Source organism: Phyllobates terribilis, unplaced genomic scaffold, assembly GCF_046119375.1.
Source record: "Phyllobates terribilis strain yellow unplaced genomic scaffold, ASM4611937v1 Scaffold_7__3_contigs__length_470593459, whole genome shotgun sequence".
NCBI lineage: Eukaryota > Metazoa > Chordata > Amphibia > Anura > Dendrobatidae > Phyllobates > Phyllobates terribilis.
In genome coordinates, this window is record NW_027362767.1 from 211,482,791 (window position 1) to 211,771,148 (window position 288,358).

Genomic DNA, 288,358 nt, shown 5'->3' on the forward strand with positions numbered 1-288,358 from the left:
CCAACCACAAACAAATGAGAGGGGATTATTATCCTCTTCATCTCCTGACTGTTGCTCGCCCATCACCTCTTCATCCTCCATTTTTTCCTCGGCCCCTGCACCTTCACTAACAGTTTTTCTGGTATTACCAGCCCCCCTCGATCACTGTAATCCACCCTCCCTTGGCAACCACCTGTGTGACGACATTCTGGAACTTTGAAACATTGTTATCCCTTCCTCATCCTCCTCTGCTTCCTCCTTTTCCTCTGGGACCACAAACTCCTCCTGCAGGCTACTCAAAGTCTTCTCCAGCATGTAGATGACCTTAATAGTGATGCTGATAACATCATCGTCAGCACTATCTTAGTAGCCATTTCAAAACTGTGCAGAAGGGTGCAGAGGTCCTTAATCTGTGCCCACTCCGTAAACGTGATATGCACCACTTCTGTAGTGCGTCGGCCCAGGCTATACTACATGACATACTGCATCAGGGCTTGTCGCTGCTGACACAGTCACTGCAACATGTGCAGAGTGGAATTCCACCGTGTCTGCACGGTTAACTTGCATGGACCTCAGTATCAATGCAAATCGATGACCTGAAGGGTGCGAACGGCAGAAGTGAGCACACAGCTTTCATGCTTTCTGCAGCAGCACATCCAGGCCAGGATAGTGGCGGAGAAATTGCTGTACCACCAGGTTGAGGACATGAGCCATGAAAGGCACGTGTGTGAGCTTGCCCTGGATAGGGCCGCCACCAGGTTCGCAATGTTATCACACATGACCTTCCCTGGCTCCAGGCTCAACGGAGACAGCCATTGCTCAAACTCGGCCTGGATAGCTGTACTTAACTGTTCAGCTGTATGACTGCGATCTCCAAGGTATATTAGTTTTAACACTGCTTGATTGCGGTGAGCCCTGGCTGTGCAGTACAGAGGTGGTGGGGATTTGCTTTGCAATGTTGGAACGCGTGTCTTATTAAGACAGAGGTTGAGGGCACAGGTGGAGGCCCTAGAGGAGGTAGAGGAGGCCGAAGCAGTGAGAAAGGTTTAAATACATAGGTTTGTCTTGTAAGCCTTTGGGATTCCAAGACTTGTGGAGCAGCCCCTTCCCCCCCCCCCCCTCCCCTAGCCACCAGAGTCACCAAGAGCCCAGTCAGCAAGATGTAATGCCCCTGGCCATGCTTAATCGTCCAGGTGTCTGTGGTGAAATGCACACTGACAGACATAGATTTGGTCAAGAAATGGGTGATGTTGTCTGCGACTTGCTGGTGTAGCGCAGGCACAGCTTTCTTAGAGAAGTAATGGTGACTGGGCAACTGGTACTGGGGTACTGCGATAGCCATCAGCTTTAGAAAACTGTCTTTATCTACCAGGCGGAAAGGCAGTATTTCCGTGGCGAACAGATTTAAGATGTTGGAGATCAACCTCTTAACTTTGTTATGTGTAGGAGGAAGCAATCTTTTACGTGACCACAACTGTGGGACGAAGGGCTGGCTGCAGTGCTGAGAGAAGGCAGAGTAGGGTGAACATGACAAACTGCTGGACCGTGAGTGAGGTGCAGGTGGAGACATTACGATGGATTGAGAAAGTTGTGGTGTGCTCGTTGAAGCAAAAATAACAGGAATGTCCACTTCCATTACAGCTGTCGAGCTCTCACTCAGCCTGACTGGAGCGGGTAAATAAATGGAGGTTCTGCGGTCGGAGATCTGCGTGACAACACTTGGCACGGTGACAGAGGAGGAGGAAGAAGCAGATGATTGGTGAGGCCCTCTGGTCGGAATTTTATCACAGTGATATTGCCAGAGTAACGCATGTTGATCGCGCATGTGACGGTTCATGCATGTAGTAGTCAAATTATTGCACTTTTTCCCTATACTGAGTCTTTTTTTGCAAAGTTGGCAGATAACGTGAGTTGGCTGCAGACCCATGACTGCTGCTGGCCACAGCCAAAGTTGTGGCTAAGGATGTAGTGCTCGTCATGGTTGCATCACTTCATGTTTTTTGCTGTAGGGTGCAACGTAACTTCCTCATCTTCCTCCTCCTCCACCACCTCAGATGAGGTACTCAGCTGCATGCCTCTGGGTTCACAACAAGTGGGATCTACAGTTTCATTATCATCCTCTCTGTTCTCCCATTCCCCTCCCTGAGAGTCACCCTTCTCCTCTTCTTGCCCTGACAGCACAGTAGACTCCGCGTGAGCCCCGGGTATCTGAGTCTCATCAGGATCACCTCCCCCCTCGGGGGTTAATGTCTGGTGGCAAGGGTCAGAATGCTGCTCTGACCCTACTTTGTGCTGCCCCAGATCCAACCTAAAAAAATAAAATTTTGGGCATCTTTGCAGATGCTTTCCTCCTCTTGAGTCTGTGAATCTTTGGAGCAGACTTCTGATGCCCATGGCATAGAATGTATGAACAGCTCTGCAGAATCACCCATGTGTGGTTCTCTACAGTCAGTTGGGAGGTTGGAGAGTTGTGACGCGAGGGAAAACAAGGGTAATTGGGGTGCCAACTCTGTAAGCTGTACTATGTGTGATGTTGAGGTGGAGGAAGAGTAGGAGAGGCCATTTGAAGCAGTTATTGCCATCCACTGGAGTACATGTTCTTTCTGGCTCTCATGTACAAAGCATACCGCTGGGCGGCTGCCAAAGAAAGGTAGTAGTGTAGCCCGTCCAGTAACAGAAGTTGTCAGTTGTCTTTGGATAGGACATGACGCTGTTGGTTCACTAGTGCTTTCACTAACATAACCACCTACCCCACGTATACCTTGAACACCAAGCCTATTCCCCCTTCCACCACGACCTCGCTTTTTCCCACTCATGTTGCTCAGATAGTGTGGTTGGAGCATGCTATTAGCAACAAAAAATTAGATTTTTTTTTTTACTGTGGATGAGGCCTGTATTAAATAGAATATATGCTCCAAACAATTTCAAACTGAGACCTGGTCTGCTGTATCACTTTACTAACAGAAGAAATTAGATTTTTTTTACTGTGAACAGGCTCTGCACAGCATACAGCTCAATTTCACCACCAGAAAATTACAAGCTGAGATGTGGCGTGCTGTCTCATGTTAGTAACAGAAAAATATTGTTTTTTTTACTCTGAGAGAGTTCTGCATACAGCTGAATTTCACTGCGACATAATGACAAGCTGATATTTGGCCGGCTGTATCACGTTAGTAGCAGAAAAAATTAGATTTTTAAAGGCATACTTGTGCATGGAGCACAATAGAAGCAGTGCATAACAGGGTTCTATGTGGAAATGTGCCCTGCTGTCTTTGTCTGAACCTCACTAATAGCACAAAAAAAAATCTGCTGGAAGGTCGATTTCACAGCCACACAGGGCCCTATCTATCTAAACTACAACCCCTGGCAAAAATTATGGAATCACCAGGCTCGGAGGATGTCCATTCAGTTGTTTAATGTTGTTGAAAAAAAGCAGATCACAGACATGGCACAAAACTAAAGTAATTTCAAATGGCAACTTTAGGGCTTTAAGAAACACTAAAAGAAATCAAGAAAAAAAATGTAGTACTCAGTAAGGGTAATTTTTCCAGACCAAGCAGAGGGAAAAAATTATGGAATCACTCAATTCTGAGGAAAAAATTATGGAATTGTGGCACCCCAGGGGTCTGGTTTCCCACAGTAATGTAATGTTATGTCTGAGAGCAGGTGGGAGGTCCTTTGGTCAGGGATCCTGTGCATGCCACACCTCCTGCCCAGTCTTGGGAGGGGAAGACCTTCCCCTATATAAACCCGGGGCTGAAGCAGGGTTAGTCAGTCAAGGAGAGTAGAGACAAGAAACAGTCACAGGAAGAAACAGCAGAAGCTCAGTGGGAGCAATACTACTACAAGTCAGGGGCTGGCAGCTGCAGAGCTCGCCCTGACTGAGAAGCTTTCTTACCGGACCCGGCGTCCGAGGCTGTGGGGACTAACTCTTACCCAGCAGCAGAAGCCGACCGGCAGGGGATTTCAGGTCCTCAGGCCCAGAAACCCGAAGGCACGGTCACACGCGTGGGACCAGCGCCGCCATCGTGGAGCGGAAGCCATTAGAAGGCCCCGAGTCACCGGCCATACGGGTGAGCACCACACGGTACACTCAGGGACGTGGGCTACTTATATCCGCTTCTAGCAAGGTAGCCAGAAGAGTACAGTCAGTTTGGGAGGCCTACAACTCCGCCTGGCCAGGAAACATCCCATCTGCTCAAGGACTGACCAGGCCCCGTTCGCTAGCAAGTACTCCGGGAGGGTCTATCGTTGTTACCAGTAAAGACCCTGAATTACACCGCACCGTCTCTGAGTGGTTCCTGCTACCCTCATCTTCCACGTCGGCTGCCCTGAGGCCATACCCCTCCCGTTGGGGGTTATACTATCACGCTGCACCATCCTTCCACCGGCCTCAGCGGTCTGCCCTGCAGCGGCAGCTCTATAGCTGCATTCAATGGGTGGCGTAGTCGTCCATCATCTACCGCTGATACAGCGCCACTTAGTCTGACTCCCTGGGCACGGACCGGATCACCGCCACGAGACTACAACCCTCAAGAGATCCGGCTCCGGGTAAGCTCCCGCGTGCGCAACGCAGCGCGACACAGGCCCAGGGGCGCGTCAAACTTTGGCGTAGTCGGCAGGATTTCGTGCACGCAACCACCGGGTACTGCGTGCCTGAAAAAGAGACTTTTAAAACTTACCATCCGTGAAGTTTTCCCGCCATCGGTGAAGATTCCCGCCATCCGGCGCCATTTTCAGCCTTCTTCCCGCCATCTGTGAAGATTCCCGCCATCCGGCGCCATTTTCAGCCTTCTTCCCGCCATCTGTGAAGATTCCCGCCATCCGGCGCCATCTTCAGCCTTCTTCCCGCCATCCGTGGAGTTTTCCCGCCGTTGGACGCCATCTTGAGGACGCCGCGCGGGAAGAAGAGGGGCGTGGACTCCGAAAGCGCGCGAGAACTGAAGCCCCGCCTCACGTCCGGACGTTGCGTAAGGTCCTGGAAGGAGCCCAGCAGACGCCGACGTCACCGGAGCGCGACGGAAGGTCCTCAACCCTGACGATCTACTGCGGAGCCGCGGCCTACGGAACAGGATCATCGCAAGGTAGGCCACGGTCCACTAGGGGGGAGGAAGATGTCGGATGCGGAGGAGAGCTTCATTGCCTCAACCCCCGCCAGCGCCACCGCTGCTGCAGTTATGCCCTTCACCATGCCCTATATCCCGGGAGCAGCTTGGCTACCCAAGTACTCAGGGGAGTCACATACCCTGCATGACTTTAGAGAAAAGCTGGATAGCCTCTTCCAGGTGTACCCCCTCACAGAAGAGCAAAAAGTGAGCATCCTGGTGGCCCAACTAACCGGGGCAGCCAAAAGGGAAGTAAAATCCTGGCCACCTGGGAGGAAGACTGTCGCAGGGATACTAACCCGGCTGAAGGATACCTTTGATACCCGCACCTCAGCCGAGATTAAGCTTAGATTCTACGGGTGCAAGCAGCGAGCGCATGAGAGTATAAGGGACTATGCACTAAACCTACAAGAGGCCCTGAGGGCCATTAAGCAGACCGACCCTGATGGAGTGGGAAACGAGGACAGGCTGTTGACCGAACAATTTATAGAGGGACTATATTGTAATGCCCACCGAACCCAGTTGCGGGCGATGGCCTTACAGGATCCCCATCTGGGCTTTGCACAGTTCAAGGACAGAGCCATCCGGGTGCTCCGAGAACCGGCACCGGGTGGCGTTGTGACCCACAGGCGCCCAGCTAGCACTTACCACCAGGAGGCGGCGCCCTTGTCGGCAGGGCCTGTGGGAGCTGATGCGCAGGCTTTGGACAATGACCCGGCTCCAGACCTACACCATCAGGTCCAAGAGCTAGCTAATAGCGTTGCTGCGCTAACCCGAACTGTGCAGTCTTTACAGGTTTCCACCCCAGGGAAGATCCAGCTGGCATCCGGACCGGAGGACATCCCGTGGCGTCGACCAAGGAGGACCCCACCGGCCAGAGGAAGACCCAGTGACCGATACAGCGAAGACGGACGACCCATCTGCCGCCGCTGCAATCAACCCGGACATATGGCAAGGTACTGTTCTTTAAACGGGCACAACCTGGGGTAGAGGGCCAACCCCCAGGAAAAAGATCACCAGGCCCATCGAACTGGCACGACAGATATGTGGGAGTACGTCCAGTCTTGCCTGTGGTACTGGATGGCATTCCCATGAGTGCCCTACTGGACACCGGGTCACAGGTCACCACCATCCCGTACGTGCTCTTTAAGCAGTACTGGAATGACTCGGATATTACCCGCTACCCTGACGACGACTTGAGTATCATCGCCAGCAATGGCCAGCCCGTGCCACAGATCGGATTTAAAGAGGTGACCATCAAAATCGGTAGAGTCGAACTGGCAGCACAGGGACTGATCATTGTAGATATTGACAAACATGAGAGTCACCCAAAAATAACTCTAGGAACTAATGTAATTGAAAATTGTCTTGCAGAGGTGATTTTCCTTTTACAGCAGGTTGCCAAGAACGCCAGCTCCGGCGAGCAGCGGGTGCTCCAGAAAGAGATCCGGGCACTGATGCGACGGCAACAGGTGGAACTCTCCGGCGGTGAGATTGGTAGCGTAAGAATGTGTGACCCTTTTCCTATTGCCATGCCCCCAAAAAGTGAAATGATGATTTGGTGCCGGGCAGCTATTGGTCTGAGAGGTAGAGATTACCAGGCAATGGTAGAACCAGTTTACTCAGACAGTAGGCCCACCATCTTGACAGCACGGGGGGTGGTTAATGTACGCCATGGGAGGGTGCCCGTTCGCATAATCAATATCGGGAAGAGGGAAGTGTACCTGCCCCGGTATGCCACGCTAGCCAAATTATATACCATTAACCAAAATGCTATACAATCTGTGGAACCCTTGCCTCCATCTCACCCGGAGGAAGGTAACGGCTCTAAGAAAACAAAGGAGGACTGGTGTCAGCAACTACATTTGGGTACTGACTCCACTCCCTCACATCAGAAACAGGGAGTCTATCGGGTGGTTCAAGAGTACGAGAGAGTGTTTAGTAAACACCCGTTAGACTTCGGGCGAGTCAAGGGGGTAGAACACCACATCCCCACGGGAGACCATCCTCCCATAAAAGAGAGGTATCGACCCGTACCCCCTGCACACTACCAACACGCCAAGGGGATGCTTAGAGACATGAAGGAGGCTGGGGTGATCAGGGATAGCTGTAGCCCCTGGGCAGCTCCACTAGTCTTAGTCAGAAAAAAAGACAACACCATGAGGATGTGTGTAGATTACCGGAAAATCAACCGTATCACACACAAGGATGCGTACCCCTTACCAAGGATAGAGGAGTCATTGGCTGCTTTAAGATCTGCTAACTTCTTCTCTACCTTGGATCTCACTAGCGGGTACTGGCAGGTTCCTGTAGCAGAGGCGGACCGGGAGAAGACCGCATTCACCACCCCGATGGGACTTAGCGAGTTCACCTGCATGCCGTTCGGACTCTGCAACGCACCAGGAACCTTCCAACGACTAATGGAGTGTTGTCTGGGCCACAGAAACTTCGAGACGGTCCTGTTGTACCTGGACGATGTCATCGTATATTCCAAGACGTATGAGGACCACCTGAAACACCTGGCGGAAGTGTTCGAAGCTCTGACGAGTTACGGCCTAAAGGTGAAACCCTCCAAGTGTCACCTCCTGAAACCAAAGGTGCAGTACCTGGGACACGTGGTGAGCGCTGACGGAGTGGCTCCCGACCCTGATAAGATCACCGCAATTAAGGAATGGCCAAGCCCCTCCAGCGTAAAAGAAGTGCGGCAGTTCCTCGGGTTGGTAGGCTACTACCGAAGGTTTATTCCCGGTTTCACCAAAAAGGCAGCACCTATGCAGGACCTCCTGATAGGCCAGTCCCGGAAGGCCAAGAACCAGAAGCCGCCCTTCAAATGGGAGGAGCTGGAAGAAGAGTCCTTCCGCCAGCTGAAGATGGCCCTCACGGGGGACGAAATCCTGGCGTACCCGGATTATAGCCAGCCCTTTATCCTCTACACCGACGCCAGTAACATCGGGCTAGGAGCCGTACTGTCCCAGATCCAGCAGGGGAAGGAACGAGTAATCGCCTACGCCAGCCGAAAGCTGCGACCCACCGAAAGGAATCCCGAGAATTACAGCTCATTTAAGCTAGAGTTCCTGGCCGTAGTATGGGCAGTCACCGAGCGCTTTAAGCATTACCTCGCTTCTTCCCGGTTCACCGTGTACACGGATAACAACCCGTTGACACACCTGGACACGGCAAGACTCGGTGCCCTGGAGCAGAGGTGGATGGCCCATCTGTCCAACTACGAGTTCACAATCAAATACCGGGCCGGACGCTCCAATACCAACGCGGACGCCCTGTCCAGGATGCCCAACCTGCCGGACGAAGGAGAAGATCCGGAGGGACTGGAAGAAGTTGAACTCCCTGCGTTCCACCGTCATGGGACTATCCAGTACTCCCACCGGGTAAGGAGTAAGCAGGCTGCTACGTTGAACCCCTTACCTCACTACAACTGGGCGGAAACGCAAGACAGCGACCCTGCCGTCTGACTGGTGAAGGAGATGCTGACTCGCCCGGAGGCTTGCCTTGAACCAGACGCTCCGGAGGAAGCCAAACAACTATGGGCAGAGAGGAGTCGACTGTTCCTTTACAAGGGGAAGTTGTGCCGCAGAATGGTTAACTCCCGGACGCATGAACTACTCTGGCAAGTAGTGGTGCCACGAAGAGACGCAGCCATGGTGATGGAGGCATACCACGACGGAGCTGGACACTTCGGGTGGAAGAAGCTGGAGTTCCTGCTGCGCGAGCGATTCCACTGGGTAGGCATGAGGGGAACCATTGAGAAGTGGTGCAGAGACTGTGGCCCGTGCAACCTAAGAAGGAAGGATCGTGCCAGCCAGAAGACTCCCCTGCAGTCCATCGTCACCCGGCAGCCGTTGGAACTGGTAGCCTTGGATCATGTAAAACTGACCCCAAGCAGAAGTGGCTACGTCTACGCACTAACCATCGTGGATCACTACTCCCGGTTCTTGGTTGTCGTCCCCGTCAAGGACTTAACAGCTCGAACAGCAGCGAGAGCCTTCCAGCAGCATTTCTGCCGTCCACACGGGTACCCGGACCAAGTGTTGACAGACCAGGGACCTGCCTTTGAAGCGGAGGTCTTCCAAGAATTCTGCACTCTGTATGGCTGCCGGAAGATAAGGACGACACCCTATCATCCGCAAACTAATGGACTTTGTGAGAAAATGAACCAGGTGGTAATGGATCTTCTGAAAACGTTGCCCCTGGAAGAACGCAGTCTGTGGCCTGAGAAGCTGCCCGATCTGGTGGACCTATACAACCACATCCCGGTAGGTTCCACCAACTGTACCCCGGCTTACCTAATGAGGGCAAGACCTGGTAAGTTACCTGTTGACCTGGAAATGGGAGTCCTGACACCCGAGGACACTTCACCAGAAGCAGACTGGGACACAGAGAGGCAGCAGCAGTACCGGAGAGTACAGGAGAGCGTGGAGCGAAGTCTCTGTCAGGCTAGGGAAAGACAAGAGAAAACTTACAACCAGTATGCTCCCGCTGTTCCCCTGGTACCCGGAGAGCAGGTCTTGAAGAGGAAGAGACGGCTCCACAAGTTGGACGACCAGTGGGAGAAGGACCCGTACACCGTACTGCCCTCAAGCCACGAGAACCCGAAGGTTTGTACCATCAGTAAAGACAGAGGGGAAACTACAGCCATTGTATCCCGGGACCACCTGAAGAAGTGTCCCGAACAACTGAGGAACCCTGAAGAGGAACAAGAAGACCATCGACCCGTAGAGGAAAGGGAAGATATGGTTAGTACTGTGCTCGGGGACTTCCCTCGGTCTTGGACTCAAGTCAATGGTGCAGTTGTGGTACCCGTACTCACCTTCCTCCAACCAGCATCCCAAGCACCTACGGAGCAACAGGTAGAGCTGGAAGAACAGCCGGTCCAGGAGGCAGAAGACCCCACACCCGCAGACCAGGAGGATCAACCCTCTGCTTGCAGTGAGCCTGCCATATCCCTAGTGAGCCAAAGAGCCGGTAGACAGCTGCCCAGTTTACCCTTGACAGCTCCTACACCCTGTAGTTCAGGGCTAGACAGTCAGCTCCGTAGGTCCACTAGAGGCCAGTTACCCGCACGTTGGAGGATTTGAAGTGTATAAATTGTTTTATTTATGTTTACCTGTGTATTGTTGCTTGTGTATAATTTTGTGTTTCTAGTTATTTGTAGGAGTCCTTGGTGGATTTACCGGGAATCCTTTGTACATAGTTGGAGCGTAACCCAGGACGGACTAAAGACTGTTAAGGACTCGGGGCAGGACAAACCCCTACCTGGTTACGTCTCCCTGTTTTGGTGAAATGGACACCTTGCTTTTCTTCAAAGACTACACCCGGTTACGGACATGCCGTGACCACCTTTATGTGTTTCTTCTTATTGTACTATTATTGTTGTTATATCTTGTTATGTTTTTCTAAAATATGTTTAGTCCCGGAGTACTAAATTTCACTAGGGGGGAATGTGGCACCCCAGGGGTCTGGTTTCCCACAGTAATGTAATGTTATGTCTGAGAGCAGGTGGGAGGTCCTTTGGTCAGGGATCCTGTGCATGCCACACCTCCTGCCCAGTCTTGGGAGGGGAAGACCTTCCCCTATATAAACCCGGGGCTGAAGCAGGGTTAGTCAGTCAAGGAGAGTAGAGACAAGAAACAGTCACAGGAAGAAACAGCAGAAGCTCAGTGGGAGCAATACTACTACAAGTCAGGGGCTGGCAGCTGCAGAGCTCGCCCTGACTGAGAAGCTTTCTTACCGGACCCGGCGTCCGAGGCTGTGGGGACTAACTCTTACCCAGCAGCAGAAGCCGACCGGCAGGGGATTTCAGGTCCTCAGGCCCAGAAACCCGAAGGCACGGTCACACGCGTGGGACCAGCGCCGCCATCGTGGAGCGGAAGCCATTAGAAGGCCCCGAGTCACCGGCCATACGGGTGAGCACCACACGGTACACTCAGGGACGTGGGCTACTTATATCCGCTTCTAGCAAGGTAGCCAGAAGAGTACAGTCAGTTTGGGAGGCCTACAACTCCGCCTGGCCAGGGAAGATCCCATCTGCTCAAGGACTGACCAGGCCCCGTTCGCTAGCAAGTACTCCGGGAGGGTCTATCGTTGTTACCAGTAAAGACCCTGAATTACACCGCACCGTCTCTGAGTGGTTCCTGCTACCCTCATCTTCCACGTCGGCTGCCCTGAGGCCATACCCCTCCCGTTGGGGGTTATACTATCACGCTGCACCATCCTTCCACCGGCCTCAGCGGTCTGCCCTGCAGCGGCAGCTCCATAGCTGCATTCAACGGGTGGCGTAGTCGTCCATCATCTACCGCTGATACAGCGCCACTTAGTCTGACTCCCTGGGCACGGACCGGATCACCGCCACGAGACTACAACCCTCAAGAGATCCGGCTCCGGGTAAGCTCCCGCGTGCGCAACGCAGCGCGACACAGGCCCAGGGGCGCGTCAGAATCATAAAAAACAAATGTCACGAAATCAACACCCACTTTTGGGTCAGACCTTGCAGCTCTCTGGCGCCCCCTTATCCTGCTGGTCAAACACGGTATTGACCGAGGATAAGCACGGGTGCAGCTGCTCTAATTTATGTCGACTATTGCGGCACGTGATGTGACAGGACGTATATATACCTCCAGTTCCTTCCAGGAACGTATATATACCTCCGACCAGCCACCCTCAAACCACAATATCACATAAATACTGGTATACTGCCACCACCGATCGCTTAACAGGTGGTTCGGGTACCCGTTAGGTAACATGAATTTGCGGGTGAGGAATGTGTTTGCTCGACATAGGACAAGAAGAACGAAAACTGGTAAATAATAATGATTTACTCCTAAAGGAGGCAGTATTTACAAAATATATACAAGATATTATAAGAGAGATAATTTACATATATGCATAAACAGTTATTAAAATAAAAGGGATAAGTAATAGCAAAACCTGCTTCACAAGGAGATGGTCTCAGATTCTGTGGGGGGGACGGCTCCCCGGAAATTAGAGGTGATTCTTCTACGCAGCGTGGTGTGCGTGCGTCTGACATCCCTGAGAAGAATGACTTGAAAATGGCTGATTTGCTTTTTAGTAACAGGGCCAAATTATTAGGAACCACCCATATTGTCTACCTCACATGGGGGCTCGGTTTTGTGAAACCACCCAGCTGCATAGAACATAGAAACCTTCAGATTTCATATCTTGGTGTGGGGGGGTCCCACATCCAAGATGGAGACATCATGTTGGCCGTCACCAATATTCATGAAGATTGATATTAAATATGAAACCTCTTTGACGCTCAGATGCTCAGAATCCATTATCTCAGTTCCCGGTCATTCCTCAGTTATGCAAGCTATACTATTGTAATGGGAAAAAGGTGAGCATTCCAAAAATGTGGTCCCGGTGTTTCTGTCAGACCTGTGCGTTATTCAAATTGACATTAAACGTTTGTACCATTAAACAATGGGGTTTTTTGGAGGGACTTTCCGGTTTGTACCAGTGCTTGCCCTGGACTGAGGTTTTATGGCGGGTCATAAAGATTCCTGGTTTGGGGGAAAGCAAAAGTGAGTTCTATGTACTCTCTACAAACGGATAGGGGGTGGGGGTGTTTCTTTTTCTTTGAGACATATCTCGTTTTTAAAAACTCGGGCAGAAATACATTTTGCCTGACAACAAGCACACCAAAGAACACTCCAATACATCACTAGTATTTTGTTGCACCACCTCTGGCTTTAATAACAGCTTGAGGCATGGACTTAATGAGTGACATACAGTACTCTTCATCAATCTGGCTCCAACTTTCTCTGATTGCTGTTGCAAGATCAGCTTTGCAGGTTGGAGCCTTGTCATGGACCATTTTCTTCAACTTCTACCAAAGATTTTCAATTGGATTGAGATCCGGACTATTTGCACGCCATGACATTGACCTTATGTGTCTTCTTTCAAGGAATGTTTTCACAGTTTTTGCTCTATGGCAGGATGCATTATCATCTTGAAAAATGATGTCATCATCCCCAAAAATCCTTTCAATTGATGGGATAAGAAAACTGTCCAAAATATCAATGTAAACTTGGGCATTTATTGAAGATGTAATGACAGCCATCTCCCAGTGCCTTTACCTGACATGCAGGCCCATATCATTAATGACAGTGGAAATTTGCATGTTCTCTTCATGCAGTCATCTTTATAAATCTCATTGGAAAAGGCACCAAACATCACTGAATATGACTTTCATCCAGTCATCCACAGTCCACGATTGCTTTTCCTTAGCCCATTGTAACCTTGTTTTTTCTGTTTAGGTGTTAATGATGGCTTTTGTTTAGCTTTCCTGTATGTAAATCCCATTTCCTTTAGGCAGTTTCTTACAGTTCGGTCACAGACATTGACTCCAGGTTCCTCCCATTCGTTCCTCATTTGTTTGTTGCGCATTTCCTGTTTTGGAGACATATTGCTTTAAATTTCCGGTCTTGACGCTTTGATGTCTTCCTTGGTCTACCAGTATGTTTACCTTTAACAATCTTCCCATGTTGTTTGTATTTGGCCCAGATTTTAGGCACAGCTGACTGTGAACAACCAACATCTTTTGCAACATTGCGTGATGATTTACCTTCTTTTAAGAGTTTGATAATCCTCTCCTTTGTTTCAATTGACATCTCTCGTGTTGGAGCCATGATTCATGTCAGTCTACTGGGTGCAACAGCTCTCCAAGGTGTGATCACTCCTTTTTAGATGCAGACTAATGAGCAGATATAATTTGATGCAGGTGTTAGTTTTGGAAATGAAAATTTACATGGTGATTCCATCATTTTTTTCCTCAGAATTGAGTGATTCCATAATTTCTTTCCCTCTGCTTGGTCTGAAACAAAATTACCCTTACTGAGTACCACATTTTTAATCTTGATTTCTTTTAGTGTTTCTTAAAGCCATAAAATTGCCATTTGAAATGACTTTAGTTTTGTGCCATGTCTGTGATCTGCTTTTATTCAACAACATTAAACAGCTGAATGAACATCCTCCGAGCCCTGTGATTCCATAATTTTTGCCAGGGGTTGTATGTGACTTAGAAGCAACCGCCTAGCTAACTATCTAAAATCGCTCAGCATGCAGGAGCAGACCAGGAGCAGCCTCTCTGACCTGTTATACTCACAAAATGGTGCTAAAACAACATGATGTCTGCTCTTTATATAGAGAGAGACATGTGATTTCAGTAGCCAATGGCACAAGCCCTTGTGTCTAGACATTATGGATAGTTCCTGCACCCTGATTGGCAAGCTACAATTTGCACACATTAAGTTAGGAAAAAAACTTAGATTACAAGCATGCCGCTCCTCTGACCTCTCCCCACCCTCTCCCCTCATCAAACACGTCCCCCAGCTCATCATACAGCACCACTATCCTAGCCAAAGTTCTGAAAATGCGTAGTGGAAACGCAATGATTTGGCAGACTTTTACAGAATTTTGCCTATTTTAAAAATGCTCAGGTGCCCGATCACGAATCCGAATGTGCAACGTACGTGCCGAATTTGAATTTGGTAAACATTTTTCGAACATGTTCTCTCATCTCTAGTTGACAGTCAGTGTCTCTTGCAGCTCAATGTCAACTTTAAAGAATTAAGCATAAAGCATAAGGTGGGTTTATGCTATAAATAGGGGTGTCAAAGTATCTTCCATCAAGCCTAAGTGCATGTGATTCTTTTTCAAAATGATGTACAATCCAGGTGTTCAGCATCGGTTGTGGTGAACTGGGATTTGAGGGAGTTGAGTTCACACGCGAAGAGACAGCTGGAAGCATGTTGTTTTGGACAAACAAAAGGCTAACTGACAGCAAAATGGGGGCAGAGGAGAAAAAGTAAGGAACGCAGTAGATGAAGATGTTGATGAGGATGGTGATGACAAGTAGTGTCTGTCCGCTGTCAATGACAATGACTGGGCACTGAATTATCAATGCAGACTGGCTACAAGAAACACAATCACAAGTAGAAGGACAATTTGAGCCTTGGTCGTCTTGTTGGTAAATTTGCTTTGTAAGCACCTTTATACCACTTCATGTGCTAACAAAGAGACGTACACTTCAACACTTGTTGAAGTACAGGTATCTCTTACAGAAGAGGCCTTTTCTCCTAACTAGACCTCCATAAAGTTATTTATATATGTGCACATATATTGAGATGTAAGATGGTACTGGTACGTCCTGAGACTGAAGTGGACAGATCCTTGCTGCTCTGAGTCACGAATAATCAGAAACACTGATATGAATCTCTTAGAGAATGCTGATCTCTAAAACGCAAAGGCTTTTCTAAGTCCTTAAAAATAAGGTCTCACGTGGCCTAGTACAAGATGATGTGTCCATGGTTGTCTTCACCGAGTCGGCTCATGTCAAGCCGAACAATGCGTCACCAAAAACAGATCCAGGGTTGCACTGCTCTATTCAGAGCAACAGTCACCAATTGCCAAACCCCTATGCTGCAACTCCGGCCTCTCCACTACACTTTACTGGCCAGATCATATATTACATCACAACTCTCCAACGATACAGTAAACTGTGATTAACCCTTACATGACCACCACCAGAGCTTTTAGGCAATGTTGAGCCTTCTACATCAACATCGGTTGTTGAATAAATTACTCCTGAGCTTACCACTGAAGAAGCAGATTTCCCTTAGAATATCTTCCAATTGGACATTCGATATGCGGTGTTCAACCAGCTCCACTACCCTCCCCCCTCTAATCTCCTCTAATCATTTCCTCAAAACTCCAATCTGGTTTCCTATCATCAGTATTCAGCATTATTCATGACTTTTCTCACAGTTGTCTCGGTGTGGGAAATGTACTAGGCTTCTTGATTACATACCCCCACCAATACATGTGTCTTCTGTTTTTGCCTCTGTCTACGGGTGATGAGGGTGACTACACAGTGGCCCTGTATTTCTTCTGTGATTTATGGTGCCACCCAGATTGGTAGTTTGTGGTTAATTTCTAGCTAATTAGAATTTCTCCTGGCTGAGAACCCTGAGCAGGCCTGCACTCTATTTAATCTCCTGAGTCTCAGTCTTCCACTGCCAGTTAAAGGGGTTTTCCACTACTTTGACATTGATGCCCTGTCCGTAGGATAGGACATCAATGTATGATCAGCCAAGGTCCCGCATTCAATAGAATAGGAGGTGGATGTGCAGTACCCCGCAGCAGCCACTACAGCTTGAGGGCCAAGCACCACAGGTAGGGACTTCCAGCCAGCGGCAGCCACCGCCCGCACCGATAACAGCTGAACAGCGGGGGTGTCAGGTGCGGGACCCCGGCCAATTTTACATTGATGCCCTATTCTATGGATAGGGCATCAATGTCAAAGTAGTGGACAACTTCTTTAAAGCCTATACTACCTCTGATTCATTCATATTGCTCGACTCCTGTCATGCCCTCTTTGATTCATCTTATGACTTCAACTTGCCTACTGAGGATTGTTCTGACTTCTGATTCTGTCCCTGACTTTGACCTCTTAGTAACAACCCCACATGATGACTCTTCTTGCCACCGGTAAGCAACCTGCCTTGTTACTCTAAGTAGGAGCCCCTGTGTAAATCCAAATCCTTGTATAGGGGTTAAAGGGTGAAGGATAGAGCAACCCTTGGGATCTGGTATTCGGAGTGCCCAGCAATAAGCCTCTCCTTAGGGGCCCTATTAAGAGCTCCCAGGCTTCCATGAACAGTGTCCACGTTACATTGTTCAACGTATGGAATAACTGAATTTCATGTAAAATATCTTCATTAGTGGAGTGGAATAGGAGACTAAGGGGCTGAATGGATAGAAGAGTCATTAATTGATGCAAAAGATTAAGGCCCGATTCATTAAGAATGGTGTTGTGTATGACAGTCTTAATGAAGGCACTGCTGGAGCAAGATGTACCATAATTCATGAAGTGGTGCATATACCTTAATGAATTAGGCTCATCTTACAACAGCCATTTGCCTTTGACAGAAATGTTACTCCAGTGTGGGACTGAAGTACATTTCCGGTGTAACTTATTGATTGAATTTTTGATTAGTTCTATTTTTCTTTTTTAGATATCGAATATATATATATATATATATATATATATATATATATATATATATATATATATATTTATACAGCCCCCTTCCCCACAAGGGATTTAACAAAAAATGCTAGGTGGGTCATGTCCCCAAAAGCCAACACCTAAAACAGGGCATCATATTAGTGTGGCATATATGTGTGTATATATGTTAAAATTCAACTATTAAAACAAGTATGAATATGAAAAAAATATTATTTTTGCAATACACACACTTTGTGAGGTAGGCAGTTGCATTTTTTTGGCTTTTGTAAAAAAAAAAAACCCTTAGCAAAAGAAATGCAAAAATGAAACTAAAAAATATGTTGCTTATGTCAGTCTCTAAAGCAAAGAATCACACTTTCTCAGACTGGTCTTGATTGTAGTATTTTTCTTCAGTAGAAAAGCACGACTGAGGGTGAGCTGACATGAAATGCTATAGTGGTTTGCAGTGCTTCAAGAATGAAAAAAAGCTGGTGTATGTAACATCTTGTTACATCTGTCAGAAGCCAGAGGCTCAAAAAGGCTATCTCGGACAGACTTGGCACAAGCCACCCCTTCTGGTAGACTGCTGGGCAGTGGTAGCCATTATTGCTTGCGATGTGTGACAGCTCCAGTCCTATTTGTCCCTGGGAGTTTTGGTGCTGATTTTTAAAGGAGCTATGGGGTTAGTTTTAGTCTAGGTTCTATAACTTCTTCTTCCTGAGAGCCCTGGGCAGGGAAGTCAGCTATTTAAACCCCTGAAGCTCTAACTCCTACTGTCAGTCAATAACCTTGCTGTCATGGTTTTTACTGTTGTGCTGTGCTTCTGCTTGTTTGTTCTGATTATTCTCATTCTCTAACCTCAGCTAGTTTATTGGTGTTTCTCCTTCCTTACGATTTTGTACCTTTCTTTCCTCCTCTTTTTGACCCGGCTTTCTGACTATTCTTCTTGCCAGCTTGTAACACCAAACAGCAGCTGACACCGTGCTCCAGTCTAAAGAGGCTTGTGTAAGTCTAGATCCCTGTACAGGGGTCTAAAGGATGAAGGTCAGGCCAACCCCTGGGATCTGGAAAAAGAAGTAGCTATCACCAAGCCTGTTTGTAGTAGCCATTTTGGAGCTGCCAGGTGACCATCAACAGTGACCTTGTGGCAGTGTAATTGCATTTACAGACAGCTGGAAAATGTGCTATATGTGAGTATGTAGCGCCCCGAGGGTTCGGTTGCTACAGGGGTATTGCACCTCAACCAGAGGTGTGATATTCCACTCCCAGGTAAGGGTGGAGTATGGACCAGGGCTCAGTTAGCTGCATACACTCACACACCCCATTTCCGGGGGACAGCTCGACGGTGCTCCCATTTATATATATGCAGGCACAACTGACCATGTCCCTGGCTGGAGTGGGGAGGGGGGAGAGAACCCAGTGATGTAGGAGCAGAAAGGGGACGGTTTCTGGAGCATAGGAAAGAGCTCATTGGGTGCTGGTCACCTGAGCTCAGACACAGAGAAGCAGATAAAAGGTGGGAGCCATCTTAGTTCAGGGAGAAGTAGTCAGTTCAGTCCAGTGGAGAAGTGACAGGGAGCAGAGGCTCTGTAGGAGCTCTGCTCAGAAGGCAGGCCTGGGGTGAAGGCCGGAGCCAGAGAGGAGAAGAGAAGAAGGAGAAGGAAGGAAAGAGGAGAGACAAAGGAGTAGAAAGGCTCCAGAAACAAGGAGGCAGAAGGGACCCTAAGAGAGAGCAGAACGGACAGTAACCGTTGCAAACCCGCGTTATATCGGGTGAAGGGTCAGGTCGTGGAAGGATACCGGATTCCTAAGTTGGTGGAGGTAAATCATCCCTCAGCCAAAGACCGGAGGTCGTGATCATCTAATAGTGCGACCCCCGCCAAACCTGCTAGGAAGGCACCATATAGGATAGTGGGAAACGGGGGCCCACGTTTGCCCGCAAAGATCCGCGGCAGCTGGACAGAAGTTTGGTCACTGGTGGGGCACGAGAGGCCAGAGAAAGGACAGAAGGGGGTCCTGTGCCATACTCCTGAATTGCCTGGGGGTTGACCGAGCCCCTCACCTGGTGGACGCAGCACGGCTTGGGCAGTGACATGGATAACAACTGTGAGTCATCGGACTCTGTGTTATTTATGCTGTGCCTGCACCATCACCCCCAGCATCCACCTACATTGCCCTGAGGCTACACTCTTCCCGTGAGGAGTTATCCTAACCCTGTGCTGCACACCAACACCAGCCTCAGCGGTCTGCCTTGCAGCGGCGGTCATCCCTGACCGCAATCCACGGGTGGCGTAGTCGGACATTCCAAAACACTGATAAATAGACTGCCGCCATTTGGTCTGACCACCCTGAGCCACGGGATCGGGTTGCCACTACTACCCCCATCAGCATCGTACACTAGAAGGCCCGGCTACGGGTACCCCACGGCCCAGGGGGCGAGTCAAGTATATCATGGATCAATCATTTCACAATCACACAGACTATGCAACTCCAGCACCTCTCCTATCTCTATCTCTTGAATTCATGTATTATTTACAGACCACTACTCCAATTTTCTAGTATTGCACTAGCACACCACACTCTGTCCACAGTTGTACTACTTTGCAACTTCTAAAAAAATGGAAACAAAGCAAAATAAGTAAAAAGTTAATTGCCCATTTTTTTTATTCAGAACTTTTTGAGGAACAATCATAAATATATTTAAGTAAAACAAATGTAAAACATACAATATAAACAAATTAAATACTAAAGAAAAAAAAAGATACTTGCCAATCCCATATAAATCCATGTCTTAGAAGAAGTGATCTTAAATAGGCCATGTCATATATCAAAGTAACAGTTGCACAATGGCTTTGAAAATAGAATTTTGTTTTAAGATTAATATTTTATGTCATGAATGTGAAAACTAGTATTTAATTTTTTTTATATATATACGGTACAGACCAAAAGTTTGGACACACCTTCTCATTTAAAGATTTTTCTGTATTTTCATGACTTTGAAAATTGTACATTCACACTGAAGGCATCAAAACTATGAATTAACACATGTGGAATTATATACTTAACAAAAAAGTGTGAAACAACTGAAAATATGTCTTATATTCTAGGTTCTTCAAAGTAGCCACCTTTTGCTTTGATGACTGCTTTGCACACTCTTGGCATTCTCTTGATGAGCTTCAAGAGGTAGTCACCGGAAATGGTCTTCCAACAATCTTGAAGGAGTTCCCAGAGATGCTTAGCACTTGTTGGCCCTTTTGCCTTCACTCTGCGGTCCAGCTCACCCTAAACCATCTTGATTGGGTTCAGGTCTGGTGACTGTGCAGGCCAGGTCATCTGGCGTAGCACCCCATCACTCTCCTTCTTGGTCAAATAGCCCTTACACAGCCTGGAGGTGTGTTTGGGCTCATTGTCCTGTTGAAAAATAAATGATGGTCCAACTAAACGCAAACTGGATGGAATAGCATGCCGCTGCAAGATGCTGTGTTAGCCATGCTGGTTCAGTATGCCTTCAATTTTGAATAAATCCCCAACAGTGTCACCAGCAAAGCACCCCCACACCATCACACCTCCTCCTCCATGCTTCACAGTGGGAACCAGGCATGTAGAGCCCATCCGTTCACCTTTTCTGCGGCGCACAAAGACACGGTGGTTGCAACCAAAGATCTCAAATTTGGACTCATCAGACCAAAGCACAGATTTCCACTGGTCTAATGTCCATTCCTTGTGTTCTTTAGCCCAAACAAGTCTCTTCTGCTTGTTTATCTGTCCTTAGCAGTGGTTTCCTAGCAGCTATTTTACCATGAAGGCCTGCTGCACAAAGTCTCCTCTTAACAGTTGTTGAAGAGATGTGTCTGCTGCTAGAACTCTGTGTGGCATTGACCTGGTCTCTATTCTGAGCTGCTGTTAACCTGCGATTTCTGAGGCTGGTGACTCGGATAAACTTATCCTCAGAAGCAGAAGTGACTCTTGGTCTTCCTTTCCTGGGACGGTCCTCATGTGAGCCAGTTTCTTTGTATCGCTTGATGGTTTTTGCAACTGCACTTGGGGACACTTTCAAAGTTTTCCCAATTTTTCGGACTGACTGACCTTCATTTCTTAAAGTAATGATAGCCACTCGTTTTTCTTTACTTAGCTGCTTTTTTCTTGCCATAATACAAATTCTAACCGTCTATTCAGTAGGACTATCAGCTGTGTATCCACCAGACTTCTGCACAACACAACTAATGGTCCCAACCCCATTTATAAGGCAAGAAATCCCACTTATTAAACCTGACAGAGCACACCTGTGAAGTGAAAACCATTTCCGGTGACTACCTCTTGAAGCTCATCAAGAGAATGCCAAGAGTGTGCAAAGCAGTCATCAAAGCAAAAGGTGGCTACTTTGAAGAACCTAGCATATAAGACATATTTTCAGTTGTTTCACACTTTTTTGGTAAGTATATAATTCCACATGTGTTAATTCATAGTTTTGATGCCTTCAGTGTGAATGTACAATTTTCATAGTCATGAAAATACAGAAAAATCTTTAAATGAGAAGGTGTGTCCAAACTTTTGGTTTGTACTGTATATATATATATATATATATATATATATATATATATATATATATATATATACACACACATTAAAGCAAGACTGCTTTAAAATTATTGGGAAGGATAATCTGTTGTTTTTAAATCCACCGGAGCTATCTCATGAGAGCAATGTGAAGAAGGAACAAGCAGGGTGCCGATTTTGGCTATATGAGCCATGGAGCTCCTTCATGTAATCCTTTCATTCTTAACATTCTATTTATCAGCTTTCCCAGAAACATTCCAGCCTGTGGCAGGCACAAGAAATAAACTAAAGCAAAGAATGAAGCGTGCAATAATTCATGTCATCCAGGTTGTATCTTCTACTTGGAGAGTGAATCTCCCCTCACACTGCAGGGAACCCAAGCAATGTGTCTTTAATCAAGCACCATCTGAAGGAGAAGTTATTTCCGATAATATATCAGGTACTAGTTTATATGCTTGCTTACCGTAAGAATCCAGTATATAAAATAAATCCAAAGTTAATTGATAATATAAAATCATAAAATAAAAGCAACTGAAACGAGTTGCATTACATACATTATGTAAGGAAGTTACATGCATGCTTTTCTTTGGCAATGACAAAAACTACTTTTACAGCATGCTGTATTCATCAACATTTTTTAGGAATCCCATTCAAGATAAGGAACAGATATTTCAACAGTTTCCTCAGAGCTTATATACAGGGTCATATTGTGCTGAATATGCTCGAAAAAAAATCCTTATAGACACTCTTTCAAAGACATCTTAATTGAAATTTCCCAGTGAGTAAAAGAGGGGCATCAGTTAAATTAGATTGACATTTTAATACTCATATGAGTAGGACCAGGATTAAAGGGGCTTTTATATGCCAAGAACTGTGGCAATTATAAACATCGCTGGTCTGAACTTTATCATTAATGAGAGATAAATTACATAAGAAATCCCAACAACTAATATGAATATACGAGGTGTAAAACCCTCATTATATTACAGTAGATGCAGCATTAAAAATAGTCAAATAAAAATAATACATGATATCAATATCCAAATATGTAAAATATATTATATATTATATTCATGTTATTATTGGATATACTAAAAATAACATAATTATTATTATTATGCTTTGTTTATATAGCGCTTTACATATCTTATAATCACTGTCCCCAATGGGGCTCACAATATACCCTTGAAATAGTTCCAGAAAATGAAGTATTTCTCCCTGAAAATTATTGCAATTACATATGTTTTGTTATATACATGTTTATTCCCTTTCTGTGTATTGGAACAACACAAAAAAAACAGAGAAAAAAAGGCAAATTGGACATCATTTCACACAAAACCCCAAAAATGGGCCGGACAAAATTGTTGGCACCCTCAACTTAATATTTGGTTGCACGCCCTTTAGAATAAATATCTGCAATCAATCGCTTCCTATAACTATCAGCTTCTTACTCCTCTCAGCTGGAATCTTGGACGCTTCTTACAAACTGCTCCAGGTCTCTCATATGTGAAGGCGTCTTCTCCCAACAGCAATTTGAAGATCTCTCCACAGGTGATCAATGGGATTTAGATCCGGACTCATTGCTGCCCCTTCAGAACTCTCCAGCGCTTTGTTTCCATCCATTTTTGGGGCTTCTAGTAGTATATGTGAGGTCATTGTCCAGCTGGAAGACCCATGACCTAGGATGCAAACCCAGCTTTCTGACACTGGGCACTACATTGCCACCCAAAATCCTTTGGTAATCTTCAGATTTCATGGTGCCTTGCACACAGCCCTGTTTCCTCATCAATTATACCCAACCATTTTAATTTATTTTAGTTCCCTGAAGAATATCCACCTGGCACCCTCTTTAGCAGTGTGGTGCATGCAAAACAAATTGATAATTGTTAAAGGGGCTCCTTGTGATTAGCATTAATGGACTCCCAAGAATTTGATAAAACTGCAACTTCCAAAACAATCTGAAGGTCTTCAACTGTCAGCACATTTTTGGAGTTGTAGCTTTACCAAAATCCCAGCAGATGGAGGAGCACAGGAACCTCTAATCATGGGTTGAGGGAAGTGAGGACCAAGATAGGAACAGCAATAAGAAACATGAATTTCCTAAATTTAATCATTAGATGTGCTTTAGTAAACTACTCAAAAACTAGTGGCTCAAGTATTAGGCTATGTTTATGTAGCGCCCCGAGGGTTCGGCCGCTACAGGGGTATTGCACCTCTGCCAGAGGTGTGGTATTCCACTCCCAGGTAAGGATGGAGTATGGACCAGGGCTCAGTTAGCTGCATACAGCACACACACCCCATTTCCGAGGGACAGCTCAACGGTGCTCCCACTAGACAGAAGTGCAGGCACGACCGACTATGTCCCTGGCTGGGGAGGGGAGGGGGGTGGAATACCCAGTGCTGTAGGGGCAGATAGGGGTTGGTTCCTGAGCGTAGGAAGGAGCCCATTGGTTGCTGGTCACCTGGGCTCATGGTCAGAGGGAGGTATAAAAGGTGGGCACCATCTTAGATCTGGGTTCAGTCTGTTCAGTCAGTGAGAGGAGAAGACCGGGAGTGGAGGCTCTGTAGGAGCTCCACTCAGGAGCGGGCCTAGAGAGAGGCCGAGGAAGAGAGAGTGGAAGAGAGAGAGAGGAGGTGAAAGGGAGCTGTGATTACGTCTCATCCCAGCTCCACGAGAAAGGAACAGGAAGGAACAGAAAAGGAGAAGAAGAGACAGAGAAACAGAAGGGCTCAGGAACAAGAAGGTGGAAGGGACCCTAAGAACCCACGAGAATACAGGGTGAAGGGTCAGGCAGATTAAGGGCGCCGGATCCCAAGTTGGTGGAGGAGAAACTACCCTCAGCCAAAGACCGGACGTCGTGATCATTTATTGGTGCGACACCTCATCAAACCTGCTAGGAAGGCACCATATAGGACAGCGGAGAACGGGGCCCACGTTTACCCGCACAAGTCCGCGGCAGCTGGACAAAAGTGGGTCACTGGTGAGGCAGGCCAGAGAAAGGAAAGAAGAGGGTCCTGTGCCATATTCCTGAGCTGCCTGGGAGTTGACCGAGCCCCTCACCTGGTGGTCGCAGCACGGCTCGGGCGGTCACTACCTGTACAGAAGTGACCCGGAGTACCTGAACTGTGAGTAAAAGACATTGGACTGCAGTACGTTGTCTGTGTGCTCTTTCGCTCCTCCAGCACTAACGGTACTGGGACTCCCACCACCATCACTCCCACCATCCACTACACTGCCCTAGGGCCGCACTCTTCCCGTGGGGAGTCACACCATCTCATCTGCATACATGATCGGCCCCAGCGGTCTGCCCTGCAGCGGCGGTTCCTAATAACCGCAATCCACGGGTGGCGTAGTCGGACATTATCTAAAACATCTAAAAGACTGCCACTGGTCTGACCACCCTGAGCCACGGAACCGGGTTGCCACTACTACCCCCATCGTTCCCCTATTGCCCGGATCCAGGTGCCTCACTGCCCTGGGGGCGAGTCATTTACACAATCAGTATTTGGTCAGTATTTTACATCAGTAAAATCCCCAAGAAATCCCCGCCTATCTTCTTAGTAATCCCCAAAATCCCCGTCTATGTGTTTATTTACCATATTCCCCCCTCCCCTGCACGTCACAGGGCCCTGTGACGTCCACTGGTCTCCCTCACTTCCCAGGCATGCGCAAGGCGCCACTCACATTGTTTCCCCACGGCCCCATCTATTTGTGCACTGTGCCGCAGGGTTCTATTGCCCAAGCACCGGGGAGTCACTAACTTCCCGGCGCCTGCGCATTAGAACCCTAGGTCATCAATATCAGATTGCGGGGGGTGCGACACCCAGCACCTCCACTGATCAGCTCTTCTCGGTGACGGTGGTGACCGGATGTCCTCAGTTGCAGAGTGGAACTGCATAGCTCTATTAACTGCATAGTGGCCGCAGGATGGATCAGTAGAATGCCACTATGGCAACTATGCAACTGATAGAGTTGTGTAGTTCCACTCCACAACCAACCACTTTCAGCTGGTGGTGGCACCGAAAGCAGCTGATCAGCAATGATGTTGGGTGTTCACCCCCCAGAAGTGCGTTTCCATAGACAAGTCCCTGATACATTTTTATTTTAATTTTTTTAAAAAGCTAAAATTCCACTAATGATTACCCAGTACGAGTTTAATGTAGGCAACTAAAATGTACACCGTAACACACCACCATGCTTAGGTTATATAAATGGAAGAAGTCTAAGATTGAATTCCCAGAGTGTCCTGGGAGTTAGGGCTCATTCAGATGTCCATTTTTTGTGCTTTTTATGTGTCTATCACAGATAACGCTTGTGCCTATAATAATAAAAGGATTCATTCACATATCTGTGATTTTTGGTGGACCAAAAGATCTGCGTATAATCGTGGATACATGTGTGATTTGATCCAAGTGTTGGAGCAAAATTGGCAATGCAAGTCTGTGGGTTAACGAAAAAATTTTACAATAATCCAAATGCGGTCCAATTTCATGAACTGTTAGATAGGAAAACAGTGAACAAACTTTTTTCATGTACGAGAAAAACTGATGACACTCGGACCAGCCAAATTTTGATGAAAATTATTTGTGAAACGGAGTCCGTTGTTTACTCGTACGTGAAAAAAATTGAATGAGGCCTTAAAAGGAAATAGTATAAAACTTGGTGCACCCACTCTAGGACCAGGGTTACTACCGCTGCAATGCTATATTAGCACTCCACTTTTTAAGTGCCTTGTAGTGATGAGCGAGCACTAAAATGCTCGAGTGCTCGGTCCGAGAAACAAGCCCAATGTACAGTGCCTACAAGTAGTATTCAACCCCCTGCAGATTTAGCTGGTTTGATAAGATGCAAATAAGTTAGAGCCTTCAAACTGCAAACGAGAGTAGGTTTTATGAACAGAAGCATAAATCTTACAAACCAAAAAGTTATGTTGCTCAGTTGAATTTTAAAAAATTTTAAACATAAAAGTGTGGATCAATTATTATTCAACCCCTATGTTTAATATTTTGTGGAATAACCCTTGTTTGCAATTACAGCTAATAATCGTCTTTTATAAGACCTGATCAGGCCGGCACAGGTCTGTGGAGTTATCTTGGCCCACTCCTCAATGCAGATCTTCTCCAAGTTATCTAGGTTCTTTGGGTGTCTCATGTGGACTTTATTCTTGAGCTCCTTCCACAAGTTTTCAATTGGGTTAAGGTCAGGAGACTGACTAGGCCACTCCAACACCTTGACTTTTTCCCTCTTGAACCAGGCCTTGGTTTTCTTGGCTGTGTGCTTTGGGTCGTTGTCTTGTTGGAAGATGAAATTACGACCCATCTTAAGATCCTTGATGGAGGAGCGGAGGTTCTTGGCCAAAATCTTCAGGTAGGCCGTGCTATCCATCTTCCCATGGATGCGGACCAGATGGCCAGGCCCCTTGGCAGAGAAACAGCCCCACAGCATGATGCTGCCACCACCATGCTTGACTGTAGGGATGGTATTCTTGGGGTCGTATGCAGTGCCATCCAGTCTCCAAACGTCACGTGTGTGGTTGGCACCAAAGATCTCGATCTTGGTCTCATCAGACCATAGAACCTTGAACCAGTCTGTCTCAGAGTCCTCCAAGTGATCATGAGCAAACTGTAGACGAGCCTTGACATGACGCTTTGAAAGTAAAGGTACCTTACGGGCTCGTCTGGAACGGAGACCATTGCGGTGGAGTACGTTACTTATGGTATTGACTGAAACCAATGTCCCCACTGCCATGAGATCTTCCCGGAGCTCCTTCCTTGTTGTCCTTGGGTTAGCCTTGACTCTTCGGACAAGCCTGGCCTCGGCACGGGAGGACACTTTCAAAGGCTGTCCTGGCCGTGGAAGGCTAACAGTAGTTCCATAAGCCTTCCACTTACGGATGATGCTCCCAACAGTGGAGACAGGTAGGCCCAACTCCTTGGAAAGGGTTTTGTACCCCTTGCCAGCCTTGTGACCCTCCACGATCTTGTCTCTGATGGCCTTGGAATGCTCCTTTGTCTTTCCCATGTTGACCATGTCTGAGTGCTGTTCACAAGTTTGGGGAGGGTCTTAAATAGTCAGAAAAGGCTGGCAAAAGAGATCTTTAATCCACACATGTGAAGCTCATTATTCTTGGTGCCTGAACTACTTCTTAATACTTTAGGGGGACCAAACAGAATTCTTGTGGTTTGAGGGGTTGAATAATAAATGACACTCTGAATTAACTTTTAACGTTTTAAAAAAACAAAAAAACAAAACAAAACAAAAAAATTTGCTGCAGTGCATTTCCCACTTCCAGGCTGATCTACAGTACAAATGTCACAATGCCAAGTTAATTCCGCATGTGTCAACCAGCTAAATCTGCAGGGGGTTGAATACTACTTGTAGGCACTGTAAGTCTATGGGAAACTCGAGCATTTTTCAGGCGGCTCCCCCCCGGCGGTCTGCAGAGGGCCTAAAAATTGCCCAAATAGATTGGAACAGTGCTCAAATGACATGGGAACAGCATGGGGAAGACCCCTGGAAGCATTTCTGACTCCCAGGTCACTGCTGTCAACAGCGTTGTCAGAGGTATTACGCCACTTTTACGGACTCACAATAAAACATACAAAAATGAAACCAAAATGGATTTTCTTGGGAAATATGTTAAGGAACATCCTATTCAGGGTAATGACTTGTATATAAGGCAAAATAAATAACCAAAAACAAAAATCCTCCTCCACACCTTGGGCTATGTTCATAAGTAGCGTTTTTGATGTGTTTTTTCACTTTTGTATTGCTTTCAACCAAGACAAATGCATTCACCGGTAAATGTCATTTTAACATTTTACTACCTTATCTGGCCATGTGGTGTGTGACACATCATGTGACACATCATCAGACACATCCTGTTTAATTTATAATGAAAGGACTCTGAAAATCACTAATCTATTTTTATAGGGCCATCAGGCATCCCTTACTATTCTTAAAGGGCCAGCAGTCGGCCCTCGCTATGTTTAGAGACCCATCAGCCGGCTATGCTTTGTTGTTCCGATTATTAACGAGTGGGTCTCCTATACTTTTATTGCGTATGCAGTGAAGCAATGGCTGCCAAAAATTTGGAGGCACTCCAATGCCCCTTGCAAGAGACGTAGAGGTCAGAGTGCCTTCTAAAAACAATGTTCCCATTATTAGGAAGTGGGTCTCCCATAGTGTTTGCCTATGCAGTGAATCAAAGGCTGCCAAAAATTTGGAGGAACTCCAATGCCCCTTGCAATAGACGCACCCCAATACCACTTTGAAAATTTGGACGCACCCCAATTCCCCTTTGAGGAGACTTAGAGGATGGCCTCCTGAAAACAATTTTCCCATTATTAGGAAGTGGGTCTCCCATTGTGTTTGCCTATGCAGTGATTGCAAGGGTTGCCAAAAACTTGGAGGCACTCCAATGCCCCTTTGAAGAGACGTGGAGGTCAGAGAGCCTACTAAAAACAATGTTACCATTACTAGGAAGTGGGTGGTGGAGGATGAGGATGCGGAGAAGGAGGAGGACAAGAGCAAATAGACAAAATTAGGAAGCGTATACCCAAGTCTGGGTGTGAAGATAGAGGTGCATGGGAATAGAGTTAGACCTCCCCCAAAAAAGACAATGTATTTGAGTTCATGTTATGCTGCTATCATTCAGTGGTGTTGAGAAGTCTGGCCCAATCCAGCCCTTGTTCATTTTTATAAGAGTCAGCCTGTCAGCATTTTCAGTTGACAGGTGAATGCACCTATCGGTTATAATTCCACCGGCGGCACTAAAAATCAGCTCTGATAAAACTCTAGCGGCAGGGCAGGCCAGGACCTCCAAGGCATAGAGAGCCACTTCATGCCATGTGTCCAGCTTGGATACCCAATAATTATAAGACACAGAGGAATCACGGAGGATGTTGGTACGGTCGGCAAGATACTCCCTCACCATCTTCCGAAACTTTGAACTCCCCTGTGAGAGTGCCCCCAACCTCAGGGCCTGTGCGATAGGAGGGTCTGAGAAAACTGTGCCAGAACTTTGTCAGTGTTCCCCTGCCTCTGCTGGTTTGCATTTGTGGCTCTCTCACCTGAACTCCTTGGTTGTCCAACGAACTGTGACCTCTGCCACCAGCGTTTTCAGATGGGAATTTTTTGACTTATTCCGCAACAAGGGCCTTCTCATACTGCCCCATTTTATTAGGCCTGTCCTGCAAAAGAATAAGAAACATAAAGTTCTCCCTGTAGTGTGGATCTAGAAGCGTCACCAAACAGTAATGACTGTCACCCAAAATTTGGACAACACGAGGGTCATGGGAAAGGCAGCGTAACATAAACTCAGTCATGTGTGCCAGACTGCAAAGAGGCAAGACTTCCGTGTCCTCACCAAGAGGATGACTGACCATGATCTCCTCCTCCTCTTCCTCCTCCTCCCTATCCTCCTCCCTATCTGAACAGATTGTATGGCCATTGTGCAGGTAGTACCACCTATAGCGCATGAAACTAGCTCCTCCTCCACTTCCTCATTGTCACCCAATCCATGTTGGGATGAGATGAGGCTTGGCTGTGTGTAATCACCCTGTATGGTTCCTTGCTCCATCTCATCGTGCTGCGCTTGCAATGCATCCTCTTTAATTGAGAGAAGAGAGGGTTTCAGAAGACAGAGAAGTGGGATGGTGATGCTAATTATGGCATCAATGTCGCTCACCATCTTGGTGGAGTCCTCAAAGTTTTGGAGGATAGTACATATGTCTGACATCCATGTCCACTACTGAGGTTTTATGTGTGGAGTCTGAATTGAAAACCAATGGCCTTGTTGATGCCGGTAGTCAACAACTGCCCTCTTCTGCTCACAAATCCTTCCCAACATCTGCAATGTAGAGTTCCAACACGTGGGGACATCACACACCAGTCAGTGAGCCGGAAGCTGCAAACGCTGCTGAAGCACGGCAAGAGCAGCGGAAGCTGTAGCTGACTTTATAAAATGGGCTCACAGGCGGCGTACTTTGACAAGCAGATCCGACAGATCTGGGTAGGTTTATCGAAACCGCTGAACCACGAGGAAAGGCACATAGGTCAGGCATGGTACGTGTGTGAGCTCGCCTCGCCTCTGAGCCGTCACCAGGTTCTGGCCATTGTCATAGATGACCATGCCTGGCTGTAGGTTCAGCTGCATTAGCCACAGATCTGCCTGCTCTTTGAGAGCTGTCCACAACTCTTCATCGTTGTGTGGTTTGTGACCTAAGCATATCAGCCTCAGCACAGCCTGTTGCCGCTTGGCCGAGACAGTGCTGCAGTGCTTCCAGCTTGTGACTGATGTGTTCATTTCAGAGATGGATGCTGAAGAGGAGGAGGAGGTGCAGGAGCTGTAGAATGTGGGGGCAACCCTGATTGATCCAGGGCCCGTAATCCTCGGCATTGGGAGGACGTGTTCCATCCCAAGGTCCGACTGGGTCCTGGCTGGCATTATATTAACCCAGTTTGCAGTCAGCGAGATGTACCGTCCCTGCCCATAAGCACTTGACCACATGTCCATTGTTAGGTGGACTTTCCCAGTAACTGCGTTGTTGAGGGCACTGCTAGAACCCTCCTGTTTGTTTTTTTTCCATCTTGTGTTTTGCGGTCATGTGACCACCTGCCTTTATATTCCCGCTCTGCCCTCCTGGCTGTGCTGGACTTCAGTGTTGTTGACTGTTTTTCTACCAGGTGCTTCGGTGCCTATCTCTGTCAGTTCGCTTTGGTCCTTCTGGGACCTCTAGTACCTTTTTGTCTGTTTGCCTTTGTGTGTTCTGCAGCAACTTCTCTGTTTAGGAGGTGTCCCATTTTTTGTTCCAGTCCTTAGTTGTTTTAGGGACCCCTCCCCTTATGCTATAGGTCTTCATTCAGACTAGCCGAGGACTAAGGTGGGTCTGTTCGCTAGGAACAGGCAGCCCGCTACATCTTAGGGATTCAGCTTAGTCTTACTGTAGGGACAGCTTTCCCCTATCTTTCCTTAGTATTTGTTGCAGATCATAAAAGTAAGTCCAGCCCAAAAAACTGAAAGGAAAGAAATTCGGGGAATCAGTATGGTTTCCATCGAGGATTTGGCTCAACGCTTGCAGGGATTGTCTCTGAAGGTGGCCGAGCTCCAGCAACACGTGAGTAGCTGTTCTGGAGCGCATTTTGTGGAACCCAAGGTAAGACTGCCTGATGTTTCTATGGTAAACAGCAAGATTTTTTTTCCTTTAAAAATGCTTGTTTGTTAAATTTTCATTTGAGACCAAGGTCCTCTGGGAATGAATCACAGTGCATTGGTTTTATTATGTCACTTTTGCGCAAAGAACCACAGGGGTGGGCCTTTTCTCTCCAAACTAATGATCCATGCTTAAGGTCTGTAGAAGAATTTTTTCAGATATGGATTTATTATATGACGATCCTGATCGAACCTCATCTGCTGAGGCAGAACTCAGGCGTTTGAATCAGGGGTCTGGTGATGTTGAAAACTATTGCACACACTTCAGAAGATGGGCTTCTGAAGTTAAACGGAATGATCCTGCTCTGAAATGTCTATTTCTTGCTAATCTGAGTGAAAGGGTTAAAAATTTGCTAATTGCATTCCCCGCACCTGAGACTCTGTTCGTGTGGACAGGAGACTGAGATTTAGACAGAATGAGGTAAAGACTAGTGTTGAGCCACCCCCGTAGTGTTCGAGTTCGGTTCGGTTCGTCGAACACCCATGTGTTCACCGAACTGTTCGTCGAACTGTTCGTCGAACACCTTCGAACCCCGTTAAAACCAATGGCAGGCAAACAAAAACACATAGAAACACATAGAAAACACCGTCAATGGTGTCCAAAAGCTGACAAACTGCTCAGAAGACATAACTAACACATGGAAAAGTGACAAGTACATATAGTCATGCGAAAAGAAAAGAGGTGGAGGAGTAAAAGGAGGGGGAGACACAGATATAGGCATGTCATGCCCTTCCAAAATCCAGAAAGTAAGAAGCCGACACGGCCAGTCCGTTCCTGCCCGTGCCACCTCCGTGTCGCCGGGTTTGTGCCAGAGGCGCGATGGACCCTGACGGCCAGCCCCCCTCTCCCAATACTGGTGCCTGTCCGCTGGTGGGTCGAGCGAGCCCCCCTGTGGTGGAGGCAGCTCTAAGCTTTTTAATTTAAATTGTCTCTCTAATTTGAATGAATACACTTTAAATCCTTTTACAAGGATCTATTGGAGGGCAAGTCTCATGCCAGCAGCCGCGTAATTCCAGCTCCAGTAGCGTCCACTAAAGCTGCTGCAGTTAAAAAGCTTTTATAAGGATCGAGCTCGCCTGTCCACCACAAGGCATCCTGCCGCCAGTCCCAGCCCCTATGCCTTGGGGTGCCTCCTGATGCTCTTCATTGAGTATCCCGTGGTCCCGAAGCATTTCCTTTGAAAAAATTAAGTGTTCAAACTACAGGTGGTGTAGCTTGCTTAACAGCCGGGATAATCCGCTGACTAGCAGACACGGCTTCTAGGCACAAAGTATTTCCTGGGCTAGATGCAGTTAAAAATTTGTAATTAGATACTCTCGTTGGATGCTGAGAAAGCATTCCATAGAGTCTCCTGGCACGCCATATATTATTCTCTTAAAAAGCTTGGGGTAGGGGTCTAGGGGACTCTTTTATAGCCAAAATCACGGCCCTGTATCGCAATACGTCACCTAGGCTGAAGATAAATGGAACTGTAGCACCCTGAGGGCTCGGTTGCTACAGAGGTATTGCACCTCATCCAGAGGTGTGATATCTCACTCTCAGGTAAGGATGGAGTGTGGATCAGGACCCGACACCTGCATGCATTACACCACATTGTCGTGGGGCAGGGCGACCAATATGCCCCTGAGATGGGCACGACAGTCCCTGTCCCTGGCTGGAGTGGGGGGAGGGAACACTGAGGAAGGGGAACCCTGTAGTGCAGGAGCAGGGAGGAAGCAGTTCCTGGGTGCATTGAGAAGGGAGCATAAAAGGTGGGCACCATCTTAGTTCAGTGCAGAGAAGTCTGAGCAGAAGTGACAGGGAGCAGGGGCTCTGCATGAGCTCTGCTCCGGAGGCGGGCCTAGTAACAGAGGCCCAGGCCTGGAAGAGGGAGAAGGAAGGAAGAGGAGCGGAGAAGGCTCCAGGAACGAGGAACGAAGGGATCCCAGGGGTGCGGACGGGCGAGTCGCCACCGCACGCCCGAATCCACCTACGTGGAGAGGTCAGGCCAAAGGGGGAGACCGGTCCCCGAAACTAGTGGAGGCGGGAAACGACCCTCAGCTAGAAACCAGAGGCTGTGACATTTTATGTGGCGCAGCCCCTCGCTACACCCTCTAGGAAGGCACCACATAGGGTCAGGGAAACTGGCGCCAAGTTTACCAAGAGGAGGCCCGAGGTAGCCGGACAGAAGGGTTGGTAAGAAAGGCCAGACAAAGGACACACAAAGGGGGTCCTGTGAAGCGCTCCAAAGTTATCTGGGAGTTGTCTGAGCCCCTCACCTGGTGAGCACAGTACGACGTGGGCAGCCGTTACCTGCAGAAGTGGTCTGGATAATAAGAACTGTGAGTAAAGGCCCTGGACTGCATCACTGACTCCGTGTCGTTACTGCTGCTGCCCTGCACCATCACCCCCATCCTCCGCATACACTGCCCTGAGGCTATACTCCTCCCGTGGGGAGTTATTCTATGCTCTGCTGCACCCACAACACCAGCCTCAGCGGTCTGCCCTGGAGCGGCGGTTCACTCTGACCGCAATCCACGGGTGGCGTAGTCGGACATTTAAACATCAAAACCACATAAATAGTTCCGCCACTGGTTTGACCGCCATGAGCCACGGAACCGGGTCGCCGCCACGGAGACTACAACAACCAGCATCCACCAAAAAGGGTCCGGCTCCGGGTGTCCCAAGGCCCAGGGGGCGCGTCAGAACATTTTCATCACCTTTCGTAATCACCAATGGGACAAGGCAGGGATGTCCTCTGTCCCCTCTCTTATACATCCTAGTGACGGAGCACCTGCTCTCATCAATTCGCCATAACCCCAATATTAGGTGGATTGAGGTGGGAGGCACCGAGTACAAGTGCTCTCTATTTGCTGATGATGTCCTAGTATATATCACTCAATCACATATATCCATCCCTGCTGTTATGGCTGAAATAGATCACTTTGTTACATGGTCAAATTTTAAAATCAATGCAGCGAAGTCTGAGGCCCTCGATGTCTCCCTCCCCAAATCCATACAGGTTTCCATCCAGTCCAACTTTCCCTTTGCCTGGCCCTCACAGGGTATCAAATACTTAGGAATTCCTATTCATAGAGACCTCTCCCATCTATGTTATCTTAATTTTGGGCCCTTTATTGAACAACTCCATACAGACCACGGTTGGCAAGTTAGAACTGTAAGATTCACTACGTGAACCACTAGTGTTTTGTGGAAAAGCACATGTACACTGTGTTCCAAATTATTATGCAAAAAGTGTTTAGGAGTGATAAGGGAAGAATTTGTTTGTTTGTCAGTTAAACTCATTGATGGTGATGTGTGTCAGGGCTCTTTATATCACTGTAAGCAATTGCAGACACCTGTGCTAATTAGTTTGGCAGGTGTGTCCAATGAAAGGCAAGACTACTTAAGAAGGCTGTCCCACATCATTAAGCAGCCTACATTTTCTGCCAAAATGGGAAAGAAAAAGGATGTGTCAGCTGCTGAGAAGCAACAAATTGTGGAATGTTTAGGTCAAGGCATGACTACAATCAACATTGTGCGATGATCAGGATAAAGTGTCTGGGCAATCAAGAAGTATGTAGCTGATTCACAGTACACACGTGTGCGTGCTGATAAGGGCAAATTGAGGACTCTTTCCTACAGGCAATTACGTCAGGTTAAAAGAGCAGCGGCAAAAAAGCCTTGTCATAGCAGCAGACAAGTTTTTGAAGCAGCTGGTGCCTCCAACGTCCCCCGAACAACAAGATGCAGGGTCCTTCAGAGGTTTGCAGCTGTGGGTACGCCATCCGTCGACCTCCTCTATCCACTTCACACAAGCAGAAACGGCTCCAGTGGGCCAAACATTACATGAAGACTGATTTCAAAACTGTTTTGTTCACGGATGAGTGCCGTGCAACGCTCCATGGTCCAGATGGATGGAGTGGAGGATGGCTGGTTGATGGACACCCCACGCAAACACGGCTACAGCGCCAACAAGGAGGAGGTGGAGTAATGTTTTGGGCTGGAATCATGGGGAGAGAGATTGTCGGCCCCTTTAGGATCCCTGAAGGGGTAAATATGAACTCCATAATGTATGTGGAGTTTCTCAAACAGCACTTCCTGCCATGGTTCAAGAAGAAGAACCGTGTATGCCACAGCAAGATCATTTTTATGCATGATAATCCACCGTCTCATGCTGCACATAACACATCTGCATCTCTGACTGATATGGGCATAAAAGGGGACAAACTTATTGTGTGACCCCCATGCTCCTCTGACCTCTACCCCATTCAGAACCTCTGGAGCATCATCAAAAGGAGTGTCTATGATGGCGGGAGGCAGTTCACATCTAAGCAACAGCTCTGGGAGGGTTTTCTGTCCTCATGCAAAACAATTGAAGCAGAACCCATCCAAAACCTGACAAATTCAATGGACGAGAGAGTTCAGAAGCTCCTTTCGAACAAGGAGTCCTATGTGCAAATGTAACATCACCTAGAATAAAGTTTTGAGTTGAAAACTGTTTGATTTCAGTTTCTAATAACCTGCTAATGCTTATAATTTCAAAAATGACCATTTTTTTGGTCTTTATTAAAATGAAAAGGTTGATCGAAGAGTGTGGGGGATCTAAGAGTGTGGCAACCCAGTAGTCAGGATTACTTCAAATTCTGACAATCTGAGGGTCATGTTGCAGGTAGTGCAGCAAGAAGGCACTTATGTGTCTTGCGCATCTCGGAGCCCCAAAATTATTTTCCGGGCTAGATGCAGCAAAAAATTATTATTAATTTTAAATCTGGTGGAGCTTAGTATAGATGGCCTAATAGAATCAGTACTGCACACTGCTACAAAGCCCAAATTATTTTCAAGCCAAGATACAGATAAACATGATTAGTAATTTTAAATCTGGTGGAGCTTAGTATAGATGGCCTATTAGAATCAGTGCTGCACACTGCTACAAAGCCCAAATTATTTTCCAGCCAAGATACAGATAAACCAGATTAGTAATGTGAAAGCTTAAAACGGTTGGTGAGGTGATTTTAACCAATCATTAAGCTTTTACTCTCCCCAGGATGACACAGGGGTAGAAAAGTCGTTTCGGATCCATGATTTGTTCATCTTTATGAACATGAGTCTGTCTACATTATCAGTGGAGAGCCTCGTGCGCTTATCTGTCAGCACACCACCAGCAGCGCTGAACACACGTTCAGACAGAACGCTGGCTGCCGGGCATGACAAGATCTCCAAGGCGTAAGTGGCTAGCTCCGGCCATTTATCCAGATTGGAAGCTCAAAAAGAGCAAGGGTCCAGTGACACAGTCATGGCTTCAATGTTTACTTGGAGATACTCCTGTACCATCGCCTCTAGGAGTTGACTATGTGTCAGACTTCTTGTCTCCTGTAGCCTTGCAAAGGATGGGCTAAAAAAGTGGTGAAATGATTCCGCAAAATTGATGTTACCAGCAGATACTGTGTTTCTGTTACGGTTTGAGTGCTGAACACTCGACGGTCCCACGGTTGGCAAGTTGGAACTGTGAGATTCACTACGTGCACCACTGGTGTTTTGTGGAAAAGCACATATAAGATTCTGCAACAGTCTCTGCTGATACTCCTCCATGCGTGCATCCCTTTCTATGGCAGGAATAATTTCTGCAAATTTACTTTTGTACCGGGGATCTAAAAGTGTGGCAACCCAGTAGTCAGGATTATTTCTAATTCTCACAATTCGAGGGTCATGTTGCAGGTAGTGCAGCAAGAAGGCACTCATGTGTCTTGCGCATCCAGGAGCACCAAGTCCCTGTTGTGTTGGTGGCGAGGTAACAATCATGCTTCCTTCCTCTGTCCTCTCCCCCCAACCTCGCACAACAGAAATGTGATCAAGGTGTCCCTCATCTGATGAGTCTTCCATCAGTTCGTCCTCCACTTCTTCCTGGGCTCCTGCACCTTCCTCACTAGTTTGGCTGCTACCATGCGCCCTGGTAAAACCATCTCCCCCACCCTCACATGCCTGCCGCCTTGGTGCTGCCGACCGTCTGGACCTTGCAGATGTTAGCCCTTCCGCCTCCTCTACTTCCTCCACCTCTTCTTGTGCCACCACCTGACTCCGAATTCTGTTTAACATGTGCTCCAGCATGTAAATCACCGGAATAGTCATGCTGATAATGGCATCGTCAGCACTAAACATCTTCGTCGCCATTTCAAAACTGTGCAGAAGGGTGCATAGGTCCCTGATCTGAGACCACTCCTCCAGCGTGATTTGCCCCACCTCTGGATCTCGTTGGCCCAGGCTATATGTCAGAACGTATTGCACCAGGGCTTGTCGGTGCTGCCACAGTCGCTGCAACATGTGCAGAGTTGAATTCCACCGGGTAGGCACATCGCATTTTAGCCGGTGAAGTGGCAGGCCCAACGACTTCTGTAGAGATGTAAGTCGCTGAGCTGCGGGATGCGAACGGCGGAAGTGAGCACACAGCGACCGTGCCCTCTGCAGAAGGCCATCTAGTCCTGGATAGTGGGCTAAAAATTGTTGGACAACCAGGTTCAACACGTGAGCCATACAAGGCACGTGTGTGACATTGCCCCGGTGAAGGTCCGCACCCAGGTTTGCAGCATTGTCGCACACGGCCTTCCCTGGTTTCAGGTCCAGTGGAGACAACCATTCATGAAATTGGTTCTCCAGAGCTGACCACAACTCCTCAGCTGTGTGACTCACATTTCCCAGACATTTCAAAGTAAAAACCGCCTGATGACGTTGAGCCCTACTGCCAGCATAGTAAGGAGGTGTGCAGGATCACTTCTGCGCAGTTAGAAAGCTTGTGGCATGACCAGACAGGCTTTGGGTGCAGATGGAGGACCGAGAGGAGGTTGAGGAGGCAGAAGCAGTGGAGGAACTTTGAGATAAAGAGGATTGACGCACAACTCGTGGGGACGGAATGACTTGGACAGCAGCCCCTTGTCCTGCTGTCACCATAGTTACCCAGTGCCCAGTCAGCGACATGTAACGCCCCTGTCCATGCCTACTCGTCCAAGTGTCTGTGGTGAAATGCACCCTCTCACACACAGAGTTTCTCAAAGAAGCGGTGATGTTGTGTGCGACATGCTGGTGGAGCGCAGGCACACCTTTCTTTGAGAAGTAGTGCCGACTGGGCATCTGGTACTGGGGCACTGCGACGGACATAAGGTCTCGAAAATCCTCTGTGTCCACCAGGCGGAAAGGCAGCATTTCTGTAGCCAAGAGCTTGCAGATGGTGAAATTCAACCTCTTAGCTTTCTCATGGCTAGGAGGAAATGGTCTTTTACTTGTCCACATCTGAGGGACCGAGGGCTGGCTATTGTGCTTAGACGGGGTTGATAAGGGTGTCCCCGGCAAACTGCCGGTCTGTGAGGAAGATGCAGGCGGACATGTTAGTTTGCCTTGATCCAAAGGTGGTGCTATCGATGTCGGACAGCGCTCAACACCAGCTGGTGTTACCACCTCCAAATAAAATGATGACCTGCCAATCACGCTGGCTGTTGCGGGTAAAGAGGTGGCAGGTCTGCGTCCCAAAACAGGTATGACTGCTGTCCCCCCAGTCACAGAGGATGAAGAGGCCGCGGATGCACAAGATATGGCAGACGGTGGTTGGCCCGGCCGGCTAGGCCGCATTGTAGCACAGTGAGCTTCCCACTGCAACTTATGCTTCATGTCCATGTGCCGGTTCATGCATGAAGTACTCAAACTATGTATTTTTTGGCCTCTACTTAGCTTTTGCTGACAAATGTTACAGATAACATGAGTTGGGTCATCTTTATCGATCTGAAAAAATGCCCAGGCTATGCAAGGCTTAGCACCCATGCGACCTGAAGAGCCACCACGACTTGTGGTGAGAGGCAGAGTTGTGTTTGAGGATGCAGTTGTTGACGTGCTTCCAGTACTACGTCTCTGTCCAGGAAGGCGCAACCTGACCTCGTCGTCACTTGCATTCTCCTCCACCTCCTCTGCTGACCTCATCTTTTGGCTGACTGTGGGTTGACAGTAAGTGGGATCTCCAACCTCATCATCATCACCCTGTGCGTCATCACACCCGTCATCCTCAGAGCCAACCTGTTCCTGCCCTGACAAAAAACTAAAGTTGTCTCTCCAATCAGGTATTTGAGTCTCATCATCGTCTTCCTCATTGTCTCCACCAACAGGAGTTACAGTTTGGGAATGAGGGTCTACATTATGGTCAGAACCTTCAGCGTCTGGTCCTGGATCCGACTCATAAAGATTCTGGGCATCAGTGCAGATCATTTCCTCGTCTGGATTCACAGAAGCGCTGGAGCCGACCTCTGATTCCCAGGCTATAGTATGAGTAAACAGCTCTGTAGACTCAACCATCTGTTCTACCTCATACTCAGACGGGCAGCTGGAGATTTGGGAGTTGTGAGGAAGCAAGTGCGATTGGGGTGACACCTCTGAGGACTGGAGTATTTGTGATGTTGAAGTTTATGTGGAGGAGAGCCCACTTAAAGGAGCACTTGATATCCGTTGAAGCACCTGCTGTTTTTGTGCCTAATTTGGAATTTGTAGCGATTGGCGTGGCCGTAAGAAAGGGATCTTATCACATTGTCCGCTAAAAGAAGTAGACATTTTAGTTTGGCTGGAAGATGGTCTTTCTTCTGCAGATGTTACTGTTGCTTTAACACTAGTGTTGAGCCACCCCCGTAGTGTTCGAGTTCGGTTCGGTTCGTTGAACACCCGTGTGTTCGCCGAACTTTTCGTCGAACTGTTCGTCGAACACCTTCGAACACCGTTAAAACCAATGGCAGGCAAACAAAAACACATAGAAACACATAGAAAACACCTTCAAAGGTGTCCAAGAGCTGACAAACTGCTCAGAAGACACAACTAACACATGGAAAAGTGACAAGTACATATAGTCATGCGAAAAGAAAAGAGGTGGAGGAGTAAAAGGAGGGGGAGACACAGATATAGGCATGTCATGCCCTTCTAAAATCCAAAAAGTGAGAAGCCGACACGTTCAGTCCGCTCCTGCCCGTGCCACCTCCGTGTCGCCGGGTTTGTGCCAGAGCCGCGGTGAACCCTGACTGCCAGCGCCCCTCTCCCAATACTGGTGCCTGTCCGCTGGTGGGTCGAGCGAGCCCCCCTGTGGTGGAGGCAGCTCTAAGCTTTTTAATTTAAATTGTCTCTCTAATTTGAATGAATACACTTTAAATCCATTTACAAGGATCTATTGGAGGGCAAGTCTCATGCCAGCAGCCGCGTAATTCCAGCTCCAGTAGCGTCCACTAAAGCTGCTGCAGTTAAAAAGCTTTTATTAGGATCGAGCTCGGCTGTCCACCGCAAGGCATCCTACTGCCAGTCCCAGCCCCTATGCCTTGGGGTGCCTCCTGATGCTCTTCACTGAGTATCCCGTGGTCCCGAAGCATTTGCTTTGAAAAAATTAAGTGTCCAAACTACAGGCGGTGTAGCTTGCTTAACAGCCGGGATAATCCGCTAACTAGCAGACACTGCTACTAGGCACAAAGTATTTCCTGGGCTAGATGCAGTTAAAAATTTGTAATTAGATACTCTCGTTGGATGCTGAGAAAGCATTCCATAGAGTCTCCTGGCACGCCATATATGATTCTCTTAAAAAGCTTGGGGTTGGGGTCTAGGGGACCCTTTTATAGCCCAAATCACGGCCCTGTATCACAATACGTCACCCAGGCTGAAGATAAATGGAACTGTAGCACCCTGAGGGCTCGGTTGCTACAGAGGTATTGCACCTCACCCAGAGGTGTGATATCTCACTCTCAGGTAAGGATGGAGTGTGGATCAGGACCCGACACCTGCATGCATTACACCACATTGCCGTGGGGCAGGGCGACCAATATGCCTCTGAGATGGGCACGACAGTCCCTGTCCCTGGCTGGAGTGGGGGGAGGGAACACTGAGGAAGGGGAACCCTGTAGTGCAGGAGCAGGGAGGAAGCAGTTCCTGGGTGCATTGAGAAGGGAGTATAAAAGGTGGGCACCATCTTAGTTCAGTGCAGAGAAGTCTGAGCAGAAGTGGCAGGGAGCAGGGGCTCTGCATGAGCTCTGCTCCGGAGGCGGGCCTAGTAACAGAGGCCCAGGCCTGGAAGAGGGAGAAGGAAGGAAGAGGAGCGGAGAAGGCTCCAGGAACGAGGAATGAAGGGATCCCAGGGGTGCGGACGGGCGAGTCGCCACCGCACGCCCGAATCCACCTGCGTGGAGAGGTCAGGCCAAAGGGGGAGACCAGTCCCCGAAACTAGTGGAAGCAGGAAACGACCCTCAGCTAGAAACCAGAGGCTGTGACATTTTATGTGGCGCAGCCCCTCGCTACACCCTCTAGGAAGGCACCACATAGGGTCAGGGAAACTGGTGCCAAGTTTACCAAGAGGAGGCCCGAGGCAGCCGGACAGAAGGGTTGGTAAGAAAGGCCAGACAAAGGACACACAAAGGGGGTCCTGTGAAGCGCTCCAAAGTTATCTGGGAGTTGTCTGAGCCCCTCACCTGGTGAGCACAGTACGACGTGGGCAGCCGTTACCTGCAGACGTGGTCTGGATAATAAGAACTGTGAGTAAAGGCCCTGGACTGCATCACTGACTCCGTGTCGTTACTGCTGCTGCCCTGCACCATCACCCCCATCCTCCGCATACACTGCCCTGAGGCTATACTCCTCCCGTGGGGAGTTATGCTACGCTCTGCCGCACCCACAACACCAGCCTCAGCGGTCTGCCCTGCAGCGGCGGTTCACTCTGACCGCAATCCACGGGTGGCGTAGTCGGACATTTAAACATCAACACCACATAAATAGTTCCGCCACTGGTTTGACCACCCTGAGCCACGGAACCGGGTCGCAGGCACGAAGACTACAACCACCAGCATCCACCAAAAAGGGTCCGGCTCCGGGTGTCCCAAGGCCCAGGGGTGCATCAGAACATTTTCAGCACCTTTCACAATCACCAATGGGACAAGGCAGGGATGTCCTCTGTCCCCTCTCTTATACATCCTAGTGACGGAGCACCTGCTCTCATCAATTCGCCATAACCCCAATATTAGGTGGATTGAGGTGGGAGGCACCGAGTACAAGTGCTCTCTATTTGCTGATGATGTCCTAGTATATATCACTCAATCACATATATCCATCCATGCTGTTATGGCTGAAATAGATCACTTTGTTACATGGTCAAATTTTAAAATCAATGCAGCGAAGTCTGAGGCCCTCGATGTCTCCCTCCCCAAATCCATATAGGATTCCATCCAGTCCAACTTTCCCTTTGCCTGACCCTCACAAGGTATCAAATACTTAGGAATTCCTATTCATAGAGACCTCTCCCATCGATGTTATCTTAATTTTGGGCCCTTTATTGAACAACTCCATACAGACCACTGTTGGCAAGTTAGAACTGTAAGATTCACTACGTGAACCACTGGTGTTTTGTGGAAAAGCACATGTACACTGTGTTCCAAATTATTATGCAAAAAGTGTTTAGGAGTGATAAGGGAAGAATTTGTTTGTTTGTCAGTTAAACTCATTGATGGTGATGTGTGTCAGGGCTCTTTATATCACTGTAAGCAATTGCAGACACCTGTGCTAATTAGTTTGGCAGGTGTGTCCAATGAAAGGCAAGACTACTTAAGAAGGCTGTCTCACATTATTAAGCAGCCTACATTTTCTGCCAAAATGGGAAAGAAAAAGGATGTGTCGGCTGCTGAGAAGCAACAAATTGTGGAGTGTTTAGTTCAAGACATGACTACAATCAACATTGTGCGATGATCAGGATTAAGTGTCTTGGCAATCAAGAAGTATGTAGCTGATTCACAGTACACACGTGTGCGTGCTGATAAGGGCAAATTGAGGACTCTTTCCTACAGGCAATTACGTCAGGTTAAAAGAGCAGCGGCAAAAAAGAATTGTCATAGCAGCAGACAAGTTTTTGAAGCTGCTGGTGCCTCCAACGTCCCCCGAACAACAAGATGCAGGGTCCTTCAGAGGTTTGCAGCTGTGCATACGCCATCCTGTCGACCTCCTCTATCCACGTCACACAAGCAGAAACGGCTCCAGTGGGCCAAACATTAAATGAAGACTGATTTCAAAGCTGTTTTGTTCACGGATGAGTGCCGTGCAGCGCTCGATGGTCCAGATGGATGGAGTGGAGGATGGCTGGTTGATGGACACCCCACGCAAACAGGGCTACAGCGCCAACAAGGAGGAGGTGGAGTAATGTTTTGGGCTGGAATCATGGGGAGAGAGATTGTCGGCCCCTTTAGGATCCCTGAAGGCGCTAAAGATGAACTCCATAATGTATGTGGATTTTCTCAAACAGCACTTCCTGCCATGGTTCAAGAAGAAGAACCGTGTATTTCACAGCAAGATCATTTTTTTGCATGATAATGCACCATCTCATGCTGCACATAAAAGATCTGCATCTCTGGCTGATATGGGCATAAAAGGGGACAAACATATGTTGTGACCCCCATGCTCCCCTGACCTCTACCCCATTCAGAACCTCTGGAGCATCATCAAAAGGAGTGTCTATGATGGCGGGAGGCAGTTCACATCTAAGCAACAGCTCTGGGAGGGTATTCTGTCCTCATGCAAAACAATTGAAGCAGAAACCATCCAAAACCTGACAAATTCAATGGACGAGAGAGTTCAGAAGCTCCTTTCGAACAAGGGGTCCTATGTGAAAATGTAACATCACCTAGAATAAAGTTTTGAGTTGAAAACTGTTTGATTTCAGTTTCTAATAACCTGATAATGCTTATAATTTCAAAAATGACCATTTTTTTGGTCTTTATTAAAATGAAAAGGTTGATCGAAAAGTTTGGGGGATCTAAGAGTGTGGCAACCCAGTAGTCATGATTACTTCGAATTCTGACAATATGAGGGTCATGTTGCAGGTAGTGCAGCAAGAAGGCACTTATGTGTCTTGCGGATCTCGGAGCCCCAAAATTATTTTCCGGGCTAGATGCAGCTAAAAATTATTATTAATTTTAAATCTGGTGGAGCTTAGTATAGATGGCCTAATAGGATAAGTGCTGCACACTGCTACAAAGCCCAAATTATTTTCCAGTCAAGATACAGATAAACATGATTAGTAATTTTAAATCTGGTGGAGCTTATTATAGATGGCCTAATAGAATCAGTGCTGCACACTGCTACAAAGCCCAAATTATTTTCCAGCCAAGATACAGATAAACATGATTAGTAATTTGAAAGCTTAAAATGGTTGGTAGGGTGATTTTAACCAATCATCAAGCTTTTACTCTCCCCAGGATGACACAGGGGTAGAAAAGTCGTTTCGGATCCATGATTTGTTCATTTTTATGAACGTGAGTCTGTCTACATTATCAGTGGAGAGCCGCGTGCGCTTATCTAACAGCACACCACCAGCAGCGCTGAACACACGTTCAGACAGAACGCTGGCTGTGGGGCATGACAAGATCTCCAAGGCGTAAGTGGCTAGCTCCAGCCATTTATCCAGATTGGAAGCCCAAAAAGAGCAAGGGTCCAGTGACACAGTCATGGCTTCAATGTTTACTTGGAGATACTCCTGTACCATCGTCTCTAGGCGTTGACTATGTGTCAGACTTCTTGTCTCCTGTGGCCTTGCAAAGGATGGGCTAAAAAAGTGGTGAAATGATTCCGCAAAATTGATGTTACCAGCAGATTCTGTGGTTCTGTTACGGTTTGAGTGCTGAACACTTGACGGTCCCACGGTTGGCAAGTTGGAACTGTGAGATTCACTACGTGCACCACTGGTGTTTTGTGGAAAAGCACATGTAAGATTCTGCAACAGTCTCTGCTGATACTCCTGCATGCGTGCATCCCTTTCTATGGCAGGAATAATTTCTGCAAATTTACTTTTGTACCGGGGATCTAACAGTGTGGCAACCCAGTAGTCAGGATTATTTCTAATTCTCACAATTCGAGGGTCATATTGCAGGTAGTGCAGCAAGAAGGCACTCATGTGTGTTGCGCATCCAGGAGCACCAAGTCCCTGTTGTGTTGGTGGCGAGGTAACAATCATGCTTCCTTCCTCTGTCCTCTCCCCCCAACAGAAATGTGATCAAGGTCTCCCTCATCTGATGAGTCTTCCATCAGTTCGTCCTCCACTTCTTCCTGGGCCCCTGCACCTTCCTCACTAGTTTGGCTGCTACCATGCGCCCTTGTAAAACCAACTCCCCCACCCTCACATGCCTGCAGTCTTGGTGCTGCCGACCGTCTGGACCTTGCAGATGTTAGCCCTTCCGCATACAACTCCTCCTCCTCTACTTCCTCCACCTCCTCTTGTGCCACCACCTGACTCCGAATTCTGTTTAACATGTGCTCCAGCATGTAAATCACCGGAATAGTCATGCTGATAATGGCATCGTCAGCACTAAACATCTTCGTCGCCATTTCAAAACTGTGCAGAAGGGTGCATAGGTCCCTGATCTGAGACCACTCCTCCAGTGTGATTTGCCCCACCTCTGGATCTCGTTGGCCCTGGCTATACGTCAGAACGTATTGCACCAGGGCTTGTCGGTGCTGCCACAGTCGCTGCAACATCTGCAGAGTTGAATTCCACCGGGTAGGCACATCGCATTTTAGCCGGTGAAGTGGCAGGCCCAACGACTTCTGTAGAGATGTAAGTCGCTGAGCTGCGGGATGCGAACGGCGGAAGTGAGCACACAGCGACCGTGCCCTCTGCAGAAGGCCATCTAGTCTGGGATAGTGGGCTAAAAATTGCTGGACAACCAGGTTCAACACGTGAGCCATACAAGGCACGTGTGTGACATTGCCCCGGCGAAGGGCCGCACCCAGGTTTGCAGCATTGTCGCACACGGCCTTCCCTGGTTTCAGGTCCAGTGGAGACAACCATTCATGAAATTGGTTCTCCAGAGCTGACCACAACTCCTCAGCTGTGTGACTCACATTTCCCAGACATTTCAAAGTAAAAACCGCCTGATGACGTTGAGCCCTACTGCCAGCATAGTAAGGAGGTGTGCAGGATCCCTTCTGCGCAGTTAGAAAGCTTGTGGCATGACCAGACAGGCTTTGGGTGCAGGTGGAAGACCGAGAGGAGGTTGAGGAGGCAGAAGCAGTGGAGGAACTTTGACATAAAGAGGATTGACGCACAACTCGTGGGGACGGCAAGACTTGGACAGCAGCCCCTTGTCCTGCTGTCACCATAGTTACCCAGTGCCCAGTCAGCGACATGTAACGCCCCTGTCCATGCCTACTCGTCCAAGTGTCTGTGGTGAAACGCACCCTGTTACACACAGAGTTTCTCAAAGAAGCGGTGATGGCAGACGGTGGTTGGCCCGGCCGGCTAGGCCGCATTGTAGCACAGTGAGCTTCCCACTGCAACTTATGCTTCATGTCCATGTGCCGGTTCATGCATGAAGTACTCAAACTATGTATTTTTTGGCCTCTACTTAGCTTTTGCTGACAAATGTTACAGATAACACGAGTTAGGTCATCTTTATCGATCTGAAAAAATGCCCAGGCTATGCAAGGCTTAGCACCCATGCGACCTGAAGAGCCACCACGACTTGTGGTGAGAGGCAGAGTTGTGTTTGAGGATGCAGTTGTTGACGTGCTTCCAGTACTACGTCTCTGTCCAGGAAGTCGCAACCTGACCTCGTCGTCACTAGCATCTTCCTCCACCTCCTCTGCTGACCTCATCTCTTGGCTGACTGTGGGTTGACAGTACGTGGGATCTCCAACCTCATCATCATCACCCTGTGCGTTATCACACCCGTCGTCCTCAGAGCCAACCTGTTCCTGCCCTGACAAAAAACTAAAGTTGTCACTCCAATCAGGTATTTGAGTCTCATCATCATCTTCCTCATTGTCTCCACCAACAGGAGTTACAGTTTGGGAATGAGGGTCTACATTATGGTCAGAACCTTCTGCGTCTGGTCCTGGATCCGACTCATAAAGATTCTGGGCATCAGTGCAGATCATTTCCTCGTCTGGATTCACTGAAGCGCTGGAGTCGACCTCTGATTCCCAGGCTATAGTATGAGTAAACAGCTCTGCAGACTCAACCATCTGTTCTACCTCATACTCAGACGGGCAGCTGGAGATTTGGGAGCTGTGAGGAAGTAAATGCGATTGGGGTGACACCTTTGAGGACTGGAGTATTTGTGATGTTGAAGTTGATGTGGAGGAGAGCCCACTTAAAGGAGCACTTGATATCCGTTGAAGCACCTGCTGTTTTTGTGCCTCATCTGGAATTTGTAGCGATTGGCGTGGCCGTAAGAAAGGGATCTTATCACATTGTCCGCTAAAAGAAGTAGACATTTTAGTTTGGCTGGAAGATGGTCTTTCTTCTGCAGATGTTACTGTTGCTTTAACACGTACCCCACGGACACAACCTTTTTTCCCCTTCCCAACACGCCTATTCCCCTTTCCACCAGCAGCAGGCCTTTTTCCACTCATTTTGGTGGTTAACTAATTCACAACTCTGGAGTTGTTTGCACAAAAAAACAATGGATGGGAACCGAGCAGAGCTAAGTGGCCAAACTGTGGTATAAGGCCAAAACTATTGGCTGGGTTAGATGCAGAAAAAAATTATATTCAATTTGCAACCTGATGGAGGTCAGTATAGATGGACTAATAGAACAAGTCCCACACACAGCTAGAAGCCCAAATATTTTTTCAGAGGTAGATGCAGCAAAAAATTGTATTCAGTTTGCAACCTGATGGAGGTCAGTATAGATGGACTAATAGAACAAGTCCTACACACAGCTATCAGCCCAAATATTTTTTCAGAGGTGGATGCAGAAAAAAAATATATTCAGTTTGCAACCTGATGGAGGTCAGTATAGATGGACTAATAGAGAAAGTCCCACACACTGCTAGAAGACCAAATATTTTTTCAGAGCTAGATGCAGACAAAAAATTATTTTGAATTTGCAACCTGATGGAGGTCAGTATAGATGGACTAATAGAGAAAGTCCCACACACTGGTAGAAGGCCAAATATTTTTTCAGAGCTAGATGCAGACAAAAAATTATTTTTAATTTGCAGCCTGATAGAGGTCAGTATAGATGGACTAATAGAGAAAGTACCACACACTGCTAGAAGGCCAAATATTTTTTCAGAGCTAGATGCAGATAAACATTATTTTTAATTTGCAACCTGATGGAGGTCAGTATAGATGGACTAATAGAGAAAGTCCCACACACTGTTAAAAGGCCAAATATTTTTTCAGAGCTAGATGTAGAAAAAAATTATATTCAGTTTGCAACCTGATGGAGGTCAGTATAGATGGACTAATAGAACAAGTCCCACACACAGCTAGAAGCCCAAATATTTTTTCAGAGGTAGATGCAGATAAAAATTATTTTTAATTTGCAACCTGATGGAGGTCAGTATAGATGGACTAATAGAGAAAGTCCCACACACTGCTAGAAGGCCAAATATTTTTTCAGAGCTAGATGCAGACAAAAAATTATTTTGAATTTGCAGCGTGATGGAGGTCAGTATAGATGGACTAATAGAGAAAGTCCCACACACTGCTAGAAGCCCAATATTTTTTCAGAGGTAGATGCAGAAAAAAAATATATTCAGTTTGCAACTTGATGGAGGTCAGTATAGATGGACTAATAGAGAAAGTCCCACACACTGCTAGAAGGCCAAATATTTTTTCAGAGCTAGATGCAGATAAAAATTATTTTTAATTTGCAACCTGATGGAGGTCAGTATAGATGGACTAATAGAACAAGTCCCACACACAGCTAGAAGCCCAATATTTTTTCAGAGGTAGATGCAGAAAAAAAATATATTCAGTTTGCAACCTGATGGAGGTCAGTATAGATGGACTAATAGAGAAAGTCCCACACATTGCAAGAAGGCCAAATATTTTTTCAGAGCTAGATGCAGACGAAAAATTATTTTTAATTTGCAACCTGATGGAGGTTAGTATAGATGGACTAATAGAGAAAGTCCCACACACTGCTAGAAGGCCAAATATTTTTTCAGAGCTAGATGCAGACAAAAAATTATTTTTAATTTGCAACCTGATGGAGGTCAGTATAGATGGGCTAATAGAGAATGTCCCACACACTGCTAGAAGGCCAAATAATTTTTCAGAGCTAGATGCAGATAAAAATTATTTTTAATTTGCAACCTGATGGAGGTCAGTATAGATGGACTAATAGAGAAAGTCTCACACACTGTTAAAAGGCCAAATATTTTTTCAGAGCTAGATGTAGAAAAAAATTATATTCAGTTTGCAACCTGATGGAGGTCAGTATAGATGGACTAATAGAACAAGTCCCACACACAGCTAGAAGCCCAAATATTTTTTCAGAGGTAGATGCAGATAAAAATTATTTTTAATTTGCAACCTGATGGAGGTCAGTATAGATGGACTAATAGAGAAAGTCCCACACACTGCTAGAAGCCCAATATTTTTTCAGAGGTAGATGCAGAAAAAAAATATATTCAGTTTGCAACTTGATGGAGGTCAGTATAGATGGACTAATAGAGAAAGTCCCACACACTGCTAGAAGGCCAAATATTTTTTCAGAGCTAGATGCAGATAAAAATTATTTTTAATTTGCAACCTGATGGAGGTCAGTATAGATGGACTAATAGAACAAGTCCCACACACAGCTAGAAGCCCAATATTTTTTCAGAGGTAGATGCAGAAAAAAAATATATTCAGTTTGCAACCTGATGGAGGTCAGTATAGATGGACTAATAGAGAAAGTCCCACACATTGCAAGAAGGCCAAATATTTTTTCAGAGCTAGATGCAGACGAAAAATTATTTTTAATTTGCAACCTGATGGAGGTTAGTATAGATGGACTAATAGAGAAAGTCCCACACACTGCTAAAAGGCCAAATATTTTTTCAGAGCTAGATGCAGACAAAAAATTATTTTTAATTTGCAACCTGATGGAGGTCAGTATAGATGGACTAATAGAGAATGTCCCACACACTGCTAGAAGGCCAAATAATTTTTCAGAGCTAGATGCAGATAAAAATTATTTTTAATTTGCAACCTGATGGAGGTCAGTATAGATGGACTAATAGAGAAAGTCCCACACACTGTTAAAAGGCCAAATATTTTTTCAGAGCTAGATGTAGAAAAAAATTATATTCAGTTTGCAACCTGATGGAGATCAGTATAGATGGACTACTAGAACAAGTCCCACACACAGCTAGAAGCCCAAATATTTTTTCAGAGGTAGATGCAGATAAAAATTATTTTTAATTTGCAACCTGATGGAGGTCAGTATAGATGGACTAATAGAGAAAGTCCCACACACTGCTAGAAGGCCAAATATTTTTTCAGAGCTAGATGCAGACAAAAAATTATTTTGAATTTGCAGCGTGATGGAGGTCAGTATAGATGGACTAATAGAGAAAGTCCCACACACTGCTAGAAGCCCAATATTTTTTCAGAGGTAGATGCAGAAAAAAAATATATTCAGTTTGCAACTTGATGGAGGTCAGTATAGATGGACTAATAGAGAAAGTCCCACACACTGCTAGAAGGCCAAATATTTTTTCAGAGCTAGATGCAGATAAAAATTATTTTTAATTTGCAACCTGATGGAGGTCAGTATAGATGGACTAATAGAGAAAGTCCCACAAACTGCTAGAAGGCCAAATATTTTTTCAGAGCTAGATGCAGAAAAAAATTATATTCAGTTTGCAACCTGATGGAGGTCAGTATAGATGGACTAATATAACAAGTCCAACACACAGCTAGAAGCCCAATATTTTTTCAGAGGTAGATGCAGGAAAAAAATATATTCAGTTTGCAACCTGATGGAGGTCAGTATAGATGGACTAATAGAGAAAGTCCCACACATTGCTAGAAGGCCAAATATTTTTTCAGAGCTAGATGCAGACAAAAAATTATTTTAATTTGCAACCTGATGGAGGTCAGTATAGATGGACTAATAGAGAAAGTCCCACACACTGCTAGACGGCCAAATATTTTTTCAGAGCTAGATGCAGATATAAATTATTTTTAATTTGCAACCTGATGGAGGTCAGTATAGATGGACTAATAGAGAGAGTCCCACACACTGCTAAAAGGCCAAATATTTTTTCAGAGCTAGATGCAGAAAATAATTATATTCAGTTTGCAACCTGATGGAGGTCAGTATAGATGGACTAATAGAACAAGTCCCACACACAGCTAGAAGGCCAAATATTTTTTCAGAGGTAGATGCAGATAAAAATTATTTTTAATTTGCAGCCTGATGGAGGTCAGTATAGATGGACTAATAGAGAAAGTCCCACACACTGCTAGAAGGCCAAATATTTTTTCAGAGCTAGATGCAGACAAAAAATTATTTTGAATTTGCAACCTGATGGAGTTCAGTATAGATGGACTAATAGAGAAAGACCCACACACTGCTAGAAGCCCAAATATTTTTTCAGAGCTAGATGCAGACAAAAAATTATTTTTAATTTGCAACCTGATGGATGTCAGTATAGATGGACTAATAGAGAAAGTCCCACACACTGCTAGAAGGCCAAATATTTTTTTCAGAGCTAGATGCAGATAAAATTATTTTTAATTTGCAAACTGATGGAGGTCAGTATAGATGGACTCATAGAGAAAGTCCCTCACACTGCTAGAAGGCCAAATATTTTTTCAGAGCTAGATGCAGAAAAAAATTATATTCAGTTTGCAACCTGATGGAGGTCAGTATAGATGGACTAATAGAGAAAGTCCCACACACTGCTAGAAGGCCAAATATTTTTTCAGAGCTAGATGCAGATATAAATTATTTTAAATTTGCAACCTGATGGAGGTCAGTATAGATGGACTAATAGAGAAAGTCCCACACACTGCTAGAAGGCCAAATATTTTTTCAGAGCTAGATGCAGAAAAAAATTATATTCAGTTTGCAACCTGATGGAGGTCAGTATAGATGGACTAATAGAACAAGTCCCACACACAGCTAGAAGGCCAAATATTTTTTCAGAGGTAGATGCAGGTAAAAATTATTTTTAATTTGCAGCCTAATGGAGGTCAGTATAGATGGACTAAAAGAGAAAGTCCCACACACTGCTGGAAGGCCAAATATTTTTTCAGAGCTAGATGCAGACAAAAAATTATTTTGAATTTGCAACCTGATGGAGGTCAGTATAGATGGACTAATAGAGAAAGTCCCACACACTGCTAGAAGGCCAAATATTTTTTCAGAGCCAGATGCAGACAAAAAATTATTTTTAATTTGCAACCTGATGGAGGTCAGTATAGATGGACTAATAGAGAAAGTCCCACACACTGCTAGAAGGCCAAATATTTTTCAGAGCTAAATGCAGATAAAAATTATTTTTAATTTGCAACCTGATGGAGGTCAGTATAGATGGACTAATAGAGAAAGTCCCACACACTGCTAGAAGGCCAAATATTTTTTCAGAGGTAGATGCAGAAAAAAATTGTATTCAGTTTGCAACCTGATGGAGGTCAGTATAGATGGACTTATAGAACAAGTCCTACACACAGCTAGAAGCCCAAATATTTTTTCAGAGGTAGATGCAGAAAAAAAATATATTCAGTTTGCAACCTGATGGAGGTCAGTATAGATGGACTAATAGAGAAAGTCCCACACACTGCTAGAAGGCCAAATATTTTTTCAGAGCTAGATGCAGACAAAAAATTATTTTGAATTTGCAACCTGATGGAGGTCAGTATAGATGGACTAATAGAGAAAGTCCCACACACTGCTAGAAGGCCAAATATTTTTTCAGAGCTAGATGCAGACAAAAAATTATTTTTAATTTGCAACCTGATGGAGGTCAGTATAGATGGACTAATAGAGAAAGTCCCACACACTGCTAGAAGGCCAAATATTTTTTCAGAGCTAGATGCAGACAAAAAATTATTTTGAATTTGCAGCGTGATGGAGGTCAGTATAGATGGACGAATAGAGAAAGCCCCACACACTGCTAGATGCCCAATATTTTTTCAGAGGTAGATGCAGAAAAAAAATATATTCAGTTTGCAACTTGATGGAGGTCAGTATAGATGGACTAATAGAGAAAGTCCCACACACTGCTAGAAGGCCAAATATTTTTTCAGAGCTAGATGCAGAAAAAAATTATATTCAGTTTGCAACCTGATGGAGGTCAGTATAGATGGACAAATAGAACAAGTCCCACACACAGCTAGAAGCCCAATATTTTTTCAGAGGTAGATGCAGAAAAAAAATATATTCAGTTTGCAACCTGATGGAGGTCATTATAGATGGACTAATAGAGAAAGTCCCACACATTGCTAGAAGGCCAAATATTTTTTCAGAGCTAGATGCAGACAAAAAATTATTTTTAATTTGCAACCTGATGGAGGTCAGTATAGATGGACTAATAGAGAAAGTCCCACACACTGCTAGAAGGCCAAATATTTTTTCAGAGCTAGATGCAGATATAAATTATTTTTAATTTGCAACCTGATGGAGGTCAGTATAGATGGACTAATAGAGAAAGTCCCACACACTGCTAGAAGGCCAAATATTTTTTCAGAGCTAGATGCAGAAAAAAATTATATTCAGTTTGCAACCTGATGGAGGTCAGTATAGATGGACTAATAGAACAAGTCCCACACACAGCTAGAAGGCCAAATATTTTTTCAGAGGTAGATGCAGATAAAAATTATTTTTAATTTGCAGCCTGATGGAGGTCAGTATAGATGGACTAATAGAGAAAGTCCCACACACTGCTAGAAGGCCAAATATTTTTTCAGAGCTAGATGCAGACAAAAAATGATTTTGAATTTGCAACCTGATGGAGGTCAGTATAGATGGACTAATAGAGAAAGTCCCACACACTGCTAGAAGCCCAAATATTTTTTCAGAGCTAGATGCAGACAAAAAATTATTTTTAATTTGCAACCTGATGGAGGTCAGTATAGATGGACTAATAGAGAAAGTCCCACACACTGCTAGAAGGCCAAATATTTTTTTCAGAGCTAGATGCAGATAAAAATTATTTTTAATTTGCAACCTGATGGAGGTCAGTATAGATGGACTAATAGAGAAAGTCCCTCCCACTGCTAGAAGGCCAAATATTTTTTTCAGAGCTAGATGCAGAAAAAAATTATATTCAGTTTGCAACCTGATGGAGGTCAGTATAGATGGACTAATCGAGAAAGTCCCACACACTGCTAGAAGGCCAAATATTTTTTCAGAGCTAGATGCAGATATAAATAATTTTTAATTTGCAACCTGATGGAGGTCAGTATAGATGGACTAATAGAGAAAGTCCCACACACTGCTAGAAGGCCAAATATTTTTTCAGAGCTAAATGCAGATAAAAATTATTTTTAATTTGCAACCTGATGGAGGTCAGTATAGATGGACTAATAGAGAAAGTCCCACACACTGCTAGAAGGCCAAATATTTTTTCAGAGCTAGATGCAGACAAAAAATTATTTTGAATTTGCAGCGTGATGGAGGTCAGTATAGATGGACTAATAGAACAAGTCCCACACACTGCTAGAAGGCCAAATATTTTTTCAGCGCTAGATGCAGACAAAAAATTATTTTGAATTTGCAACCTGATGGAGGTCAGTATAGATGGACTAATAGAGAAAGTCCCACACACTGCTAGAAGGCCAAATATTTTTTCAGAGCTAGATGCAGACAAAAAATTATTTTTAATTTGCAACCTGATGGAGGTCAGTATAGATGGACTAATAGAGAAAGTCCCACACACTGCTAGAAGGCCAAATATTTTTTCAGAGCTAAATGCAGATAAAAATTATTTTTAATTTGCAAACTGATGGAGGTCAGTATAGATGGACTAATAGAGAAAGTCCCACACACTGCTAGAAGGCCAAATATTTTTTCAGAGCTAGATGCAGACAAAAAATTATTTTGAATTTGCAGCGTGATGGAGGTCAGTATAGATGGACTAATAGAGAAAGTCCCAGACACTGCTAGAAGGCCAAATATTTTTTCAGAGCTAGATGCAGATATAAATAATTTTTAATTTGCAACCTGATGGAGGTCAGTATAGATGGACTAATAGAGAAAGTCCCACACACTGCTAGAAGGCCAAATATTTTTTCAGAGCTAAATGCAGATAAAAATTATTTTTAATTTGCAACCTGATGGAGGTCAGTATAGATGGACTAATAGAGAAAGTCCCACACACTGCTAGAAGGCCAAATATTTTTTCAGAGCTAGATGCAGACAAAAAATTATTTTGAATTTGCAGCGTGATGGAGGTCAGTATAGATGGACTAATAGAACAAGTCCCACACACTGCTAGAAGGCCAAATATTTTTTCAGAGCTAGATGCAGACAAAAAATTATTTTGAATTTGCAACCTGATGGAGGTCAGTATAGATGGACTAATAGAGAAAGTCCCACACACTGCTAGAAGGCCAAATATTTTTTCAGAGCTAGATGCAGACAAAAAAATATTTTTAATTTGCAACCTGATGGAGGTCAGTATAGATGGACTAATAGAGAAAGTCCCACACACTGCTAGAAGGCCAAATATTTTTTCAGAGCTAAATGCAGATAAAAATTATTTTTAATTTGCAACCTGATGGAGGTCAGTATAGATGGACTAATAGAGAAAGTCCCACACACTGCTAGAAGGCCAAATATTTTTTCAGAGCTAGATGCAGACAAAAAATTATTTTGAATTTGCAGCGTGATGGAGGTCAGTATAGATGGACTAATAGAACAAGTCCCACACACTGCTAGAAGGCCAAATATTTTTTCAGAGCTAGATGCAGAAAAAAATTATATTCAGTTTGCAACCTGATGGAGGTCAGTATAGATGGACTAATAGAACAAGTCCCACACACTGCTAGAAGCCCAAATATTTTTTCAGAGCTAGATGCAGAAAAAAATTATATTCAATTTGCAACCTGATGGAGGTCAGTATAGATGGACTAATAGAATGATGCTATGCCCAAAAGATTTTACTTCACTAGGTGCAGTAAAAAAATTGGTATTCTATACACAGGTGGTATATCTTGCAACACAGATAGGCTACTCCACTGACTAACACACTCTGCAATAGGCCAAAAAGGATTAGCTTTGCTAGATTCAGCCAAATGCTGTGAAAAAAACTTTCACAGCACTGGCACAGACCTGCCTGGCAAAAACTGATAGGAAGTGATGTAACCTAGTCCTGAAAAGGACTGCAATTACAATTAGTCTTTACTCCCACAATCTATCTATTTAAGAGCACAGACCTGCCTGATAAAAGTCATAGGAAATGCTGTAACCTAGTCCTTAAAAGGACTGCAATCACAACTATTCCCTACTCCCAAGCTATCTGTAGATTTGTGCGAAAATTGGCTTGAAATTAACAAGGTATAGCGCACACAGCAACAGCGGTGCCGTCTAACACGCAGCTGCAGCAGTGAGAAAATGGTGGCGACGGGGAAAATGGCTTGGTCTTATAGGGCAAGGACATGTGACATACACTGCCAATGACACATGCCCTTGCTTGTGTGAAAAAAAGGACTTCGCTCCGTGTGTGCGCTGCTGATAGGCTGACAGATTGCACCTCCCCACTGTAAATGCGGGAAAGAGAAAAAAAAATGGAGATCTTCATTATTCCTGCAGAGATCCATCCCCTGCCCCTCCCCCCACCCGCTGTACACTCAAACTGCGTATTAACATTAATTTTCATCATTACTGAGAAAAAATCCAGTTATGATTTTGGTGCATGAACAGATATCGAACATAACCTCGAACAGCCAAATTTTTCTCAAATCGTTCGTGTTCGCCGAACGGCTCGAACACCGCCCAATACAGCTCGAATTTGAGATTGGCGAACAGTTCGAGTCGAACAACGCTCATCTCTATTTAACACCTACCCCACGGACACAACCTTTTTTCCCCTTCCAAACACGCCTATTCCCCTTTCCACCAGCAGCAGGCCTTTTTCCACTCATTTTGGTGGTTAACTAATTCACAACTCTGGAGTTGTTTGCACAAAAAAACAATGGATGGGAACCGAGCAGAGCTGAGTGGCCAAACTGTGGTATTAGGCCAAAACTATTGTCTGGGTTAGATGCAGAAAAAAATTATATTCAATTTGCAACCTGATGGAGGTCAGTATAGATGAACTAATAGACCAAGTCAAACACACTGCTAGAAGCCCAAATATTTTTTCAGAGCTAGATGCAGAAAAAAATTATTTTTAGTTTGCAACCTGATGGAGGTCAGTATAGATGGACTAATAGACCAAGTCCCACACACTGCTAGAAGCCCAAATATTTTTTTCAGAGCTAGATGCAGACAAAAATTATATTCAATTTGCAACCTGATGGAGGTCAGTATAGATGGACTTATAGAACAAGTCCCACACACTGCTAGAAGCCCAAATATTTTTTCAGAGCTAGATGCAGAAAAAAATTATTTTTAATTTGCAACCTGATGGAGGTCAGTATAGATGGACTAATAGACCAAGTCCCACACACTGCTAGAAGCCCAAATATTTTTTCAGAGCTAGATGCAGAAAAAAATTATATTCAATTTGCAACCTGATGGAGGTCAGTATAGATGGACTAATAGACCAAGTCCCACACACTACTAGAAGCCCAAATATTTTTTCAGAGCTAGATGCAGACAAAAATTATATTCAATTTGCAACCTGATGGAGGTCAGTATAGATGGACTAATAGAACAAGTCCCACACACTGCTAGAAGCCCAAATATTTTTTCAGAGCTAGTTGCAGAAAAAAATTATATTCAATTTGCAACCTGATGGAGGTCAGTATAGATGGACTAATAGAACAAGTCCCACACACTGCTAGAAGCCCAAATATTTTTTCAGAGCTAGTTACAGAAAAAAATTATATTCAATTTGCAACCTGATGGAGGTCAGTATAGATGGACTAATAGAATGATGCTATGCCCAAAAGGTTTTACTTTACTAGGTGCAGTAAAAAAATTGGTATTCTATACACAGGTGGTGTAGCTTGCAACACAGATAGGCTACTCCACTGACTAACACACTCTGCAATAGGCCAAAAAGGATTAGCTTTGCTAGATTTAGCCACATGCTGTGAAAAAAACTTGCACAGCACTGGCACAGACCTGCCTGGCAAAAACTGATGGGAACTGATGTAACTTAGTCCTGAAAAGGACTGCAATTACAATTAGTCTTTACTCCCAACCTATCTATTTAAGAGCACAGACCTGCCTGATAAAAGTCGTAGGAAATGCTGTAACCTAGTCCTTAAAAGGACTGCAATCACAACTATTCCCTACTCCCAAGCTATCTGTAGATTTGTGCGAAAATTGGCTTGAAATTAACAAGGTATAGCGCACACAGCAACAGCGGTGCCGTCTAACACGCAGCTGCAGCAGTGAGAAAATGGTGGCGACGGGGAAAATGGCTGGGTCTTATAGGGCAAGGACATGTGACATACACTGCCAATGACACATGCACTTGCTTGTGTGAAAAAAAGCACTTCGCTCCGTGTGTGCACTGCTGATAGGCTGACAGACTGCACCTCCCCACTGTAAATGCGGTAAAGAGAGAAAAAAATGGAGATCTTCATTATTCCTGCAGAGATCCATCCCCTGCCCCTCCCCCCACCCCGCTGTACACTCAAACTGCGTATTAACATTAATTTTCATCAATACTGAGAAAAAATCCAGTTATGATTTTGGTGCACGAACAGTTATCAAACATAACCTCGAACAGCCGAATTTTTTCAAATCGTTCGTGTTCGCCGAACGGCTCGAACACCGCCCAAAACAGCTCGAATTTGAGATTGGCGAACAGTTCGAGTCGAACAACGCTCATCTCTAGTAAAGACTCCTGTTATGCCAGGTCCTAGTCCCCAGAAAATCTGCTCTGACCACGGAGAACCGATAGAGGTCGGGGGAAGTCGCTCTCCTCTCAGCAAAGAGACCGGAGGATCGCTGAGGGATTGTGTCTTTATTGTGGTAAAGCTGACCATTTGATTAAGAATTGTGAGCTTCATTTAAGTAGAGAAAAAAAAGAGGTCAGTTACACCCGTTTAGCTTGTTTACACTCTGCAGGAGTATTTCTTTCAGGGAGTACTACTTTGCAAGAAAATTTGATTGAATTTTAGGTATTTGTAGATTGTGGTTCAACACTTAATCTGATTGATAAAGGATTTTTGGAGAAACTTAAATTGAGATCCAAACCTTTGTTATCACCTATTTCTGTGATTGCAATTGATAACACTCCCTTGAAATGTATTACTCACAAGGTTGCTGCATTTCCCCTCACTATTAATGGAGTTCACCAAGAAATTTTGGACTTGGTTGTATTGGATAATTTACCCTCTCCGGTCGTTCTAGGATTGCCTTGGTTAAAACTGCACAATCCTTTACTGGACTGGTCTATTAATGTGATTAAGTCTTGGGGTCCGAAGTGCTATGATAAATGTTGTAATGGTCGCATTGCAGCTGTGGAAAAAGGGGAATTACTGGTACGTCTTCAAGATTTTTGGAGGATTTTTTCGGGGGAGGAGTCGCAAGTTTTACCTCCTCATAGTGATTTTGAATGCGCCATTGCGTTTGTTCCGGGAGCTACTCTTCCCAAGAGTCGCTTGTTTAATCTGACTATCCCTGAAAGAAAGGCCTTGGAGGAATACTTACAGACTAGCCTGGCTGCTGGTCACATTAGACCTTCTAAGTCGCCTGTGGCAGTTGGATTTTTCTTTGTTAAAAAAAAGGACGGGGGTTTTGCTGTGCAGGAATGGCCTAGGCCTATTGGTTTGAAATCTATACAGAGATTTTTGAGTTTTGCCAATTATTACAGGAAATTCATTAAGAATTTTTCTGTAATTGTTAAGCCTCTAACCGATCTCACCAGAAAAGGTGCGAATACGGTCCAGTGGACTACTGAGGTCATTGAAGCGTTTAACACTAGGACTACTGGACTCGTGACCCCGCCTAGAACTACTGAAAGGAGTCATTTTGACTCCTTGCTTGTTTTCGTTTATTTTTAGAGTTTCATTTGTGGTTATTTATTAATAATTATATTTTTTGTAATGTATTATTATTGTGAGATCCAACAGTAATGCTTTTGATTGTTTTTTTTCTGCTTTTCTTATTTTTCTACAGAAAATAACAATAATTATAATAGACGTTTTTCAAACATTTTTTTTATTCAAGTGCACACATATAAACAACAACTGAAGAACAAAAATCAGAGAAAATGTAGGTGGAGGAGCATAAAAATGAAAATATGGCGCAGAATTCACCTTCTAAACATTTGGTGTTTCGCATTTTAGGCATTGCCTTTGATTTATGGCAGTACATTGCCCACACAAAGACTTACCACAAGTCTTACAATTTCCGACAGATCTATTTTTCTTGCACTTTTCTTTGATCTGGCAAAATTTTGTTTGAACCATCACTTCTGAGCATGTAGAAACTTGGGACGTGGAACCCTTTTCCCTATCTGTGACATAAGGACCACTCAACTCTCTCACAAGCGTTTGCAAAAATGCCTTGCGTGACATTTTTTGGTGGGTAATCTCCTTGAATATTATCCATGCATTTATACCCGCAAAGTCTAAGGCATTTTCAAATGCATGAACAGGCCATCTCCTTGTGCATGTTCGTGTGGTATATTTTCGTGCCAACTGATCCACTACATCTACTCCATATTTTGTTTCATTGTAAAACTTTACCGTTTCTGGAGTTTTTTTAGCGGAATCAAACGCAACAACAACATCTGGATGGACGGAACTCAAAATGACAACATTTTTGTTGGGCTTTCCTTGATATACTGTAAGTGTAAAATTGTCTTCATTTCTAAACACTTTAGTGTTGTACAATTCCTCTTTCATGGATTTTATTTCTTTAGGCACTTCTCGCCTTATCTTGTTCAGTGTTCCCACGATGGTTGTTCCTTTGCTTTTTAGCTGTTTAGCTAATTTTACTGAAGTAAAATAATTATCGGTTGTAACATTGCGACCTTTTTTCAAAAACGGGTCCAATAACTTCATTACCACATGGTCAGCTAAACAGTCCTCAGCACGGCGTGTGTCATCTTTGCCTAGATAAGGGAAGCCATTTGCCAGATATTTGCTCCTCTTATCAACAGCTAGCCAATATTTGTGGCCATATTTATCTGGTTTGGAAGGCATGTACTGCGTGAATGGACACCTAGTTTTGCTTGGGAAAAGTTGCTCATCCACCATTATGTATGGGCCAGGTTTGTAACACGCAATACAATTTTCAATAAACCTGTCCCACACAGTAGAAAATAGAGCAAACTTGTCCATTTGCAGTCTCTCCGATCGAGTAGATTTCTCATCAAATCTGAGAAACCTCAAAATTTCAACAAAGCGGTCCCTAGACATTGTCGCTTTGCAAGCTGTATTCCCCAGTCATTACACCAAATACTGCTAATCGAGTGACAGTTCGTGCCAGATATTCCACGAGCATAGAATTTCGCAATGAATGCATCTAGCTCCTCATCAGATAGAGTAAACTGTAAATTATTGTTCCTGCATGCTTCTGCAAGTGTGCAGTTCTTTATATGTGTCAATATATATGAATCAAAAAATAAACGCCATGCGCTCAAAGGACTATCGATAATGATATTTCTTCTGGCGTATCCTGTAGGGCCAGGTGCTTCTCGAAGAAAATTTTGGCTGTCACGCTTACCAGGCAAGTGTTCTCCAATTTCAACAGGTTTCCATTGAATACCATCCGCTGAAACTAGTATTCCTTCAGATTCGCCTTCTCTGGTGTTTGTTGTTGCATTACCTTCGCCGCCATCGTTATCTGTTGTTCTTTCATTTCTGGGACGTTTTGCTGATTTTTTCTGTCCACGACCAGGAGGATGGTCATGAGGCAACATAACTGCATGAGCCCGATCCCCAGTTGATGTGCTTGGAATATCTGTAAAAAAGTTGATGAATATTTAGAATTTTTGTTTTGTAAGGGTCCGTGCACACTGGCTGGATTAGCGGCGGAATATCCGACCGGATATTCTCACCACAATCCGGCCCGTACCTGCCCGCTCAGGTACAGAGCGGAGTTTCATACCTGAAGCTCCGCTCCGAACCCCGGGCTGGAGCCGCTGTCTGGGACGGAGCCGTGCTCGCACGTAAGCAAGCGCTGCTCTGTCCCTGACAGCGGCTCCAGCCCGGGGTTCGGAGCGGAGCTTCAGGCATGAGCGGGCAGGTACAGCCTGTATTGCGGCAAGAATATCCAGATGGCTATTCAGCCAGAATTCTGCTAGTGTGCACAGGCCCTAACTCAGTGTGTGGAAGAACAAATAAATACACATAACTACTTACCTTCTGGATTTGTTCCTTCTGAGTCTTCAGATTCACTTGATATGTTCTGAGGAATGAAATCTTCATCACTGTCAGAATCAAATACATGTTCCTGCAATTCGGATTCCGATTCATCCTCCGGTATGGATTGCAAAGTAGCCAGAATATCCTGAGGCTTTATCAAACGTCTTCTCTCCATATTCCTCACAAATTCCATAATTCTATATAGTTCCCTGCTGAAAAATAGAAATGAAATGAAAACTAAAAGAAATAATAACTGTTCTGCCACCTTCAAAAGTAGGTGGGCTGAATCAGTTGACAGACAGCTAAACTATTTCATAACAATTCATACCTGTATGAGTCTTCAGAGCTCGTATGTCTGCGTCTGTTCTCTTTGTCTCTTCAGCTGAACTGAAAGTAAAGTTACTATCCAGAATACTGTCTCCTGCTAGGACCTTAGAAAAACACCACCCTTCATTAGCATAAGATAAGAGCCTAGAGTAAACAAGCTATTTTGTTCAGCATTACACAGTAATACAAGCAGGTAAAACACAAGGAAAATGTGAAAAGTTGACATGTAAATTGAACTACATCTATATGAACATCAGGGTAAATAAGACAGAGTGAAAAAATTATGCACAAAACTTTATAGCAACATTTAGTGACAAAAGGACCTCAAAATATAGTAGGGAGTCAAAATGACTCCCTTCAGTAGTTCTTGGTAAATTTTGAAAAAAACGCGCAAATTTTTCACCAAAATTATTTATTCTCACAAAATCTTTTTTCACATCATATTTGAGGAAAAGTCACCGAGTTTCAAGCCGGAATTCTGAAAAATATAGTCACAGAAGAGAAATAAAAAACGAAAGGAGTCAAAATTACTCCATCAGTAGTTCTAGTGTTAAGTATCTCAAAAAGAGGTTCAGTTTGGTCCCTATCCTTATGCAGCCTGATGAGACCTAGACTTTTTTGGTCGAGGTTGATGCTTCATCGGTGGGGGTCAGAGCAGTTTTGTCTCAGGAGAATAGGGATGGAGTACATCCTTGTGCCTTCTTTTCAAAAAAATTTTCGGAAACCAATCTGAATTATGATGTTGGAAATCGGGAGTTGCTGGCTATTAAACTCGCGTTTGAACATTGGCGTCATTTTTTGGAAGGCGCTAGAGTTCCAATTCAGGTGTTCACAGATCATAAGAATTTGATCTATGTGGATGCTGCCAAGCGCTTGAATGCCCGTCAAGCTAGGTGGGCACTTTTTTCACTCGGTTTCATTTTTCTGTTACCTACATCCTTGGTACTAAGAATGTTAAAGCCGATGCTTTATCTTTCACCTTCTCTCCTGCGGTCTTTGCCGAGGTTTAGGAAAGCATTTTACAGAAAGGAGTTGTGGTGGCGGCATTGGACTCCATTTTGGAGAATGGGATTCTGAAAGCTCAAGATGATGCTCCATCTAACACTCCCCATGGGAGGTTGTTTGTGCGCAGAACCATTAGGAGAGATTTGTTTGTGGAGTGTCACGAGTCTCGGTTTGCAGGTCATCCAGGAATTTCGGAGACTAAGAGACTTATCAGTCGCAGTTTTTGGTGGCTTGGATAGCAGAAAGAAGTCATCAAGTGGGTGTGTCAATGTACTGTGTGTGCTAGGTCAAAGGCTTCACATACTCCTGCTGCAGGGTTGCTTTGCCCTCTGGAGGTTCCCAGTGCACCTTGGACGCATCTCACAATGGATTTTATTACTGATCTTCCTGTGTCCGAGGGTTTTACTGTCATCTGGATGGTCGTGGACCGTTTTAGTAAGATGTGTCATTTGGTTCCATTGATTAAGTTGCCCTGCGTCAAGACACTCGCTAAAGCGTTTGTTAAGGAGATTGTCAAGTTTCATAGCGTTCCCACGGATATTGTTTCTAATAGAGGACCTCAGTTTGTGGCTCGCCTTTGGCGTCCTCTTTGTGACAGGTTGGGAGTCCATTTGTCATTTTCGTCTGGGTATCATCCTGAGTCTAATGGACAGACTGAAAGAAAGAACCAGGATGTTGAACAGTTTTTGCGTTGTTTTGTGGCGGACAATCAAGAGGTGTGGTCTGAGTTTCTGCCTCTTGCAGAATTTGCTCTTAACAATCATACATCCTCCTCTGCTGGGTGTTCTCCTTTTTTTTGTTTTACTGGGAGACATCCGTCTTTTGTTTCGTTCTTCAAATTGGGTTCGGCGGTGCCGGAGGAGGAGTATTTTTCCGGTGATTTGGAGAGAGTTTGGACTAATGTATGCTGCAACCTTCAAGAGGTTAACAAGAAGTCCAAGAAGTATTTTGACAGGAAATGTAAGGAGGTTTTGTTTACTGTGGGTGACATGGTTTGGTTGTCCTCAAAGAACCTGCGGTTGAAGATTCCCTCTAAAAAACTGAGTCCTAAGTTTGTGAGTCCATTTAAAGTGCTTCAGGTGGTTAACCCATCTGCGGTTAGGTTGGATGTCCCTACTTCCTGGAAAATTAATCCTGTGTTTCATGTTTCCTTGTTGAAAAAGGCTGATTTATCAGATAGGGATTCCACTGTCACAATTCCTCCTGTGGTGGAAGATGTCGAATATGAAATTTCTCGTATCCTGAATTCAATGGCATAGAGGGAGATTACAGTATCTTGTCTCCTGGAAGGGTTTCGGTCCCGAAGATAACTTCTGGGTAAGGGCGGATGATGTTTCTGCTCCTAGGCTTGTTAGAGCTTTCCACAGGAGTTTTCCGGATAGGCCTGGGCCTGGAGGATCCAGAGGATACTCATAAAAGAGGGGGTACTGTTAGAACCCTCCTGTTTTTTTTTATCCATCTTGTGTTTTGTGGTCACGTGACCACCTGCCTTTATATTCCTGCTCCGCCCTCCTAACTGTGCTGGACTTCAGTGTTGTTGACTGTTTTTCTAGCTCGGTGCTTCGGTGCCTATCTCTGTCAGTTTGCTTGGTCCTTCTGGGACCTCTACATCGTAGGGATTCAGCTTAGTCTTACTGTAGGGACAGCTTTCCCCTATCTTTCCTTAGTATTTGTTGCAGATCATAACAGGCACGGCTAATGTTGTGGGACACTTGCTCGTGTAATGCGGGAACGGCACACCGGGAGAAATAGTGGCGGCTGGGGACCGAGTACCGAGTTTGCGAAATGTCTGAATTTAGTAGTGTGGCCTGTGGGATGTTAGCTGCATATTTGCGCTTGCATTCAAAGGACTGGGGTAGGGACAACTGAACGCTGCGCTGGGACAAGGACGTGGACATGCTTGCTGATGGTACTAGTTGAGAGTGATCAAAGACAGGTGCAGAGCGGGAGGCATCTTGGCATGCACCATGGACAGGGTTATTGGCGTGCATGAACAACAGCGGAACAAGCAGTGGTGTCACCTGCAGACACTGTTGCTGGTGTTATGATATGCTACAAGCACTAAGGGAAGACAGGAGATCTGTCCCTATAATCGTTCAGACTAGCTGAGGACTTTAGCGGGTCTGATCGCAGGATCAGGTTCCCCGTTACATCGTAGGGATCTAGCTTAGTTCTAAGACCTATAGATGTGAGGGAGGGATCCCTACAAGAAATAGGGACTGGGAGAAAGATGGACACCTCCTAGAAGAAAAATTGTAGCAGTAAAAAGACAAACATACAACATAGAACATAAAGGTCAAAAGACCAAGCTAAACTGACTGAGAAAGGTTACAAAGCACCTGGCTAGCTTAAGAGTAGAAATTACAATGAAGTCCAGCATGGCCAAAAGGGCGGAGCAGGATTAAATAGGTCATGTGACCAGCAAAATAGAAAAAACCTAACAGGAGAGTTCTAACAGTACCCCCTCTTCTAAGAGGATCCTCCGGATCCCCTCGGCCCAGGCTTATCCGGAAACCTCTTGTTAAACGCTCTGACAAGTCTGGAAGCAGAAACATCATCCGCCCTCACCCATGAGCTATCCTCGGGACCGAAACCCTTCCAAGCGACGAGATACTGCAAACTCCCCCTATACTGTCTACAATTAAGGATGCAGGAAATTTCATATTCCCCGTCCTCCACCACCGGAGGAACAGTGGCAGTGGCGTCTCTATCTGATACAGCAGCTTTTTTCAATAGAGAAACATGAAACACCGGCTTAATCTTCCAGGAGGTAGGAACCTCCAACCTAACAGCAGATTGGTTAACTACCTGAAGCACGTTAAAGGGCCCTACTTGGAACCCAATTTTTTAGAAGGAATCCTCAACCGCAGATTCTTAGAGGACAACCAAACCATGTCACCAACCGTAAACAAAACTTCTTGACGTTTCCTGTCAAAGTACCTCTTAGATTTTTTGTTAGCCTCCTGAAGATTACCACACACATCCGTCCAAACTCTCTCCAAATCACCGGAAAAACTGTCCTCCTCAGGCACAGCCGATACCAATTTGGAGAATGACCCAAAAGACAGATGTCTCCCAGAACAACAAAAAAAAGGCGAACACCCAGGAGAAGAGGATGTATGGTTGTTAAGAGCAAATTCAGCAAGCGGCAGAAACTCAGACCACCCCTCTTAATTGTCTGCCACAAAACAACGCAAGAACTGCTCAACATCCTGATTCTTCCTTTCTGTCTGGCCATTAGACTCAGGATGATATCCAGATGAAAACAACAATGAACTCCCAACCTGTCACAAAAGGCACGCCAAAAACAAGCCACGAACTGAGGTCCCCTATCAGAAACAATGTCAGTAGGAACACCATGGAGTCTGACAATTTCCTTGACAAAGGCCTTAGCGAGTGTCTTAGCGCAGGGCAGTCAGATGAAGGGAACCAAGTGACACATCTTGCTAAAACGGTCCACAACCACCCAGATGACCGTGAAACCCTCAGAGGAAGGAAGGTCAGTAATAAAGTCCATAGCCAGATGTGTCCAAGGTGCACTAGGAACCTCCAGAGGGCAAAGCAACCATGAAGCAGGAGTATGAGAAGACTTAGATCTAGCACACACAGTACATTGACGCACCCACTTAATGACTTCCTTCTGCCATCCAGGCCCCCAAAAACTGCGACCCACAAGTCTCTTGGTCTCAGAAATTCCTGGATGACCTGCCAACCGAGACTCATGACACTCAACAAACAAATCTCTCCTAAAGGTCCTAGGCACAAACAACCTCCCATGGGGAGTGTTAGATGGGGCATTCTCCTGTGCTTTAAGAATCTCATCTTCCAAAACGGAGTCCAATGCAGCAATCACAATATCTTCTTGTAAAATGCTCTCCTCCTCCTCAGCACCGACCATGGGAGAAAAGCTGCGAGACAACGCATCAGCTTTAACATTCTTGGTACCCAGGATGTAAGTAACAGAAAATTTAAACCGCAAAAAAAAAAGTGCCCACCTAGCCTGACGGGCATTCAAGCGCTTGGCAGCATCAAGATAGATCAGATTTTTATGATCAGTGAAAACCTGAATGGGAAATTCAGCACCTTCCAAGAGATGACGCCAGTGTTCAAATGCGAGTTTAATAGCCAGCAATTCCCGATTACCAAAATCGTAATTAAGTTCAGTCTCAGAAAATTTTTTTGAAAAAAAGGCACAGGGATGTACTCCATCCTTGTTTTCCTGAGACAACACTGCACCGACCCCCACAGAAGAAGCATCTGTGACACCCCAGGGGTCTGGTTGCCACAGTAATAGAGATATTATGTCTGAGAGCAAGTGGGAGGTTTCTCTGGTCAGGAGCCCTAAGCATGCAACACGGCCCACCCAGACCTGGGAGGGGAGGAATCTGCCCTTATAAACTGGGTCTGGGGCGGGATTAAGTCAGACAGAGCCTGCAGAACAAGCAGAGCAGTCAGAGCCTAGAGTGAAGCTGCAGACACAGGAAAAGATACATCAGGAGCTCTGTAGGAGCAGAGGCAGAAGGCCAGGGGCTGTGAGCAGAGATATAGCTCGCCCTGGCTGAAGTTACTAAAACCGGACACAGGAGTCCGAGGCTGTGGGGACTGATATATACCCAGCAGTAGAAACCAACCGGCAGGGGATTCCAGGTCCTCTGGCCATAGAAGCCCGGAGGCTCAGTCACAAAGAAGGGACCAGCGCCGCCATCCAGGAGCGGAGGCTAACAGAAGGCCCCAAGTCACCAGCCATACGGGTGAGCACCACACGGTATACTCAGGGACGTGGGCTACTTGTAACCGCTGACAGCAAGGTAGCCAGGAAGAGTGCAGATAAATGGGGAGGCCTACAACTCCACCTGGCCAGGGGAACTCCTGCTTGCTCCCAGACTGACCAGGCCCCTTATACCAGCCAGTACTCCCGGGAGGGTCTGCCTTGTACCATCAGTAAAGACCCTGAACTGCACCTCACGTCTCTGTGATTCCTTGCCGCACCAGCACCATTAGCACTGGGACCCTCACACCATCACTCCCATCATCTCTCACATTAGCTGCCCTGAGGCAATACTTCTCCCGTGGGGAGTTATCCCATACTCGGCTGCGCAAACAACATCAGCCTCAGTGGTCGGCAACGCAGCGGCGGTCCCCACTGACCGCAATCCACGGGTGGCGTAGTCGGACATTTGCTATACATTAAGACTGCCACTGGTTTGACCACCCTGGGCACGGACCGGGTCACCGCCACACGGAGATTACAACCCCCAGCATTCTACAACAGGCCCGGTTCCGGGTTCCCCTGCACAACACAGGCCCAGGGGGCGCGTCACATCAACCTCAACCAAAAATGGCTTAGTCACATCAGGCTGCATAAGGATGGGGGCAGAGCTGAACCTCTCCTTTAGAAACACAAACGCTTCAATGGCCTCAGTAGTCCACTGAACCGTATTAGCACCTTTCCTGGTGAGATCGGTCAGTGGTTTAACAATAATAGAAAATTTTTTAATGAATTTTCTGTAATAATTGGCGAAACCCAAAAACCTCTGTATCGATTTCAAACCAATAGGCCTAGGCCATTCCTGCACAGCTTGAACTTTCACCGGGTCCATCTCAAAACCCTCGCTGGAGATAATGTAGCCCAAAAAACTAATTCTCTGTACAGCGAACTCACATTTCTCTAGCTTAGCAAAAAGCGAATTGTCAATCAATAACTGTAATACCTCACGTACGCTCCGCCAATGAGACTCCAGATCAGGCGAATAAATCAAAATGTCATCCAAATACACAACCACATTTTTGCCGATCAAAGGTCTAAGAATGTCATTAATAAGATTCTGAAAAAATGCTGGTGCATTGGTAAGACCAAAAGGCATAACCAGATTCTCAAAATGACCCACAGGAGTGTTAAAAGCAGTTGTAGCGTCGGCGTCCCTGCCTCCTGCTAGGCAGGGACGCCGTTCCCCTCACCTCTCCGCTACGTGCCCGGCGGCTTCCTCCCGCTCTGCTGGCAGCGCGCACTGCTTCTCGGCCTCTCTTACAGGGGCCGCGCGCGCCGTCCTAAGGAGTCCCCCGCTAATGGCCGGAGGACCTCACCATATATAAGGCACCTCCTCCAAAATGGAGGTGCCCGAGCAATGTTGTTGCAAAGCGTTTCAACTCTGCTTCAGCCCTCAGGTCCCGTTACCAGTTACCTGCCAGTTACCTGCCAGTCACCTGACAGTCACCTGCCAGATTCCTGCCTGTTACTTATCTATCTGCGGTCCGACAGTCTGCCTACCAGCCCTGCCAGTCTGTCTATGGATCAGTCTGCCCGCTCACCTGGGAGCGCTCACCTACTACCTGTCTGCTAGCCTACCTGGAGGCTCCGCCGTCACGTGCTGTGACCACCTGCCTGTCCAGAGACTCTTGCCAGCTCACCTGTGAGCGCTCACCTGCTACCTGCCTGTTAGCCTACCTGGAGGCTCCGCCGTCACGTGCTGTGACCACCTGCCCGTCCAGAGACTCTTGCCCGCTCACCTGGGAGCGCTCACCTGCTACCTGCCTGCTAGCCTACCTGGAGGCTCTGTCGTCACGTGCCGTGACCACCTGCCTGTCCAGAGACTCTAGCCCGCTCACCTGGGAGCGCTCCTCTGCTACCTGCCTGCTAGCCTACCTGGAGCCGTCACTTGCTGTGACCACCGGCCTGTCCAGAGACTCTTGCCCGCTCACCTGGGAGCGTCCATCTGCTACCTGCCTGCTAGCCTACCTGGAGGTTCTGCCGTCACTTGCCGTGACCACCCGCCTGTCAAGAGACTGTCCCCGTCACTTGCCGTGACCTCCTGCCCTTCTACCCAGAGACTGTCCCCGTCACTTGCCGTGACCTCCTGCCCTTCTATCCAGAGACTGTCCCCATCACCTGCCGTGTCCTCCTGCCCTTCTACCCAGAGACTGTCCCTGTCACTAGCCGTGACTACCTGCCCGCCTTCCCTGGGAGCCACCCGCTTCCTTACAAGGACTGCCCCCTTGTATAGTTGCTCAGAGGTTCCACCTCCCAGACCCGTTACAGCAGTCTTCCATTCATCACCCTCCTTCATGCGCAACAAATTGTATGCCCCCCGGAGATCAATTTTAGAGAACCACTTGGCCCCCACTAACTGGTTAAACAAATCAGGAATCAATGGCAGTGGGTAGGGATTACGTACAGTAATTTTATTAATCTCGCGAAAGTCCAGACAAGGACGTAAACCGCCGTGCTTTTTTTTAACAAAAAAAAAATCCAACAGCCACAGGTGACTTAGAGGGTCTGATATGACCGGCTGCCAAGCTCGTCTGTATGTATTCCTCCAAAGCCTTTCTCTCAGGAATAGTAAGATTAAATAAACGACTTTAAGGAAGAGTCGCTCCAGGGACAAATTCAATGGTACAATCATAGTCTCTATGGGGAGGCAAAATTTGCGACTCCTCCTCAGAAAAAACTTTCCAAAAATCCTGAATAGGTACAGGTAATTCCCCTTTATCCACAGCAGCAATGCGCCCGTTACAACACTTGTCATAACACTTCGGGCTCCAGGACTTAATTTCATTAGTAGACCAATCCAGTACAGGATTGTGCAATTTTAACCAGGGTAACCCAAAAATTACTGGAGAAGGCAAATTATTTAATACTACCAAATCCAAATTTTCTTGGTGAATACCATTAATAGTGAGGGGAAATTCATAAACCTTGTGAGTAACACATTTCAAGGGAGAGCCATCGACAGAAACCACGGCAATAGGGGATGACAAAGGTTTGGGTTTTAATTTAAGTTTTTCCAAGAATCCCTCATCAATCACATTCAGAGTAGAACCACAATCCACAAATACCCGAAATTCAATTAATTCTTCCTGAGCTGCAGTAGTAGCAGAAAGAAATACCCCCTTAGTGTTTAAACAGGCTATACGGGCGTAACTGACCTTTTTTTTTTTCTTTGTTCATACGAAGCACACAGTTCTTAATGAAATGGTCAGATTTTCCGCAATAAAAGCACAAACCTTCAGAAAACCTGCGGTCTTTTTCCTGAGAGCGGGGTGACATCGCCCCAATCTCCTTCGGCTCTCCAATGTCAGTACAGACCCTCTCAAGACTAGGAGCTGACATGGCAAAGGATTTACTCTCATTAACCCTTGCACACAGTCTCCTGTCCACCCATATAGCTAATTGCATTGCCTCCTGCAAGTTTCCAGGTGTAGGATAAGCAATAAGCAGATCCTTAACCCTTTCACCTAGCCCAGCTAGAAACAAACTTTTCAGAGCTGAATCGTTCCACCCCACCTGAGCAGACCACCGACGGAAGTGAGTACAATAATTTTCCACATTACCTGATCCCTGTCTCAAAAGTCTCAATTCCGTCTCAGCTGATGAGACACGATCAGGATCATCATACAACAACCCCAAAGCAGAAAAAAAATTATCCACTGATCTAAAGCACGCATCCCTGAGGTTCTTTGCGCAAAAGTGACATTATGAACCCTGTGCGCTGTGATTCATCACAAGAGGATCTGGGTCTCAAACGAAAATACAATAAACAAGCATTTTTAAAGGAAAAAAAATCTTGTTGTTCACCAAAAAATAAATAAGGCAATCGTACCTATGGTTCCACAAAATGCGCTCCAGAACAACTACTCACATGTTGTTGGAGCTCGGCCACCTCCAGAGAGAGTCCCTGCAGGCGTTGAGCCAAATCCTGAACCGACACCATGATGGAAACTGGAGGTCTTTCCTTAGAAATATTTTTGGGCTGGACTTACTGTTATGATAGGCTACAAGCACTAAGGAAAGACAGGAGATCTGTCCCTACAATAGAACTAAGCTAGATCCCTACGATGTAACGGGGAACCTGATCCTGCGATCAGACCCGCTAAAGTCCTCAGCTAGTCTGAACAAAGACCTATAGATGTGAGGGAGGGATCCCTACAAGAACTAGGGACTGGGAGAAAGATGGACACCTCCTAGCAGAAATTGTAGCAGTAAAAAGACAAACACACAACATAGAACATAAAGGTCAAAAGACCTAGCTAAACTGACTGAGAAAGGTTACAAAGCACCTGGCTAGCTTAAGAGTAGAAATTACAATGAAGTCCAGCATGGCCAGAAGGGCAGAGCAGGATTAAATAGGCAAAAAGGTCATGTGTCCAGCAAAATAGAAAAAAACTAACAGGAGAGTTCTAACTGCTGGATCCTGGGGATCGGCCCACTTAGTCGGGTGCTTTCCTGATCATGCTAGTGGTGGTCAGGCTGCTAGTTTTGCTACCCCTGCTGATGCTGGCCTGGCAGGTGGTAAAAATGGCCTTTTTGGGGTTAAGCACAGAGTCTTTAAAAAACAACCAGACTCGGGAAGACCTAACAGTTGTACTGGCAATTTCCGTCGTGTTGATGTGACGGGGAATGGTTGCCCGCCTTCTGTCTGTGGCCACCACACTGCTTGTTCTTGCCTGTTGTGGTGCTACACCCCCCCTGTGTGCTGCTGTCCTCGCTCTGCATGTCACCTAGCCAGGTTGGGTCAGTGACTTCATCATCCACCACCTCATCTTGCACTTCCACACCCTAGTCCTCCTCCTGACTTTGTCAATTGTGTCTCTTCATCATCCACCTCTTGTGACAGTTTCCCACCGTTGCCTTTGTGTGACCGTGGCTGCTCAAATATTTGGGCATCGCTACACGCAATGTCCTCTTGCCCTGCTTCAAGTGGACTGGGCGAGAGGACCGAATCCATAAATGGAAAAGTGAACAGCTCTTCAGAGTGTACAAGTGTTGGATCAGTTGTCTCCGGGCACTCGGCATGGTGGGAGGAAGGAGGACCAAGGTGAGGAATATGCGGTCCAGACTCACGGCTACTGAGACTTGGCTGTGTGGAAGACAGGGTGTTGGTGGTGGCTAAGTGACTGGAAGCATTATCTGCTATTCAACCAATAACCTTTTCACACTGCTCTGTGTTCAATAGTGGTGTTCTGCTGTCCCCTATTAATTGGGACAGGAAGGTCGAGTGACAAGATGTGGGTGTTTGTTGTGGCACAATTTCAGCTTGCCCACGGCCTCGTCCTCATCTTCTGCATACACCATCACCATCATGTCCACTTCCCCGTCCCTTACCATGTGCCTTGCCCATTTTAAATGAAGGACAATATTTTCCACGTTCACTACAAATGGCTGGCTTTGAACCGCAGTGATATGTGATACGTGTGACAGAAAACCAGAGGTTTAAATAGCTGGCCTGTAGGTTACTATTTTTCACAGTGACCTGGTGTCAATAACTTCACTGACACACTGCAAAAAAATTTACATGGAAGCCAGAAATGGTTGAATTTGGAGGGAACTTATATGTGATACGTGTGACGGAAAACCACAATTTTAAATAGCTGGCCTGTAGGTAACTATTTTTCACAGCGACCTAGTGTCAATAACTTCGCTGACACTGCAACAAAATTTAAATGGAGGCCACAAATGGCAGAATTTTGAGCGGAATTATATGTGATACGTGTGACGGAAAACCACAGTTTTAAATAGCTGGCCTGTAGGTTACTATTTTCACAGCGACTTGGTGTCAATAACTTCGCTAACACACTGCAACAAAATTTAAATTGAGGCCAGAAATGTCAGAATTTTGAGCGCACTTATAAATGATCAGTGTGACGGATAAACCACAGTTTTAAATAGATTGATTTTTAGCGCTGTAATATGGAAAAGATCTGGCTGTATTCTGCAGTGCCAGCAAATGGAGCAGAAAAACGGTGTTCTCTGGATTGCTTTTTAAGCAAATAATCAGGATTAAGATCCAAAAAAAATTATTCCTGGCCCCTGATACTTTTGGCTATTTCTACAAATATCTGTAAAAGCACCAGCAGACAGAACTGGTAAGGACTGTCTTGCTATATGCACTGCAGTCTCCACATACAATGCCTGCCTGCCTATATACACTGCCTCCACTAATATCTCTGCAGCTGGATTAGTCCTCATAAGGACTGCTAGTTGAGATGGATATGTGTGTAATATATTGTGGTACACCTACACTAACTAAGAAACAAGCAAATCTCTCCCTAGCTCAGCAGAATCTCTCCCTACACTGCCTAATTCCGGAGTAGACTGTGAGGAGCATGGCGGCGCCAGGTCTGATATAGACCTGATGATGCTGTGCGGCCAGCCAATCACTGTAATGCCCACAACCAACATGGCTACAGCATTACAGTGTGTGACAGACAATCCCTGCATGTTCACTGGCTGTCTAAACAGCGGCAAACATACAGGGAGGGGGCCCGAGCTCCCACCGAGCAACCCCGGAAATAGTGGGCGACCTCTGAGCATCTCGAGCAGTGAGATGCTCGGGCGAGTACCAAGCAGTAGCGAGCATGCTCGCTCATCATTAGTGTCTTTATTTCAGAAGTACTGCAGCATTTGGCACTATTCACAAAACTAGATACAGTAGGTCTCCGCAGATCGTTGCTTGTGCAAACACTCAGAAAAGATAAAACCATGGACCAATGCAGCAAAAATATGTTGCTTATCAAGTTTAACCCCTTCACGACCTTGGACATATAGGTATGTACAAGGTCGTGTCCCTGCCTTTGATGCGGGCTCCGAGGCTGAGCCCACATCTTTTCTTGCACATGACAGCTATTCTGATCAGCTGTTGACGTGCCCCCTAGGCCGTGTGTGTGGGGGAATACCCGGGGCCGGATCTCTGTATGATACTGGGGGTTGTAGTCTCCGTGGCGGTGACCCGGTCCCGTGGCTCAGGGTGGTCAAACCAGTGGCAGTCTATTTATGTGGTTTTTATGATATTAAATGTCCGACTACGCCACCTGTGGATTGCGGTCACTGGGAACCGCCGCTGCGGGCAGACCGCTGAGGCTGATGTTGTGTGCGCAGCAGCGGGTAGTATAACTCCCCACGGGAGGAGTATAGCCTCAGGGCAGTGAGTGCAGATGGTGGGGGTGATGGTGCGAGGGAGCAGCAGTAATGACTCAGAGTCCAGTGATGCAGTCCAGGGTCTTTACTCACACTTTTACACTCCAAGCCACTTCTGCAGATTATGGCTGCCCACGTCGTGCTGTGCTCACCAGGTGAGGGGCTCGGCCAACTCCCAGGTACCTTTGGAATACTTTTCATGACCCCCTTCGTGTGTCCTTTCACTGGCCTGTCGTACCTCACAAGTGACCACGTTTCTGTCCAGCTGCCTTGGGCCTTGGCGGGCAAACGTATGTTCCGTTTCCCTGGGTCCTATGTGGTGCCTTCCTAACGGGTGTAGTGAGGGGCCGTAACACGTGCAATGCCACGGCCTCTGGTTGCTAGCTGAGGGTAGTTGCTCTCCTCCACTAGATGAGGGATCCAGTTCCCTTTTCTTGGCCTGACCCCCCTACTCTGGTAGCTGCGGGCGTGCGGTGGCGACTGGCCGGTCCGCACCCCTAGGTTCCCTTCAGTCTTCTCTTATAGCTTCCTCCATTCTTCTCCCTTCCTTCCTTCTCCTCCATGCCCAGACCTTAAGACTTGGCCTGCCTGCGGAGCAGAGCCCATGCAGAGCCTCTGCTCCCCGCCTCCTTCTCTCTCTGCTCTCTCTTCTCTTCTACTCCTTTCTACTACACTGACTCTAAGATGGTGCCCACCTTATATACTGCTACTTTACAGTGCACCCAGGATCTACTCTCTCCACCCACACACTACCGGGTTCCCCCTTTCTAGGTGTTCCCTCCCCCCACTCCAGCCAGGGACAGGGGCAGTTGTGCTCACTCTTGGGAGCATTGTCGCCCTGTCCCCTGGAAATGTGGTGTAGTGCATGTGGGTGTTAGGGTCCTGAGCCACACTCCATCCTTACCTGGAAGTGAGATATCACACCTCTGGGTGAGATGCAATACCTCTGTAGCGACCGAACCCTCTGGGCGCTACATTCCCCCCTGGTAAATCACAGCACGTTCGCGGGCTGGAACAGAGCAAAAGACATGCAAAACATTTTTAAATGCAACCATATAAAAACAATTCAACATTTTTCTCTTTCCCTTTATGGGAGATAACTTTTCCTATTATTTTCAGCATTATTAAACTTTACTTTTTAATATATATAAAATTTTCTTTCAAATATATAACTCTTGGCATAAATATGTATATAAAACATTTCTTCCAGTAGAAAACACAAACTATTTTCAGCAGCATTCTTGCGACGAAGTCTCTTTAGCAGGTCACAGTCTTTGCTGTGACCAGGTATCCATGTCACCGAACAAGGTGCAATTTTACTAAGTGCAACAAACGCCTTCAGGTAACTTTTGAGGTAGGTGTATATAAAACCAATAGAGGGCACTTTAGAAAGTGCAACTATTTACAGAATTTGACTGCTCCCAGTCCTCAGCCGGATAGAAAAGGGGTTGGCTGCTCCCAGTCCTCAGCCAGATAATTCACAGACCCTTTTCGGGTAACCTCTAGTAAACAAATGGACAACATCCCCTAACCAGGTAAACTTTTTGTAATCCGCAAACGGCGTGTCACGAAACTTCTTCACCCTGGCTGGTAACTATATACAAGTCCTGCTGTGGTTCTTTAATAGCGGTCTCCCTGCGCCTCATCCTCCTCAGGCTCATCCAGGTCCTCCGCGTAGCAGGGTTCAGGGTAGCGGTGCTCCTCCACCCTCCGGACGTTAAGAGCGTACCACCCCCTCTCACCGCTGTGCCTGGTGCAGATGACGTGATCACCAGGGTACAGTTCTGGGGCGTGAGTGCCCGGGATAAGCGGTTCTGGCTGGGGGACCAGGGACGGTGCAGCGCCAGTTGCGTTCGGGACAGGGACATCACTCCTACCTGCTCCCGCAACCGCTTCAGCTCGGCCCATCACCTCCCGATCCACGAGCAGCTCCGCTGGTGCTTGGGCACCGCCGATCACTTGCAGCGCCGCCCCCGGTGTACACGGCATGGAGAGTGGCGTTACCGTGGCAGCGGCCACGCCTGCGGCTGAAGTTCCCTCCATATTGGGCATCTTCCTCCCCCTTGGTGAACCGTGGCCTACTTTCTTTTCTTTCTTCTCCGTAGGCTGCAGCTCCGCAGGCGATGGTCCGCGTTGAGGACCTGGCGTCGCGCACTGCTGACGTCAGCGCTCACTGGGCTCCTTCCAGGACCTTGCGCAGCTTCAGTGCGTGGGGCGGGGCTTCAGATTTCGCACGCTTTTGGCGTCCACGCCCCTCTTGTTCCAGCGCGGCATCCCAAAAATGGCGCCCAAAGGCGGGAAAATGGCTGCGGATGGCGGAAAACTTCACCACGGTAAGTATCACAGTCTTTCTTGAGGTACGCAGTACCCGGTGGTTGCGGGCATGAAATCCTGCCGACTACGCCAAAGTTGACGCGCCCCCTGGGACATGTGTGTGGGGGAATACCCAGGGCCGGATCGCTGTATGATACTGGGGGTTGTAGTCTCTCTGGCGGCGACCCAGTCCCATGGCTCAGGGTGGTCAAACCCGTGGCAGTCTATTTATGTGTTTTTTATGATATTAAATGTCCGACTACGCCACCCGTGGATTGCGGTCACTGAGAACCGCCGCTGCGGGCAGACCGCTGAGGCTGATGTTGTGTGCGCAGCAGCAGGTAGTATAACTCCCCACGGGAGGAGTATAGCCTCAGGGCAGTGAGTGCAGATGGTGGGGGTGATGGTGCGCGGGAGCAGCAGTAATGACTCAGAGTCCAGTGATGCAGTCTAGGGTCTTTATTCACAGTTTTACACTCCAAGCCACTTCTGCAGATTATGGCTGCCAACGTCGTGCTGTGCTCACCAGGTGAGGGACTCAGCCAACTCCCAGGTACCTTTGGAATGCTTTTCAGGACCCCCTTCGTGTGTTCTTTCTCTGGCCTGTCGTACCCCACAAGTGACCACGTTTCTGTCCAGCTGCCTCTGGCCTTGGCGGGCAAACGTATGTTCCGTTTCCCTGGGTCCTATGTGGTGCCTTCCTAACGGGTGTAGTGAGGGGCCGTAACACGTGCAATGCCACGGCCTCCGGTTACTAGCTGAGGGTAGTTGCTCTCCTCCACTAGATGAGGGATCCGGTTCCCTTTTCTTGGCCTGACCCCCCTACTCTGGTAGCGGCGGGCGTGCGGTGGCGACTGCCCGGTCCGCACCCCTGGGGTCCCTTAAGTCTTCTCTTAGAGCTTCCTCCATTCTTCTACCTTCCTTCCTTCTCCTCCATGCCCAGGCCTTAAGACTTGGCCTGCCTGCGGAGCAGAGCCCATGCAGAGCATCTGCTCCCCGCCTCCTTCTCTCTCTGCTCTCTCTTCTCTTCTACTCCTTTCTACTACACTGACTCTAAGATGATGCCCACCTTATATACTCCAACTTTACAGTGCACCCGGGATCTACTCTCCCCACCCACATACTACCGGGTTCCCCCTTTGTAGGTGTTCCCTCCCCCCACTCCAGCCAGGGACAGGGGCAGTTGTGCTCACTCTTGGGAGCATTGTCGCCCTGTCCCCCGGAAATGTGGTGTAGTGCATGTGGGTGTTAGGGTCCTGAGCCACACTCCATCCTTACCTGGAAGTGAGATATCACACCTCTGGGTGAGATGCAATACCTCTGTAGCGACCGAACCCTCTGGGCGCTACACTATCATGTGTCTCTAACAGTCTCTTAACTGGCTGTTAACCAGTTAAATCAAATTGTCAATCACTGAAAGCGACAGCACGCGCCAGCCAAAAGAGCATCACAAGTCCCGCCCATCAATGCCCCTATCACGCCGATAAGTTGTCATGACAGCCGGGGGTCTGAAAAAGACCCCCCATGCCTGTCATTGTAAATCTCGTAAGAATGCCGGCTCGTGGCCGGCATTCATAGGAGACCGTAGTTTATGCTACAGTATATATAGCAGTGCAGCAGCCCTGCAATGTGTAGCACAGGCAATCAGATGATCACAGCTTCAAGTCTCCTAAGGGGACCAAAGCAAATAAAAAGTAAAAAAAAAAAGTTTTAAAAAATATTAAAACACAAGAGTTCAAATCACCCCCCTTTTACCTCATTGAAAATAAAACAATAATGAAAGAAAAGTACACATATTTGGTAGTACTGCATTCAGAAATGTATAATGTGTCAAAATATAATTCATTTGTTTTGGCATGAGCCCAGTTAAGTACCATGGCCACATATAACATATTTCCACCCTTACAAAATCAGGATAATAAACAATGAGTTTTGTTTCCCTGTTAACCCCTTAAGGACCCTGGGATTTTCCATTTTTCCAGTTTCTTTATTTTGCTCCCCTTGTCCCCAGAGCCATAGCGTTTTTATTTTTTTGGTAAATATGGCCGTGTGATGGCTTATTTTTTGCGGGACGAGTTGTACTTTTGAACGACATTACTGGTTTTACCTTATCATGTACGGGAAAACGGGAAAAAAATTCCAAGTGCGGTGAAATTGCAAAAAAGATGCAATACCACAGATGTTTTTCTTTAATTTTTTTACCACGTTCACTGGATACTAAACTGACCTGCCATTCTTATTCTTCAGGTCATTACAAGTTTGTAGATACCAAACATGTACAGGTTCTTTTTTATTTAAGTGGTGAAAAAAATTTCCAAAGTTTGCTAAAAAAAAAAAAACGCCATTTCCCAAGACCTGTAGCGTCTCCATTTTTCGGGATCTGGGGCCGGGTAACAGCTTATTTTTTGTGTGCTGAGCTGATATTTTTATTGATATCATTTTGGGGTAGATCCGATGTTTTGATCGCCGTGATTGCATTTTATTGCAATGTTGCGGCGACCAAAAAACTTAATTCTGGCGTTTTCTCGTTACGCTGTTTACCAATCGGATTATTTATTTTCTTATATTGATAGATCGGGCGATTCTGAACACGGCGATACCAAATATGTGTACAGTGCTGGCCAAAAGTATTGGCACCCCTGCAATTCTGTCAGATAATACTCAGTTTCTTCCTGAAAATGATTGCAATCACAAATTCTTTGGTATTATTATCTTCATTTAATTTGCTTGCAAGGAAAAAACACAAAAGAGAATGAAGCAAAAATCAAATCATTGATCATTTCACACAAAACTCCAAAAAAGGGCCGGACAAAAGTATTGGCACCCTCAGCCTAATACTTGGTTGCACAACCTTTAGCCAAAATAACTGCGAACAACCGCTTCCGGTAACCATCAACGAGTTTCTTACAATGCTCTGCTGGAATTGTAGACCATTCTTCTTTGACAAACTGCTCCAGGTCCCTGATATTTGAAGGGTGCCTTCTCCAAACTGCCATTTTGAGATCTCTCCACAGGTGTTCTATGGGATTCAGGTCTGGACTCAATGCTGGCCACCTTAGAAGTCTCCAGTGCTTTCTCTAAAACCATTTTATAGTGCTTTTGGAAGTGTGTTTTGGGTCATTGTCCTGCTGGAAGACCCATGACCTTTGAGGGAGACCCAGCTTTCTCACACTGGGCCCTACATTATGCTTCCAAATTTGTTGGTAGTCTTCAGACTTCATAATGCCATGCACACGGTCAAGCAGTCCAGTGCCAGAGGCAGCAAAGCAACCCCAACACATCAGGGAACCTCCGCCATGTTTGACTGTAGGGACCGTGTTCTTTTCTTTGAATGCCTCTTTTTTTTCCTGTACACTCTATTTTGATGCTTTTTCCCAAAAAGCTCTACTTTTGTCTCATCTGACCAGAGAACATTCTTCCAAAACGTTTTAGGCTTTCTCAGGTAAGTTTTGGCAAACTCTAGCCTGCCTTTTTTATGTCTCGGGGTAAGAAGTGGGGTCTTCCTGAGTATCCTACCATACAGTCCCTTTTCATTCAGACGCCGACGAATAGTACGGGTTGACACTGTTGTACCCTCGGACTGCAGGGCAGCTTGAACTTGTTTGGATGTTAGTCGAGGTTCTTTATCCTCCATCCGCACCATCTTGCGTTGAAATCTCTCGTCAATTTTTCTTTTCCGTCCACATCAAGGGAGGTTAGCCACAGTGCCATGGGCTTGAAACTTCTTGATGACACTGCGCACGGAAGACACAGGAACATTCAGGTCTTTGGAGATGGACTTGTAGCCTTGAGATTGCTCATGCTTCCTCACAATTTGGTTTCTCAAGTCCTCAGACAGTTCTTTGGTCTTCTTTCTTTTCTCCATGATCCATGTGGTACACACAAGGACACAGGACAGAGGTTGAGTCAACTTTAATCCATGTTAACTGGCTGCAAGTGTGATTTAGTTATTGCCAACACCTGTTAGGTGCCACAGGTAAGTTATAGGTGCTGTTAATTACACGAATTAGAGAAGCATCGCATGATTTTTCAAAGGGTGCCAATACTTTTGTCCACCCCCTTTTTTAGGTTTGGTGTGGAATTATATCCAATTTGGCTTTAGGACAATTCTTTTTGTGTTTTTTTCATTGAAGACAAAATAGATGAAGAGAATAATACCAAAGAATTTGTGATTGCAATCATTTTCAGGAAGAAACTGAGTATTATCTGACAGAATTGCAGGGGTGCCAATACTTTTGGCCAGCACTGTATGTGTTTTTTTTTTATATTATTTTATTTTGAATGGGGCGAAAGGCGGGTGATTTAAACTTTTATAGTTTTTACATTTTTTTATATTTTTAAAAACATTTTTTTTTTACTTTTTGATTGCTTCTATAGTCTCCATAGGAGACTAGAAGCAGCACTTGTCTGATCACCTCTGCTACATAGAGGTGATGAGCAGATCACCCCTATGTAGCAGAAATGCTCCTGTGCTATGAGCGTCGAGCACTAGGTGGCGCTCATAGCGATCTGCACATGACAACCACTGGGGTCTGCTGCAGACCCAGGGTTGTCATGCCCACCCATCAGTGACCCGCAATCGCATGACGGGGTCCCCGATGGGCGGGGTAAGTGACGCGCTTACAGCGATGTTAAATGCCGCAGTCAGAGATTAAGGGTATGTGCCCACGATGCAGAAATGAAGCAGAAAATTTCTGCAGCGTTTCTGCATGTTCTTGGCAGTCAAAAACGCTTGCGGATTTTGCATGCGTTTTTGACGCGTTTTTGCAGCGTTTTTACATGCGGATTTGACTTGCGTTTTTCAAATATATTAGGACCTCAAATCCGCTTGCAGAAACGCACAAATAATGGACATGCTGCGGATTTTTCCACAGGTAAAATCCGTAGCGGAAAATTCCACAACATGGGCACAGAACATGCAGATTTTTATTGTAGATCATGGGGCACGTATTACCAAGCATTTTTAAAGCATTTCTGCTGCGGAAATTCCGCATCAAAAACGCTTGAAAAATGCATAGTGGGCACACAGCCTAACAGCGGAATATAACATATTAACAGCCGCAGGAGGATCATGATTCCACCCGCGGCTGTTGCGGGCACATGTCAGCTGTAATAATCAGCTGACATGTGCCCGGTTCAGTGCGGGCTCAGCGCCGGAGCCCGCGCTGAACAGGGGGTGACAGCCTGGTGCGTACTATTATGCCCGAGGTAAAGGGGTTAATATTGTCTGTTTCAAAATTGATTTTATTTGAAAATTTGGATATAAAAATAAAATATTCAGATTTCACCTCCACTTTAATTCCTGTTAAAAACCTATAAACAATTTAATTGTCATTTTGCAGAGTGTCATCCGTTTTTCTCGTACGTGGAGAAATAAAAAAATCTTTCTTTGCCTTCTGCATTCTGACTGTCCATGAAAATCGGTCTGATTTGTTCACAGACTTAATAACTTGCATTGCCGATTTTGATTCGACCCTCAGATCAAAGATGGACATGTCTTCGCAAAAATTCACAGGCAAGTGAGTAGCCATGAAACTACCACAGGTACATATGCTATTCATGAAAACCAAGGATAGCTCTCTTGTGCGTGAAAATCAAATTATATGAATGGACCCTAAGCTTTGCAATTCATACATAAATATAGGTCATTTGAAAATTTGTTAAAAACTTGAAAATCTGCTGATTAACTTATAAGCCTTCTTGACATCCTAAAAATTAAAATGATGCTTAAAAAACTACAGTGGTGGCCAAAAGTATTGGCACCCCTGCAATTCTGTCAGATAATACTCAGTTTCTTCCTGAAAATGATTGCAATCAAAAATTCTTTGGTATTATTATCTTCATTTAATTTGTCTTCAATGAAAAAACACAAAAAGAATTGTCCTACAGCCAAATTGGATGCAATTCCACACCAAACCTAAAAAAGGGGGTGGACAAAAGTATTAGCACTGTTTGAAAAATCATGTGATGCTTCTCTAATTCGTGTAATTAACAGCACCTGTAACTTACCTGTGGCACCTAACAGGTGTTGGCAATAACTAAATCACACTTGCAGCCAGTTAACATGGATTAAAGTTGACTCAACCTCTGTCCTGTGTCCTTGTGTGTACCACATTGAGCATGGAGAAAAGAAAGAAGACCAAAGAACTGTCTGAGGACTTGAGAAACCAAATTGTGAGGAAGCATGAGCAATCTCAAGGCTACAAGTCCATCTCCAAAGACCTGAATGTTCCTGTGTCTTCCGTGCGCAGTGTCATCAAGAAGTTTAAAGTCCATGGCACTGTGGCTAACCTCCCTAGATGTGGACGGAAAAGAAAAATTGACGAGAGATTTCAACGCAAGATTGTGCGGATGGTGGATAAAGAACCTCGACTAACATCCAAACAAGTTCAAGCTGCCCTGCAGTCCGAGGGTGCAATAGTGTCAACCCGTACTATCCGTCGGCGTCTGAATGAAAAGGGACTGTATGGTAGGATACCCAGGAAGGCTCCACTTCTTACCCCGAGACATAAAAAAGCCATGCTGGAGTTTGCCAAAACTTACCTGAGAAAGCCTAAAATGTTTTGGAAGAATGTTCTCTGGTCAGATGAGACAAAAGTAGAGCTTTTTGGAAAAAAGCATCAACATAGAGTGTACAGTAAAAAAAAAAGAGGCATTCAAAGAAAAGAACACCGTCCCTACAGTCAAACATGGCGGAGGTTCCCTGATGTTTTGGGGTTGCTTTGCTGCCTCTGGCACTGGACTGCTTGACCGTGTGCATGGCATTATGAAGTCTGAAGACTACCAACAAATTTTGCAGCATAATGTAGGGCCCAGTGTGAGAAAGCTGGGTCTCCGTCAGAGGTCATGGGTCTTCCAGCAGGACAATGACCCAAAACACACTTCCAAAAGCACTATAAAATGGTTTGAGAGAAAGCACTGGAGACTTCTAAGGTGGCCAGCAATGAGTCCAGACCTGAATCCCATAGAACACCTGTGGAGAGATCTCAAAATGGCAGTTTGGAGAAGGCACCCTTCAAATATCAGGGACCTGGAGCAGTTTGCCAAAGAAGAATGGTCTACAATTCCAGCAGAGCATTGTAAGAAACTCATTGATGGTTACCGGAAGCGGTTGTTCGCAGTTATTTTAGCTAAAGGTTGTGCAACCAAGTATTAGGCTGAGGGTGCCAATACTTTTGTTTGGCCCATTTTTGGAGTTTTGTGTGAAATGATCAATGATTTGATTTTTGCTTCATTCTCTTTTGTGTTTTTTCCTTGCAAGCAAATTAAATGAAGAGACTAATACCAAAGAATTTGTGATTGCAATCATTTTCAGGAAGAAACCGAGTATTATCTGACAGAATTGCAGGGGTGCCAATACTTTTTGCCACCACTGTACATCAAAATAAAGTCGCCATATGATGGTAAATTTTAAATATTTCTTTTATTATTTATTGTGTGGAAGTTTGTTTGCCTCCTGTCGATTTAACTTGATGAGGAAGTCTGGGCTGCAGCTGATCTCGGACTTCTTCATGTTCAATCCATTCTAAGGTGGGAACAGGGACACCAGTGCTAATTGGACAGATGTCACTTGTCACAACAATGCACAGCAGACATGGGGAGAGCGAGTGATGGCGCCGCTGGAATGGCCCCAGCATGGGAGGTGAGTATAGGCTTTTTTACTTTATTGGGGCCAAGCATGGGGTCAGAGAAGGGATTGTAGCAGTGGACAACCTCTTTAGAGAACAGAGAAATTAAAAGTTTGGGAATTTCTAGTTTTTCTAAGTTTTCTGCGGAATACATTGGCACTATATGAGCAACTGAAAATATGTATAGGGCCTCCTGAATTTAAACTCTCAAAGGTTCTATTTTAGTAGGAGACAAGCTAACAGGCCAACATATATTGAAGGTTTGTGAGCACTTTTGGACACCATTGTATAGATACACAGTTTTGTTCAGCTTCTGTGTTCCTCAAGGGTGATAAATCACTAAAAAGATGATAAATGCCTAAAAGAAACAGAAAAAACCCTTATGCTTCCCAACAAATCACCAGTTTTCAAAAATATTAAAATATAACTATTTTTTTATTAATTCTAAAACTGAGAATAGTGTTAAAATCTCTGTCCTCGAAAAAATATCCAATTCATTAAGGGGGATATCTGGGACTTTGTAAAAAAGAAAAAGTGGCTAAGCACTAACAGGTAGGTAGTTGCTATTTTCCTGCCTGCTGTGCCAGACGCTGTTGTTCGATGGCACAGAGCGGTCACAGCTGCCTCTGCTGGCGTCTTGTCAACAGAGCTGCTGCTTCTTTTCTGCCCTGCTCTGTCAATGGGGCGTGACTGCTGCCATCATGCTGATTGACAGATGGCTACCCCAGTTAAGCAGTGGAGAGTCGACTGTCGATCAGAATAATATCAGCAGTCACGTCCTGTCAACAGAGCAGAGTGGAAAAGATGCCACCGCTCTCTTGACTTGACATCAGCAGAGGCAGATGAATTGTCGGCAGGAGCGGTCTGTGACAACTCTGTGCTGGCGAAGAACGGCTCTGGGCACAACATTCGGGTATGTAGCATCTTAGGCACATTTTTATTTTTTTACTAAGTCCAGGATATCCCCTTTAAGTATTACATCCAAATACACAAAAAAAGCCCAAAACAAGATGCAACTTGCTTATCCAAAAACAAAAAGCGCACAAAGTTGTAAAGATTTAAAGAGGGTCTGTCACTACATCAAATATGGCCAGTTTTTGTTTTTTTCCCCTGAAAATGCCGATTTTATTTTGTTTTAAACTTGTCGCACAAATTTAGCCATAATGTTGATGACTTTAACTAAGGGGGCATGGTCGTTTTCCTTGCCAAGAGAGCAGGTTTTGGCTGCAGAAAGAAACACAGCAAGAACACTGAATTTGAACATAGCCTAATTGTCCCATCAAATACTAAAATTACAAGAGTAGACCACTTGTAGTCAAGTTACCAACAATCTCCAGACAATACAAGTCATATTTATTCCACTCGATAGGGAGAACATAGTGACTACTCATTAGTATATCTTTCAAATCACAGGATCTTTTCCATGTGATTGAAGGAAAAGTGGGCGACCACTTAGTAAGATTGTTGTCCATGAACAGTGAAGACCAAGGTTTTTGTCAAAAAATGTCTTTTTGGTCTCAGTATTGTAAATCCTCAAGATCTTGCTGGAATCAAGATCAAGTTTGTTGCTGGCATAATAAGAGCAATATATCAAGGGGGCAAATCTTTTGTTCCTTCACTACTACTTTAGATTCTGAAGAAGGATGAGAAGACAGGAAACAGGAACTGATGGAGACAATTCAGGAAATCAACTATCAAGCCGATAACTCCGACAGTAAAAAGGAACTGGTGGGGCTGCTAGCGACTCAAAACTGTTTAGCCATGAAATATTTTATTTTCCTTCACACTACCCCATCCATAGCTAATACCATTTATTTGTTTACCCTACATTTTGAAGACAAGTCTAAAGTTTACAAAAATGTTCAACTACGCTTTTCCAAATCTGGAAAAAAATGGATTGAACAGAAATGCTAGGTCAGGTGCATGTGATGACCGACATCCAAATATAACAACAGATATAACAACATTATGTCTGTAGTATCATTGTGGCGTGTACGTGTTTCCAATTGGCAAAGTTAAACAGGTAATCCATAATAGACCTGTACAGCCAGATGTCTCAATTTAGTGTAATTAATTACTTTTTTAAAATTTTTTTGGTAAGCAAATGAATCCCCCTGGCTAATAAGGATGATGTAACAAGTATGTATACAGTTTCCAAATGTGACAAGTAGAGTTGAGCCACCCCCGTAGTGTTTGGGTTCGGCTCGGTTCGTCGAACACCAGTGTGTTCGCCGAACTGTTCGTCGAACTGTTCGTCGAACACCGTTAAAACCAATGGCAGGCAAACAAAAACACATAGAAATGTAATAGTGGGGAAGGACATAGCCTTCCCTTGGCACTGAAGTAGTTAAAGGGAGTGTTCCCGTAGTTAAACCTCTCAGAACTGTTGGTAGGCCAAGCTAAGAGGTTAGCATCAGTGGTCCAGTCAGTAGGGAAGAGGGGGAACTTAGTGCCCTGACCAAGCCTAGAGTGTTATAGAGCTTGGTTCTGGCATAATGCCTTGTGGGCTGCAGTACCTGTAATCAGCCACAAGATGCCACTGTCCTGGGTGCACCTGTTAGGTTGAGTCTGCTAGCAGTGTTACAGACAGTGATGGGGTTAATGCTGTGTAATGACAGTCCACAGAGGGTGGGCACATTAGGAAAATCTCTGCTTAGTTTCCAGAAGCAGGAAGTGATGATTTAGTAAGAGATAGGACAGTGAACTGTACGGGCAGCCTGACCATATGGTGGCTGCTAGGGTACACAGGAGCTCCATACCCTCAGACAGTGGGATCACCAGTGTAAAAGTCTCCCTACGCAAGTGTCCTGTTAGCCGGCTGGAGAAACTCATCAGAGGTATTGAGGACCCAGGGCACTTCTAGTCTGCAGGAAGCAGAGGAAGATAAGTAGGACTCCAGGCTAAGGCGTGGGGGAGATATTGGATCCGGAACACTGTTGGTATTGCAGAAGAGTCTCTTGGGCTAGAGATTAGAGTCACAGAGATGCTTCACTTAAAGACGGAACCAGGGCTGAAGATGTTGCCAGGGCCTGTGAGAGAGATAATAACCTGACGGGCCTTATGTTAGAACCTTGCTCTTAGTTTTTTTTTCCTTTGCTGGTCACATGACCTTGTTGGCCTATTTAATCCTGCTCCGCCCTTCTGGCTTTGCTGGACTTCATTGTATAACTACTTTCTAGCTAGCCTGTGCTCTGTATCTTACTCTGTTAGTTTGCTTGGTCTACGGACCTCTTTGTTCTATATGTTTTGTTTGTTCGTCTGTCTGCTACTATTTCTGTTAGGAGGTGTCCCATATTCCTCCCAGTCCTTAGTACTTGTAGGGATTCCTCCCCCACATCTATAGGTCTCCCTACAGACTAGCTTAGGACTTTAGCAGGTCTGATCGCAGGATCAGGTTCCCTGTTACATCGTAGGGATTCAGCTGAGTTCTATCGTAGGGACAGATCTCCTCTCTTTCCTTAGCTCTGGTAGCAGAACATAGCAGTAAGTCCAGCCTGCAAATTCGCTAAGGAAAAGATTTTTTCTGTTCCATCATGGTGTCGGTTCAGGATTTGGCTCATCGCCTGCAGGGACTCTCTCTGGAGGTGGCCGAGCTCCGTCAGCACGTGAGTAACTGTCCTGGAGCACATTTCTTGGAGCCTAAGGTATGTTTGCCGGATTTATTTTTTGGTGAACATCGAGAATTTTTTTCATTTAAAAATGCTTGCTTATTGTATTTTCGTTTGAGACCCAAGTCCTCTGGGGATGAATCCCAGCGCGTAGGGTTCATAATGTCACTTTTGCGCAAAGAGCCTCAGGAGTGGGCCTTTTCTTTGCAACCTAGTGATTCATGCTTCAGATCAGTGGATAGTTTTTTTTCTGCTTTGGGACTATTATATGATGATCCTGACCGTGTCGCATCAGCTGAGACTGAGTTGAGACGTTTAAAACAGGGATCAGGTAATGTGGAAAAATATTGTACTCATTTCCGTCGTTGGTCTACTCAAACAGGGTGGAACGATTCTGCTCTGAAAAGTCTATTTCTTGCTGGGCTCAGTGAAAGGGTTAAAGACCTGCTAATTGCTTATCCTACACCTGAAGATTTGCAACAGGCTATGCAATTAGCTATACGGGTGGATAGAAGACTGCGTGCAAGGGTTAATGAGAGCAAATCCTCTGCTATGTCAGTTTCTGGTTATGAGAATGTGTGTACTAACAGTGGTGAACCGATGGAGATTGGATCGGTGGCACCTCGCTCTCAAGAAAAAGACCGTCGATTTTCTGAAGGCTTGTGTTTCTATTGCGGAAAATCTGGTCATTTGATTAAAGGCTGTGAGCTTCGTATGAAGAAAGAAAAAAAAAATGGTCAGTAACGCCCGTATTGCCTGTTTAAATTCCAAGGGTATATTTTTAGCTGCTTCCACGATTGCTCAGAAAAAATTAATGGAATTTCAGGTGTTTGTTGATTGCGGGTCTACTCTGAATGTAATTGATGGGGGATTCGTGGAAAGACTCAATTTAAAACCTGAACCTTTATCATCCCCCATTGCTGTGGTTTCTGTGGATGGTTCCCCTTTGAAAAATATTACTCTCAAGGTCTGTGAATTTCCTCTCACTATTAATGGTGTTCACCATGAGAAATTGGATTTGGTAGTGTTGAATAACTTGCCTTCTCCAGTAATATTGGGATTGCCCTGGTTAAAATTTCACAATCCTGTACTGGATTGGTCTACCAGTGAAATTAAATCCTGGAGCCATAAATGTTATGACAAGTGTTGTAACGGGCGTATTGCAGCTTTGGATAGGGGAGAATTGTCTTTTCCTATTCAGGATTTTTGGAGAGTTTTTTCTGAGAAGGAATCGCAGGTTTTGCCTCCCCATAGAGACTATGATTGTTCTGTTGAATTTGTCCCTGGAGCGACTCTTCCTAAAAGTCGTTTATTTAACCTTACTATTCCTGAGAGGAAGGCTTTGGAGGAATACATACTGACAAGTTTGGCCGCCGGTCACATTAGGCCCTCTAAGTCTCCTGTGGCGGTTGGATTTTTTTTTGTAAAAAAAAAGGACGGCGATTTACGTCCTTGTCTGGATTTTCATGAGATTAACAAAATTACTGTACGCAATCCTTACCCACTGCCATTGATTCCTGATCTGTTTAACCAGTTAATGGGGGCCAAGTGGTTCTCTAAAATTGACCTTAAGGGGGCATACAATCTGTTGCGCATGAAGGAGGGTGACGAATGGAAGACTGCTTTTAACACTCCTGTGGGTCATTTTGAGAATCTGGTTATGCCTTTTGGTCTTACTAATGCTGCTGCATTTTTTCAGAATCTGATTAGTGACATCCTTAGACCTTTGATCGGCAAAAATGTGGTTGTGTATTTGGATGACATTTTGATTTATTCGCCGGATCTGGAGTCTCATTGGCGGAGCGTGCGTGAGGTATTACAGTTATTAATGGACAATTCGCTTTTTGCTAAGCTGGAGAAATGTGAGTTCGCTGTACAGAGAATTAGTTTTTTGGGCTACATTATCTCCAGCGAAGGTTTTGAGATGGATCCGGTTAAGGTTCAGGCTGTGCAGGAATGGCCTAGGCCTATTGGTTTGAAATCGATACAGAGGTTTTTGGGTTTCGCCAATTACTACAGAAAATTCATAAAAAAATTTTCTAGTATTGTCAAACCTCTGACTGATCTCACCAGGAAAGGTGCTGATGCGGTTCAGTGGTCTTCTGAGGCCATTGAAGCTTTTGTGTATCTCAAGGAGAGGTTCACCTCTGCTCCCATCCTTATGCAGCCTGATGTTACTAGGCCGTTTTTGGTTGAGTTTGATGCTTCCTCTGTGGGGGTTGGCGCAGTATTGTCTCAGGATAATGGGGATGGATTACATCCCTGTGCCTTTTTTTCAAAACATTTTTCGGAGACTGAACTGAATTACGATATTGGTAATCGGGAATTATTGGCTATTAAACTCGCATTTGAACACTGGCGCCACTTCTTGGAAGGTGCGGAATTCCCGTTCAGGTTCTTACGGATCACAAAAAGCTGATATATCTTGATGCTGCCAAGCGCCTGAATGCCCGTCAGGCTAGGTGGGTACTGTTTTTCTCGCGGTTTAATTTCTCCGTTACTTACATCCCTGGTACTAAGAATGTTAAGGCGGATGCCTTGTCTCGCAGTTTTCCTCCCATAGTCGGTGCTGAGAAAGAGGAGAACATTTTACAAGAAGGTGTTGTGATAGCTGCTTTGGACTCTGTTTTGGAAAATGAGATTCTTAAAGCACAGGAGAATGCCCCTACTAACACTCCTCATGGGAGGTTGTTTGTGCCTGGGACCTTTAGGAGAGATTTGTTTGTTGAGTGTCACGAATCTCGGTTGGCAGGTCATCCCCGAATCTCTGAGACCAAGAGACTGGTGGGTCGCAGTTTTTGGTGGCCTGGATGGCAGAAGGAAGTCATTAAGTGGGTGCGTCAATGTACTATATGTGCTAGATCTAAGTCCTCACATACTCCTGCTGCTGGGTTGCTTTGTCCTTTGGAGGTTCCCAGTGCTCCTTGGACACATTTGGCTTTGGACTTTATAACTGACCTTCCCCCCTCTGAGGGTTTTACTGTCATCTGGGTGGTCGTGGACCGTTTTAGCAAGATGTGTCACTTGGTTCCTTTCGTCAAACTGCCCTGCGCTAAAACTCTCGCTAAGGCCTTTGTCAAGGAAATTGTCAGACTTCATGGCGTTCCTACTGACATTGTTTCTGATAGGGGTCCTCAGTTCATGGCTCGTTTTTGGCGTGCCTTTTGTGATAGGTTGGGAGTTCATTTGTCGTTCTCGTCCGGATATCATCCTGAATCTAATGGCCAGACAGAAAGGAAAAACCAGGATGTTGAGCAGTTCTTGTGTTGTTTTGTGGCAGACAATCAAGAGGGGTGGTCTGAGTTTCTGCCACTTGCTGAATTTGCTCTGAACAATCATACATCTTCTTCTGCTGGTTGTTCGCCTTTTTTTTGTTGTTCTGGGAGACATCCGTCGTTTGGGTCGTTCTCCAAGTTGGGATCTGCCGTGCCTGAGGAGGAGAATTTTTCCGGTGATTTGGAGAGAGTTTGGACGGATGTGCGTGGTAATCTTCAGGAGGCCAACAGAAAATCTAAAGACTACTTTGATAGGAAACGACAGGAGGTTTTGTTCGCTGTTGGTGACATGGTTTGGTTGTCCTCTAGGAATCTGCGGTTGAGGATTCCTTCAAAGAAATTGGGTCCCAAGTTTGTAGGGCCCTTTAAGGTGCTTCAGGTTGTCAACCAATCTGCTGTTAGGTTGGAGGTTCCTACCTCCTGGAGAATTAATCCGGTATTTCATGTCTCTCTGTTGAAAAAAGCTGTTGTATCGGATTGTGACGCCTCTGCCTCTGTTCCTCCGGTGGTGGAGGACGGGGAATATGAAATTTCTCGCATCCTTAACTCTAGACGGTATAGAGGTAGTTTGCAGTATCTTGTGGCCTGGAAAGGTTTCGGTCCCGAGGATAACTCTTGGGTGAGGTCGGATGATGTTTCCGCGTCCAGACTTATCAGAGCATTTCACAGGAGATTTCCTGATAAGCCTGGTCCTAGGGGATCCGGAGGATCCTCTTAGAAGGGGGGGTACTGTTAGAACCTTGCTCTTAGGTTTTTTTTCCTTTGCTGGTCACATGACCTTGTTGGCCTATTTAATCCTGCTCCGCCCTTCTGGCTTTGCTGGACTTCATTGTATAACTACTTTCTAGCTAGCCTGTGCTCTGTATCTTACTCTGTTAGTTTGCTTGGTCTGCGGACCTCTTTGTTCTATATGTTTTGTTTGTTCGTCTGTCTGCTACTATTTCTGTTAGGAGGTGTCCCATATTCCTCCCAGTCCTTAGTACTTGTAGGGATTCCTCCCCCACATCTATAGGTCTCCGTACAGACTAGCTTAGGACTTTAGCAGGTCTGATCGCAGGATCAGGTTCCCTGTTACATCGTAGGGATTCAGCTGAGTTCTATCGTAGGGACAGATCTCCTCTCTTTCCTTAGCTCTGGTAGCAGAACATAACACCTTATCCATTATATCTGCCTGTAAATACTGTACATATTCCTCTTCCCCAAGTAAAGTCCAAGTTATGGTTAAGAATCTCGTGTCCTCTAAATTTATTGCTGCCCTGGTCCCAGAAGAGAATTGCCTGGAGACAGCCGTGATCGGATGGTTTGAAGTAAGTGGAGAGCACCACATACACAGCCACACATCAGAGGGAGGACATGAATTGTCTGCAGGGTGCCAGAGAGAGAGGGGGCTACAGCTCGCCCACGACTACCTCGCTGGGGCACCTTACAGAAACACATAGAAAACACCTTCAAAAGTGTCCAAAAGCTGACAAACTGCTCAGAAGACCCAACTAACACATGGAAAAGTGACAAGTACATATAGTCATGCGAAAAGAAAAGAGGTGGAAGAGTAAAAGGAGGGGGAGACACAGATATAGGCATGTCATGCCCTTCTAAGATCAAGAAAGGCTGGAGTAAAAATCTAAAATCAGCCTACCAGCACCCAGACGTCGTGAGATCCTGCTCACTATTTGAGGCGTTTAGCTGCTTCCTCGAATGGGTTGTAATGGACGTTTCCAAGGGGGCACATATTATCCATTACCTCGACAACTTCTTATGCCTGGGCCGAAAAGATTCGCCACAGTGTGAATACACGCGGTAGTCCACCTGTGAGAAGGAGAGAGCTGGAGGGAGAGCGGACACCACAGAGGTGAGGGGTTAGATGGAGAACAGAAGAAGGAAAGAGGGCGAGGGAGGTAAGGGAGTACAGTGGAAGGCCGACCTGAGCTCCCTCTCGTTCCTGCTGGGTGGGGAACAGCCCTGCGAAGAAAAGCCGCTTGCGCATCCCTTTGAGGTTACGGGTGCGAGCGGGTAGAGGGACTATGCTGGAATGCAAAGCCGACACGGCCAATCCGTTCCTGCCCGTGCGACCTCCGTGTCGCCGGGTTTGTGCCAGAGCCACGGTGGACCCTGATGGCCAGCCACCCTCTCCCAATACTGCTGCCTGTCCGCAGGTGGGTCGAGACCCCCATGGTGGGGGGGGGTAACATCTGCAGAAGAAAGACCCTCTTCCAGCCAAACTAAGATGTCTACTTCTTTTCGTGGACAATGTGATACGATCCCTTTCTTACGGACACGCCCACCGCTACAAATTCCAGATGAGGCACAAAAACAACAGGTGCTCCAACGGATATCAAGTGCTCCTTCAAGTGGGCTCTCCTCCACCTCAACTTCAACATCACAAATACTCCAGTCCTCAGAGGTGTCAACCCAATCGCACTTGCTTCCTCACAGCTCCAAAGTCTCCAGCTGCCCATCTGAGTATGGGGTAACACAGATGGTTGAGTCTGCAGAGCTGTTTACTCATACTATAGCCTGGGAAATGGAGGTCTGCTCCAGAGCTTCTGTTAATCCAGACGAGGAAATGATCTGCACTGATGCCCAAAATCTTTATGAGTCGGATCCAGGACCAGATGAAGAAGGTTCTGAGTATAATGTAGACCCTCGTTCAAAACTGTAACTCCTGTTGGTGGAGACAATGATGAAGACGATGATGAGACTCAAATACCTGCATGTGCAAGACACATGAGTGCATTCTTGCTGCACAACCTGCAACATGACCCTCAGATTGTCAGAATTCGAAGTAATCCCGACTACTGGGTTGCCACACTCTTAGATCCCCGGTACAAAAGTTAATTTGCCGAAATAATTCCTGCCATAGAAAGGGATTCACGCATGCAGGAGTATCAGCAGAGGCTGTTGCAGAATCTTACATGTGCTTTTCCACAAAACACCAGTGGTGCACGTAGTGAATCTCACAGTTCTAACTTGTAGTGTTGAGCCAACCCCGTAGTGTTCGAGTTCGGTTCGGTTCGTCGAACACCCGTATGTTCGCCGAACTGTTCGTTGAACTGTTCGTCGAACACCTTTGAACACCGTTAAAACCAATGGCAGGCAAACAAAAACACATAGAAACACATAGAAACACATAGAAAACACCTTCAAAGGTGTCCAAAAGCTGACAAACTGCTCGGAAGACACAACTAGCACATGGAAAAGTGACAAGTACATATAGTCATGCGAAAAGAAAAGAGGTGGAGGAGTAAAAGGAGGGGGAGACACAGATATAGGCATGTCATGCACTTCTAAAACCAAAAAAGTGCGAAGACGACACGGCCAGTCCGTTCCTGCCTGTGCGACCTCCGTGTCTCCGGGTTTGTGCCAGAGCCGCGGTGGACCCTGACGGCCAGCCCCCCTCTCCCAATACTGGTGCCTGTCTGCTGGTGGGTCGAGCGAGCGAGTAATTCCAGCTCCAGTAGCGTCCACTAAAGCTGGTGCAGTTAAAAAGCTTTTATAAGGATCGAGCTCGGCGGTCCACCGCAAGGCGTCCTACCTCCAGTCCCAGCCCCTATGCCTTGGGGTGCCTCCCCGATGCTCTTCACTGAGTGTCCAGGGGCCCGAACCATTTCCTTTGAAAAAATTAAGTGTCCAAACTACAGGTGGTGTAGCTTGCTTAACAGCTGGGATAATCCGCTGACTAGCAGACACTGCTACTAGGCACAAAGTATTTCCTGGGCTAGATGCAGTTAAAAATTTGTAATTAGATACTCTCGTTGGATGCTGAGAAAGCATTCCATAGAGTTTCCTGGCACGCCATATATTATTCTCTTAAAAAGCTTGGGGTAGAGGTCTAGGGGACCCTTTTATAGCCAAAATCACGGCCCTGTATCGCAATACATCACCTAGGCTCAAGATAAATGGAACATTTTCATCACCTTTCATAATCACCAAAGAGACAAGGCAGGGATCTCCTCTGTCCCCTCTCTTATACATCCTAGTGACGGAGCACCTGCTCTCATCAATTCGCCATAACCCCAATATTAGGTGGATTGAGGTGGGAGGCAAAGAGTACAAGTGCTCTGCATTTACTTATGATGTCCTAGTATATATCACTCAATCAGATATATCCATCCCTGCTGTTATGGCTGAAATAGATCACTTTGTTACATGGTCAAATTTTAAAATCAATGCAGCGAAGTCTGAGGCCCTCAATGTCTCCCTCCCCAAATCCATACAGGATTCCATCCAGTCCAACTTTCCCTTTGCCTGGCCCTCACAGGGTATCAAATACTTAGGAATTTGTATTCATAGAGACCTCTCCCGTCTATGTTATCTTAATTTTGGTCCCTTTATTGAAAAACTCCACATAGACAACGGTTGGCAAGTTAGAACTGTAAGATTCACTACGTGAACCACTGGTGTTTTGTGGAAAAGCACATGTACACTGTGTTCCAAATTATTATGCAAAAAGAGTTTAGGAGTGATAAGGTAAGAATTTGTTTGTTTGTCAGTTAAACTCATTGATGGTGATGTGTGTCAGGGCTCTTTATATCACTGTAAGCAATTGCAGACACCTGTGCTAATTAGTTTCCCAGGTGTGTCCAATGAAAGGCAAGACTCCTTAAGAAGGCTGTCCCACATTATTAAGCAGCCTACATTTTCTGCCAAAATGGGAAAGAAAAAGGATGTGTCGGCTGCTGAGAAGCAACAAATTGTGGAGTGTTTAAGTCAAGGCATGACTACAATCAACATTGCCAAGACACTTCATCCTGATCATCGCACAATCAAGAAGTATGTAGCTGATTCACAGTACACCCGTGTGCGTGCTGATAAGCGAAAACCGAGGACTCTTTCCTACAGGCAATTACGTCAGGTTAAAAGAGCAGCGGCAAAAAAGCCTTGTCATAGCAGCAGACAAGTTTTTGAAGCTGCTGGTGCCTCCAACGTCCCCCGAACAACAAGATGCAGAGTCCTTCAGAGGCTTGCAGCTGTGCGTAAGCCATCCTGTCGACCTCCTCTATCCACTGCACACAAGCAGAAAAGGCTCCAGTGGGCCAAACAATATATGAAGACTGACTTCAAAACAGTTTTGTTCACGGATGAGTGCCGTGCAACGCTCAATGGTCCAGATGGATGGAGTGGAGGATGGCTGGTTGATGGACACCCCATGCAAACACTGCTACGGCGCCAACAAGGAGGAGGTGGAGTAATGTTTTGGGCTGGAATCATGGGGAGAGAGATTTTCGGCCCCTTTAGCATCCCTGAAGGGGTAAAGATGAACTCCATAATATATGTGGAGTTTCTCAAACAACACTTCCTGCCATGGTTCAGGAAGAAGAACCGTGTATTCCGCAGCAAGATCATTTTCATGCATGATAATGCACCATCTCATGCTGCACATAACACATCTGCATCTCTGGCTGATATGGGCATAAAAGGGGACAAACTTATGGTGTGACCCCCATGCTCCCCTGACCACAACCCCATTCAGAACCTCTGGAGCATCATCAAAAGGAGTTTCTATGATGACGGGAGGCAGTTCACATCTAAGCAACAGCTCTGGGAGGGTATTCTGTCCTCATGCAAAACAATTGAAGCAGAAACCATCCAAAACCTGACAAATTCAATGGACGAGAGAGTTCAGAAGCTCCTTTCGAACAAGGGGTCCTATGTGCAAATGTAACATCACCTAGAATAAAGTTTTGAGTTGAAAACTGTTTGATTTCAATTTCTAATAACCTGCTAATGCTTATAATTTAAAAAATGACCATTTTTTTGGTCTTTATTAAAATGAAAAGGTTGATCGAAAAGTTTGGGGGATCTAAGAGTGTGGCAACCCAGTAGTCAGGATTATTTCAAATTCTGACAATCTGATGGTCATGTTGCAGGTAGTGCAGCAAGAAGGCACTCATGTGTCTGGCGCATCTAGGAGCCCAAAAATTATTTTCCGGGCTAGGTGCAGCTAAAAATTATTATTAATTTGAAAGCTGGTGGAGCTTAGTATAGATGGCCTAATAGAATCAGTACTGCAAACTGCAACAAAGCCCAAATTATTTTCCAGCCAAGATACAGATAAACATGATTAGTAATTTTAAATCTGGTGGAGTTTAGTATAGATGGCCTAATAGAATCAGTACTGCACACTGCAACAAGGCCCAAATTATTTTCCAGCCAAGATACAGATAAACATGATTAGTAATTTGAAAGCTTAAAACAGTTGGTGAGTAGTGTTGAGCATTCCGATACTGAAATATCGGGTATCGGCCGATATTCGCGGTATCGGAATTCCGATACTTAATTCCGATACTTTTGCAATATCGTATACCGGAATCGGAAGTTCCCATAATGCAATGAGACATTTTCATTTTATTCAGCCAATGAGGATCCTAAGAAGTGTGGGCACATCCTATTAGGCATGTAGGCATCTTAACTAATGGCATGGCTGTGATTGGCTGCTGAAATGATGTCATGATGCACTATAAAAGCCACCGCCGCCATTTTGAGCTCACTCTGCTGTGAATTCAGTTAGGGATAGGACGCTGTTGTTCTGAGGGACAGTTTTAGCTACCTATTTGCTCTATACTGCTTTACCCAAGCTACTTTCTAAATCACTGTGCCTTGCTGTGCTAGTGCACAGTTCCTTGTGCTGTTCACCGCTGTCTGCAAGGTCTGTGTGTGTGAGTGCAGCTCACCCTGTAGTGTGTGCTTCAGCCAAGTCTGGTTGTAGTGCACTCAGTGTGTGTCACTGCCTCATACATTGTCCTTTTTTGCCAATTCATAATTTTTCCTGATATCTCCTATTAGTGTGGTGGTTCCATCTGTATTCAGCTAAATTGGTTCCAAACACACTATATAGGAGTAGATAGAGACATTTTTTTCCGTCTTGCAGCACTAGTGCACAGTGCTCTGCATCTGTACTGTTCACCGCTGTCTGCAAGGTCTGGTGTGTGAGTGCAGCTCACCCTGTAGTGTGTGCTTCAACCCCGTCTGGTTGTAGTGCACTCAGTGTGTGTCACTGCCTCATACATTGTCCTTTTTTGCCAATTCATAATTTTTCCTGATATCTCCTATTAGTGTGGTGGTTCCATCCGTATTCAGCTAAATTGATTCCAAACACACTATATAGGAGTAGATAGAGGAGCCTTTCTGCAGCCTTGGGCCCTGCAGCCCCAGCCAGATTAGTATTAGCCTATTTTTTGCAGCCTCATCTATTGCATTGTAGGTTACCTTCCTACATTGTAATAGCTACAAAAAGTTTGTGATACTATCGTTATTACATCTTTAGGCACATCCAGTGTCTTTTTGTGACAAAAAAAAACCTAAATAAAGTTCACCAAACACTCCACTTTACAGTTGTGTAGGCCACATTAGCTCATATTAAAGTCTAGTCCACACTTTATAAAATTAGTGTTTCTTATACCTGTTAACAGCTGTTCAGGAATAAGCACACTAAGCCCTTAGTACTTTTCTGCCTATCTTTATCAGTCTACCAAGATGAAGAAGGCAGGGAGTAAGGCATGTGGTCGTGGGCGTGGGCGTGGGCGTGGAGTTTCTGCAGGGAGAGGACGTGAGGATTCTGTGCCTGCACGGAGAGGACGTGGGGATTCTGTGCCTGCTGCGGGCACCAGTGACTCAGCATCCCCCAGTTTTACCAGGGAACAGTCCTTTATGCGCAGCTTTGTAGGAGCTAGCCGTACCCCACTGCTGCGCGAGGACCAAATTGAAGCCGTTGTCGGATGGATGGCAGCTAACGCATCGACTTCAATTAGTTCCAGATCCTCTCAGGTCCTGAGCACTGAAGAGCACCCATCTGTCTCTTCACCACCTGCCAAATTGCCCAGGCAGTCAGAGAGCCCTGGACAGGAGCCATCTCTACTTCTGTTCTCTGAATCTCTTGGCTTGGAAAGAGGGGGCCAGCCAAGCAGAATTCGAGAATTTGAAGAAGAGGTAGTATGCAGTGATGCGCAACCGTTTTGTCTCTCTGAATCTAAAGAGGCGGGTAGGCCAGTGCCTATGGTCAGCAGCACACCTCAGTACGCATCTGATGATGAGACTCAGGTGCCACTTTCTGGTGCGTACTGTGCTGTCGAGACTACCCAGGAGAAGCAGTTGTTTGAAGAGGGTGGTGTAGATGATGAGGTCCTTGACCCATCATGGCGTGAGGGACAGGAAGGTGGTGGGAGCAGCTCTGAGGAAGAGATTCCCCGAACGGCCCAAAAAGGAGGGAGAGGGAGGGGGCAGACTTGGTTGCCTGTAGCCTCCACTTTGGCACCCATTAGGAGCATGGCTCTTCCAAAATCCAAAGCGGGCGCTCCCAAGACTTGCAGTGCCTGGTCCTTTTTTGACACAGTTGCAGATGACATTTGCTTTGTCAAATGCAAGCTGTGTAATCAGAAGGTGAAAAGAGGGAAAAGTGTCAGCAACCTCAATACCACAAATATGTGGAAACATGTGCGGACCAAGCACGTGGTGGAGTTACACAAACACACTGAAGACCTAGGCCAACCTACAGCGCCACCTACCACCTCTTCAGCTCGTGTTGTAGCCTCTTCCTCCAGCTCACACACAGCTGGTTCGGCTTCCTCACAGGATCGCCATGGAAGAATCTCTGGCACTGTTGTACAGAGACACAGTGTAATTCCACCCACAGCACCACTTTCCCAGTCATCCTCACACTCCCAGGCCAGTCTACAGCCATCGTTAGCACAGGCATGGGAGAAAAGGCGCCCATACTCGGCAAACCACCCCCGAGCACAGGCTCTGAATGCTGGCATTGCTAAACTACTGGCCCTTGAAATGCTATCATTCAGGCTGGTGGAGACTGACACATTCCGTAACTTTATGGCATTGGCAGTCCCACAATACAACGTGCCCAGCCGCTTTTATTTCAGCAGGCAAGCCGTCCCTGCCCTGCAACATCATGTGGAGGGAAAAATTAAACATGCGCTACAAAACGCCATCAGTAGCAAGGTCCACCTGACCACTGATGCGTGGACCAGTAAGCATGGACAGGGACGATACCTTTCCCTCACTGCCCATTGGGTAAATGTTGTGGAGACGGGTACAGATCTTGAGAGTGGCGCTGTACGTGTTCTGCCAACTCCAAGGATTGCAGGAATCCAGTCTGTACACATTGACTCCTCCTCATACTCCAGTTCCTCTGAATCAGCGCTGCAGGAGCCGTCACGGTCTACCTCCACATCGATCCGTGAACGGTTACCTGTTATGATGACCGATATGAGCACAGCCGTGGCCAAACGTCAACAGGCCGTATTAAAATTAATTTCTTTGGGGAATCGAAGCCACACAGCGCAGGAGCTCTGGAATGCCATCAAGCAGCAGAGTGACGTGTGGTTTGTGCCAGCGAATCTCCAGCCAGGCATGGTAGTGTGTGACAATGGCCGAAATCTGGTGGCAGCTCTGGGCCTAGGCAACCTCACTCACATCCCATGTCTGGCACATGTGCTCAACTTGGTCGTGCAGAGTTTTTTGAGGGACTATCCGGATCTTGATGCACTGCTTCACAAGGTCCGCATAGAGTGCGCTCACTTGCGGCGTTCCAGCAATGCAAGATCACGCATTGCAGCTCTGCAGCGCCGATTATGTCTTCCGGAACATCGCATCATATGTGACCTACCCACCAGGTGGAATTCAACGTTACATATGTTGGAGAGGTTGTGTGAGCAGCAGGCAGCAGTAATGGAGTACCAGCTGCAGCAGGCGCAAACAAGTCGCAGTGCGCGCCGTTCACACTTCACCACCACTGAGTGGGCCTCTATGAAGGACATTTGCCACGTTTTGCGTGCCTTCGATTATTCCACGCGGATGGCGAGTGCAGATGATGCACTAGTCAGCATGACTATCCCCCTTATCTGCCTGCTTGAAAAAACACTGCAAGCACTAAGGGACGAGGTTTTGGAAGAGGTGGAGGATGAGGAGTCACAAATGCCATCTGCTTCTCTACAGTCTGCGCAACGTGGTTCCTCACAAAGGCCTAGGCAGGGGACACTTTGGAGGAGGATGAGGAGGAGTCAATGGATGAGGAAGACATCTGTCCAGAGGAGGGAGGTACACAATGCTCTAGTAGTCAGTATCTAGAGCGAGGGTGGGGTGATGCAGAGCAGGCAGAGATCACGCCTCAAGCAGGGGACAGCGTTTTTTGGCCAGTTGGCAGTCTGCAGCACATGGTTGATTTCATGCTGCAGTGCCTGAGAAACGACCGCCGCATCGCCCACAATCTCAACACGGATGATTATTGGGTGTCCACCCTCCTAGATCCTCGCTACCGGGACAACTTACAAAGCCTCATAACACTGTTGAACCGGGAGCGTAAAATGCGGGAGTACCAAGACGCACTGGTGCATTCCATCATGTTCTCCATTCCAACCGAGAGCAGTGCTGCTAGTGCTTTACAAAGCAGCTCAGTGCGTCGAGGCAGTGGAGGAAGCTCTGCACAAAGAGGGAGCAGAAGCAGCGCCTCAGCACAAGGCAAGACCAGTATGGCCGAAATGTGGCAAAGTTTTGTGTCCCCGCCGCCACAAATGTCTACACCATCACAGACGGCTCCAGTCAGCAGGAGGCAACATTTCCGTCAGATGGTGACAGACTACATGTCTTGCCCTCTTAGTGTACTCCCAGACGGCTCTTCTCCCTTCAAGTTTTGGGTCTGTAAGCTGGATACATGGCCAGAGCTTAGTCAGTATGCACTGGAGGTGCTAGCTTGCCCTGCTGCTAGTGTATTATCGGAACGCGTCTTTAGTGCCGCAGGTGGTGTACTAACAGACCGTCGCATGCGACTATCCTCCGATAACGTTGACCGGCTTACTTTTCTCAAAATGAACAAGGCCTGGATCTCTCATGAATTTGCCAGTCCTCTTCCAGAATAAATAATTGGTTGGCAACAGTATCCAGGTCTCCTGTTCTGTTCATGTTTCTACCACCTGAACTGTAATCCCTGAGCTCCAACACCGCCAGTTGGCGCTCGGAAGTGCCGTCTGCACAGTCAACACTTGCTGCCGTGTTATTGGGGTTCAGTAACGTCAGCTGTTCCCCTGCTGTGCGGACGGCAATTTCTCCTGCTCTGTCCACATCCACTGTACTACTGATTTAAAACCTCCTCCAAATACACCTCTGGCTCCTCTGTTTTCAGTATTATCCCTGAGCTCCAACACCGCCAGTTGGCGCTCGGAAGTGCCGTCTGCACAGTCAACACTTGCTACCATGTTATTGGGGTTCAGTAACGTCAGCTGTTCCCCTGCTGTGCGGATGGCAATTTCTCCTGCTCTGTCCACATTCTCACTACTACAGATTTTAAAGTTGCTCCAATTACACCTCTGGCTCCTCTGTTTTCAGTATTATCCCTGAGCTCCAACACCGCCAGTTGGGGCTCGGAAGTGCCGTCTGCACAGTCAACACTTGCTGCCGTGTTATTGGGGTTCAGTAACGTCAGCTGTTCCCCTGCTGTGCGGATGGCAATTTCTCCTGCTCTGTCCACATCCACTGTACTACTGATTTAAAACCTCCTCCAAATACACCTCTGGCTCCTCTGTTTTCAGTATTATCCCTGAGCTCCAACACCGCCAGTTGGCGCTCGGAAGTGCCGTCTGCACAGTCAACACTTGCTACCATGTTATTGGGGTTCAGTAATGTCAGCTGTTCCCCTGCTGTGCGGACGGCAATTTCTCCTGCTCTGTCCACATTCTCACTACTACAGATTTTAAAGTTGCTCCAATTACACCTCTGGCTCCTCTGTTTTCAGTATTATCCCTGAGCTCCAACACCGCCAGTTGGCGCACGGAAGTGCCATCTGCACAGTCAACACTTGCTGCCGTGTTATTGGGGTTCAGTAACGTCAGCTGTTCCCCTGCTGTGCAGACGGCAATTTCTCCTGCTTTGTCCACATCCACTGTACTACACATTTTAAAGTTGCTCCAATTATACCTCTGGCTCCTCTGTTTTCATTCTTATCCCTGGGCTCCAACACCGCCAGTTGGCGCTCGGAAGTGCCGTCTGCACAGTCAACACTTGCTGCGGTGTTATTGGGGTTCGGTAACGTCAGCTGTTCCCCTGCTGTGTTCACGGCAATTTCTCCTGCTCTGTCCATATTCACTGTGCTACTTATTTAAAACTTGCTCCAATTACACCTCTGGCTCCTCCGTTTTTAGTATTTACCCTGGGCTCCAATACCGCTAGTTGCTGCTCAGAAGTGCCGTCTGCACAGTCAACGCTTGCTCCAGTGTTATTGGGGTTCAGTAACGTCAGCTGATCCCCAGCTGTGTGTCCAGCAAATTCTCCTGCTTTGTCCACATCCACTGTACTACGGATTTAAAACCTCCTCCAAATACACCTCTGGCTCCTCTGTTTTTAGTATTTACCCTGGGCTCCAGCACCGCCAGCTGGTTCTCGGCAGTTCCATTGGCTCTTGTACCTTCTGCTACCCATCCGGGTTCCAGTACCGTCAGCTGGTCCTCGGTAGTTCCATTTGCTCTTGTATCTTCTGCTACCCATCCGGGTTCCAGTACCGTCAGCTGGTTCTCGGCAGTGTCTTTGGCACGGGTACTCCCTCCTGCCCAGCCTGGTTCCAGCACGCCAGCTGTTTCCGGGTAGTGTCAACGTCACTTTGCCTCCAATGCGTTGTCCTGTCGTGTTGCGGTCGGGTTAGCCGACTCTATGGTGCCTGCAGTTTAGGTGACTCCTATGTGGGCTGCGGGATCTGGCAATGAAGGCTGGTTCCATAGTGCCAATAGGACAAGCACCTCCTGTAGGACTGTGGGTTTTGGTAACTGCGGCCGGCTCGCGGCCTTGAACTTTTTTTTACATGGGTACCTTCTGCTACCCATCCGGGTTCCAGTACCGTCAGCTGGTTCTCGGCAGTGCCTTTGGATTAGGTGCCTCCTTCTCGGTATCCAAGTTCCACCAATGTCTGCTGGTCCTTGGTAGTGCTTTCTGGCACAGGTACCTCCTGCTTAGTAACCGAGTTCCAGTAACATCAGCTGGTCCTCGGTAGTTCCATTGGCTCTTGTACCTTCTGCTACCCATCCGGGTTCCAGTACCGTCAGCTGGTCCTCGGTAGTTCCTCAGCTTTCTTGTACCTTCTGCTACATTTCCAAGTTCAAGCTTTTTGAAATGGTTCTTGGTAATCACTCTGGATCTCCCTGACGAGGACCCTGAAGACGAGGACCCTGAAGACCAACCCTAAGAAGACGAGGACCCCGAAGACAATGACCCTGAAGACGAGGACCCTGAAGACCACCCCGAAGAAGACGAGGACCCTGAAGACCACCCCGAAGAAGACGAGGACCCTGAAGACCACCCCGAAGAAGACGAGGACCCCGAAGACGAGGACCCAGAAGACCAACCCAAAGAAGACGAGGACCCCGAAGATGAGGACCCCCGAAGACGACGACCCTGAAGACCACCCCGAAGAAGACCAAGAAGATGACCCTGAAGAAGTTGACCAAGAAGACAAAGAAGAGAAGACAAGCACCAAGATACAGAAGAACAAGAGACAGAAAACCAAGAAGCAGAAATACAAGAAGCTGCAGAACAAAAAGCGGAAGAACATTAAGCATAAGACTAAAAATCAGAGCAAAAGATAATATCTAAATTATAAGCAGAAGATGACTAAGCAGTGTATGGGGGTGAGTCCGTTCCTCCTCGTGGTGCCCCTGGAAAAGACCTGCTGCTGCAGGCCAAACTGAACGCGGACAAATCCTGTTGTAAATCTTTTGTGACGGGCAGAACGAAAGGTGTAATGTCCAACCTTTTATAGATAACAACTACAGGAATGCCTGTCACAAATAAGAATATGATGAAGAAGAAGAATATGAAGAAGATGAAGAAGTAGAATATGAAGAATGTAAAAAAAAGAATAATATGAAGAAGGTGAAGAAGAAGAAGGTGAAGAAGAAGTGGATGAAAAAGATGCTGTGGATGATGAAGGAGAAAGTGTGGGAGAAGTAAAAAAGAAGGTGAAGAGCATGGAAGTAGTGAAACATAAATATCTGACAAAATATAAAAATACTTAACATAGTTAATATTTCCGTAACTCAGAACATAATAAAAAAATAGTAATTCCTGCTATTCCATTTGACTGGGCTAAACCTCTATGCCTTTATTGTCTCCCCCACCTCCCCCAATACATTCTACATTATTCTTAGTTGTTTTCCTTCATGTAGAAATAACCTACAAGGAAAGAAAGGGTTTATTTTAATTCCGATATTTATGTCCCATTGACTTGCATTGGTTTCCGGTATCGGAATCGGCGATATCCGATACTTTTTCGGTATCGGTCCGATCCAATCCGATCCGATATTTCCCGATATCGGAAGGTATCGCTCAACACTATTGGTGAGGTGATTTTAACCAATCATCAAGCTTTTACTCTCCCCAGGAAGACACAGTTGTAGAAAACTCGTTTTGGATCCATGATTTGTTCATCTTTATGAACGTGAGTCTGTCTACATTATCAGTGGAGAGACGAGTGCGCTTATCTGTCAGCACACGACCAGCAGAGCTGAACACACGTTCAGACAGAACGCTGGCTGCGGGGCATGACAAGATCTCCAAGGCGTAAGTGGCGAGCTCCGGCCATTTATCCAGATTGGAAGCCCAAAAAGAGCAAGGGCCATAAGAAAGGGATCTTATCATATTGTCCGCTAAAAGAAGTAGACATCTTAGTTTGGCTGGAAGATGGTCTTTCTTCTGCAGATGTTACTGTTGCTTTAACACCTACCCCACAGACACAACCTTTTTTTCCCTTCCCAACATGCCTATTCCCCTTTCCACCAGCAGCAGGCCTTTTTCTACTCATTTTGGTGGTTAACTAATTCACAACTCTGGAGTTGTTTGCGCAAAAAACAATGGATGGGAACCGAGCAGAGCTGAGTGGCCAAACTGGTATCAGCCGAAAAAAGTATTGGCTGGGTTAGAGGCAGATAAAAATTAGATTGAATTTGCAACCTGGTGGAGGAGAGTATAGATGGACTAATAGAACAAGTTCCACACACTGCTACAAGCCGAAATATTTTTTCAGAGCTAGATGCAGTAAAAAATTAGATTGAATTTGCAACCTGGTGGAGGTTAGTATAGATGGAGTAATAGAACAAGTCCCACACACTGCTACAAGCCGAAATATTTTTCAGAGCTAGATGCAGAAAAAAATTAGATTGAATTTGCAACCTGGTGGAGGTTAGTATAGATGGACTAATAGAACAAGTCCCACACACTGCTACAAGCCAAAATATTTTTTCAGAGCTAGATGCAGAAATTTTTTTTATTGAATTTGCAACCTGGTGAAGGTTAGTATAGATGGACTAATAGAACAAGTCCCACACACTGCTACAAGCCAAAATATTTTTTCAGAGCTAGATGCAGAAAAAAGTTATATTGAATTTGCAACCAGGTGGAGGTTAGTATAGATGGACTAATAGAACAGGTCCCACACACTTCTACAAGCCGAAATATTTTTTCAGAGCTAAATGCAGAAAAAAATTAGATTGAATTTGCAACCTGGTGGAGGTTAGTATAGATGGACTAATAGAACAAGTCCCACACACTGATACAAGCCAAAATATTTTTTCAGAGCTAGATGCAGAAAAAAATTAGATTGAATTTGCAACCTGGTGGAGGTTAGTATAGATGGACTAATAGATCAAGTCCCACACACTGCTACAAGCCGAAATATTTTTTCAGAGCTAGATGCAGAAAAAAATTATATTGAATTTGCAACCTGGTGGAGGTTAGTATAGATGGACTAATAGAACAATTCCCACACACTGCTACAAGCCAAAATATTTTTTCAGAGCTAGATGCAAAAAAAAATTATATTGAATTTGCAACCAGGTGGAGGTTAGTATAGATGGACTAATAGAACAAGTCCCACACACTGCTACAAGCTGAAATATTTTTTCAGAGCTAGATGCAGAAAAAAATTAGATTGAATTTGCAACCTGGTGGAGTTTAGTATAGATAGACTAATAGAACAAGTCCCACACACTGCTACAAGCCGAAATATTTTTTCAGAGCTAGATGCAGAAAAAAATTATATTGAATTTGCAACCTGGTGGAGTTTAGTATAGATGGACTAATAGAACAAGTCCCACACACTGCTACAAGCCAAAATATTTTTTCAGAGCTAGATGCAGAAAAAAATTAAATAGAATTTGCAACCTGGTGGAGGTTAGTATAGATGGACTAATAGGACAAGTCCCACACACTGCTACAAGCCGAAATATTTTTTCAGAGCTAGATGCAGAAAAAAATTAGATTGAATTTGCAACCTGGTGGAGGTGAGTATAGATGGACTAATAGAATAAGTTCCACACACTGCTACAAACCGAAATATTTTTTCAGAGCTAGATGCAGCAAAAAAATAGATTGAATTTGCAACCTGGTGGAGGTTAGTATAGATGGACTAATAGAATGATGCTATGCCCAAAAGGTTTTACTTCACTAGGTGCAGTAAAAAAATTTGTTTTCTATACACAGGTGGTGTAGCTTGCAACACAGATAGGCTTCTCCACTGACTAACACACACTGCAAGAGGACAAAAAGGATTTGCTTAGCTAGATTTAGCCAAATGCTGTGAAAAAAACTTGCACAGCACTGGCACAGACCTGCCTGGCAAAAAGTGATAGGAACTGATGTAACCTAGCCCTGAAAAGGACTGCAATTACAATTAGTCTTTACTCCCAACCTATCTATTTAAGAGCACAGACCTGCCTGATAAAAGTGATAGGAACTGATGTAACCTAGCCCTGAAAAGGACTGCAATTACAATTAGTCTTTACTCCCAACCTATCTATTTAAGAGCACAGACCTGCCTGATAAAAGTGATAGGAACTGATGTAACCTAGCCCTGAAGAGGACTGCAATTACAATTAGTCTTTAGTCCCAACCTATCTATTTAAGAGCACAGACCTGCCTGATAAAAGTCATAGGAAATGATGTAACCTAGTCCTTAAAAGGACTGCAATCACAACTATTCCCTACTCCCAAGCTATCTGTAGATTTGTGTGAAAATTGGCTTGAAATTAACAAAGTATAGCGCACACAGCAACAGCAGTGCCGTCTAACACGCAGCTGCAGCAGTGAGTAAATGGTGGCGACGGGGAAAATGTCTGGGTCTTATAGGGTAAGGACATGTGACATACACTGCCAATGACACATGCCCTTGCTTGTGTGAAAAAAGCAGTTCGCTCCGTGTGTGCGCTGCTGATAGGCTGACAGATTGCACCTCCCCACTGTAAATGCGGGAAAGAGAAAAAAAAATGGAGATCTTCATTATTTCTGCAGAGATCCATCCCCTGCCCCTCCCCCCGCCCCGCTGTACACTCAAACTGCGTATTAACATTAATTTTCAGCATTACTGAGAAAAAATCCAGTTATGATTTTGGTGCACGAACAGTTATCAAACATAACCTCGAACAGCCGAATTTTTTTCAAATCGTTCGTTTTCGCCGAACGGCTCGAACACCGCCCAAAACAGCTCGAATTTGAGATTGGCGAACAGTTCGAGTCGAACACCGCTCATCTCTACTAACTTGCCAACCGTGGGACTGTCGAGTCTTCATCACTCAAATCGTAACAGTAACACAGTATCTGCTGGTAACAGCAATTTTGTGGAATCGTTTCACCACTTTTTTAGACCATCCTTTGCAAGGCCACAGGAGACAAGAAGTCTGACACATAGTCAATGCCTAGAGAGGATGGTACAGGAGTATCTCCAAGTGAACATCGAAGCCATGACTGTGTCACTGGACCCTTGCTCATTTTGGGCTTCCAATCTGGAAAAATGGCCGGAGCTCGTCACTCACGCCTTGGAGATCTTGTCATGCCTTGCAGCCAGCGTTCTCTCTGAACGTGTGTTCAGCGCTGCTGGTGGTGTGCTGACAGATAAGTGCACGCGGCTGTCCACTGAGAATGTAGACAGACTCACGTTCATAAAGATGATCAAATCATGGATCCGCAAGGACTTTTCTACCCCTGTGTCATCCTGGGGAGACTAAAAGCTTGAGGATTTGGTAAAATCACCTCACCATCCGTTTTAAGCAACTGTGGGGCAATTGATGCCACTTAAGTGGTGTCTGTGCCACAATTTTTGAAAAAAAGGGAGACTCTTTTTGGAGTCCCCTTGCTGTGTTTTACGTGACGTTGGCATCGTCAATTCCAGGTGGGTTGGGTCGCTCCCCACCCACTTTTAACCATAAGAAACTACATACACTATGGCTTGGGGCAACACAGATGGTTGAGTCTGAAGAGCTGTTTACTCAGAGGTCTGCTCCAAAGCTTCAGTGTCTGCTAGTCAACGTAGTAGCCCAGCTCTGAAGCAAGCTACACCGCCTGTGTATCTAATAAGAATTTTTAACTGCATCTAGCCTAGGCAATACTTTGGGCGTAGGAGCCCAGCTGTGAAGCAAGCTGCACCGCCTGTGTATCTAATAAGAATTTTTAACTGCATTTAGCCCAGGCAATACTTTGGGCGTAGTAGCCCAGCTGCAAACAAGCTGCACCGCCTGTGTATCTAATAAGAATTTTTAAATGCATCTAGCCTAGGCAGACTGTGGGGACCCTCAACCAAACCCAGACCCTCAGTGCTCCTACCGCCCCCCTTTCCTTGACAATACAATAATGTAACTCTTACAACTGGATGGGTGAGGATCGGTCACAGCTTTATTACCTCTTTATACTCATTCCATTAGAAAGGCATTTTATTTCTAAAATAACTCAGCTTGTTGCAGCATTCCCTGTGTCTCCACACCGGCAAGTTGGCCAACAAGTGTAACTCTCCAACATGTCCTTTCTATTTCCAGGCCATGGAGGATCCTGCGTACTCGTATGCAGGACTCTGACCCCCATCCATCACTCTTAACGCTTCTACCACTCCGTCCTGGAGTCCTGACAGGAATATGTCCAGTCGAATATCCATTAAGTGAAAACTGTCGAGCCGTATGAGGCCTGCTTTATCTCCTTCCAGTTGTCGGTGTAGTATCACTACACCGCCTCTGTCTCTTCTAAATTTTGCCATCCGAATATTTATTACCCGCCTTGTCAGTTCAATGGCCGTGATGACTCGGGCACCTTGCCATACCGCTATCGTCACAATCTCTGACCATACTATAGTTAGTTTTGTGAAAAATTCTCTGAAGTGCTCAGTGTCTAGTTTCATTATTGCCATTAGCTATGCGCTCTTGTGATGACCTAGGTCGTTTTCCCCGGCCTGTATAACTAAGATGACCGGACTTCTTGCCTCTCTCCCTCCCATGATTACCTCCATTAGTACCTGTGGCCATTGCAGGCCTCTAATACCTCTCCAGTTGAAATATGTGTTATGAAACTCTAATTTCCTCCCGCCTGGGCGGACTTTCACCCTTTCTTCAGTACAATATATATACGAGTGGCCTATCACCCACACTGTTGGCTTAGCGTCACCTGTAAAAGAAACAAACCACGTTAGGATAACAAGTCCGGTCTTATGTATCTTGCCAAACAGATGGATCACCATCTCCCTATCCTCTGAACTTCCGTTTCTGACAGTCCTGCTCTTGCTGCTTCCGTGGCCGCGCCTATGCGGAATGAGTGTGTCCCGTAATTTTTGGGGTGGTTCCCTGCCGATGTTAGGCATTTATTAAATATAGCTGAAAACTGGTATCTTGATAATGGCGTTCCATCAATGTGTGATAGGAAGAAATTACTTTGTGATCTGATGGTTATATATGTTTTTACCATTGTTTCCCGACTCAGTGTACCGTTTGTGGGTTGTAGAAGTACCCAAGTGCCCCTGCAAGCTGGAACCGTTTTCGATTTGCGTATGCATAGACGTATTGCATTATTGGCTATGACTACGTCCTGGTGTAATAAGCCTCCACTGGTGGTAATTTTGGATTGAGAGACTAATTCGCTTATGCATAGCACCCCAAAGAAGGCGATCGCAAATGCAGTAGACAGTAGTGTTGCTTAAAATTGTGAGTGTCATGTTAATGGTGTTATGGATATGATGTGAGAAATCAGTTTTAGTGACACGGGACGGGACGTCTACACACCTGACTTGGCTGACCCATTTTCCACCCTTTTATGGATTGTCTGATGATGAATCTCCTTGTCACATCTCCCCAATTCAGTAGTTGGAAGTGAAATGCTACTCCAGTCAGACACCGCTGCGTTGACACCCCTGATATGCCCCTCATAATTAGCTGGTGGAGAAATTCTATGGTGACTTGTAATCTGGCTTGTTCACATTGGTCAACCCGTCTGCCTGCTACTAGTCGTGTCCACTCTTCCCATGCCTTACCGTATGCTTGCCACGTCGACGGGGCAACTGATGCTCTGATTAATGGCATCAACTATTTGCCACTAGATCCCATAGGGAGGGTGGGCATCTGTTGCCTGATGGGTGGGCGTTGGGGAGGAGCTCTGTGAAAATCTGCCAATAGAATTGTGATAAAGCGTTAGCAGCAGCGTTAGACCCCTCAGCATCGTGGCTAGCACGGACCCATACTTTGTGTTTTAGGCACAGGAATGCTAGCCGGCGTAGTAGGCCTAGCACTGGGAGAGACGATGATGCCATATTATTAATGCAGAGCGCTAGGCTGGTGTTTTTTGGTATGAAGCGTATATTTTTGTTAGCCAGGCGCGCGCACCATATTTCTATTGCTACCACTATTGTGAAGAGTTCTTGGAATGTCTGTTTTTTTGTCAGCACTTGTTCTGCCCAATACGGAGGCCATAAGCTTGTGCACCATTGATTATTTAGAATCGCTGCATATCCATACAGATGGGCTACTCCAATGAGTAACAGACACTGCTACAGGCCCAAAAGGTTTTACTTGGCTAGATGCAGTAAAAAATTGTTATTAAATACAAAGGTGGTGTAGCTTGGTACAGATGGGCTACTCCAATGAGTAACAGACACTGCTACAGGCCCAAAAGATTTCACTTGGCTAGATGCTGTAAAAAATTGTTAATAAATACAAAGGTGGTGTAGCTTGGTACAGATGGGCTACTATAATGAGTAACAGACACTGCTACAGGCCCAAAAGTATTTATTGGGCTAGATGCAGTAAAAAATTGTTCTTAAATACAAAGGTGGTGTAGCTTGGTACAGACGGGCTACTACAAAGAGTAACAGACACTGCTACTGTGCCCAAAAGGTTTTACTTGGCTAGATGCAGTAAAAAATTGTTATTAAATACAAAGGTGGTGTAGCTTGGTACAGATGGGCTACTACAATGAGTAATAGACACTGCTACAGGCCCAAAAGTATTTACTGGGCTAGATGCAGTAAAAAATTGTTATTAAATACAAAGGTGGTGTAGCTTGGTGTAGCGCCCCGAGGGTTCCGTTGCTACAGGGGTATTGCACCTCAACCAGAGGTGTGATATTCCACTCCCAGGAAAGAATGGAGTGTGGACAAGGGCTTAGTTAGCTGCATATGTGGCACCCCAGGGGACTGGTTGCCACAGTAATAGAAATATTATGTCTGAGAGCAAGTGGGAGGTTTCTCTGGTCTGGAGCCCTAAGCATGCAACACTTCCTGCCCAGACCTGGGAGGGGAGGAATCTGCCCTTATAAACTGGGTCTGGGGCGGGATTAGTGAGTTAAGTCAGAGCCTGGAGACAGTTCCAGACACAGGGAGAGTTACAGCAGGAGCTCTGTAGGAGCAGTAGCTGAAGACCAGGGGCTGGAGCTGAGCAGAGCTCGCCCTGGCAGAAGAATCTGATAACCGGACACCGGAGTCCGAGGCTGTGGGGACTGATATTCACCCAGCAGCAGAAACCAGCCGGCAGGGGATTCCAGGTTCTCTGGCCATAAAAGCCCGGAGGCTCAGTCACAAGGAAGGGACCAGCACCGCCATCCAGGAGCGGAGGCTAACAGAAGGCCCCAAGTCACCAGCCATACGGGTGAGCACCACACGGTATACTCAGGGACGTGGGCTGCTTCTACCCGCTTACAGCAAGGTAGCCAGAAAGAGTGCAGATAGACGGGGAGGCCTACAACTCCACCTGGCCAGGGGAACTCCTGTTTGCTCGCAGACTGACCATGCCCCTTATGTTAGCCAGTACTCCCGGGAGGGTCTGCCTTAATATCACCAGTAAAGACCCTGAACTGCACTGCAAAGACCCTGAGTCGTTCCTGCTTCATCGCCGCACCAGCACTACTAGTGCTGGGACTCCCGTGCACTATCACCCTCACCATCAACTACACTGCCCTGGGGCTCCACTCTTCCCGTGGGGAGTCACACTACCTCAGCTGCATACACCATCAGCCCCAGCGGTCGGCCTTGCAGCGGCGTTCCGCGCTGACCGCAATCCACGGGTGGCGCAGTCGGACAATTAACCTAAAACCCCCACAAATACCGCCATCGGTCTGACCACCCTGAGCCACGGGACCGGGTCACCGCCACGGATTCTACAACCCCCAGAGACCCGGCTCCGGGTATCCCACACATGTCCACACTAGGCCCAGCGGGCGAGTCACATATACACACTCCCCATTTCCGGGGGACAGCTCGACGGTGCTCCCATATATTTGCAGGCACAACTGACCATGTCCCTGGCTGGAGTGGGGAGGGGGGAGAGAACCCAGTGATGTAGGAGCAGAGGGGACGGTTTCTGGAGCATAGGAAGGAGCTCATTGGGTACAGGTCACCTGAGCTCAGACATAGAGAAGCAGATAAATGGTGGGAGCCATCTTAAGCAGCAGAACAGTGCAGAGCAGAGTAGCAGCTCAGTAAGAGCTGACAGGGAGCTGTGGCTCAGCCTGAGCTCAGTTCCACGAGGCAGGCCTGGAGAGAAGGCCGGGGCCAGAGAGGAGAAGAGGAGAAGGAGAAGGAAGGAAAGAGGAGAGACATAGGAGTAGAAAGGCTCCAGAAACAATAAGGCAGAAGGGACCCTAAGAGAGCAGAATGGACAGCAACCGTTGCAAGCCCGCGTTATATCGGGTGAAGGGTCAGGCCGCAGAAGGGTACCGGATTCCCAAGTTAGTGGAGGTAAATCATCCCTCAGCCAAAAACCGGAGATCGTGATCATCTATTGGTGCGACCCCCTGCTACACCCGCTAGGAAGGCACCACATAGGGTCAGGGAAACTGGCTCCAAGTTTTACCAGAGAAGGCCCGAGGCAGCTGGATAGAAGCGTGGTCACTGGTGGGGCACGAGAGGCCAGAGAAAGGATAGAAGGGGGTCCTGTGCCACACTCCTGAACTGCCAGGGGGTTGACCGAGCCCCTCACCTGGTGGACGCAGCACGGCTTGGGCAGTCATTGCTGACAGAAGTGACTTGGATATCAACTGTGAGTAAAAGGCCTGAACTGCACCTTTGGACTCTGTGTGATTTATGCTGTGCCTGCACCATCACCCCCAGCATTCACCTACACTGCCCTAAGGCTACACTCTTCCCGTGGGGAGTTATCCTATCCCTATGCTGCACACCAACACCAGCCTCAACGGTCTGCCTTGCAGCGGCGGTCATCCCTGACCGCAATCCATGGGTGGCGTAGTCGGACATTCATAACTCTACAAATAGACTGCCACAGCATTTGGTCTGACCACCCTGAGCCACGGGATCGGGTTGCCACTACTACCCCCATCATCGCACTGAAGCCCGGTTCCGGGTGCCCCACGGTCCAGGGGGCGAGTCATTGGTACAGATGGGCTACTCCAATGAGTAACAGACACTGCTACAGGCCCAAAATGTTTTACTTGGCTAGATGCAGTAAAAAATTGTTATTAAATACAAAGGTGGTGTAGCTTGGTACAGATGGGCTACTACAATGAGTAACAGACACTGCTACAGGCTCAAACGTATTTACTGGGCTAGATGCAGTAAAAAATTGTTATTAAATACAAAGGTGATGTAACTTGGTACAGATGGGCTACTCCAATGAGTAACAGACACTGCTACTATGCCCAAAAGGTTTTACTTGGCTAGATGGAGTAAAAAATTGTTATTAAATACAAAGGTGGTGTAGCTTGGTACAGATGGGCTACTAAAATGAGTAACAGACACTGCTGTTGGCATATACAACAGATTAGGACATATTATAAGTGAAAGGAGGACTTTATACTAACCAGACAGCAGATGGCGATAGTGTGTAAAGTTATATGCTTGCTGTAATGGGGGAGGAAAGCTCTCAGTTGTTGGTTGTTTTTACTTCCTGTGTTTTTCTTTTTCCTGAATGTGTTATGTCAGCAGCACAAGGACTGTGTGACACTGAATTGTATCTCATGTTTAACCAGTATGAAGTAAATACTTTTTACTCAAGATATCTTGCTGATTGAAGCTCTCATAAGTACAGTGGTGACTGCAAGATGATGCACTCTGCGACAGGTTAAGGGCCCAGGCCGGAACCCAGACACTAAAGCCCAGACACTACAGGCCCGCACTACAAGAGGATCCTGGTTTATCACCCCAGATAACGGAGCACACAGATAGGCTATGTAAACAGAAGGAAATAAATCCAGATACAGAGTGACAAAGGAATTCATGATCCCAGGAGCTGGATATAATTACAGAGAATTCCACACAGGCAGGACATACAGGAACCATCAGCAAGAAAAAACAGGAGAATATCTTCAGTACAACTCTCTAAACAAGTAAGACTATATAAAGATGATGAGTAACACAGAACTGAAATTCACAGTAGCTAAACTGCATAGTGAAAATTATCAGTTATGGAAATTCAAAGTAGAGATGTTGTTATCTAAGGATGATTTAAGGGAAGTAATTGTTACAGAAAGACTAGATCAAGTAAATCAGACATGGGATAAGAAGAATAGACAAAAGAGAGCCACCATTAGCTTATTAGTGGATGATGCTCAATTAATACATATAAGAAATGAAGAAACAGCTAAAGGAATGTGGGAAGAATTAAGAAAACTGTATGAAAGACCTAGCTTGAATCACAAGTTATTTTTATTAAGAAAGCTTTACAGTATGAGATTGAGTGCAAATGACGACATGCAGAAGCACATATTCTCAATGATGGAAGGGATATCACAGCTAAGATCTATTGGTGAAGGCATTAAAGAAAGTCATGTAGCAGCTATATTATTGTGCAGTTTACCAGATTCGTATACAGCCTTGATAAATACCCTTGAGATGAGACCAGAAACTGACATTAAATTAGATTTTGTGAAAACAAGACTAATAGATGAATATCAGAGAAGAAAAGAACAAAGAAATGATTCTTCTACTGAAAAGGACAGTGAAAACGCTCTTAAAGCTACAGAATTTAAAAAAAACCTATAATAAAGAGACAAGAGAATGCTTCAGATGTAAGAAAAAAGGTAATTTAAAGAAAGACTGTACCATATGGAAAGCAGAACAACAAAAATTACAACATAAAAAGCAAACACAGAAAGTAAAAAACACAATTTCCGATTCATGTGAGAATAATTGGAATGGCACATTTAAAGTAACAGACAAGAAATCATCACCTGGTTGGTTTATTGATTCAGGAGCAACGAGTCATATGACAAGTGACAAGAATTTCTTTACTGATCTTGATTTAGATAAGGAAGAAGCCATTTATCTTGCAGATGGAAGCAAAATAACCGCAGAAGGTATCGGACAAGGTATGCTAAATTGTTCAAACAAGTTCGGACAAGATTCAAAGATACTTATACAGGATGTGTTGTATGTTCCAAAATTGGAAGGCGGATTATTATCTGTGAAACGTTTAACAGCAAAAGGACTTACAGTAAAATTCAAAGACAATGAGTGTGCAATTATTGCAGGAAACAAGGTGATAACCAAAGTCAAGGCAGATGAACAATTATATCATTTTGACACACCAAAGGAATGGATGAAGGCATGTACACATGATCACAAAAACTGTATTCACATGTGGAATAGAAGTCTAGGACATAGACACCCTGACAGTATAAGGGAACTAAAGAGAAAAGAATTGACAAAAGATTTAAAGATATCAGATTGCTCAATTACCATAAGATGTGAATGTTGTATAAAATCCAAAGCCACAAGGATATCTATTCCAAAAGAAAGTGAGATGAAAAGCGAAAGACCACTTGATTTGGTGCATACTGATGTATGTGGACCGATGAAAGTGACTACATCAGGAGGCAATACATGTTGACTTTTATAGACGACTACTCAAGATACACAGTAACATACTTAATTAAGAACAAAAGTGAAGTTTTTGATAAACTTGTAGACTATGTAACAAGATCAAGTAACAAATTTCAAAGGAAGCCAATTGTCATCAGAAGTGATAATGGAGGTGAATTTACAGGTCACAGAATAGAAGACTACTTAAGACAAAATGGAATAGGACACCAGAAAACTGTTCCATACACACCTGAACAAAATGGAGTAGCAGAAAGGAAAAACAGAACTCTAACAGAATGATAAGATGTATGCTGACGGATTCCAAACTACCAGAGAAATATTGGGGTGAGGCAGCAATGACAGCTACATATTTACAGAACCGACTTTTTTCCAGAAAACTGACGAAAACTCCATATGAACTGTGGCAAGGTATGAAACCAAGTGTCAATCATTTAAAAGTTTTTGAATTTAAAGTTTTTATATTCATTCCAACAGAAAAACGTTCCAAACTTCAAAACAGATCCATGGAAGGAATATTCATTGGATATAGTGAAAATTGCAAAGGATATAGAATCCTAGATCCCAAAACAGAGTTACGGTGAGTAACAGTGTGACATTCATTGAAGATTTAAGTGAAGACATTATGATTTCAGTTGAAACAAAAAATGAGAAAAACAATAGTGACATAACTGAAGAAATATCTGATGAGAAAGAAGTAGAAATTAATGAATAACAAAATACTGAAAGTGAAGAATCACAACTACAAACAGACACAGAACCAAGACATTCAATGAGAGAGAACAAAGGAAAACCACCAACACGTCTCTCATACAAGACAAGCATAAGAAAAATCTATGAGCCTACCTCTTGGGAAGACATATCTAAACTTCCTGAAGAAGAAGCTAATAAATGGATAGAAGCAACAGAAACAGAAATTAAATCCATGCATGTTTCAAATACATGGACACTAACAGATTTACCAGAAGGAAGAAAAGCCATAGGATGTAAATGGATTTTTAAAGTAAAATACCAAACAGATGGCACAGCTGAAAGATACCGAGCAAGTCTCATAGCTAAAGGGTATTCTGAAAAATATGGAGAAGACTATGATGAGACATTTGCTCCAGTTGTCAAACACACTACAATAAGAAATTTACTTACAGTTGCAGCAATGAAACAGATGGAACTGAGACATCTGGATGTAAAGACAGCTTTTCTGACAGAAAAGCATATATGGTTTAAAGCAAGCAGCTAAAGCGTGGAATGACAAAATCACGGACGTATTTACAAATGAAAAATTTCAAAGAAGCAAAGCTGATCCATGCTTGTGACTCGCCCCCTGGGCCGTGGGGCACGGAACCGGGCCTTCTAGTGTATGGTCCTGATGGGGGTAGTAGTGGCAACCCGGTCGCGTGGCTCAGGGTGGTCAGACCAAATGCTGTGGCAGTCTATTAGTATAGTTATGAATGTCCGACTACGCCACCCGTGGATTGCGATCAGAGTGAACCGCCGCTGCAGGGCAGACCGCTGAGGCTGGTGTTGTGGGTGCAGCAGAGAATAGTATAACTCCCCATGGGAGGAGTGGAGCCTCAGGGCAGTGAGCATAGATCGTGGGGGTTGTGGTGCAGGGCGTCCCAGCACCGTTAGTGCTGGCGCAGTTAGAAACACAGAGACAACGTGTTGCAGTCCAGGGTCTTTTACTCACAGTTGATATCCAAGTCACTTCCGCCGGTAATGACTGCCCAAGCCGTGCTGCGTCCACCAGGTGAGGGGCTCAGTCAACCCTCAGGCAATTCAGGAGTATGGCAGAGGACTCCCTTCTGTCCTTTCTCTGGCTCATGCCCCACCAGTGACTAAACTTCTGTCCAGCTGCCGCAGATCTATGCGGGCAAACGTGGGCCCCGTTTCCCACTATCCTATATGGTGCCTTCCTAGCAGGTTTGGCGGGGGGTCGCACCAATAGATGATCACGATCTGGTCTTTGGCTGAGGGATTATTTACCTCCACCTACTTGGGATCCGGTACCCTTATTCTGCTTTATTCTGCCTCACCCTTCACCCGATATCTCGTGGGTTCTTAGGGTCCCTTCTGCCTTCTTGTTTCTGAGCCTTTCTACTTCTCTGTCTCTTCTCCTTCTTTCCTGTTCCTTCTTCTCCTCCTTCCCTCGGCCTCTTCTCTAGGCCTACTTCTCCTTCCTTCCTCCTCTCTGGCCCCGGCCTTTTCTCTAGGCCTGCCTCTGAACAGAGCTCCTACAGAGCCTCTGCTCCCTGTCACTTCTCCACTGAACTTCTCTCTTTCTTCTCCCTCCTTTGGAACTAAGATGGTGCCCGCCTTATATACCTCCTCCTCTGTGTGTGAGCTCAGGTGACCAGCACCCAATGAGCTCCCACCTAAGCTCAGAACCCAACCCCTATCTGCTCCTACACCACTGGGTTTTCCTCCCCCCTCCCCACTCCAGCCAGGGACATGGTCAGTTGTGCCTGCATAAATATATAAATGGGAGCACTGTAGAGCCGTCCCCCGGAAATGGGGTGTGTGTGGTGTATGCAGCTAACTGAGCCCTGGTCCATACTCCATCCTTACCTGGGAGTGGAATATCACACCTCTGGTTGAGGTGCAATACCCCTGTAGCAACCGAACCTTCGGGGCGCTACACTTGTACACAAAAAGGCTGATTAATAGATGGATTTATGTACTCATATATGTAGACGACATTTTGATTTGTTTTAAACAAGAAAGGGATAAAGAAAACATTCTAAAAATCCTGAAGCAACATTTCGAAATCAAAGACTTGGGAAATGTGAAACAGTACCTACGAATACAGGTAGAAAGAGAAGAAGACGGACGTTTCCTACTGAATCAAAATCACATGATTCAAGACATAACAGAAAAATTTGGATTAAAGGATGCAAAAACAGTAAAGTCTCCAATGGAAACTAATTATCTCAAAGAGATGAACAGTGAAAAATATATCCTACCAAATAATGAAGAATGCAGAACAGCAATAGGAAAACTACTGTATCTAGCGACAGTTACAAGACCAGACATCGCAGCAGCAGTAGGAATCCTGAGTAGAAAGGTATCAAAACCAAGTAAAGCTGATTGGAATGCCGTGAAGAGAGTAATGCGTTATTTGAAAGGAACTAGCAATGTTAAGCTGAAATTACCCACAAGGGATAATTGCATTTTAACAGGATATGTTGATGCAGATTGGGCTGGAGATCCAACTGACAGAAAATCTACCAGTGGACATATTTTTTTTCTCTCAGGTGGACCAATAAGTTTGACAAGTAAGAAACAGTCAATTGTGACACTGTCTTCAACAGAAGCAGAATATGTTGCCGCAGCACATGCGAGTCAAGAAGTACTGTGGTTAAGACAATTGTTGACAGAATTAGGACAACCACAGTTGGAACCAACAAACCTGAAAGAGGACAATCAAGGATGTCTTGTTCTTGCTCAGATGGAAAGAGTCAATCCAAGCATATTGATGTGAAATATCATTTCTTGAGAGATCATCAGGAACAAGGAGTCTTGAAGTTAGAGTGTTGTCCTACTGAAGAAATGACAGCAGACATCTTCACAATCTTCACAAAGGCGTTGAATGCTGATAAACACCAGAGACTAATAAAAAAGTTGGGTTTGATTGAATAAGTCCTTACTGTTGAGAAAGGGTGTTGGCATATACAACAGATTAGGACTTATTATAAGTGAAAGGAGGACTTTATACTAACCAGACAGCAGATGGCGATAGTGTGTAAAGTTATATGCTTGCTGTAATGGGGGAGAAAAGCTCTCAATTGTTGGTTGTTTTTACTTCCTGTGTTTTTCTTTTTCCTGAATGTGTTATGTCAGCAGCACACGTACTGTGTGACACTGAATTGTATCTCATGTTTAACCAGTATGAAGTAAATACTGTTTACTCAAGATATCTTGCTGATTGAAACTCTCATAAGTACAGTGGTGACTGCAAGAAGATGCACTCTGCGACAACTGCTACTATGCCCAAAAGTATTTACTGGGCTAGATGCAGTAAAAAATTGTTATTAAATACAAAGGTGGTGTAGCTTGGTACAGATGGGCTACTCCAATGAGTAACAGACACTGCTACTATGCCCAAAAGATTTTACTTGGCTAGGTGCAGTAAAAAATTGTTATTGAATACAAAGGTGGTGTAGCTTGGTACAGATGGGCTACTACAATGAGTAACAGACACTGCTACAGGCCCAAAAGTATTTACTGGGCTATATGCAGTAAAAAATTGTTATTAAATACTGTTAAGGGGGTGGTTGCAAACAACTTTAATATAATGGAACACAACCGACCCCGGGGTCCGCAAGCAGCCTGGTGGACTGCTGCCGAACACTTTCCGGGTGGAAAGGAAAGCGACAAACTTAAATGTTAAACCCTTCCGTGTTTCTGCACACAGGAACGGGTATAGCGGTTTGCTCTATCTCCGTTAACTGCACGGGAGAAGAGCGTCCGAGATAGCAGCTACTTAACTGATAAACCACTCCGTGTTAAAGCACATGGAGCAGGTTTCAGCGGTTCACATAATCTCCAAGAACCGCAGGGAGACGTGCGACCGGGGGAACAGCAGTAGCCCTGTCTTCGATACAGGCGCTACGCAATAGGAGTTGGCGCTAAGATGCGTGTGTGACTCACGCCGACAGGTACGTGCCCTCTGCCGGCGTGCTACTGGACAGAGGAGTGTTTCTCCACGTCTGCAGGCTGCTCAGGGTGTAAGGCGACCCCCTCTGACAGAGCCAGACTGCACGGCGAAGCGACCTGCCTCTATGGAGCTAACCTGCCTCTATGGAGCTAACCTGCCTAGCAGAAACTACACGTGGAGCACAGACGTCCACACAACAGCATCATGCTCAATGATCTGAGCGCGTCGCCATGTTTGTGGGCGGGCCTTTTTAAGACTAAGCACTGCCCACCGACACGCCATTGGTGACGTTACCCGTGGACCAATCAGGCGGTGCCAGGTCACCGGGTCAGGTGGTTGCCAACCCACCAATCATGATCCGCCAGGTCACGGACATGCTCAGTGCGGCAAATCCTGGACTTAGATTCCACAAGCCCTGTCTCCCTCTGCAACCCAGGCTTAACATTGCTAGGCACAACTACATGGGAGATAAACAGTGCTCGCGGACCAGCTAGGCATTGAAGCTGACGGTGATGCTGAGCAGCATCAGCCCTGACTGGACCAAAATGGGAGACCACAGAAGGTCCTGGACCCATTTCGAATCCAGCACCAGACCGATGCCTAACAAATACAAAGGTGGTGTAGTTTGGTACAGATGGGATACTGCAATGAGTAACAGACACTGCAAGAGGACAAAAAGATTAGCTTTGCTAGATTTAGCCAAATGCTGTGAAAAACACTTGCACAGCATTAAAACAGACCTGCCTGGCAAAAAGTGCTAGGAACTGCTGTAACCTAGCCCTCAAAAGGACTGCAATTACAACTAGTCCCTACTCCCTAAACCTATCTGTCTATTTAAGAGCAAATTCGCTTGCAATTCACACAGTTACAAAGTATAGCGCACACAGCAACAGCGGTGCCGTCTAACACGCAGCTGCAGCAGTGAGAAAATGGTGGCGACGGGGAAAATGGCTTGGTCTTATAGGGCAAGGACATGTGACATACACTGCCAATGACACATGCCCTTGCTTGTGTGAAAAAAAGCACTTCGCTCCGTATGTGCGCTGCTGATAGGCTGACAGATTGCACCTCCCCACTGTAAATGCGGGAAAGAGAAACAAAAATGGAGATCTTCATTATTTATGCAGAGATCCATCCCCTGCCCACTCTACACTGAAACTGTCTATTAACATTGATTAACAGTATTACTGTGAAAAAATCCAGTTACGATTTTGGTGCACGAACAGTTATCGAACATAACCTCGAACAGTCGGATTTTTTGCAAATCGTTCAGGTTCGTCGAACGGCTCGAACACCGCCCAAAACAGCTCGAATTTGAGATTGGCGAACAGTTCGAGTCGAACACCGCTCATCTCTAGTGACAAGAGCCATCAATATTGATGAGGGGTGAACAATAGCTAAGCCAGACTAGTAAAACAGGTATGCAAAAATGAAAATGTGTGCATTATTATTATTATTATTATTATTATTATTAATAATAATAAATGATTAATATTTGTTAGAATAGTAATTATTATATGTTATTATTTATTTTTATTGCTTATTTATTTTTATTTTTTTCTATCTTAAACACTATCCTCTCCATCTTGACATAAAATCTGTAACCAAGAACGCTAAGTTGATAGGTAGGGACCCAAGAAAGGAAATTGTGACAACAGTATTTTTGCGGACAGTGTACGGTTGCTAAAAAGATTGTAAAACAGGTGTGTAAAATTAAAACATATGTATTATTTTTTATAGTTTTTTTTTTAATCTGGAACACTATTCTCACACACACTGACAAAAAAGCCATAGATAAGGATGCTACGTTGTTAAGCAGGTACACACTCTGAAAGAAGGATGCAGCAATGGGTCACAGTATTGTTGTTGTGCATACAGTTGCTAAATTTGACTGGAAAAACAGATATACAAAACGTTAATTTTTTTTTTTCAAAAAATGTGTGACAAAAAAACTATTATGCTAGGTGTGTACACACAGGAAAAGGAAATGTAGGTTGTATGGTTGCTAAATTGGACTGGTAAAAGCAGGTTTGCAAAAATGTTTTTTTTTTTTTTAAAACAAAACAAAACAATTTTTTAAATACAATTCCTAAAAAGCTAAGCCAGTACACTTTCCAAATGTTAGCACCTACAACAAGCCACTGTATTTATGTGGCGTGCATGGCTGTAATATCGGACAAATAAAATAAGTGTGCAAAAAATATGTAAGACCCATAACCTTTTAAATTTCTGGAATTTTGGGGACTTTTTTTTTGTCTTTAACCCCTTTACGACAAGGTCAGAAATAGTATGCGGCTGCACCTGGGGCCTTATGGATCAGCTACGTACTACTATTACGTGTGTTACGATCGCGCCCGCACACAAGCGGTGCGGGGCGATCGCCGCCGTGTGTCAGCTGATTGTCACAGCTGACACCTGGTCAAGCACCGCTCCTGGCACATTAACCTCCGAAATGCTGCTATTGAAGTCAATCGCAGCATTCCGGGAGCAAAGGAACGTAAGCACCGATACTTACCTCCTCTCCGGTGCCCGGCGCTGTTTGTGCCGGGTGCCGGATGTTATCATGGTGATAGGATGTCGTCATGACGACATCTGGGTCACCAGGAGGCAAGAAATTACTTTGGTCAAGCGCAGTGCGTGACCAAAGTAACTTCTCCCTGTGCAGCGCTGACAGGCTACATAGCACAGGGATCCTGCTGCATCTCTATGCTATATAAGCGATCAGGCTGCGAAAAGTGAAAAGTCCCATAATGGGACATAGTGAAGAAGTAAAAAAATGAGTCAGAAAGTGAAAAAAAATGTGGAAAAATATTGAAAAAAAAAATGAAAAAAATAATCCTCAAAAAATAAAAATATACTGTACCCATAAATAAATATTATTATAAAAAAAAAAACAATATAAGTACACATATTTAGCCTCGCCGCGTCCGGAACGACCTGACCTATAAAACTGTCCCACTAATTAACCCCTTTAGTGAACACGGTAAAAAATAAAAAACAAAGCATGAAAAGATGCTTTATCATCATACCGCCAAACAAAAAATGGAATAAAACGCGATCAAAAAGATGAATGTAAATAAAAATGGTACCGCTGAAAACGTCATCTTGTCCCGCAAAAAACAAGTGGCACATTTAACATTTTTGTGAAAAAAGTTAAATGTTCATTTTTTTCTTCCACATTCCAAAAGTTCCTGTGAAGCACTTGGAGGATTAATAAACTTCTTGAATGTGGTTTTGAGCACCTTGAGGAGCGTAGTTTTTAGAATGGTGTCACTTATGGGTATTTTCTGTCATAAAGGTCCCTCAAAGTCACCTCAAATGTGATGTGGTTTCTAAAAAAATGATTTACCGTATATTCCGGCGTATAAGACGACCTGGTGTATAAGACGACCCCCCTACTTTCCTGTTAAAATATAGAGTTTAGGATATATTCACCGTATAAGACTACCCCTTTTCCAACGCATACCAAACACCGGTAAAAATTAAAAAAAAAACAGATTTGAATTTAACATGGTCCTTTTTTAATTTAAATTCTTATGACATGCAGGTATATAGCAGGAAAACTGTCACTCATAAACATAAGGCATACAACAACAACATTACTATCATCCATTTTCATCAGCGGCATACACCGGTACCCGACCATTTACAACAGAAAGAATAGAGCTTCACACATAGATTAGATAGATAGAAATATGTCAGTCACATATATATGAAGTACAGTGACATTGTTGCTTACTGTACTTGTCATTTAGTGTAAAGGATTTATTTAAAAAAATAATAGTGTTTTCATGCACCGTCTCTTTAAAAAAGCCGGCTGGCAATTCAGCAGCGGTACCCGACAATTTAGAATAGAAGGAATAGAGAATCATACATAGATTAGATAGATAGAAACATGTCAGTCACATATATATGAAGTACAGTGACAGTGTTGATTACTGTACTTGTCATTTAGTGTTAAAATAAAGGATTTATTTTAAAAAAAATTGGCGTGGGGTTCCCCTTAATTTTAGTCTCTAGCGGAGGTTAAGCAGATGGCTGGGGCAGATGTTTGAAGCCTGGGAAGGGGGTAATACCCACTGAGCTTCCCAGGCTGCCCCCAGCTGAATACCTAGCCTTTAGTAGCTATTAAAATGGGGGACCCCCCCAAAAAAATGACGTGGGGTCCCCCCTATTTTAATAGCTAGCAAAGGCTAGGCAGACAGCTGGGGGCTGATATTAATAGCCCAGGAAGGGTGCCATGAATATTGGCCCCCTCCCAGGCTAGAAACACCAGCCGTCAGCCGCCCCAGAAATGGCGCATCCATAGGATGCGCCAATTCTGGCACTTAGCCTCGCTCTTCCACGCTGCCCTGGTGCGGTGGCAGGGGGTAATAGGGCTGGGGTTCATGTCAGCGCCAGCTGCCATGATGCCCAGGTTAGTAATGATGGGCGTCTATAAGACACCCCCATTACTAACCTACAAAGTGTTAAAAAGAAAAAACACACACTACACCTAGAAAAAAATAATTTATTTGAAATAAACCACACCATTTTATTTAATTCTTAGTTTACTAAAAAAAAAATAGTTACCTGTCCACGTTCCTGCGCTGATCTCCCATGCACAGCTGTCACATCTGGAGATGGTGACAGCTGTGCATGGCTGCTGTAAGCTCACGCTGCCGGGAACACGTCCGCTCCCGGCAGCGGGAGCCACTGACTGAGGTCACCGGAGTGCATTCAGGCAGCGCAGCTCCGGAGACCTCCTTTACGGCACTGCTGTACCGTGGGAATTTCTCACGATACAGCAGGGCCGTAAAGCAGCTAACCGGAGCAGCGCTGCCTGAACTCCGGCGAACCCGCTTATGCAGTGACAGGGCTGCTTTACGGCCCCGTCATTCGAGCGGCGGCAGCGATTCAGAGCGGTCACATTCTATGTGGCTGCTCTGAACTGGAGATCTTCGTGGGACACTCGTGGACTACTACGGAGGGGTAAGGATAAGGTTGTGGTTTATTATTTTATATTTTATTACAGGAGATCGATGGCTTCGGGGAATTAGGTGTCTAGGTGAGTATAGGTGTTGTTTTTTATTTTTTACTTTATTTTAGGTGGCGATCGACGGGGACAGGTAATGTATGAACTAATTTATTGTAGGTAACCACTGGCCACCAATGACATGTATTTAACATTTATTGGGGACACAGTAGGGCAATTTAAATAGCAGGATCAGGCTGATGGGAACTACTGCTCCCATCGAGCTGATCCTGCTGGCACGAGTGAACGGGGGACAGACATACGCCGATGGGAGTAGTAGTGTCACATCGGCCTATGTCTGCCTGCACGCACACACCCGCACACATCGCACTGACACCGCGCACACCCGCAGACATCGCACAGACACCGCACACATCGCACAGACACCGCACACACCCCCAGACATCGCACAGACACCGCGCACACCCGCACACACTCGCAGACATCGCACAGACACCGCGCACACCCGCACACACTCGCAGACATCTCACAGACACCGCACACACCCGCAGACATCGCACAGACACCCCACACACACTCGCAGACACACGCACAGACACCCGCACACACCAATCATGACGGGTCTGGGAGGTGAGGCTGACCTGTGAGACCGTGGGAAAGTTCATGTGAGTTCATGCAATGCAGTCAAGCATGAACTCACATGAACCCTCTGAGGGCACTGCGGCGACTTCAAATGAACAGCTGATCGGCATCACCTGATACCTCAGCTGTTCATTTGAAATAACTGGCGGGAAAGCGCAGCACAGAAAGGGAAAGCCGGCGGTGAAGTCTTTTCACTGCCGGCTTCCCCGCCCGGGTTCTTCGCTCCCCGCTCCTTGGTGCTGTGCTCCCCGCCCGGTCCTAACTTACGATCGGGATGGGAGGTGGCGAGGGGAGCGGAGGATCGGGGTGGGAGGCTGCGGGGAAGCAGTATGGGGCTGTGTGATTGTTTTAAACTTCCCAGCTCCGGACACAGCGCAGCGCTTCTGTGACAAGTGAAAGCTGTCGGCACAGAAGCCCTGCGCTGTGTCCGGAGCTGGGAAGACACTGCGATGTGCCAGAAAAGTTCGCTAGGTTCTGTCTGTCTCCGCTGCTGGGAATACGCTGCGCTGTGTCCCAGGCCTGAGAAGACACAGTGCAGCGATGTGTCAGTTTCAGCACAGAAGCGCTGACTGTCTGGACCTACCGCCGCCGTATTTTAACTCCCTCCACCTTATATTAACTCCCACATGGCAGGGATACGGCCACGGCAGCTTAACACCCCCAGAGTATCCCCGCATGTCAATTTCTGAAAGTTCAAAAACATTACCGGCGTATAAGACGACCCCAGACTAGACAGAAGATTTTTCAGTCTTCAAAAGTCATCTTATACGCCGGAATATACGGTAGTAAATTTTGTTGGAGAAAAGAGAAATCGCTCGTCAAATTTTAACTTATAACTTCCTAACAAAAAAAAATTTTGGTTCCAAAATTGTGCCGATGTAAAGTAGATATGTGAGAAATGTTATTTATTAGCTATTTTGTGTGACATACAGTACAGACCAAAAGTTTGGACACACCTTCTCATTTAAAGATTTTTCTGCATTTTCATGACTTTGGAAACTGTATATTCACACTGAAGGCATCAAAACTATGAATTAACACACATGGAATTATATAGTTAACAAAAAAGTGTGAAACAACTGAAAATATGTCTTATATTCTAGGTTCTTCAAAGTAGCCACCTTTTGCTTTGATGACTGCTTTGCACACTCTTGACATTCTCTTGATGAGCTTCAAGAAGTAGTAACCGGAAATGGTTTTCCAATGATCTTGAAGGAGTTCCCAGAGATGCTTAGCACTTGTTGGCCCTTTTGTCTTCACTCTGCGGTCCAGTTCAACCCAAACCATCTCAATTGGGTTAAGGTCTGGTGACTTTGGAGGCCAGGTCATCTGGCATAGCACCCCATCACTCTCCTTCTTGGTCAAATAGCCCTTACACAGCCTGGAGGTGTGTTTGGGGTCATTGTCCTGTTAAAAAATAAATGATGGTCCAACTAAACGCAAACCGGATGGAATAGCATGCTGCTGCAAGATGCTGTGGTAGCCATGCTGGTTCAGTATGCCTTCAATTTTGAATAAATCCACAACAGTGTCACCAGCAAAGCACCTCGACACCATCACACCTCCTCCTCCATGCTTCACGGTGGGAACCAGGCATGTAGAGTCCATCCGTTCACCTTTTCTGCGTTGCAGAAAGACACGGTGGTTGGAACCAAAGATCTGAAATTTGGACTCATCAGACCAAAGCACATATTTCCACTGGTCTAATGTCCATTCCTTGTGTTCTTTGGCCCAAACAAGTCTCTTCTGCTTGTTGCCTGTCCTTAGCAGTGGTTTTCTAGCAGCTATTTTACCATGAAGGCCTGCTGCACAAAGTCTCCTCTTAACAGTTGTTGAAGAGATGTGTCTCCTGCTAGAACTCTGTGTGGCATTGACCTGGGCTCTAATCTGAGCTGCTGTTAACCTGCGATTTCTGAGGCTGGTGACTCGGATAAACTTATCCTCAGAAGCAGAGGTGACTCTTGGTCTTCCTTTCCTGGGGCGGTTCTCATGTGAGCCAGTTTCTTTGTAGCGTGTGATGGTTTTTGCAACTGCACTTGGGGACACATTCAAAGCCCAATTTTTTGGACTGACTGACCTTCATTTCTTAAAGTAATGATGCCACTCTTTTTTCTTTACTTAGCTGCTTTTGTCTTGCCATAATACAAATTCTAACAGTCTATTCAGTAGGACTATCAGCTGTGTATCCACCAGACTTCTGCACAACACAACTGATGGCCCCAACCCCATTTATAAGGCAAGAAATCCCACTTATTAAACCTGACAGGGCACACCTGTGAAGTGAAAACCATTTCCGGTGACTACCTCTTAAATCTCATCAAGAGAATGCCAAGAGTGCGCAAAGCAGTCATCAAAGCAAAAGGTGGCTACTTTGAAGAACCTAGAATATAAGACATATTTTCAGTTGTTTCACAATTTTTTGTTAAGTATATAATTCCACATGTGTTAATTCATAGTATTGATGCCTTCAGTGTGAATGTACAATTTTCAAAGTCATGAAAATACAGAAAAATCTTTAAATGAGAAGCTGTGTCCAAACTTTTAGTCTGTACTGTATCTCTGATTTAAGGGCATGAAAATTCAAAGTTTGAAAATTGCTAAATTTTCTAATTTATCGCAAAATTTCAATTTTTTTCACAAATAAATGCAAGTCATGTTAAAGAAATTTTACCACTATCATGAAGTACAATATGTCACGAAAAAGCAATCTCAGAATCAGGGGGATCCGTTGAAGCGTTCCAGAGTTATAACCTCATAAAATGATAGTGGTCAGTATTGTAACAATTGGCCTGGTCATTACCGTTAAAACCTCCCTCGGGGAAAAAGGGGTTAAAAAAATAACTAAAACCCTTTACAAAAAAAATTGCAAAAGAAATGCAAAAAGATTTCGCTTATGGCTTGGAAGTACACTTTATCAGTCAGACTAGCCTCGGTTTCAATATTTTTCTTAATTTAGTATAATGAGAACTGAAGAGTCTTAAAGGGGTTGTCCACTATTCAGTCATGCCCTTCTCAATTTCTATATTTTCCTGCATAAAATACTTTCTTTTAGACCTTTCTATCCCTTTCTCTATTAATGAGCCGTGCGCTTAAACCTCCTATTCCCAGACTGTAAAAAGTGCCTGACTTGATGTGAGTGCCTGTTTTCTAGCTAATGCAATCTTCATTAATATATGAAGATTCACAGCCCTTTTTCTCAGCAATTTGAGGGAATCGAATAGCAAATTGTTAAAATTCACTGGGACCTACAAATTCCTTGGAATTCAATTTGAAGTCGATTTGAAGCAAAAATAAATGCGATTTGGATCTGTTATCGGTTAGAGATGTGAAGCAGCAGGTGGTCAGCCCTAAATAATGGAAGAACTCATTCAAAAATTGCTCCTCCATGACCACATTCTACTTAGGCTGTGTGCCCGCAATGCGTTTTTTAAGCGTTTCTGCAGCAGCAAAAACACTGCAGAAACGCTTAAAAAACGCATGGTAGAAGGCCTGCCATGTTCCCCAATGATAATCCGCATGTGCTGTGCACATGCTGCAGAAATTTCCACTGCGGGTTATCATTGCGGAAAAAAATGCAGCACTACCAATTATTTTGCGGAAGCGCTGCGTTTTCGCCACCATTGACTTTCATTAGAACACATGGATTCCGCTTCACTAGATAAGCACATGCGGAATACATGCGTTCAATGTGCGGATGGTACCCGGGTGTGGAGGACAGGAGACTCTCCTCCGGACCCGGGTACCATAAAAACTGTAAATAAAAGAATAAAATAAAAAATAAATATTATATTTACCTTCTGATGGCCCGCGGTGCGCTCGTCTTCACTTGCCGGCAGATTGTGGTGGACTGAAGGACCTGCGCTGATGTCATAGTCATGTGATGGCGGGTCCTTCAGTGTAGTGTACCGCGAGCTGCAGGCAAGGGAGAACAGAGCAAAGCAAGACTGGTGGGGCCATCGGAAGGTAAGTATAGATTTATTTTTTTATTTTTTACCATTCTTTTACGGTCACAGTATATAAATCCATGCCGTTTGCATGGATTTATATAGTGTGACCAAGTTGACAAGCACTTTCCAAGTGATGCTAAAATCGTTTGGAAAGCACTTGTCAACCCGCATGTGGAAATGCATGCAAAAACGCTTCACATCCGCATGTCCCTGGCAGGAAAAACGCATGTACAATCCGCATGTACAATCCGCATGTACAATCCGCATGCGTTTTTTCTGCCAGAGGAAATGCAGAAACGCTCAGGAAAAAATCCAGAGCATTTCTGCATCGTGGGCACATAGCCTTACTATGACAATTACATTAGAATTGAACCAGAAGGGAACTGAAGTTAAGTATAAAACCCTAAGATACTGTACTCTCTGCTCTGTTTGCCAATCAGCAGCAGTTGTATAGCCTGTTTAAACAGGTCGACCTAATTTCCACTGCACACATAATGATCAGTGATAGATTATCCTGTGCACTTTGATTGTAATTTTTTCATTTGTCAGGTGATCGGCAGCCTGTTTACACTGGCTAATTTTTGGGAAATTAGGGTCCCTAGATAGACTTGTTCCCAATAATTGGATAGTGAAAATCCACCTTCTTTTACTCAAACTAAATGTTTGTTTTTCTTAACAAATTAAAACCTTCCCCCTCACCTAAACACAACCTCCTTGCACCCTGTTCCACTCACACCAGCAATCCCTCCTTGCTTCTTCTGACTGATGCTGGTGTATCTCCCAATCCTAAGCCCCCTCAGCAAATTCCCACTATCATATCTGGCTCCTATCACTGATCAACCACAAATTCTTATTATCTCTTACATCTCAAATATGATAAAAAAAAAACAACTGAGGCATGCGTCCAGGATTACAGAGCAGCTTTGGAAGAAAACACACTCCAAGGAAGACCGTATTACATAAAATCAGTTCTCATTTTAAAGTTTACACTCATTTCTGCTAGACAGGACTGCTAGGCTATTGCAATATACGCTCTATTTCACAATCCCAAACAATTAACACTCTAAATATTACAACTTTCTGCTCTATTCCCCAGTTCTCACTACCAAATTTTAAACTCGTAATTAGAGATGAGCGGTGTTCGACTAGAACTGTTCGCCAATCTCAAATTCGAGCTGTTTTGGGCGGTGTTCGAGTTGTTCGACGAACCCGAACGGTTTGCAAAAAATTCGGCTGTTCGAGGTTATGTTCGATAACTGTTCATGCACCAAAAGCGTGTCCTGCATGTCTGGCGCTATTTAGAGCACCAATCATGCAGGGATTGTCTGCCACTCACTGTAATGCCACAGCCATGGTGGTTGTGGCATTGCAGTGATTGCCCAAATCGATGGGAACAGTGCCAACAGTGAAACATTAAAAGCCGGCAATTCAGCAGCGGCATACACGAGTACCCGACAATTTAGAACCGAAAGAATAGAGCATCACACATAGATTAGATAGATAGAAACATGTCAGTCACACATATAAGAAGCACAGTGACAGTGTTGCTTACTGTACTTGTCATTTAGTGTAAAGGATTTATCAAAAAAAATAATAGTGTTTTCGTGCACCGTCTCTTTAAAAAAGCCGGCCGGCAATTCAGCAGCGGTACCTGACAATTTATAACAGACAGAATAGAGCTTCACACATAGATTAGATAGATAGAAACATGTCAGTCACATATATATAAAGTACAGTGACAGTGTTGATTACTGTACTTGTCATTTAGTGTAAAGGATTTATTAAAAAAAATAATAGTGTTTTCATGCACCGTCTCTTTTAAAAAGCCGGCCGGCAATTCAGCATCTGTACCCGACAATTTAGAATAGAAGGAATAGAGAATCACACATAGATTAGATAGATAGAAACATGTCAGTCACATATATATAAAGTACAGTGACAGTGTTGATTACTGTATTTGTCATTTAGTGTAAAGGATTTATTAAAAAAAATAATAGTGTTTTCATGCACCGTCTCTTTAAAAAAGACGGCCGGCAATTCAGCATCTGTACCCAACAATTTAGAATAGAAGGAATAGAGAATCACACATAGATTAGGTAGATAGAAACATGTCAGTCACATATATATGAAGTACAGTGACAGTGTTGCTTACTGTACTTGTCATTTAGTATAAAGGATTTATTAAAAAAAATAATAGTGTTTTCATGCACTGTCTCTTTAAAAAAGCCGGCCGGCAATTCAGCATCTGTACCCGACAATTTAGAATAGAAGGAATAGAGAATCACACATAGATTAGATAGATAGAAACATGTCAGTCACATATATATGAAGTACAGTGACAGTGTTGATTACTGTACTTGTCATTTAGTGTTAAAATAAAGGATTTATTTAAAAAAAAATTGGCGTGGGGATCCCCATAATTTTAGGCTCTAGCGGAGGTTAACCAGACGGCTGGGACAGATGTTTGAAGCCTGGGAAGGGGGTAATACCCACGGAGCTTCCCAGGCTACTAATATCAGCCCCCAGCTGAATACCTAGCCTTTACTAGCTATTAAAATGGGGGACCCCCCCAAAAAATGACGTGGGGTCCCCCCTATTTTAATAGCTAGCAAAGGCTAGGCAGAGAGCTGGGGGCTGATATTAATAGCCCAGGAAGGGTTCCATGAATATTGGCCCCCTCCCAGGCTAGAAACACCAGCCGTCAGCCGCCCCAGAAATGGCGCATCCTTAGGATGCGCCAATTCTGGCACTTAGCCTCGCTCTTCCCACTGCCCTGTAGCGGTGGCAGTGGGGTAATAGGGTTGGGGTTGATGTCAGCTTATAATGCCAGCTGACATCAAGCCCAGGTTAGTAATGGAGAGGCGTCTATAAGACACCTCCATTACTAACCCCATAGTCAAAGTTAAAAGAAAACACAAACACCCAGAATAAAGTCCTTTAATTGAAATAAAGACACAATTCTTTATTGTTCTAAATTAAACCATACTTACCATCACGCCCATTCCAGCTGAAGCCAACGATCTCCTGCAATAAAAGAAAAATAATAAAGCAACCTCATCCTTACCTTTCCATGGTTCCCACGACAGCTTCAGCTCTGCTACATCGAGATAACAGGCTGGACCGCAGCAGAACGCTGCCATCCAGCCTGTCATCCCGCAGACACTGAGAAGCGCAGGCATGCTTGCGCTCTGCAGTGTCTGGCTGTGACGGCATAAAGATGAGACGAGTTCATGTCCAATGAACTCGGCGCACCTCATGCACGTCACTGACAGCGTGGGAGAATTCTCCTGCACTCAGCACTTCAGCGTGAGAATTCTCCCACGCTGTCAGTGACGTACATGAGGTCAGCTGAGTTCATTGGACATGAATGAGCTCACCTCATGCACGTCACTGACAGCGTGGGAGAATTCTCACGCTGTAGCGCTGAGTGCAGGAGAATTCTCCCACGCTGTCAGTGACGTGCATGAGGTGCGCCGAGTTCATTGGACATGAACTTGTCCCATCTTTATGCCGTCACAGCGAGACACTGAGGAGCGCAAGCATGCCTGCGCTTCTCAGTGTCCGCGGGATGACAGGCTGGATGGCAGCTTTCTGCTGCGGTCCAGCCTGTCATCTCGATGTAGCAGAGCTGAAGCTGTTGTGGGAACCATGGAAAGGTAAGGATGAGGTTGCTTAATTATTTTACTTTTATTGCAGAAGACATTGGCTTCAGCTGGAATGGGCGTGACGGTAAGTATGGTTTAATTTAGAACAATAAAGAATTGTGTGTTTATTTCAATTAAAGGACTTTATTCTGGGTGTTGTGTTTTTTTAAATACTTTACTAGAAATTCATGGTGGTCATGTCTAATATTGGCGTGACCCCATGAATTTCGGGCTTAGGGCAGGCTGATAATGCCAAGCTGGCCTTAACCCCTTTATTACCCAGTGAGCCACCGCACCAGGGCCCTGGATGAGTTGGGTACAGCGCCAGAAGATGGCGCTTCTATGAACGCGCCATTTTCTGGGGCGGCTGCGGACTGCAATTTGCAGCGGGTGGGGCCCAGAAAGCTTGGGCCTCCCTGCGCTGCGGATTCCAGCTCCCAGCTGCCTAGTTGTACCTGGCTGGGCACAAAAATAGGGCGAAGCCCCACGCATTTTTTTTTTTCATTATTTCATGAAATTCATGGAATAATTAAGAAAAAAAGGGCTTCCCTATATTGTTGTGTCCAACCAGGTACAAATAGGCAGCTGGTGGTTGGGGGCAGCCCGTCCCTGCCTGCTGTACCTGGCTGGACACAAATATAGTGCGAAGCCCCACGTCAATTTTTTTTTAATTATTTCATGAAATAATTTTTTTAAAAAAGGGCTTCCCTATATTGTTGTGTCTGGCCAGGTACAAATAGGCAGCTGGTGGTTGGGGGCAGCCCGTTCCTGCCTGCTGTACCTGACTGGACACAAATATAGGGCGAAGCCCCACGTCAATTTTTTTAAAATTATTTCAGGAAATTCATGAAATAATGAAAAAAAAATTGATGTGGGGCTTCGCTCTATATTTGTGTCCAGTCAGGTACAGCAGGCAGGAACGGGCTGCTCCCAACCACCAGCTGCCTATTTGTACCTAGCCGGACACAACAATATAGGGAAGCCCTTTTTTTCTTAATTATTCCATGAATTTCATGAATTTCAAAAAAAAATACGTGGAGCTTCGCCCTATTTTTGTGTCCAGCCAGGTACAACTAGGCAGCTGGGGGCTGGAATCTGCAGCGCAGGGAGGCCCAAGCTTTCTGGGCCCCACCCGCTGCAAATTGCAGTCCGCAGCCGCCCCGGAAAATGGCGCGTTCATAGAAGCGCCATCTTCTGGCGCTGTACCCAACTCATCCAGGGCCCTAGTGCGGTGGCTCACTGGGTAATAAAGGGGTTAAGGCCAGCTTGGCATTATCAGCTGGCCCTAAGCCCGAAATTCATGGGGTCACGCCAATATTAGACATGACCACCATGAATTTCTAGTAAAGTATTTAAAAAAAACACAAACACCCAGAAAAAAGTCCTTTAATTGAAATAAACACACAATTCTTTATTGTTCTAAATTAAACCATACTTACCGTCACGCCCATTCCAGCTGAAGCCAATGATCTCCTGCAATAAAAGTAAAATTATAAAGCAACATCATACTTACCTTTCCATGGCTCCCACGACAGCTTCAGCTCTGCTACATCGAGATGACAGGCTGGACCGCAGCAGAACGCTGCCATCCAGCCTGTCATCCCGCAGACACTGAGAAGCGCAGGCATGCTTGCGCTACTCAGTGTCTGGCTGTGACGGCATCCAGATGAGCCGAGGTCATGTCCAATGAACTCGGCTCACCTCATGCACGTCACTGATAGCGTGGGAAAATTCTCACGCTGAAGCGCTAAGTGCAGGAGAATTTTCCCACGCTGTCAGTGACGTACATGAGGTGAGCCGAGTTCATTGTCGGCTCATCTGGATGCCGTCACAGTCAGACACTGAGGAGCGCAAGCATGCCTGCGCTTCTCAGTGTCTGCGGGATGACAGGCTGGATGGCAGCGTTCTGCTGCGGTCCAGCCTGTCATCTCGATGTAGCAGAGCTGAAGCTGTCCTGGGAACCATGGAAAGGTAAGGATGATGTTGCTTTATTATTTTTCTTTTATTGCAGGAGATCGTTGGCTTCAGCTGGAATGGGCGTGATGGTAAGTATGGCTTAATTTAGAACAATAAAGAATTGTGTCTTTATTTCAATTAAAGGACTTTATTCTGGGTGTTTGTGTTTTTTTTTTAACTTTGACTATGGGGTTAGTAATGGGGGTGTCTTATAGACGCCTCTCCATTACTAACCTGGGCTTGATGTCAGCTGGCATTATAAGCTGACATCAACCCCAACCCTATTACCCCCTGCCACCGCACCAGGCAGCGTGGAAGAGCGAGGCTAAGTGCCAGAATTGGCGCATCCTATGGATGCGCCATTTCTGGGGCGGCTGACGGCTGGTGTTTCTAGCCTGGGAGGGGGCCAATATTCATGGCTCCCTTCCTGGGCTAATAATATCAGCCCCCAGCTGTCTGCCTAGCCTTTGCTAGCTATTAAATTAGGGGGGACCCACGTCATTTTTTTTGGGGGGGTCCTCCATTTTAATAGCTAGTAAAGGCTAGGTATTCAGCTGGGGGCTGATATTAGTAGCCTGGGAAGCTCCGTGGGTATTACCCCCTTCCCAGGCTTCAAACATCTGCCCCAGCTGTCTGCTTAACCTCCGCTAGAGACTAAAATTACGGGGAACCCCACGCCAATTTTTTTTAATAATAAATCCTTTATTTTAATACTAAATGACAAGTACAGTAACCAACACTATCACTGTACTTATTATATATGTGACTGACATGTTTCTATCTATCTAATCTATGTGTGAAGCTCTATTCTGTCTGTTATAAATTGTCGGGTACAGATGCTGAATTGCCGGCCGGCTTTTTTAAAGAGACGGTGCATGAAAACACTATTATTTTTTTTGATAAATCCTTTACACTAAATGACAATTACAGTAAGCAACACTGTCACTGTACTTCGTATATATGTGGCTGACATGTTTCTATCTATCTAATCTATGTGTGATTCTCTATTCCTTCTATTCTAAATTGTCGGGTACAGATGCTGAATTGCCAGCCAGCTTTTTTAAAGAGACGGTGCATGAAAACACTATTATTTTTTTTAATAAATCCTTTGCAGTAAATGACAAGTACAGTAAGCAACACTGTCACAGTACTTCATATATATGTGACTGACATGTTTCTATCTATCTAATCTATGTGTGAAGCTCTATTCTGTCTGTTATAAATTGTCGGGTACCGCTGCTGAATTGCCGGCCGGCTTTTTTAAAGAGACGGTGCATGAAAACACTATTATTTTTTTTAATAAATCCTTTGCAGTAAATGACAAGTACAGTAAGCAACACTGTCACAGTACTTCATATATATATGTGACTGACATGTTTCTATCTATCTAATCTATGTGTGAAGCTCTATTCTGTCTGTTATAAATTGTCGGGTACCGATGCTGAATTCCCGGCCGGCTTTTTTAAAGAGACGGTGCACGAAAACACTATTATATTTTTTAATAAATCCTTTACACTAAATGACAAGTACAGTAAGCAACACTGTCACTGTACTTCATATATATGTGACTGACATGTTTCTATCTATCTAATCTATGTGTGATGCTCTATTCCTTCATGTCTAAATTGTCGGGTACCGGTGTATGCCGCTGCTGAATTGCCGGCCGGCTTTTTTAAAGAGAGTGTCTTCTGAGCAGTTTGTCAGCTTTTGGACACCTTTGAAGGTGTTTTCTATGTGTTCCTATGTGTTTTTGTTTGCCTGCCATTGGTTTTAACGGTGTTCGACGGTGTTCTAAGGTGTTCGACGAACAGTTCGACGAACAGTTCCTCGAACATCCCGGTGTTCGACGAACCGAACCGAACCCGAACACTACGGGGGTGGCTCAACACTACTCGTAATAACCAACATTAGTGAAAATCTTCAAGCTACAGTCCCTGCAAACTCATAACAACTTTTCGGTGCTTTCACATTCTCACATTCAGTATTGGGTCAGTATTTTACATCAGCATTTGTAAGCCAAAATCAGGAGAGGAACAATCAGAGGAAAAGTATAATAGAAACACATCACCACTTTTTCACGCACTCCTGGTTTTGGTTTACAAATACTGATGTAAAATATTGACGAAATACTGAATGTGTGAACATGGTCTAATATCTACAATGTATTCTCTTTGTTTTTATTTTTTGTTATAAATATTTAAAGAGGTTTTCCAGGCTTAGGGTACAAGTCTACCGTCACTCTATGTGGCTTGTAAATCCTCACAGCATGCACAGTGCGAGCTATCAGGATTCTCCTGTGCGGGATCTGGGAGAGGGCGGTCATGTGATTCTTCGGGCCACATTCCAACTAGACATGTTCGGCCTCACTCAATACACTTGTATTGATCTAGGCCATGCTAGTCGTCATCTGAGAATCCTGACAGCAAGGACTATGTGCTCTGTGAGGATTCACAAGTCTAAACATAGAGTGACTGTAGAATTATACCCCAAGCCTCAACAACCTCTTTAAAGAAAAAAACACAGTCATAAATGTTCAGATAAAGAGATCTTCCACCGTCTGAGAGCAAAAAAAAGAAAAATGTTCCAGCTCCTTGGGTAAAATCTTTCTACATTTATAAAAAGTATATATTTTATGGTCAGTGGATATGTTGCGAAAGTCCATACATATAATAAAACGTCTTGCCATTTCTGGAAAATTGGTCAGAAATTGCAACAAAACAAAAAACTAAAGGCAACCAGCTCACCAGAAGCAAAAAATCCAAGTATGCACCGAAATGCATCCTAATCAGTCAGTAAGTTGCAAAAAATGAAGTAAAAAATGTTCCAGCTCATTGGGGAAAATATTCCACTCTTTATTAATCCATTTTTAAAAATACTATCAATGCCAGGTATTTTCCTTTAGGGTTTTGGTATAGAAAAAGTTAAGAAGCCCATGAGTGGAGGTGACTTGAGAAGACGGTTACTAAGGAGAAAAACTTTCTAAATATATAATTTCGGAGCTAGATTTCCAGATGGTTTAAATCTATGCAGGGAGAATGTTTCATTACGGTCTGACAGCAGGGAAGGGGGTGGTGGTCTTACATGGAGGGTTCTGGCACCTTGGATACCAGTGGGTGTCGGGACGGATCTCCGGTGGACAGGTGGGCTGTGCTCTCTTGTGTCTCTGTGCGCAAATGTGCCCCTTGTGCTTCCGGGTGTACTATGGGTCCCTGGCAAATTGCAGCTCGCCACTCTCTGGTTGCGAGGTTTGGAGTGTCGCATCTGGGGTTCAGGGTCGATGTGGATCTCCACCTTGCCCATGTACTCTGTTCTAGGGGACCTGCCTCAGGGAGTGGTGTGGTTGGGAGGTAGAAGCCCATTGCTCTCACCACTGATGCTATTCAGGGGTCCCCAGCGTCAGCTGTTGCCAGGAGGCATGGGACGCTTTGTCTCCTGATTCAAGTATGTGGTGGGAGGTTCCTTTCTCTCCGCCCTCCTCGCTCCTTCCTCTGTCTCTCTGGGCAGAGGGTGGAGATTAGGTGTTGCCTCAGCGGTGTCAGGTGATCCATGAGAGGGATGTTTAAACCCATCATATCGTATTGTTCAGCGCTGATTATTCAGTTACGTTTCAGTGGTACGGTTGGTAGTTATTTGATGAGTGTTTGGTTGTCTCTGGTTCTGGTGTATGGGGCCCTCTGGTTCCTACGTCCCTGTTTTATGCTCCATGACTTTACAAGTTTTTTTGTTAGGTTCGTTTCTGCCTTATCAGTATAGTTTATTGCAGTGTTTGACCCAACTGTGGCCATTGTGCCCAGCCTCCCCGCTATTGGCACCTGGGAAGGGCTTTGCAAAAGTTCCCCTCTCTATAATGACAGTGGGTGAAGAGTACCCCGGCCCTCATGGGTGTGCATAAGCATAACAGCTTGCACTAAGTGTGTCTGGTATACAGCTGTTGCTGGCCTTCAGTCCGGTCATCTCATCACTGCTCAAGTGTCACAATTACTGGTTGATTACTGTACTAATATCTCTTTAAAATTATTAAGTCTCCTGTGTCTGGTTAAACAGTTATGCTTTGACAGGATCACAGTTGACTTTTAATTATTCTCTAATCTATTTCTTATTGCTGATATTACCTGTCTGTGAGATTACTTTATTTTCTATCATGTGATCTTCAGGTTAACCTGGAATTGGACCAGTCCAATACTTAGGGCTCATGGAATATTTTACCCATTAAAGAAACACTGACATCAAAGTTTTTATCCTCTATATATATAGCATTCATCATTTTATACAGTACTGTGTACTTACAATTACTCATTTTGCCTTTCTACCCAGTTAATTCTTCTCTTTTCTCTGCCCTATATAGAAACAGAAATCATTCCCTTCTTCACTTCCTGAGCCAGCTGCTCTGCTCCTTCCCTCTGCCAGGGACTTTGCAGTGACTCATGACTCATACATTGAAAATTTACCTCCTGTTTCTACATAGATCTTATAAGGATTCAGCTAGTCAATTTTTATTCATGTGAAGTCATATACCTAATGGAAAGAGAAGAATTAACTGGGCAGAAGGGCAAAATGAGCAATTGTAAGCACACAGTGCTATATGATATGATGACTGCAATATATTAAGAGTAGTGTTGAGCGAGCATTAAAATGCTCGGGTGCTCGAAGCTCGGGCCGAACTCACCGTAATACTCGGGTGCTCGACCTGAGCTATGAGCCCAATGTTAGTCTACGGGAGACCCGAGCATTTTTGCGGCGGCATCCCCGGCAGTCTGTAGAAAGCCTAAAAAGTGCCCAAAACAATAGTGACAGTGCTCAAATGATATGGGGACAGCCAGCATGGGGATCGCCCCAGGAAGCATTTCTGACCCCCAGGTCAATGCTGTCAACAACGTGGTCAGAGGTATTAAGCCACTTTTACGGGCTCACAATAAAAAGTTCAAAAACGAAACTGAAACTGCTTTCCTGTGAAATATGTTAAAGAACTTCCTTTCCAGGGAAAAGACTTGTGTATAAGGTAAAATAAATACCAAAAACAAAAATACTCCTTCACACCTTGGGCTATGTTCACAAGTAGCATTTTTTATGCATTTTTGCACTTTTGTATTGCTTTCAACCTTGACAAATGCTTTTATCGGGAAATGTCATTTTAACATTTTACAACCTTATCTGTCCATATGCTGTGTGACACATGCATACAGTGCTGAAAATACATGGGAACAGCATGAGGAAGACCCCTGGAAGCATCTCTGACACCCAGGTCACTGCCTAAAAGTATGCCCATCAGAAGTGATCCTTGCCGCATCAGAAGATGCAGACTTGCAACTATCCCCGTGCAAGTCCTTGTCCCAGGGCAGTGTTCAATTGTACCTCCCTCATTCCTTGCAATGCAAGCGAAAGTATGCAGCCTGACACCCACCCACCCCCAGGCTGCAATACCATACTGCTTGCTTGCTTGCACTTGAAATTGGGCCTTTTAGGCATGTGTAGGCGGAATCTGGCCACCACGTCATGGCTGCGTCGGCGGCCTGGTATCCAATCTCAGTCCCCAGCTGCCCGGCGGCAGGGTGCCCACACACGGTCCACAGCCGCCTGGGGGCGGCTGGGTGTCCATAAACGGCCCCCAGCCATCCCTATTTGAAGGACAGCCTAACCACAAACATGAGGACAAGTGAATGTGGCCAGGGATGGTCCATCTGACTGACGCCGTCACACTGGGTCAATATTGTGGAAGCCGGGACACAGTTGGACACTGGGATGCAACACGTCCCCCAGATTGCGGGTCCTGGGTCAATCAGGCTTCAACACAAAGTTCAGAAGGTAGACAGCAGCAGTGGTCAGCCTCCTACACAACGAGTAAATTATTCATGATCATGAGGCCATCCATCTCCTTAGCTTTCTGTTCCTTGGAATGCAAGCGCATGTATGTAGTAGCGGCTAGGCCTGAGGTGGTTAGCGTTTTGGCACATATCCTACCTCCTCCGAGAATTGCTGGATGTTTTCCTGCTACTATCCTAGTTCTATGACTCCCGTTAAAACAAAGCTTCAGGTGATGAATGATGGATGAGGTGGTGGCAAAGGAGAAAGAGCAGGAGGAACAGGGACCATTCACATCAATATCAGGCCAGTCAACCACACATGTCTTGAAAGATAAGTTTCTGTACCAAAAGGAGCGGTTCGGCTACACAGTTATAGGGCATACAGTGAGTGCAATGCCTACCAAAAATTTCGAGGCACTCCAATGCCCCTTGGAAGTGACATGGAGGTCAGAGGGCCTTAACTAAACCGTTTTTTCCATTTATAGCAACTGGGTCTCCTGTACACTATTGGCCTAAGCAGTGAATGGAAGGCTTTCCAAAAATTATGAGGAACTGCAATGCCCCTTGAAACAGACGTGGATTACAGGGTACTAAAAACCTTCTTCCAATTATTGGGGAGTGGGTCTCCCTTAGTGTTCGCCTATGCATTGAAAAGCAAAAGCTGACTAAAATTAGGAGGAAATGCAATGCCCGTTTTAAGAGTCGTGGAGGTTAGAGGTAATTAAAAACAACATTTCAATGCCCCTTGGAAGAGCTGTGGAGTTCAGAGTGGTTTAACAAGATGGTTTTAATGCCCCTTGGAAGAGTGGTGGAGGTCACAGTAGCTTAACAAGACGGTTTTAATGCCCCTTGGAAGAGTGGTGGAGGTCACAGTAGCTTAACAAGACAGTTTTAATGCCCCTTGGAAGAGTGGTGGAGGTTACAGTAGCTCAACAAGATGGTTTTAATGCCCCTTGGAAGAGTGGTGGAGGTCACAGTAGCTTAACAAGACGGTTTTAATGCCCCTTGGAAGAGTGGTGGAGGTCGCAGTGGAATAAAAAGACAATATCAATGCCCCTTGAAAGAGTGGTGGAGGTCACAGTAGCTTAACAAGATGGTTTTAATGCCCCTTGGAAGAGTGGTGGAGGTCACAGTAGCTTAATAAGATGGTTTTAATGCCCCTTGAAAGAATGGTGGAGGTCACAGTAGCTTAACAAGACGGTTTTAATGCCCCTTGGAAGAGTGGTGGAGGTCGCAGTGGAATAAAAAGACAATATCAATGCCCCTTGAAAGAGTGGTGGAGGTCAAAGTAGCTTAACAAGACGGTTTTAATGCCCCTTGGAAGAGTGGTGGAGGTCACAGTAGCTTAACAAGGCAGTTTTAATGCCCCTTGGAAGAGTGGTGGAGGTCACAGTAGCTTAACAAGACAGTTTTAATGCCCCTTGGAAGAGTGGTGGAGGTCGCAGTGGAATAAAAAGACAATTTCTATGCCCCTTAGAAGAGTGGTGGAGGTCACAGTAGCTTAACAAGACGGTTTTAATGCCCCTTGGAAGAGCTGTGGAGTTCAGAGTGGTTTAAAAAGACGGTTTTAATGCCCCTTGGAAGAGACGTGGAGTTCAAAGTAGCTTAACAAGACGGCTTTCATGCCCCTTACAAGAGCCATGCAGTACAGCATATTAAAAACATTATTCCCATTATAGGGGAGTGGGTCTCCCATAGTCTTTGCCTATGCCTTCCAAGCAAAAGCTGCCAAAAATTAGGATGGAGGAACTTGCAATGCTGGCAACACGGACCACGGTCACCCTGGTGGTATAGTGGTGATGGAGGCTGAGGATAAGGAGAAGAGCAAAATACAGCCGAAATGAGGAAGCGTATACCCATGTGTGGGTGTGAAGCAGTGCATGGGAATTCACTTCCCGAAATAACACAGTGGATTTGACTTTATGTTACTCTGCTGTCATTTGGTGGTGATGAGAAGTCTGGCCATTGCAGCCCTTGTTCATTTTGGTAAGGGTCAGCTTGTCAGAATTGTCAGTTGACAGGCGAGTGCGCTTTTCAGTTATAATTCCCCCAGCGGCACTAAAAACATGCTCTGATAACACGCTAGCGGCAGGGCAGGCCAGGACCTCCAAGGCGTAGAGAGCGAGTTCATTCCAATTGTCCAGCTTGGATACCCAATAATTAAAAGGCATAGAGGAATCACGGTGGACGCTGGTACGGTCGGCAAGGTACTCCCTCATGATCTTTTGAAACTTTCCACTCCTTGTGAGAGTACCCCGCGCCTCAGGTCCTGTAAGCTGCGTGGGTCTCAGAAAACTGTCCCAGAATGTTGACAGTGTTCCCTTGCCCCTGCTGGATTGGAGTTGCGACTCTCTCGCCTGTACGCCTTGGTTGGTCAACGAACTGTGACCTCTGCCGCTAGCGTGTTCAGATGGGAATTTTTTTAACAGTTCTGCAGCAAGGGCCTTCTGGTACTGCCACATTTTTGTAGACCTCTCCACCTCAGGAATAAGAAAGTGAAAGTTCTCCTTGTAGCGGGGGTCTAAAAGTGTCATCAACCAGTAATGACTGTCACCCAACATTTTGAGAACTCGAGGGTCACGGTTAAGGCAGCGTAACATAAAGTCAGCCATGCGTGCCAGACTGGTAACGGGCAAGACTCCCGTGTCCTCACCAAGATGACAACTGACCATGCTCTCCTCCTCCTCCTCCCCACTGTCCTCAGGCCACCCACGCTGAACCGACAGTATGACAGTTGTACAGGTATTACCGTCAACAGCGCATGATACCAGCTCCTGTTCCTCCTCCTCCTCCTCCTCCTCCTCTCCCTCATTGTCCCCCAATGCACGTTGGGATAAGATGAGGCTGGGCTGTGTGTAATCGCCCATTATGGCTTCTTGATCCATCTCATCATACTCTGGCAGCAATGCTTCCTCTTTAATTCTCTGCAGAGAGCGTTGCAAAAGACAGACAAGTGGGATGCTGATGCTAATGATGGCGTCATCGCCACTCACCATCTTGGTGGACTCCTCAAAGTTTGGCAGGATGGTACATATGTCAGACATCCAGGTCCACTCCTGAGGTCTTATGTGTGGAGTCTGACCTGAATATCGACGGCCTTGTTGCAGTTGGTACTCCACAACTGCTTTCTTCTGCTCACAAATCCTTTGCAACATGTGGAGGGTAGAGTTCCAACGTGTGGGGACATCACACACCAGTCGGTGTGCCGGAAGCTGCAAACGCTGCTGCAACACAGCAAGGGCGGCGGAAGCTGTAGCCGACTTCCGAAAATGAGCTGACAGGCGGTGTACTTTGACGAGCAGATCTGGCAACTCGGGGTACGATTTAAGAAACCACTGAACCACGAGGTTAAGCACATGAGCCAGGCATGGTACGTGTGTGATCTTGCCTCACCTCAGAGCCGACACCAGGTTACGGCCATTGTCACACACGACCATGCCTGGACGTAGGTTCAGCGTTCTCAGCCACAGATCTGCCTGCTCTTTCACAGCTGTCCACAACTCACAAGCAGTGTGAGGTTTGTCACCTAAGCTTATGAGTTTCAGCACAGCCTGTTGCCGCTTGGCTGAGGCATTACTGCAGTGCTTCCAGCTTGTAACTGATGTGGTGATATCTGAGATGGAAGCTGAACATGAGGAGGAGGAGGAGGATGATGCGCAGGAGCTGTACACTGTGGGGGCAACTCTGACTGACATAGGGCCCGCAATCCTCGGTGTGGGGAGGATGTGTTCTGTCCCAAGGACCGACTGGGTCACGGTTTACACTATGTTTACCCAGTGTGCCGTCAGGGAGATGCACCGTCCCGGGTCACAAGCACTTGTCCACCTGTCCGTTGTCAGGTGGACTCTCCCAGTAACTGCGTTGTTGAGGGCACGGCAGATGCATTGGGACACGTGCTTGTGTAGTGCGGGGATGGCACACCGGGCAAAATACTGTCGGTTGGGGACCGAGTACCGAGGGACGGCCACTGCCATAAGGTTGCGGAAGGATTCCGTCTCCACCAGCCTAAAAGGCAGCATTACCAACGCAACCAGTCGTGAAATGTGCAAATTTAGGACTGTGGCCTGTGGGGCGTTGGCTGCGAATTTGCGCTTTAGTTCAAAGGTCTGGGATATGGACAATTGAACGCTTCGGTGGGAAGTGGACGTGGATGTTGATGCTGTTTCTTGAGAATCTGCTATAACAAGTGAAGACTGAGAGGAGGGGGCATCTTTGCATGAAGTATGGACAGGGGATTGCCTTGCACGCACAACAGGGGGTTCTCTTACACGCACAACAGCGGAAGAAGCAGTGGTGACTAGAGATGAGCGTTGTTCTACTCGAACTGTTCGCCAATCTCAAATTCGAGCTGTTTTGGGCGGTGTTCGAGCCGTTCGGCGAACACGAACGATTTGAGAAAAATTCGACTGTTCGAGGTTATGTTCGATAACTGTTCGTGCACCAAAATCATAACTGGATTTTTTCTCAGTAATGATGAAAATTAATGTTAATACCCAGTTTGAGTGTACAGCGGGGTGGGGGGAGGGGCAGGGGATGGATCTCTGCAGGAATAATGAAGATCTCCATTTTTTTTTCTCTTTCCCGCATTTGCAGTGGGGAGGTGCAGTCTGTCAGCCTATCAGCAGCGCACACACGGAGCGAACTGCTTTTTTTCACACAAGCAAGGGCATGTGTCATTGGCAGTGTATGTCACATGTCCTTGCCCTATAAGACCAAGCCATTTTCCCCGTCGCCACAATTTTCTCACTGCTGCAGCTGCGTGTTAGACGGCACCGCTGTTGCTGTGTGCGCTATACCTTGTTAATTTCAAGCCAATTTTCGCACAAATCTACAGATAGCTTGGGAGTAGGGAATAGTTGTGATTGCAGTCCTTTTAAGGACTAGGTTACAGCATTTCCTACGAATTTTATCAGGCAGGTCTGTGCTCTTAAATAGATAGATTGTGGGAGTAAAGACTAATTGTAATTGCAGTCCTTTTCAGGACTAGGTTACATCAGTTCCTATCAGTTTTTGCCAGGCAGGTCTGTGCCAGTGCTGTGCAAGTTTTTTTCACAGCATTTGGCTGAATCTAGCAAAGCTAATCCTTTTTGGCCTATTGCAGAGTGTGTTAGTCAGTGGAGTAGCCTATCTGTGTTGCAAGATATACCACCTGTGTATAGAATACCAATTTTTTTACTGCACCTAGTGAAGTAAAATCTTTTGGGCATAGCATCATTCTATTAGTCCATCTATACTGACCTCCATCAGGTTGAAAATTGAATATAATTTTTTTCTGCATCTAGCTCTGAAAAAATATTTGGGCTTCTAGCAGTGTGTGGGACTTGTTCTATTAGTCCAACTATACTGACCTCCATCAGGTTGCAAACTGAATATAATTTTTTTCTGCATCTAGCTCTGAAAAAATATTTGGCCTTCTAGCAGTGTGTGGGACTTTCTCTATTAGTCCATCTATACTGACCTCCATCAGGTTGCAAATTAAAAATAATTTTTATCTGCATCTACCTCTGAAAAAATATTTTGGCTTCTAGCTGTGTGTGGGACTTGTTCTATTAGTCCATCTATACTGACCTCCATCAGGTTGCAAACTGAATATAATTTTTTTCTGCATCTAGCTCTGAAAAAATATTTGACCTTCTAGCAGTGTGTGGGACTTTCTCTATTAGTCCATCTATACTGACCTCCATCAGGTTGCAAATTAAAAATAATTTTTATCTGCATCTACCTCTGAAAAAATATTTGGGCTTCTAGCTGTGTGTGGGACTTGTTCTATTAGTCCATCTATACTGACCTCCATCAGGTTGCAAACTGAATATAATTTTTTTCTGCATCTATCTCTGAAAAAATATTTGGCCTTCTAGCAGTGTGTGGGACTTTCTCTATTAGTCCATCTATACTGACCTCCATCAGGTTGCAAATTAAAAATATTTTTTATCTGCATCTACCTCTGAAAAAATATTTGGGCTTCTAGCTGTGTGTGGGACTTGTTCTATTAGTCCATCTATACTGACCTCCATCAGGTTGCAAACTGAATATAATTTTTTTCTACATCTAGCTCTGAAAAAATATTTGGCCTTCTAGCAGTGTGTGGGACTTTCTCTATTAGTCCATCTATACTGACCTCCATCAGGTTGTAAATTAAAAATAATTTTTTTCTGCATCTAGCTCTGAAGAAATATTTGGCCTTCTAGCAGTGTGTGGGACTTTCTCTATTAGTCCATCTATACAGACCTCCATCAGGTTGCAAACTGAATATATTTTTTTTCTGCATCTACCTCTGAAAAAATATTGGGCTTCTAGCTGTGTGTGGGACTTGTTCTATTAATCCATCTATACAGACCTCCATCAGGTTGCAAACTGAATATAATTTTTTTCTGCATCTAGCTCTGAAAAAATATTTGGCCTTCTAGCAGTGTGTGGGACTTTCTCTATTAGTCCATCTATACTGACCTCCATCAGGTTGCAAATTAAAAATAATTTTTATCTGCATCTACCTCTGAAAAAATATTTGGGCTTCTAGCTGTGTGTGGGACTTGTTCTATTAGTCCATCTATACTGACCTCCATCAGGTTGCAAACTGAATATAATTTTTTTCTGCATCTAGCTCTGAAAAAATATTTGACCTTCTAGCAGTGTGTGGGACTTTCTCTATTAGTCCATCTATACTGACCTCCATCAGGTTGAAAATTAAAAATAATTTTTATCTGCATCTAGCTCTGAAAAAATATTTGGCCTTCTAGCAGTGTGTGGGACTTTCTCTATTAGTCCATCTATACTGACCTCCATCAGGTTGCAAATTAAAAATAATTTTTATCTGCATCTACCTCTGAAAAAATATTTGGGCTTCTAGCTGTGTGTGGGACTTGTTCTATTAGTCCATCTATACTGACCTCCATCAGGTTGCAAACTGAATATAATTTTTTTCTGCATCTAGCTCTGAAAAAATATTTGGCCTTCTAGCAGTGTGTGGGACTTGTTCTATTAGTCCACCTATACTGACCTCCATCAGGTTGCAAATTCAAAATAATTTTTTGTCTGCATCTAGCTCTGAAAAAATATTTGGCCTTCTAGCAGTGTGTGGGACTTTCTCTATTAGTCCATCTATACTGACCTCCATCAGGTTGCAAACTGAATATATTTTTTTTCTGCATCTACCTCTGAAAAAATATTTGGGCTTCTAGCTGTGTGTGGGACTTGTTCTATTAGTCCATCTATACTGACCTCCATCAGGTTGCAAACTGAATACAATTTTTTTCTGCATCTACCTCTGAAAAAATATTTGGGCTTCTAGCAGTGTGTGGGACTTTCTCTATTAGTCCATCTATACTGACCTCCATCAGGTTGCAAACTGAATACAATTTTTTTCTGCATCTACCTCTGAAAAAATATTTGGGCTTCTAGCAGTGTGTGGGACTTGTTCTATTAGTCCATCTATACTGACCTCCATCAGGTTGCAAATCGAATATAATTTTTTTCTGCATCTAACCCAGCCAATAGTTTTGGCCTAATACCACAGTTTGGCCACCCAGCTCTGCTCGGTTCCCATCCATTGTTTTTTTGTGCAAACAGCTCCAGAGTTGTGAATTAGTTAACCACCAAAATGAGTGGAAAGAGGCCTGCTGCTGGTGGAAAGGGGAATAGGCGTGTTGGGAAGGGCAAAAATGGTTGTGTCCATGGGGTAGGTGTGAAAGCAACAGTAACATCTGCAGAATAAAGACCATCTTCCAGCCAAACTAAAATGTCTACTTCTTTTAGCGGACAATGTGATAAGATCCCTTTCTTACGGCCACGCCAATCGCTACAAATTCCAGATGAGGCACAAAAACAGCAGGTGCTTCAACGGATATCAAGTGCTCCTTTAAGTGGGCTCTCCTCCACATCAACTTCAACATCACAAATACTCCAGTCCTCAAAGGTGTCACCCCAATCGCACTTGCATCCTCACAGCTCCCAAATCTCCAGCTGCCCGTCTGAGTATGAGGTAGAACAGATGGTTGAGTCTGCAGAGCTGTTTACTCATACTATAGCATGGGAATCAGAGGTCGACTCCAGCGCTTCTGTGAATCCAGATGAGGAAATGATCTGCACTGATGCCCAGAATCTTTATGAGTCGGATCCAGGACCAGACGCAGAAGGTTCTGACCATAATGTAGACCCTCATTCCCAAACTGTAACTCCTGTTGGTGGAGACAATGAGGAAGACGATGATGAGACTCAAATACCTGATTGGAGTGACAACTTTAGTTTTTTGTCAGGGCAGGAACAGGTTGGCTCTGAGGACGACGGGTGTGATAACGCACAGGGTGATGATGATGAGGTTGGAGATCCCACTTACTGTCAACCCACAGTCAGCCAAGAGATGAGGTCAGCAGAGGAGGTGGAGGAAGATGCTAGTGATGACGAGGTCAGGTTGCGCCTTCCTGGACAGAGACGTAGTACTGGAAGCACGTCAACAACTGCATCCTCAAACACAACTCTGCCTCTCACCACAAGTCGTGGTGGCTCTTCAGGTCGCATGGGTGCTAAGCCTTGCATAGCCTGGGCATTTTTTCAGATCGATAAAGATGACCCAACTTGTGTTATCTGTAACATTTGTCAGCAAAAGCTAAGTAGAGGCCAAAAAATACATAGTTTGAGTACTTCATGCATGAACCGGCACATGGACATGAAGCATAAGTTGCAGTGGGAAGCTCAGTGTGCTACAATGCGGCCTAACCGGCCGGGCCAACCACCGTCTGCCATATCTTGTGCATCCGCGGCCTCTTCATCCTCTGTGACTGGGGGGACAGCAGTCACACCTGTTTTGGGGCGCAGACCTGCCACCTCTTTACCCGCAACAGCCAGCGTGATTGGCAGGTCATCATTTTCTTTGGAGGTGGTAACACCAGCTGGTGTTGAGCGCTGTCCGACATCGATAGCACCACCTTTGGATCAAGGCAACCTAACATGTCCGCCTGCATCTTCCTCACAGACCGGCAGTTTGCCGGGGACACCCTTATCAACCCCGTCTAAGCACAATAGCCAGCCCTCGGTCCCTCAGATGTGGACAAGTAAAAGACCATTTCCTCCTAGCCATGAGAAAGCTAAGAGGTTGAATTTCACAATCTGCAAGCTCTTGGCTACAGAAATGCTGCCTTTCCGCCTGGTGGACACAGAGGATTTTCGAGACCTTATGTCCGTCGCAGTGCCCCAGTACCAGATGCCCAGTCGGCACTACTTCTCAAAGAAAGGTGTGCCTGCGCTCCACCAGCATGTCGCACACAACATCACCGCTTCTTTGAGAAACTCTGTGTGTGACAGGGTGCATTTCACCACAGACACTTGGACGAGTAGGCATGGACAGGGGCGTTACATGTCGCTGACTGGGCACTGGGTAACTATGGTGACAGCAGGACAAGGGGCTGCTGTCCAAGTCTTGCCGTCCCCACGAGTTGTGCGTCAATCCTCTTTATGTCAAAGTTCCTCCACTGCTTCTGCCTCCTCAACCTCCTCTCGGTCTTCCACCTGCACCCAAAGCCTGTCTGGTCATGCCACAAGCTTTCTAACTGCGCAGAAGGGATCCTGCACACCTCCTTACTATGCTGGCAGTAGGGCTCAACGTCATCAGGTGGTTTTTACTTTGAAATGTCTGGGAAATGTGAGTCACACAGCTGAGGAGTTGTGGTCAGCTCTGGAGAACCAATTTCATGAATGGTTGTCTCCACTGGACCTGAAACCAGGGAAGGCCGTGTGCGACAATGCTGCAAACCTGGGTGCGGCCCTTCACCGGGGCAATGTCACACACGTGCCTTGTATGGCTCACGTGTTGAACCTGGTTGTCCAGCAATTTTTAGCCCACTATCCCAGACTAGATGGCCTTCTGCAGAGGGCACGGTCGCTGTGTGCTCACTTCTGCCGTTCGCATCCCGCAGCTCAGCGACTTACATCTCTACAGAAGTCGTTGGGCCTGCCACTTCACCGGCTAAAATGCGATGTGCCTACCCGGTGGAATTCAACTCTGCACATGTTGCAGCGACTGGGGCAGCACCGACAAGCCCTGGTGCAATACGTTCTGACGTATAGCCTGGGCAAACGAGATCCAGAGGTGGGGCAAATCACACTGGAGGAGTGGTCTCAGATCAGGGTCCTATGCACCCTTCTGCACAGTTTTGAAATGGCGACGAAGATGTTTAGTGCTGACGATGCCATTATCAGCATGACTATTCCGGTAATTTACATGCTGGAGCACATGTTAAACAGAATTCGGAGTCAGGTGGTGGCACAAGAGGAGGTGGAGGAAGTAGAGGAGGAGGAGTTGTATGCGAAAGGGCTAACATCTGCACTGTCCAGATGGTCGGCAGCACCAAGGCGGCAGGCATGTGAGGGTGGGGGAGATGGTTTTACCAGGGCGCATGGTAGCAGCCAAACTAGTGAGGAAGGTGCAGGAGCCCAGGAAGAAGTGGAGGACGAACTGATGGAAGACTCATCAGATGAGGGAGACCTTGATCACATTTCTGTTGTGCGAGGTTGGGGGGAGAGGACAGAGGAAGGAAGCATGATTGTTACCTCGCCACCAACACAACAGGGACTTGGTGCTCCTGGATGCGCAACACACATGAGTGCCTTCTTGCTGCACTACCTGCAACATGACCCTCGAATTGTGAGAATTAGAAATAATCCTGACTACTGGGTTGCCACACTGTTAGATCCCCGGTACAAAAGTAAATTTGCCGAAATTATTCCAGCCATAGAAAGGGATGCACGCATGCAGGAGTATCAGCAGAGACTGTTGCAGAATCTTACATGTGCTTTTCCACAAAACACCAGTGGTGCACGTAGTGAATCTCACAGTTCCAACTTGCCAACCGTGGGACCGTCAAGTGTTCAGCACTCAAACTGTAACAGAACCACAGTATCTGCTGGTAACATCAATTTTGCGGAATCATTTCACCACTTTTTTAGCCCATCCTTTGCAAGGCCACAGGAGACAAGAAGTCTGACACATAGTCAACGCCTAGAGACGATGGTACAGGAGTATCTCCAAGTAAACATTGAAGCCATGACTGTGTCACTGGACCCTTGCTCTTTTTGGGCTTCCAATCTGGATAAATGGCCGGAGCTAGCCACTTACGCCTTGGAGATCTTGTCATGCGCCGCAGCCAGCGTTCTGTCTGAACGTGTGTTCAGCGCTGCTGGTGGTGTGCTGACAGATAAGCGCACGCGGCTCTCCACTGATAATGTAGACAGACTCACGTTCATAAAGATGAACAAATCATGGATCCCAAACGACTTTTCTACCCCTGTGTCATCCTGGGGAGAGTAAAAGCTTGATGATTGGTTAAAATCACCCTACCAACCGTTTTAAGCTTTCAAATTACTAATCATGTTTATCTGTATCTTGGCTGGAAAATAATTTGGGCTTTGTAGCAGTGTGCAGCACTGATTCTATTAGGCCATCTATAATAAGCTCCACCAGATTTAAAATTACTAATCATGTTTATCTGTATCTTGGCTGGAAAATAATTTGGGCTTTGTAGCAGTGTGCAGCACTGATCCTATTAGGCCATCTATACTAAGCTCCACCAGATTTAAAATTAATAATAATTTTTAGCTGCATCTAGCCCGGAAAATAATTTTGGGGCTCCGAAATGCGCAAGACACATAAGTGCCTTCTTGCTGCACTACCTGCAACATGACCCTCATATTGTCAGAATTCGAAGTAATCATGACTACTGGGTTGCCACACTCTTAGATCCCCCAAACTTTTCGATCAACCTTTTCATTTTAATAAAGACCAAAAAAATTGGCATTTTTGAAATTATAAGCATTAGCAGGTTATTAGAAACTGAAATCAAACAGTTTTCAACTCAAAACTTTATTCTAGGTGATGTTACATTTTCACATAGGACCCCTTGTTCGAAAGGAGCTTCTGAACTCTCTCGTCCATTGAATTTGTCAGGTTTTGGATAGTTTCTGCTTCAATTGTTTTGCAAGAGGACAGAATACCCTCACAGAGCTGTTGCTTAGATGTGAACTGCCTCCCGCCATCATAGACACTCCTTTTGATGATGCTCCAGAGGTTCTGAATGGGGTAGAGGTCAGGGGAGCATGGGGGTCACACCATAAGTTTGTCCCCTTTTATGCCCATATCAGCCAGAGATGCAGATGTTTTATGTGCAGCATGAGATGGTGCATTATCATGCAAAAAAATGATCTTGCTGTGAAATACACGGTTCTTCTTCTTGAACCATGGCAGGAAGTGCTGTTTGAGAAAATCCACATACATTATGGAGTTCATCTTTAGCGCCTTCAGGGATCCTAAAGGGGCCGACAATCTCTCTCCCCATGATTCCAGCCCAAAACATTACTCCACCTCCTCCTTGTTGGCGCTGTAGCCGTGTTTGCGTGGGGTGTCCATCAACCAGCCATCCTCCACTCCATCCATCTGGACCATCGAGCGCTGCACGGCACTCATCCGTGAACAAAACAGTTTTGAAATCAGTCTTCATGTAATATTTAGCCTACTGGAGCCGTTTCTGCTTGTGTGAAGTGGATAGAGGAGGTCGACAGGATGGCGTATGCACAGCTGCAAACCTCTGAAGGACCCTGCATCTTGTTGTTCGGAGGACGTTGGAGGCACCAGCAGCTTCAAAAACTTGTCTGCTGCTATGACAAGGCTTTTTTGCCGCTGCTCTTTTAACCTGACGTAATTGCCTGTAGGAAAGAGTCCTCAATTTGCCCTTATCAGCACGCACACGTGTGTACTGTGAATCAGCTACATACTTCTTGATTGCCAAAACACTTCATCTTGATCATCGCACAATGTTGATTGTAGTCATGCCTTGACCTAAACACTCCACAATTTGTTGCTTCTCAGCAGCCGACACATCCTTTTTCTTTCCCATTTTGGCAGAAAATGTAGGCTGCTTAATAATGTGAGACAGCCTTCTTAAGTAGTCTTGCCTTTCATTGGACACACCTGCCAAACTAATTAGCACAGGTGTCTGCAATTGCTTACAGTGATATAAAGAGCCCTGACACACATCACCATCAATGAGTTTAACTGACAAACAAACAAATTCTTCCCTTATCACTCCTAAACACTTTTTGCATAATAATTTGGAACACAGTGTACATGTGCTTTTCCACAAAACACCAGTGGTTCACGTAGTGAATCTTACAGTTCTAACTTGCCAACCGTGGTCTGGTATGGAGTTGTTCAATAAAGGGCCCAAAATTAAGATAACATAGATGGGAGAGGTCTCTATGAATAGGAATTCCTATGTATTTGATACCCTGTGAGGGCCAGGCAAAGGGAAAGTTGGACTGGATGGAATCCTATATGGATTTGGGGAGGGAGACATCGAGGGCCTCAGACTTCGCTGCATTGATTTTAAAATTTGCCCATGTAACAAAGTGATCTATTTCAGCCATAACAGCATGGATGGATATATGTGATTGAGTGATATATACTAGGACATCATCAGCAAATAGAGAGCACTTGTACTCGGTGCCTCCCACCTCAATCCACCTAATATTGGGGTTATGGCGAATTGATGAGAGCAGGTGCTCCGTCACTAGGGTGTATAAGAGAGGGGACAGAAGACATCCCTGCCTTGTCCCATTGGTGATTGTGAAAGGTGATGAAAATGTTCTGATGCACCCCCTGGGACTTGGGACACCCGGAGCCGGACCCTTTTTGGTGGATGCTGGTGGTTGTAGTCTTCGTGGCGGCGACCCGGTTCCGTGGCTCAGGGTGGTCAAACCAGTGGCGGAACTATTTATGTGGTTTTGATGTTTAAATGTCCGACTACGCCACCCGTGGATTGCGGTCAGAGTGAACCGCCGCTGTAGGGCAGACCGCTGAGGCTGGTGTTGTGGGTGCAGCAGAGCGTAGCATAACTCCCCACGGGAGAAGTATAGCCTCAGGGCAGTGTATGCGGAGGATGGGGGTGATGGTGCAGGGCAGCAGCAGTAACGACACGGAGTCAGTGATGCAGTCCAGGGCCTTTACTCACAGTTCTTATTATCCAGACCACGTCTGCAGGTAGCGGCTGCCCACGTCGTACTGTGCTCACCAGGTGAGGGGCTCAGACAACTCCCAGATAACTTTGGAGCGCTTCACAGGACCCTCTTTGTGTGTCCTTTGTCTGGCCTTTCTTACCAACCCTTCTGTCCGGCTGCCTCGGGCCTCCTCTTGGTAAACTTGGCGCCAGTTTCCCTGACCCTATGTGGTGCCTTCCTAGCGGGTGTAGCGAGGGGCTGCGCCACATAAAATGTCACAGCCTCCGGTTTCTAGCTGAGGGTCGTTTCCTGCCTCCACTAGTTTCGGGGACCGGTCTCCCCCTTTGGCCTGACCCCTCCACGCAGGTGGATTCGGGCGTGCGGTGGCGACTTGCCCGTCCGCACCCCTGGGATCCCTTCATTCCTCGTTCCTGGAGCCTTCTCCGCTCCTCTTCCTTCCTTCTCCCTCTTCCAGGCCTGGGCCTCTGTTACTAGGCCCGCCTCCGGAGCAGAGCTCATGCAGAGCCCCTGCTCCCTGCCACTTCTGCTCAGACTTCTCTGCACTGAACTAAGATGGTGCACACCTTTTATACTCCCTTCTCAATGCATCCAGGAACTGCTTCCTCCCTGCTCCTGCACTACAGGGTTCCCCTTCCTCAGTGTTCCCTCCCCCCACTCCAGCCAGGGACAGGGACTGTCATGCCCATCTCAGAGGCATATTGGTCGCCCTGCCCCACGGCAATGTGGTGTAATGCATGCAGGTGTCGGGTCCTGATCCACACTCCATCCTTACCTGAGAGTGAGATATCACACCTCTGGGTGAGGTGCAATACCTCTGTAGCAACCAAGCCCTCAGGGTGCTACAGTTCCATTTATCTTCAGCCTAGGTGATGTATTGTGATACAGGGCTGTGATTTTGGCTATAAAAGGGTCCCCTAGACCCCTACCCCAAGCTTTTTAAGAGAATCATATATGGCGTGCCAGGAGACTCTATGGAATGCTTTCTCAGCATCCAACGAGAGTATCTAATTACAAATTTTTAACTGCATCTAGCCCAGGAAATACTTTGTGCCTAGTAGCAGTGTCTGCTAGTCAGCGGATTATCCCGGCTGTTAAGCAAGCTACACCACCTGTAGTTTGGACACTTAATTTTTTCAAAGGAAATGCTTCGGGACCACGGGATACTCAGTGAAGAGCATCAGGAGGCACCCCAAGGCATAGGGGCTGGGACTGGCAGTAGGATGCCTTGCGGTGGACAGCCGAGCTCGATCCTTATAAAAGCTTTTTAACTGCAGCAGCTTTAGTGGACGCTACTGGAGCTGGAATTACGCGGCTGCTGGCATGAGACTTGCCCTCCAATAGATCCTTGTAAATGGATTTAAAGTGTATTCATTCAAATTAGAGAGACAATTTAAATTAAAAAGCTTAGAGCTGCCTCCACCACAGGGGGGCTCGCTCGACCCACCAGCGGACAGGCACCAGTATTGGGAGAGGGGGGCTGGCCGTCAGGGTTCACCGCGGCTCTGGCACAAACCCGGCGACACGGAGGTGGCACGGGCAGGAGCGGACTAAACGTGTCGGCTTCTCACTTTTTGGATTTTAGAAGGGCATGACATGCCTATACCTGTGTCTCCTTTTACTCCTCCACTTCTTTTCTTTTCGCATGACTATATGTACTTGTCACTTTTCCATGTGTTAGTTGTGTCTTCTGAGCAGTTTGTCAGCTTTTGGACACCTTTGAAGGTGTTTTCTATGTGTTTCTATGTGTTTTTGTTTGCCTGCCATTGGTTTTAACGGTGTTCGAAGGTGTTCGAAGAACAGTTCGACGAACAGTTGGGCGAACACACGGGTGTTCGACGAACCGAACCGAACTCGAACACTACGGGGGTGGCTCAACACTAGTGGTGACACCCGCTGACACTGGTCGTGGACCCTGGGGTTCGCCCCACAAAGTCGGGTGCTTTACTGACATGTGCCTGATCATGCTGGTGGTGGTCAGGCTGGTAGTTTTGTCACCTCTGCTGATGCTGGCAAGGCAGGTGGTACAAATGGCCTTTTTGGGGTTATCAGCAGAGTCTTTAAATAAATTCCAGACTCTGGAAGACCTACCGGTTGTACTGGCAACGTCCCTCGCGTTGGTGTTACGGGGAACTGTTGCCTGCCTTCTGTGTGTGGCCACCACACTGCTTCATCCTGCTTGTCGAGGTACTCTGCCTCCCTCTCCCTGTGTGCTGCTGGCCTTGCTCTGCATGTCCTCCTGCCATGTTTGGTCAGTTACTAGATCATCCACCACCTCCTCCTCTTCCACTTGTGCACCACGATCCTCCTCATCACTTCGTGGCAATTGTGTCTCTTCATCATCCACCTCTTGTGACAAATTGCCAGCGTCGACTTCCTGTGGCTGTGGCTGTTCAAATATTTGGGCATCGCTACATGGGACCTCCTCTTCCACCACTTCAAGCGGAGCAGGCGAGGGGCACAAATATGGAAATGGACCAGTGAACAGCTCTTCAGAGTGTCCAACTGTGGGATCAGTTGCTGTCTGATGACACTCGGCATGGTGGGAGGAAGGAGCACCAGGGTGAGGAGGAGTATGCGGTCGAGACTCACGGCTACTAAAACTTGACCGTGTGGAAGACAGACCGGAGGTGGTGGTGCCCAGGTAACTGGAAGTATTATCTGCTATCCAATTAATGACCTGTTCACACTGATCAGTTTGCAACACTGGTGTTGTAGTGTGCTTCCCTAGTAATTCGGTCAAGAAGTGGGAGCGAGAAGATGTGGCTGTTGGTTGTGGCACATTTTCACCTTGGCCATGGCCCCGTCCTCTACACGCACCATCACCAGAACATTCAGTTCCACGTCCCTTGCCACGCGCCTTGCCCATTGTAAATGAAGTAAAATAGCTGACACAGTCAGGGAGACACTATTACTGTTTTTTTTTACGGAAAAAAGGCCAAAAGCAGGATAATTCAGAGATTTGAACTGTGGAACTGCAAAACCACAGTTATAGTTATGTGGCCTACACCAGAATCTTTTAAACAGATATATTTGTGTCTGAACAGTCACGGAGACACTATTACTGTTTTTTTTTTATGGAAAAAAAGGCCAAAAGCAGGATAATACAGAGATTTGAACCGTGGAAATACAAAACCACAGTTCTAGTTATCTGGCCTACACCAGAATCTTTTAAACAGATATATTTGTGTCTGAACAGTCAGGGAGACACTATTACTGTTTTTTTTTTACGGAAAAAAGGCCAAAAGCAGGAAAATACAGGGATTTGAACCGTGGAACTGCAAAATCACAGTTCTAGTTATCTGGTCTACACCAGAATCTTTTAAACAGATATATTTGTGTCTGGACAGTCAGGGAGACACTGAAACTGTTTTTTTTTTTACGGAAAAAAGGCCAAAAGCTGCATAATACCGAGATTTGAAGCGTGGAACTGTAAAACCACAGTTATAGTTATCTGGCCTACACCAGAATCTTTTAAACAGATATATTTGTGTCTGAACAGTCAGCGAGACACTATTACTGTTTTTTTTACGGAAAAACGGCCAAAATCTGGATAATACACAGATTTGAACCATGGAACTGCAAAACCAAAGTTCTAGTTATCTGGCCTACACCAGACTCTTTTAAACAGATATACTGGTGTCTGAACAGTCACAGACACACTCAATTTTTTTTTTGTGGGGGGGAATACCAAAAGGTTAATAAGACACGTAATTGTACAGTCTGACTGAGGAAAAAAAAAATACAGGATTTAGATGAAAAAAAAGTATTTTTCCTGGCCCCTGAGACCGGGGGATAAGTCTAGCAATTTGACCAGCAGGAGCACACAGGACTGTAATGCAGCGTTTGCTGGTATATCCACTGCGTCTCCTATACAGCCTGCCTGCCTGCCTGATATCTGGGATGGATATTAGTCCTGAAAATGACTGTTTGTTTGATTTGGCAGGCTTTAGAGACCCTACACTACCTATTTCACGCTATATATCTCTCCCTAACGCAGCAGCACTGACCCTACACTGTCTGATCCCAGGCGACTGTGTCCAAGATGGCGGCGCCCGGTTTTAAATACTCAAGATGAGCTGTGCGGCCAGCCAATCACTGTAATGCCCACAAACAACATGGCTGCGGCATTCCAGTGACTGGCTGACAATCCCTGCATGTTCATTGGCTCTGTAAAGAGCGCCAAACATGCAGGGCGGAGACCCGAGCTCCCCCCCGAGTAACCCGGAAATGCTTGGTGCTCGCCGAACATCCCAAGTAGTGAGATGCTCGGGCGAGTACCGAGCAGTGTCGAGCATGCTCGCTCAACACTAAGAGGGCAAAAATTTTGATGGAAGTGCTTATTTTTGAGAACGAATTTCAGATAGCAATTAAAACAGGTTGTTTTTTTCATATTTGCAAATTTTAATAAATGGTATTTTTAATAATGCATTCATAGAGATTGGAAGATTTTACCCAAAGAGCTGGAACATTTTCTTTTCTTTGCAATTTACAGAGGTCTGGCCAGGATCTAGAGGAGCGATGCTGGCATGGATAGTGCCAGACAGCTTCAAAGATACTGGAGAAGAGGTGCCAGAGCTTGAAAATAAAAAGAAAAGAACAATGCACCTAAATAGTGCTCTTGTATCAGAACGGAGAAGCTGCCAGCTCTAATTTATGAGAAATTACATCACAAGCTAAGAGGAAAAAGGTAGAGCCAGAACATACAGTAAGTGCTGTGCTCAGATCCATGCTACGCAGTATGGATATCTACCACTGATTCGGATGCCTCGGTGGTTCCTTACATGTTGCATGGCAAGGGTGACATGAGTGGAGACACAGTGATAAACTAGGAAACCACTTAATGTCCAGCAACTTCGGAATTATGCAGGAGCAGTATCCAAGATACCACAGGTCACCAATGCACCTTCTTGGTCTCCACTTAAAACTCTATGGGCTTATCCTCAAAGAGTGTGGTGAAGAGGCCAAGGAGCTAGAATAAGTGGCTCACAACCTGCTGCCATTGGAAACAACAACACCGGAGCACTAAGTCTCTAAGTAACTTGTCCGATTCTATCATTGCTATAAAGAGTTAAAGCTAGCATTAACCTTCTAAGCCCAAGGGAAGAGCAATTCTTCAGCTATTTTTCCCCCAGAGGATTCTTTGATAGGGTATTTCTTCCTCTCCTGAATACTGTAGGATGATTCTTTGTGAGTCAGAGGTATGCTGTGTTTAGTCCCCTTTTTATATAATTTGTAAGTGCATCTAGTTTATAAGTTTCCAGCATTGAATAAAATTTTGAAATTAAAAAAAGAAGGGTCAAATTCTGAAATTGTGAAATTCTTTATGAACTGTCTCAACTTTGTGGTTTAGGAGTCAAGTGGAAGTTGCAGGCAAATTATGGTGGACTAATATTATTTAATGAAGGATGTAAAACCTCCTGTTGGGGTTTGGTGGCAAGCCTGAAGGATGTTTTAATGGTTTTTAATTGCGAGGTATGCTTGGTTTCCTATCAATGCCCTCCACAGTTCAGATGACACCTGGTTTGGCACAATGGAGAGGTGAGACATTAGTGGCAAGGACAATACATATTTAGGTACACCTTGCCGTTGTTGGATGGCTTTTGTGCTCTTTAATCAAAATATGCAAACTAAATACCTTGCTTTTTTGACATTTACAGCAATATTGGAGTTCATGTACTCATTAGTCACAGTGTGATGATGCATCATATATGTACAGTGGCTTGCAAAAGTATTCCCCCCTTGGCATTTTTTGTGTTTTGCTCCCTCAAAACCTGAAATTTCACTGTTTTTTCTTTAGGGCTTACATCAGTTCATGTAAAGAGCGTGTCTACAACTGTGAACATTTGGTTTTCTTTTATTGTGAAGCAAACAACAAATAGGACAAAATAAATGAAAACTTCAGTGTGCATAACTATTCACCCCCTAAATTCAGTACATTGTAGAGCCTCCCTTTGCGGCAATTGCAGCTGCAAGTCGCTTTGGATAAGTCTCTATGAGCTTTCCACAGCTTGCCACTTGAAATTTTGCCAATTTCTCAAGACAAAACTGCTCCAGCTCCATCAAGTTAGATGGTTTCCTCTGGTGAACAGCAATCTTCATGTCTGACCACAGATTCTCAATTGGATTAAGGTCTGGGCTTTGACTAGGCCACTTTAAAACATTTAAAGGTTTCCCCTTAGACCACTTGAGTGCTTCTTTAGCAGTATGCTTTAGGTTATTTTCTTGTTGGAAGGTGAACCTCCATTCCAGTCTCAAATCACTGACAGACTGAAACAGGTTTTGCTCAAGAATATCCCTGCATTTCGCACCATCCATCTTCCCCTCAACTCAGACCATTTTCTCTTTCCCTTTTGCCGAAAAACATCCCACAACATGATGCTGCTACCATCATGTTTGAATGTAGGGATGATGTTCTTGGGGTGATGAGCTGTGTTGCTTTGGCGCCAAATATAGCTTTTACTTTGTTGGCCAAAAAGTTAAATTTTGGTCTCATCTGATCACAGCACCTTCCTCCATACATTTGGGAAGTCTCCCACATGTCTTTTGGCAAACTCAAAATGAGTCTTACAATTTTTGTGTGTAAGTAAAGGCTTTTTTCTACCCACTCCTCCATAAAGGCCACCTCTATGGAGTGAACGGCTTATTGTGGTCATATGGACAGATACTCCAGACTCTGCTTGGGAACTCTGCAGCTCCTTCAGGATTACCTTAGGTCTCTGTCTGATTCTCTGATTAATGCCCTCCTTGCCTGAGCTGATAGTTTTGATGGGTGGCCCTCTCTTGTCAGGTTTGTTGTGGTACCATGTTCTTTCCATTTGATGATAATGTATTTGATGGTGCTCCGGGGATCATCAGAGATTAGATATTTTTTTATAACCCAACCCTGACTTGTACTTCTCAACAACTTTGTCAATGACTTGTTTGAAGATCTCCTTGGTCTTCATGGTGGTGCTTGGTTAGTGGTGCCTCTTGTTTAATGGTGTTTTTGCATCTGTGGCCTTTCCGGAAAAACAGACCATGTGACACTTAGATTGCACACAGGGGGGCATCCTGTCACTAAGCATGTGACGAATGAAGGGAATTGCTTGCACCAGAAACTTTTAGGGGCTTAAAAGGGGTGAATACATATGCACATGCCAATTTTTAGTTATTTGATCCCGAAAATGTAATTTATGCCTACGTTTTTCTCACTTTACTTCACCAACTTAGACTTTTTAATGCTGATGCATCACACACAAACACAGGTTGTAATGTAACAAAATAGGTAAAAAACCAAGGGGGTGAATACTTTCGCAAGCCCCTAGATAAGTTTGTATATTGGCCACATAGTGTATTTGTGCACCTGTAAATTAATTAACAAGGTGAGCATTCTCGATTTTTTCTTTTTTGTTGTAATGGTAACGTCACTCAAGATTGCGAACCCTTGGTTAAGCACAGGAATGAGGATATTCAATAGTATCATCGGTGTCCTTAAAGTTTTCAGGCTCTGTTTGAATAGCGAGCCAGTGTGTTCCGTCTGGCTGTTTGTAAGACAGCTGGGAACATCACAATATTCATGAATTCCAGTGGACTGGCACTTGACTCCTATTGTGAGTGTTTTAATCCTGGGATTTAAATAAATCTGCGGCCATATTGACAACCAAACTAATGTGTTTTGTGAATGTATTTCAGTGCCTAGCTTTACAGAAGTTATGGCTGCTTTAAGGTATAGCGAAGGTCCATTCCATGCTCAAATGTCATGGCCCTCAGAGATAAGAGATCGCATATTGAGGAGATGTTCCTACAGTGAGGGAATTGTATAAAACTTACCAGGTGAGAGAAGAAGGCTCCCAAATAGTGATGCGTGAATGTGCTCAGAAAAGGGATTATCCGAGTACACTCGAGTCCTAAACGAGTATATTCAGGGTGCTCGGAAAACACGTTCACATCGCTGCGCCTGCAAATCTCGAGCTGTTAGAAAGCCGCAACACATGCAGGGATTGCCTGTTTTTCAGGCAATCCCTGCATGTGTTGCAGCTGTCAAACAGCCACGAAACATGCAGCCGCAGCAGCACGAACATATTTTGCGAGCACGCCGAAGATACTCGGTTAGGACTCTAGCGTGCTGGGATAACCCCTTATTCGAGCACGTTCGCTCATCACTACTCCCAAGTTAATGGTAAGGCAGTTGTGTGTGGCAGAAGGCCAAACAAATAGAAGAGAAAAGCTAACCTCCTGATGAAACTTTGATGGCCTTCTAAGATGCCACAGAGATGGCCTGCTGATAAGAGCAAGCTCATGCCAGACAAGTGGAACATATGACCTTTCCTGTGCACCTTTCCCTTTGGTGACAATCTACAGTGGCGCTTGAAAAAATTTGAGCCATTCAGCATTAAATTTGACCTAAATGTACATCAGATTTTTTCACAAGTCCTTAAAGTTGAAAAAGAGGACAAAATAAAAAAAAATTAGTCTGAAATATTCGACTTTGTCCTATTGAATAAAATGCTCCAATATCACATGTTTACGAGAGGCAAAAATATGTGAATATTTGCTTTCAATATTTGGTGTGACCCTGTATGGCAGGAATAACTGCATCTAAACATTTCCGGTAATTGTAGATTAGTCCTGCACATCGGCTTGGATGAATTTTAGCCAATTTTTCCATAGAAAAAAAGATTCAACTCTGTTATGTTGGTGAGTTTTCTCCCATGAACTGCTCACTTCAGGTTTTTCCACAACATTTCGATGGGATTAAGGTCAGGTCTTTGAATTGGCTATGCCAAAACTTTATTCTTCTCTAACCAATCCTTAATAGAACGAATTGTGTGCTTTGAGTCAAAATCTTGCTGCAGGACCCATATTCTGTTGAGATTAAGCTCATGGATAGATGTCCTGACAATTTTTCTTTAGAATTTGCTGATATCATTCAGAATTCATTGTTACATCAATGATGGCAGCTGTCATGGCCTAGATATAGCACGGCAGGCTCAAACCGTAATAATGCCACCATCATGTTTCACATATGGCATGAGGTTTTCATCATGTAATGTAATCATTTTCTTTCTCCTGTTATAATGCTTCTCATTTAAACAAGAAAGCTCTATTTTCACCTCATCCACCCACAAATCATTATTCTAATAGCCTTCTGGTTTGTCATTGTGACCTTTAGCAAACTGCAGATGGGCAGCAACATCCTTTTTGGAGTGTAGTGGCTTTTTCCTTGCAATCCTGCCATACATCATTGTTGTTCATTGTTATCTTATAGTCGACTCGTGAACAGTAACATTAGCTAATGTAAGAGAAGCCTTTAGTTGCTTAGAGGTTACCTGGAGGCTTTTGTGACCTCACAGACTGTTATATGCTTTGCTCTTGGAGTGATCTTTGTGGGTTGACGAAATCTGCGGAGGGTAATAATGGTCTTGAATTTGCTACATTTGCACACAATCTGTCTGACAGTAAAATTGTAGAATCCAAACTCTTTATAGATGGTTTTATGACCTTTTCCAGACTGATAGCATCAACATAATTTTAAGATTCTCAGAAATCTCCTTTGTTTGTGCTATGATACACTTCCACAAACATGTGTTGTGAAGATGAGACTTTTTGACAATAATGTTCATCCAGGCCAAATGCGCTCCCAAGAAGCCAGTGAATACTGTGGGTATATATGGTATATATTCTCCAAATGATCTTTATTACTCAAGTAAATACAACGCGTTTCGACAAGATTATGTCTTCCTCAGGTGTATTCTCAGAAATTTTTAAAAAATCTTAAAAATTTCTGAGAATATACCTGAGAAAGACATAATCTTGTCGAAACGCGTTGCATTTACTTGAGACATAAAGATCGTTTGGAGAATATATACCCACAGTATTCACTGGCTTCTCGGGAGCGCATTTGGCCTGGATGAACATTATTGTCAAAATCTCTTTCCTATGATAACCCTAGCAGTGCTATTGAATAGTCACCAGGTGTATGCAGCAAACCAACTGGAAGGAGAAAATCCCTTTCTTTGTGATCCTTAAAGATCAGTAAGCTGAATTGGAATAACAAATAAAGGTGAGTGCAAAAGACCATTATAAATATTCATATTACCGCTATATACTACACTTAGATTGGTGCGCTCTCTGTTTTCCTTTCTCTCTTTTTTTGTGGAGAAGATAAGACTTTGATAGATCAGAGACTTTGATAGATCCCTGTTTTTAAATAAAATAGGTCATCCACTCACACATGATTGTCATCCCATTTACACCAGACTCTAATTTCACTTTCAAATGATCTACAAATCGTGAAGGTTTACATACTTTTTCCAATCACAGACATATGATTTTGGACCAATACAAAAATGACAAATTCAAATATTTTGATTCATTTGTTTGATTTTGGCTCTCTTTATCTAATTTTAGGACTTGTGTGGAAATGTGGTGTAGTTTTAGGTCAAATATATGGAGAAATATCAAAAATTGTAAAGAGTTCACAAGCTTTCAAGTATCTCTGTAAATGATGGCCAAATGGTCTCTGCCTGTCATTATTTTATCACCATCTCAGCAATCCGTTGGTTGCAGATAGACAGTTTGATAAATAAGTACCCTCTTAGTGCATTAGGGGGATGTTATGTTTCTGTCTCCTGCTCGTGTATCAGCCAGACTGAAGAGGTTCCCTATAGACTGTGCTTATTCCTGAATACAATCCCATATCTTCAAGTCTTATGTAGACCGATTTAGGGGCAGACATATCATTGGTGCAACCTGTGCAGCCACCAAAGGAACCCAACAGGTCAAGGGGCCACTACCACCTCCAAAGCAGGCGGAATTATGCATTATGATGAACTATTGGACTACAAAGGGCCCATTTACTGCTCTTGCACAAGGGCCCTCTTTTGTCTGTGGACAGACTGTCTATAATTTAAGTGTCTTTAAATGCATGAAATGTAACAGTTCAATAAAAAAGAGTCAGTTAAAACAACATGCAGAATATGGATACTTGATGCAAGTGTAACCACAGAAACCCTCCTATGATTCATTCCAGATGTCTACATTGTGTTTGTAATTTGTGTTTCTCAGGATAAAAATTCGAATACCCATGTGGAATTAGTTGCACTTACAGAGGTTTGTTGTTATAACAGTCTTTTGTTTGCCCTTTCTGTAAGGGGCAGTAATTAACAAGATCATTTACATTAACTTGCCCGGGGTAACAAAGCTGATGCTGAGTCCAATTCAGATTCCTTGTTTGACCTTTGACTTTTTTATCGTTTCGTCCTTCTCTTTTTCCTTCATATTAGTATAGTAGTAATAGCTGAAGTTATACTTAACCAGTGTAGTGTCTATGGGGATAAAGATCTTCCATGACTTGTTTTGCTAGTAATATAAAGCCCAGAATACAGACTCTCTTTCCTTCTTTTTCTGATTGGACAGTGTCAGAGTGTTTGGGCACAACCCTAGCTGTTAAAGGAATTTGTCAGCATGATCTACTCTCCCAAGCTATCTAAATGGTCATGTTATTCTTTAAAATATACTGTTCTCTATCCGTTTATGTATGCAATCTATTTTCCCCTATTGAAAATCATTGTTTTAATTCATCTGCAAAGGAGGCTAAGAGCTGTCCTGTCTGTATACTCTTTTGCTTCCTCCCCTGCTGTGCTGTCTGTATACTCTTTTGCTCCCTCCCCTGCCCAGGAGATGTGGTATGATCAGACCATGTTCCTGTACGGTCAGACACAGCCATTACACAGGACACAGCAGGGGCACATTTATAAGATTATCTCAGCACAGGAATACTTTTTTATCACATCCAATTGTGAAACTTATTTTTATTCCAAGATCTTTTGATTAAAATGTACTTTGTTCTTTTAGACTTTCCCTTTAACCTCTTCACCTAAGGCGATTTTCCGTTTTTTCCTCCCATTCTTCCAAGAGCCATAACTTTTATATTTTTCCATCCCCATAGCTGTATTTGGGCTTGTTATTTGCAGGACGAGCTGTAACTTTGAATGACGCCATTCATTCTACCGCACATTGTACTGGAAAAAAAGGCAAAAAATTCCAAATGCAGTGAAATTGCAAAAAAAGTGCAATTCCACAGTAGAGATGAGCGTTGTTCTACTCGAACTGTTCGCCAATCTCAAATTCGAGCTGTTTGGGCGGTGTTCGAGCCGTTCGGCGAACACGAACAATTTGAGAAAAATTCGGCTGTTCGAGGTTATGTTCGATAACTGTTCGTGCACCAAAATCATAACTGGATTTTTTCTCAGTAATGATGAAAATTAATGTGGGGTGGGGGGAGGGGCAGGGGATGGATCTCTTAAGGAACAAAGAAGATCTCCATTTTTTTTTTCTCTTTCCCGCATTTACAGTGGGGAGGTGCAATCTGTCAGCCTATCAGCAGCGCACACACGGAGCGAAGTGCTTTTTTTCACACAAGCAAGGGCATGTGTCATTGGCAGTGTATGTCACATGTCCTTGCCCTATAAGACCAAGCCATTTTCCCCATCGCCACCATTTTCTCACTGCTGCAGCTGCGTGTTAGACGGCACCGCTGTTGCTGTGTGCGCTATACCTTGTTAATTTCAAGCCAATTTTCGCACAAATCTACAGATAGCTTGGGAGTAGGGAATAGTTGTGATTGCAGTCCTTTTAAGGACTAGGTTACAGCATTTCCTACGACTTTTATCAGGGAGGTCTGTGCTCTTAAATAGATAGGTTGTGGGAGTAAAGACTAATTGTAATTGGAGTCCTTTTCAGGACTAGGTTACATCAGTTCCTATCAGTTTTTGCCAGGCAGGTCTGTGCCAGTGCTGTGCAAGTTTTTTTCACAGCATTTGGCTGAATCTAGCAAAGCTAATCCTTTTTGGCCTATTGCAGAGTGTGTTAGTCAGTGGAGTAGCCTATCTGTGTTGCAAGATATACCACCTGTGTATAGAATACCAATTTTTTTACTGCACCTAGTGAAGTAAAATCTTTTGGGCATAGCATCATTCTATTAGTCCATCTATACAGACCTCCATCAGGTTGCAAATTGAATATAATTTTTTTCTGCATCTAGCTCTGAAAAAATATTGGGCTTCTAGCTGTGTGTGGGACTTGTTGTATTAGTCCATCTATACTGACCTCCATCAGGTTGCAAACTGAATATATTTTTTTCTGCATCTACCTCTGAAAAAATATTGGGCTTCTAGCTGTGTGTGGGACTTGTTCTATTAATCCATCTATACAGAACTCCATCAGGTTGAAAACTGAATATATTTTTTTCTGCATCTACCTCTGAAAAAATATTGGGCTTCTAGCTGTGTGTGGGACTTGTTCTATTAATCCATCTATACAGACCTCCATCAGGTTGCAAACTGAATATATTTTTTTCTGCATCTACCTCTGAAAAAATATTGGGCTTCTAGCTGTGTGTGGGACTTGTTGTATTAGTCCATCTATACAGACCTCCATCAGGTTGCAAACTGAATATATTTTTTTCTGCATCTACCTCTGAAAAAATATTGGGCTTCTAGCTGTGTGTGGGACTTGTTGTATTAGTCCATCTATAATGACCTCCATCAGGTTGCAAACTGAATATATTTTTTTCTGCATCTACCTCTGAAAAAATATTGGGCTTCTAGCTGTGTGTGTGACTTGTTCTATTAATCCATCTATACAGACCTCCATCAGGTTGCAAACTGAATATATTTTTTTCTGCATCTACCTCTGAAAAAATATGTGGCCTTCTAGCAGTGTGTGGGACTTTCTCTATTAGTCCATCTATACTGACCTCCATCAGGTTGCAAACTGAATATAATTTTTTTCTGCATCTAGCTCTGAAAAAATATTTGGCCTTCTAGCAGTGTGTGGGACTTTCTCTATTAGTCCATCTATACTGACCTCCATCAGGTTGCAAATTAAAAATAATTTTTATCTGCATCTACAGTACCTCTGAAAAAATATTTGGGCTTCTAGCTGTGTGTGGGACTTGTTCTATTAGTCCATCTATACTGACCTCCATCAGGTTGCAAATTGAATAGAATTTTTATCTGCATCTAGCTCTGAAAAAATATTTGGCCTTCTAGCAGTGTGTGGGACTTTCTCTATTAGTCCATCTATACTGAACTCCATCAGGATGCAAATTAAAAATAATTTTTATCTGCATCTACAGTACCTCTGAAAAAATATTTGGGCTTCTAGCTGTGTGTGGGACTTGTTCTATTAGTCCATCTATACTGACCTCCATCAGGTTGCAAATTGAATATAATTTTTATCTGCATCTAGCTCTGAAAAAATATTTGGCCTTCTAGCAGTGTGTGGGACTTTCTCTATTAGTCCATCTATACTGACCTCCATCAGGTTGCAAATTAAAAATAATTTTTATCTGCATCTACAGTACCTCTGAAAAAATATTTGGGCTTCTAGCTGTGTGTGGGACTTGTTCTATTAGTCCATCTATACTGACCTCCATCAGGTTGCAAATTGAATATAATTTTTATCTGCATCTAGCTCTGAAAAAATATTTGGCCTTCTAGCAGTGTGTGGGACTTTCTCTATTAGTCCATCTATACTGACCTCCATCAGGTTGCAAATTAAAAATAATTTTTATCTGCATCTAGCTCTGAAAAAATATTTGGCCTTCTAGCAGTGTGTGGGACTTTCTCTATTAGTCCATCTATACTGACCTCCATCAGGTTGCAAACTGAGTATAATTTTTTTCTGCATCTAGCTCTGAAAAAATATTTGGCCTTCTAGCCGTGTGTGGGACTTTCTCTATTAGTCCATCTATACTGACCTCCATCAGGTTGCAAATTAAAAATAATTTTTATCTGCATCTACAGTACCTATGAAAAAATATTTGGGCTTCTAGCTGTGTGTGGGACTTGTTCTATTAGTCCATCTATACTGACCTCCATCAGGTTGCAAACTGAATATAATTTTTATCTGCATCTAGCTCTGAAAAAATATTTGGCCTTCTAGCAGTGTGTGGGACTTTCTCTATTAGTCCATCTATACTGACCTCCATCAGGTTGCAAATTAAAAATAATTTTTATCTGCATCTAGCTCTGAAAAAATATTTGGCCTTCTAGCAGTGTGTGGGACTTTCTCTATTAGTCCATCTATACTGACCTCCATCAGGTTGCAAATTAAAAATAATTTTTATCTGCATCTAGCTCTGAAAAAATATTTGGCCTTCTAGCAGTGTGTGGGACTTTCTCTATTAGTCCATCTATACTGACCTCCATCAGGTTGCAAACTGAATATAATTTTTTTCTGCATCTAGCTCTGAAAAAATATTTGACCTTCTAGCAGTGTGTGGGACTTTCTCTATTAGTCCATCTATACTGACCTCCATCAGGTTGCAAATTAAAAATAATTTTTATCTGCATCTACAGTACCTCTGAAAAAATATTTGGGCTTCTAGCTGTGTGTGGGACTTGTTCTATTAGTCCATCTATACTGACCTCCTTCAGGTTGAAAATTGAATATAATTTTTATCTGCATCTAGCTCTGAAAAAATATTTGGCCTTCTAGCAGTGTGTGGGACTTTCTCTATTAGTCCATCTATACTGACCTCCATCAGATTGCAAATTAAAAATAATTTTTATCTGCATCTAGCTCTGAAAAAATAGTTGGCCTTCTAGCAGTGTGTGGGACTTTCTCTTTTAGTCCATCTATACTGACCTCCATCAGGTTGCAAATTAAAAATAATTTTTATCTGCATCTAGCTCTGAAAAAATATTTGGCCTTCTAGCAGTGTGTGGGACTTTCTCTATTAGTCCATCTATACTGACCTCCATCAGGTTGCAAACTGAATATAATTTTTTTCTGCATCTAGCTCTGAAAAAATATTTGGCCTTCTAGCAGTGTGTGGGACTTTCTCTATTAGTCCATCTATACTGACCTCCATCAGGTTGCAAATTAAAAATAATTTTATCTGCATCTACAGTACCTCTGAAAAAATATTTGGGCTTCTAGCTGTGTGTGGGACTTGTTCTATTAGTCCATCTATACTGACCTCCATCAGGTTGCAAATTGAATATAATTTTTATCTGCATCTAGCTCTGAAAAAATATTTGGCCTTCTAGCAGTGTGTGGGACTTTCTCTATTAGTCCATCTATACTGACCTCCATCAGGTTGCAAATTAAAAATAATTTTTATCTGCAACTAGCTCTGAAAAAATATTTGGCCTTCTAGCAGTGTGTGGGACTTTCTCTATTAGTCCATCTATACTGACCTCCATCAGGTTGCAAATTGAATATAATTTTTTTCTGCATCTAACCCAGCCAATAGTTTTGGCCTAATACCACAGTTTGGCCACTCAGCTCTGCTCGGTTCCCATCCATTGTTTTTTTGTGCAAACAACTCCAGAGTTGTGAATTAGTTAACCACCAAAATGAGTGGAAAAAGGCCTGCTGCTGGTGGAAAGGGGAATAGGCGTGTTGGGAACGGGAAAAAAGGTTGTGTCCGTGGGGTAGGTGTTAAAGCAACAGTAACATCTGCAGAAAAAAGACCATCTTCCAGCCAAACTAAAATGTCTACTTCTTTTAGCGGACAATGTGATAAGATCCCTTTCTTACGGCCACGCCAATCGCTACAAATTCCAGATGAGGCACAAAAACAGCAGGTGCTTCAATGGATATCAAGTGCTCCTTTAAGTGGGCTCTCCTCCACATCAACTTCAACATCACAAATACTCCAGTCCTCAAAGGTGTCACCCCAATCGCACTTGCTTCCTCACAGCTCCCAAATCTCCAACTGCCCGTCTGAGTATGAGGTAGAACAGATGGTTGAGTCTGCAGAGCTGTTTACTCATACTATAGCCTGGGAATCAGAGGTCGACTCCAGCGCTTCTGTGAATCCAGACGAGGAAATGATCTGCACTGATGCCCAGAATCTTTATGAGTCGGATCCAGGACCAGACGCAGAAGGTTCTGACCATAATGTAGACCCTCATTCCCAAACTGTAACTCCTGTTGGTGGAGACAATGAGGAAGACGATGATAAGACTCAAATACCTGATTGGAGCGACAACTTTAGTTTTTTGTCAGGGCAGGAACAGGTTGGCTCTGAGGACGACGGGTGTGATAACGCACAGGGTGATGATGATGAGGTTGGAGATCCCACTTACTGTCAACCCACAGTCAGCCAAGAGATGAGGTCAGCAGAGGAGGTGGAGGAAGATGCTAGTGACGACGAGGTCAGGTTGCGCCTTCCTGGACAGAGACGTAGTACTGGAAGCACATCAACAACTGCATCCTCAAACACAACTCTGCCTCTCACCACAAGTCGTGGTGGCTCTTCAGGTCGCATGGGTGCTAAGCCTTGCATAGCCTGGGCATTTTTTCAGATCGATAAAGATGACCCAACTCGTGTTATCTGTAACATTTGTCAGCAAAAGCTAAGTAGAGGCCAAAAAATACATAGTTTGAGTACTTCATGCATGAACCGGCACATGGACATGAAGCATAAGTTGCAGTGGGAAGCTCAGTGTGCTACAATGCGGACTAGCTGGCCGGGCCAACCACCGTCTGCCATATCTTGTGCATCCGCGGCCTCTTCATCCTCTGTGACTGGGGGGACAGCAGTCACACCTGTTTTGGGGCGCAGACCTGCCACCTCTTTACCCGCAACAGCCAGCGTGATTGGCAGGTCATCATTTTCTTTGGAGGTGGTAACACCAGCTGGTGTTGAGCGCTGTCCGACATCGATAGCACCACCTTTGGATCAAGGCAACCTAACATGTCCGCCTGCATCTTCCTCACAGACCGGCAGTTTGCCGGGGACACCCTTATCAACCCCGTCTAAGCACAATAGCCAGCCCTCGGTCCCTCAGATGTGGACAAGTAAAAGACCATTTCCTCCTAGCCATGAGAAAGCTAAGAGGTTGAATTTCACCATCTGCAAGCTCTTGGCTACAGAAATGCTGCCTTTCCGCCTGGTGGACACAGAGGATTTTCTAGACCTTATGTCCGTCGCAGTGCCCCAGTACCAGATGCCCAGTCGGCACTACTTTTCAAAGAAAGGTGTGCCTGCGCTCCACCAGCATGTCGCACACAACATCACCGCTTCTTTGAGAAACTCTGTGTGTGACAGGGTGCATTTCATCACAGACACTTGGACGAGTAGGCATGGACAGGGGCGTTACATGTCGCTGACTGGGCACTGGGTAACTATGGTGACAGCAGGACAAGGGGCTGCTGTCCAAGTCTTGCCGTCCCCACGAGTTGTGCGTCAATCCTCTTTATGTCAAAGTTCCTCCACTGCTTCTGCCTCCTCAACCTCCTCTCGGTCTTTCACCTGCACCCAAAGCCTGTCTGGTCATGCCACAAGCTTTCTAACTGCGCAGAAGGGATCCTGCACACCTCCTTACTATGCTGGCAGTAGGGCTCAACGTCATCAGGCGGTTTTTACATTTAAATGTCTGGGAAATGTGAGTCACACAGCTGAGGAGTTGTGGTCAGCTCTGGAGAACCAATTTCATGAATGGTTGTCTCCACTGGACCTGAAACCAGGGAAGGCCGTGTGCGACAATGCTGCAAACCTGGGTGCGGCCCTTCGCCGGGGCAATGTCACACACGTGCCTTGTATGGCTCACGTGTTGAACCTGGTTGTCCAGCAATTTTTAGCCCACTATCCCAGACTAGATGGCCTTCTGCAGAGGGCACGGTCGCTGTGTGTTCACTTCGGCCGTTCGCATCTCGCAGCTCAGCGACTTACATCTCTACAGAAGTCGTTGGGCCTGCCACTTCACCGGCTAAAATGTGATGTGCCTACCCGGTGGAATTCAACTCTGCACATGTTGCAGCGACTGTGGCAGCACCGACAAGCCCTGGTGCAATACGTTCTGACGTATAGCCTGGGCCAACGAGATCCAGAGGTGGGGCAAATCACGCTGGAGGAGTGGTCTCAGATCAGGGACCTATGCACCCTTCTGCACAGTTTTGAAATGGCGACGAAGATGTTTAGTGCTGACGATGCCATAATCAGCATGACTATTCCGGTGATTTACATGCTGGAGCACATGTTAAACAGAATTCGGAGTCAGGTGGTGGCACAAGAGGAGGTGGAGGAAGTAGAGGAGGAGGAGTTGTATGCGGAAGGGCTAACATCTGCAAGGTCCAGACGGTCGGCAGCACCAAGGCGGCAGGCATGTGAGGGTGGGGGAGATGGTTTTACCAGGGCGCATGGTAGCAGCCAAACTAGTGAGGAAGGTGCAGGAGCCCAGGAAGAAGTGGAGGACGAACTGATGGAAGACTCATCAGATGAGGGAGACCTTGATCACATTTCTGTTGTGCGAGGTTGGGGGGAGAGGACAGAGGAAGGAAGCATGATTGTTACCTCGCCACCAACACAACAGGAACTTGGTGCTCCTGGATGTGCAACACACATGAGTGCCTTCTTGCTGCACTACCTGCAACATGACCCTCGAATTGTGAGAATTAGAAATAATCCTGACTACTGGGTTGCCACACTGTTAGATCCCCGGTACAAAAGTAAATTTGCAGAAATTATTTCTGCCATAGAAAGGGATGCACGCATGCAGGAGTATCAGCAGAGACTGTTGCAGAATCTTACATGTGCTTTTCCACAAAATACCAGTGGTGCACGTAGTGAATCTCACAGTTCCAACTTGCCAACCGTGGGACCGTCAAGTGATCAGCACTCAAACAGTAACAGAACCACAGTATCTGCTGGTAACATCAATTTTGCGGAATCATTTCACCACTTTTTTAGCCCATCCTTTGCAAGGCCACAGGAGACAAGAAGTCTGACACATAGTCAACGCCTAGAGACGATGGTACAGGAGTATCTCCAAGTAAACATTGAAGCCATGACTGTGTCACTGGACCCTTGCTCTTTTTGGGCTTCCAATCTGGATAAATGGCCGGAGCTAGCCACTTACGCCTTGGAGATCTTGTCATGCCCAGCAGCCAGCGTTCTGTCTGAACGTGTGTTCAGCACTGCTGGTGGTGTGCTGACAGATAAGCGCACGCGGCTCTCCACTGATAATGTAGACAGACTCACGTTCATAAAGATGAACAAATCATGGATCCGAAATGACTTTACTACCCCTGTGTCATCCTGGGGAGAGTAAAAGCTTGATGATTGGTTAAAATCACCCTACCAACCGTTTTAAGCTTTCAAATTACTAATCATGTTTATCTGTATCTTGGCTGGAAAATAATTTGGGCTTTGTAGCAGTGTGCAGCACTGATTCTATTAGGCCATCTATAATAAGCTCCACCAGATTTAAAATTACTAATCATGTTTATCTGTATCTTGACTGGAAAATAATTTGGGCTTTGTAGCAGTGTGCAGCACTGATCCTATTAGGCCATCTATACTATAGCTTCACCAGATTTAAAATTAATAATAATTTTTAGCTGCATCTAGCCCGGAAAATAATTTTGGGGCTCCGAGATGCGCAAGACACATAAGTGCCTTCTTGCTGCACTACCTGCAGCATGACCCTCATATTGTCAGAATTCGAAGTAATCATGACTACTGGGTTGCCACACTCTTAGATCCCCCAAACTTTTCGATCAACCTTTTCATTTTAATAAAGACCAAAAAAATGGTCATTTTTGAAATTATAAGCATTAGCAGGTTGTTAGAAACTGAAATCAAACAGTTTTCAACTCAAAACTTTATTCTAGGTGATGTTACATTTTCACATAGGACCCCTTGTTCGAAAGGAGCTTCTGAACTCTCTCGTCCATTGAATTTGTCAGGTTTTGGATGGTTTCTGCTTCAATTGTTTTGCATGAGGACAGAATACCCTCCCAGAGCTGTTGCTTAGATGTGAACTGCCTCCCGCCATCATAGACACTCCTTTTAATGATGCTCCAAAGGTTCTGAATGGGGTAGAGGTCAGGGGAGCATGGGGGTCACACCATAAGTTTGTCCCCTTTTATGCCCATATCAGCCAGAGATGCAGATGTTTTATGTGCAGCATGAGATGGTGCATTATCATGCAAAAAAATGATCTTGCTGTGAAATACACGGTTCTTCTTCTTGAACCATGGCAGGAAGTGCTGTTTGAGAAAATCCACATACATTATAGAGTTCATCTTTAGCGCCTTCAGGGATCCTAAAGGGGCCGACAATCTCTCTCCCTATGATTCCAGCCCAAAACATTACTCCACCTCCTCCTTGTTGGCGCTGTAGCCATGTTTGCGTGGGGTGTCCATCAACCAGCCATCCTCCACTCCATCCATCTGGACCATCGAGCGCTGCACAGCACTCATCCATGAACAAAACAGTTTTGAAATCAGTCTTCATGTAATGTTTGGCCCACTGGAGCCGTTTCTGCTTGTGTGAAGTGGATAGAGGAGGTCGACAGGATGGCGTATGCACAGCTGCAAACCTCTGAAGGACCCTGCATCTTGTTGTTCGGGGGACGTTGGAGGCACCAGCAGCTTCAAAAACTTGTCTGCTGCTATGACAAGGCTTTTTTGCCGCTGCTCTTTCAACCTGATGTAATTGCCTGTAGGAAAGAGTCCTCAATTTGCCCTTATCAGCACGCACACGTGTGTACTGTGAATCAGCTACATACTTCTTGATTGCCAAGACACTTCATCCTGATCATCGCACAATGTTGATTGTAGTCATGCCTTGACCTAAACACTCCACAATTTGTTGCTTCTCAGCAGCCGACACATCCTTTTTCTTTCCCATTTTGGCAGAAAATGTAGGCTGCTTAATAATGTGAGACAGCCTTCTTAAGTAGTCTTGCCTTTCATTGGACACACCTGCCAAACTAATTAGCACAGGTGTCTGCAATTGCTTACAGTGATATAAAGAGCCCTGACACACATCATCATCAATGAGTTTAACTGACAAACAAACAAATTCTTCCCTTATCACTCCTAAACACTTTTTGCACAATAATTTGGAACACAGTGTACATGTGCTTTTCCACAAAACACCAGTGGTTCACGTAGTGAATCTTACAGTTCTAACTTGCCAACCGTGGTCTGTATGGAGTTGTTCACTAAAGGGCCCAAAATTAAGATAACATAGATGGGAGAGGTCTCTATGAATAGGAATTCCAAAGTATTTGATACCCTGTGAGGGCCAGGCAAAGGGAAAGTTGGACTGGATGGAATACTATATGGATTTGGGGAGGGAGACATCGAGGGCCTCAGACTTCGCTGCATTGATTTTAAAATTTGACCATGTAACAAAGTGATCTATTTCAGCCATAACAGCATGGATGGATATATGTGATTGAGTGATATATACTAGGACATCATCAGCAAATAGAGAGCACTTGCACTCGGTGACTCCCACCTCAATCCACCTAATATTGGGGTTATGGCGAATTGATGAGAGCAGGTGCTCCGTCACTAGGATGTATAAGAGAGGGGACAGAGAACATCCCTGCCTTGTCCCATTGGTCATTGTGAAAGGTGATGAAAATGTTCTGACGCGCCCCCTGGGCCTTGGGACACCCGCAGCCGGACCCTTTTTGGTGGATGCTGGTGGTTGTAGTCTCCGTGGCGGCGACCCGGTTCCGTGGCTCAGGGCGGTCAAACCAGTGGCGGAACTATTTATGTGGTTTTGAAGTTTAAATGTCCGACTACGCCACCCGTGGATTGCGGTCAGAGTGAACCGCCGCTCCAGGGCAGACCGCTGAGGCTGGTGTTGTGGGTGCAGCAGAGCGTAGCATAACTCCCCACGGGAGGAGTATAGCCTCAGGGCAGTGTATGCGGAGGATGGGGGTGATGGTGCAGGGCAGCAGCAGTAACGACACGGAGTCAGTGATGCAGTCCAGGGCCTTTACTCACAGTTCTTATTATCCAGACCACGTCTGCAGGTAACAGCTGCCCACGTCGTACTGTGCTCACCAGGTGAGGGGCTCAGACAACTCCCAGATAACTTTGGAGCGATTCACAGGACCCCCTTTGTGTGTCCTTTGTCTGGCCTTTCTTACCAACCCTTCTGTCCGGCTGCCTCGGGCCTCCTCTTGGTAAACTTGGCGCCAGTTTCCCTTATCCTATGTGGTGCCTTCCTAGCGGGTGTAGCGAGGGGCTGCGCCACATAAAATGGCACAGCCTCCTGTTTCTAGCTGAGGGTCGTTTCCTGCCTCCACTAGTTTTGGGGACCGGTCTCCCCCTTTGGCCTGACCCCTCCACGCAGGTGGATTCGGGCGTGCGGTGGCGACTCGCCCGTCCGCACCCCTGGGATCCCTTCATTCCTCGTTCCTGGAGCCTTCTCCGCTCCTCTTCCTTCCTTCTCCCTCTTCCAGGCCTGGGCCTCTGTTACTAGGCCCGCCTCCGGAGCAGAGCTCATGCAGAGCCCCTGCTCCCTGCCACTTCTGCTCAGACTTCTCTGCACTGAACTAAGATGGTTCCCACCTTTTATACTCCCTTCTCAATGCACCCAGGAACTGCTTCCTCCCTGCTCCTGCATTACAGGGTTCTGCTTCCTCAGTGTTCCCTCCCCCCACTCCAGCCAGGGACAGGGACTGTCGTGCCCATCTCAGGGGCATATTGGTCGCCCTGCCCCATGGCAATGTGGTGTAATGCATGCAGGTGTCGGGTCCTGATCCACACTACATCCTTACCTGAGAGTGAGATATCACACCTCTGGGTGAGGTGCAATACCTCTGTAGCAACCGAGCCCTCAGGGTGCTACAGTTCCATTTATCTTCAGCCTAGGTGACGTATTGCGATACAGGGCCGTGATTTTGGCTATAAAAGGGTCCCCTAGACCCCTACCCCAGGCTTTTTAAGAGAATCATATATGGCGTGCCAGGCGACTCTATGGAATGCTTTCTCAGCATCCAACGAGAGTATCTAATTACAAATTTTTAACTGCATCTAGCCCAGGAAATACTTTGTGCCTAGTAGCAGTGTCTGCTAGTCAGCGGATTATCCCGGCTGTTAAGCAAGCTACACCACCTGTAGTTTGGACACTTAATTTTTTCAAAGGAAATGCTCCGGGACCACGGGATACTCAGTGAAGAGCATCAGGAGGCACCCCAAGGCATAGGGGCTGGGACTGGCAGTAGGATGCCTTGCGGTGGACAGCCGAGCTCGATCCTTATAAAAGCTTTTTAACTGCAGCAGCTTTAGTGGACGCTACTGGAGCTGGAATTACGCGGCTGCTGGCATGAGACTTGCCCTCCAATAGATCCTTGTAAATGGATTTAAAGTGTATTCATTCAAATTAGAGAGACAATATAAATTAAAAAGCTTAGAGCTGCCTCCACCACAGGGGGGCTCGCTCGACCCACCAGCGGACAGGCACCAGTATTGGGAGAGGGGGGCTGGCCGTCAGGGTTCACCGCGGCTCTGGCACAAACCCGGCGACGCGGAGGTGGCACGGGCAGGAGCGGACTGAACGTGTCGGCTTCTCACTTTTTGGATTTTAGAAGGGCATGACATGCCTATATCTGTGTCTCCCCCTCCTTTTACTCCTCCACCTCTTTTCTTTTCGCATGACTATATGTACTTGTCACTTTTCCATGTGTTAGTTGTGTCTTCTGAGCAGTTTGTCAGCTTTTGGACACCTTTGAAGGTGTTTTCTATGTGTTTCTATGTGTTTTTGTTTGCCTGCCATTGGTTTTAACTGTGTTCGAAGGTGTTCGACGAACAGTTCGACGAACAGTTCGGCGAACACACGGGTGTTCGACGAACCGAACCGAACTCGAACACTACGGGGGTGGCTCAACACTATTCCACAGTTGTTGTTGTTTTTTTTACCATGTTCACTATATGGTAAAACTCACCTGGCAATATGACTCTCCAGATCAGGATGAGTACACAGATACCATAGATGTATAGTTTTTTTTTCGTATTTAAATGGTAATGTTTTCATTTTTCAGGATCTGAGGCTGGGTGATGGCTTATCTTTTCAGTCCTGAACTGATGTTTTTATTGATACAATTTAGGGGTGGATACGATGTTTTGATCACCTTTTATTACAATGTTGTGGCAGCAAAAAAAAGGTAATTATGGTGTTTTGTTTGTTTTTTTCACTACACCGTTTACCTATCAGATGAATTTATTTTATATTTTGATAGATCTGACAATTCTGAAAGCAGCAATTCCAAATATGTGAATTTTTAAAAAAAAATATTTTCAGTGGGGCAAAAGGAGGTGATTTGGACTTTTTTTTCATAATTTTAAAAACTTCTTTTTACTTTTCACTGCATTTAATATTTAATTTTATTTCTTAAATCAATAGTACACATTAAAATAAGCAACTTTGTTATGTACCTTATCAAAGAAATCTGCTTCTTTCTCAAAATTCTCAATTTAGTTGTAAAATCTGTATTCAGTGAGGACAGATTTTTACATTCTATGTAAATGGGGGAGGGAGAAGCTCTCTCTTTAGCTGCTCCCTCCTCCACCTCCTCTGGTTTACATAGAATCTTATCAGTAGAAGCTGTCATCTTCTATCTCAGTAATGGGAAAGTTTGTTTTCAATGAATACAGATTTTACCACTAAATATAGAATTTTGAAAATTAATGATCAGTCCAGGTGGAGAAAAAAAACAGATTTCTATGATAAGATATTACAAAGCTTCTTATTTTCATGTGTCCTATTCATTTTTAAAATAAAAATGAAAATAATGGTGACACTTAAACCTCTTCACGTCTTTTCCTTTACACACGACGTATGGAGAAAAATGAATAAATATAACCTTTATTAATGTTAATAAATGTAAAACCAGTAAACACATAAAGTCTCCAATGGTAACAAATAGATCATGTGACACCCCCGGAAGAAGGCACGTGGCCGAAACGCACGTAGGGGCAGTGGCATGATAGATTGGCATGCACGTGTAAATTATTAGGGCATATTTATCTTGATGAACTTTGGCTTTGGATGTTTTAATATGTAGTAGGTTGATGTTAGAACTGTGCACTTTAGTATCTATCTTTACCCTATTTATAGGAGCTTTTGGTAGCTCTCATGAGTGGTTGTAGTAAACACTCTTTCCAATTGACCAAATCCTCATATACATGTTCCCTTGATTAAGTGTATGTTAATCTGTGGTGCCTAATATGGTTTCACTACCGATCTATTTGTTGCCATACAAGACTTTTTCTGTTTACTGGTTTTAAATTTATTAATATGAATAAAGGTTATTTTTATTCATTGTTCTCCACATGTTTTTTTCAATTCTGATTTATCCTTTATATGATGTTGAACAGTCTATATGGTCCTGATCCACAGATATATATATATATATACATATATATATATATATATATATATATTTATATATATATATATATATACACCCCATGCAGAATTATTAGGCAAATGAGTATTTTGATCACATGATACTTTTTATACATGTTGTCCTTCTCCAAGCTGCATAGGCTTGAGAACCAACTACCAATTAAGTAAATCTGGTGATATGCATCTCTGTAATGAGGAGGGGTGTTGACTAATGACATTAACACCCTATATAAGGTGTGCTTAATTATTAGGCAACTTCCTTTCCTTTGGCAAAATGGGTCAGAAGAGAGATTTGACGGGCTCTGAAAAGTCCAAAATTGTGAGATGTCTTGCAGAGGGATGCAGCAGTCTTGAAATTTCCAAACTTTTGAAGCGTGATCACCGAACAATCAAGCGTTTCATGGCAAATAGACAACAGGGTCGCTAGAAGCGCGTTGGCCAAAAAAGGCGCAAAATAACTGCCCATGAATTGAGGAAAATCAAGCGTGAAGCTGCCAAGATGCCATTCGCCACCAGTTTTGCCATATTTCAGAGCTGCAACGTTACTGGAGTATCAAAAAGCACAAGGTGTGCGATATTCAGGGACATGGCCAAGGTAAGGAAGGCTGAAAAACTACCACCTTTGAATAAGAAACATAAGATAAAACGTCAAGAATGGGACAAGAAATATTTTAAGACTGATTTTTCAAAGGTTTTATGGACTGATGAAATGAGAGTGACTCTTGATGGGCCAGATGGATGGGCCAGAGGCTGGATCAGTAAAGGGCAGAGAGCTCAACTCCGACTCAGACACCAGCAAGGTGGAGGTGGGGTACTGGTATGGGCTGGTATCATCAAAGATGAACTTGTGGGACCTTTTCGGGTTGAGGATGGAGTGAAGCTCAACTCCCAGACCTACTGCCAGCTTCTGGAAGACAACTTCTTCAAGCAGTGGTACAGGAAGAAGTCGGTATCGTTCAAGAAAAACATGATTTTCATGCAGGACAATGCTCCATCACATGCATCCAACTACTCCACAGCGTGGCTGGCCAGTAAAGGTCTAAAAGAAGAAAAAATAATGACATGGCCCCCTTGTTCACCTGATCTGAAACCCATAGAGAACCTGTGGTCCATCGTAAAATGTGAGATCTACAGGGAGGGAAAACAGTACACCTCTCGGAAAAGTGTCTGGGAGGCTGTGGTGGCTGCTGCACGCAATGTTGATTGAAAACAGATCAAGCAACTGACAGAATCTATGGATGGAAAGCTGTTGAGTGTCATCGTAAAGAAAGGTGGCTATATTCATCACTAATTTTTTTTGTTTTTGTTTTTGCATGTCAGAAATGTTTATTTCTAAATTTTGTGCACTGATATTGGTTTACCTGGTGAAAATAAACAAGTGAGATGGGATTATATTTGGTTTTTATTAAGTTGCCTAATAATTCTGCACAGTAATAGTTACCTGCACAAACAGATATCCTCCTAAGATAGCCAAATCGAAAAAAAGCCCACTCAAACTTCCAAAAATGTTAAGCTTGGATATTTATGAGTCTTTTGGGTTGATTGAGAACATAGTTGTTGATCAATAATAAAAATAATTCTCTAGAATACAACTTGCCTAATAATTCTGCACACAGTATATATATATATATATATATATATATATATATATATATGTATAAATATATAATAGCTATTGAACCCATTCTACGCCCGGGTGGCGAGCATTTTTATTGGTATATGGTCTCCCATGCTGGTATGTGCGGCCCCCCTCCTGGTATTTGTGCTGCCCCCATCCTGTCCCCACCATCCTATACTGGTATGCATGGCACCCCTCATCCTCATCCTGGTATGCATGGCACCCCTCACCCCCAATCCTGGTATGCATGGCACCCCTCATCCTCATCCTGGTATGCATTGTACCCCTTACCCCCAATCCTGGTATGCGTGGCGCCCCTCACCCCCAATTCTGGTATGTTTGGCAACCCTCATCCCCCCAATCCTGGTATGCGTGGCACCCCTCACCCCCAATTCTGGTATGTGTGGTACCCCTCATCCCCCCAATCCTGGTATGCATGGTTCCCTCATCCCTATCCTGGCATGCATGGCACCCCTCACCCCCAATCCTGGTATGCATGGCACCCCTCACCCTCAATCCTGGTATGCATGGCACCCCTCACCCCCCAATCCTGGTATGCATGGCACCCCTCACCCCCCAATCCTGGTATGCATGGCAGCCCTCAATCCCAATCTTGGTATGCGTGGTACCCCTCACCCCAATCCTGGTATGCATGGTACCCCTCACCCCAATCCTGGTATGTGTGGTACCCCTCACCCCAATCCTGGTATGTGTGGTACCCCTCACCCCAATCCTGGTATGTGTGGTACCCCTCACCCCAATCCTGGTATGCGTGGTACCCCTCACCCCAATCCTGGTATGCGTGGTACCCCATACCTCATCCCTATCCTGGTATGCATGGTACCCCATCCCTATCCTGGTATGTATGGTATTCCTCATCCTGGTATGCATGGCCCCCCTCATCCGAATCCCAGTGTGTGTGGCCCCCCTCATTCGAATCTCGGTATGTGTGGCACCCCTCATCCCCTCAATCCCGGTATGCGTGGCACACCTCATCCCCCCAATCCTGGTATGCGTGGCACCCCTCATCCCCCCAATCCCGGTATGCGTGGCACCCCTCATCCCCACAATCCCGGTATGTGTGGCACCCCTCATCCCCACAATCCCGGTATGCGTGGCACCCCTCATCCCCCGAAATCCCGGTATGCGTGGCACCCCTCATCCCCCCAATCCTGGTATGTGTGGTACCCCTCACCCCAATCCTGGTATGTGTGGTACCCCTCACCCCAATCCTGGTATGTGTAGCCCCCGCATCCCTTAAACACTGTACACACATCCAAAAAAAATAAACACTTATACTCACCTTTCTTCTCTGTGCTCCAGCGCTGCTGCGTCCTGTTCTGCCGGAGGCCGGGGAGGAGCGCTGCGCCAGAGCACCGCGCTGTCCGGCGCCATTTTGCTGAAGACACTGCAAATGTGTCTTCAGTAAAATGGTGCCGGAAAAACGCTATGCGCATGCGCCGATCCGACGCCTCACTCCTGCCCGAGTCTCTGGTGAAAAGAGGCGCCGCGGCAATGCTCCTCCCAGTCAGGTAAGTATGTAAGTATGGTGCCGGAGATCGCGGTATGCATTCAGTGTCTACGCATACCGCAATCTCAGGCGCCATACACTCCTCTTACCTGTAACGGCTGATGCGTTCTTCTGTCTGGAGCCAGATTACGCGTCACGCATGCGCAGTCTATAAAGGCTTCAGACAGAGGGACGCTCCCCCCTTATATTATAGATATATACAGTACAGACCAAAAGTTTGGACACACCTTTTCATTTAAAGATTTTTCTGTATTTTCATGACTACGAAAATTGTACATTCACACTGAAGGCATCAAAACTATGAATTAACACATGTGGAATTATATACTTAACAAAAAAGTGTGAAACAACTGAAAATATGTCTTATATTCTAGGTTCTTCAAAGTAGCCACCTTTTGCTTTGATGACTGCTTTGCACACTGTTGGCATTCTCTTGATGAGCTTCAAGAGGTAGTCACTGGAAATGGTCTCCCAACAATCTTGAAGGAGTTCCCAGAGATGCTTAGCACTTGTTGGCCCTTTTGCCTTCACTCTGCGGTCCAGCTCACTCCAAACCATCTCGATTGGGTTCAGGTCTGGTGACTGTGGAGGCCAGGTCATCTGGCGTAGCACCCAATCACTCTCCTTCTTGGTCAAATAGCCCTTACACAGCCTGGAGGTGTGTTTGGGGTCATTGTCCTGTTGAAAAATAAATGATGGTCCAACTAAATGCAAACCGGATGGAATAGCATGCCGCTGCAAGATGCTGTGGTAGCCATGCTGGTTCAGTATGCCTTCAATTTTGAATAAATCCCCAACAGTGTCACCAGCAAAGCACCCTCACATCATCACACCTCCTCCTCCATGCTTCACGGTGGGAACCAGGCATGTGGAGTCCATCCGTTCACCTTTTCTGCGTCGCACAAAGACATGGTGGTTGGAACCAAAGATCTCAAATTTGGACTCATCAGACCAATGCACAAATTTCCACTGGTCTAATGTCCATTCCTTGTGTTCTTTAGCCCAAATGAGTCTCTTCTGCTTGTTGCCTGTCCTTAGCAGTGGTTTCCTAGCAGCTATTTTACCATGAAGGCCTGCTGCACAAAGTCTCCACTTAACAGTTGTTGAAGAGATGTGTCTGCTGCTAGAACTCTGTGTGGCATTGACCTGGTCTCTATTCTGAGCTGCTGTTAACCTGTGATTTCTGAGGCTGGTGACTCGGATAAACTTATCCTCAGAAGCAGAGGTGACTCTTGGTCTTCCTTTCCTGGGGCGGTCCTCATGTGAGCCAGTTTCTTTGCAGCGCTTGATGGTTTTTGCAACTGCACTTGGGGACACTTTCAAAGTTTGCCCAATTTTTCGCACTGACTGACCTTCATTTCTTAAAGTAATGATGGCCACTTGTTTTTCTTCTAACAGTCTATTCAGTAGGACTATTAGCTGTGTATCCACCAGACTTCTGCACAACACAACTGATGGTCCCAACCCCATTTATAAGGCAAGAAATCCCACTTATTAAACCTGACAGAGCACACCTGTGAAGTGAAATCCATTTCCGGTGACTACCTCTTGAAGCTCATCAAGAGAATGCCAAGAGTATGCAAAGCAGTCATCAAAACAAAAGGTGGCTACTTTGAAGAACCTAGAATATAAGACATATTTTTAGTTGTTTCACACTTTTTTGTTAAGTATATAATTCCACGTGTTAATTCATAGTTTTGATGCCTTCAGTATGAATGTACAACTTTCATATTCATGAACATACAGAAAAATCTTTAAATGAGAAGGTATGTACTGTATATATACAGTGGGTACAGAAAGTATTCAGACGCCTTTAAATTTTTCACTCTTTGTTTCATTGCAGCCATTTGGAAAATTCTAAAAATTTAATTTTTTTTCTCTTTAAAGTACACTCTGCACCCTATCTTGACTGAAAAAAGCAGAAATGTAGAAATTTTTTCAAATTTATTAAAAAAGAAGAACAGAAATATCACATTGTCGTAAGTATTCAGACTCTTTGCTCAGACACTCATATTTAAGTCACATGCTGTCCATTTCCTTGTGATCCTCCTTGAGATGGTTCTACTCCTTCATTGGAGTCCAGCTGTGTTTTATTAAACTGATAGGACTTGATTTGGAAAGGCACCCACCTGTCTATATAAGACCTCACAGCTCACAGTGCATGTTAGACCAAATGAGAATCATGAACTCAAAGGAACTGCCCAAAGAGCTCAGAGACAATTGTGGCAAGGCACAAATCTGGCCAAGGTTATAAAAGAATTTCTGCAGTATTCAAGGTTACTAAGAGCACAGTGGTCTCCATAATCCTTAAATGGAAGAAGTTTGGGACCACCAGAAGTTTTCTTAGACCTGGCCATTAAGCAAAACTGAGAAATCGTGGGAGAAGAGCCTTGGTGAGAGAGGTAAAGAAGAACCCCAAGATCACTGTTGCTGAGCTCCAGAGATGCAATAAGGAGATGGGAGAAAATTCCACAAAGTCAACTATCACTGCAGCCCTCCACTAGTGGGGCCTTTATGGAAGAGTGGCCCAACGGAAGCCTCTCCTCAGTGCAAGATATATCAAAGCCCGCATAGAGTTTGCTCAAAAACATATGGAGGATTCCCAGACTATGAGAAATAAGATTCTCTCGTCTGATGAGATGAATATAGAACTTTTTGGTGATAATTATAAGCGGTATTAGTGAATAAAACCAGGCACTGCTCATCACCTGACCAACAATGAAACATGGTGGTGGCAGCATCATGCTATAGGGGTGTTTTTCAGCTGCAGGGACAGGAAAACTGGTTGCAATTGAAGGAAACATGAATGTGGCCAACTACAGAGATATTCTGGACGAAAACCTCTTCCAGAGTGCTCTGGACCTCAGACTTGGCCGAAGGTTCACCTTCCAACAAGACAATGACCCTAAGCACACAACTAAAATAACAAAGGAGTGGCTTCAGAACAACTCTGTGACCATTCTTGACTGGCCCAGCCAGAGCCCTGACCTAAATCCAATTGAGCATCTCTGGAGAGACCTGAAAATGGCTGTCCACCAACGTTCACCATCCAACCTGATGGAACTGGAGAGGATCTGCAAGGAAGAATGGCAGATGCTCCTCAAATCCAGGTGTGAAAAACACACATTCCCAAGAAGACTCACTCGTGGCTGTACTAGCTCAAAAGGGTGTTTCTAATCAATACTCAGCAAAGGGTCTGAATACTTATGACCATTAGTGATGAGCGAGCACTAAAATGCTCGGGTACTCGTTGCTCGGGTCGAGCAAATTGGAATACTCGGGTGCTCGACCCAAGCAACGAGCCCAATGTAAGTCTATGGGAAACTCAAGCATTTTTCAGGTGGCTCCCCCCGGCGGTCTGCAGAGGGCCTAAAAATTGCCCAAATCGATGGGAACAGTGCTCAAATGAAATGGGGACAGCATGGGGAAGACCCCTGGAAGCATCTCTGACTCCCAGATCACTGCTGTCAACAACACTGTCAGAGTATTACGCCACTTTTACGGACTCACAATAAAACATACAAAAACGAAACCAAAATGGATTTTCCAGGGAAATATGTTAAGGAATATCCTTTCAAGGGTAATAATGACTTGTATATGAGGCAAAATAAATAACCAAAGACAAAAATACTCCTCCACACCTTGGGCTATGTTCACATGTAGCGTTTTTGATGCGTTTTTGCAATTTTGCATTGCTTTCAACCAAGGCAAATGCATTCACCAGGAAATTTCATTTTAACATTTTACAACTGTGGCACCCCAGGGGTCTGGTTTCCACAGTAATGCAATGTTATGTCTGAGAGCAGGTGGGAGGTCTCTTGGTCAGGAATCCTATGCATGCCACACCTCCTGCCCAGTCCTGGGAGGGGAAGGACTTCCCCTATATAAACCTGGGGTTGAGGCAGGGTTAGGGAGTTCAGAGGGAGAGTTCAGCCAGGAGGGCTGACAGGGAGCTGTGGCTCCGGCTGGGCCCAGCTCCTGGGCCATGCCAGAAGTAGAGAAGAGAAGCAGCATAGGAAGAAACAACAGGAGCTCTGTGGGAGCAGTGTTACAAAGAGTCAGGGGCTGGCAGCTGCAGAGCTCGCCCTGACTGAGAAGATTTCTTACCGGACCCGGAGTCCGAGGCTGTGGGGACTAACTCCTACCCAGCAGCAGAATCCGTCAGGCTGGGGATTTCAGGTCCTCTGGCCAAGAAACCCGAAGGCACGGTCACACGCATGGGACCAGCACCGCCGTCGTGGAGCGGAAGCTACTAGAAGGCCCCGAGTCACCGGCCATACGGGTGAGCACCACACGGTACACTCAGGGACGTGGGCTACTTATATCCGCCTCTAGCAAGGTAGCCAGAAGAGTATCGTTAGTTTGGGAGGCCTACAACTCCGCCTGGCCAGGGGAGATCCCATCTGCTCAAGGACTGACCAGGCCCCAATCGCTAGCCAGTACTCCGGGAGGGTCTATCTTTGTCACCAGTAAAGACCCTGAACTACACCGCATCGTCTCTGAGTGGTTCCTGCTACCCCCATCATCCACGTCGGCTGCCCTGAGGCCATACCCCTCCCGTTGGGGGTTATACCATCCACGCTGCACCATCCTTCCACCGGCCTCAGCGGTCTGCCCTGCAGCGGCAGCTCCATAGCTGCATTCAACGGGTGGCGTAGTCGTCCATCATCTACCGCTGATACAGCGCCACTTAGTCTGACTCCCTGGGCACGGACCGGATCACCGCCACGAGACTACAACCCTCAAGAGATCCGGCTCCGGGTAAGCTCCCGCGTGCGCAACGCAGCGCGACACAGGCCCAGGGGCGCGTCAACTTTTGGCGTAGTCGGCAGGATTTCGTGCCCGCAACCACCGGGTACTGCGTGCTTGAAAAAGACTGTTCAAACTTACCAGTGGTGAAGATTCCCGCCATCCGGCGCCATCTTCTGTCTTCTTCCCGCCATCCGCGAAGTTTTCCCGCCATCCGGCGCCATTTTCTGCTTTCTTCCCACCATCCGTGGAGTTTTCCCGCCGTTGGACGCCATCTTGAAGACGCCGCGCGGGAAGAAGAGGGGCGTGGACTCCGAAAGCGCGCGAGAACTGAAGCCCCGCCTCACGCTCGGACGTTGCGTAAGGTCCTGGAAGGAGCCCAGCAGACGCCGACGTCACAGGAGCGCGACGGAAGGTCCTCAACCCTGACGATCCACTGCGGAGCCGCGGCCTACGGAAGAGGATCATCGCAAGGTAGGCCACGGTCCACTAGGGGGAGAAGGATGTCGGATACGGAGGAGAGCTTCACCGCTTCAACCCCCGCCAGCGCCACCGCTGTTGCGGTCATGCCTTTCACCATGCCCTATATCCGGGGGCAGCCTGGCTACCCCAGTACTCAGGGGAGTCACATACCCTGCATGACTTTAGAGAAAAGCTGGATAGCCTCTTCCAGGTGTACTCCCTCACAGAGGAGCAAAAAGTGAGCATCCTGGTGGCCCAATTAACCGGGGCAGCCCAAAGGGAGGTAAAGTCCTGGCCACCTGGGAGGAGAACTGTCGCAGAGATACTAACCCAGCTAACCGAGGAGGAGCTGCAGTACTACCAATACGAGGAAAGCCAAGAGGACCCGGACGGGTCTGAGGACTACCCTCAGGAGGGAGCACAAAGAGGACATAGCTACTGAAGGGAAGTAGCGTGAATAAAGAGCTGTAAATAGTTACCCGTAAGGGTACAAGGACTGCTGCTAATTAAAATATGGTCCCCGTTGGGATTAGTGAATTGTTCCCCATGTGCCCCTATCCCTTACCAGGCTGAGGACTGTGAGCAGCCAATCCTTATCCCCACTGGCCGAGGACTGAGAGCGGCCATATCCTGTAAATAATTATGTGTTTCCAGTAATTTATAGGAGTCCTTGGTGGATTTACCGGGAATCCTTTGTACAGTTAGTGGAGCGTAACCCAGGATGGACTAAAAGACTGTTAAGGACTCGGGGCAGGACAGACCCCTACCTGGTTACGTCTCCCTGTTTTGGTGAAATGGACACCTTGCTTTCTTCAAAGACTGCACCCGGTTACGGACATGCCGTGACCACCTTTATGTGTTTCTTTATTGTATTGTTATTGTTATATCTTGTTATGTTTTTTCTAAAATATGTTTAGTCCCGGAGTACTAAATTTCACTAGGGGGGAATGTGGCACCCCAGGGGTCTGGTTTCCACAGTAATGCAATGTTATGTCTGAGAGCAGGTGGGAGGTCTCTTGGTCAGGAATCCTATGCATGCCACACCTCCTGCCCAGTCCTGGGAGGGGAAGGACTTCCCCTATATAAACCTGGGGTTGAGGCAGGGTTAGGGAGTTCAGAGGGAGAGTTCAGCCAGGAGGGCTGACAGGGAGCTGTGGCTCCGGCTGGGCCCAGCTCCTGGGCCATGACAGAAGTAGAGAAGAGAAGCAGCATAGGAAGAAACAACAGGAGCTCTGTGGGAGCAGTGTTACAAAGAGTCAGGGGCTGGCAGCTGCAGAGCTCGCCCTGACTGAGAAGATTTCCTACCGGACCCGGAGTCCGAGGCTGTGGGGACTAACTCCTACCCAGCAGCAGAATCCGTCAGGCTGGGGATTTCAGGTCCTCTGGCCAAGAAACCCGAAGGCACGGTCACACGTGTAGCACCCTGAGGATTCGGCTGCTACAGGGGTATTGCACCTCAACCCAGAGGTGTGATATTCCACTCCCGGGTAAGGATGGAGTGTGGAACTGAGCTAGTAGGCTGCATGCACTACACACATCCCATTTCCGGGGAACAGACCGATGGTACTCCCACTAGAGAAATGTGCAGGTACGACAGAGTCTGTTCCTGGCTGGAGTGGGAGGGGGGTGGAACATCCCAGTAGTGTAGGGGCAGATAGGGGGAGCAGCCTGGGTAAAGTTAGGAGCTCATTGGGTGCTGGTCACCTGAGCTCACATATAGAGGGAGTATATAAGGTGGGAACCATCTTAGATCAGGGTCAGTCAGTCAGTCAGTCAGTCAGCCTGTGAGTCAGTCAGACAGTCTGTCTGAGAGCCTGAGAAGCAGAGCAGAGGAGAAGAGAGAGAGACCCAGAGGCGCAGAGGGGACCCCAAGAGCCCATAAGAGAGCTAATAGGGTGAAGGGTCGGCAACAGGGTACCGGATCCCAAGCTGGCAGAGGCTACAGCACACCTTAGCCAGGAACCGGAGGTCATGGGCAGGATCTGCCACAATCACCCACTAAATCCACCCGGAAGGCAGACCAAGAATAGGGTCAGGGAGCCCAGAGGAGGCTTGACCAACAAGAGGCCCGAGGGAGCCGGACTTAGGTGGATCCCTGGTGGGAACGGCCAGAAGAAGGGAGAGACAGAAAGGAGCTCAGGACCACACTCCGGAGTTGCCTGGGAGTTGACCGAGTCCAGGACCTGGTGGACGCAGCACGGCTTGGGTGGTCACTGCTGTACACAGTGACCCGAGCAACACCAGTAAGTAAAACCCTGGAACTGCATTTTATGCCTCTGAGTCTCCTTGCTGCACCTTCACAACCACCATCCTCCACGGCTGACCCCCTGAGGCTATACCCCTCCCGTTGGGGGTTATACTACCTAAGCTGCACTCACATCATCAGCCTCAGTGGACCCTGCTGCAGCGGCGGCCGTATTGACCGCAAATCAACGGGTGGCGTAGTCGACACAAAAGAACATCTAGTAACATCTATAAGGACTGCCACACACTGAGCTTGACACCCTGGGCACGGACCGGGTCACAGCCACTCGGAGACTACAACCCCCATCTGATCCGGCTCCGGGTATCCCTAACAACACTGGCCCAGGGGGCGCGTCAACTTTGGCGTAGTTGGCAGGATAACGTGCCCGCAACAACCGGGTACTGCGTGCCTGAAGAAAAGTTCACCGTTACCTCAAAAAGAAGTCTCCCGCCGGTTCCGGAGGGTCCCCGCCAACGGACCCCATCACAGGTCGTTTCCCGCCGGTTGTCCGCCATTTGCAGCTTTTTCCCGCCATCCATGGAGTTTCCCGCCACTGGGAGACGATTCCCGCCATTTCCGAAGATTTCCCGCCTTGGAAGAGCGGACGCCATTATGGGCGTGCCAGAGGGTGGCAAAAGGCCACCTCCCATCGTGGGCCAGGTCGAAGAATGGCGCCAAAAGCGGAAACCGCGCCCACCAACAGAGACTGTGATGCTGGAAGTGTCCATCAGCGTGAGAGAACTGCCCCTGGAACTGACAATCACAAAGTTGCCCCGGGACCACCCTCGATGTGGGCGGAGACAGAACAAGAGAACAAAGATGGGTGTCGCCTGGAGCAGTCTGGAGAGAGCGCACCCGGAGACAAGACGTCTGGAAGAGAGTCCAGAGAGAGCCTACCCGGAGATGGAGGGAGAGTCAGGCAGCACCGACCCAGTGGTCAGGAGCCTGTTGCAGGTCGCCACTCCAGAAGGCCTGCTGGAGATCCTAGCACAGCTCCCCCGAGACCGGGAGTGTGCACAGACCGCGTTGGAGGGCCTCGCACGGAGGATGGCCCGGGTGCAGCGGGAGACGTTGGCAGAGTGGAGCCGAGAGATGGCCCAGCAGACCGAAACCCGACAGCGGAGCACGCCACCTGAGACGAGGAGACAGACCGCCTCTGAGGATGGCGCAGGAAGAATGAAGGCAGGAGACGGCGCCGAGAAGGGAGCTGAATGGACGGAGGCAGGTAAAGGGGACGTCTCTACCCCGAGCCGGGAAACCGAGTGCCTGCCCCAGCTCCCCGTCGCAGAGCCCGAAGTTCCCCCTGCCGTGCCCGTCGCTGCATCGTCACCGCCGCCGACTAGGCCTCAACCGGAAACCGCGGCCGCGACCCCTGTGACGTCACACGCCTCGACCTCGAGCGTGGCCAAGCAGGAAATACCACCGGCCTGGTCGCAAGGCCTAGTACCTCCGGGCGCCGCAATACCAACAGCGCCCCCTACCTCCGCGGAGCCACCGGCCTGGCCGCAGGGCCGAGTAACCACGGGCGCCGCCGTTCTTACGGTGCCCTTTGCCTTTAGGGTGCCCCAAGCCTGGTCGCAAGGCCTGGTCGACCCGGGCGCCACTACCATCAACGCGCCCTCAACATCTAGAGTGCCGCACCTGGGTGAAAATCTATTTGCCCAGCATACGTGCCCGGATGGGCAGCCCTTTATATGGACACCGGAGTTTCACCATCCCCGACTCCGGAAAGAGAGACCCCTAGACGAGCCCCTGATTCCGGCTCCGAAGCCTGTAAAGAGGACCTCGCCCCCGCTGGAGGAGGCACAGTTCGAGTGGGACCCCACCGGAGAAGACCTCATGGGGTTCACTCAGGAGACTCGGGCGGCCGCAGCAGAGCGTGCAGAGTGCTGCCGGCAGCAGCTCGAGGTCTTCGAGAGGGAGCGGAGAGAGAGGCGGGTCCGGGAACAGCAAGCGCAGATAAGGAGCGCGGAGCAGAAGAGCCGGACCAGGAGGAATCCCCGTGCAGCTCATGGTCCCCCTTCCACCGGGACTGTGATAAAATTCAACATGCAGCACGGATGGGGCTTTATTAGAGACCATCAGACCCCCGGCGACGTCTTTGTAACCCGCAGAGACGTAGAAAGCCATCTGCCAGAGGGACACAGAGGTTGTGACCTGTACGTAGGGGACGAGGTCACGTTCACCCGGCACAAGTGTGCCAAAGGACCCTACGCCCTCCATGTGCATCGCCTGACGGAGGAGGAGCTGCGGTGTGAGGAGGAGCAAGAGGACCCGGACGGGTCTGAAGAATCTAAAGAAGGAGCAGGAGGACGCCGTCGTTGAAGTACGGTAGAGAGAGACTGTACATAGTTACCCGTCAGGGTATAAGAACTGTTCTAGTTAAAATATAGTCCCCGTTGGGACCAGCCAATTGAACTGATGCCCGTGTGTCCCTAGTTCCTAATACCTGGCCGAGGACTGAGAGCGGCCATATCCCCTTGTATATAGTTGCGCTTCCTAAAGCGCCCCCTACCGGTTTTATAGGAAACTGTTTTCCAAGAGAGACTGTCGCACTTTACCCGGTCACAAGTTGCACCGTGACCGGAGGAACCAGAAACAAGAATGTTATTTATGAAAAGTTTTTATATGAAGAGTTTATTGCTGCTGATGATGTATATGATGTTTTATATGTTTTATATGTTTATGAAAAAAAAAAAAAATTTTGTATGTTTTGGATGTTTATATTTTACAGCCCGAGGACGTGCTGTGATTTACCAGGGGGGAATGTAGCACCCTGAGGATTCGGCTGCTACAGGGGTATTGCACCTCAACCCAGAGGTGTGATATTCCACTCCCGGGTAAGGATGGAGTGTGGAACTGAGCTAGTAGGCTGCATGCACTACACACATCCCATTTCCGGGGAACAGACCGATGGTACTCCCACTAGAGAAATGTGCAGGTACGACAGTGTCTGTTCCTGGCTGGAGTGGGAGGGGGGTGGAACATCCCAGTAGTGTAGGGGCAGATAGGGGGAGCAGCCTGGGTAAAGTTAGGAGCTCATTGGGTGCTGGTCACCTGAGCTCACACATAGAGGGAGTATATAAGGTGGGAACCATCTTAGATCAGGGTCAGTCAGTCAGTCAGTCAGTCAGCCTGTGAGTCAGTCAGACAGTCTGTCTGAGAGCCTGAGAAGCAGAGCAGAGGAGAAGAGAGAGAGACCCAGAGGCGCAGAGGGCACCCCAAGAGCCCATAAGAGAGCTAATAGGGTGAAGGGTCGGCAACAGGGTACCGGATCCCAAGCTGGCAGAGGCTACAGCACACCTTAGCCAGGAACCGGAGGTCGTGGGCAGGATCTGCCACGATCACCCACTAAATCCACCCGGAAGGCAGACCAAGAATAGGGTCAGGGAGCCCAGAGGAGGCTTGACCAACAAGAGGCCCGAGGGAGCCGGACTTAGGTGGATCCCTGGTGGGAACGGCCAGAAGAAGGGAGAGACAGAAAGGAGCTCAGGACCACACTCCGGAGTTGCCTGGGAGTTGACCGAGTCCAGGACCTGGTGGACGCAGCACGGCTTGGGTGGTCACTGCTGTACACAGTGACCCGAGCAACACCAGTAAGTAAAACCCTGGAACTGCATTTTATGCCTCTGAGTCTCCTTGCTGCACCTTCACAACCACCATCCTCCACGGCTGAACCCCTGAGGCTATACCCCTCCCGTTGGGGGTTATACTACCTAAGCTGCACTCACATCATCAGCCTCAGTGGACCCTGCTGCAGCGGCGGCCGTATTGACCGCAAATCAACGGGTGGCGTAGTCGACACAAAAGAACATCTAGTAACATCTATAAGGACTGCCACACACTGAGCTTGACACCCTGGGCACGGACCGGGTCACAGCCACTCGGAGACTACAACCCCCATCTGATCCGGCTCCGGGTATCCCTAACAACACTGGCCCAGGGGGCGCGTCACACGCATGGGACCAGCACCGCCGTCGTGGAGCGGAAGCTACTAGAAGGCCTGAGGCCATACCCCTCCCGTTGGGGGTTATACCATCCACGCTGCACCATCCTTCCACCGGCCTCAGCGGTCTGCCCTGCAGCGGCAGCTCCATAGCTGCATTCAACGGGTGGCGTAGTCGTCCATCATCTACCGCTGATACAGCGCCACTTAGTCTGACTCCCTGGGCACGGACCGGATCACCGCCACGAGACTACAACCCTCAAGAGATCCGGCTCCGGGTAAGCTCCCGCGTGCGCAACGCAGCGCGACACAGGCCCAGGGGCGCGTCACAACCTTATCTGGCCATGTGGTGTGTGACACACCATCAGACACATGCATACAGTGCTGAAAAGTCATGGGAACAGCATGGGGACGACCTCTGAAAGCATCTCTGACTCCCAGGTCACTGCCTAAAAGTGTGCCATTCATAAGTGATCCTTAGCTCATGCGAAGATGCCTCCCGCCATGAACCTGTCGTTGCAGACTTGCAAGAATCACTGTCCACATCCTTGTCCCACTGCAGCGTTCAGTTGTCCCTACCCCATTCCTTGGAATGCAAGCGCAAGTATACAGGCAGCCAACCACCCACCCACCCACAGGCTGCAATACTATAGTGCCAAATTTTTGACAGCTGCTTGCACTTGAAATGTGGCCTTTTAAGCTCATGGCGGCGGAAGCTTTTCACAACCTCATGCCGGCGGCGGCCGGGTGTCCATACTCGGTCCTCAGCCGCCACTATATTTCCCGGTATCGCCTCCACCTTCCACAAGCACGGGTCCCGCAACATTACCCGTGCACTCCCCAGTGCACTTACTGGGAAGGACCGCCTGACCACAAACACGTGGACAGATGAATGTGGCCAGGGACGGTATGGAGCCAGTCCACAACTTTTTTTGCTGACAGTTGTATTTAGATCGGTGAAAGGACTGGCATAGAGGGAAACCCTATCTACCCTGCATGCCATTTCTCACAGGAAGTCCTGTAATGCAGCTTGTTGCAGAAGCAATGGCAGCCCGTCCAACATCAACTCGCCCTTGTCGGTGGTGCTTTGACACACACACATCTTTCTGTGCGCATTTAATTTCTTGAATACAGAGTTGGACAATGGCCTAATCTGTAATGCGGTTTGAGAAATAACATGCATAAGCATGGATGATCCACATAAAAAAAGCAGCCATAGAGTGTCTTGGAACCTTCCCCCACACCTTTCTTAGCCAGGTCTGCTTTTCGGCAGGGTTGGACGGACCCACCAGAGAACAGGAGACTCCTCCGAAGGGCCCTGGCTTCTCCTTCAGGAGAGTTCATAGTACCAAGGTGAGGCCATGATGATAATAGAGGCCACCATCTGCTTAGTTTTCTGTTACTTGGAATGCAAGTGCAAGTATGCAGCCAGCCACCCACCCACAGGCAGCAACACTAAACTGCCAGATTTCTGGGCAGTTTTTTGCACTTGAAATATGGCCTTTTATACTCGTGGAGGCGGTAGCTTTTCACAACCTCATGCAGGCGGCGGCCGGGTGTCCATACTCGGTCCCCAGCCGCCACTATATTTCCCAGTATTGCCTCCACCTTCCACAAGCACGGGTCCCACAACATTACCCGTGCCCTCCCCAGTGCACTTACTGGGAAGGACCACCTAACCACAAACATGTGGACAGGTGAATGTGGCCAGGGACGGTACGGAGCCAGTCCACAACTTTTTTTGCTGACAGTTGTATTTAGCTCGATGAAAGGACTGGCATAGAGGAAAACCCTATCTACCCTGCGTGTCATTTCTCACAGGAAGTCGTCTAAAACTGCTTTCACTTGAAATGTGACTTTTTGGGCTCATGGAGGCGGAAGCTTTTCACAACCACATGCCTCATGCCTCAAGCCCATACTTTGTCCCTATTTCTCCCGGTGTTGTCTCCATCTTCTACAAGCGCGGGTCCCTGAACATTACTGCTGGTACTTTTCTGTGGGAATTTGCTTGCCTCCTACCAGCCTGCAATATTTCCAGCAAACTATGATACAACGCCATGGTATTAGCACTGCCCCCAGTACCAGTAGCAAAGCCATCCCCAATTTCCTTCTCAGGAATTTTATTTGGTAGACTGAGTGGCTGCCCAAATACATTTTCTCACAAAGGAGCTGAAGATAGAGTGGCAGTAGGTGCAAGTTTCTCCAGCCTGTTAGATATTACAGGGTGAACGGTAGCACATTGGATCTGTGGTTAGCACTGAAGACTTGCAGCGCTGGGATCCTGGGTTCAAATCCCAGCAAGGACAACATCTGCAAGGTCTTTGTATGTTCTCCCTGTATTTGCATGTGTTTCCTCCTCAGTAAAAAAAAAAGCCATAGATTGTCCGGGATCCTTTACATACACTTTTCTTAGTCAGGCCTGCTTCTTGGCAGGGTTGGACAGTCCCACCAGAGAATCCTCTGGTGTGCCTTGGCTTCTACCTCCGGAGAGTTCATGATAGCGCTAACTTTGCAGCTGCTATGGGGCTCTTGAGCGGGGGAGAAAGGTTAGCCCTCAGAATCAAATCCTCTGGTGGGCACAATGTTTTTCAATCTGAAACAGCTTATCAGTGGGAGTTGTATTTCACCACAGCCATATTCTTTAGCTCAGTGAAAGGACTGGCATAGAGGGAAATCGCATCTAACATGGCTGTCATTTCTCCGTCACCAGGTTCTGCCCATTGTCACACATGACCATGCCTGGCTGCATGCTCAGCGGTGAGAGCCACAGATCAGGCTGCTGTGTTACAGCTTTCAACAACTTTGCAGCGCAGGGCGGTTTGTCAATTAAGCATTAAGCATGTGTAACATACCTGGCGGCGTCCTTGCATAGTGGTCCATCTCCCACTGTGCAAGAGCGCGCACTTGATCTCCTGTCCAGAATGTCTCTCTGGCTTCCCTCCATGCTGTCTGTTTGTGTCTGTTTCTGCTGCTTAAGGGCGGCGCCCGATCACTTCCTGCTTTTTGTACCTGCTGTGGGTCACACCTCTTGTGCGTCCTCAGCCTATTGCTGTCTGTCACCTGGTATATAGCTCAGCTGCGCCCATCTATCCCTGCCTGAGCATAGTGTTTCTTTCAGTGTGTGCTTGCACTCTGAAGGTGCCAGGTCCCGTTCTGTGTTCTCTTTTCTGCCTATCCTGGAGGCTGTATTTCCAGGCCTGTCTGAACACGCTCCTAGCCTGTTCCTCCTGCCTTCTAGGGGCCGATTACCTAGACCTGTTCCTGTATCTTGTCTGACCTGTCTGAACACGCTCCTAGCCTGTTCCTCCTGCCTTCTAGGGGCCGATTACCTAGACCTGTTCCTGTATCTTGTCTGACCTGTCTGAACACGCTCCTAGCCTGTTCCTCTCGCCTTCTAGGGGCTGATTTCCTAGACCCGCTCCTGTATCTTGTCTGTCCTGTCTGAACACGCTCCTTGCCTGTTCGTCCTGCCTCTCTGGGGGCCGTATTCCCAGACGCGCTCCTGTATCCCGCTGCAGTGTCGGTCTCCTCCGTACACTCAGTTCCAGTCTGAACTCTCTCCTATCCTTTACCTGTTTTGCCTCTATGTCCGTTCCCTTCCTTTTTCTGCAGAGTCTGAACTCGTACCTAACTCCTGCTTGTTGTCTCTGTACTCCCGTTTGTGAGTTTGTGGTCCACTCGCTACTTCACTGCAAGTATCCTGTGGGTGTCTGGCTCTGCCTTTCCCTTCCTGTCTGTTCCGTGTGAACAGAGCCCTGTCCCCCCTACTCAGCCTAGCCTGCTCTGACTCCTTTGCTCGCTGCTCCGGCAGTCCTGTCCTGCCCTGCTTCTGCCCGCTGCTCCGGCAGTCCTGTCCTGCCCTGCTTCTGCCCGCTGCTCCGGCAGTCCTGTCCTGCCCTGCTTCTGCCCGCTGCTCCGGCAGTCCTGTCCTGCCCTGCTTCTGCCCGCTGCTCCGGCAGTCCTGTCCTGCCCTGCTTCTGCCCGCTGCTCCGGCAGTCCTGTCCTGCCCTGCTTCTGCCCGCTGCTCCGGCAGTCCTGTCCTGCCCTGCTTCTGTCCGCTGCTCCGGCAGTCCTGTCCTGCCCTGCTTCTGCCCGCTGCTTCGGCAGTCCTGTCCTGCCCTGCTTCTGCCCGCTGCTCCGGCAGTCCTGTCCTGCCCTGCTTGTGCTCGCTGCTCCTGCAGCCCTGTCCTGCTCTGTTCTTGCCCACCGCTTCGGGCGTTCCCTCTCTGCTGTGGTTGTCTACCGCATCTGCGGTTCTGTGACCCAGTCTGTACTGGGTCTTAACCTTTCTGTGCTCCAGCCCGTCCTTTCGGCCAGTACCTCCCTGCCTGCATACTCGCCTGTATCCACCCATCTGCATACCTGCCGTGTTTGCTTATATCCACCAGTCTGTGCCAGCCTAACCTGCCTGTTCCTGAGTCCCAGTGTGTACTGGGTCCTATCCCGCCTGTGTTCCTACCTGCTAGTGCCTCCCTGTCTGCACTCTAGCTGTGCTTGCCTGTACCCCTCTACCTGTATTGTTCCTGAGTCCCAGTGTGTACTGGGTCCTATCCCGCCTGTGTTCCTACCTGCTAGTGCCTCCCTGTCTGCACTCTAGCTGCGCTTGCCTTTACCCGCCTGCCTGCATACCAGTCGTTCCTGCCTATACCCTCCAGTCTGTGCGCCAGCCTAACCAGCCTGATCCAGTAATCCCTGTGTGGGTCAACCCCCGTGTCCGGAGTTTGACCTGGAGAAGCACCTGGTCCCTCTGCCCGGTTTCTCCCTGGTGCACTGGCGTCGTATGCCGTCGTGCCATCTTGGTCGGATCGGCCAGATACTTAGTCACGCCCCTCCAGGCACTCTCCGGTTCATGGTCCAGTGGAATCACTACAATCACACGCACACGCCGCTCAGCCCGGGCGTGTGCATAACAGAATGTTATCTTAAGCACAGCCTGTTGCCGCTTGGTCAAGGCAGTGCTGCAGTGCTGTCAGCTTGTGACTGATGTGGTCATTTTGGAGATGGAGTAGGAGGTGCATGAGCTGAACAATGTGATTACATTGTTGTTAAATTGGTGACGCTGTTTTTTATACTAAAGAAATATCCTATTGTTTTTTTTTTTTTTACGTTTTTTATTTTTAAGACAAATGCATTCACCAGGAAATGTCATTTTAACATTTTACCACCTTATCTGGCAATGTGGTGTGTGACACATCATCAGACACATACTGTTTTATTTATGATGGAGGGACTCTGAAAGTCATAAAGCCTATTTTTATAGGGACATCACACGGCCTTTATTTTTCTTAAAAGGCCAGCAGTGGGCCCTAGCTATTGTTAGAGAGCCATCAGCTGGCTATGCTTTGTTGTTCCCATTATTAACAAGTGGGTCTCCTATACTGTTATTGCGTATCCAGTGACTGCAAGGGCTGCCAAAAATTTGGATGCAACCCAGTACCCCTTTGAAGAGACATAGAGGAGGGTCTCAGTAAAAAAAATGTTCCCATTATAAAGGAGCAGGTCTCCTATAGTGGTAATGCCCATGCTGTGACTGCAAGGGCTGCCAAAATTTGGGAAAAACCCCACTAAGTATTTAAAGACACATAGAGCAGGGCCACAGTAACAAGGTACGACATGTTCCCTTTAGAAAGGAGAGGGTCTGCTATACAGTTAAAGGGTATGCAGTGAGTCCAAAGGCTGACAATTTTAGGAAAAACTCCACAAAGAATTTAAAGACACACAGAGCAGGGCCACAGTAACAAGGTACGACATATTCCCATTAGAAAGGAGAGAGTCTGCTACACAGTTATAGGGTATGCAGTGAGTCCAACGGCTGACAATTTTAGGAAAAACCCCGCTAAGAATTTAAAGACAAACAGAGCAGGGCCACAGTAACGAGGTACGACTAGTGTTGAGCGAGCATGCTCGACTCTGCTCGGTACTCACCCGAGCATCTCACTACTCGGGATGTTGGGCGAGCACCGAGCATTTTCGGGTTACTCGGCCGGGAGCTCAGGGGTCTCCGCCCTGCATATTTGACGCTCTTTACAGAGCCAATGAACATGCAGGGATTGCTAGCCAGTCACTGTGATGCCGCAGCCATGTTGGTTGTGGGCATTACAGTAATTGACTGGCCGCACAGCGTCACCTTGAGTATTTAACACTGGGCGCTGCCATCTGGGACATAGTCGCTCCGGATCAGACAGTGTAGGGAGAGTGCTGCTGAGCTAGGGAGAGATTTATACTGCGAAATAGGTAGTGTATGGTCTCAAAAGCCTGCAAAATCGAACAAACAGTCCTTCTGATGACTAATATCCATCCTAGATATTAGACAGGCAGGCAGGCGGTATAGGATACGCAGTGGTTATACCAACAAACACTGCATTACAGTCCTGTGTGCTGCTGCTGCTCAAATTGCTAGACTTAGCCCCAGGTGTCAGGGGCCAGGAAAAATCCTTTTTTTTTCATCTAAATCCTCTTTTTTTTTTCCCTCAGTCAGACTGTACAAATACCCATCTTATTAACCTTTTGGTATTTTTTCCCCCCTAAAAGAAATTGAGTGTGTCTGTGAGTGTTCAGACACAAATATATCTGTTTAAAACAGTCTGGTTTCGGCCTGATAACTAGAACTGTGGTTTTGCAGTTCCACGGTTCAAATCACTGTTTTATCCACTTTTTTGCCTTATTTCCATAAAAAAAACAGTTTGAATGTCTCGCTGACTGTTCAGACACAAATATAACTGTTTAAAAGATTCTGGTGTAGGCCAGAGAACTACAACTGTGGTTTTCCTCTTCCACGGTTCAAATCTGGGTGTAATCCACCTTTTTGCCTTTTTTACATAAAAAAAAACAGTTTGAGTGTCTTGCTGACTGTTCAGACACAAATATAACTGTTTAAAAGATTCTGGTGTAGGCCAGAGAACTAGAACTATGGCTTTCCTCTTCCACGGTTCAAATCTGGGTGTAATCCACCTTTTTGCCTTTTTTCCATAAAAAAAAAACAGTTTGAGTGTCTCGCTGACTGTTCAGACACAAATATAACTGTTTAAAAGATTCTGGTGTGGGCCAGAGAAATAGAACTGTGGTTTTCCTCTTCCATGGTTCAAATCTGGGTGTAATCCACCTTTTTGCCCTTTTTACATAAAAAAAAAACAGTTTGAATGTCTCGCTGACGGTTCAGACACAAATATAACTGTTTAAAAGATTCTAGTGTATTCCAGAGAACTAGAACTGTGGTTTTCCTCTTCCATGGTTCAAATCTGGGTGTAATCCACCTTTTTGCCTTTTTTACATAAAAAAAAAAGTTTGAGTGTCTCACTGACTGTTCAGACACAAATATATCTGCTTAATAGATTCTGGTGTAGGCCAGAGAAATAGAACTGTGGTTTTCCTGTTCCACGGTTCAAATCTGGGTGTTATCCACCTTTTTGCCTTTTTTCCATAAGAAAAAACAAATTGAGTGTCTCTCTGACTGTTCAGGCACAAATATATCTGTTTAAAAGATTCTGGTGTAGGCCAGAGAAATAGAACTGTGGTTTTCCTCTTCCATGGTTCAAATCTGGGTGTAATCCACCTTTTTAAACTTTTTGCATAAAAAAAACAGTTTGAGTGTCTTGCTGACTGTTCAGACACAAATATATCTGTTTAAAAGATTCTGGTGTAGGCCAGAGAAATAGAACTGTGGTTTTCCTCTTCCACGGTTCAAATCTGGATGTAATCCACCTTTTTGCCTTTTTTACATAAAAAAAAAACAGTTTGAGTGTCTTGCTGACTGTTCCGACACAAATATAACTGTTTAAAAGATTCTGGTGTAGGCCAGAGAAATAGAACTGTGGTTTTCCTCTTCCACGGTTCAAATCTGGGTGTAATCCACCTTTTTGCATTTTTTAAATAAAAAAAACAGTTTGAGTGTCTCGCTGACTGTTCAGACACAAATATATCTGTTTAAAAGATTCTGGTGTAGGCCAGAGAAATAGAACTGTGGTTTTCCTCTTCCACGGTTCAAATCAGGGTGTTATCCACCTTTTTGCCCTTTTTACATAAAAAAAAACAGTTTGAGTGTCTTGCTGACTGTTCAGACACAAATATAGCTGTTTAAAAGATTCTGGTGTAGGCCAGAGAACTAGAACTGTGGTTTTCCTCTTCCATGGTTCAAATCTGGGTGTAATCCACCTTTTTGCCTTTTTTACATAAAAAAAAAAGTTTGAGTGTCTCACTGACTGTTCAGACACAAATATATCTGTTTAATAGATTCTGGTGTAGGCCAGAGAAATAGAACTGTGGTTTTCCTCTTCCACAGTTCAAATCTGGGTGTTATCCACCTTTTTGCCTTTTTTCCATAAGAAAAAACAAGTTGAGTGTCTCTCTGACTGTTCAGGCACACATATATCTGTTTAAAAGATTCTGGTGTAGGCCAGAGAAATAGAACTGTGGTTTTCCTCTTCCATGGTTCAAATCTGGGTGTAATCCACCTTTTTAAACTTTTTGCATAAAAAAAACAGTTTGAGTGTCTTGCTGACTGTTCAGACACAAATATAACTGTTTAAAAGATTATGGTGTAGGCCAGAGAACTAGAACCGTGGTTTTCCTCTTCCACGGTTCAATACTGGGTGTAATCCACCTTTTTGCCTTTATTACATAAAAAAAAACACTTTCAGTGTCTCAATGACTGTTCAGACACAAAGATATCTGTTTAAAAGACTCTGGTGTAGACTAGATAAATAGAACTGTGGTTTTCCTCTTCCACGGTTCAAATCTGGGTGTAATCCACCTTTTTGCCTTTTTTACATAAAAAAAACAGTTTGAGTGTCTCGCTGACTGTTCAGACACAAATATATCTGTTTAAAAGATTCTGGTGTAGGCCATAGAACTAGAACTGTGGTTTTCCTCTTCCACGGTTCTAATCTCCTTTCTATTACCCTTTTGCCATTGATCATGTGAGTTTAAGCTATTTTACTTCATTTACAATGGGCAAGGCGCGTGGCAAGGGACGTGGAACTGGACGTTCTGGTGATGGTGCGTGCAGAGGACGGGGCCGTGGCCAAGGTGAAAATGTGCCACAACCAACAGCCACATCTTCTCGCAGCCAGTTCTTGACCGAAATACTAAGGAAGCACACAACAACACCACTATTGCAAACTGATCAGTGTGAACAGGTTATTAATTGTATAGCAGATGATTCTTCCAGTCACCTGGGCACCACCACCTCCGGTCTGTCTTCCACACGGTCAAGTCTTAGTAGCCGTGAGTCTCGACCGCATACTCCTCCTCACGCTGATGCTCCTTCCTCCCACCATGCCGAGTGTCATCAGACAGCAACTGATCCCACAGTTGGACACTCTGAAAGCTGTTCACTGGTCCATTTCCTTATTTGAGCCCCTCGCCTGCTCCACTTGAAGTTGTGGAAGAGGAGATCCCATGTAGCGATGGCCAAATATTTGAACAGCCACAGCCACAGGAAGGCGACGCTGGCAATTTGTCACAAGAGGTGGACACAATTGCCACGAAGTGAGGAGGAGGACCGTGGTGTGGAAGTGGAAGAGGAGGAGGTGGTGGATGATCTAGTAACTGACCCAACGTGGCATGAGGACACGCAGAGCAAAGCCAGCAGCACACAGGGGGAGGGAGGCAGAGTACCCCAACAGGCAGGAAGAAGCAGTGTGGTGGCCGCTGACACAAGGCGGGCAACCGTTCCCTGTAACACCAACACGAGGGACGTTGCCAGTACAACTGGTAGGTCTTCCAGAGTCTGGAATTTTCTTAAAGACTCTGCTGATAACCCCAAAAAGGCCATTTATAACACCTGCCAGGCCGGCATCAGCAGGGGTGACAAAACTACTAGCCTAACCACCACCCGCATGATCAGGCACATGTCAACAAAGCACCCGACTTTGTGAGGCGAACCCCACGGACCACGACCAGTGTCAGCGGGTGTCACCACTGCTTCTTCCGCTGTTGTGCGTGTAAGAGAACCCCTGTTGTGCGTGCAAGGCAATCCCCTGTCCATACTGCATGCAAAGATTCCCCCTCCTCTCAGTCTTCACTTGTTATGGCAGTTTCTCAAGAAACAGCATCAACGTCCACATCCACGTCCCAACGCAACTTTCAATTGTCCATATCCCAGACCTTTGAACGAAAACGCAAATTCGCAGCTAACGCCCCACAGGCCACAGTCCTAAATTGGCACATTTCAGGACTGCTTGCGTTGGAAATGCTGCCTTTTAGGCTGGTGGAGACGGAATCCTTCCGCAATCTTATGGCGGTGGCCGTCCCTCGGTACTCGGTCCCCAGCCGACACTATTTTGCCCGGTGTGCCATCCCCACACTACACAAGCACGTGTCCCAAAGCATCTGCCGTGCCCTCAACAACGCAGTTACTGGGAGAGTCCACCTGACAACGGACACGTGGACAAGTGCTTGTGGCCAGGGACGGTACATCTCTCTGACGGCACACTGGGTAAACATAGTGGAAGCCGGGACCCAGTCGGACCTTGGGACGGAACACATCCTCCCCACACCGAGGATTGTGGGCCCTATGTCAGTCAGAGTTGCCCCCACAGTGTACAGCTCTTGCGCATCCTCCTCCTCCTCCTCATGTTCAGCCTCCATCTCAGATATCACCACATCAGTTACAAGCTGGAAGCATTGCAGTACTGCCTCCGCCAAGCGGCAACAGGCTGTGCTGAAACTCATAAGCTTAGGTGATAAACCTCACACTGCTTGTGAGTTGTGGACAGCTGTGAAAGAGCAGGCAGATCTGTGGCTGAGACCGCTGAACCTACATCCCGGCATGGTCGTGTGTGACAATGGCCGTAACCTGGTGGCGGCTCTGAGGCGAGGTGAGATCACACACGTACCATGCCTGGCTCATGTGCTTAACCTCGTGGTTCAGCGGTTTCTTAAATCGTACCCAAGTTGCCAGATCTGCTCGTGAAAGTACGCCGCCTGTCAGCTCATTTTCGCAAGTCGGCTACAGCTTCCGCCGCCCTTGCTGTGTTGCAGCAGCGATTGCAGCTTCCGGCACTCCGACTGGTGTGTAATGTCCCCACACATTGGAACTCTACCCTCCACATGTTGCAAAGAATTTGTGAGCAGAAGAGAGCAGTTGTGGAGTACCAGCTGCAACAAGGCCGTCGATATTCAGGTCAGACTCCACACATAAGACCTCAGGAGTGGACCTGGATGTCTGACATATGTACCATCCTGACAAACTTTGAGGAGGCCACCAAGATGGTGAGTGGTGATGATGCCATCATTAGTGTCAGCATCCCACTTGTCTGTCTATTGCAACGCTCTCTGCAGAGAATTAAAGAGGAGGCATTGCAGCCAGAGTATGATGAGATGGATCAAGAAGCCGTAGCGGGCGATTACACACAGCCCAGCCTCATCTCATCCCAACGTGCATTGGGGGACAATGAGGGAGAGGAGGAGGAGGAGGAGGAGGAAGAACAGGAGCTGCTATCATGCGTTGTAGACGGTAGTACCTGTACAAGTGTCATACCGTCGGTTCAGCGTGGGTGGCCTGAGGAAAGGGGGGAGGAGGAAGAGGAGGAGGAGGAGAGTATGGTCAGTCGTCATCTTGGTGAGGACACGGAAATCTTGCCCGTTACCAGTCTGGCACGCATGGCTGACTTTATGTTACGCTGCCTTAACCGTGACCCTCGCGTTGTCAAAATGTTGGGTGACAGTCATTACTGGTTGGTGACACTTGTAGACCCACGCTACAAGGAGAACTTTCACTCTCTTATTCCTGAGGTGGAGAGGTCTACAAAAATGGGGCAGTACCAGAAGGCCCTTTCTGCAGAACTCTTAAAAAAATTCCCATCTGAACACGCTAGCGGCAGAGGTCACAGTTCGCTGCCCAACCAAGGCGTACAGGCGAGAGAGATGCAACTCCAATCCAGCAGAGGCAGGGGAACACTGTCAACATTCTGTGACAGTTTTCTGACACCCGCCCAGCTTACAGGGTACTCTCACAAGGAGTGGAAAGTTTCAAAAGATAGTGAGGCAGTACCTTGCCGACCGTACCAGCGTCCACCGTGATTCATCTGTGCCTTTTAATTATTGGGTATCCAAGCTGGACACTTGGAATGACCTCGCTCTGTATGCCTTGGAGGTCCTGGCCTGCACTGCTGCTAGCGTGTTATCAGAGCGTGTTTTTAGTGCCGCTGGGGGAATTATAACTGATAAGCGCACTCGCCTGTCAACTGACATTGCTGACAAGCTGACCCTTATCAAAATGAACAAGGGCTGGATTGGGCCAGACTTCTCATCACCACCAAATGACAGCAGAGTAACATAAAGTCAAATCCACTGTGTTATTTCGGGAGGTGTATTCACATGCACCGCTTCACACCCACACATGTGTATACGCTTCCTCGTTTCGGCTGTTTTATCTTCTTCTCCTTATCCTCAGCCTCCACCATCACTATACCACCAGGGTGCCAGCATTTCAAGCTCCTCCGTCCTTATTTTTGGCAGCTTTTGCTTGCAAGGCATAAGCAAATACTATGGGACACCCACTCCCCAATAAAGGGACTTATGTTTGTAATATGCTGTATGGCTCTTTTAAGGGGCATTGCAAGTTGCTCCGTCCTAATTTTTGGCAGCTTTTGCTTGGAAAGCATAAGCAAATACCATGGGACTCCCACTCCCCAATAATGGGACTTATGTTTGTAATATGCTGTACTGCATGGCTCTTGTAAGGGGCATTGCAAGTTGCTCCGTCCTAATTTTTGGCAGCTTTTGCTTGGAAAGCATAAGCAAATACTATGGGAGACCCACTCCCCAATAATGGGACTTATGTTTGTAATATGCTGTACTGCATGTGACACGTCCCCTGGGCCGTGTGTACACGTGTGTGGGATACCTGGTGCCGGGTCTCTGGGGTCTGTAGTCTCCGTGGCGGTGACCCGGTCCCGTGGCTCAGGCTGGTCAAACCAGTGGCAGTCTTTCTTAGGTTTTGAGGTTAATTGTCCGACTGCGCCACCCGTGGATTGCGGTCAGGGAGTACCACCGCTGCGAGGCAGACCGCTGAGGCTGGTGTTGTGTGCTCAGCAGAGAATGGGATAATTCCCCATGGGAGGAGTATAGCCTCAGGGCAGTGAGTGTGGATGATGGGGGTGATGGTGCACGAGCGCAGCAGGAACGACTCAGAGTCTTTGCAGTGCAGTTCAGGGTCTTTACTGATGATTATATGGTAGACCCTCCCGGGAGTACTGGCTAGCATAAGAGGCCTGGTCAGTCTGTGAGCAAGCAGGAGTTCCCCTGGCCAGGTGGAGTTGTAGGCCTTCCCGTCTGTCTGCACTCTTCCTGGCTACCTTGCTGTAAGCGGGTAGAAGTTTCCCACGTCCCTGAGTGTACCGTGTAGTGCTCACCCGTATGGCTGGTGACTTGGGGCCTTCTGTTAGCCTCCGCTCCACGACGGCGGTGCTGGTCCCTTGCTTGTGATTGAGCCTCCGGGCTTCTATGGCCAGAGGACATGAAATCCCCTGCCGGCTGGTTTCTGCTGCTGGATATATAAGTCCTCACAGCCTCTGACTCCTGTGTCCGGTTTCTATTGTCTTCTGCCAGTGCGAGCTCTGCTCAGCTTGCAGCCCCTGGTCTTTAGCTCCTAGCTCCTACAGAGCTCATTGCTGTTACTTTCCCTTGCTCTCACTCTGACTCTGACTGTTCTCTGTTCTCTGACCCACTCAACCCCGCCCCAGATCCAGTTTATAAGGGCAGAATTCTCCCCTCTCAGGACTGGGGCAGGAGGATGTTGCATGTTTAAGGGATCCTGACCAGGAAACCTCCCACTTGCTCTCCGACGTAATATCTCTATTACTGTGGTGACCAGACCCCTGGGGTGCCACACATGGCTCTTGTAAGGGGCATTGCAGTTCCTCATAATTTTTGGAAAGCCTTCCATTCTCTGCTTAGGCCAACAGTGCACAGGAGACCCAGTTGCTATAAATGGAAAAAAAGGTTTAGTTAACGCCCTCTGACCTCCATGTCATTTCCAAGGGGCATTGGAGTGCCTCAAAATTTTGGTAGGCATTGCACTCACTGTATGCCCTATAACTGTGTAGCTGAACCACTCCTTTTGTTACAGAAACATATCCTACAAGACATATCTGGTTGACTGGCCTGATATTGATGTGAATGGTCCCTGTTCCTCCTGCTCTTTCTCCTTTGCCACTACCTCATCCATCATTTATCACCTGAAGCTTTGTTTTAACGGGAGTCATAGAACTTGGATAGTAGCAGGAAAACATCCAGCAATCCTCGGAGGAGGTAGGATATGCTCCAAAACGCTGATCACCTCTGGCCTAGCCGCTACTACATACATGCGCTTGCATTACAACAAAACAAAGCAGATGCTAACTTCTATCATCCTCATCATGCTCCTCACCTTGGCACTCTCAACTCCCCTGATGGAGAAGCCAGGGCCCACCGGAGGAGTCTGATAGTCCGGTGGGCTAGGCCAATGCTGCCCTAAAGCAGGCCAGGCTAAGAAAAGTGTGGGAAAGGTTACCGGGACAAATAGGGGTGGCTGGGGACTGAGTATGGACACCCGGCCACCCCCTGGAGGCAGGGGAGCAAGCGGGGACACCCGGCCACCAGGCGGCTGGGGACTGAGTATGGATACCAGGCCGCCGACTCAGCCATGGTGTGGTGGCCAGATTCCGCCTCCACATGCCTAAAAGGCCCAATTTAAAGTGCAAGCAAGCAAGCAGTATGGTATTGCAGCCTGGGGGTGGGTGGGTGGCAGGCTGCATACTTGCGCTTGCATTGCAAGGAATGGGAGAGGTACAATTGAACACTGCCCTGGGACAGGACTTGAATGGGGATAGTTGCAAGTCTGCAACGACAGGTGCAAGGTGGGAGGCATCTTCGCATGTACCATGAACAGGGGTTTGGCATGCACACACTACAGCGGAATAGGCTCTCCTTCCCACTAAATGCACTGGGGAGGGCACAGGTAATGTTTTGGTATACGCGCTTAATCTTATGTATAAGGCACACCAGGACAAATAAGGGCGGCTGGGGACTGAGTATGGATACCTTGCTGCCGAAGCAGCCATGAGGTAGTGGCCAGCTTCGGCCTCCTCCAAACTAAAAGGCCCCATTTCAAGTGCAAGCTAGCAGTATGGAATTGCAGTCTGGGGGTGGGTGGGTGGCAGGCTGCACACTTACACTTGCATTAAAAGAAAACATAGCAGATGCTAACTTCTGTCATCATCATCATGCTCCTCACCTTGGCACTCTCAACTCCACCGATGGAGAAGTCAGGGCCCACCGGAGGAGTCTGGTTCTCTGGTGGGCTCGTCCAATGCTGCCTAAAGCAGGCCGGGCTAAGAAAAATGTGTGGGGGGATGTTCCAAGGAGAAATAGGGGCGGCTGGGGACCGTTTATGGACACCCGGCTGCCCCCAGGCGGCTGGGGACCAAGTATGGACACCCGGCCGCCAGGCAGCTGGGGACTGAGTATGGATTCCAGGCCGCCAACACAGCCATGACGTGGAGGCCAGATTCCGCCTCCACATGCCTAAAAGGCCCAATTTCAAGTTCAAGCAAGCAAGCAGTATGGTATTGCAGCCTGGGGGTGGGTGGGTGGCAGGCTGCATACTTGCGCTTGCATTGCAAGCAATGGGGGAGGTACAATTGAACAATGACCTGGGACTAGAACTTGCATGGGGATAGTTGCAAGTCTGCTGCGGCAAGGATCACTTATGATGGACACACTTTTAGACAGTGACCTGGGAGTCAGAGATGCTTCCAGGGGTCTTCCCCATGCTGTTCCCATGTCTTTTCAGCACTTTATGCATGTGTCACACAGCACATGGCCAGATAAGGTTGTAAAATGTTAAAATGACATTTCCCGGTGAATGCATTTGTCATAGTTGAAAGCAATACAAAAGTGCAAAAACGCATAAAAAATGCTACTTGTGAACATAGCCGAAGGTGTGGAGGAGTATTTTTGTTTTTGGTCATTTATTTTAACTTATACACAAGTCTTTTCCCTGGAAAGGATGTTCCTTAACATATTTCACAGGAAAAAAGTTTCACTTTCGTTTTTGAACATTTTATTGTGAGCCCGTAAAAGTGGCTTAATGCCTCTGACCACGTTGTTGACAGCAGTGACCTGGGGGTCAGAAATGCTTCCTGGGGCGATCCTCATGCTGTCCCCATGTCATTTGAGCACTGTCACTATCGTTTTGGGCACTTGTTAGGCTTTTAAAGACTGCCGGGGGTGCCACCGCAAAAATGCTCCAGTCTCCCATAGACTAACATTGGGCTCGTTGCTCGGGTCGAGCACCCGAGTATCACGGCGGGCTCGGCCTGAGCTTCGAGCACCCTAGCATTTTAGTGCTCGCTCAACACTAATCATTATGTTAAAAACTAAGAATACCAGTACTCTTTTTTGACATTGTTTTACTACACTATGTGTCTACAAGAATGGATATATTTAACATTTTTAACTTATTCCGAGTAAAAGCAACAGAGAAACTGCTAAATTTAACACTGTAAATGAATATGTACTTGTAACACAAATACTCCATGACTGCCAAACTTATGCACTTTAGAGATGACAAGTTCATGGGTAGATGGCTGTCTAACATCCTCTTTGAATTATATATATTAGAAAACGAACTGCTATTCCAGTAGGAACTGAGGTAACCATGCACTGCCAATATGGACTATGACCTAAAGTTAGTAACTGTCTGTTAGTCATAGTTACCAAAACACAAAGGTATCCATTCAAATCAAGATGGGAACAAGAAGTAGCTGACTACTTTGTATTTTTTTTTTGTCGAAACTTGCATATATAGTAATTAGCGATGAGCGAGCATGCTTGTCACTGTGTTCGATACTCGATTGAGCATTGGGGAGCTCGGGTATGCTCATTACTCGATCGGGTATCGCAGGTCCTCAAGCTCCCTTCTTGAGTCCTTTCCTCGCATGATGCCTGCCATACACTGTAATGCCGTAGTCAAGTTGGCTGCTAGCATTAGTCTATGTGCCCATGATCAGTAATACTAGCGTTCTGGACGCAGCGTATTTTCGCTGCATCCAAAAGGCTGCGTTGTACAGTGCAAGCAGCGTGGATGGGATTAATAGAAATCTCATGCCCACTATGCTTCTTTTTTATGCTGCGTAAAGTAACCTGCGGTGCGGATTTCCGTGCCGCAGCATGTCAATTTCTCTTGTGGGAACACTCAGTTTTCTTTGCAGAATTTCCCCAAAGATCTGAATTAGAAGTGAGAAATCCGCAGTTAAAAAAAAGCACATGCATTGTAAGTGCGTTTACACTGGTGTTTTTAGCCAGGTTTTTTATAAATAAATCAATAATTTAAAAAAATGATGTCGGGTCCCTCCTTTTTTTGATAACCAACCAAGGTAAAGGAGCCAGCTGTGGGCTGATATTATCAGACAGGGAAGGTCCATGGTTATCGGGCCCTTCCCAGTCTAAAAATACCAGCCCACAGAGGCCCCTGAAGTGGCGCATCTCATGAGATGTGCCAATTCTGGCATTTTGCCTTGCTCTTCCTGATTGTCCTGTGTGGTGTCAATCTGGATAATGGTAGTTGGGGTTGATGACAACTGTGATTTGTCAAAAATCACAGCTGCCATCAATCCCTGGGGTTAGTAATGGAGAGATGTTTATCAAACACCCCCATTACTAACCCAGTAATAAAAAATAAAAGCACACAGAAAAAAAAGACTTTATTTGAATAAAGACTGCCCCACATTATCCATTGTTCACCACTTTGTTAAAAAAAATACAAAAAAATACAAAAAATGCCATGCAAGTCCAAAGTCATCCAATGAATCCAAAATAGTCCAGAAAAGGAAACCTGAAAGATACAAAAAGACAGAAATAAAGACAATAGACAGTCTGTCATTCACTAATTTATTACTCAAAATGTTGCGACACAGGTCCGATGTAGTTTGTGTTCCCCGATGTCTCCATTGTCTGTGGATAGCAGTAAAGTGAATTCTATTCAGAGGCGTCGGGTAGTGACGTCAACGCTCATCATCTTCGCTGGGTCTCGCTGAGTACAGCATCCAGAACACTAGTATTATTGGTTGTGGGCACGCAGCCTAAGGGGTCAAGGAGGATTTTTTTTTATCTTTCTAATTTTTCCTTATTTCCAAATCATTATACAAGAAAGAATGTTTCCCAACATTTTCTACTGTAAAATCCATTTTATCTTCGGTTTTGTATGTTTTATTGTCAGTCCGTAAAAGTGGTGTAATACTCTGACAGCGTTGTTCTCAGCAGTGACCTGGGAGTCGGAGATGTGTCCAGGCATCTTTCTATGCTTTTCCCATTCCACTTCAGTGCTGTTTCCATCCATTTCAGTGATTTTCCTGCCTCTCCAGCCCTCCTGCATGGAAAAATGCTCGAGTTTCCCATTGACTTCCATTATTCTCGTTACTCATGTCGAGCTTGTCCGAGCGTCCGACCTGCTCGATTTGAGTACTGAGCACTCAAGCATTTTAGTGCTCGATCATCACTAATAGTAATGTATTTTCGGTCCTCTCGCTCTCTCTCTTTACAAAATTCTCACGTCCCATTGAATTGTATGTTTAATCTTCTATAATATTTTCATTAATATTAATCCTCTCCACTACATTACATTGTCAAAATATCCACTGCGGTCATCGGCTATAGCCTGATTGGCTCCAGACGTCACCCATTATCTATTTTCCCACTTTCACTGTTTCTTGCATGAACCACTTGCACTCCACGCTATCTTTCTCTACAACAATCATCACTGGTTCCCTCTTCCCTTATCCCTGCATCTGTGACATATTTGAAAAAGACATTGGCCCAGCATTGAAACTGGAAATAAAAACCATTCCACTCATCTTGGTCCTAAGGATTTTTCATTACAGCAGCGCAGCCTGATATTGTGTTCTTGTCTATATAGAGCTTGATGTATTCATTCTCATTTTTTGTGAATTTCATGCAACTGTTAACTACTAGATTTCACCATGAGCAACATACCTGTGTCTGCCACAACCACTACCAGAGTTTTCCCTAGATTCTACATTTTTTGAGCTTATCAACACTCCCTTGTTCCTGAGATGACTTCAGTATTGTTTTACCTGTTCTGGGTATCCAGGCTTCGCTCCCTTCTTCTGGGTCCGCTGCCCTCTGTTGTGCTCCACATCAGGTTTTGCAGGTTGCTCGGCATGGAGGTCTGTGATGTGCAGAGGAGGGGGGGAATATGGTAACTAAGCATAAAGGTGGGGATTTAGGGGAATAATAAACAGTTAGTCGAGGATTGCTTGGCGTCCGGGGGACACCAATCCTGTGCAAAACTGAGTTTATAAAAACACATTTCTCTGCAATCAGATCTCTACTATGGGCCATACAGGTAAGTATAGAATTACTTTTCTATAACCTGTATACCCATAGTAGAGGTCTGATATCTCCCAGGGGGTGACTGATTCCCTTTAAGCCAGACATGTTTCTTCAGTGGGTCAAGAGACATAGGCCATTGTTCTATGAGCCTGAATGTTGACTTTTGAGTTGATGTTTGTGGCAGCGTATTGTGTTGCTATCTTTGGAGGGCAGGTTGCTTGTTTACCAGCAAACAGTGAAGGACAAACTATGCAGATTGATTACATACTCAAGCAATGAGAATGACCTCATATCACCTTCCCTCTAAATTGTGGATGATGGCTTGAAGGACTGTTGTGTACTATAAAAGGGGGATTTGCCTCTGTTCCAAGAGACAGTCTACAGGATGCCAGCCTAAGGAACCATGGCCCCAGCTGGAGGAATACAGATCTACTCCATTAACCATCACTGAGCCCTCAAAGACGTTTTGCACTAGTACAGCTTCCTATGCTTGTCATTACCTCCTCTCTGTGGGTACCCACCAAAAGCAGGGTGCCACTGGTGGGGGTAGTTGGCCCTGGAAGCCCCAAAGTCGCAGCTGCTCTAATCCCATTGAGTCAGCGGAAGGGTGAGACTGTCATTTGCACCATCTTGTGTACTTGCTGGAACTGTTTTATATGTTATTGTTTGTTGGTGGTTCTCTGCTGACAGAAGCAGCAGAGGTAAGGAGGGCATTATGCAGCAGTACTGATCAGTGAAACTGTGAACCCTGCTCTGGGATCTAAATTAAACTACCCAACAAAACAAGTATATATGAACGTATAACCTAAGGCATACCAAAACCTAAGAAATAAAGAAAAAAGAAATATGCCAATACAGAGGGATCATCTACAAATAATCACTGTTTATTTATTAATGATAGGGCAAAGTAAAAACCACATAGTATTAAAACAATTAAAATAGCTATTAGGATGTATGTGCTGGGGTAAAGTGGCTTGCTCGACTGTACACGGAGGTAGACAAGGAACACTGTCTCTTTAAGTTTCGGGTTGGTTTAATAAAACGTCATAAACCAACTTAGAGTTCGTAAAGTAAACACAGCCCATTCGGCATAACGGCAAAACAAAATAAAAAGATGCAGCACAGTCCGTATATCGGCTGGGGTCTGACCACTCAGGGTTAGCCACTAGTGATGAGCGAGCATGCTCGCTACTGCTCGGTGCTCGCCCGAGCATCTCACTGCTCGAGATGCTCGGCGCTCGCCGAATATTTCCGGGGTTGCTTGGCGGGAGCTCGGGTCCCCTCCCTGCATGTTTGGCGCTCTTTAGAGAGCCAATGAACATGCAGGGATTGTCTGCCACTCACTGTAATACTGCAGCCATGTTGGTTGTGGCATTACAGTGATTGTCTGGCCGCACAGCGTCATCAGGTCTATATCAGACCTGGCTCCACCGTGCTCATCACAGTCACTCCAGAATCAGAGAGTGTAGGGAGAGGTGCTGCTGATGAGCTAGGGAGATATTTGCTTGTTTCTAGTTAGTGTAGGTGTACCAAACTATATTAGAGACACATATCCATCTCAACAAACAGTCCTTCTGAGGATTAATCCATCTGCAGAGATATCAGGCAGGCAGGGTGTATAGGCAGGCAGTGTATATACAGTGGTGGCCAAAAGTATTGGCACCCCTGCAATTCTGTCAGATAATACTCAGTTTCTTCCTGAAAATGATTGCAATCACAAATTCTTTGGTATTATTATCTTCATTTAATTTGTCTTCAATGAAAAAACACAAAAAGAATTGTCCTAAAGCCAAATTGGATATAATTCCACACAAAACCTAAAAAAGGGGGTGGACAAAAGTATTGGCACTGTTTGAAAAATCATGTGATGCTTCTCTAATTCGTGTAATTAACAGTAGTGTTGAGCCACCCCCGTAGTGTTCGAGTTCGGTTCGGTTCGTCGAACACCCGTATGTTCTCCGAACTGTTCGTCGAACACCTTCGAACAGCGTTAAAACCAATGGCAGGCAAACAAAAACACATAGAAACACATAGAAAACACATAGAAAACACTTCAAAGGTGTCCAAAAGCTGACAAACTGCTCAGAAGACACAACTAACACATGGAAAAGTGACAAGTACATATAGTCATGCGAAAAGAAAAGAGGTGGAGGAGTAAAAGGAGGGGGAGACACAGATATAGGCATGTCATGCCCTTCTAAAATCAAGAAAGGCTGGAGTAAAAATCGAAAATCAGCCTACCAACACCCAGACGTCGTGACAAGAAAATTAAAAAAAGAAATATCTTTAGGTAGAATGGCGATTCCATTCAGAACACTTTCCTTACAAGACGTAGTGGTATCCCCGTTGTGAGTTGTGCCAAAAACTGAAACCAATACATTCGGACAAATCCACCATTTGTCATATCCAAGGGGCAGGTCCGTAAACGACAACATCGACGTGGAACCAAGTACAGTAGTATATACTGTACATCCTTTGACAAGGCAATCAGATGGATCAAGAAGTTAGGAAGGGTCACCCTAATGGCCAAAACAGACATTGATGCGGCGTTCCGGTTACTTACTACCTGTGCCTCCGAATAGTGTCCACCTATTGGGCTGCTTCTGGGAAGGAGCATACTATATAGATCGCTGTTTGACCATGGGGTGGTCGAGATCCTGCTCACTATTTGAGGCGTTTAGTTGCTTCCTCGAATGGGTTGTAATGGACGTTTCTAAGGGGGCACATATAATCCATTACCTCGACAACTTCTTATGCCTGGGCCCAAAAGATTTGCCACAGTGTGAATACACGCGGTAGTCCACCTGTGAGAAGGAGAGAGCTGTAGGAAGAGCGGACACCACAGAGCCGAGGGGTTAGATGGAGAACGGAAGAAGGAAAGAGGGCGAGGGAGGTAAGGGAGTACAGTGGAAGGCCGACCTGAGCTCCCCCATGTTCCTGCTGGGCGGGGAACAGCCCTGGGAAGAAAAGCCGCTTGCGCATCCCTTTGAGGTTACGGGCGCGAGCAGGCAGAGGGACTACGCTGGAGTGCCAAGCCGACACGGCCAGTTCTTTCCTGCCCGTGCGACCTCCGTGTCGCCGGGTTTGAGTCAGAGCCGCGGTGGACCCTGAAGGCCAGCCCCCCTCTCCCAATACTGGTGCCTGTCCGCTGGTGGGTCGAGCCCCCCCGGGGTGGGGGGGGGAAGTAAAATCTGCATAAGAAAGACCCTCTTACAGCCAAACAAAGATGTCTACTTCTTTTCGTGGACAATGTGATACGATCCCTTTCTTACGGACACGCCCATCGCTACAAATTCCAGATGAGGCACAAAAACAGCAGGTGCTTCAACGGATATCAAGTGCTCCCTCAAGTGGACTCTCCTCCACCTCAACTTCAACATCACAAATACTCCGGTCCTCAGAGGTGTCACCCCAATCGCACTTGCTTACTCACAGCTACCAAGTCTCCAGCTGCCCGTCTGAGTATGGGGTAACACAGATGGTTGAGTCTGCACAGCTGTTTACTCATACTATAGCCTGGGAAATGGAGGTCTGCTCCAGAGCTTCTGTTAATCCAGACGAGGAAATGATCTGCACTGATGCCCAGAATCTTTATGAGTCGGATCCAGGACCAGATGAAGAAGGTTCTGAGCATAATGTAGACCCTCGTTCCCAAACTGTAACTCCTGTTGGTGGAGACAATGATGAAGACGATGATGAGACTCAAATACCTGATTGGAACGACAACATGACTTTTCGGTCAGGGCAGGAAGAGGTTGGCTCTGAGGACGACGGGTGTGAGAACACACAGGGTCATGATGACGAGGTTGGAGATCTCACTTACTGTCAACCCACAGTCAGCCAGTCAATGAGGTCAGCAGAGGAGGAGGAGGAGGATGTGACTAGCCCAGGGGATGGGGATGACTCGGAACACGGGCCTTTGCCTGGCCTTGGGGATGTCGCGGTGATCGGCACACGGGCCCGTACCCTGGGGTCACTCTTTAAAAGGGTGGATAATTGTTAATTTTATAAGCGTTCGTGACGCCACTGTGGTATCTGGTGAGAAGCACCAGTGCTGCAGCAGTCCACTGAGGCCAGTGATAAGGCAGCTCGATGGTATAGCTCCCCACAGGTGGAGCTAGGCCTCAGAAAAGCGTATGCAGGGGGAATGCAGGACAGGCGAGACTCAGCTGGGTTAGAGCAAGAACGGGAACGGACACGGTAGTCACTTCAGTACCTTTTACTGGTGGAAATTCAGGCACATCCCGGAGCACTGTAGGGTGAAGAGTGCATATCAGGATCCTCCCCAATGAGCGGGTGTAGGGCCTCCTGTTTCTTGCCTCTGCGTAGTAAGTTTCTGACCTGCCTGGAGCTAGGCCTAACTTTGTCTCTGTCCTGCGCTGGCTGACCTTGTGGTAGGGCCTTGTCTTGGAGTTCACGCTCCCAGTATGCGGGGCCTAAGCATCTCCTGGCTCTGTTACGTATCAGCACCTTAGCGATCCTGGGACTTGTTGTTCTCCAGGGATTCCGGTTATGCCTTACTGGGTCATAGAGATCCCGGTAAGCTCGGATCCGGTGTCCGGTAAATGCTTTGGGGTGAGCTTGTTAAGTTCCTCTGCCCCCTATGTTCTAACTCTCCACTCGCCTTCGGCCTACTCGGGCCCTCACTAGGATATACACACTAACGGCAGCTTGCCGCGCTTCACCGATCTTATGGCGCCAGCACACCTTAAGCTCTAACTGGGCTCCCTGAATCTAGCTAACAGGGCCTCGTGCTCCACTGCTGAACTATTAACTGAGTTCTCTAGACTAGACTGAGCTCCACTGCAGACTGACCTCTCTTAGGCTTCTCTACTGCAGGAACTCTTCAGAGGAACTGCCTAGCTCCACCTTCCCTATTTATATCCCTAACGGGCTCCCTCTGCTGGTCTGAGGTGGAAGGTGGAGATGTGTGAATGTTTATGGGGACCTCTTGTGGAGGATTCAATCAATGCACTCTTCTAGGATCTATGATACCAAGCGCAGCTGGGCGTCACAGATGCTATTGACAACGAGGTTAGGTTGCGCCTTCCTGGACAGAGACGGAGTACTGGAAGCACGTCAACAACTGCATCCTCAACCACAACTCTGCCTCTGACCACAAGTCGTAGTGGCTCTTCAGGTCGCATGGGCTCTAAGCCTTGCATTGCCTGGGCATTTTTTCAGATCGATAAGGATGACCCAACTCGTGTTATCTGTAATATTTGTCACCAAAAGCTAAGTAGAGGCCAAAAAATCCATAGTTTGAGTACTTCATGCATGAACCGTCACATGGATATGAAGCATAAGTTGCAGTGGGAAGCTCACTGTGCTACGATGCGGCCTAGCGGGCCGGGCCAACCACCGTCTGCCCCATCTTGTGCATCCGTGGCCTCTTCATCCTCTGTGACTGGGGGGACAGCAGTCACACATGTTTTTGGACGCAGACCTGCCACCTCTTTACCCGCAACAGCCAGTGTGATTGGCAGGTCATCATTTCATTTGGAAGTGGAAACACCAGCTTGTGTTGAGCGCTCTCCGACATCGAGAGCACCACCTTTGGATCAAGGCAAGCTAACTTTTCCGCCTGCATCTTCCTCACAGACCAGCAAGTTTGCCGGGGACACCCTACTCAACCCCGTCTAAGCACAACAGCCAGCCCTCCGTCCCTCAGATGTGGACAAGTAAAAGACCATTTCCTCCTAGCCATGACAAAGCTAAGAGGTTGAATTTCACCATCTGCAAGCTGTTGGCTACAGAAATGCTGCCATTCCGCCTGAGGATTTTCGAGACCTTATGTCCGTCGCAGTGCCCCAGTACCAGATGCCCAGTCTGCACTATTTCTCAAAGAAAGGTGTGCCTGCGCTCCACCAGCATGTCGCACACAACATCACCACTTCTTTGAGAAACTCTGTGTGTGACAGGGTGCATTTCACCACAGACACTTGGGCGAGTAGGCATGGACAGGGGCGTTACATGTCGCTGACTGGGCACTGGGTAACTATGGTGACAGCAGGACAAGGGGGTGCTGTCCAAGTCTTGCCATCCCCACGAGTTGTACATCAATCCTCTCATCTAGAAGTTCCTCCACTGCTTCTGCCTCCTCAACCTCCTCTCGGTCCTCCACCTGCACCCAAACCTGTCTGGTAATGCCACCCGCTTTCTAACTGCGCAGAAGGAATCCTGCACACCTCCTTACTATGCTGGCAGCAGGACTCAACGGCATCAGGCGGTGTTTACTTTGAAATGTCTGGGAAATGTGAGTCACACAGCTGAGAAGTTGTGGTCAGCTCTGGAGAACCAATTTCATGAATGTTTGTCTCCACTGGACCTGCAACCAGGGAAGGCTGTGTGCGACAATGCTGCAAACCTGGATGCGGCCCTTCGCCGGGGCAATGTCACACACGTGCCTTGTATGGCTCACGTGTTGAACCTGGTTGTCCAGCATTTTTTAGCCCACTATCCTCGACTAGATGGCCTTCTGCAGAGGGCACGGTCACTGTGTGCTCACTTCCGCTGTTCGCATCCCGCAGCTCAACGACTTACATCTCTACAGAAGTCGTTGGGCCTGCCAGTTCACAGGCTGAAATGCGATGTGCCGACATGGTGGAATTCAACTCTGCACATGTTGCAGCGACTGTGGCAGCACCGACAAGCCCTGGTGCAATACGTTCTGACGTATAGCCTGGGCCAACGAGATCCAGAGGTGGGGTAAATCACGCTGCAGGAGTGGTCTCAGATCAGGGACCTATGAAGTTGATGCGCCCCCTGGGCCGTGGGGTACCCGGAGCCGGGCCGGTAGACGCTGGGGGTTGTAGTCACTGTGGCGATGACCCGGTCCGTGACCCAGGGCGGTCAATCCAAGGGTAATTTTTATATATGGGTTTTATAATGTCCGACTACGCCACCTGTGGAGTGCGGCCAAAGGGGCCGCCGCTGCGGAACAGTCCTCTGAAGCTGGTGGTTTTGCAGCAATGGTATTATTACTCCCCACAGGAAGAGTGTAGCTTCAGGGCAGTGTGGGTGGATGATGGTGGTTGTAGTGCAGGGAGTCAGTAATGAACACAGAGTCCATGTGATGCAGTCCCAAGATCTTTACTCACAGTTGTTGCAGTCCAGATTACAGGTACCAGAGCAATCTCCCCCGTCGTGTTGTGCATACTCAGTGAGGGGCTCAGTCCACCCCTAGATTGCTCCGGAGTACTTAGCAGGACCCCCTTCTGTGTGTCCTTTCTCTGGCCTTCTCCCTGCACCTCACACCCAGTGACACTTCTATCCGGTATCCTCGGGCCTTGGCGGGCGACGTGTGTTCCGTCCCCTGGGTCCTATGTGGCTACCTTCTTAGTGAGACTGGTGTGGACTTTGGCCTGCAGTACATGAAATGCTGCAGCCTCCGGTTTCTAGTTGAGCCTTGCTGTTTCTCCGCTAGTTGAGGGACCGGTTCTCCTTATCTGGCCTGACCCCTCTACCTCCTGGTAGCAGCGGGCGTACAGGTGGCCTTCTGCATGGCCCGTACCCCTAAGGTCCCTTCGGTTCCTGGAGCCTTCCTGCTCCCACTCATCTCTTCTCTCCTTCAGTCCTGGGCCTCCCAGGCTAGGCCCGCCTCCGGAGAGGAGCTCATGCAGAGCCTCTGCTCCTGTCACTTCTCCTCCTCTGACTGGCTTGCTCTTTCTAAGATGGCTTCCTATTTATACTCTCCCTGTCATGTGCTCCCCTAAGCTGCTTTCTCCACCCACGCCCACTACATAGGACCCTCCCGCCAGCTAGGGACCTGGGACTGTGCTCTCCCTTAGGAGCAATCTCACCCTTCCCCCACTGCGGGTATGTGTTGGATGCAGGTGTTAGGGTCCCGAGCCATACTCCTTCCTTATCTGAGGGTGAGATACCACACCTCTGGGTGAGATGCAGTACCTCTGTGGCGACTGAACCCTCAGGGGCGCCACACACCCTTCTGCACAGTTTTGAAATGGCGACAAAGATGTTTAGTGCTGACGCCGATGCCATTATCAGCATGACTACTCCGGTGATTTACATGCTGGAGCACACGTTAAACAGAATTCAGAGTCAGGTGGTGGGACAAGAGGAGGTGGAGGAAGTAGAGGAGGAGTCGTATGCGGAAGGGCTAACATCTCCAAGGTCCAGACGGTCGGCAGCACCAAGGCGGCAGGCATGGGAGGGTGGGGGAGAGTGATTAACCAGGGCGCATGGTAGCAGCCAAACTGTTGAGGAAGGTGCAGGAGCCGAGGAAGAAGTGGAGGACGAACTGGCGATGGGCATGTAAGACTCATCAGATGAGGGAGACCTTGATCACATTTCTGTTGTGTGAGGTTGGGGGGAAAAGGGCTGAGGAAGGAAGCATGATTCTTACCTCGCTACCAACACAACAAGGACTTGGTCCTCCTGGATGCGTAAGACACATGAGTGCCTTCTTGCTGCACTACCTGCAACATGACCCTTGGATTGTCAGAATTCGAAGTAATCCCGACTACTGGGTTGCCACACTCTTAGATCCCCGGTACAAAAGTAAATTTGCCTAAATAATTCCTGCCATAGAAAGGGATTCACGCATGCAGGAGTATCAGCAGAGGCTGTTGCAGAATCTTACATGTGCTTTTCCACAAAACACTAGTGGTGCACGTAGTGAATCTCACAGTTCTAACTTGCAAACCGTGGGACTGTCGAGTCTTCATCACTCAAACCGTAAGAGTAACACAGTATCTGCTGGTAACAGCAATTTTGTGGAATCGTTTCACCACTTTTTTAGACCATCCTTTGCAAGGCCAGAGGAGACAAGAAGTCTGACACATAGTCAACGCCTAGAGAGGATGGTACAGGAGTATCTCCAAGTGAACATCGAAGTCATGACTGTGTCACTGGACCCTTGCTCATTTTGGGATTCCAATCTGGAAAAATGTCCGGAGCTCGCCACTCAAGCCTTGGAGATCTTGTCATGCCCTGCAGCCAGCGATCTCTCTGAATGTGTGTTCAGCGCTGCTGGTGGTGTGCTGACAGATAAGCGCATGCGACTGTCCACTGAGAAAGTAGACAGACTCACGTTCATAAAGATGAACAAATCATGGATCCGCAAGGACTTTTCTACCCTTGTGTCATCCTGGGGAGACTAAAAGCTTGAGGATTTGGTAAAATCATCTCACCAACCGTTTTAAGCAACTCTGGGGCAATTGATGCCACTTAAGTGTTGTCTGTGCCACAATTTTTGGAAAAAATGGAGACTCTTTTTGGAGTCCCCTTGCTGTGTTTTACGTGACGTTGGCATCGTCAATTCCAGGTGGGTTGGGTCGCCCCCCCCTTTTAACTGTAAGAAACTACATACACTATGGCTTGGGGTAACACAGATGGTTGAGTCTGAAGAGCTGTTTACACAGAGGTCTGCTCCAAAGCTTCAGTGTCTGCTGGTCAGCGTAGAATTTTTAACTGCATCTAGCCTAGGCAATACTTTGGGCGTAGTAGCCCAGCTGAGAAGCAAGCTGCACCGCCTGTGTATCTAATAAGAATTTTTAAATGCATCTAGCCTAGGCAGACTGTGGGGACCCTCAACCAAACGCAGATGCTCAGCCCACCTACCGCCCCCCTTTCCTTGACAATACAATAATGTAACTCTTACAACTGGATGGGTGAGGATCGGTCGCAGCTTTATTAACTCTTTATACTCATTCCATTAGAAAGGCATTTTATTTCTAAAATAATTCCGCTTGTTGCATCATGCCCTGGGTCTCCACACCGGCAAGTTGGCCAACAAGTGTAACTCTCCAACATGTCCTTTCTATTTCCAGGCCAAGGAGGATCCTGCTTACTCGTATGCAGGACTCTGACCCCCATCCATCACTCTTAACGCTTCTACCACTCCATCCTGGAGTCCTGACAGGAATATGTCCAGTCCAATATCCATTAAGTGAACACCGTCGGGCTGTATGAGGCCTGCTTTATCTCCTTCCAGTTGTCGGTGTTGTATCACTACACCGCCTCTGTCTCTTCTAAATTTTGGCATCCGAATATTTATTACCCTCCTTGTCCGTTCGATGGCCGTGATGTCTCGCGCACCTTGCCATACCGCTATCGGCACAATCTCTGACCATACTCTAGTTAGTTTTGTGAAAAATTCTCTGAAGCGCTCAGTGTCTAGTTTCATTATTGCCATTAGTTATGCGCTCTTGTGATGAACTAGGTCGTTTCCCCCGGCCTGTATAACTAAGATGACCCACCCTCTTGCCTCTCTCCCTACCTTGATTACCTCCATTAGTACCTGTGGCCATAGCAGGCCTCTAATACCTCTCCAGTTGAAATATGTGTTATGAAACTCTAATTTCCTCCCGCCTGGGTGGACTTTCGCCCTTTTTTCTGCCCAATATATATACGAGTGGCCTATCACCCACACTGCTGGCTTAACATCACCTGTAAAAGAAACAAACCATGTTAGGATAACAAGTCCGGTCTTATGTATCTTGCCAAACACGTGGATCGCCATCTCCCTATCCTCTGAACTTCCGTTTCTGACAGTCCTACTCTTGCTGCTTACGTGGCCGCGCCTATGCGGAATGAGTGTGTCCCATAATCTTTGGGGTGGTTCCCTGCCGATGTTATGCATTTTTTAAATATAGCTTGGAACTGGTATCTTGATAATGGCATTCCATCAATGTTTGATAGGAAGAAATTACTTTGTGATCTGATGGTTATATAATTTTTTACTATTGTTACCCGACTCAGTGTACCATATGTGGGTTGTAGAAGTACCCAAGTGCCCCTGCCCGCTGGAACCGTTTTCGATAGGCGTATGCGTAGACGTATTGCATAATTGGCTATGACTACGTCCTGGTGTAATAAGCCTCCATTGGTGGTAATTTTGGATTGAGGGACTAATTCGCTTATGCATAGCGCCTCGAAGAAGGAGATTGCAAATGCAGTAGACAGTAGTGTTGCTTCAAATTGTGAGTGTCATGTTAATGGTATTAGGGATATGATGTGAGAAATCAGTTTTAGTGACACGGGACGGGACGTCTACACTCCTGACTTGGCTGACCCCTTTTCCACCCTTTTATGGATTGTCTGATGATGAATCTCTTTGTCACATCTCCCCAATTCAGTAGTTGGAAGTGAAATGCTACTCCGGTCAGACACCGCTGCGCTGAAGCCCCTGATATGCCACTCATCATTAGCTGGTGGAGAAATTCTATGGTGACTTGTAATCTGGCTTGTTCACATTGGTCAACCAGTCTCCCTGCTACTAGTCGTGTCCACTCTTCCCATGCCTTACCGTATGCTTGTCACGTCGACGGGGCAACTGACGCTCTGATTAATGGCATCAACTATTCGCCATTAGATCCCATAGGGAGGGTGGGCAACTGTTGCCCGATGGGTGGGCGTTGGGGAGAAGCTCTGTGAAAATCTGCCAATTGAATTGTGATAAAGCGTTAGCAGCAGCTTTAGACCCCTCAGCATCGTGGCTAGCGCGGACCCATACATTGTGTTTTAGGCACAGGAATGCTAGCCGGTGTAGTAGGCCTAGCACTGGGAGAGACGATGATGCCATCTTTAGAGATGAGCGTTGTTCTACTCGAACTGTTCGCCAATCTCAAATTCGAGCTGTTTTGGGCGGTGTTCGAGCCGTTCGGCGAACACGAACGATTTGAGAAAAATTTGGCTGTTCGAGGTTATGTTCGATAACTGTTCGTGCACCAAAATCATAACTGGATTTTTTCTCAGTAATGATGAAAATTAATGTTAATACGCAGTTTGAGTGTACAGCGGGGTGGGGGGAGGGGCAGGGGATGGATCTCTGCAGGAATAATGAAGATCTCCATTTTTTTTTCTCTTTCCCGCATTTACAGTGGGGAGGTGCAATCTGTCAGCCTATCAGCAGCGCACACACGGAGCGAAGTGCTTTTTTTCACACAAGCAAGGGCATGTGTCATTGGCAGTGTATGTCACATGTCCTTGCCCTATAAGACCAAGCCATTTTCCCGTCGCCACCATTTTCTCACTGCTGCAGCTGCATGTTAGACGGCACCGCTGTTGCTGTGTGCGCTATACTTTGTTAATTTCAAGCCAATTTTCGCACAAATCTACAGATAGCTTGGGAGTAGGGAATAGTTGTGATTGCAGTCCTTTTAAGGACTAGGTTACAGCATTTCCTACGACTTTTATCAGGCAGGTCTGTGCTCTTAAATAGATAGGTTGTGGGAGTAAAGACTACTTGTAATTGGAGTCCTTTTCAGGACTAGGTTACATCAGTTCCTATCAGTTTTTGCCAGGCAGGTCTGTGCCAGTGCTGTGCAAGTTTTTTTCACAGAATTTGGCTGAATCTAGCAAAGCTAATCCTTTTTGGGCTATTTCAGAGTGTGTTAGTCAGTGGAGTAGCCTATGTGTGTTGCAAGATATACCACCTGTGTATAGAATACCAATTTTTTTACTGCACCTAGTGAAGTAAAATCTTTTGGGCATAGCATCATTCTATTAGTCCATCTATACTGACCTCCATCAGGTTACAAATTGAATATAATTTTTTTCTGCATCTAGCTCTGAAAAAATATTTGGCCTTCTAGCAGTGTGTGGGACTTTCTCTATTAGTCCATCTATACTGACCTCCATCAGGTTGCAAATTAAAAATAATTTTTATCTGCATCTAGCTCTGAAAAAATATTTGGGCTTCTAGCTGTGTGTGGAACTTGTTGTATTAGTCCATCTATGCTGACCTCCATCAGGTTGCAAACTGAATATATTTTTTTCTGCATCTACCTCTGAAAAAATATTGGGCTTCTAGCTGTGTGTGGGACTTGTTCTATTAATCCATCTATACAGACCTCCATCGGGTTGCAAACTGAATATAATTTTTTTCTGCATCTAGCTCTGAAAAAATATTTGGCCTTCTAGCAGTGTGTGGGACTTTCTATTTTAGTCCATCTATACTGACCTCAATCAGGTTGCAAACTGAATATAATTTTTTTCTGCATCTAGCTCTGAAAAAATATTTGGCCTTCTAGCAGTGTGTGGGACTTTCTCTATTAGTCCATCTATACTGACCTCCATCAGGTTGCAAATTAAAAATAATTTTTATCTGCATCTAGCTCTGAAAAAATATTTGGGCTTCTAGCTGTGTGTGGGACTTGTTCTATTACTTCATCTATACTGACCTCCATCAGGTTGCAAATTGAATATAATTTTTTTCTGCATCTAGCTCTGAAAAAATATTGGGCTTCTAGCTGTGTGTGGGACTTGTTGTATTAGTTCATCTATACAGACCTCCATCAGGTTGCAAACTGAATATATTTTTTTGTGCATCTACCTCTGAAAAAATATTGGGCTTCTAGCTGTGTGTGGGACTTGTTCTATTAATCCATCTATACAGACCTCCATCAGGATGCAAACTGAATATAATTTTTTTCTGCATCTAGCTCTGAAAAAATATTTGGCCTTCTAGCAGTGTGTGGGACTTTCTCTATTAGTCCATCTATACTGACCTCCATCAGGTTGCAAATTAAAAATAATTTTTATCTGCATCTACCTCTGAAAAAATATTTGGGCTTCTAGCTGTGTGTGGGACTTGTTCTATTACTCCATCTATACTGACCTCCATCAGGTTGCAAATTGAATATAATTTTTTTCTGCATCTAGCTCTGAAAAAATATTGGGCTTCTAGCTGTGTGTGGGACTTGTTGTATTAGTCCATCTATACTGACCTCCATCAGGTTGCAAACAGAATATAATTTTTTTCTGCATCTAGCTCTGAAAAAATATTTGGCCTTCTAGCAGTGTGTGGGACTTTCTCTAATAGTCCATCTATACTGACCTCCATCAGGTTGCAAATTCAAAATAATTTTTTGTCTGCATCTAGCTCTGAAAAAATATTTGGCCTTCTAGCAGTGTGTGGAACTTTCTCTATTAGTCCATCTATACTGACCTCCATCAGGTTGCAAACTGAATATTTTTTTTTCTGCATCTACCTCTGAAAAAATATTTGGGTTTCTAGCTGTGTGTGGGACTTGTTCTATTAGTCCATCTATACTGACCTCCATCAGGTTGCAAATTGAATATAATTTTTTTCTGCATCTAACCCAGCCAATAGTTTTGGCCTAATACCACAGTTTGGCCACTCAGCTCTGCTCGGTTCCCATCCATTGTTTTTTTGTGCAAACAACTCCAGAGTTGTGAATTAGTTAACCACCAAAATGAGTGGAAAAAGGCCTGCTGCTGGTGGAAAGGGTAATATGTTTGTTGGGAAGGGGAAAAAAGGTTGTGTCCGTGGGGTAGGTGTTAAAGCAACAGTAACATCTGCAGAAGAAAGACCATCTTCCAGCCAAACTAAAATGTCTACTTCTTTTAGCGGACAATGTGATAAGATCCCTTTCTTACGGCCACGTCAATCGCTACAAATTCCAGATGAGGCACAAAAACAGCAGGTGCTTCAACGGATATCAAGTGCTCCTTTAAGTGGGCTCTCCTCCACATCAACTTCAACATCACAAATACTCCAGTCCTCAAAGGTGTCACCCCAATCGCACTTGCTTCCTCACAGCTCCCAAATCTCCAGCTGCCCGTCTGAGTATGAGGTAGAACAGATGGTTGAGTCTGCAGAGCTGTTTACTCATACTATAGCCTGGGAATCAGAGGTCGACTCCAGCGCTTCTGTGAATCCAGACGAGGAAATGATCTGCACTGATGCCCAGAATCTTTATGAGTCGTACCCAGGACAAGACGCAGAAGGTTCTGACCATAATGTAGACCCTCATTCCCAAACTGTAACTCCTGTTGGTGGAGACAATGAGGAAGACGATGATGAGACTCAAATACCTGATTGGAGCGACAACTTTAGTTTTTTGTCAGGGCAGGAACAGGTTGGCTCTGAGGACGACGGGTGTGATAACGCACAGGGTGATGATGATGAGGTTGGAGATCCCACTTACTGTCAACCCACAGTCAGCCAAGAGATGAGGTCAGCAGAGGAGGTGGAGGAAGATGCTAGTGACGACGAGGTCAGGTTGCGCCTTCCTGGACAGAGACGTAGTACTGGAAGCACGTCAACAACTGCATCCTCAAACACAACTCTGCCTCTCACCACAAGTCGTGGTGGCTCTTCAGGTCGCATGGGTGCTAAGCTTTGCATAGCCTGGGCATTTTTTCAGATCGATAAAGATGACCCAACTCGTGTTATCTGTAACATTTGTCAGCAAAAGCTAAGTAGAGGCCAAAGAATACATAGTTTGAGTACTTCATGCATGAACCGGCACATGGACATGAAGCATAAGTTGCAGTGGGAAGCTCAGTGTGCTACAATGCGGCCTAGCCGGCCGGGCCAACCACCGTCTGCCATATCTTGTGCATCCGCGGCCTCTTCATCCTCTGTGACTGGGGGGACAGCAGTCACACCTGTTTTGGGGCGCAGACCTGCCACCTCTTTACCCGCAACAGCCAGCGTGATTGGCAGGTCATCATTTTCTTTGGAGGTGGTAACACCAGCTGGTGTTGAGCGCTGTCCGACATCGATAGCACCACCTTTGGATCAAGGCAACCTAACATGTCCGCCTGCATCTTCCTCACAGACCGGCAGTTTGCCGGGGACACCCTTATCAACCCCGTCTAAGCACAATAGCCAGCCCTCGGTCCCTCAGATGTGGACAAGTAAAAGACCATTTCCTCCTAGCCATGAGAAAGCTAAGAGGTTGAATTTCACCATCTGCAAGCTCTTGGCTACAGAAATGCTGCCTTTCCGCCTGGTGGACACAGAGGATTTTCGAGACCTTATGTTCGTCGCAGTGCCCCAGTACCAGATGCCCAGTCGGCACTACTTCTCAAAGAAAGGTGTGCCTGCGCTCCACCAGCATGTTGCACACAACATCACCGCTTCTTTGAGAAACTCTGTGTGTGACAGGGTGCATTTCACCACAGACACTTGGACGAGTAGGCATGGACAGGGGCGTTACATGTCGCTGACTGGGCACTGGGTAACGATGGAGACAGCAGGACAAGGGGCTGCTGTCCAAGTCTTGCCGTCCCCACGAGTTGTGCTTCAATCCTCTTTATGTCAAAGTTCCTCCACTGCTTCTGCCTCCTCAACCTCCTCTCGGTCTTCCACCTGCACCCAAAGCCTGTCTGGTCATGCCACAAGCTTTCTAACTGCGCAGAAGGGATCCTGCACACCTCCTTACTATGCTGGCAGTAGGGCTCAACGTCATCAGGCGGTTTTTACTTTGAAATGTCTGGGAAATGTGAGTCACACAGCTGAGGAGTTGTGGTCAGCTCTGGAGAACCAATTTCATGAATGGTTGTCTCCACTGGACCTGAAACCAAGGAAGGCCGTGTGCGACAATGCTGCAAACCTGGGTGCGGCCCTTCGCCGGGGCAATGTCACACACGTGCCTTGTATGGCTCACGTGTTGAACCTGGTTGTCCAGCAATTTTTAGCCCACTATCCCAGACTAGATGGCCTTCTGCAGAGGGCACGGTCGCTGTGTGCTCACTTCGGCCGTTCGCATCCCGCAGCTCAGCGACTTACATCTCTACAGAAGTCGTTGGGCCTGCCACTTCACCGGCTAAAATGCGATGTGCCTACCCGGTGGAATTCAACTCTGCACATGTTGCAGCGACTGTGGCAGCACCGACAAGCCCTGGTGCAATACGTTCTGACGTATAGCCTGGGCCAACGAGATCCAGACGTGGGGCAAATCACGCTGGAGGAGTGGTCTCAGATCAGGGACCTATGCACCCTTCTGCACAGTTTTGAAATGGCGACGAAGATGTTTAGTGCTGACGATGCCATTATCAGCATGACTATTCCGGTGATTTACATGCTGGAGCACATGATAAACAGAATTCGGAGTCAGGTGGTGGCACAAGAGGAGGTGGAGGAAGTAGAGGAGGAGGAGTTGTGTGCGGAAGGGCTAACATCTGCAAGGTCCAGACGGTCGGCAGCACCAAGGCGGCAGGCATGTGAGGGTGGGGGAGATGGTTTTACCAGGGCGCATGGTAGCAGCCAAACTAGTGAGGAAGGTGCAGGAGCCCAGGAAGAAGTGGAGGACGAACTGATGGAAGACTCATCAGATGAGGGAGACCTTGATCATATTTCTGTTGTGCGAGGTTGAGGGGAGAGGACAGAGGAAGGAAGCATGATTGTTACCTCGCCACCAACACAACAGGGACTTGGTGCTCCTGGATGCGCAACACACATGAGTGCCTTCTTGCTGCACTACCTGCAACATGACCCTCGAATTGGGAGAATTAGAAATAATCCTGACTACTGGGTTGCCACACTGTTAGATCCCCGGTACAAAAGTAAATTTGCAGAAATTATTCCTGCCATAGAAAGGGATGCACGCATGCAGGAGTATCAGCAGAGACTGTTGCAGAATCTTACATGTGCTTTTCCACAAAACACCAGTGGTGCACGTAGTGTATCTCACAGTTCCAACTTGCCAACCGTGGGACCGTCAAGTGTTCAGCACTCAAACCATAACAGAACCACAGTATCTGCTGGTAACATCAATTTTGCGGAATCATTTCACCACTTTTTTAGCCCATCCTTTGCAAGGCCACAGGAGACAAGAAGTCTGACACATAGTCAACGCCTAGAGATGATGGTACAGGAGTATCTCCAAGTAAACATTGAAGCCATGACTGTGTCACTGGACCCTTGCTCTTTTTGGGCTTCCAATCTGGATAAATGGCCGGAGCTAACCACTTACGCCTTGGAGATCTTGTCATGCCCCGCAGCCAGCGTTCTGTCTGAACGTGTGTTCAGCGCTGCTGGTGGTGTGCTGACAGATAAGCGCACGCGGCTCTCCACTGATAATGTAGACAGACTCACGTTCATAAAGATGAACAAATCATGGATCCGAAACGACTTTTCTACCCCTGTGTCATCCTGGGGAGAGTAAAAGATGGATGATTGGTTAAAATCACCCTACCAACCGTTTTAAGCTTTCAAATTACTAATCATGTTTATCTGTATCTTGGCTGGAAAATAATTTGGGCTTTGTAGCAGTGTGCAGCACTGATTCTATTAGGCCATCTATAATAAGCTCCACCAGATTTAAAATTACTAATCATGTTTATCTGTATCTTGGCTGGAAAATAATTTGGGCTTTGTAGCAGTGTGCAGCACTGATCCTATTAGGCCATCTATACTAAGCTCCACCAGATTTAAAATTAATAATAATTTTTAGCTGCATCTAGCCCGGAAAATAATTTTGGGGCTCCGAGATGCGCAAGACACATAAGTGCCTTCTTGCTGCACTACCTGCAACTTGACCCTCATATTGTCAGAATTCGAAGTAATCATGACTACTGGGTTGCCACACTCTTAGATCCCCCAAACTTTTCGATCAACCTTTTCATTTTAATAAAGACCAAAAAAATGGTCATTTTTGAAATTATAAGCATTAGCAGGTTATTAGAAACTGAAATCAAACAGTTTTCAACTCAAAACTTTATTCTAGGTGATGTTACATTTTCACATAGGACCCCTTGTTCGAAAGGAGCTTCTGAACTCTCTCGTCCATTGAATTTGTCAGGTTTTGGATGGTTTCTGCTTCAATTGTTTTGCATGAGGACAGAATACCCTCCCAGAGCTGTTGCTTAGATGTGAACTGCCTCCCGCCATCATAGACACTCCTTTTGATGATGCTCCAGAGGTTCTGAATGGGGTAGAGGTCAGGGGAGCATGGGAGTCACACCATAAGTTTGTCCCCTTTTATGCCCATATCAGCCAGAGATGCAGATGTTTTATGTGCAGCATGAGATGGTGGATTATCATGCAAAAAAATGATCTTGCTGTGAAATACACGGTTCTTCTTCTTGAACCATGACAGGAAGTGCTGTTTGAGAAAATCCACATACATTATGGAGTTCATCTTTAGCGCCTTCAGGGATCCTAAAGGGGCCGACAATCTGTCTCCCCATGATTCCAGCCCAAAACATTACTCCACCTCCTCCTTGTTGGCGCTGTAGCTGTGTTTGCGTGGGGTGTCCATCAACCAGCCATCCTCCACTCCATCCATCTGGACCATCGAGCGCTGCACGGCACTCATCCGTGAACAAAACAGTTTTGAAATCAGTCTTCATGTAATGTTTGGCCCACTGGAGCCGTTTCTGCTTGTGTGAAGTGGATAGAGGAGGTCGACAGGATGGCGTATGCACAGCTGCAAACCTCTGAAGGACCCTGCATCTTGTTGTTCGGGGGACGTTGCAGGCACCAGCAGCTTCAAAAACTTGTCTGCTGCTATGGCAAGGCTTTTTTGCCGCTGCTCTTTTAACCTGACGTAATTGCTTGTAGGAAAGAGTCCTCAATTTGACCTTATCAGCACACACACGTGTGTACTGTGAATCAGCTACATTCTTCTTGATTGCCAAGACACTTCATCCTGATCATCGCACAATGTTGATTGTAGTCATGCCTTGACCTAAACACTCCACAATTTGTTGCTTCTCAGCAGCCGACACATCCTTTTTCTTTCCCATTTTGGCAGAAAATGTAGGCTGCTTAATAATGTGAGACAGCCTTCTTAAGTAGTCTTGCCTTTCATTGGACACACCTGCCAAACTAATTAGCACAGGTGTCTGCAATTGCTTACAGTGATATAAAGAGCCCTGACACACATCACCATCAATGAGTTTAACTGACAAACAAACAAATTCTTCCCTTATCACTCCTAAACACTTTTTGCATAATAATTTGGAACACAGTGTACATGTGCTTTTCCACAAAACACCAGTGGTTCACGTAGTGAATCTTACAGTTCTAACTTGCCAACCATGGTCTGTATGGAGTTGTTCAATAAAGGGCCCAAAATTAAGATAACATAGATGGGAGAGGTCTCTATGAATAGGAATTCCTAAGTATTTGATACCCTGTGACGGCCAGGCAAAGGGAAAGTTGGACTGGATGGAATCCTATATGGATTTGGGGAGGGAGACATCGAGGGCCTCAGACTTCGCTGCATTGATTTTAAAATTTGACCATGTAACAAAGTGATCTATTTCAGCCATAACAGCATGGATGGATATATGTGATTGAGTGATATATACTAGGACATCATCAGCAAATAGAGAGCACTTGTACTCGGTGCCTCCCACCTCAATCCACCTAATATTGGGGTTATGGCGAATTGATGAGAGCAGGTGCTCCGTCACTAGGATGTATAAGAGAGGGGACAGAGAACATCCCTGCCTTGTCCCATTGGTGATTGTGAAAGGTGATGAAAATGTTCTGACGCGCCCCCTGGGCCTTGGGACACCCGGAGCCGGACCCTTTTTGGTGGATGCTGGTGGTTGTAGTCTCCGTGGCGGCGACCCGGTTCCGTGGCTCAGGGCGGTCAAACCAGTGGCGGAACTATTTATGTGGTTTTGATGTTTAAATGTCCGACTACGCCACCCGTGGATTGCGGTCAGAGTGAACCGCCGCTCCAGGGCAGACCGCTGAGGCTGGTGTTGTGGGTGCAGCAGAGCGTAGCATAACTCCCCACGAGAGGAGTATAGCCTCAGGGCAGTGTATGCGGAGGATGGGGGTGATGGTGCAGGGCAGCAGCAGTAACGACACGGCGTCAGTGATGCAGTCCAGGGCCTTTACTCACAGTTCTTATTATCCAGACCACGTCTGCAGGTAACGGCTGCCCACGTCGTACTGTGCTCACCAGGTGAGGGGCTCAGACAACTCCCAGATAACTTTGGAGCGCTTCACAGGACCCCCTTTGTGTGTCCTTTGTCTGGCCTTTCTTACCAACCCTTCTGTCCGGCTGCCTCGGGCCTCCTCTTGGTAAACTTGGCGCCAGTTTCCCTGACCCTATGTGGTGCCTTCCTAGCGGGTGTAGCGAGGGGCTGCGCCACATAAAATGTCACAGCCTCCGGTTTCTAGCTGAGGGTCGTTTCCTGCCTCCACTAGTTTCGGGGACCGGTCTCCCCCTTTGGCCTGACCCCTCCACGCAGGTGGATTCGGGCGTTCGGTGGCGACTCGCCCGTCCGCACCCCTGGGATCCCTTCATTCCTCGCTCCTGGAGCCTTCTCCGCTCCTCTTCCTTTCTTCTCCCTCTTCCAGGCCTGGGCCTCTGTTACTAGGCCCGCCTCCAGAGCAGAGCTCATGCAGAGCCCCTGCTCCCTGCCACTTCTGCTCAGACGTCTCTGCACTGAACTAAGATGGTGCCCACCTTTTATACTCCCTTCTCAATGCACCCAGGAACTGCTTCCTCCCTGCTCTTGCACTACAGGGTTCCCCTTCCTCAGTGTTCCATCCCCCCACTCCAGCCAGGGACAGGGACTGTCGTGCCCATCTCAGGGGCATATTGGTCGCCCTGCCCCACGGCAATGTGGTGTAATGCATGCAGGTGTCGGGTCCTGATCCACACTCCATCCTTACCTGAGAGTGAGATATCACACCTCTGGGTGAGGTGCAATACCTCTGTAGCAACCGAGCCCTCAGGGTAATACAGTTCCATTTATCTTCAGCCTAGGTGACGTATTGCGATACAGGGCCGTGATTTTGGCTATAAAAGGGTCCCCTAGACCCCTACCCCAAGCTTTTTAAGAGAATCATATATGGCGTGCCAGGAGATTCTATGGAATGCTTTCTCAGCATCCAACGAGAGTATCTAATTACAAATTTTTAACTGCATCTAGCCCAGGAAATACTTTGTGCCTAGTAGCAGTGTCTGCTAGTCAGCGGATTATCCCGGCTGTTAAGCAAGCTACACCACCTGTAGTTTTGACACTTAATTTTTTCAAAGGAAATGCTTCGGGACCACGGGATACTCAGTGAAGAGCATCAGGAGGCACCCCAAGGCATAGGGGCTGGGACTGGCAGTAGGATGCCTTGCGGTGGACAGCCGAGCTCGATCCTTATAAAAGCTTTTTAACTGCAGCAGCTTTAGTGGACGCTACTGTAGCTGGAATTACGCGGCTGCTGGCATGAGACTTTCCCTCCAATAGATCCTTGTAAATGGATTTAAAGTGTATTCATTCAAATTAGAGAGACAATTTAAATTAAAAAGCTTAGAGCTGCCTCCACCACAGGGGGGCTCGCTCGACCTACCAGCGGACAGGCACCAGTATTGGGAGAGGGGGGCTGGCCGTCAGGGTTCACCGCGGCTCTGGCACAAACCCGGCGACATGGAGGTGGCACGGGCAGGAGCGGACAGAACGTGACGGCTTCTCACTTTTTGGATTTTAGAAGGGCATGACATGCCTATATCTGTGTCTACCCCTCCTTTTACTCCTCCACCTCTTTTCTTTTCGCATGACTATATGTACTTGTCACTTTTCCATGTGTTAGTTGTGTCTTCAGAGCAGTTTGTCAGCTTTTGGACACCTTTGAAGGTGTTTTCTATGTGTTTCTATGTGTTTTTGTTTGCCTGCCATTGGTTTTAACGGTGTTCGAAGGTGTTCGACGAACAGTTCGACGAACAGTTCGGCGAACACACGGGTTTTCGACGAACCGAACCGAACTCGAACACTACGGGGGTGGCTCAACACTAGCCATCTTATTAATGCAGTGCGCTAGGCTGGTGTTTTTTGTTATGAAGCGTAAATTTTTGTTAGCCAGGCGCGCACCACATATTTCTAGTGCTACCACTATTGGGAAGAAAAATTATTTTCCCGGCTAGATGCAGCTAAAAATTATTATTAATTTCATAGCTGGTGGAGCTTGGTATAGATGGCCTAATACAATGAGTCCCTCACACTGTTACAAGCCCAAATATTTTTTCAGAGCTAGATGCAGATAAAAATTATTTTTAATTTGCAACCCGGTGGACGTTATTTTAGATTTACTAATAGAACAAGTCCCACACATTGCTACAAGCCCAAATATTTTTTCAGAGCTAGATGCAGCTAAAAATTCTTATTAATTTCAAAGCTGATGGAGCTTGGTATAGATGGCCTAATACAATGAGTACCACACACTGCTACAAGCCCAAATATTTTTTCAGAGCTAGATGCAGATAAAAATTATTTTTAATTAGCAGACTGGTGGAGGTTAGTATAGATGGACTATTAGAACAAGTCCCACACACTGCTACAAGCCCAAATATTTTTTCAGAGCTAGATGCAGATAAAAATTATTTTTAATTTGCAACCTGGTGGACGTTAGTTTAGATTTACTAATAGAACAAGTCCCACACACTGCTACAAGCCCAAATATTTTTTCAGAGCTAGATGCAGCTAAAAATTATTATTAATTTCTAAGCTGATGGAGCTTGGTATAGATGGCCTAATACAATGAGTACCACACACTGCTACAAGCCCAAGTATTTTTTCAGAGCTAGATGCAGATAAAAATTATTTTTAATTAGCAGCCTGGTGGAGGTTAGTATAGATGGACTAATAGAACAACTCCCACACACTGCTACAAGCCCAAATATTTTTTCAGAGCTAGATGCAGATTAAAATTCTTATTAATTTCAAAGCTGGTGGAGCTTGGTATAGATGGACTAATACAATGAGTACCACACACTGCTACAAGCCCAAATATTTTTTCAGAGCTAGATGCAGATAAAAAATTTTTTTAGTTTGCAACCTGGTGGAGGCTAGTATAGATGGACTAATAGAACAAATCCCACACACTGCTACAAGCCGACATATTTTTTCAGAGCTAGATGCAGATAAAAATTATTTTTAATTTGCAACCTGGTGGAGGTTAGTATAGATGGACTAATACAACAAGTCCCACACACTGCTACAAGCCCAAATATTTTTTCAGAGCTATATGCAGATAAAAATTATTTTTCATTTGCAACCTGGTGGAGGTTAGTATAGATGGACTAATAGAACAAGTCCCACACACTGCTACAAGCCCAAATATTTTTTCAGAGCTAGATGCAGATAAAATTATTTTGAATTTGCAACCTGGCGGAGGTTAGTATAGATGGACTAATAGAACAAGTCCCACACACTGCTACAAGCCCAAATATTTTTTCAGAGCTAGATGCAGCTAAAAATTATTTTAAATTTGCAACCTGGTGGACTTTAGTTTAGATTTACTAATAGAACAAGTCCCACACACTGCTACAAGCCCAAATATTTTTTCAGAGCTAGGTGCAGCTAAAAATTCTTATTAATTTCTAAGCTGATGGAGCTTGGTATAGATGGCCTAATACAATGAGTACTACACACTGCTACAAGCCCAAATATTTTTTCAGAGCTAGATGCAGATAAAAATTATTTTTAATTAGCAGCCTGGTGGAGGTTAGTATAGATGGACTAATAGAACAAGTCCCACACACTGCTACAAGCCCAAATATTTTTTGAGAGCGAGATGCAGATAAAAATTATTTTTCATTTGCAACCTGGTGGAGGTTAGTATAGATGGACTAATAGAACAAGTCCCACACACTGCTACAAGCCCAAATATTTTTTCAGAGCTAGATGCAGATAAAAATTATTTTTAATTTACAACCTGGTGGAGTTAGTATAGATGGACTAATAGAACAAGTCCCACACACTGCTACAAGCCCAAATATTTTTTCATAGCTAGATGCAGCTAAAAATTATTATAATTTCAAAGCTGGTGGAGCTTTGTAGAGATGACCTAATACAATGAGTACCACACACTGCTACAAGCCCAAATATTTTTTCAGAGATAGATGCAGATAAAAATAATTTTTAATTTGCAACCTGGTGGAGGTTAGTATAGATGGACTAACAGAACAAGTCCCACACACTGCTAGGAGCCCAAATATTTTTTCAGAACTAGATGCAGCTAAAAATTCTTATTAATTTCAAAGCTGGTGGAGCTTGGTATAGATGGCCAAATACAATGAGTACCACACACTGCTGCAAGCCCAAATATTTTTTCAGAGCTAGATGCAGATAAAAATGATTTTTAATTTGCAACCTGGTGGAGGTTAGTATAGATGAACTAATAGAACATGTCCCACACACTGCTACAAGCCGAAATATTTTTTCAGAGCTAGATGCAGATAAAAATTATTTTTAATTTGCATCCTAGTGAAGGTTAGTATAGATTGACTAATAGAAAAAGTCCCACACACTGCTCAAGCCCAAATATTTTTTCAGAGCTAGGTGCAGTTAAAAATAATTTTTAATTTGCAACCTGGTGGAGGTTAGTATAGATTTACTAATAGAACAAGTCCCACACACTGCTACAAGCCCAAATATTTTTTCAGAGCTAGGTGCAGCTAAAAATTCTTATTAATTTCTAAGCTGATGGAGCTTGGTATAGATGGCCTAATACAATGAGTACTACACACTGCTACAAGCCCAAATATTTTTTCAGAGCTAGATGCAGATAAAAATTATTTTTAATTAGCAGCCTGGTGGAGGTTAGTATAGATGGACTAATAGAACAAGTCCCACACACTGCTACAAGCCCAAATATTTTTTGAGAGCGAGATGCAGATAAAAATTATTTTTCATTTGCAACCTGGTGGAGGTTAGTATAGATGGACTAATAGAACAAGTCCCACACACTGCTACAAGCCCAAATATTTTTTCAGAGCTAGATGCAGATAAAAATTATTTTTAATTTACAACCTGGTGGAGTTAGTATAGATGGACTAATAAAACAAGTCCCACACACTGCTACAAGCCCAAATATTTTTTCATAGCTAGATGCAGCTAAAAATTATTATAATTTCAAAGCTGGTGGAGCTTTGTAGAGATGACCTAATACAATGAGTACCACACACTGCTACAAGCCCAAATATTTTTTCAGAGATAGATGCAGATAAAAATTATTTTTAATTTGCAACCTGGTGGAGGTTAGTATAGATGGACTAATAGAACAAGTCCCACACATTGCTACAAGCCCAAATATTTATTCAGAGCTAGATGCAGATAAAAATTATTTTGAATTGGCAACCTGGTGGAGGTTAGTATAGATGGACTAATAGATCAAGTCCCACACACTGCTACAAGCCCAAATATTTTTTCAGAGCTAGATGCAGACAAAAATTATTTTTAATTTGCAACCTGGTGGAGGTTAGTATAGATGGACTAATAGAACAAGTCGCACACCCTGCTTCAAGCCCAATTATTTTTTCAAAGCTAGATGCAGATAAAAATTATTTTTAATTTGCAACCTGGTGGAGGTTAGTATAGATGGACTAATAGAACAAGTCCCACACACTGCTACAAGCCCAACTATTTTTTCAGAGCTAAATGCAGCTAAAAGTTCTTATTAATTTCAAAGCTGGTGGAGCTTGGTATAGATGGCCTAATACAATGAGTACCACACACTGCTACAAGCCCAAATATTTTTTCAGAGGTAGATGCAGATAAAAATGATTTTTAATTTGCAACCTGGTGGAGGTTAGTATACATGGACTAATAGAAAATGTCCCACACACTGCTACAATCCGAAATATTTTTTCAGAGCTAGATGCAGATAAAAATTATTTTTAATTTGCATCCTGGTGAAGGTTAGTATAGATTGACTAATAGAACAAGTCCCACACACTGTTCAAGCCCAAATATTTTTTCAGAGCTAGGTGCAGTTAAAAATAATTTTTAATTTGCAACCTGGTGGAGGTTAGTATAGATGGACTAATAGAACAAGTCCCACACACTGCTACAAGCCCAACTATTTTTTCAGAGCTAAATGCAGCTAAAAGTTCTTATTAATTTCAAAGTTGGTGGAGCTTGGTATAGATGGCCTAATACAATGAGTACCACACACTGCTACAAGCCCAAATATTTTTTCAGAGCTAGAAGCAGATAAAAATGATTTTTAATTTGCAACCTGGTGGAGGTTAGTATAGATGGACTAATAGAACATGTCCCACAAACTGCTACAAGCCGAAATATTTTTTCAGAGCTAGATGCAGATAAAAATGGTTTTTAATTTGCAACCTGGTGAAGGTTAGTATAGATGGACTAATAGAACAAGTCCCACACACTGCTCAAGCCCAAATATTTTTTCAGAGCTAGATGCAGATAGAAATTATTAGAAATTTCAAAGCTGGTGGAGCTTGGTATAGATGGCCTAATACAATGAGTACCACACACTGCTACAAGCCCAAATATTTTTTCAGAGCTAGATGCAGATAAAAAATATTTTTAATTTGCAACTTGGTGGAGGTTAGTATAAATGGACTAATAGAACAAGTCCCACACACTGCTACAAGCCCAAATATTTTTTCAGAGCTAGATGCAGATAAAAATTATTTTTAATTTGCAACCTGGTGGAGGTTAGTTTAGATTTAGTAATAGATCAAGTCCCACACCCTGCTACTAGCCCAAATATTTTTTCAGAGCTAGATGCAGCTAAAAATTCTTATTAATTTCAAAGCTGGTGGAGCTTGGTATAAATGGCCTAATACAATGAGTACCACCCACTGCTAAAAGCCCAAATATTTTTTTAAAACTATATGCAGATAAAAATTATTTTTAATTTGCAACCTGGTGGAGGGTAGTATAGATGGACTAATAGAAAAAGTCCCACACAATGCTACAAGTCCAAATATTTTTTCAGAGCTAGATGCAGATAAAAATTATTTTTCATTTGCAACCTGGTGGAGGTTAGTTTAGATTTACTAATAGAACAAGTCCCACACACTGCTACAAGCCCAAATATTTTTTCAGAGCTAGATGGAGATAAAAATTATTATTAATTTCAAAGCTGGTGGAGCTTGGTATAGATGGCCGAATACCATGAGTACCACACACTGCTAAAAGCCCAAATATTTTTTCAGAGCTAAATGCAGATAAAAATTAATTTTAATTGGCAACCTGGTGGAGGATGGTATAGATGGACTAATAGAACAAGTCCAACACACTGCTACAAGCCCAAATATTTTTTCAGAGCTAGATGCAGAAAAAAAATATTTTTAATTTGCAACCTGGTGGAGGTTAGTATAGATGGACTAATAGATCAAGTCCCACACACTGCTATGAGCCCAAAAAAAATTTCAGAGCTAGATGCAGATAAAAATATTTTTTAATTTGCAACCTGGTGGAGGTTAGTATAGATGGACTAATAGAACAAGTCCCACACACTGCTACAAGCCCAAACATTTTTTCAGAGCTAGATGCAGATAAAATTATTTTGAATTTGCAACCTGGTGGAGGTTAGTATAGATGGACTAATAGAACAAGTCCCACACACTGCTACAAGCCCATCTATTTTTTCAGAGCTAGATGCAGATAAAAATTATTTTTAATTTGCAACCTGGTGGAGGTTAGTATAGATGGACTAATAGAGCTATTCCCACACACTGCTACAAGCCCAAATATTTTTTCAGTGCTAGATGCAGATAAAAATTATTTTTAATTTGCAACCTGGTGGAGGTTAGTATAGATGGACTAATAGAACAAGTCCCACACACTGCTACAAGCCCCAAAAAAATTTCAGAGCTTGATGCAGATAAAAATAATTTTTAATTTGCAACCTGTTGGAGGTTAGTATAGATGGACTAACAGAACAAGTCCCACACACTGCTAGGAGCCCAAATATTTTTTCAGAACTAGATGCAGCTAAAAATTCTTATTAATTTCAAAGCTGGTGGAGCTTGGTATAGATGGCCAAATACAATGAGTACCACACACTGCTGCAAGCCCAAATATTTTTTCAGAGCTAGATGCAGATAAAAATGATTTTTAATTTGCAACCTGGTGGAGGTTAGTATAGATGAACTAATAGAACATGACCCACACACTGCTACAAGCCGAAATATTTTTTCAGAGCTAGATGCAGATAAAAATTATTTTTAATTTGCATCCTAGTGAAGGTTAGTATAGATTGACTAATAGAACAAGTCCCACACACTGCTCAAGCCCAAATATTTTTTCAGAGCTAGATGCAGTTAAAAATAATTTTTAATTTGCAACCTGGTGGAGGTTAGTATAGATGGACTAATAGAACAAGTCCCACACACTGCTACAAGCACAAATATTTTTTCAGTGCTAGATGCAGCTACAAGTTCTTATTAATTTCAAAGCTGGTGGAGGTTAGTATAGATGGACTAATAGAACAAGTCACACACACTGCTACAAGCACAAATATTTTTTCAGTGCTAGATGCAGCTACAAGTTCTTATTAATTTCAAAGCTGGTGGAGGTTAGTATAGATGGACTAATAGAACAAGTCCCACACACTGCTACAAGCCCAAATATTTTTTCAGAACTAGATGCACCTAAAAATTCTTATTAATTTCAAAGCTGATGGAGCTTGGTATCGATGGCCTACAACAATAAGTACCACACACTGCTACAAGCCCAAATATTTTTTCAGAGATACATACAGATAAAAATTATTTTTGATTTGCAACCTGGTGGAGGTTAGTATAGATGGACTAATAGAACAAGTCCCACACACTGCTACAAGCCCCAAATTTTTTTCGGAGCTAGATGCAGATAAAAATTATTTTGAATTTGCAACCTGGTGGAGGTTAGTACAGATGGACTAATAGAACAAGTCCCACACACTGCTACAAGCCCAAATATTTTTTCAGAGCTATATGCAGTTAAAAATTATTTTTAATTTGCAACCTGGTGGAGGTTAGTATAGATGGACTAATAGAACAAGTCCCACACACTGATACAAGCACAAATATTTTTTCAGAGCTAGATGCAGCTAAAAATTCTTATTAATTTCAAAGGTGGTGGAGGTTAGTATAGATGGACTAATAGAACAAGTCCCACACACTGCTACAAGCCCAAATATTTTTTCAGAGCTATATGCAGATAAAAATTATTTTTAATTTGCAACCTGGTGGAGGTTAGTATAGATGGACTAATAGAACAAGTCCCACACACTGCTACAAGCCGAAATATTTTTACAGAGCTAGATGCAGATTAAAATTATTTTTAATTTGCAACGTGGTGGAGGTTAGTATAGATGGACTAATAGAACAATTCCCACACACTGCTACAAGCGAAAATATTTTTTTCAGAGCTAGATGCAGATAAAAATTATTTTTAATTTGCAACCTGGTGGAGGTTAGTATAGATGGACTAATAGAACAAGTCCCACACACTGCTACAAGCCCAAATATTTTTTCAGAGCTACATGCAGCTAAAAATTCTTATTAATTTCAAAGCTGGTTGAGTTTGGTATAGATGTCCTAATACAAAGAGTACCACACACTGCTACAAGCCCAAATATTTTTTCAGAGCTAAATGCAGATAAAAATTATATTGAATTTGCAACCTGGTGGAGGTTAGTATAGATGGACTAATAGAACAAGTCCCACACACTGCTACAAGCCGACATATTTTTTCAGAGCTAGATGCAGATAAAAATTATTTTTAATTTGCAACCTGGTGGAGGTTAGCATACATGGAATAATAGAACAAGTCCCACACACTGCTACAAGCCCAAATATTTTTTCAGAGCTAGATGCAGATAAAAATAATTTTTAATTTGCAACCTGGTGGAGGTTAGTATAGATGGACTAATAGAACTAGTCCCACACACTGCTACAAGCCGAAATATTTTTTCAGAGCCAGATGCAGATAAAAAATATTTTGAATTTGCAACCTGGTGGAGGTTAGTATAGATGGAATAATAGAACAATTCCCACACAATGCTATAAGCCCAAATATTTTTTCAGAGCTAGATGCAGATAAAAATTATTTTTAATTTGCAACCTGGTGGAGGTTAGCATACATGGAATAATAGAACAAGTCCCACACACTGCTACAAGCCCAAATATTTTTTCAGAGCTAGATGCAGATAAAAATAATTTTTAATTTGCAACCTGGTGGAGGTTAGTATAGATGGACTAATAGAACTAGTCCCACACACTGCTACAAGCCGAAATATTTTTTCAGAGCCAGATGCAGATAAAAAATATTTTGAATTTGCAACCTGGTGGAGGTTAGTATAGATGGACTAATAGAACAAGTCCCACACACTGCTATAAGCCCAAATATTTTTTCAGAGCTAGATGCAGCTAAAAATAATTATTAATTTCAAAGCTGGTGGAGCTTGGTATAGATGCCTAATACAATGATTCCCACACACTGTTACAAGCCCAAATATTTTTTCAGAGCTAGATGCAGATTAAAATTATTATTAATTTCAAAGCTGGTGGAGCTTGGTATAGACGGCCTAATACAATGAGTACCACACACTGCTACAAGCCCAAATATTTTTTCAGAGCTAGATGCAGATAAAAAATATTTTTAGTTTGCAGCCTGGTGGAGGTTAGTATAGATGGTCTAATAGAGCAAGTCCCACACTGCTACAAGCCGACATATTTTTTCAGAGCTAGATGCAGATAAAAATTATTTTGAATTTGCAACCTGGTGGAGGTTAGTATAGATGGACTAATAGAACAAGTCCCACACACTGCTACAAGCCCAAATATTTTTTCAGAGCTAGATGCAGTAAAAATTATTTTTAATTTGCAACCTGGTGGACGTTAGTTTAGATTTACTAATAGAACAAGTCCCCCACACTGCTACAAGCCCAAATATTTTTTCAGAGCTAGATGCAGCTAAGAATTCTTAATAATTTCAAAGCTGATGGAGTTTGGTATAGATGGCCTAATACAATGAGTACCACACACTGCTACAAGCCCAAATATTTTTTCAGAGCTAGATGCAGACAAAAATTATTTTTAATTGTCAGCCTGGTGGAGGTTAGTATAGATGGACTAATAGAACAACTCCCACACACTGCTACAAGCCCAAAAATTTTTTCAGAGCTAGATGCAGATAAAAATTCTTATTAATTTCAAAGCTGGTGGAGCTTGGTATAGATGGACTAATACAATGAGTACCACACACTGCTAGAAGCCCAAACATTTTTTCAGAGCTGGATGCAGATAAAAAATATTTTTAGTTTGCAACCTGGTGGAGGTTAGCATACATGGACTAATAGAACAAGTCCCACACACTGCTACAAGCCCAAATATTTTTTCAGAGCTAGATGCAGATAAAAATAATTTTTAATTTGCAACCTGGTGGAGGTTAGCATACATGGACTAATAGAACAAGTCCAACACACTGCTACAAGCCCAAATATTTTTATAGAGCTAGATGCAGATAAAAATAATTTTTAATGTGCAACCTGGTGGAGGTTAGTATAGATGGACTAATAGAACTAGTCCCACACACTGCTACAAGCCGAAATATTTTTTCAGAGCTAGATGTAGATAAAAAATATTTTTAATTTGCAACCTGGTGGAGGTTAGTATAGATGGACTAATAGAACAAGTCCCACACACTGCTACAAGCCCAAATATTTTTTCAGAGCTAGATGCAGATAAATATTATTTTTAATTTGCAACCTGGTGGAGGTTAGTTTAGATTTACTAATAGAACAAGTCCCACACACTGCTACAAGCCCAAATATTTTTTCAGAGCTAGATGCAGCTAAAAATTATTATTAATTTCAAAGCTGATGGAGCTTGGTATAGATGGCCTAATACAATGAGTACCACACACTGCTACAAGCCCAAATATTTTTTCAGAGCTAGATGCAGATGAAAATTATTTTTAATTAGCAGCCTGGTGGAGGTTAGTATAGATGGACTAATAGAACAACTTCCACACACTGCTACAAGCCCAAATATTTTTTCAGAGCTAGATGCAGATAAAAATTCTTATTAATTTCAAAGCTGGTGGAGCTTGGTATAGATGGCCTAATACAATGAGTACCACACACTGCTACAAGCCCAAATATTTTTTCAAAGCTAGATGCAGATAAAAAATATTTTTAGTTTGCAACCTGGTGGAGGTTAGTATAGATGGACTAATAGAACAAGTCCCACACACTGCTACAAGCCGACATATTTTTTCAGAGCTAGATGCAGATAAAAATTATTTTGAATTTGCAACCTGGTGGAGGTTAGTATAGATGGACTAATAGAACAAGTCCTACATACTGCTACAAGCCCAAATATTTTTTCAGAGCTAGATGCAGATAAAAATTATTTTTAATTTGCAACCTGGTGGAGGTTAGTATAGATGGACTAATAGAACAAGTCCCACACACTGCTACAAGCCCAAATATTTTTTCAGAGCTAGATGTAGATAAAAAATATTTTTAATTTGCAACCTGGTGGAGGTTAGTATAGATGGACTAATAGAACAAGTCCCACACACTGCTACAAGCCCAAATATTTTTTCAGAGCTAGATGCAGATAAAAATTATTTTTAATTTGCAACCTGGTGGAGATTAGTTTAGATTTAGTAATAGAACACGTCCCACACACTGCAACAAGCCCAAATATTTTTTCAGAGCTAGATGCAGCTAAAAATTATTATTAATTTCAAAGCTGGTGGAGCTTGGTATAAATGGCCTAAAACAATGAGTCCCACACACTGTTACAAGCCCAAATATTTTTTCAGAGCTAGATGCAGATAAAAATTATTTTTAATTTGCAACCTGGTGGATGTTAGTTTAGATTTACTAATAGAACAAGTCCCACACACTGCTACAAGCCCAAATATTTTTTCAGAGCTATATGCAGCTAAAAATTCTTATTAATTTCAAAGCTGATGGAGCTTGGTATAGATGGCCTAATACAATGAGTACCACACACTGCTACAAGCCCAAATATTTTTTCAGAGCTAGATGCAGATGAAAATTATTTTTAATTTGCAACCTGGTGCATGTTAGTATAGATGGACTAATAGAACAACTCCCACACACTGCTACAAGCCCAAATATTTTTTCAGAGCTAGATGCAGATAAAAAATATTTTTAGTTTGCAGCCTGGTGGAGGTTAGTAAAGATGGACTAATAGAACAAGTCCCACACTGCCACAAGCCGACATATTTTTTCAGAGCTAGATGCAGATAAAAATTATTTTGAATTTGCAACCTGGTGGAGGTTAGTATAGATGGACTAATAGAACAAGTCCCACACACTGCTACAAGCCCAAATATTTTTTCAGAGCTAGATGCAGATAAAAATTATTTTTAATTTGCAACCTGGTGGACGTTAGTTTAGATTTACTAATAGAACAAGTCCCACACACTGCTACAAGCCCAAATATTTTTTCAGAGCTAGATGCAGCTAAGAATTCTTATTAATTTCAAAGCTGATGGAGCTTGGTATAGATGGCCTACTACAATGAGTACCACACACTGCTACAAGCCCAAACATTTTTTCAGAGCTAGATGCAGATAAAAAATATTTTTAGTTTGCAACCTGGTGGAGGTTAGTATAGATGGACTAATAGAACATGTCCCACACACTGCTACAAGCCGACAAATTTTTTCAGAGCTAGATGCAGATAAAAATTATTTTGAATTTGCAACCTGGTGGAGGTTAGTATAGATGGACTAATAGAACAAGTCCTACACACTGCTACAAGCCCAAATATATTTTCAGAGCTAGATGCAGTTAAAAATTATTTTTAATTTGCAACCTGGTGGAGGTTAGTATAGATGGACTAATAGAACAAGTCCCACACACTGCTACAAGCCCAAATATTTTTTCAGAGCTAGATGCAGCTAAAAATTCTTATTAATTTCAAAGCTGATGGAGCTTGATATAGATGGCCTAATACAATGAGTACCACACACTGCTACAAGCCCAAATATTTTTTCAGAGCTAGATGCAGATGAAAATTATTTTTAATTAGCAGCCTGGTGCAGGTTAGTATAGATGGACTAATAGAACAACTCCCACACACTGCTACAAGACCAAATATTTTTTCAGAGCTAGATGTAGATAAAAATTATTTTTAATTTGCAACCTGATGGAGGTTAGCATAGATGGACTAATAAAACAAGTCCCACACACTGCTACAAGCCCAAATATTTTTTAAGAGCTAGATGCAGATAAAAATTATTTCTAATTTGCAACCTGGTGGAGGTTAGTATAGATGGACTAATAGAACAAGTCCCACACACTGCTACAAGCCCAAATATTTTTTCAGAGCTAGAGGCAGCTAAAAATTCTTATTAATTTCAAAGCTGGTGGAGCTTGGTATAGATGGCCTAATACAATGAGTACCACACACTGCTACAAGCCTAAATATTTTTTCAGAGCTAGTTGCAGATAAAAATTATTTTTAGTTTGCAACCTGGTGGAGGTTAGTATAGATGGACTAATAGAACAAGTCCCACACACTGCAACAAGCCCAAATATTTTTTCAGAGCTAGATGCAGCTAAAAATTATTATTAATTTCAAAGCTGGTGGAGCTTGGTATAAATGGCCTAAAACAATGAGTCCCACACACTGTTACAAGCCCAAATATTTTTTCAGAGCTAGATGCAGATAAAAATTATTTTTAATTTGCAACCTGGTGGATGTTAGTTTAGATTTACTAATAGAACAAGTCCCACACACTGCTACAAGCCCAAATATTTTTTCAGAGCTATATGCAGCTAAAAATTCTTATTAATTTCAAAGCTGATGGAGCTTGGTATAGATGGCCTAATACAATGAGTACCACACACTGCTACAAGCCCAAATATTTTTTCAGAGCTAGATGCAGATGAAAATTATTTTTAATTTGCAACCTGGTGCATGTTAGTATAGATGGACTAATAGAACAACTCCCACACACTGCTACAAGCCCAAATATTTTTTCAGAGCTAGATGCAGATAAAAAATATTTTTAGTTTGCAGCCTGGTGGAGGTTAGTAAAGATGGACTAATAGAACAAGTCCCACACTGCCACAAGCCGACATATTTTTTCAGAGCTAGATGCAGATAAAAATTATTTTGAATTTGCAACCTGGTGGAGGTTAGTATAGATGGACTAATAGAACAAGTCCCACACACTGCTACAAGCCCAAATATTTTTTCAGAGCTAGATGCAGATAAAAATTATTTTTAATTTGCAACCTGGTGGACGTTAGTTTAGATTTACTAATAGAACAAGTCCCACACACTGCTACAAGCCCAAATATTTTTTCAGAGCTAGATGCAGCTAAGAATTCTTATTAATTTCAAAGCTGATGGAGCTTGGTATAGATGGCCTACTACAATGAGTACCACACACTGCTACAAGCCCAAACATTTTTTCAGAGCTAGATGCAGATAAAAAATATTTTTAGTTTGCAACCTGGTGGAGGTTAGTATAGATGGACTAATAGAACATGTCCCACACACTGCTACAAGCCGACAAATTTTTTCAGAGCTAGATGCAGATAAAAATTATTTTGAATTTGCAACCTGGTGGAGGTTAGTATAGATGGACTAATAGAACAAGTCCTACACACTGCTACAAGCCCAAATATATTTTCAGAGCTAGATGCAGTTAAAAATTATTTTTAATTTGCAACCTGGTGGAGGTTAGTATAGATGGACTAATAGAACAAGTCCCACACACTGCTACAAGCCCAAATATTTTTTCAGAGCTAGATGCAGCTAAAAATTCTTATTAATTTCAAAGCTGATGGAGCTTGATATAGATGGCCTAATACAATGAGTACCACACACTGCTACAAGCCCAAATATTTTTTCAGAGCTAGATGCAGATGAAAATTATTTTTAATTAGCAGCCTGGTGCAGGTTAGTATAGATGGACTAATAGAACAACTCCCACACACTGCTACAAGACCAAATATTTTTTCAGAGCTAGATGTAGATAAAAATTATTTTTAATTTGCAACCTGATGGAGGTTAGCATAGATGGACTAATAAAACAAGTCCCACACACTGCTACAAGCCCAAATATTTTTTAAGAGCTAGATGCAGATAAAAATTATTTCTAATTTGCAACCTGGTGGAGGTTAGTATAGATGGACTAATAGAACAAGTCCCACACACTGCTACAAGCCCAAATATTTTTTCAGAGCTAGAGGCAGCTAAAAATTCTTATTAATTTCAAAGCTGGTGGAGCTTGGTATAGATGGCCTAATACAATGAGTACCACACACTGCTACAAGCCTAAATATTTTTTCAGAGCTAGTTGCAGATAAAAATTATTTTTAGTTTGCAACCTGGTGGAGGTTAGTATAGATGGACTAATAGAACAAGTCCCACACACTGCTACAAGCCGACATATTTTTTCAGAGCTAGATGCAGATAAAAATTATTTTGAATTTGCAACCTGGTGGAGGTTAGTATAGATGGACTAATAGAACAAGTCCCACACACTGCTAGAAGCCCAAATATTTTTTCAGAGCTAGATGCAGGTAAAAATTATTTTTAATTTGCAACCTGGTGGAGGTTAGTATAGATGGACTAATAGAACAAGTCCCACACACTGCTACAAGCCCAAATATTTTTTCAGAGCTAGATGCAGCTAAAAATTCTTATTAATTTCAAAGCTGGTGGAGCTTGGTATAGATGGCCTAATAAAATGAGTACCACACACTCCTACAAGCCCAAACATTTTTTCAGAGCTAGATGCAGATAAAAAATATTTTTAGTTTGCAACCTGGTGGAGGTTAGTATAGATGGACTAATAGAACAATTCCCACACATTGCTACAAGCCGACATATTTTTTCAGAGCTAGATGCAGATAAAAATTATTTTGAATTTGCAACCTGGTGGAGGTTAGTATAGATGGACTAATAGAACAAGTCTCACACACTGCTAAAAGCCCAAATATTTTTTCAGAGCTAGATGCAGATAAAAATTATTTTTAATTTGCAACCTGGTGGAGGTTAGTATAGATGGACTAATAGAACAAGTCCCACACACTGCTACGAGCCCAAATATTTTTTCAGAGCTAGATGTAGATAAGAAATATTTTTAATTTGCAACCTGGTGGAGGTTAGTATAGATGGACTAATAGAACAAGTCCCATACACTGCTACAAGCCCAAATATTTTTTCAGAGCTAGAGGCAGATAAAAATTATTTTTAATTTGCAACCTGGTGGAGATTAGTTTAGATTTAGTAATATAACAAGTCCCACACACTGCTACAAGCCCAAATATTTTTTCAGAGCTAGATGCAGCTAAAAATTATTATTAATTTCAAAGCTGGTGGAGCTTGGTATAAATGGCCTAAAACAATGAGTCCCACACACTGTTACAAGCCCAAATATTTTTTCAGAGCTAGATGCAGATAAAAATTATTTTTAATTTGCAACCTGGTGGATGTTAGTTTAGATTTACTAATAGAACAAGTCCCACACACTGCTACAAGCCCAAATATTTTTTCAGAGCTAGATGCAGCTAAAAATTCTTATTAATTTCAAAGCTGATGGAGCTTGGTATAGATGGCCTAATACAATGAGTACCACACACTGCTACAAGCCCAAATATTTTTTCAGAGCTAGATGCAGATGAAAATTATTTTTAATTTGCAATCTGGTGCAGGTTAGTATAGATGGACTAATAGAACAACTCCCACACACTGCTACAAGCCCAAATATTTTTTCAGAGCTAGATGTAGATAAAAATTATTTTTAATTTGCAACCTGGTGGAGGTTAGTATAGATGGACTAATAAAACACGTCCCACACACTGCTACAAGCCCAAATATTTTTTAAGAGCTAGATGCAGATAAAAATTATTTTTAATTTGCAACCTGGTGGAGGTTAGTATAGATGGACTAATATAACAAGTCCCACACACTGCTACAAGCCCAAATATCTTTTCAAAGCTAGATGCAGCTAAAAATTCTTATTAATTTCAAAGCTGGTGGAGCTTGGTATAGATGGCCTAATACAATGAGTACCACACACTGCTACAAGCCCAAATAGTTTTTCAGAGCTAGTTGCAGATAAAAATTATTTTTAGTTTGCAACCTGGTGGAGGTTAGTATAGATGGACTAATAGAACAAGTCCCACACACTGCTACAAGCCGACATATTTTTTCAGAGCTAGATGCAGATAAAAATTATTTTGAATTTGCAACCTGGTGGAGGTTAGTATAGAGGGACTATTAGAACAAGTCCCACACACTGCTAGAAGCCCAAATATTTTTTCAGAGCTAGATGCAGATAAAAATTATTTTTAATTTGCAACCTGGTGGAGGTTAGTATAGATGGACTAATAGAACAAGTCCCACACACTGCTACAAGCCCAAATATTTTTTCAGAGCTAGATGCAGCTAAAAATTATTATTAATTTCAAAGCTGGTGGAGCTTGGTATAGATGGCCTAATACAATGAGTCCCACACACTGTTACAAGACCAAATATTTTTTCAGAGCTATATGCAGATAAAAATTATTTTTAATTTGCAACCTGGTGGATGTTAGTTTAGATTTACTAACAGAACAAGTTCCACACACTGCTACAAGCCCAAATATTTTTTCAGAGCTAGATGCAGCTAAAAATTCTTATTAATTTCAAAGGTGATGGAGCTTGGTATAGATGGCCTAATACAATGAGTACCACACACTGCTACAAGCCCAAATATTTTTTCAGAGCTAGATGCAGATGAAAATTATTTTTAATTAGCAGCCTGGTGGAGGTTAGTATAGATGGACTAATAGAACAACTCCCACACACTGCTACAAGCCCAAATATTTTTTCAGAGCTAGATGCAGATAAAAATTCTTATTAATTTCAAAGCTGGTGGAGCTTGGTATAGATGGCCTAATACAATAAGTACGACACACTGCTACAAGCCCAAATATTTTTTCAGAGCTAGATGCAGATAAAAAATATTTTTAGTTTGCAGCCTGGTGGAGGTTAGTAAAGATGGACTAATAGAACAAGTCCCACACTGCCACAAGCAGACATATTTTTTCAGAGCTAGATGCAGAAAAAAATTATTTTGAATTTGCAACCTGGTGGAGGTTAGTATAGATGGACTAATAGAACAAGTCCCACACACTGCTACAAGCCCAAATATTTTTTCAGAGCTAGATGCAGATAAAAATTATTTTTAATTTGCAACCTGGTGGACGTTAGTTTAGATTTACTAATAGAACAAGTCCCACACACTGCTACAAGCCCAAATATTTTTTCAGAGCTAGATGCAGCTAAGAATTCTTATTAATTTCAAAGCTGATGGAGCTTGGTATAGATGGCCTAATACAATGAGTACCACACACTGCTACAAGCCCAAACATTTTTTCAGAGCTAGATGCAGATAAAAAATATTTTTAGTTTGCAACCTGGTGGAGGTTAGTATAGATGGACTAATAGAACATGTCCCACACACTGCTACAAGCCGACAAATTTTTTCAGAGCTAGATGCAGATAAAAATTACTTTGAATTTGCAACCTGGTGGAGGTTAGTATAGATGGACTAATAGAACAAGTCCTACACACTGCTACAAGCCCAAATATATTTTCAGAGCTAGATGCAGATAAAAATTATTTTTAATTTGCAACCTGGTGGAGGTTAGTATAGATGGACTAATAGAACAAGTCCCACACACTGCTACAAGCCCAAATATTTTTTCAGAGCTAGATGCAGCTAAAAATTCTTATTAATTTCAAAGCTGATGGAGCTTGATATAGATTTCCTAATACAATGAGTACCACACACTGCTACAAGCCCAAATATTTTTTCAGAGCTAGATGCAGATGAAAATTATTTTTAATTAGCAGCCTGGTGCAGGTTAGTATAGATGGACTAATAGAACAACTCCCACACACTGCTACAAGCCCAAATATTTTTTCAGAGCTAGATGTAGATAAAAATTATTTTTAATTTGCAACCTGGTGGAGGTTAGTATAGATGGACTAATAAAACAAGTCCCACACACTGCTACAAGCCCAAATATTTTTTAAGAGCTAGATGCAGATAAAAATTATTTTTAATTTGCAACCTGGTGGAGGTTAGTATAGATGGACTAATAGAACAAGTCCCACACACTGCTACAAGCCCAAATATTTTTTCAGAGCTAGATGCAGCTAAAAATTCTTATTAATTTCAAAGCTGGTGGAGTTTGGTATAGATGGCCTAATACAATGAGTACCACACACTGCTACAAGCCTAAATATTTTTTCAGAGCTAGTTGCAGATAAAAATTATTTTTAGTTTGCAACCTGGTGGAGGTTAGTATAGATGGACTAATAGAACAAGTCTCACACACTGCTAAAAGCCCAAATATTTTTTCAGAGCTAGATGTAGATAAGAAATATTTTTAATTTGCAACCTGGTGGAGGTTAGTATAGATGGACTAATAGAACAAGTCCCATACACTGCTACAAGCCCAAATATTTTTTCAGAGCTAGAGGCAGATAAAAATTATTTTTAATTTGCAACCTGGTGGAGATTAGTTTAGATTTAGTAATATAACAAGTCCCACACACTGCTACAAGCCCAAATATTTTTTCAGAGCTAGATGCAGCTAAAAATTATTATTAATTTCAAAGCTGGTGGAGCTTGGTATAAATGGCCTAAAACAATGAGTCCCACACACTGTTACAAGCCCAAATATTTTTTCAGAGCTAGATGCAGATAAAAATTATTTTTAATTTGCAACCTGGTGGATGTTAGTTTAGATTTACTAATAGAACAAGTCCCACACACTGCTACAAGCCCAAATATTTTTTCAGAGCTAGATGCAGCTAAAAATTCTTATTAATTTCAAAGCTGATGGAGCTTGGTATAGATGGCCTAATACAATGAGTACCACACACTGCTACAAGCCCAAATATTTTTTCAGAGCTAGATGCAGATGAAAATTATTTTTAATTTGCAATCTGGTGCAGGTTAGTATAGATGGACTAATAGAACAACTCCCACACACTGCTACAAGCCCAAATATTTTTTCAGAGCTAGATGTAGATAAAAATTATTTTTAATTTGCAACCTGGTGGAGGTTAGTATAGATGGACTAATAAAACACGTCCCACACACTGCTACAAGCCCAAATATTTTTTAAGAGCTAGATGCAGATAAAAATTATTTTTAATTTGCAACCTGGTGGAGGTTAGTATAGATGGACTAATATAACAAGTCCCACACACTGCTACAAGCCCAAATATCTTTTCAAAGCTAGATGCAGCTAAAAATTCTTATTAATTTCAAAGCTGGTGGAGCTTGGTATAGATGGCCTAATACAATGAGTACCACACACTGCTACAAGCCCAAATAGTTTTTCAGAGCTAGTTGCAGATAAAAATTATTTTTAGTTTGCAACCTGGTGGAGGTTAGTATAGATGGACTAATAGAACAAGTCCCACACACTGCTACAAGCCGACATATTTTTTCAGAGCTAGATGCAGATAAAAATTATTTTGAATTTGCAACCTGGTGGAGGTTAGTATAGAGGGACTATTAGAACAAGTCCCACACACTGCTAGAAGCCCAAATATTTTTTCAGAGCTAGATGCAGATAAAAATTATTTTTAATTTGCAACCTGGTGGAGGTTAGTATAGATGGACTAATAGAACAAGTCCCACACACTGCTACAAGCCCAAATATTTTTTCAGAGCTAGATGCAGCTAAAAATTATTATTAATTTCAAAGCTGGTGGAGCTTGGTATAGATGGCCTAATACAATGAGTCCCACACACTGTTACAAGACCAAATATTTTTTCAGAGCTATATGCAGATAAAAATTATTTTTAATTTGCAACCTGGTGGATGTTAGTTTAGATTTACTAATAGAACAAGTTCCACACACTGCTACAAGCCCAAATATTTTTTCAGAGCTAGATGCAGCTAAAAATTCTTATTAATTTCAAAGGTGATGGAGCTTGGTATAGATGGCCTAATACAATGAGTACCACACACTGCTACAAGCCCAAATATTTTTTCAGAGCTAGATGCAGATGAAAATTATTTTTAATTAGCAGCCTGGTGGAGGTTAGTATAGATGGACTAATAGAACAACTCCCACACACTGCTACAAGCCCAAATATTTTTTCAGAGCTAGATGCAGATAAAAATTCTTATTAATTTCAAAGCTGGTGGAGCTTGGTATAGATGGCCTAATACAATAAGTACGACACACTGCTACAAGCCCAAATATTTTTTCAGAGCTAGATGCAGATAAAAAATATTTTTAGTTTGCAGCCTGGTGGAGGTTAGTAAAGATGGACTAATAGAACAAGTCCCACACTGCCACAAGCAGACATATTTTTTCAGAGCTAGATGCAGAAAAAAATTATTTTGAATTTGCAACCTGGTGGAGGTTAGTATAGATGGACTAATAGAACAAGTCCCACACACTGCTACAAGCCCAAATATTTTTTCAGAGCTAGATGCAGATAAAAATTATTTTTAATTTGCAACCTGGTGGACGTTAGTTTAGATTTACTAATAGAACAAGTCCCACACACTGCTACAAGCCCAAATATTTTTTCAGAGCTAGATGCAGCTAAGAATTCTTATTAATTTCAAAGCTGATGGAGCTTGGTATAGATGGCCTAATACAATGAGTACCACACACTGCTACAAGGCCAAACATTTTTTCAGAGCTAGATGCAGATAAAAAATATTTTTAGTTTGCAACCTGGTGGAGGTTAGTATAGATGGACTAATAGAACATGTCCCACACACTGCTACAAGCCGACAAATTTTTTCAGAGCTAGATGCAGATAAAAATTACTTTGAATTTGCAACCTGGTGGAGGTTAGTATAGATGGACTAATAGAACAAGTCCTACACACTGCTACAAGCCCAAATATATTTTCAGAGCTAGATGCAGATAAAAATTATTTTTAATTTGCAACCTGGTGGAGGTTAGTATAGATGGACTAATAGAACAAGTCCCACACACTGCTACAAGCCCAAATATTTTTTCAGAGCTAGATGCAGCTAAAAATTCTTATTAATTTCAAAGCTGATGGAGCTTGATATAGATTTCCTAATACAATGAGTACCACACACTGCTACAAGCCCAAATATTTTTTCAGAGCTAGATGCAGATGAAAATTATTTTTAATTAGCAGCCTGGTGCAGGTTAGTATAGATGGACTAATAGAACAACTCCCACACACTGCTACAAGCCCAAATATTTTTTCAGAGCTAGATGTAGATAAAAATTATTTTTAATTTGCAACCTGGTGGAGGTTAGTATAGATGGACTAATAAAACAAGTCCCACACACTGCTACAAGCCCAAATATTTTTTAAGAGCTAGATGCAGATAAAAATTATTTTTAATTTGCAACCTGGTGGAGGTTAGTATAGATGGACTAATAGAACAAGTCCCACACACTGCTACAAGCCCAAATATTTTTTCAGAGCTAGATGCAGCTAAAAATTCTTATTAATTTCAAAGCTGGTGGAGTTTGGTATAGATGGCCTAATACAATGAGTACCACACACTGCTACAAGCCTAAATATTTTTTCAGAGCTAGTTGCAGATAAAAATTATTTTTAGTTTGCAACCTGGTGGAGGTTAGTATAGATGGACTAATAGAACAAGTCTCACACACTGCTAAAAGCCCAAATATTTTTTCAGAGCTAGATGCAGATAAAAATTATTTTTAATTTGCAACCTGGTGGAGGTTAGTATAGATGGACTAATAGAACAAGTCCCACACACTGCTACAAGCCCAAATATTTTTTCAGAGCTAGATGTAGATAAAAAATATTTTTAATTTGCAACCTGGTGGAGGTTAGTATAGATGGACTAATAGAACAAGTCCCACACACTGCTACAAGCCCAAATATTTTTTCAGAGCTAGAGGCAGATAAAAATTATTTTTAATTTGCAACCTGGTGGAGATTAGTTTAGATTTAGTAATAGAACAAGTCCCACACACTGCTACAAGCCGAAATATTTTTTCAGAGCTAGATGCAGCTAAAAATTATTATTAATTTCAAAGCTGGTGGAGCTTGGTATAAATGGCCTAAAACAATGAGTCCCACACACTGTTACAAGCCCAAATATTTTTTCAGAGCTAGATGCAGATAAAAATTATTTTTAATTTGCAACCTGGTGGATGTTAGTTTAGATTTACTAATAGAACAAGTCCCACACACTGCTACAAGCCCAAATATTTTTTCAGAGCTAGATGCAGCTAAAAATTCTTATTAATTTCAAAGCTGATGGAGCTTGGTAGAGATGGCCTAATACAATGAGTACCACACACTGCTACAAGCCCAAATATTTTTTCAGAGCTAGATGCAGATGAAAATTATTTTTAATTTGCAACCTGGTGCAGGTTAGTATAGATGGACTAATAGAACAACTCCCACACACTGCTACAAGCCCAAATATATTTTCAGAGCTAGATGCAGTTAAAAATTATTTTTAATTTGCAACCTGGTGGAGGTTAGTATAGATGGACTAATAGAACAAGTCCCACACACTGCTACAAGCCCAAATATTTTTTCAGAGCTAGATGCAGCTAAAAATTCTTATTAATTTCAAAGCTGATGGAGCTTGATATAGATGGCCTAATACAATGAGTACCACACACTGCTACAAGCCCAAATATTTTTTCAGAGCTAGATGCAGATGAAAATTATTTTTAATTAGCAGCCTGGTGCAGGTTAGTATAGATGGACTAATAGAACAACTCCCACACACTGCTACAAGACCAAATATTTTTTCAGAGCTAGATGTAGATAAAAATTATTTTTAATTTGCAACCTGATGGAGGTTAGCATAGATGGACTAATAAAACAAGTCCCACACACTGCTACAAGCCCAAATATTTTTTAAGAGCTAGATGCAGATAAAAATTATTTCTAATTTGCAACCTGGTGGAGGTTAGTATAGATGGACTAATAGAACAAGTCCCACACACTGCTACAAGCCCAAATATTTTTTCAGAGCTAGAGGCAGCTAAAAATTCTTATTAATTTCAAAGCTGGTGGAGCTTGGTATAGATGGCCTAATACAATGAGTACCACACACTGCTACAAGCCTAAATATTTTTTCAGAGCTAGTTGCAGATAAAAATTATTTTTAGTTTGCAACCTGGTGGAGGTTAGTATAGATGGACTAATAGAACAAGTCCCACACACTGCAACAAGCCCAAATATTTTTTCAGAGCTAGATGCAGCTAAAAATTATTATTAATTTCAAAGCTGGTGGAGCTTGGTATAAATGGCCTAAAACAATGAGTCCCACACACTGTTACAAGCCCAAATATTTTTTCAGAGCTAGATGCAGATAAAAATTATTTTTAATTTGCAACCTGGTGGATGTTAGTTTAGATTTACTAATAGAACAAGTCCCACACACTGCTACAAGCCCAAATATTTTTTCAGAGCTATATGCAGCTAAAAATTCTTATTAATTTCAAAGCTGATGGAGCTTGGTATAGATGGCCTAATACAATGAGTACCACACACTGCTACAAGCCCAAATATTTTTTCAGAGCTAGATGCAGATGAAAATTATTTTTAATTTGCAACCTGGTGCATGTTAGTATAGATGGACTAATAGAACAACTCCCACACACTGCTACAAGCCCAAATATTTTTTCAGAGCTAGATGCAGATAAAAAATATTTTTAGTTTGCAGCCTGGTGGAGGTTAGTAAAGATGGACTAATAGAACAAGTCCCACACTGCCACAAGCCGACATATTTTTTCAGAGCTAGATGCAGATAAAAATTATTTTGAATTTGCAACCTGGTGGAGGTTAGTATAGATGGACTAATAGAACAAGTCCCACACACTGCTACAAGCCCAAATATTTTTTCAGAGCTAGATGCAGATAAAAATTATTTTTAATTTGCAACCTGGTGGACGTTAGTTTAGATTTACTAATAGAACAAGTCCCACACACTGCTACAAGCCCAAATATTTTTTCAGAGCTAGATGCAGCTAAGAATTCTTATTAATTTCAAAGCTGATGGAGCTTGGTATAGATGGCCTACTACAATGAGTACCACACACTGCTACAAGCCCAAACATTTTTTCAGAGCTAGATGCAGATAAAAAATATTTTTAGTTTGCAACCTGGTGGAGGTTAGTATAGATGGACTAATAGAACATGTCCCACACACTGCTACAAGCCGACAAATTTTTTCAGAGCTAGATGCAGATAAAAATTATTTTGAATTTGCAACCTGGTGGAGGTTAGTATAGATGGACTAATAGAACAAGTCCTACACACTGCTACAAGCCCAAATATATTTTCAGAGCTAGATGCAGTTAAAAATTATTTTTAATTTGCAACCTGGTGGAGGTTAGTATAGATGGACTAATAGAACAAGTCCCACACACTGCTACAAGCCCAAATATTTTTTCAGAGCTAGATGCAGCTAAAAATTCTTATTAATTTCAAAGCTGATGGAGCTTGATATAGATGGCCTAATACAATGAGTACCACACACTGCTACAAGCCCAAATATTTTTTCAGAGCTAGATGCAGATGAAAATTATTTTTAATTAGCAGCCTGGTGCAGGTTAGTATAGATGGACTAATAGAACAACTCCCACACACTGCTACAAGACCAAATATTTTTTCAGAGCTAGATGTAGATAAAAATTATTTTTAATTTGCAACCTGATGGAGGTTAGCATAGATGGACTAATAAAACAAGTCCCACACACTGCTACAAGCCCAAATATTTTTTAAGAGCTAGATGCAGATAAAAATTATTTCTAATTTGCAACCTGGTGGAGGTTAGTATAGATGGACTAATAGAACAAGTCCCACACACTGCTACAAGCCCAAATATTTTTTCAGAGCTAGAGGCAGCTAAAAATTCTTATTAATTTCAAAGCTGGTGGAGCTTGGTATAGATGGCCTAATACAATGAGTACCACACACTGCTACAAGCCTAAATATTTTTTCAGAGCTAGTTGCAGATAAAAATTATTTTTAGTTTGCAACCTGGTGGAGGTTAGTATAGATGGACTAATAGAACAAGTCCCACACACTGCTACAAGCCGACATATTTTTTCAGAGCTAGATGCAGATAAAAATTATTTTGAATTTGCAACCTGGTGGAGGTTAGTATAGATGGACTAATAGAACAAGTCCCACACACTGCTAGAAGCCCAAATATTTTTTCAGAGCTAGATGCAGGTAAAAATTATTTTTAATTTGCAACCTGGTGGAGGTTAGTATAGATGGACTAATAGAACAAGTCCCACACACTGCTACAAGCCCAAATATTTTTTCAGAGCTAGATGCAGCTAAAAATTCTTATTAATTTCAAAGCTGGTGGAGCTTGGTATAGATGGCCTAATAAAATGAGTACCACACACTCCTACAAGCCCAAACATTTTTTCAGAGCTAGATGCAGATAAAAAATATTTTTAGTTTGCAACCTGGTGGAGGTTAGTATAGATGGACTAATAGAACAATTCCCACACATTGCTACAAGCCGACATATTTTTTCAGAGCTAGATGCAGATAAAAATTATTTTGAATTTGCAACCTGGTGGAGGTTAGTATAGATGGACTAATAGAACAAGTCTCACACACTGCTAAAAGCCCAAATATTTTTTCAGAGCTAGATGCAGATAAAAATTATTTTTAATTTGCAACCTGGTGGAGGTTAGTATAGATGGACTAATAGAACAAGTCCCACACACTGCTACGAGCCCAAATATTTTTTCAGAGCTAGATGTAGATAAGAAATATTTTTAATTTGCAACCTGGTGGAGGTTAGTATAGATGGACTAATAGAACAAGTCCCATACACTGCTACAAGCCCAAATATTTTTTCAGAGCTAGAGGCAGATAAAAATTATTTTTAATTTGCAACCTGGTGGAGATTAGTTTAGATTTAGTAATATAACAAGTCCCACACACTGCTACAAGCCCAAATATTTTTTCAGAGCTAGATGCAGCTAAAAATTATTATTAATTTCAAAGCTGGTGGAGCTTGGTATAAATGGCCTAAAACAATGAGTCCCACACACTGTTACAAGCCCAAATATTTTTTCAGAGCTAGATGCAGATAAAAATTATTTTTAATTTGCAACCTGGTGGATGTTAGTTTAGATTTACTAATAGAACAAGTCCCACACACTGCTACAAGCCCAAATATTTTTTCAGAGCTAGATGCAGCTAAAAATTCTTATTAATTTCAAAGCTGATGGAGCTTGGTATAGATGGCCTAATACAATGAGTACCACACACTGCTACAAGCCCAAATATTTTTTCAGAGCTAGATGCAGATGAAAATTATTTTTAATTTGCAATCTGGTGCAGGTTAGTATAGATGGACTAATAGAACAACTCCCACACACTGCTACAAGCCCAAATATTTTTTCAGAGCTAGATGTAGATAAAAATTATTTTTAATTTGCAACCTGGTGGAGGTTAGTATAGATGGACTAATAAAACACGTCCCACACACTGCTACAAGCCCAAATATTTTTTAAGAGCTAGATGCAGATAAAAATTATTTTTAATTTGCAACCTGGTGGAGGTTAGTATAGATGGACTAATATAACAAGTCCCACACACTGCTACAAGCCCAAATATCTTTTCAAAGCTAGATGCAGCTAAAAATTCTTATTAATTTCAAAGCTGGTGGAGCTTGGTATAGATGGCCTAATACAATGAGTACCACACACTGCTACAAGCCCAAATAGTTTTTCAGAGCTAGTTGCAGATAAAAATTATTTTTAGTTTGCAACCTGGTGGAGGTTAGTATAGATGGACTAATAGAACAAGTCCCACACACTGCTACAAGCCGACATATTTTTTCAGAGCTAGATGCAGATAAAAATTATTTTGAATTTGCAACCTGGTGGAGGTTAGTATAGAGGGACTATTAGAACAAGTCCCACACACTGCTAGAAGCCCAAATATTTTTTCAGAGCTAGATGCAGATAAAAATTATTTTTAATTTGCAACCTGGTGGAGGTTAGTATAGATGGACTAATAGAACAAGTCCCACACACTGCTACAAGCCCAAATATTTTTTCAGAGCTAGATGCAGCTAAAAATTATTATTAATTTCAAAGCTGGTGGAGCTTGGTATAGATGGCCTAATACAATGAGTCCCACACACTGTTACAAGACCAAATATTTTTTCAGAGCTATATGCAGATAAAAATTATTTTTAATTTGCAACCTGGTGGATGTTAGTTTAGATTTACTAATAGAACAAGTTCCACACACTGCTACAAGCCCAAATATTTTTTCAGAGCTAGATGCAGCTAAAAATTCTTATTAATTTCAAAGGTGATGGAGCTTGGTATAGATGGCCTAATACAATGAGTACCACACACTGCTACAAGCCCAAATATTTTTTCAGAGCTAGATGCAGATGAAAATTATTTTTAATTAGCAGCCTGGTGGAGGTTAGTATAGATGGACTAATAGAACAACTCCCACACACTGCTACAAGCCCAAATATTTTTTCAGAGCTAGATGCAGATAAAAATTCTTATTAATTTCAAAGCTGGTGGAGCTTGGTATAGATGGCCTAATACAATAAGTACGACACACTGCTACAAGCCCAAATATTTTTTCAGAGCTAGATGCAGATAAAAAATATTTTTAGTTTGCAGCCTGGTGGAGGTTAGTAAAGATGGACTAATAGAACAAGTCCCACACTGCCACAAGCAGACATATTTTTTCAGAGCTAGATGCAGAAAAAAATTATTTTGAATTTGCAACCTGGTGGAGGTTAGTATAGATGGACTAATAGAACAAGTCCCACACACTGCTACAAGCCCAAATATTTTTTCAGAGCTAGATGCAGATAAAAATTATTTTTAATTTGCAACCTGGTGGACGTTAGTTTAGATTTACTAATAGAACAAGTCCCACACACTGCTACAAGCCCAAATATTTTTTCAGAGCTAGATGCAGCTAAGAATTCTTATTAATTTCAAAGCTGATGGAGCTTGGTATAGATGGCCTAATACAATGAGTACCACACACTGCTACAAGCCCAAACATTTTTTCAGAGCTAGATGCAGATAAAAAATATTTTTAGTTTGCAACCTGGTGGAGGTTAGTATAGATGGACTAATAGAACATGTCCCACACACTGCTACAAGCCGACAAATTTTTTCAGAGCTAGATGCAGATAAAAATTACTTTGAATTTGCAACCTGGTGGAGGTTAGTATAGATGGACTAATAGAACAAGTCCTACACACTGCTACAAGCCCAAATATATTTTCAGAGCTAGATGCAGATAAAAATTATTTTTAATTTGCAACCTGGTGGAGGTTAGTATAGATGGACTAATAGAACAAGTCCCACACACTGCTACAAGCCCAAATATTTTTTCAGAGCTAGATGCAGCTAAAAATTCTTATTAATTTCAAAGCTGATGGAGCTTGATATAGATTTCCTAATACAATGAGTACCACACACTGCTACAAGCCCAAATATTTTTTCAGAGCTAGATGCAGATGAAAATTATTTTTAATTAGCAGCCTGGTGCAGGTTAGTATAGATGGACTAATAGAACAACTCCCACACACTGCTACAAGCCCAAATATTTTTTCAGAGCTAGATGTAGATAAAAATTATTTTTAATTTGCAACCTGGTGGAGGTTAGTATAGATGGACTAATAAAACAAGTCCCACACACTGCTACAAGCCCAAATATTTTTTAAGAGCTAGATGCAGATAAAAATTATTTTTAATTTGCAACCTGGTGGAGGTTAGTATAGATGGACTAATAGAACAAGTCCCACACACTGCTACAAGCCCAAATATTTTTTCAGAGCTAGATGCAGCTAAAAATTCTTATTAATTTCAAAGCTGGTGGAGTTTGGTATAGATGGCCTAATACAATGAGTACCACACACTGCTACAAGCCTAAATATTTTTTCAGAGCTAGTTGCAGATAAAAATTATTTTTAGTTTGCAACCTGGTGGAGGTTAGTATAGATGGACTAATAGAACAAGTCTCACACACTGCTAAAAGCCCAAATATTTTTTCAGAGCTAGATGCAGATAAAAATTATTTTTAATTTGCAACCTGGTGGAGGTTAGTATAGATGGACTAATAGAACAAGTCCCACACACTGCTACAAGCCCAAATATTTTTTCAGAGCTAGATGTAGATAAAAAATATTTTTAATTTGCAACCTGGTGGAGGTTAGTATAGATGGACTAATAGAACAAGTCCCACACACTGCTACAAGCCCAAATATTTTTTCAGAGCTAGAGGCAGATAAAAATTATTTTTAATTTGCAACCTGGTGGAGATTAGTTTAGATTTAGTAATAGAACAAGTCCCACACACTGCTACAAGCCGAAATATTTTTTCAGAGCTAGATGCAGCTAAAAATTATTATTAATTTCAAAGCTGGTGGAGCTTGGTATAAATGGCCTAAAACAATGAGTCCCACACACTGTTACAAGCCCAAATATTTTTTCAGAGCTAGATGCAGATAAAAATTATTTTTAATTTGCAACCTGGTGGATGTTAGTTTAGATTTACTAATAGAACAAGTCCCACACACTGCTACAAGCCCAAATATTTTTTCAGAGCTAGATGCAGCTAAAAATTCTTATTAATTTCAAAGCTGATGGAGCTTGGTAGAGATGGCCTAATACAATGAGTACCACACACTGCTACAAGCCCAAATATTTTTTCAGAGCTAGATGCAGATGAAAATTATTTTTAATTTGCAACCTGGTGCAGGTTAGTATAGATGGACTAATAGAACAACTCCCACACACTGCTACAAGCCCAAATATTTTTTCAGAGCTAGATGTAGATAAAAATTATTTTTAATTTGCAACCTGGTGGAGGTTAGTATAGATGGACTAATAAAACACGTCCCACACACTGCTACAAGCCCAAATATTTTTTAAGAGCTAGATGCAGATAAAAATTATTTTTAATTTGCAACCTGGTGGAGGTTAGTATAGATGGACTAATATAACAAGTCCCACACACTGCTACAAGCCCAAATATTTTTTCAAAGCTAGATGCAGCTAAAACTTCTTATTAATTTCAAAGCTGGTGGAGCTTGGTATAGATGGCCTAATACAATGAGTACCACACACTGCTACAAGCCCAAATAGTTTTTCAGAGCTAGTTGCAGATAAAAATTATTTTTAGTTTGCAACCTGGTGGAGGTTAGTATAGATGGACTAATAGAACAAGTCCCACACACTGCTACAAGCCGACATATTTTTTCAGAGCTAGATGCAGATAAAAATTATTTTGAATTTGCAACCTGGTGGAGGTTAGTATAGATGGACTATTAGAACAAGTCCCACACACTGCTAGAAGCCCAAATATTTTTTCAGAGCTAGATGCAGATAAAAATTATTTTTAATTTGCAACCTGGTGGAGGTTAGTATAGATGGACTAATAGAACAAGTCCCACACACTGCTACAAGCCCAAATATTTTTTCAGAGCTAGATGCAGCTAAAAATTATTATTAATTTCAAAGCTGGTGGAGCTTGGTATAGATGGCCTAATACAATGAGTCCCACACACTGTTACAAGACCAAATATTTTTTCAGAGCTATATGCAGATAAAAATTATTTTTAATTTGCAACCTGGTGGATGTTAGTTTAGATTTACTAATAGAACAAGTTCCACACACTGCTACAAGCCCAAATATTTTTTCAGAGCTAGATGCAGCTAAAAATTCTTATTAATTTCAAAGGTGATGGAGCTTGGTATAGATGGCCTAATACATGTTATGTTCTGCTACCAAAGCTAAGGAAAGAGAGGAGATCTGTCCCTACTATAAGACTCAGCTGAATCCCTACGATGTAACAGGGAACCTGATCCTGCGATCAGACCTGCTAAAGTCCTAATCTAGTCTGTACGAAGACCTATAGATGTGGGGAGGGAATCCCTACAAGTACTAAGGACTGGAAGGAATATGGGACACCTCCTAACAGAAATAGTAGCAGACAGACGAACAAACAAAATAGATAGAACATAGAGGTCCGTAGACCAAGCAAACTAACAGAGCTAGATACAGAGCACAGGCTAGCTAGAAAGTAGATATACAATGAAGTCCAGCAAAGCCAGAAGGGCGGAGCAGGACTAAATAGGCCAACAAGGTCATGTGACCAGCAAAGGAAAAAAAACCTAACAGCAAGGTTCTAACAGTACCCCCCCTTCTAAGAGGATCCTCCGGATCCCCTAGGACCAGGCTTATCAGGAAATCTCCTGTGAAACGCTCTGATAAGTCTGGACGCGGAAACATCATCTGACCTCACCCAAGAGTTATCCTCGGGTCCGAAACCTTTCCAGGCCACAAGATACTGCAAACTACCTCTATACCGTCTAGAGTCAAGGATGCGAGAAATTTCATATTCCCCGTCCTCCACCACCGGAGGAACAGAGGCAGAGGCGTCACCATCCGACACAACAGCTTTTTTTAACAGAGAGACATGAAAGACCGGATTAATTCTCCAGGAGGTAGGAACCTCCAACCTAACAGCAGATTGGTTGACAACCTGAAGCACCTTAAAGGGCCCTACAAACTTGGGACCCAATTTCTTAGAAGGAATCCTCAACCGCAGATTCCTAGAGGACAACCAAACCATGTCACCAACAGCGAACAAAACCTCCTGTCGTTTCCTATCAAAGTAGTCTTTAGATTTTCTGTTGGCCTCCTGAAGATTACCACGCACATCCGTCCAAACTCTTTCCAAATCACCGGAAAAATTCTCCTCCTCAGGCACGGCAGATCCCAACTTGGAGAACGACCCAAACGACGGATGTCTCCCAGAACAACAAAAAAAAGGCGAACAACCAGCAGAAGAAGATGTATGATTGTTCAGAGCAAATTCGGCAAGTGGCAGAAACTCAGACCACCCCTCTTGATTGTCTGCCACAAAACAACGCAAGAACTGCTCAACATCCTGGTTTTTCCTTTCTGTCTGGCCATTAGATTCAGGATGATATCCGGACGAAAACGACAAATGAATTCCCAACCTGTCACAAAAGGCACGCCAAAAACGAGCCACGAACTGAGGACCCCTATCAGAAACAATGTCAGTAGGAACGCCATGAAGTCTGACAATTTCCTTGACAAAGGCCTTAGCGAGAGTTTTAGCGCAGGGCAGTTTGACGAAGGGAACCAAGTGACACATCTTGCTAAAACGGTCCACGACCACCCAGATGACAGTAAAACCCTCAGAGGGGGGAAGGTCAGTTATAAAGTCCATAGCCAAATGTGTCCAAGGAGCACTGGGGACCTCCAAAGGACAAAGCAACCCCGCAGCAGGAGTATGTGAGGACTTAGATCTAGCACATATAGTACATTGGCGCACCCACTTAATGACTTCCTTCTGCCATCCAGGCCACCAAAAACTGCGACCCACCAGTCTCTTGGTCTCAGAGATTCCGGGATGACCTGCCAACCGAGATTCGTGACACTCAACAAACAAATCTCTCCTAAAGGTCCCAGGCACAAACAACCTCCCATGAGAAGTGTTAGATGGGGCATTCTCCTGAGCTTTAAGAATCTCATCTTCCAAAACGGAGTCTAAAGCAGCTATCACAACACCTTCTTGTAAAATGTTTTCCTCTTTCTCAGCACCGACTATGGGAGAAAAACTGCGAGATAAGGCATCCGCCTTAACATTCTTAGTACCAGGGATGTAAGTAACGGAGAAATTAAACCGCGAGAAAAACAGTGCCCACCTAGCCTGACGGGCATTCAGGCGCTTGGCAGCATCAAGATATATCAGATTTTTATGATCCGTAAGAACCTGAACGGGAAATTCCGCACCTTCCAAGAAGTGGCGCCAGTGTTCAAATGTGAGTTTAATAGCCAATAATTCCCGATTACCAATATCGTAATTCAGTTCAGTCTCCGAAAATTTTTTTGAAAAAAAGGCACAGGGATGTAATCCATCCCCGTTATCCTGAGACAATACTGCGCCAACCCCCACAGAGGAAGCATCAACCTCAACCAAAAACGGCCTAGTAACATCAGGCTGCATAAGGATGGGAGCAGAGGTGAACCTCTCCTTGAGATACACAAAAGCTTCAATGGCCTCAGAAGACCACTGAACCGCATCAGCACCTTTCCTGGTGAGATCAGTCAGAGGTTTGACAATACTAGAAAATTTTTTTATGAATTTTCTGTAGTAATTGGCGAAACCCAAAAACCTCTGTATCGATTTCAAACCAATAGGCCTAGGCCATTCCTGCACAGCCTGAACCTTAACCGGATCCATCTCAAAACCTTTGCTGGAGATAATGTAGCCCAAAAAACTAATTCTCTGTACAGCGAACTCACATTTCTCCAGCTTAGCAAAAAGCGAATTGTCCATTAATAACTGTAATACCTCACGCACGCTCCGCCAATGAGACTCCAGATCTGGCGAATAAATCAAAATGTCATCCAAATACACAACCACATTTTTACCGATCAAAGGTCTAAGGATGTCATTAATCAGATTCTGAAAAAATGCAGGAGCATTAGTAAGACCAAAAGGCATAACCAGATTCTCAAAATGACCCACAGGAGTGTTAAAAGCAGTCTTCCATTCATCACCCTCCTTCATGCGCAACAGATTGTATGCCCCCTTAAGGTCAATTTTAGAGAACCACTTGGCCCCCAATAACTGGTTAAACAGATCAGGAATCAATGGCAGTGGGTAAGGATTGCGTACCGTAATTTTGTTAATCTCACGAAAATCCAGACAAGGACGTAAACCGCCGTCCTTTTTTTTTACAAAAAAAAATCCAACCGCCACAGGAGACTTAGAGGGCCTAATGTGACCGGCGGCCAAACTTGTCTGTATGTATTCCTCCAAAGCCTTCCTCTCAGGAATAGTAAGGTTAAATAAACGACTTTTAGGAAGAGTCGCTCCAGGGACAAATTCAATAGAACAATCATAGTCTCTATGGGGAGGCAAAACCTGCGATTCCTTCTCAGAAAAAACTCTCCAAAAATCCTGAATAGGAACAGGCAATTCTCCCCTATCCAAAGCTGCAATACGCCCATTACAACACTAGTCATAACATTTATGGCTCCAGGATTTAATTTCACTGGTAGACCAATCCAGTATAGGATTGTGAAATTTTAACCAGGGCAAACCCAATATTACTGGAGAAGGCAAGTTATTCAACACTACCAAATCCAATTTCTCATGGTGAACACCATTAATAGTGAGAGGAAATTCACTGACCTTGAGAGTAATATTCTTCAAAGGGGAGCCATCCACAGAAACCACAGCAATGGGGGATGATAAAGGTTCAGGTTTTAAATTGAGTTTTTCCACGAATCCCCCATCAATTACATTCAGTGTAGACCCGCAATCAACAAACACCCGAAATTCCATTAATTTTTTCTGAGCAATCGTGGAAGCAGCTAAAAATATACCCTTGGAATTTAAACAGGCAATACGGGCGTGACTGACCATTTTTTTTTCTTATTTCATCCGAAGCTCACAGCCTTTAATCAAATGACCAGATTTTCCACAATAGAAGCACAAGCCTTCCGAAAAACGACGGTCTTTTTCTTGAGAGCGAGGTGCCACCGATCCAATCTCCATCGGTTCACCACTGTTAGTACACACATTATCATAACCAGAAACTGACATAGCAGAGGATTTGCTCTCATTAACCCTAGCACGCAGTCTTCTATCCACCCGTATAGCTAATTGCATAGCCTGTTGCAAATCCTCAGGTGTAGGATAAGCAATTAGCAGGTCTTTAACCCTTTCACTGAGCCCAGCAAGAAATAGACTTTTCAGAGCAGAATCGTTCCACCCTGTTTGAGTGGACCAACGACGAAAATGTGTACAATATTTTTCCACATTACCCGATCCTTGTTTTAGACGTCTCAACTCAGTCTCAGCTGATGCGACACGGTCAGGATCATCATATAATAGTCCCAAAGCAGAAAAAAAACTATCCACTGATCTGAAGCATGAATCACTAGGTTGCAAAGAAAAGGCCCACTCCTGAGGCTCTTTGCGCAAAAGTGACATTATGAACCCTACGCGCTGGGATTCATCCCCAGAGGACTTAGGTCTCAAACGAAAATACAATAAGCAAGCATTTTTAAATGAAAAAAATTCTCGGTGTTCACCAAAAAATAAATCCGGCAAACATACCTTAGGCTCCAAAAAATGTGCTCCAGGACAGTTACTCACGTGCTGACGGAGTTCGGCCACCTCCAGAGAGAGTCCCTGCAGGCGATGAGCCAAATCCTGAACCGACACCATGATGGAACAGAAAAATCTTTCCTTAGAGAATTTGCAGGCTGGACTTACTGTTATGTTCTGCTACCAAAGCTAAGGAAAGAGAGGAGATCTGTCCCTACTATAAGACTCAGCTGAATCCCTACGATGTAACAGGGAACCTGATCCTGCGATCAGACCTGCTAAAGTCCTAATCTAGTCTGTACGAAGACCTATAGATGTGGGGAGGGAATCCCTACAAGTACTAAGGACTGGAAGGAATATGGGACACCTCCTAACAGAAATAGTAGCAGACAGACGAACAAACAAAATAGATAGAACATAGAGGTCCGTAGACCAAGCAAACTAACAGAGTTAGATACAGAGCACAGGCTAGCTAGAAAGTAGATATACAATGAAGTCCAGCAAAGCCAGAAGGGCGGAGCAGGACTAAATAGGCCAACAAGGTCATGTGACCAGCAAAGGAAAAAAAACCTAACAGCAAGGTTCTAACAATACAATGAGTACCACACACTGCTACAAGCCCAAATATTTTTTCAGAGCTAGATGCAGATGAAAATTATTTTTAATTAGCAGCCTGGTGGAGGTTAGTATAGATGGACTAATAGAACAACTCCCACACACTGCTACAAGCCCAAATATTTTTTCAGAGCTAGATGCAGATAAAAATTCTTATTAATTTCAAAGCTGGTGGAGCTTGGTATAGATGGCCTAATACAATAAGTACCACACACTGCTACAAGCCCAAATATTTTTTCAGAGCTAGATGCAGATAAAAAATATTTTTAGTTTGCAGCCTGGTGGAGGTTAGTATAGATGGACTAATAGAACAAGTCCCACACTGCCACAAGCAGACATATTTTTTCAGAGCTAGATGCAGATAAAAATTATTTTGAATTTGCAACCTGGTGGAGGTTAGTATAGATGGACTAATAGAACAAGTCCCACACACTGCTACAAGCCCAAATATTTTTTCAGAGCTAGATGCAGATAAAAATTATTTTTAATTTGCAACCTGGTGGACGTTAGTTTAGATTTACTAATAGAACAAGTCCCACACACTGCTACAAGCCCAAATATTTTTTCAGAGCTAGATGCAGCTAAGAATTCTTATTAATTTCAAAGCTGATGGAGCTTGGTATAGATGGCCTAATACAATGAGTACCACACACTGCTACAAGCCCAAACATTTTTTCAAAGCTAGATGCAGATAAAAAATATTTTTAGTTTGCAACCTGGTGGAGGTTAGTATAGATGGACTAATAGAACATGTCAAACACACTGCTACAAGCCGACAAATTTTTTCAGAGCTAGATGCAGATAAAAATTATTTTGAATTTGCAACCTGGTGGAGGTTAGTTTAGATGGACTAATAGAACAAGTCATACACACTGCTACAAGCCCAAATATATTTTCAGAGCTAGATGCAGATAAAAATTATTTTTAATTTGCAACCTGGTGGAGGTTAGTATAGATGGACTAATAGAACAAGTCCCACACACTGCTACAAGCCCAAATATTTTTTCAGAGCTAGATGCAGATGAAAATTATTTTTAATTAGCAGCCTGGTGCAGGTTAGTATAGATGGACTAATAGAACAACTCCCACACACTGCTACAAGCCCAAATATTTTTTCAGAGCTAGATGTAGATAAAAATTATTTTTAATTTGCAACCTGGTGGAGGTTAGTATAGATGGACTAATAAAACAAGTCCCACACACTGCTACAAGCCCAAATATTTTTTAAGAGCTAGATGCAGATAAAAATTATTTTTAATTTACAACCTGGTGGAGGTTAGTATAGATGGACTAATAGAACAAGTCCCACACACTGCTACAAGCCCAAATATTTTTTCAGAGCTAGATGCAGCTAAAAATTCTTATTAATTTCAAAGCTGGTGGAGTTTGGTATAGATGGCCTAATACAATGAGTACCACACACTGCTACAAGCCTAAATATTTTTTCAGAGCTAGTTGCAGATAAAAATTATTTTTAGTTCGCAACCTGGTGGAGGTTAGTATAGATGGACTAATAGAACAAGTCCCACACACTGCTACAAGCCGACATATTTTTTCAGAGCTAGATGCAGATAAAAATTATTTTGAATTTGCAACCTGGTGGAGGTTAGTGTAGATGGACTAATAGAACAAGTCCCACACACTGCTAGAAGCCCAAATATTTTTTCAGAGCTAGATGCAGATTAAAATTATTTTTAATTTTCAACCTGGTGGAGGTTAGTATAGATGGACTAATAGAACAACTCCCACACACTGCTACAAGCCCAAATATTTTTTCAGAGCTAGATGCAGCTAAAAATTATTATTAATTTCAAAGCTGGTGGAGCTTGGTATAGATGGCCTAATACAATGAGTCCCACACACTGTTACAAGACCAAATATTTTTTCAGAGCTAGATGCAGAGAAAAATTATTTTTAATTTGCAACCTGGTGGATGTTAGTTTAGATTTACTAATAGAACAAGTCCCACACACTGCTACAAGCCCAAATATTTTTTCAGAGCTAGATGCAGCTAAAAATTCTTATTAATTTCAAAGGTGATGGAGCTTGGTATAGATGGCCTAAAACAATGAGTACCACACACTGCTACAAGCCCAAATATTTTTTCAGAGCTAGATGCAGATGAAAATTATTTTTAATTAGCAGCCTGGTGGAGGTTAGTATAGATGGACTAATAGAACAACTCCCACACACTGCTACAAGCCCAAATATTTTTTCAGAGCTAGATGCAGATAAAAATTCTTATTAATTTCAAAACTGGTGGAGCTTGGTATAGATGGCCTAATACAATGAGTACCACACACTGCTACAAGCCCAAATATTTTTTCAGAGCTAGATGCAGATAAAAAATATTTTTAGTTTGCAGCCTGGTGGAGGTTAGTATAGATGGACTAATAGAGCAAGTCCCACACTGCTACAAGCCAACATATTTTTTCAGAGCTAGATGCAGATAAAAATTATTTTGAATTTGCAACCTGGTGGAGGTTAGTATAGATGGACTAATAGAACAAGTCCCACACACTGCTACAAGCCCAAATATTTTTTCAGAGCTAGATGCAGATAAAAATTATTTTTAATTTGCAACCTGGTGGACATTAGTTTAGATTTACTAATAGAACAAGTCCCACACACTGCTACAAGCCCAAATATTTTTTCAGAGCTAGATGCAGCTAAGAATTCTTATTAATTTCAAAGCTGATGGAGCTTAGTATAGATGGCCTAATACAATGAGTACCACACACTGCTACAAGCCCAAATATTTTTTCAGAGCTAGATGCAGATAAAAATTATTTTTAATTAGCAGCCTGGTGGAGGTTAGTATAGATGGACTAATAGAACAACTCCCACACACTGCTACAAGCCCAAATATTTTTTCAGAGCTAGATGCAGATAAAAATTCTTATTAATTTCAAAGCTGGTGGAGCTTGGTATAGATGGACTAATACAATGAGTACCACACACTGCTACAAGCCCAAACATTTTTTCAGAGCTAGATGCAGATAAAAAATATTTTTAGTTTGCAACCTGGTGGAGGTTAGTATAGATGGACTAATAGAACACGTCCCACACACTGCTACAAGCCGACAAATTTTTTCAGAGCTAGATGCAGATAAAAATTATTTTGAATTTGCAACCTGGTGGAGGTTAGTATAGATGGACTAATAGAACAAGTCCTACACACTGCTACAAGTCCAAATATATTTTCAGAGCTAGATGCAGATAAAAATTATTTTTAATTTGCAACCTGGTGGAGGTTAGTATAGATGGACTAATAGAACTAGTCCCACACACTGCTACAAGCCCAAATATTTTTTCAGAGCTAGATGTAGATAAAAATTATATTTAATTTGCAACCTGGTGGAGGTTAGTATAGATGGACTAATAGAACAAGTCCCACACACTGCTACAAGCCCAAATATTTTTCAGAGCTAGATGCAGCTAAAAATACTTATTAATTTCAAAGCTGGTGGAGCTTGGTATAGATGGCCTAATACAATGAGTACCACACACTGCTACAAGCCCAAATATTTTTTCAGAGCTAGATGCAGATAAAAATTATATTGAATTTGCAACCTGGTGGAGGTTAGTATAGATGGACTAATAGAACAAGTCCCACACACTGCTACAAGCCCAAATGTTTTTTCAGAGCTAGATGCAGATAAAAATTATTTTTAATTTGCAACCTGGTGGAGGTTAGTATAGATGGACTAATAGAACAAGTCCCACACACTGCTACAAGCCCAAATATTTTTTCAGAGATAGATGCAGATAAAAATTCTTTTTAATTTGCAACCTGGTGGAGGTTAGTATAGATGGAATAATAGAACAAGTCCCACACGCTGCTATAAGCCCAAATATTTTTTCAGAGCTAGATGCAGATAAAAATTATTTTTAATTTGCAACCTGGTGGAGGTTAGCATACATGGACTAATAGAACAAGTCCCACACACTGCTACAAGCCCAAATATTTTTTCAGAGCTAGATGCAGATAAAAATAATTTTTAATTTGCAACCTGGTGGAGGTTAGTATAGATGGACTAATAGAACAAGTCCCACACACTGCTACAAGCCCAAATTTTTTTTCAGAGCTAGATGCAGATAAAAATGATTTTTAATATGCAACCTGGTGGAGGTTAGTATAGATGGACTAATAGAACTAGTCCCACACACTGCTACAAGCCGAAATATTTTTTCAGAGCTAGATGCAGATAAAAAATATTTTTAATTTGCAACCTGGTGGAGGTTAGTATTAGAGATGAGCGGTGTTCGACTAGAACTGTTCGCCAATCTCAAATTCGAGCTGTTTTGGGTGTTCGAGTTGTTCGACGAACCCGAACGATTTGCAAAAAATTCGCCTGTTCGAGGTTATGTTCGATAACTGTTCGTGCACCAAAAGCGTGTCCTGCATGTCTGGCGCTATTTTTAGCACCAATCATGCAGGGATTGTCTGCCACTCACTGTAATGCCACAGCCATGGTGGTTGTGGCATTACAGTGATTGCCCAAATCGATGGGAACAGTGCCAACAGTGAAACATGAAAAGCCGGCAATTCAGCAGCGGCATACACTGGTACCCGACAATTTAGAACCGAAAGAATAGAGCTTCACACATAGATTAGATAGATAGAAACATGTCAGCCACATATATACGAAGTACAGTGAAGGTGCTGCTTACTGTACTTGTCATTTAGCGTAAAGGATTTATCAAAAAAAAATAATAGTGTTTTCATGCACTTTCTCTTTAAAAAAGCCGGCCGGCAATTCAGCAGCGGTACCCGACAATTTAGAATAGAAGGAATAGAGAATCACACATAGATTAGATAGAGAGAAACATGTCAGTCACATATATATGAAGTACAGTGACAGTGTTGATTACTGTACTTGTCATTTAGTGTAAAGGATTTATCAAAAAAAATAATAGTGTTTTCATGCACCGTCTCTTTAAAAAAGCCGGCCGGCAATTCAGCATCTGTACCCAACAATTTAGAATAGAAGCAATAGAGAATCACACATAGATTAGATAGATAGAAACATGTCAGTCACATATATATGAAGTACAGTGACAGTGTTGCTTACTGTACTTGTCATTTAGTGTAAAGGATTTATTAAAAAAAATAATAGTGTTTTCATGCACCGTCTCTTTAAGAAAGCCGGCCGGCATTTCAGCATCTGTACCCGACAATTTATAACAGACAGAATAGAGCTTCACACATAGATTAGATAGATAGAAACATGTCAGTCACATATATATGAAGTACATTGATAGTGTTGGTTACTGTACTTGTCATTTAGTATTAAAATAAAGGATTTATTATTTAAAAAATTGGCATGGGGTTCCCCTTAATTTTAGGCTCTAGCGGAGGTTAAGCAGACAGCTGGGGCAGATGTTTGAAGCCTGGGAAGGGGGTAATACCCACGGAGCTTCCCAGGCTACTAATATCAGCCCCCAGCTGAATACATAGCCTTTACTAGCTATTAAAATGGGGGACCCCCCAAAAAAATGACGTGGGGTCCCCCCTAATTTAATAGCTAGCAAAGGCTAGGCAGACAGCTGGGGGCTGATATTAATAGCCCAGGAAGGGAGCCATAAATATTGGCCCCCTCCCAGGCTAGAAACACCAGCCGTCAGCCGCCCCAGAAATGGCGCATTCATAGGATGCGCCAATTCTGGCACTTAGCCTCGCTCTTCCACGCTGCCCTGGTGCGGTGGCAGGGGGTAATAGGGCTGGGGTTGATGTCAGCTTATAATGCCAGCTGACATCAAGCCCAGGTTAGTAATGGAGAGGCGTCTATAAGACACCCCCATTACTAACCCCATTGTCAAAGTTAAAAAAAACACAAACACCCAGAATAAAGTCCTTTAATTGAAATAAAGACACAATTCTTTATTGTTCTAAATTAAACCATACTTACCATCACGCCCATTCCAGCTGAAGCCAACGATCTCCTGCAATAAAAATAAAATAATAAAGCAACCTCATCCTTACCTTTCCATGGTTCCCACAACAGCTTCAGCTCTGCTACATCGAGATGACAGGCTGGACCGCAGCAGAACGCTGCCATCCAGCCTGTCATCCCGCAGACACTGAGAAGCGCAGGCTTGCTTGCGCTCCACATTGTCTCTCTGTGACGGCATAAAGATGAGCCGAGGTCATGTCCAATGCCCCCAACCACCAGCTGACTATTTGTACCTGGCCGGACACAACAATATAGGGAAGGCCTTTTTTTCTTAATTATTTCATGAATTTCATGAAATAATTTAAAAAAAAATACGTGGGGCTTCGCCCTGTTTTTGTGTCCAGCCAGATACAACTAGGCAGCTGGGGGCTGGAATCCGCAGCGCAGGGAGGCCCAAGCTTTCTGGGCCACCCCCGCTGCAAATTGCAGTCCGCAGCCACCCCGGAAAATGGCGCGTTCATAGAAGCGCCATCTTCTGGCGCTGTACCCAACTCATCCAGGGCCCTGATGCAGTGGCTCACTGGGTAATAAAGGGGTTAGGGCCAGCTTGGCATTATCAGCTGGCCCTAAGCCCAAAATTCATGGGCTCACGCCAATATTAGACATGACCACCATGAATTTCTAGTAAAGTATTTAAAAAAAACACAACACCCAGAAAAAAGTCCTTTAATTGAAATAAACACACAGTTCTTTATTGTTCTAAATTAAACCATACTTATCATCACGCCCATTCCAGCTGAAGCCAACGATCTCCTGAAATAAAAGAAAAATAATAAAGCAACATCATCCTTACCTTTCCATGGTTCCCATGACAGCTTCAGCTCTGCTACATCGAGATGACAGGCTGGACCGCAGCAGAACGCTGCCATCCAGCCTGTCATCCCGCAGACACTGAGAAGCGCAGGCTTGCTTGCGCTCCACAGTGTCTCTCTGTGAGTGCATACAGATGAGCCGAGTTAATGTCCAATGAACTCGGCTCACCTCAGGCACGTCACTGACAGTGTGGGAAAATTCTCCTGCACTCAGCGCTTCAGCGTGGGAGAATTCTCACACTGAAGCGCTGAGTGCAGGAGAATTCTCCCACGCTGTCAGTGACGTGCAGGAGGTGAGCTGAGTTCATTGGACATGAGCTCACCTTATGCACGTCACTGACAGCGTGGGAAAATTCTCCTGCACTCAGCGCTTCAGCGTGGGAGAATTCTCACGCTGAAGCGCTGAGTGCAGGAGAATTCTCCCACGCTGTCAGTGACGTGCAGGAGGTGAGCTGAGTTCATTGGACATGAGCTCACCTTATGCACGTCACTGACAGCGTGGGAGAATTCTCCTGCACTCAGCTTCAGCGTGAGAATTTTCCCACGCTGTCAGTGACGTGCATGAGGTGCGCCGAGTTCATTGGACATGAACTCGTCTCATCTTTATGCCGTCACAGCCAGACACTGCAGAGCGCAAGCAAGCCTGCTCTTCTCAGTGTCTGCGGGATGACAGGCTGGATGGCAGCGTTCTGCTGCGGTCCAGCCTGTCATCTCGATGTAGCAGAGCTGAAGCTGTCGTGGGAACCATGGAAAGGTAAGGATTATGTTGCTTTATTATTTTTCTTTTATTGCAGGAGATCGTTGGCTTCAGCTGGAATGGGCGTGATGGTAAGTATGGTTTAATTTAGAACAATAAAGGATTGTGTCTTTATTTCAATTAAAGGACTTTATTCTGGGTGTTTGTGTTTTCTTTTAACTTTGACTATGGGGTTAGTAATGGGGGTGTCTTATAGACGCCTCTCCATTACTAACCTGGGCTTGATGTCAGCTGGCATTATAAGCTGACATCAACCCCAGCCCTATTACCCCCTGCCACCGCTACAGGGCAGCGTGGAAGAGCGAGGCTAAGTGCCAGAATTGGCGCATCCTATGAATGCGCCATTTCTGGGGCAGCTGACGGCTGGTGTTTCTAGCCTGGGAGGGGGCCAATATTCATGGCTCCCTTCCTGGGCTATTAATATCAGCCCCCAGCTGTCTGCCTAGCCTTTGCTAGCTATTAAATTAGGGGGACCCCACGTCATTTTTTTTGGGGGTTCCCCCATTTTAATAGCTAGTAAAGGCTATGTATTCAGCTGGGGGCTCATATTAGTAGCCTGGGAAGCTCCGTGGGTATTACCCCCTTCCCAGGCTTCAAACATCTGCCCCAGCTGTCTGCTTAACCTCCGCTAGAGACTAAAATTAAGGGGAAACCCACGCCAATTTTTTTTAATAATAAATCCTTTATTTTAATACTAAATGACAAGTACAGTAACCAACACTATCACTGTACTTCATATATATGTGACTGACATGTTTCTATCTATCTAATCTATGTGTGAAGCTCTATTCTGTCTGTTATAAATTGTCGGGTACAGATGCTGAATTGCTGGCCGGCTTTTTTAAAGAGACAGTGCATGAAAACACTATTATATTTTTTAATAAATCCTTTACACTAAATGACAAGTACAGTAAGCAACACTGTCACTGTACTTCATATATATGTGACTGACATGTTTCTATCTATCTAATCTATGTGTGAGGCTCTATTCCTTCTTGTCTAAATTGTCGGGTACCGGTGTATGCCGCTGCTGAATTGCCGGCCGGCTTTTTTAAAGAAAGCGTCTTCTGAGCAGTTTGTCAGCTTTTGGACAACTTTGAAGGTGTTTTCTATGTGTTTCTATGTGTTTTTGTTTGCCTGCCATTGGTTTTAACATTGTTCGACGGTGTTCTAAGGTGTTCAACGAACAGTTCGACGAACAGTTCCTCGAACATCCCGGTGTTCGACGAACCGAACTGAACCCGAACACTACGGGGGTGGCTCAACACTAGTTAGTATAGATGGACTAATAGAACAAGTCCCACACACTGCTACAAGCCGACATATTTTTTCAGAGCTAGATGCAGATAAAAATTATTTTGAATTTGCAACCTGGTGGAGGTTAGTTTAGATTTACTAATAGAACAAGTCCCACACACTGCTAAAAGCCCAAATATTTTTTCAGAGCTAGATGCAGCTAAAAATTATTATTAATTTCAAAGCTGGTGGAGCTTGGTATAGATGGCCTAATACAATGAGTCCCACACACTGTTACAAGCCCAAATATTTTTTCAGAGCTAGATGCAGATAAAAATTATTATTAATTTCAAAGCTGGTGGAGCTTGGTATAGATGGCCTAATACAATGAGTACCACACACTGCTACAAGCCCAAATATTTTTTCAGAGCTAGATGCAGATAAAAAATATTTTTAGTTTGCAGCCTGGTGGAGGTTAGTATAGATGGACTAATAGAACAAGTCCCACACTGCTACAAGCCGACATATTTTTTCAGAGCTAGATGCAGATAAAAATTATTTTGAATTTGCAACCTGGTGGAGGTTAGTATAGATCGACTAATAGAACAAGTCCCACACACTGCTACAAGCCCAAATATTTTTTCAGAGCTATATGCAGATAAAAATTATTTTTAATTTGCAACCTGGTGGACGTTAGTTTAGATTTACTAATAGAACAAGTCCCACACACTGCTACAAGCCCAAATATTTTTTCAGACCTAGATGCAGCTAAGAATTCTTATTAATTTCAAAGCTGATGGAGCTTGGTATAGATGGCCTAATACAATGAGTACCACACACTGCTACAAGACCAAATATTTTTTCAGAGCTAGATGCAGATAAAAAATATTTTTAGTTTGCAACCTGGTGGAGGTTAGCATACATGGACTAATAGAACAAGTCCCACACACTGCTATAAGCCCAAATATTTTTTCAGAGCTAGATGCAGATAAAAATAATTTTTAATTTGCAACCTGGTGGAGGTTAGCATACATGGACTAATAGAACAAGTCCCACACACTGCTACAAGCCCAAATATTTTTTCAGAGCTAGATGCAGATAAAAATAATTTTTAATTTGCAACCTGGTGGAGGTTAGTATAGATGGACTAATAGAACAAGCCCCACACACTGCTACAAGCCCAAATATTTTTTCAGAGCTAGATGCAGATAAAAATGATTTTTAATTTGCAACCTGGTGGAGGTTAGTATAGATGGACTAATAGAACTAGTCCCACACACTGCTACAAGCCGAAATATTTTTTCAGAGCTATATGTAGATAAAAAATATTTTTAATTTGCAACCTGGTGGAGGTTAGTATAGATGGACTAATAGAACAAGTCCCACACACTGCTACAAGCCCAAATATTTTTTCAGAGCTAGATGCAGATAAAAATTATTTTTAATTTGCAACCTGGTGGAGGTTAGTTTAGATTTACTAATAAAACAAGTCCCACACACTGCTACAAGCCCAAATATTTTTTCAGAGCTAGATGCAGCTAAAAATTATTATTAATTTCAAAGCTGGTGGAGCTTGGTATAGATGGCCTAATACAATGAGTCCCACACACTGTTACAAGCCCAAATATTTTTTCAGAGCTAGATGCAGATAATAATTATTTTTAATTTGCAACCTGGTGGATGTTAGTTTAGATTTACTAATAGAACAAGTCCCATACATTGCTACAAGCCCAAATATTTTTTCAGAGCTAGATGCAGCTAAAAATTCTTATTAATTTCAAAGCTGATGGAGCTTGGTATAGATGGCCTAATACAATGAGTACCACACACTGCTACAAGCCCAAATATTTTTTCAGAGCTAGATGCAGATGAAAATTATTTTTAATTAGCAGCCTGGTGTAGGTTAGTATAGATGGACTAATAGAACAACTCCCACACACTGCTACAAGCTAGAAAAATTTTTCAGAGCTAGATGCAGATAAAAATTCTTATTAATTTCAAAGCTGGTGGAGCTTGGTATAGATGCCCTAATACAATGAGTACCACACACTTCTACAAGCCGACATATTTTTTCAGAGCTAGATGCAGATAAAAATTATTTTTAGTTTGCAACCTGGTGGAGGTTAGTATAGATGGACTAATAGAACAAGTCCTACACACTGCTACAAGCCCAAATATTTTTTCAGAGCTAGATGCAGATAAAAATGATTTTTAATTTGCAACCTGGTGGAGGTTAGTATAGATGGACTAATAGAACAAGTCCCACACACCCCTACAAGCCCAAATATTTTTTCAGAGCTAGATGTAGATAAAAATTATTTTTAATTTGCAACCTGGTGAAGGTTAGTATAGATGGACTAATAGAACAACTCCCACACACTGCTACAAGCCTAAATATTTTTTCAGAGCTAGATGCAGCTAAAAATTCTTATTAATTTCAAAGCTGATGGAGCTTGGTATAGATGGCCTAATACAATGAGTACCACACACTGCTACAAGCCCAAATATTTTTTCAGA